General features: G+C 43.4%; 33 protein-coding genes, 1 non-coding gene and 4 pseudogenes across 65 annotated transcripts; 16 read left to right on the top strand and 22 right to left on the bottom strand.

Annotated features, from left to right (window-relative positions):
* Positions 1-8,407: 8,407 nt before the first annotated feature.
* Positions 8,408-21,787, top strand: LOC127767145 (type I inositol polyphosphate 5-phosphatase 4-like). 9 transcript variants are annotated; one of them, XM_052292382.1, is made up of 20 exons: positions 8,408-8,551; positions 11,347-11,431; positions 11,526-11,621; positions 11,713-11,861; positions 14,756-16,299; positions 16,472-16,754; positions 16,839-16,897; positions 17,637-17,795; positions 17,904-18,000; positions 18,221-18,292; positions 18,392-18,479; positions 18,561-18,668; positions 18,771-19,271; positions 19,385-19,520; positions 19,647-19,837; positions 19,936-20,044; positions 20,323-20,471; positions 20,554-20,863; positions 20,945-21,085; positions 21,186-21,787. In XM_052292382.1, the coding sequence occupies exons 8-18, from the start codon at positions 17,760-17,762 to the stop codon at positions 20,798-20,800; spliced, it is 1,734 nt and encodes a 577-aa protein (XP_052148342.1). In that variant the 5' UTR covers positions 8,408-8,551; positions 11,347-11,431; positions 11,526-11,621; positions 11,713-11,861; positions 14,756-16,299; positions 16,472-16,754; positions 16,839-16,897; positions 17,637-17,759; the 3' UTR covers positions 20,801-20,863; positions 20,945-21,085; positions 21,186-21,787. The 9 variants fall into 9 exon arrangements, with proteins under 9 accessions (XP_052148342.1, XP_052148340.1, XP_052148338.1 ...); XM_052292380.1 differs by adding an exon at positions 8,962-9,081 and having other exon boundaries at positions 11,347-11,598; XM_052292378.1 differs by having other exon boundaries at positions 8,962-11,431.
* An 8,159-nt stretch (positions 21,788-29,946) lies between these two features.
* Positions 29,947-34,269, top strand: LOC127768957 (probable RNA helicase SDE3). Of its 2 annotated transcripts, XM_052294627.1 has the most exons (6): positions 29,947-30,168; positions 30,288-30,382; positions 30,771-31,561; positions 31,635-31,796; positions 31,911-33,362; positions 33,474-34,269. In XM_052294627.1, the coding sequence occupies exons 3-6, from the start codon at positions 30,779-30,781 to the stop codon at positions 33,954-33,956; spliced, it is 2,880 nt and encodes a 959-aa protein (XP_052150587.1). In that variant the 5' UTR covers positions 29,947-30,168; positions 30,288-30,382; positions 30,771-30,778; the 3' UTR covers positions 33,957-34,269. The 2 variants fall into 2 exon arrangements, with proteins under 2 accessions (XP_052150587.1, XP_052150586.1); XM_052294626.1 differs by having other exon boundaries at positions 29,947-30,382.
* Positions 34,270-36,990: 2,721 nt separating this feature from the next.
* LOC127768960 (uncharacterized) lies at positions 36,991-38,293 on the top strand. The gene has a single exon (XM_052294632.1). It carries the CDS (start codon positions 37,052-37,054, stop codon positions 37,334-37,336), a length of 285 nt encoding a protein of 94 aa, XP_052150592.1. The 5' UTR covers positions 36,991-37,051; the 3' UTR covers positions 37,337-38,293.
* Positions 38,294-38,613: 320 nt separating this feature from the next.
* LOC127768958 (proline-rich receptor-like protein kinase PERK10) lies at positions 38,614-41,285 on the bottom strand. Of its 4 annotated transcripts, none has more exons than XM_052294628.1 (4): positions 41,029-41,284; positions 40,807-40,932; positions 39,063-40,647; positions 38,614-38,976 (listed from the first exon to the last, which is right to left on the bottom strand). In XM_052294628.1, exon 3 carries the CDS (start codon positions 40,549-40,551, stop codon positions 39,991-39,993), a length of 561 nt encoding a protein of 186 aa, XP_052150588.1. In that variant the 5' UTR covers positions 40,552-40,647; positions 40,807-40,932; positions 41,029-41,284; the 3' UTR covers positions 38,614-38,976; positions 39,063-39,990. The 4 variants fall into 4 exon arrangements, with proteins under 4 accessions (XP_052150588.1, XP_052150590.1, XP_052150591.1 ...); XM_052294630.1 differs by having other exon boundaries at positions 41,150-41,283; XM_052294631.1 differs by lacking the exon at positions 40,807-40,932 and having other exon boundaries at positions 41,150-41,285.
* A 569-nt stretch (positions 41,286-41,854) lies between these two features.
* On the bottom strand, positions 41,855-48,785 carry LOC127766712 (serine/threonine-protein kinase EDR1-like). Its single transcript, XM_052291836.1, has 13 exons — positions 48,187-48,785; positions 46,953-47,375; positions 46,418-46,518; positions 44,514-45,775; positions 44,288-44,328; positions 44,108-44,176; positions 43,878-43,978; positions 43,462-43,540; positions 43,275-43,373; positions 43,118-43,186; positions 42,976-43,025; positions 42,556-42,732; positions 41,855-42,447 (listed from the first exon to the last, which is right to left on the bottom strand). Exons 1-13 carry the CDS (start codon positions 48,622-48,624, stop codon positions 42,309-42,311), a joined length of 3,048 nt encoding a protein of 1,015 aa, XP_052147796.1. The 5' UTR covers positions 48,625-48,785; the 3' UTR covers positions 41,855-42,308.
* Positions 48,786-53,451: 4,666 nt separating this feature from the next.
* Positions 53,452-54,364, top strand: LOC127767109 (uncharacterized). Its single transcript, XM_052292334.1, has one exon. The coding sequence runs from the start codon at positions 53,561-53,563 to the stop codon at positions 54,047-54,049; it is 489 nt and encodes a 162-aa protein (XP_052148294.1). The 5' UTR covers positions 53,452-53,560; the 3' UTR covers positions 54,050-54,364.
* Positions 54,365-59,132: 4,768 nt separating this feature from the next.
* On the bottom strand, positions 59,133-63,344 carry LOC127765119 (pentatricopeptide repeat-containing protein At5g02860-like). Of its 3 annotated transcripts, none has more exons than XR_008016078.1 (3): positions 63,055-63,344; positions 61,606-62,667; positions 59,133-61,011 (listed from the first exon to the last, which is right to left on the bottom strand). XR_008016078.1 is itself a non-coding variant. In XM_052289956.1 (3 exons), the coding sequence occupies exons 1-3, from the start codon at positions 63,289-63,291 to the stop codon at positions 61,734-61,736; spliced, it is 1,089 nt and encodes a 362-aa protein (XP_052145916.1). In that variant the 5' UTR covers positions 63,292-63,344; the 3' UTR covers positions 61,612-61,733. The 3 variants fall into 3 exon arrangements, 1 of the variants encoding a protein (XP_052145916.1); XR_008016079.1 differs by having other exon boundaries at positions 59,133-61,008; XM_052289956.1 differs by lacking the exon at positions 59,133-61,011 and having other exon boundaries at positions 61,612-61,740; positions 61,823-62,667.
* A 702-nt stretch (positions 63,345-64,046) lies between these two features.
* LOC127768015 (late embryogenesis abundant protein D-34-like) lies at positions 64,047-65,670 on the top strand. The gene is made up of 3 exons (XM_052293515.1): positions 64,047-64,579; positions 64,666-64,983; positions 65,069-65,670. Exons 1-3 carry the CDS (start codon positions 64,232-64,234, stop codon positions 65,231-65,233), a joined length of 831 nt encoding a protein of 276 aa, XP_052149475.1. The 5' UTR covers positions 64,047-64,231; the 3' UTR covers positions 65,234-65,670.
* A 4,738-nt stretch (positions 65,671-70,408) lies between these two features.
* Positions 70,409-72,078, top strand: LOC127765923 (transcription repressor OFP12). The gene has a single exon (XM_052290901.1). It carries the CDS (start codon positions 70,693-70,695, stop codon positions 71,335-71,337), a length of 645 nt encoding a protein of 214 aa, XP_052146861.1. The 5' UTR covers positions 70,409-70,692; the 3' UTR covers positions 71,338-72,078.
* Positions 72,079-73,981: 1,903 nt separating this feature from the next.
* On the bottom strand, positions 73,982-80,358 carry LOC127767257 (uncharacterized). The gene is made up of 3 exons (XM_052292534.1): positions 79,494-80,358; positions 75,791-76,098; positions 73,982-74,565 (listed from the first exon to the last, which is right to left on the bottom strand). Exons 1-3 carry the CDS (start codon positions 80,234-80,236, stop codon positions 74,213-74,215), a joined length of 1,404 nt encoding a protein of 467 aa, XP_052148494.1. The 5' UTR covers positions 80,237-80,358; the 3' UTR covers positions 73,982-74,212.
* A 1,190-nt stretch (positions 80,359-81,548) lies between these two features.
* LOC127765009 (probable serine/threonine-protein kinase PBL16) lies at positions 81,549-84,689 on the bottom strand. The gene is made up of 6 exons (XM_052289807.1): positions 84,337-84,689; positions 83,572-83,888; positions 83,309-83,444; positions 82,793-82,929; positions 82,368-82,491; positions 81,549-82,110 (listed from the first exon to the last, which is right to left on the bottom strand). Exons 1-6 carry the CDS (start codon positions 84,401-84,403, stop codon positions 81,761-81,763), a joined length of 1,131 nt encoding a protein of 376 aa, XP_052145767.1. The 5' UTR covers positions 84,404-84,689; the 3' UTR covers positions 81,549-81,760.
* Positions 84,690-85,026: 337 nt separating this feature from the next.
* Positions 85,027-98,842, top strand: LOC127765006 (subtilisin-like protease SBT3.18). Of its 12 annotated transcripts, XM_052289798.1 has the most exons (11): positions 85,028-85,391; positions 87,508-87,602; positions 87,893-88,587; positions 88,700-88,762; positions 90,148-90,239; positions 90,529-90,626; positions 90,735-90,896; positions 94,306-94,979; positions 95,759-95,826; positions 96,688-97,051; positions 97,743-98,842. In XM_052289798.1, the coding sequence occupies exons 3-11, from the start codon at positions 88,576-88,578 to the stop codon at positions 98,613-98,615; spliced, it is 2,406 nt and encodes an 801-aa protein (XP_052145758.1). In that variant the 5' UTR covers positions 85,028-85,391; positions 87,508-87,602; positions 87,893-88,575; the 3' UTR covers positions 98,616-98,842. The 12 variants fall into 12 exon arrangements, with proteins under 12 accessions (XP_052145757.1, XP_052145758.1, XP_052145759.1 ...); XM_052289797.1 differs by having other exon boundaries at positions 85,027-85,391; positions 87,508-88,587; XM_052289799.1 differs by lacking the exon at positions 87,508-87,602 and having other exon boundaries at positions 87,902-88,587.
* On the bottom strand, positions 91,696-93,870 carry LOC127765008 (pentatricopeptide repeat-containing protein At3g28660-like). The gene has a single exon (XM_052289806.1). It carries the CDS (start codon positions 93,521-93,523, stop codon positions 92,057-92,059), a length of 1,467 nt encoding a protein of 488 aa, XP_052145766.1. The 5' UTR covers positions 93,524-93,870; the 3' UTR covers positions 91,696-92,056.
* Positions 98,843-107,042: 8,200 nt separating the features above from the next.
* LOC127766486 (YTH domain-containing protein ECT4-like) lies at positions 107,043-111,285 on the top strand. Of its 3 annotated transcripts, none has more exons than XM_052291526.1 (9): positions 107,043-107,426; positions 107,779-107,864; positions 107,986-108,106; positions 108,301-108,374; positions 108,731-109,270; positions 109,377-109,994; positions 110,081-110,293; positions 110,382-110,528; positions 110,612-111,285. In XM_052291526.1, exons 1-9 carry the CDS (start codon positions 107,312-107,314, stop codon positions 110,723-110,725), a joined length of 2,028 nt encoding a protein of 675 aa, XP_052147486.1. In that variant the 5' UTR covers positions 107,043-107,311; the 3' UTR covers positions 110,726-111,285. The 3 variants fall into 3 exon arrangements, with proteins under 3 accessions (XP_052147486.1, XP_052147485.1, XP_052147484.1); XM_052291525.1 differs by having other exon boundaries at positions 107,044-107,426; positions 107,989-108,106; positions 110,626-111,285; XM_052291524.1 differs by having other exon boundaries at positions 107,044-107,426; positions 110,626-111,285.
* A 1,576-nt stretch (positions 111,286-112,861) lies between these two features.
* Positions 112,862-112,945, bottom strand: TRNAL-CAA (transfer RNA leucine (anticodon CAA)). The gene has a single exon. It is a non-coding gene; the product is annotated as a tRNA-Leu (tRNA).
* A 730-nt stretch (positions 112,946-113,675) lies between these two features.
* Positions 113,676-123,930, top strand: LOC127766831 (photosynthetic NDH subunit of subcomplex B 2, chloroplastic). 4 transcript variants are annotated; one of them, XM_052291985.1, is made up of 4 exons: positions 113,676-114,217; positions 115,824-116,273; positions 116,770-116,960; positions 123,424-123,930. In XM_052291985.1, the coding sequence occupies exons 1-4, from the start codon at positions 113,780-113,782 to the stop codon at positions 123,527-123,529; spliced, it is 1,185 nt and encodes a 394-aa protein (XP_052147945.1). In that variant the 5' UTR covers positions 113,676-113,779; the 3' UTR covers positions 123,530-123,930. The 4 variants fall into 4 exon arrangements, with proteins under 4 accessions (XP_052147945.1, XP_052147946.1, XP_052147947.1 ...); XM_052291986.1 differs by lacking the exon at positions 123,424-123,930 and adding an exon at positions 119,399-119,474; XM_052291987.1 differs by lacking the exon at positions 123,424-123,930 and adding an exon at positions 117,044-117,134 and having other exon boundaries at positions 113,677-114,217.
* Positions 117,111-121,497, bottom strand: LOC127766829 (DEAD-box ATP-dependent RNA helicase 38). The gene is made up of 8 exons (XM_052291984.1): positions 121,143-121,497; positions 120,737-121,030; positions 120,398-120,625; positions 119,486-119,551; positions 118,582-118,983; positions 118,400-118,511; positions 117,759-117,844; positions 117,111-117,682 (listed from the first exon to the last, which is right to left on the bottom strand). The coding sequence occupies exons 1-8, from the start codon at positions 121,404-121,406 to the stop codon at positions 117,617-117,619; spliced, it is 1,518 nt and encodes a 505-aa protein (XP_052147944.1). The 5' UTR covers positions 121,407-121,497; the 3' UTR covers positions 117,111-117,616.
* A 1,054-nt stretch (positions 123,931-124,984) lies between the features above and the next one.
* LOC127768770 (GDSL esterase/lipase At2g04570-like) lies at positions 124,985-126,019 on the bottom strand (annotated as a pseudogene).
* Positions 126,020-127,874: 1,855 nt separating this feature from the next.
* Positions 127,875-129,566, bottom strand: LOC127766209 (phosphoserine aminotransferase 1, chloroplastic-like). The gene has a single exon (XM_052291292.1). The coding sequence runs from the start codon at positions 129,495-129,497 to the stop codon at positions 128,223-128,225; it is 1,275 nt and encodes a 424-aa protein (XP_052147252.1). The 5' UTR covers positions 129,498-129,566; the 3' UTR covers positions 127,875-128,222.
* An 895-nt stretch (positions 129,567-130,461) lies between these two features.
* LOC127766208 (protein RRP6-like 2) lies at positions 130,462-136,473 on the bottom strand. The gene is made up of 14 exons (XM_052291291.1): positions 135,561-136,473; positions 134,799-134,954; positions 133,855-134,013; positions 133,668-133,751; positions 133,437-133,516; positions 133,287-133,337; positions 133,070-133,169; positions 132,708-132,790; positions 132,525-132,570; positions 132,144-132,231; positions 131,878-132,047; positions 131,626-131,739; positions 131,452-131,559; positions 130,462-131,069 (listed from the first exon to the last, which is right to left on the bottom strand). The coding sequence occupies exons 1-14, from the start codon at positions 135,906-135,908 to the stop codon at positions 130,854-130,856; spliced, it is 1,803 nt and encodes a 600-aa protein (XP_052147251.1). The 5' UTR covers positions 135,909-136,473; the 3' UTR covers positions 130,462-130,853.
* A 1,741-nt stretch (positions 136,474-138,214) lies between these two features.
* LOC127768746 (uncharacterized) lies at positions 138,215-142,233 on the bottom strand. The gene is made up of 10 exons (XM_052294382.1): positions 142,127-142,233; positions 141,336-141,570; positions 141,140-141,247; positions 140,895-141,064; positions 140,332-140,465; positions 140,045-140,216; positions 139,360-139,912; positions 139,124-139,236; positions 138,777-139,020; positions 138,215-138,637 (listed from the first exon to the last, which is right to left on the bottom strand). The coding sequence occupies exons 1-10, from the start codon at positions 142,231-142,233 to the stop codon at positions 138,419-138,421; spliced, it is 2,055 nt and encodes a 684-aa protein (XP_052150342.1). The 3' UTR covers positions 138,215-138,418.
* Positions 142,234-143,319: 1,086 nt separating this feature from the next.
* On the top strand, positions 143,320-144,529 carry LOC127768336 (inactive protein RESTRICTED TEV MOVEMENT 2-like). The gene is made up of 2 exons (XM_052293891.1): positions 143,320-143,514; positions 143,727-144,529. The coding sequence occupies exons 1-2, from the start codon at positions 143,397-143,399 to the stop codon at positions 144,245-144,247; spliced, it is 639 nt and encodes a 212-aa protein (XP_052149851.1). The 5' UTR covers positions 143,320-143,396; the 3' UTR covers positions 144,248-144,529.
* Positions 144,530-144,625: 96 nt separating this feature from the next.
* LOC127768335 (FH protein interacting protein FIP2-like) lies at positions 144,626-148,451 on the bottom strand. The gene is made up of 11 exons (XM_052293890.1): positions 148,117-148,451; positions 147,910-148,019; positions 147,703-147,837; positions 147,455-147,610; positions 147,195-147,278; positions 146,957-147,003; positions 146,693-146,766; positions 146,377-146,435; positions 145,861-145,920; positions 145,157-145,237; positions 144,626-145,030 (listed from the first exon to the last, which is right to left on the bottom strand). Exons 1-11 carry the CDS (start codon positions 148,166-148,168, stop codon positions 144,977-144,979), a joined length of 912 nt encoding a protein of 303 aa, XP_052149850.1. The 5' UTR covers positions 148,169-148,451; the 3' UTR covers positions 144,626-144,976.
* Positions 148,452-154,479: 6,028 nt separating this feature from the next.
* Positions 154,480-160,115, top strand: LOC127768927 (ABC transporter G family member 22-like). Its single transcript, XM_052294595.1, has 10 exons — positions 154,480-155,093; positions 155,371-155,441; positions 155,557-155,783; positions 157,524-157,679; positions 157,768-157,951; positions 158,022-158,339; positions 158,424-158,711; positions 158,872-159,156; positions 159,538-159,645; positions 159,756-160,115. The coding sequence occupies exons 1-10, from the start codon at positions 154,640-154,642 to the stop codon at positions 159,975-159,977; spliced, it is 2,313 nt and encodes a 770-aa protein (XP_052150555.1). The 5' UTR covers positions 154,480-154,639; the 3' UTR covers positions 159,978-160,115.
* Positions 160,116-162,221: 2,106 nt separating this feature from the next.
* On the bottom strand, positions 162,222-167,208 carry LOC127767706 (cell number regulator 13). Its single transcript, XM_052293134.1, has 8 exons — positions 166,878-167,208; positions 166,159-166,787; positions 165,202-165,620; positions 164,759-164,865; positions 163,971-164,042; positions 163,495-163,601; positions 163,018-163,111; positions 162,222-162,494 (listed from the first exon to the last, which is right to left on the bottom strand). Exons 2-8 carry the CDS (start codon positions 166,564-166,566, stop codon positions 162,445-162,447), a joined length of 1,257 nt encoding a protein of 418 aa, XP_052149094.1. The 5' UTR covers positions 166,567-166,787; positions 166,878-167,208; the 3' UTR covers positions 162,222-162,444.
* A 4,088-nt stretch (positions 167,209-171,296) lies between these two features.
* On the top strand, positions 171,297-174,651 carry LOC127765163 (uncharacterized; annotated as a pseudogene).
* Positions 174,652-175,370: 719 nt separating this feature from the next.
* Positions 175,371-178,570, top strand: LOC127765060 (chloroplast protein FOR GROWTH AND FERTILITY 2-like). Its single transcript, XM_052289860.1, has 2 exons — positions 175,371-175,770; positions 177,603-178,570. Exons 1-2 carry the CDS (start codon positions 175,513-175,515, stop codon positions 178,413-178,415), a joined length of 1,071 nt encoding a protein of 356 aa, XP_052145820.1. The 5' UTR covers positions 175,371-175,512; the 3' UTR covers positions 178,416-178,570.
* A 777-nt stretch (positions 178,571-179,347) lies between these two features.
* LOC127768311 (heavy metal-associated isoprenylated plant protein 27-like) lies at positions 179,348-180,382 on the top strand. Its single transcript, XM_052293866.1, has 2 exons — positions 179,348-179,544; positions 179,714-180,382. The coding sequence occupies exons 1-2, from the start codon at positions 179,464-179,466 to the stop codon at positions 180,098-180,100; spliced, it is 468 nt and encodes a 155-aa protein (XP_052149826.1). The 5' UTR covers positions 179,348-179,463; the 3' UTR covers positions 180,101-180,382.
* Positions 180,383-181,825: 1,443 nt separating this feature from the next.
* Positions 181,826-187,409, bottom strand: LOC127767296 (la-related protein 1C-like). 2 transcript variants are annotated; one of them, XM_052292576.1, is made up of 6 exons: positions 186,810-187,409; positions 186,193-186,709; positions 185,958-186,114; positions 185,779-185,869; positions 184,313-184,384; positions 181,826-182,572 (listed from the first exon to the last, which is right to left on the bottom strand). In XM_052292576.1, exons 1-6 carry the CDS (start codon positions 187,095-187,097, stop codon positions 182,249-182,251), a joined length of 1,449 nt encoding a protein of 482 aa, XP_052148536.1. In that variant the 5' UTR covers positions 187,098-187,409; the 3' UTR covers positions 181,826-182,248. The 2 variants fall into 2 exon arrangements, with proteins under 2 accessions (XP_052148536.1, XP_052148537.1); XM_052292577.1 differs by having other exon boundaries at positions 185,958-186,111.
* A 1,704-nt stretch (positions 187,410-189,113) lies between these two features.
* LOC127767410 (expansin-A19-like) lies at positions 189,114-190,776 on the bottom strand. Its single transcript, XM_052292743.1, has 3 exons — positions 190,599-190,776; positions 189,675-189,990; positions 189,114-189,568 (listed from the first exon to the last, which is right to left on the bottom strand). Exons 1-3 carry the CDS (start codon positions 190,717-190,719, stop codon positions 189,256-189,258), a joined length of 750 nt encoding a protein of 249 aa, XP_052148703.1. The 5' UTR covers positions 190,720-190,776; the 3' UTR covers positions 189,114-189,255.
* A 4,779-nt stretch (positions 190,777-195,555) lies between these two features.
* LOC127767409 (expansin-A19) lies at positions 195,556-196,801 on the bottom strand. Its single transcript, XM_052292742.1, has 3 exons — positions 196,603-196,801; positions 196,169-196,484; positions 195,556-196,063 (listed from the first exon to the last, which is right to left on the bottom strand). The coding sequence occupies exons 1-3, from the start codon at positions 196,721-196,723 to the stop codon at positions 195,751-195,753; spliced, it is 750 nt and encodes a 249-aa protein (XP_052148702.1). The 5' UTR covers positions 196,724-196,801; the 3' UTR covers positions 195,556-195,750.
* A 3,868-nt stretch (positions 196,802-200,669) lies between these two features.
* On the bottom strand, positions 200,670-202,004 carry LOC127767408 (expansin-A18). Its single transcript, XM_052292741.1, has 3 exons — positions 201,825-202,004; positions 201,332-201,647; positions 200,670-201,203 (listed from the first exon to the last, which is right to left on the bottom strand). Exons 1-3 carry the CDS (start codon positions 201,943-201,945, stop codon positions 200,891-200,893), a joined length of 750 nt encoding a protein of 249 aa, XP_052148701.1. The 5' UTR covers positions 201,946-202,004; the 3' UTR covers positions 200,670-200,890.
* A 5,441-nt stretch (positions 202,005-207,445) lies between these two features.
* Positions 207,446-209,167, top strand: LOC127765090 (expansin-A15). The gene is made up of 3 exons (XM_052289896.1): positions 207,446-207,984; positions 208,074-208,395; positions 208,532-209,167. The coding sequence occupies exons 1-3, from the start codon at positions 207,837-207,839 to the stop codon at positions 208,842-208,844; spliced, it is 783 nt and encodes a 260-aa protein (XP_052145856.1). The 5' UTR covers positions 207,446-207,836; the 3' UTR covers positions 208,845-209,167.
* Positions 209,168-212,575: 3,408 nt separating this feature from the next.
* On the top strand, positions 212,576-214,842 carry LOC127769081 (expansin-A25). Its single transcript, XM_052294787.1, has 3 exons — positions 212,576-212,999; positions 213,111-213,432; positions 214,385-214,842. Exons 1-3 carry the CDS (start codon positions 212,867-212,869, stop codon positions 214,695-214,697), a joined length of 768 nt encoding a protein of 255 aa, XP_052150747.1. The 5' UTR covers positions 212,576-212,866; the 3' UTR covers positions 214,698-214,842.
* Positions 214,843-218,158: 3,316 nt separating this feature from the next.
* On the bottom strand, positions 218,159-219,277 carry LOC127768854 (expansin-A12). The gene is made up of 3 exons (XM_052294510.1): positions 219,067-219,277; positions 218,659-218,977; positions 218,159-218,564 (listed from the first exon to the last, which is right to left on the bottom strand). Exons 1-3 carry the CDS (start codon positions 219,188-219,190, stop codon positions 218,255-218,257), a joined length of 753 nt encoding a protein of 250 aa, XP_052150470.1. The 5' UTR covers positions 219,191-219,277; the 3' UTR covers positions 218,159-218,254.
* A 2,516-nt stretch (positions 219,278-221,793) lies between these two features.
* On the bottom strand, positions 221,794-224,251 carry LOC127768768 (monooxygenase 2-like; annotated as a pseudogene).
* A 3,584-nt stretch (positions 224,252-227,835) lies between these two features.
* LOC127765853 (40S ribosomal protein S9-2) lies at positions 227,836-231,014 on the bottom strand. The gene is made up of 3 exons (XM_052290813.1): positions 230,879-231,014; positions 229,182-229,563; positions 227,836-228,305 (listed from the first exon to the last, which is right to left on the bottom strand). Exons 1-3 carry the CDS (start codon positions 230,904-230,906, stop codon positions 228,128-228,130), a joined length of 588 nt encoding a protein of 195 aa, XP_052146773.1. The 5' UTR covers positions 230,907-231,014; the 3' UTR covers positions 227,836-228,127.
* Positions 231,015-234,647: 3,633 nt separating this feature from the next.
* On the bottom strand, positions 234,648-236,786 carry LOC127768752 (uncharacterized; annotated as a pseudogene).
* Between the last annotated feature and the right edge of the window lie 2,141 nt (positions 236,787-238,927).

Below are 238,927 nucleotides of genomic sequence, written 5' to 3'. Positions count from 1 at the left end.
GCTCCAACAGAGAGGGAATAGCGTGCTAGAGCACTAGGCAGGATCAGCAGGTTGCAGGGAGGAGCAAGTGAAGAAGCTGGCCAACTAGTTTGCTAGTAGGAAGAAGCTGGCCAGGCTCCATAGCTTGACTTTATCCATTTAGACCTGCTACTTATAGGGTGTAGGGTATAATAAAAATATAAAATCAATTTTTTGGGCTTTAGGCATAAACAAACAACTAATTTATTCTTTATTGTCAACACTACAAACCATTTTTATCTTTTTTGGATGTTGCTAGCATAAAAATTATCTTATGTTATGTATTGGACTTAAGAGCCCCAGCTTGATTTTTATTCTAGATTCACCACTACGCTCACTGCATGTCTTTGTCACTACCTTTCTCATTAACTAGTTGGCACTCCTCGGGATTTGCTAGTCTTATATTTAACTATGTATATATACAAAATAAATGATAATGTGCTTTCATATATAGCCTTTCTTATTACAATACAATTCATGCTTTATTTTTTAAAAACGTCATTGTGTATTATTATGATGTACGAAAGTTATTTTCATGCACAATCTAGATATCGTCGTAATTAGGGTAGTTTGCACATCTTTACTTTATCTCAAGCTTCTTTTAAAAATAGGTTTGGGTTAATAATGCATAATTACTCTATATTATTCAATTGTTTATAACTAAACAAAACTCGCATCTTATATAATAATTTGAGTTGTATTAAATAAAGGAGATAAGTTTGCATTATCTTGGAAAACTTGGGAGGGGAAAATATAGTATTACGTGTAGAATGGATAACAATGTCATGCGTGATTATGATCTAGGGAGGTGACTGGATGAGTAATCAATGATTACATTAGATGGATGAGTAGCTTATTATCCAACGGTTGATAACTATGTACTAATGTGATCCGATGGCTTAGAATTATTGATGATGTGGCTTCTTGCATGTCTTGCTTTATAGGAGTAAATGCTACTTAGTGGGTACCAACTATATAGAAAGATAGGATAGAGTAATGTATACTACAAATCTCACACATTAGAACCTGAGGTGACCAGACCTTCACTAACTAACCATGCCAGTTTGGCGCGGTAAATATTTCACCATGTAAGGAAGACCACTAGAACATCAACTCTTTTGTAGGATGTCATTGGAGCTCATTTGTAGGAAGTCATTGGAGCTCAGGAATATCAAAGGTTCTCTAGAAAAGTATCAGTATATGCCTCATAAAGTCCTGTAGCACACTGTAGCATGTGTTGTAGCTCTGGCATCCAGGTTGTGACGTGACGTGTCTCTATATCGTTCATCAACTTGATCCAACGGTTGTGAATGGATATGACTGCTTAACTTGAAGTCACTATACTAACTGCACTTGATCTTGATTCACGATAGCACGTGCACCTACAAACGCGTGTAATAAAAATTCCTCTTCACCAATACACTGCTAACTCCATTTCATAACTACAAATCATTTCTTTTTTTTCCAATCAAATTTCTATAGGTCTGACTAAATTTATAAAAAAATTAGCAACATCTCCAACATATAATTAGTTTCGCTAAATATAACATCGAATATATTTTGGTAGTATATTTATCCTATGTTGAAAATGTTGCAAGTTTCTATAATCTTTTATCAAAATTACAAAAGTTTGACTAGAAAAAAAAATTAAAGCTACTAACTCCGTTTCAGGTTATAAGACTTTCTAGCATTGCCCACATTTATATAGATGTTAGAAAGTCTTATAATATGAAACGGAGGAAGTACTATAATATGAAACTACCGACCTCAGCTGGACACTTGGCACATGGAGGATGAAGATGCCCATTGGATACCATGGAGGATCTCCACACTCCTAAGCAAGCTCACACTATAAATACCCATCTCCTCCCTCATTTTCACACACACTAAAGCATGAGCTAAATTACAAGAGGCTCTATTGTACTTTATTGCATACTAGATTAGGGAGAGAGTAGAGTAAAAGAAGTGAAGTCCGGAGTTGTCGATAATCCTCTCTTTATTTCTTACACCTTGTTAATTACTATAGTTTAATAGAAATATCTTTCTAAGTGATTAAAACTACTATAATATGAAACGGAACAATTAGTTGCTTTCACCGTATAGCGAGAGCATCAATTGGTTGAGATGGATGGCCGTGGACTAGCAGGACAAGAACATCAAACATGTTAATATTTTAGAGCACCTAAATGTCCTAAGCTGTAGGGCTAAATTTCCGTCAGTGTTCTAATGACATAATAGACAGTGACATACCACATATGATAGAACGAAAATTTTTGTCATTTCAAAAAATATTATAAAAACACCAGAAAAAATGTACACAGCAATATTAGAAAAAATATACAACCATGTGACAATCTTAATAACAAGGGTAAGAATAGGCAGCTAGTATCACAAAGTAATAGTATAATGACTATCAACGAGAATCATCAGAAGAAAAAATATATAGTGAGTAGACAAGTATCACAAGAATATACAACCATATAACAAATCTCAATGGCAAGAAAAAGAATATACAGCTAGCATCACAAAGTAGCAGTAATAGGACCATCAACGAAAATCATCACAAGATACAGTGAGTAGACAAGTATCACAACGAGTATCAAGTCGGGAGCTCAAACCTATCAGAACTCCCTGGAACCAGCAAACCTAACCTGTCAAACCTAACAAAACTAAAACTCTAGAACCGGCAAACCTAACCTGATGAAACTTTGAAACCACAAACTCTCTGAAAATAGGAAACCTATCAGAACTTGGTGTAAAACTGACCCGGTAGCTCTGGCACCTGAAACAGAGTAGGAGTTCACCACCTTCTTGTCATTGGTTATAAGATGCTCATGCTGAGCCAACATCTCCCGAGTGCGTCTGCGAAAGGCTTGTTACTTGGCAGGTTTGAGAATACAGGCCTTGCGCATATTTCTCCACCTGCCGATCTACAAGCCAAATAAATAACTTAGAAAAAATAGAATAAAAATAGAATAGTATAACCTAAAATACACTTCCAATGAACATTTAATTAATTAAGTTAATAACTTAAATTAGTTTCAAATAAAATAACATGGACATACCTCATTCAATTTGCAGTAGAAGAGGATATTGAGTGTATCAAGCTTCAAACCTCTTGTTACTTCTAGCACAGAAAAAACATACTCCTCATCGAACTACCATAAAAATAAAACAACCAAGTTACCACAGCATTAAAGACTAATTTCAAACAAATCTATGTAAAATCCATAGTCCAGGAGATCAATATGTACATAGAGTATACACTAGTCAGTACAAGCTTTATTAGGTAATGACAACTTGTAATAAATACCCATTAAAAATAAGATATAAAATAATTTATCAATGATTAGAAAAATTGGACAGATTTATGCAAATTGCAAGACTATTAACCGTGCAGAGAGTCGGTACAAACTTTATTAGGTAAGTAGACAACATACTAAAACAGAAAAAAAATAATAAACAATTTCTTGACTGTTGAGACTCTTTGCAGGCAACCATTAAGGGTAATAGACTACTCATGCCAAAAAGCAATGAGGTTACCAATCATTTAACAAAATATGACTAGTATAAAATCATACGAGAGTGTCTATACATGATTGTTGACGGCGGTTAAGTACCAAATTCATGCCGTTAATACCTACATAAAATAGAAAGTATAAAGCATCCAACATAGTGGTAAGGTATATTTCTAACAATTTTCATGAGTGTTAGTGTATATTTGGATACATGTGACAAACTACCAATGTTGAGAGGAAATATACATGAAGGATGAGAATATAACTTTCATATCCAAGTCAATGGAGTTTTGAGCCCATAAACACAACGAGATTCAATCATTTGAGCCAAACTAATATACAATGGGGCCCACATATCAGACTCTAGGAGGAAGAGCTGGGCTAGCAGAGTCGGCCAGAGTTCACTCGAACCCCCAGCTGGCCCAATCCAGCCCAACTTTGGTAGGCGGTTACAACTAACAGTCTAAGATTGTTTCTATCGAATTTATCTGAACTACCGACCTCAGTTGGACACTTTGCACATGGAGAATGAAGATGCCCATTAGATGCCATGGAGGATCTCCACATTCCCAAGAAAGCTCACACTATAAATACCCATCTCCTCTCTCATTCTCACACACACCAAAGCATGAGCTGAATTACAAGAGGCTCTAATATACTTTTATTGTATACTAGATTAGGGAGAGAGTGGAGTAGAAGAAGTCTGAGGAATTCCAGAGTTGTCGGTAATCCTCTCTTATTTCTTATACCATGTTATTTACTCTGGTTTAATAGAAATATTTTCCAGAGTAATTAAGATTTATTTCGTGAGAATTATTCTTGGCTAGTTCCTGATTAGCGTGCGAGATCATTGTTCACTATAGTCCATTAAATTATAGTGATGCTTTTGTGAGTTATAAACACTAGAGTATTTATGAAGTGTGTACACGTGGTATCTGGATAATTAATTTCTGATGATTGCTCCGTATCACACAGTTCTGGGTACGCAGTAGAGCGACATATGAGAGCGCTGGCCAGTTCCTGAAGTATCAACAAAACATGACTAATATAAATTCAGATTACAACATTAACAGTTATAAAACTGGTATGGTTTAATCATTCCTAAAATCTGGTTGCATGTCTCGATACTAATCATTCAACAAAACATGACTACTATAAAATCAAATTACAGCATTAGCGGTCCTAAAATCAGATTAGGAATACAAAATCAGTGTTGCCATGGATTTAATCACTTAACCATTCAACATGAGAAATCTAAAATACAATCCTAAATTAAACTAATCGAATTAAACCGAATTAAAATTGGTAGTATATGATCAAGATCTAAACCCAATGGAAAGGCACTGAACAATTCAACAATTCATGGTAGGACGACAATGTAAATCAGTAAAAACTCACTAGGGATATATCACGGAAAAGATAGCGGACGAACGGCCTGAGCCTACGAGCGCCAGGGATTCTGGGGGCGAGGCAAGCGTCATCATTGTACCTGCTCCAATACTACAAGCTTATGTAGAGGAGGTAAGAGAGGAGAGAGAAGAGAAGAGGGAGCTAGCTGTAGCACGAACTCCAAAACATTGTGTGTATGACATGCGGGAACAATTATTAATGATGTAGTATATATTTGTAGTTAACTATTGTATGAATTGGCTACTAGATTGACTATAGGCGATTTGGAGCTATTAACTATATATTAAACATTATGGAGCGTACTAGAGAAAGGGGAGCCAAGTGATTGTTCTACGCAAGCACAATTTTTGAACACTTAAATGGATATATTTTCTTCAAAAAAAGTATATGAAAGTTGTTTTCATGGTTATATTAATTTATTTTACAAATTCGAAATAATTAGTAATTAATTAATCATAATCTAATAGCTCATCTTATTTTGCGATCTTCTTAATTTTTCTTTTTACCTCTTATCAAAACACACTCTATTACCAAAATTAGTTCACTTTTAATAATTATTACATCAGAGTTTGTAAAAGTAGAGCATAAATAAATATATTGAAATTAGATAAAATAGAGAATGATTGTATTGAGATATTTAAGTGAGGATATTTTTTAATTGATACGTATGGGTGAAAAATTAACATATTTTGCGACCAAGGGAGTACTCAGATTAGAGGCTTTTCGGGTGGTGTGTATCTTTACCATAAGTGACTTAAAAGTAAAGTATAACATGTTATAAAAGTGTGGTCATTAGTAGGTATAATGTGACATGGTTTAAAAAAATTGAGTGAATGACTTATGGGCCCAAAATATAAGAAAATGTGACAAACCTAAGTTGTGACATTGAAAGAAATACCTACCTAAGAATTGTGAAGTAATAAACACCCCCTACCACCGTCTTTTGGTAGCCATAAGTTACAATGTTTGTTTGTACACTTTCTCGATATGTACTCTTTTTTTTTGCGCAAGTTTACTAAACTGCTAAACGATATTTTTCCGAAAGAATTTCTATAGCAAAGATGCTTTATGAAAGGCATTTTAATTTCTTTTTAAAGTTTTTTAAGCTGATACTTAGGTGATTATGATATAATCAGCTAAGGAATTTTATAACCCTCACAAACGGTGATTATGATATAATCAGCTAAGGAGTTTTATAACCCTCACAAACGAACCCAGGTTCATGTGTAGACCATGGATTTTGTTGAGGCATATGCAACTTTTATGTCAAGGGATTGTGTTTGGATAATCAAAACCTTCGATGAGCTAGGGAGTAGTTGGCTGCACAAACCAGATTCCAATAATTCCATCTTGAGTATCATCGTGCTTCATAATTTTTTATTCATCATTAGTGTATAGAATTATTGTTTTTTCCAGGAAAATCAATTAGTTCCATAGTACTAGCTCATGATTTTGCTTGTAGATGAGCATCATCTCCAATTCTTCATCATCGATAATTATACTGAAATAATCAAACCTTCAGTGGATAGGAGTACATGGCTGCTTCGATCCTTTCTACACATTCCAAAATTCTACATTGAACTAACTTTATTATACATTTATTTTTTTTACATTGTATGAACTCTATAATCTTCATATTTCTTGCAGGCCTAATGATGTTGGCCAAGGGCAATTCCTGTAAGCATTTGAATTTCTACTCCTACAAAGTAAATCACAACCAAAAGAGGAGTGATAGTGTACTTACATTAACGATCTTCGCCTGTTCAGTCGAGGTAAGGTCTCAAATCGGAGCCGGAACATTGTCGACCATTTATGCCTGGTTGGTCACAATGGCTTTGACATGCTCCTTCGTCATGTTGTCGAATAAACCTAGACCAACGTTGTCAGAGTTAGTATTCGACGATAGATTCTATTTCGAGTAGTGTCTTTGATGATAACAAACAATGTACCCCAGTTCGATATCCGCGTTGTCCTCATTCCCTATGTACTCGTACACGGGGTAAGCACGAGCATGGAGAAGTTGAATCCGATGATGTGCAAAAGCCTCTACTTTCTCGACAAGTATGGTGTTTGGGCTTGCAATGGCTTGGCTACTCTAGCTTTCCAACCTAGGTTACCGCTAGGTTTGCTAATTGGTGGTCAAGAACGGTAAAGGGTTTACTTACTAATGAGAAGAAAGGGCTAAACTCTTTAATCATCTTGGTCGCTTGGGAATTTTGGAAGCACAGGAACAATTGTGTTTAATGGCGCTACCCCATGCTTGGCCGATGTCCTCTGAGCCATCGCTAATGAGGGCACTCTTTGGTGCCTAGCAGGAGCTGCTAGGCTCCGTGATCTCTTTACTAGGATTGGGCTGCTAATGCACTAGTTTGTGTTTTTTTTCCCTTTGGGTATGCGATATTTTATTGTATCTTTGGTGGGCAGGTGTCGGAGTCTTTCTCTAACACTATAGACCTTTTCTTCTCTATCTTAATGAAATGATACGCAGATCTTCTGTGTGTTCTAAAAAAAGTTATACAAGTAATGTCATCTTCCCCTTTATGCCACATGAATACAGGACATCATATCTACCGTGATCTTATTATTTTGACACAAACTAATTTTATGTAATTTTCCTTTTTTTCCTTGCACCAATCAAAGGAGATTTGGCAAACATGATATACAATATTATATTATGGTCAGTAATTAGCATCTTGCTTCATTGTTCACATAGAGTTTCATATTCAAAATTACTAATTCTTGCAGCAAAGCGCGGGCATCATCTAGTTTCAAGAAGTTACCGAACCCTGCCAGCTACCGAGAACAAACAAGACTAAAGACGAAGATAATATGAAAATAATTGCTACTATAAAAGGCACACAGATAATAGGGTGAGGTTCTGTAACACGATTTCGTCGACACTAGAGAATTTAGAGTATGCATGCGCACGGAGCTAAACTAAACTAAATAAAACCTAAATTGACACGAGGAGATCCCAACAAATATTTCATAATACCTCGAATTCAGATTGAGGCAGTTTTAGGTTTCATACACATTTCATCTGCCTATCCTTGGTAATCATGCCAGCCTTTCCTTTTACAGGTTTGTAGCAGTAAATTTTTCACCGTGCGAGTGAAAGAACAGTATATCAACTCTTTTGCAGGAAGTCAACGGAGCTCAGAGAAACATCTACAGCCTTACAGGTTATGCTCAACTATACTCTCAACATCTCTGTTTTTTTATTTTGAGAAAACGCTCAATTTCTCATGGACACAAACCGTACAGCCAAGGGGCTAGACTGTTCGTGGATGGGCCGAATTTAAGTCCAATTTCACGGTCATTACACGTGGATGGTCCGTAATTGAGGCCCATCCAAGTAAGACCATAGATTGGCCCACGGTATAAGTCCCCGGCCCATTAACTTCTCTCGACTCAGGGCAAAATGGGCGGTAGTGTCAGTCTGGCCCGGCCCAAAAGCGATCGATCCGCGGGAAACTCCCGGCGGCCGGAGGGTTTTACGGCGGCGCCGCGGCGGTTGTTCCTGGAGCGGGGCCGACGCGGCGGCGGTCGAAGCGCGGATTCGGCTGGGGCAACGCGGAGCGGCGGCTCCAGCGAGAGCAGCAGAGGTTTGCCGTAACCTTGGTCCTGTAACTTTTGTTGCTAGTTATTTTGGGGAGAGACGAGGGTAGCGTTCCTGGATTATGAATGCGTAGTGATGCAATTGTTGAACTAGCTGCTTTTGCTTTGTGGCGCGGAGTTGATCGATGGCGAGAAATCGTATTCTGATTTCAGAAACCGTGCTTGGTTGAATCGAAATACTGGGAACGGAAAGTTTGGAGATGCACTTGATGGTGCTAGTGCAGTGGGGGTTTCAACCCTAGGTTCGATGTTCAATTCTACACGCTCACCATTTCTTCTAATTATTTGATAACCAAGTTCCTCCTTGGTTGGTGGGGGTGGGGGGGTGGGGTGTCGAGGTGCTAGTTTAGGTTAACGCCCTCTGATGTATGACTTGATGGTGGCATTGTATGATCAGGTATCTGTCACCTTGAAAGCATAGCCTAATGGGCTTGAACGAGGGTGTGGTGTTATCCTCTCCTGGCTCTGACCCAGGAACCCTACCGAATTGGGGATGGTTTGTTCTCTGGCGACAGAGGTTAGGCAAACTCATTGTCGTGAAAATTTTTGTTGCCTGCTTTGTAATAGGAAAAGGATGAATGGATATACAATGGATATCCAGCACTGTAGTTCTGTTTGGCTGTGAGGTGGCTTTTAAAAGGTATTTTTTTGCATTATATTTTGTATGTAGTTATCTAATAACTCGTGCTTTAGGATTTTACAAATATATTATGTTACATATGGGCATATCGAAAAGGTTCCCTAAAGCCCCCAATGAAAAATGCATGGAGAAACATGACTTGGAGGAGAAACAGTTAAGGCATCACAACCTTACTAATCAGTGGACATAGACATGTAGTATAAGTGTATAATCCTTAATGGTATTGCAGTTGCAGACTTACCATGGTTCAGGATTGTAGGGCCCAATGAGTAACTTGGTGTGGTAGCACAGGGATGAGCCCTCCCCATAGGCATTTTGTTATGGGCTTGTAGGATGTAGATTCTTCCATAGGTGCTGAATACTGGAGTGCGATGGGCAGATGCTTTGCATCAAGCTGCTTGATGCCATTTTTCTTATTTGTTTCTTGCTTTATAGTTTTTTATATGCCTTTTCTGTATAGGGTTGATAATGACATTAGCAGATGCTGGGCCAAAAATGTGTTATCAACTGATCAAGCAATGTTTGAGTATGAACTCCCAGCAACTTTTTGTGTCACTGTGATTTCCTTTTGTTTAGAGAAATTTGGAAGATAAAATGGAATAGAATTGGCTCAGAACTTCACTAGCTAAAGCTATAAATTTTCCTTTCCCAGCATAGAAAAGTTTGTACTGCTATTGATCGAGGATACTTGATGAACAGCAAGACTAAAGGCCAAAACCATAATAACAAAGAATAATACCTGGACGACCTTTCTGCGAGCTATACATGCTCTCGGCTTCAGTGGGTTGTCAATGAGTGACTGAATGATACTGCCACTCTTAGGGGTTTGCATTTTATAAAATACATGATAATTGCTCATTTGCTCAGTGGGAGCTTTCGTCATGCCAAAATATGTTTATCAAAGGAAGCTGCACCAGTCAACCTGTAATTGATTAAAATATCTTCAACAGGCTGCTCCATTTAGTCTCCCCTTAAAGACTCAGGAATTTCATTTGTTAGACTGATCACTGGGCTATCATTTTTATTTTTTTGGGGGAACTTTTACATTTTATTGAGCAAGATATTATTGGTCTTGGTCTTATCCCTCACACCAAGTGAGGAACATGCGCTACAGAGAGTTTTGATATCATTGCATTCATCATGCTTAGGTGTGGTAAGCTGAAATACTGAGTTGCCATGTACTCTCTTTTTTTTTTTTTACCAGATCCCTGTCTCTTCAACTACATGACCATACTCTCCATATTGGTCTTTTATCCGGATATTGCCCCTTTTTATCACTTCAATTCTCAAACTCCAAATTGGTCTTTTATCCGGATATTGCCCCTTTTTATCACTTCAATTCTCAAAAAAGTGTGTTCATGGCCATGCATGCAGATATTGCATCTAAAATGCTTGCTGTCATCATATATCAGTGAATAGTTTGTCTTCATGCTAATACCAGATCATGGTTCATATTGTTCTGTAATGGGGGATATATTACTGTGTAACAAAAGTTCACTGTTCAGAAAGTTTATTTGTTTAAGTACAAGCTCAGGTCAATTATTGCCCATTTGTCTCATCGATCGCTTGGCTATTTCTTTATGTATGGTCATTCGTATCCACAGAGTTCTCGACAGCTGACACCTTCTATCAGCACTGATTCTTGACTCATATGTGTTTCACAAGTCATAGAATATATTGACATATACTTCTTCTTTTTTTCGAACGGCCAAACAGATTAATTGGCATTATATTAATAGAAAGGGTTTAAGTACACAGCCGAAGGCTGAAAGAAAAGGAAAAACTGTATACTTTTGTTTCATCTTTGAATTATGAGCACATTTTTATGCATATGGCACACTCTGCTTGTTATGTACCATACACTGTCAGTTCAATCTCACTTTTGCTGTCCGAAATTCTGATGTGAAGAACAACTTTGATCCTATGATGGACCAGAAGAATATAGTCTTTGCTCAGTGCATAGAAAAAGCTTCAAAGAAATGGTCCTCCAGTACAAAATAACTAGCTCAATCTTAAAATCCTTGGTCATGCTCATGCACTCATGCTTTATTGTACTGGTCCTGCCAAGTATGCAGGCATTTTTGTTGTAACCTGGTTTACTCATTTCTGGTTTCTGCCGAACTTGATGCTGGACAATGGCAGAAGCTGATGATGCCTGGATAGAAATTCTCTTGAGGCTGCTGGGAACTACTCTTGGATTTATTCAGCTCCTACAACTATCAATAATGTACTCTATTTCTAGACCTGGAATGATATTATTTTACTGTGAAATGGAAAATGACAGAACCCATTTATAGCTGCTCCCCTTGCTACACATTTAGAGATCAATCTTGCCTCTCACTTCATCTTCAAGTCTTTCATATTGGCTGCTGCAATTCAGACGCAGGACTTCTGGTCAGTTGTCCATGCTATAACTGGTGAAGTTTGTTACCATTCTACTATACATGTGGGCTCGATGTGTATCACGCGACATATGTAACTAGTCCTTGTATACATTGCTGGTTGCAGGATTGGTTTTCGCCTTTAAGCTGGAGCGTGGCACTGGCAGCTTGTGGTTTCAGAAGTTGCATGGACCACTTGAGACGTTTTTGTTGGAAGCTTCAGAGATGGCGAGCATCCAACCCTCGCGTGGCTGTACGTGCTCAGGGGCACTGTAGGTGAGGAAATACTGTCGCCTTGCTACTAACTCTGTTCTGACTCCTCCGCTCTTAAATAAAAACTCTGTCCTGACTCTGCAGCTTGTGTTTTTATCTCGCATTGCATTGCTGCAACTTGATTCTGTGCTTGGAAACCTGTTTGATTGTATATGCATTTTGTGTGGCACAACAACCTTCTTTTTTGCTTTTGCTGGGTAATTTGTTCTGTATTCGATGTTATTAAGCATAGTGCTAACTACCAGTAGTACTCTAGTAGGGTCCTCAAGGATGCTGGTTAAATGCTACTCCTATACACTGGCCGTGAAACATTTAGCACCAGTTTATAGAGACCACATGCTTGTCACCTCATTGTTTTTGTGTGAGATCATTAGTTGCTGGAAAAACGCCATACTCTCTTCGAAAATATAGCAATATTATGAATATGGACATATGGTGTTCTATCTCGTATAGGTTACTAATATTTTAGAACGGATGGAGTATAAGAGCAAGTTTAATAGTATAGCTCACTACTAGCTCCAATTCATTTATAGCCGATCTAAAAGCCAATTCATACAATAGTTGCTTACTATACTATTGATATATGGTCCCACCTGTCATATAAACATTGCATCTTGGAGTCCGTACTGCAGCTGGCTACAGATCTGTAGTCCGCTGATCTTCTCTCTTATCTTTTATGTCATTAAAATATGTTTATAGCTGACTAATAGTCTGCTATTGTACCTGCTCTAAGTGTAGCTGGCTCCATATTTGGAGAATTTATGGTACGGCATCTCCTAGGATATAACAGAAGATTGAAGATGTACAAAGAAATTACAGTTTTATCTTCTTTTTTCTTTGGTGTAATGGGGGGTGACGGGAGTATTGTAAAGGCGGATATGTACGCTGCACGTACGTAGCCTTTGGGCTTTGATGGGCATGCTCGTGTCGCCACGAGCTGTGGGCCATATTCCAAGGTTTTGTCAATGATGGTCACTTGATGCGTTTATCAAGGCTGGGGCCCATCTGGAGAAGAGGAGCTTTTGACAGCAAACAAAAATGGTGGATGCAGAGCTGCAGGCTGCAGGGACGGAGAGAGAGAGAGAGAGAGAGAGAGAGAGAGAGGCGTGGGAGTGGGACAAAAGGGTGGAATGGCTGCAGAGAGATTGAGAGAGCGTTGTATAAACTGTAAAGAGGAAGACAGAGAAAGAGAGGAGAGAGAGAGAGATACTACTATGCATTATCTAGGGTTCGATACGATGGAGTATTTGACTTGTCCTCCGTGTACAATAACATCCCTATCAATAGAGGCTTTCAGGCAAAATGGCACGAGGGGAAGAGGGATGCAGCATGTATGATTCTCACTTCTCAGAGTATGGTGATAGTAAGAGTCTAATGGCAATCTGGCATAGCAAAGGTTATTTAGTTATAGAAGAGTTCCCACACACACTTGCTGCTCTATGATTTTCTTGCTCTACATTCATAGTTCATGCCTTGACCTTCGGTGTTGGCCCTGTTACCGTTAAGAGGGAAGGGAAGAGAGAGAAGGCAGGCGGCTGCAAAGCTGAAAAGCTAAAGACAAAGAAGGACACTTTGGCCAAAGCATGAAGCATATAGATCCTGTTTTGACTGCCTTCACAGTCTGTATGGACTATGGACGCCTTGCCATCTCTTCATTTCGGTTTCAGCAATTAGTTACCCTATGGAGTTTAGATCAGTACTTAGTAGTGGTACTTAGTTTCTAACTTAATTAAGTTCTGCTATGTGCTTAGGATTTCATGGTCCTACTTGTACTTTACCATTTTTTGCTGGTTTCATATATCCTTCTTGTGGCCTGATTTGTACTTTGCATGCATCTGATATATTTTCTTTTGATATGGCCCACACTACAGTTTATCAGGCATAAAGTTATTGTCTGTGCAAGTACTAGGCACTAGCTTAGTATGTGTTTAGTTTAACATTTCTAAGTATGTTAAAATCATATAAGCGTCCCAAAGATACATTTCCATCTGATGCAGCTCTCTCAAAATGATTCTGGAAACTGTGATGAGAGCACGAATCTTTACAGAGTAGTGCCCATTTTCTTAACAAGTAGATGCCTCGACTATCAGGAAGGCACACACAGGGATGCCCTTTTTTGGAGATTTGGGGAGAGCATGCATGTCCAAGATGGCCTTTATAGCTAATCTAGACCCTGAAACCTGCTTTGCCCTGCCATTAGCCTGACAGATTTATTTTATGAAGCCAATCATTCCAGGCTTAATTCCCCTTGTGATCATCTAACTAGAGTAACACAAGTGCTCTCTTGTGTTACTTCAAGGTTGAACACAAGGCTCTATGAGGTTTTCAAACATTATTATTGTGTTGAGTGGGTCCACCAACCAGTGAAACAGCCTTCAGGATAGTAGTATTTCCTCATGCCATATTCTTGGTCAAGTATGCTCTCAATTCAAGAAGATTGGCCTTGTCTTGGGGGAGGGAGCAAATAGGCATGACAACTAGCCAAGGATGTACTTTTTGATTTACTACTAAACCTAGGCACAAGTCTAATCTCAAAGATTGAGCCAGTCTTGCTGTTACTATTTTCACTAGCGATCATTCTGAAGCTAACCATCTTTCTCACCCGCTCGTGCAACCTCTTCTATGAAGATGGGTCCCAAGAGCTAAATTTGCCATGCCTGCCTAGTAGGATCAGCTTATCATACAGTGGCATTGGTATATACTGCTCCACTGTACATATATTTTACTATTACTACCTTGTACATATGAATCTAGCGTGTGCACAATTGTTTAAGGCAAAGTGTGTAGCTTGGCCATGATTGGGGCACTAGTGCAGTATCTGTATTGATAGTATGTTATTTAGTCATGATCAACATGAACTTGGTACAGGGATCGATAACAAATCTGCTACTATTCAGGATTACTTTCTCTGAGCTGCCATGCATCCGTGGGAATTTTTGGGATAAACTAAGCAGAAAGGATGGGGCTTTGCACGACTTTTGACGGAGATAACCCCGGTCGTGATCTCTTGGTTCCAGGATTATGATGCTAATTGTTAATTATTGGCTGTGGCTTCAGAGTTCAGACGGATTGGCCAGTTCTGGCAAGAATGCTTACATTCTCTCCTGCCATCTGAGCAAATGATCATTGGAAATCGACTTCACGTGATTGGCATACAGGTTTTATTACTCTCTCTCCCTCTCCCCCCTAACCTAACACCTGTCCTCATGGTGTGATCTTCTTTCCGACTGATTCTGATGTTTCAACTCGTGGAATATGCACATGGAAAAATTCTCCAAAAAATGCTGGATCGTTAATTCTGGATATATCATGACTCTAAATAAAAATATTACATGTGCCCCGAGATACAAGCGTAGCCAAAATCCCTTATATTTTTGGATGAATGTAGTATATATTTCCTACATGAACTACTAACAGAAACGAGCAGGTGGGAACTGGACTTATTAAGTTCAGCACGTACCAGGCTCAATCAATTATTACTGCTCACTGCCAATAAAGTGTACGTTCGTCCGTTAATCTACTTCTAAAAGAAAATTTCAATGCGATATTAACTGCAGAAATTTTACTGCACGGAAACCATTTTATGACAAGTGATGACTGCTTTGGCAGTGGACGGAGAAAGAACCCAGATGAATTAGACCATAACTACGGGGCAACAACCGAACCTGGCCAGTCAAAAATGTCATCAGAGGAATCGACCTGCCTGTTGTTTATTACAACCTGTGTCTGTTTTATTGCTGGGATCAGCTATTATTTCCATGTCTGTACTGAGATCTCACGGTCCGTTCGTGTCCTTTTGGTATAGGCTGCAGCTGACTTGTTTAGTACCCAGAAAGGTGGTATGAGCGTACCACGAGCATAAAAACAATCTAGAAATAAAAGTCACCAGATAATGACAGATAGTAACACTCTAGTCTATAGTGGTACTAGCATTTCTGCAGTAGGAGAGAAAGGGGAGTTTGCAGCATTAGGTGTGGTGATTTTTGCAGATAGAGGGTGTATTTTATTCAGTCAGTCAGGTAGTCTCCCTGGTTTTAAAGAAAGGAGGGCCGTATCAGAAAAGAAACTAATGGCATATCTCTTTTTTCTCTCTTTTGCCAAGAACTATGTTCTTGAACACATCAAAAGCAACCAAGGAAAATAAAAGGAGTAGCTAGTATGGGGGAAATAGAAGATGGTATTGCTTGTTGGACTGAAGGTGCAGGGTGCAGAAACCCAATGGAAAATCTAGGAGGTAGAAGTGGGAACCAATGTGCAATCTCTTGCATCCAGATTCCAGCATCGCCTTCGAAAGGCATGCTTGGCGTGCCCAAGTACACACACGACAAGAGTCCCCTCCTCCCAACATCTCTGAAACTGTCAGCTACTCAGCTCCACTCCTAGTAGCCCTCCTGGTGAACTGCACTTGCCAATTGTCATATCTGATGAACTGTGCATTGAGGTAACAACTTCAATTGCCTTTCTCTCCTCTCTCTCTCGTAGGACTAATTAGATAATGAGTATTAATTGTGTAATCAAGGATACATTAGCAGTAGCATATCTGCTTTAATTTTATAACTATAGCTAGGAACAGTACTAGTACTAATTCAATTGCAATGTCTTTTTCCATGCAGAAAGGTGTGCATTCCAGCTCAGATTACATACATTCTCTTCGCCGTACAAGAGCACAAAATCTAGCAGCAGCCGAAGAGGCAACGACCAGTCCACCACATTGGAATCGAACACTCCTAGAGCCACTGGTCTCCTCCTCTCCGATTTGGAGTACCAAAGCTTGTCAAAAGAAAGGAACAAGAGCAGGGAAAAAAAGAGCATGAAAGGGACAAAGAAAAACAAACAAATTAGGGGCCGTAGCATATCGGCACCCAGCCCAAAAACGCAAGAAAAACGTCTTGGAAGGTAAAAAAGTGAGATCTCTCTGAACAAGTGAAACGCCCTCTCCTTCCTGACTTTATTTTTTTTTTCCTTTGGTTCTTCCACCAGCTTCTTTATCTGCTGCCTGAGTGGCCAATGGGAGTGAAGGATCAAAGGAACAACAACAGGTCAGTAGTAGTAGTAGTACACTGTTGCAAAGGTGTGCCAACATAATATAGTACACTCCTATATAAATGAAGCTGGACTCAAGTTCAGATGCCAGTAAACTGATAATATCCTGAAATTTTGAGTTCTGTTTATACACACATCCTCTAAAACTTCAAGTTTTTTTTTTTTAAAAAAAAATCTAGTACTTTGCAGTAGGAGCTATACATTGCACGGAATACCATGTGTTGAGTAGTAGTAGCCCTTCACAAATTCACATGCATAAATACCGCAGTGCTTCTTCCTCCCAAGGGTACTGTGTCTGCCTGTCTCTGTTGTTTGCCCTTCTTCCATTTGCGCTCCTTCTCTTGGTTTTGCAAGAGCAACGAAAAGCAGAGACTGACCATCCTAAGATTCCTCTACACTTTATTCTCTCCCATCCTCACACGTATTTCATTTCACCTCCATAGACTGAGGTTTTTGAAGGAGAGAGACCTCCCTTTCAGTCTTTCACTCGTGCTGCTGGCTCAGCTCAGCTCAGCTCAGGGCCTCTTCCTCCAAGAAGCTGAAGGCTAGTAGTAGCATCACATTTGTTCTCCTCCCTTTGCTTCAGAAGCCAGCTAGAACATTAGTGTTACCAGCCTCTTTCCTCCAAAGAGAATCCAGATTTTGTTCTCATTCTCAATCCTCCTCATCTTCTTTCTCTCTCTGTGTGTGTCTCTCTTCATCCTCTTTCCATCAAATCACAATCTTTGTTTATAGAGAAACAAACAGTGGCCAGCCTCATTGTCTTCTAGCTCTTCTTGGCCCCTACCTGCCATCAAACTGCCCATTTCGCTGCAACCAACAGTTTGTTTGGCTGCATGAGTGTTCCCCTGAGAAACAATGAGAGATGGCAGCAACACCACCAAGAAGAGCAAGGTACATCTTCATTCTTGGTCTCTTCCTGAGCCTCTTCATTGTGATTGTAAATGCCGTGTTTTCTGATTCTTAAATGTGGCGTTTCTTGATGTTTGTCACAACCTGTAGCTGTCATGGTCCAAGAGCTTAGTGAGGAAGTGGTTCAACATCAGGAGCAAAGCCCATGATTTCCATGCTGATGATGTAGCTGCAATTGGGAGGAGAGGTGCGCATGCGTTTGGGTTTGCGAGTGTGTGTTTTTTGCGTCTGTGACCCTGTTTGCTCCAACAGTCAGCTCGCCATGTCTCTCTTTCAGTCTTTCTTTGCCCTGTTTCTATCAACTCTCTTTTGCCACTTGTGGAAAGCACTATGGTTTCCTGGTTTTCCAATATATTTTTTTACAGTTTGTTAGTACACATTGATCAGGCAATCTGTTCTGATTGCAGGAGGTGATGATGAATGGAGGGGAAGCAGCTTCACCCGGAGGGAACCAAGCACAGTCAAGAAGAGCAAAACAGGTTAGCAAACTACAAAAGACTGAACAGTTTCGTGTTTTTTTCGTCTTGATTGTGCCATTTCTCATTGCATTCGCCACTGCCGTGAAATGGTTTGCTCAGAGAGGTCGTCGAGGAGGAGCCATGAGCGGTCGAGGCGCGGCAAGATCGACCTCGACGCCGCTGAGGCCACCGTAACATTAGACTATAAGTAAGCCTCTGCACTCGCAATGTTGGTGACACCCAATTCTTCCCACATTTGGGCTGCGCGTGATCCCTCTTGTTCTTGAAGTAGGATCTTTGTTGCCACATGGAATGTAGGTGGCCGATCACCCCCAAACACCATGAGCCTCGAGGACTGGCTCCATGCTGCACCTCCTGCTGACATCTACGTCCTTGGGTACTTGTTCTTGTTTCATCTCGCATATCTGAATTCGTGTCAGATATCACAACTCTGTTGGTTCGATTTCAGTGATAATTTTGATGTTGTCATTTTGTTCAGGTTTCAAGAGATCGTCCCATTGAATGCTGGGAACGTTCTTGGGACAGAGGACAATGGCCCGGCAAGGAGGTGGGTGTCACTGGTCAGAAGAACTCTGAACAACTTGCCGGGTACTAGTGGCAATGGTAGCTTTCGGACGCCATCTCCGGCGCCTGATCCTGTGGTGGAGATGGATGATGACTTTGAGGGATTGTCATCGAGGCAGAACAATGCGTCCTTCTTCCACCGCCGGTCATTCCAGGCCGGACTTAGCCGGAGCTTGAGGATGGAGGGTGACATTCTTGCACCCCAGCCTAGGCTGGAACGGCGGTACAGCGTCTGCGATCGAGCTATCTATGGCCGTCGGCCTAGCGACTACGAGGCCACCTGCCGGTGGGGTGGCTCATCGGACGATGAGAACAACACTGGTGAATCGCCAAGTACAGTTTATTCACCAATGTCGTATGGATACGGTAATCCGTCATCTCTGGAAGAAAGCCATAGACCGGCTGGTCATACTAGGTAATTTTCAAGCATTAATTTTGTATTCCTCTTTCATGAAATTCAGAGGCCCATTTTGGTTTCGCTTCAAACAAAAAAAATGTGGCTCATGTTATTGTTAATATGGTGTCCAGATATTGCCTAGTTGCAAGCAAGCAAATGGTAGGATTGTTTCTGATGATTTGGGCCCGGAAAGACATAAGGGATGACATTAGAAATCTGAAGGTTTCTTGTGTTGGGAGAGGATTGATGGGCTACCTTGGAAATAAGGTAATTCAGAGTTTCCCAATGTAGTATAGCAAGTGTGATTTTTGACTATTTACCTTGTATGGCTTGATTGCAACCAAGAAACTCTTCTTAGCTTAGGTATTCAACGGTAAAGGATTTGTTTTCCAGGGTTCGATTTCGATTAGCATGTCATTGCACCAAACAAGCTTCTGCTTCGTCTGCAGCCACCTGACATCAGGACAGAAGGATGGTGATGAGATGAGGAGGAATTCAGATGTATTGGAAATCCTTAGAAAGACCAGGTTTCCAATGGTTTATGGACAGTATGAGCGTTCACCAGAAACTATCTTAGAGCATGAGTAAGCAACGAACCTTGGCACTTAGCACAGGCTCTTAAAGCTTGTTCCATATTCATGTGTTATAATTTTGGGGCCTCTTCTTCTGCCTTTTATTTCAGACGAATCATCTGGCTTGGGGACCTAAATTACAGAATCGCGCTTTCCTACCGATCGGTGAAGGCCCTCGTGGAGATGCGCAATTGGAAAGCATTGCTGGAGAAAGATCAGGTGAGGGTTTGTAAACCTTCTTGAGTACAGTATCGGAATGAGTGTGTATGTAGCGTTGAACCCCTAGAAAGCAGTAAAATTCTTGTGCCACAGGCAATCAGGTGCTTTCTGTCTTGTCATTCTTTTACTTTATCATGTTACTAGATTTCTGATGGCTTGGCAAAAAGCTGGGGAGCTGTTGTTTTGAGTTTGAAAAGAAAAGGACATAATGTTTTCATTATAAAATTGATTCTGAAATAATGTATGATCTGAAATATCGAAAAACTTGACACTTTCAGTTAAGGATTGAGCAAAGAGGTGGGCGAGTATTCGTTGGGTGGAACGAGGGGAAAATATACTTCCCGCCAACATACAAATACTCGAATAATTCCGACAAGTACGCTGGGGATGACATGAACCAGAAGGAAAAGAAGAGAACGCCTGCATGGTATTTTGATTAGACACTATTGGTTCCAGAATTTTTGCTGGATTTTGTACAGTAATAGTAAATTTAATGATTTTTTGTGCAGGTGTGATCGTATTTTATGGTATGGAAGGGGCCTTAGTCAACTGTCATATGTTCGAGGTGAATCTCGCTTTTCAGATCATAGACCGGTCTACAGTGTCTTCAGTGCAGAAGTAGAATCAATCAATCATAGTAGAATCCAGAAGATGAGTTGTTCAAGTTCACAACTGGACATTGAGGAATTGCTGCCCTACTCATATGGATATACTGATATTAATCCATATGGATACACTGACCTGAATTTCTACTGAAAGTATTTAAGAACTTTGATTGGCATCCTCTGAATGTTTACTCCTGCAGCTATTGATGAAGTGGTATGATTGGGAGAGTGATCTTAGTTCTAAACTGAAATGTCCGTGTTCCATAGATACTAATCCAATAATTTCCAATGGCAGGCTGCATTGTTGATGGAGATCAGAGGACCAAGTGAACAGGTTCACATTGAATGTAGCAAAATCCCAGAACAGCACATTGCACATCTTCAGAAGTTCACCAAGCATTTGAATAGTTCGCAAGATCGATTCATTGTGACAAAGGTACTTGTGTGATCAATCTCATGCCAAAATATCTACATGACATTTTTGGTGAAGGAGAGTTGTAACAAGCAATTTTGTCATGTTCCTCTCTTTTGTGCAGCCAAGGTATGGACCATGTTTCACTGAACCCTGAACAAAGTTAAATAGATGCTGCAACTAGTGGGGATGGTGTGACTCAAATTATGAAACTGACTCCAAAGAGAATAAGGAACCGAGATGACCACTTACACAGCAAAAGGAGAGGAACAACGGCAGATAGGACGATCACTCAATCATAAGTACAGCAGACTTTGGCCACCAACAGCAAAGATACTACTGAGTACTGACAACAACGGCAAGCGTCCACCAGAATTTTCATCTGTACATTGTAGTGCAGTTATTTTTTCTTCTCTTTTTTCTCCTTTTTATTCCCTGGTTTTGGACTGTAACGAACAAGTAGAAACCATTTGCAGTTTTGCACAGTGCATTGCACTTCTCTGTGTGGGTATTTTAAAGCTGTAAGAAAGGGCTATGAATGCCTGCATTGTCCATATCATTTCCATGGATGGAAAAAGGATGTATAGGCTATCATTGTCATGTTTTTGTTTTCATGAGCATTGTCTGATCAATTGAGCTGACAAAAAGGCTACCAGTCACATACATTTTCACCAGCCTTCATTCACTCTACAGGGCAAAATGTGTTATACTACTACTACTCTATTCCTTTTGCATCCTTCCCACTGTTCTCATGGCTGGAGCTGAGAATAAAAAGGCAAGAAATGTGTTGTTGGGATCTGCAGAGACAGTGTGGACTCTATCGTCCGTCCTTACTCCCTCCGTATGACAGTATAAGCGATTTTAATTTTTTAATTGCAACGTTTGACCACTCGTCTTATTTAATTTTTTTTTGCAAATATAAAAAACAAAAAGTTGTGCTTAAAATACTGTAGATAATAAAGTAAGTCACAAATAAAATAAATAATAATTTTAAAAAAAATTGAATAAGACGAATGGTCAAACGTTGCAAGCAAAAACTCAAAATCCCTTGTATTATGGGACAGAGGGAGTAACTTCTAGCTACTAATGGAGATATAGCATATATAGATTTTCGTAGCCATCATAGTCAGAAGTTGTTTTTTTTTTTAATGGCGGAGGAAGTAAATCTTTGTTCTTGTGTTTTGTTGCGACTTGTGAGTGCACGCGCACGCGCTGATGAGGTCTACCTTGGAATGATTTGCTGCTTCTTTTGCACTGCACGATGGCCAGATTGAGTGCAACGCTGCATTGCTGCAAAAAACACAAATGGTTCAGACCCAAATGGTTTCAGTTTAAAGCTACTACCATGCAGTCTGATTCAGTGGCATCAGTCCTGGCAAGGTTCATGCATGCACACCAATAGTTCTCGAGATGCTAGGTGATGATACAGAGAATCAGATATTGCTTCCTGAAGCAAATCATTGTCCACTAGAACAGGAGAAGAAGAAGAAGAAGAACAGAAGAGGACTGATTAGCAAAGGTGAAAAGCTATCAAATCTCTGAATCCTAACGACCTAACCCAGTCTCTTCACAGGGAAAATGCAAAGTTCTAGGCTGCTTTAACCTCAATTCCAGCCGAAGAAACCGACCTTCTTTTCACTTGACAGTGTCTCTTGCTTAACAGAAGAAGATAACCCTTGGCTGTGCCTCAAAAGGAGTGAGTTGGAGGAAATGACAGCCATCTTTCACCTAGCTAGCTCCTTTTCTGTGGGCGGCTAAAGAACTGTAAATTTTACCAAACCTATACAACAAGGTAAGTAGGTTGCTGCATGCATGTGCTCTGTTAATCTGGCACATATCCATGATCTGTCTTAGCTAGCACTTCAGTGAATATTTGTGCTGGCTAGGTATGCTACCATATGGGTGTCTCAGTGTCTGTGGAAGCTGTAAAGCTGTAATAATTCCCATCAGTGAGAAAGAAATGAATGTCATTATTTTTATGAGTCAATTTTATAATACTACATATTCATCCAATCTATTGCAAAACTATAGGTTTAAGGACATATATCATAAAAATAAAAATACAGATTTAGGGTATCCGTTATCATAAAACTACATATATTTTCTCTAAAGGCAAAGAACTAGATTCAGTTGGTCATAAGATATTACTATCTCAAATATAAAATGCAGAGAATAATATATATCATAAAAGTAAAATTTTAATACTACAGGTAATTTTTAAGGAACGTAAAATTTCTCTATTTCTGAATACTGAGAACAAGATAACAAATTTGGCTGAAATCTTAGTAGTTTGACAATATTAATTACACCCAGAGATCAAGCAAACAATCAATTTCTTTCTTCGGGCCTGTTCACTTTGATGCCATTTTCAATCTTACCAAATTTTGGTAAAGTTGCAAAAAAAAAGTGGCTTCATTTAGTTTGCTGCCAAATTTTGGTAACTATTTAAGAAATTCTGGTAAAATTTTGGCAAGTTGCCAAAATTTGGTAAGGTTTTTTTTGGCATCAAAGTAAACATGCCCTTCTTCTTTTTAGTAAACAGAGGTATTTAATTTCCCGCAAATAAATCAATTAACTGATCTGTATATACAAGGAGATAGGAGTACGTACGTACACAACGATGGGGCCTCATCTTTTCGCTTATGCTTATACTTATCGGCTAAAATTTGAATTTTTAATCTTAAATTTGGAGCTGATTTTAAGGTTTTTCTATCGAAGTTTATTTCTCAGCATTTACTTTTAGATCTCTAAAAACATATATATAAAAGTTTTATTCATAAATTATGTTTTATTTATAAATATGTCGTAAGCGAAACAATGGGTCCGCGAGTGAACTGATCGGGATGAAGAATCTCAGTGCGTATGGAGCAAACCGGGCATGGCATCGCATTGCATTGCACCCTTTGGACACTGAAGTGATTGGGAGAAAGAAAAGCGTATTGCGTGAGAAGACGCGACGGCTGATCGAACGACATGGCTTCTTCGAGAACCCCAAGCTCTCTCAAACTCAAAGCGAAGAATTCATGGCGAAACAGCCAAGGCCAAGGAGCCACGTTTTCGCATGGGGCCAGACCCATCTTATCATCTTACCGACGCAGCAAGTAGTAAGTGCATGCGCAGCTGTCAAGATTCATCAATCTTTCTAGTAATTATTGATGATTATCTATGTCCCTGCTAATGATTGGATAGAGTCACGATCTCACCTTTTTTCGCTTATGCTTATACAACTTATCAGCTAAAATTTAAATTTTTAGCCTTAAATTTAAAGCTGATTTTAAAGTTTTTCACCGAAGTTTATTTTTCAGCCTTTGCTTTTAGATCGTTAAGAACATATATATAAAAGTTTTATTCACAAATTACTTTTCGTTTGTAAAATATGTCGTTTTGCTTATTCCACGAATAAGCGAAACGATGCGACCATCACATAGGCATGATCGATCAACCTCCTTTATCAATTATCAAGTTAGATTAAGAGAAAATTACCTGAACTTTTTCAGAGATATGTTTGTTAGCTTTTAAAGTGCAGTGATTGAGCTAGGCTTAATTAGTTTCCTCTTGAAATTGTTATCTGGTTTGACATCATTCTGATATGCATTCATCACTGAAACTCGATGGGAACAAAATAATATGAGTAGATTGCTGCCAGGGGGATAATGAATGATCACTCTCCTCCCTGCAAATGGACAATGCTGCACTTTTCCATTTAACAATCTTTTGCATGCATGGAGGAAACAGGTACCTAAAGGTAAGTACTATTATCATATCATGCAAAAGAATGGATATATATGCATGGAGAATAGCATCAAAGTTAGGAGGTTGAGGGGCCTGACCAGGCATGTCTCACTACCATACTTGCCATAGAAGCAATGGCTGGTGTTTTTACTGCAATGCTTCAACGTGAGATAATGATACAAAGTGGTTGAAGATAATGCTAAAAATTACCACGCACATGGAGTAGTAAAAAAGTTGGTAATCTTTACCTTTATACTAATTATGCACTTTAAAAGCTATCATACATATGTTACCCATAAACATATGGACTTTAATTAAATAGATTGTATTATCGTATACGCCGTATTAAGAATTCATGTTAGATGAAATAGGCAATTGTAAATATCATGGAGTCTTCAGGTTTTTTTTTCTCCAAATTTCATTAACAAATGTAAATTCAAAATTAATAAAAAATGAAGCTATATCCATATATCTTGACTATTAAATTAATTTTAAAAGTAATAATTAGCTAGTCGTAGCAGATGTGGACTTTTCCAAATCTAACTTATTACAATTAGAAACAAGCAACGTATGAAGCACGTATTAAACTTTTTATATTGCGCCAATCATATAAACCGGTACAATGTATGAGTTAACGATTAGTATATAAAATTTGATGTGTCCTCGCCAAAAAAAAAAAAAGAAGATGTGGAGTAGTCTTGGTTCCACATTAATAAAAAAAAAGGAGAACGTGAGAATAATACTACTTCAATCAATTTCATTTTTTTCTTTAAAGTTGTTACCATAGCATCGTCGTTCATATATAAGTCATAACCACAAAATTCTACTTTAAGTTAAGTCCGAAGTTAGGCAAGTACTCCCTCCATCCTAAAAAAAATATTTTTTTTCTAAATTAATTTTCAGAAAATTGTCTTTTGCTGTCTGAGACAGAAAGGGTACATATATGCATACGCTGTAATTAAGGCCTGGTTTAGTTTCCAACTTTTTCATCACATCAAAACTTTTTTACATACACAAACTTTAAACTTTTTCGTCAAATCGTTACAATTTCAATATGTGTTTAGTTCCACGCTAAAATTGGAAGTTTGACTAAAATTGAAAGTTTAAAGAAAAAAGTTGGAAGTTTATGTGTATAGAAAAGTTTTGATGTGATGGAAAAGTTGGAAGTTTGAAGAAAAAGTTTGAAACTAAACAAGGGCGAACTTCCAATTTTGACGTGAACTAAACACACCCTAACCACTAAAGTACTAAACTATCTTTCAAGCAAACAATTAATCTGTCGGAAATTACCGATGGATAGCATGCATTTTCTAAAAAAATGTACCGATGGATAGACGAGTAGGAGCATCTGGAGCAAGGAAGCTGGAAGCAACCAACACATCATCGATCAGGCTTAGCTTTCGCTTCGAAAGCCGCGGAAAAGACCTTGGATTGGAAATGAGAGCAACCGAAGAAGACGATCGATCGAGAAGCCTATACACATGCTGCCCTTTTCCTTTGGAAATGCCCATCTTTTTGCGTGGCTCGGAAGCTGTCAGAATGAAGAACGATCGAATCGAACTATGGTACGTGTACTACAGTACAGTATATCCTCTCGATCTCTTGCATAGTTTCATGCGTGCATAGTGCATACATATGTATGCGACGAGTTCTGACTCCAACACAGGCAATGCGATGCACTACACAGTACAGTAGTACACACATTGTGCAACTGTAATGCATGCAGCTTGCGTAAATGGTGTGTACAGCGGTACAGTGTAGACAAAGAATATGCATATATGTTGTATACATAAGTTTGAGAAATTTTATAGTACTTGAAGAGATATCAAAAGGTACTTAAAAAATTTTTAGTGTAGATTTACATACCTCACAATATTAAAGATACCAAATTTTATGTTAGAAAATAAGATAACACTAACGATACTTACTTAAGAACAACAAAATCACTCACATAATTACCATGGTTCTTTTTTTTTTCTAGCTACTTTATCAAATCCGTAATTTTCTTGGCGGTCAAAAACCACCAAGTATAGCATGAAAACTGCCAAGGTTCATTATTCCGTCGACGGACCGTCAAGTTTAGAAAGTCAGGGATATTCAGATTTCTTGGCTGCTAACCATAAGAGAAGAGCAATTATACGGTCCTTGAGGAGGTACCATGAGGTACCAAAAATTTAGTGTAAAATGTAACAAGAGGTACCAAATTTATAATAGAAAAAAGTGGTACCTCATGGTACCTCCTTAAGGACCATAAAATTGCTCATAAGAGAATATTTTCTTAGCAATCGGACTGCCAAGCAAATTAAGAAGATTGCGAACGTTTGAAAGCAACAAGAAATGTAACCTTATGAATATATCTTTCCTCTAGGTCTATAAACATATTTTTTTAAAGCATTTTCTACCGCATTATTTAAACCACTTCTTCTTACTTACTCCTTCCTATAGCAATTCTAGCAAAAAGAATACAATTCTAGAGAACTGATTTCCCCTCTAACCACTCATCATTTAAATTTATTCTCAACTTACCACCAATGACCCTCCCACTCCCAAACACCATGATCAAATGGGTAATTTTTCTTCCTTCCTAATTTATCTTTTAAACGTTAGAATTGCACTTTTTATTGGGACAAACTAAGTGTACATGTTAAGTTTATTTTTCAAATATTTAATTTATCCATACCATTAAGTCGATAATTAATTAATACGCTGTAGATTCTAGCTAGTATTTTTAGAAAGTTATTGGTCGGTTTTCGACAACCGACAGGAGCTAGTCGTTGTGCAGTCGCATATATACATCGGTATTTCATGCAGTTTCGATCGATCGAGCACGAGCAGTGTTTTTGTACCGGTTATGATATATATATATATATATATATATATATATATATATATATATATATATATATATATATATATATATATATATATATATATATATATATATATATATATATATATGCGTGTAGAGTTGCATGACATATGGCATATGGTATATATGCTCGAGCTGCAGCAGAGAGCAAGCTGGGGTCGTGTCGACCGACACTCTAGCTAGCTCGATCGGTCGGTGTCAACCAATCTACTCCTATCACTTAGATAGGTATGGGTGAGTACGTATATATGCGTGAGTGACGAGTCACGTATACCGTTCGTTCATAAAAAGTTTACTGAAACTGTAAGCTAGCATCTACAGTGGCTGAGAATTTTCCAGCTTCAGTACTACTGTACGTGACACTGTTTATATCACTGTCGCAAAAGAGAAAAGAGACCGTGTAGCACGAGGGAATGAGCAAGGCCGCGCGTTTAATTCATACCAAAATTAGAAGTTTAGTTGAAATTGGAAACGATGTGACAGAAAAGTTAAAAGTTTGTGTGTAGTAAAGTTCTGATGTGATAAAAAAATTGAAAGTTTGAAGAAAAACTTTGGAACTAAACACGGCAAGACGCAAGTGAACAAGTGAACTATCGACTCGCCAATTATATAATCAACAAAGATATGTAGTAACACGATCGAACAGTCACATCTTCCAAAGGCCAAAGGCCGCTACCTGTAGACTGTAGTAAGCATTTGAGTAAATTGCAGAAAGTTTGAAAAAAAAACACATGCATTATACCCCTACTCGTATTGTGAAGTGTTTTATATTTTTTTTAATTATTGACGTGCAGCGCGCACAGTGCATTTACTTGAATTTTTCATCTTATAGGGTGTATATATTTTTTGTAAAAAAAGATAACTTCTCAATATAAGTGATTTCCTTAATTCTTAATATTTGAACATGGTGGGGCTCTATGAAACCCTTAGACAAGTTCTAAACTTGATACGAGTGTTCATATATATGTTTATATGAGTGCCAGCGTCTGTACTGTGTTTTCTTAAAAAATACTGGTTATAGGTCAAAATCCAAAATACTCATGGTTTTTATAATTTTGACCGTAAAATACGTCTTTCTTCTGAAATTCACTTTTACTTTTTTTTTGAAAAAAAAATTGTGTCACACGAAAAAATTCCTTGGTAGGGGGGTTCACACGAAAAACGGCCTCCTCGCGGTCGCGCCGCGGCCCAGCGAAAGCCCGTGCTACGCAATGCAAAGCACGCGTCGCGGAGAATCTTTTGGGCCCATGCGCGTGCATGCGGTCCGCGTGATGCACGGCCTCACGGGCCGTTGAACGGATCGCGGATGATTTGGCCCGTGCCTCAATGGGCCGTGGGCCGCTAGGCGGCGCACGTAACGTACCAAGCGCTTTAGCCGTAACAAATTTTCGGAGTTTTTGATTTGCAATTCATGTTTCTATCTCCAAATCCTGGCAAATATGGTGTAGGTGGGCAGATAAAATTGTTGCGATGGGGACCAAAACATCAAAGGGGATATGAATGGTTTGTGACAGTGGAAGGTAGTTCGAAATCGTCTACATTTGTTGCGAAATCATTTACAATTATTCACCCGTGTACTTGCAAGATTTAGTATCTTACCTACCGAAAGGTAATTGTATCTTCAATACTTGCATTCAAATCTGAGTCGTGAATTGCATTTAACAGGATAAACTTTGTTAGCAAGGGTTTACTTTCATTTTATTATTACCAGTATTAATTGAGGGATAATAATTTGGCAAATGCATTTGTCGCCAATCTGATGGCCAAAGTTTGGCATGATATTGCACGGAAAAGGAACCATCAAACAGAAAGTCAGAAACCCCACCAAAAGATGAAGGGGGCACTAATCATGCCGGTGCATCTAACAGCATTTTTTCCGTCTTAGCCGTTTGATGAACATTCAACCCTGCGCATCCTAATTTCGTGAGCACTCTTGAAAACCTATATCATCATTTATTTTAAGATTAACGAAATCATCATAGACGTTTCTCTAAATGCGAGAAACTGTGTCAAAACCATAACTTATGTCTAGGTTGGCTGATTACGTCACAAGGAACCTAACCAGTTGAACTCGCTCGCTTAATATATATTTACACTTTACAAAATAAGGCTTATTATTTGACACGCCAATTGTCATTAACTCACATGGTTTCTTTCATATGCGATTTTTCACTTTAATACTTCACATAATCAAAAGTGAATAATGTCAAATCATCCAACTTTTTTCTCTTTGGCCCGGTTCAACAGGTGGTCCAAAAAAGGCGCAGAGATTCATTCACATCCAAGATTCCAAAGTTCAGAGAGAGAAGAGTTGCAGCTTGTACAGAACAAACAACTCATGAATGCCACTTCTTCCTTCCATGATATTACTATCTCCTGTGGCCTTCTGAATTTCTGCAAATTTGCAATTGAAGCCATCAACTTCTCATCCTCCTCCCCTCGCAAAACCTCTCCGCCTCAAACCCTCGCCGATCGATCGGCGGCTGGGCTTCTCAGGACGAACTGGGTGATTTGCCTCCTTCTTCGTCTTCTTCTGTTGATAATTCCGCGGCATTGCGAGTTGTTTCTGTGTTTTCCCCCCTGATTTCGTTCGTGGTTTTGGTTTGATTGCGCCGTGGGATGCAGTAGGGTTTAGCGAGCGAGCGAGCAAGAGATCCCCCCCATCCATCCCGCGAGCGAGGGGTGGGGGCGCCGTCGTTCGTCGTCCGACGAATATCGCGGTGAGCATCCATCGTTTACGCGCTTCCTCTTTCTCATCCCTCTACAGTCACTACCCACGCGATTCTTCCTCCAATTTTTTGCGTTAATCCCTAACCTTATTATGTACAACTGTTCTGTTTATTCCGCAAAGCCCCCCATGTCCCATGTTAACGAAAAAGAAGTCCTGATTTTCTTAAGTATTTTATGCTCCTTTCGATTTAAGATAAGATTATTACAGTTAATTTGATTTTCGGTTGTGCTAAACTGCTACCAGTTCATATGTTTGATGGTGGACAGCATATTTCACATTGTCTAAATTGGCTCTTCTCATTTCAGAGTTACATCGAGTGATTATGTTTTCATATTAAAACTGGTACTAATTTTCCCAAACATTTTTTTTTATGTCAGGATTCAAGATGGGCACTTATGTTAGGAACTATTCAGATGATGAATTCTCTGTGGCTGGCGAGAAACCAGATGTAGAGTTCATGGACTATCAGAATGATGGCTCTATTCAAGATTATTCACTCGAAGATGCCCCTGTGGTTGTCACGGTTCCTTTCCCTTTCATCGACGGCAAACCAAAATCTGTCCTTGTTGGAGAAACATCTGCCGACACCATTAGCATAGAAAATACCTCTTCTGAACCCGTGAATTTGTGGAGTGTGAGAATATTTTCTTCCAATCCAGAAGACAGTTATGTGCTTTCTATGATGAAACCACCACTGAATGATACTGATGAGGAAGCAAAGAGGAATTTTCTTGGTTTGACTTCTGTGGAAGATCGTACACTCCAGCCTGGACAAACCCTTACAATTTGGCTCTCCTGTACGCCAAAAGACATTGGTTTGCATACATCAATCGTCCATGTTGATATCGGTGATGAGAAAATCGAGCGTGTGGCTTTTCTATTGGCCGATGATAATGTTTCCCAGGCTTTATTTTCTGACAAACCCTATTCCAGGAAACACACTCAGAAGAAGAAGTTTGAGTGCAGTTCATTTGTGCCAGGTTGTCGACCAACACAGCAGCATAGTCAAGGATTCAAGTTCAAACTCCCTCAGTTTGCAATACCTGCAGACATCCGCGAACTCATTCAAAGTAAACAGAGACCTGATGTCCTATCTGAAGAGCTGAACATGACAAACTATGCAAAATTCTTTAGCACTCTTTTAGTCATGGAAGAGATAAATTTGGAGGTATTTCAACACCTGTAGTAGTCTTAAATTTTATGTTTTTCCTGCTTTGCTAACTTCAGTGCGCCACTCGCAGGAGGAGATGAGATCATATGACATGGAGCGTATCTTAATGAGGAGGAGGGGTCTCGAATTTTTGTCACTTGAGGTCCCTGGCTTGGCCGAGAAAAGGCCTTCACTAGTCCATGGAGATTTTATATTTGTCAGACATGCTGGAAGTGATGCTCGGCCTTATCAGGTTCATGTTCTTTCGTAGACATTCAAATATTTCTTGGGCATTCTTAAAGATGAAGTGAAGAATCAAAATTCTAACTGCTATCAATTAGTAATGATTTGTTTGCTTCTCCTCCAGGGTTTCATTCACAAGGTTGAAGCGGATGAGATATTTTTGAAATTTGATAATCAGTTCCACCTTGCTCACCGTGACAGGAATCAGTACGATGTTAGTTTCACATATAATAGACTGAACATGAGAAGGCTTTACAAGGCTATCCATGATGCAGAACTTTTGGGACCTGACATTCTATTTCCCTGTCGATCATCCTCCGGAAGTGTGAAGAAGGGGCCGTTTAAACCTCTAAATCCACATATAAACACTGAGCAAGCTGATGCAGTTGCAACAATACTTGGCTGCCGAGGGGTTGCGCCATACGTGATATACGGACCTCCAGGAACTGGGAAGACCATGACCCTTGTGGAGTCTATTTTGCAGCTTTATACAGCCAAGAGGAGGGCAAATGTCCTCATATGTGCTGCTTCTAATAGTGCTGCTGACCATGTATTGGCAAAGCTTCTTCAGGCTAGCTATCTGATTCGACCAAGTGACATATTTAGGCTAAATGCTGCCAGCCGTCAATATGAGGATGTCGATCCTGATTTTATTCGATTTTGCTTCTTTCAAGATATGGTGTTCAAGTGTCCTCCATTGCAAGCACTATTGCGGTACAAGATAGTTATATCAACCTACATGAGTTCATCGATGCTGCAGTCTGAAGGCATTCGTCGGGGGCATTTCACACACATTTTTTTGGATGAGGCTGGTCAAGCCTCTGAACCAGAGGCTATGGTTCCTTTGTCGGGTTTGTGTGGAAGAGACACTGTGGTTGTGTTAGCAGGTGATCCCATGCAATTAGGGCCAGTGGTTTATTGTAAACAAGCAGAGAAGGATGGTTTGGGGAAATCGTATCTGCAAAGGCTGCTCTTTGAATACGAGCAGTACAGCACAGGGGATCCTAACTATGTGACAAAGCTAGTGAGGAATTATCGATGCCATCCAGCAATCCTGGAATTACCATCAGAACTTTTCTATGGGGGAGAATTAATTGCCTGTAAAGAAGATGAAGTGTCATCTATTTATGACAGCATTGATCTTCCTAACAAGTCGTTCCCTGTTCTTTTTGTTGGCATTCAGGGATGTGATGAGAGAGAAGGAAATAATCCTTCATGGTTTAATAGGATTGAAGCTAGTAAAGTAGTAAATATCATTAGGAATCTGACAAGGGGTGGTGATGTTCGTGAAGCTGACATAGGAGTCATTACTCCATATCGACAACAAGTTGTCAAGATAAAGAAGGCACTTGAGACATTTGAAATGCCTGACTTGAAAGTGGGAAGTGTCGAACAATTCCAGGGTCAGGAAAGGGAAATAATAATCATCTCCACAGTCAGGTCTACAGTAAAGCATAATGAGTTTGACAAATTCTTCAACCTGGGATTCTTAAGCAATCACAGAAGGTTCAATGTTGCAATCACTCGTGCCAAATCTTTGCTAATTATCGTAGGAAACCCTCACATTATCACTAAGGTGTGTTTGCGCACCGCATATTTATGGCTTTTTAAGTTTGATCATGATGTCTTGCTTACATAATGCAATCACTCCTTGCTTTTCTTTGCAAACTGACAAGCCTCACTGTAGGATCGGCATTGGGATAGGCTCCTGAGGTATTGTGCAGACAATGGTTCTTACCAAGGATGCCCACTTCCACCACCAGAAGAGACCCAAGTCTCTGGATTTCGTGACAGCCAAGACGAACCTGCTAGGTGGGGTTACAACCAACAACAAGAGTCATCTGCTAACTACAGCTACAAGCAAGACCCACACGACTCTGGTTCCGAACATGTAAATGGTTTGCCCTCCACTGAAAATGAAGTGGAATGGTCTGAGAAGACGCTGAATGAGGAGCACCAGCCATGTAGCAGTGCTGCTGAAGCAGACTCTCCTGAGTTCATGCTGAAGCAGAAGGCTGAGGAAGAGGAACATGTTGAGCAAGATGGCGTACAGCCTGAGCAATGTCCAGCCAAGGACAACAAACTCCAAGATGCGTATGCAGCGAAGTACTCCTTTCCTCCTGAATGGTGTGATGTTTCAAATATCCCTGCAACAGGATGGGATGATTGATCGGCCCGGTGAGTGGCCGCCTTATTTTTTTTTTCCACAAGAAAGTATTTACCTAGGTGCATCTGGTCGAATAAATCGATATCAACCTTGTAAGGACTAACATTCAGGCACTCTGTAGCCTTTCCTTGAAAGGCTTTCAGCTCACCCTCAGTCCCATTCTTCTGTCTGCAGTCTGTAGCCTTCCCTTGGATTTCTTGATGCCATTATCTACCTGGTGTTTGAGTATACGGGAACAAATATGTTCCTGTGAAAACTCCGAAACTGATTATCTTGCTAGCTATGGCAATATATATAGCATCCTCACTTGCTGTTATCATGAGTGTATTTACCCTGTCTCAGGTTGCAGCCTGTGCTGATTATGTGCCATGGCTTAGAATACATGCGGTTAATACTTTTTAGAACGTAGATAAAAGTATTTAAGATTTGTGGGATAAAGAATTCATCGACGAATTTTTCGTCCTTTTTTTCCTGTTACATTTGAATGACTAGTTGGACAGAATGGAGATAGTAGTAGGACAAGTGCATGTGGTGATCATGTGGGAAGATTGGAGAGCAATCAGTATCTGGTAGGAATTGGTGCTAATCTAGTTTCTGATGGATGAAGGGTAACAGACATTTGTGAAGAATCATTGAGGTAGTTGATTATTAGTCTTCCGACAGACTCATAATTGTAAAGAGACTAAGAGCATCAAGCATCTATGGTGTTGTGATTTAGTAAAGCTTACTCACAAAGGGCATACCAAAGGTGGGGCCTTCAGCAATGAAACCTTGCAACTTGAGGTCCTTCCCTTCTTGTTCTTGTTCCTCTTTCAGTTGTTCTTCAGTTTCTTGCACACCCACCTCTTCCTTTTATCAAGTTTGTTGTTTTGTCAGTATCAAGCATGCTGCTTACTCTGGCACACTGCAATGCTACAATGAGCAGAATGAAGCTCTGAGTTGAGATTTTTTTTTTTATTTATCAACCTTTTTATTTTTATTTTAAAAACAAACTCTCTAAAAACTTGTTTCCAAATTTAAACTTTTCGGCCAGGATAACATTACTAGCGTGGCAACATTGTCCTGCCATGTGGTCAAAAAGTTTCAAATTTAAAAATAAGTTTATCGGGGGTTTAGTTTTAAAGTTTAAAATCAATGAGGTTCATTTTTTTTTAAAAAAAAAAAACTAAATTGATGTGGTGTGCTCTCATTACACTCGTTTCTGTTGTGTTTAGCTTTCATGTTGGCTATCAAAAGTAGATCGAAAGCAGTAAACTGCCCTCTACACGTAGAGAAGAAAAGAAGACAAGCTTTCTTTGTGTGCTCCATTCTCCCATTGCACTTCTTCGTGTTACCAGTGTACCATTGCCCTGTGATCTTGGGACAAACAAACAGTGGTGTCAAGCATGTCCAGAGACCATCAAATTGACAGCTGGTGTTGCCATTCTCCATTGGGGATGCTGAATCAACCCAGCTGTACAAAATGACACCAAAGAAGGGATTTGCATACTTGGACCAATAAGTATCACCAACCTTTGCAGCTAATCAATTAGTACAGATATCCATTATACACACTTTGAAACTACTTGATGCAGTAGAGTTTCTTCTGCAGTTAGGTTAGGCTGTCCAACCAAGCTCCCCAAGAGCTGTGTATTCTAGCATTTGGAACAGATGGTAGGGTACTAGGGTCCTACATTGATGTAGAAAAATGAAACCTGAGACAACCTGAGTTGTCTTGGCCTCTGTTTTGGATAATGAATAATTAGCTCATTTAAGTCCAAGATGAACTGATCTTGTCGACGAAAACCCGGTTAAGAGGCAAAATCAGATGTGTTTTCGTCATAATTTTTTCACAGGTTATGAGCATGATTCAAACCAAGTAACAACCGATCCGACAAGGCCAGGTGTGTCGTGTTATGAACAGCGGCTGGAATCCAGCAGAAGGGGGCCAAAAAGTGTTTGTTCTTGGTGGTCCAAAAACGATAGCAACTACGTTGTTCTGCATGGTCCCTGCTCAAGCTTTATGAAACATGAAGAGAACAAGAATCGGGAAGAAATCTTTGTTGATTATGTCTTCCTACCCACTTGGTGCTGGAATTCTGTTCCAACAGTTTCTTATACAACTTCAAACATTCATATTAAGATTACTTAACAACAAACAAAATATTAAAAAAAATCTGGTAAACTACCCTGTCGTCAGAAAACTACTCATTGTGATTTCTAAGCCAAAGGTTTAGGTGAGTACTTCAGCAACTTCAGTTTGACAAATCAGTCGTGTAAGCTTAAAAACATGCATATCAAGGAGGTCAAGTAACTACAGCCATATTCTTTTGATTTTATTTACCGGATTATTGAAACAGATTATTTGTTCCATGCTTCAAAAAATATGTTTTCTTTAAAAAAAAGTCCTTGTATTGCATTGCTTAGATCGCTTAATTTAAGCTTTTTGTTAAGTTTGTTTCTTAAAAATATTCATTTTATCACTACAATAGAGTATAATCCGCTCAATAATCTAAATAAAATTAGGCCGCAAAACTTCTCAGGGCCAACTGTAAATCTGCAAATTTGGAATCATGCAAGAATTTCCAAAACCGAGCAAGATTAGCAAGAATGTTCAGGTTCCAAATCAAGCCAAGGCAGAGTTAGGTGTCACTTTCCATGAGCAAATGGCACAGTACTAGAGCCAGAGGCCCAGAGCTAATTAGACCACTACTGAATAATGACACTTTCCACTTGGATGATGCATCACTGTTACAGATTCAAAGCCCCATCGGTTGGCCTGATAAACCAAAGCAAAAGCCAAAATTTAAATTTCCGAATCTGATTTTAAGATATTTTCAACGTAAATTTCTTTTTAAGTATTGGCTTGTAAATTGCTATGAACAAATATATAAAAAATTTACCTATAAATTAATGTTTTAACTTATTAGGGAATATGGACAACCGATGAGTCTCTCGGAGTACAGCCACAGCCATAGCCCCAGAGCTAAGCTCAGGTAAAGCCTATAAACTAACATGCCGTGCCAGCATTTCATTTCAGAACAGAAGTTGAGAGAGAGAGAGAGAGAGAGAGAGAGAGAGAGAGAGAGAGAGCTCATCTCTTCTCTGAATTATCGGCAATGGAGGTGGAGTCAGCGGAGTGCGAGTGCTGCGAGCTGAGGGAGGAGTACACCAGGGGGTACATCCTCGGCGTGAAGGCCGACTTCGGCGGGCGGTGGCTGTGCGGCCTCTGCTCGGAGGCGGTGAGGGACGAGGCGGCCAAGCTTGGGAGGAACAGAGGCGGCGGCGGAATGGAGGAGGCTCTGAGGGATCACATGTCCTTCTGCGGCAAGTGCAGGAAGAACCCGGCCTTCCGGGTAGCCGACGGCATGCGCCAGATGCTGCTCCGCCGGCGATCAAAGTGATGACACATATTGACATTGCACTTGCATTTGCGTCAATGCGTGATGTTTTACCGGCAATTGATCATCAACATTATCATCATCTTCTTCTTCATCTTCATCTTGTAATCGAGTTCTGAGCAAGAAGACATGAGCAGGTCGTCAGTATCTCTGAGCTAGAGTTCATTCAAGTAAAATGTAATTAGTGTAATAATCTAGCTAGATTGACTCAGTCCTGCCTGAGCTAGCAGTTGAAGGTTATTTTTTGCTGATGATGGAGCAAAACTGGAAGTGGATAGAACTTGCACGGTGGAGGATTAGTAGAGGGTTGATGTAGAACTCTTCGTTTAGAGGATGTGATCGAAAATGTGATCAAGTACTCATTGTTCTATGTCTTGCAACGAATTGCCATTTCTCTCTGAAATCACAGAAAGTTCTGCTCTTTTGGCTCAGTTCTTGAAGCTAGCAACCAATCGTCGAGATAGGTGCTTTATGCTTAAGAGTTTTCACGTGAAATGTTGCCAGCATGAACCTTCAAATTGAGACGAAGCAATGCAAAGTAGAAGCATTTCCCCGTCTCTTATGGGTTTTTTTTCTTCATGAGCTCGGAATTTCCTGATGATCGTTGTACATTTTGTTTGAAATTCGTCCGCTTCGAACAGGGCTTGTACTGTACACTAGGCAAAATGTTATAATAGGATGAGACTACTAGTTCTCAAAAAAGAAAAGGACGAGGCTACAATTTGGTTCAAGTTCCAGCATCTCATGATATGCCATCCCGTGCGGTTGACGCATGATCCAAAACAAAATGATCAGCTAAGAGAATCGGAGAAAGATTCCTGGTTGTTAGCTTGCTGTCATGGGATACACAATTCACCCTCATCAATCTCAAGAGATGTGATGTACATAATTCAGACTGTTCATCTTATTCTTATCAACATGAGATGGCATTCTCGTACATGGATATTAGCCATGGAACATCAATCTGGGATGACCCAGAAGGTTGCAAGTAAAATTTGGGTGTGTATAAAAGTTAACTTCCCTCTAGGATATATTGACAATTTTGCGTGCAGCAAAGTCTCCAGAAGCATGAAACCATGTTACACGATCAACCCAGCACAAACGCAGAACGAATATGATCAGGAGTATGCAATGAGGTTGACATGTCAAATTCAAGATAAAGCAAGTCCCATGAAACTAAGGCAGGAAATTAAACAGTTCACGTTAATTCTGTTCAGGAGTAACTCTTCAGCAAGTATATAATAACCTGGTCACTCATCAATCATCAAGACCACATCAACTGGTGAAAAGCAGTTCACATTGCACATATAAGAAGTTAAGTGCTACAACATTAACATCCAAATATATCATAAAACCTCGGAAGGCAGTGGAAAAAGGTCTACTTTTAAGTATTAAGCAAGCTGATACAAATAGCCAGGCAGGTACTACACTGCCAGCCCAAATAGACACTACGCTAATGTATCAAGACATCGACAAAATGTTATAACAAAAACAGTACCAGGTACAACTAGCCAAGCAGGCACTACACTGAATTGACGTTCTAGCATATGTGTGCTGCCCGTCGACTACGAAGATTATTCAAACTTGATGGTGGCTACGAGCTCCAGGGATGAATACCATGAAGCGCACTGTGATAAGCAAACCTGTAGCACCACAGCACAGGATCACATTAGCATTAGCCAAAGAGATCAGCTGCATAAGAGTAACACAACAAACAGAAGATAGTTACCGTATTTGGGTCTGCATGCTCAAAGGTCTCTGAAGTCTGGCTTGTCCATCATATAGAAGAGAGTAGAACTCCAAATACGTTTCTTGGACATAAACAAGGACTAGGAATTATTGATGGTGCCCTAAAAAAGGCATAGCACTACTAGACGCAATTCTAGTGGTAGAGGCATGAAAGAAAGATAGGAGAGGTCTCACATGGTAGCTATGGAACAAACTAAAGAAAAGGAAAGGTGCATGGATAAAATTAGTAGTGTCATATGGAGCAAGAACATGGAAGATTGGAGCTTCATGAAATCCCACTGCGCCTCTTCCTTCCAAAAAACAGAAGAGACATCAAGGAGAGATCATAATGTTCCTTGCAGAACACCAGAAGCAAGAGTAGAGTGAGCCAGAGGAACCAAGGAATGTCTACAAGGTGAAGCAAAATGCATGCACTGCAAGATATTGCTATCCTACAGATATTTCACACATGGATAGCTGCCAGATAATCAGATGCAGACATCTAAGCATTTGAACAGTACTAAGACACTATCATACCCTGCCAGGCATGAACTACCAGGAACAAGGACAGACTACGACTAAAGGTTAATGATGTGAGACCATGGATAATGGTGATCTAAAACCTAAAGAAGGAATACCCAAAAGGCTGAAAGAACATTAGTAACATAGAGGTGACCACAAGCTACAAAGGCTACCCAGAAACTGCTGTGCTCTCATCCAGACAACCAACAGTCTCACCACCAAGTCATTCACCGCAGTTTCACGCTGCCATGCATACTTGAGGTGCTTTGCCTGCCTGAAGTACCTCCTGTTGATGAACTATGCAGAACCACCATCCAGGTGAAAGATGGCCATTCTCGGTTACTCTATACACACTACCAAGGTTAGTTTGCAGATAGCCTATGTACAAGGACCTGCCCATCATCCATTCAGTGATCAGCGATTTTCAGGTGGAGGATTCTCCTCAGATTCTCAGTCGCGATAGCAGTATCACTATCACTAAAGAAGCTGACACCTGAGCCTGCGGTTGGCGACGAAGGCGCTGACTTAGCATGCAAAGGCACCACCACATCATCTGATCGGCCAGCAGGTGGCAACTCGAGTGAAACACTGCGCTTCTGGTGGAGTGAGAACTTGGGTATCGGCAGCGAGCTGGGAGGCGGAGAGTTTGAGAAAGCGGGGCCAGCCCAGAGCTCAGGCCGGGATGGCGGAGACGTTGAAGGGCTTATAGATATTGCCCTGCTCCGCTTCTTCCCGTGGTGTGGCTGCGACTTGGGCGTCTTCGGCTCCGGGGAGGAGTAGGTGCGCGCTGGGGGTGGAGGCGGGGATGGCAGGATGCCAATGCTGACGCTGGAGTGGAAGGCTCGGCAGTTGACAGCATTGAAGCCACGCATGGACTGGGGTGACGCGAAGTGCGACGATGGCTTCCTCCGGCGATCGGATGACTGCTGCTGGTGACTGCGCTGCTTCGAGATGACGAGAGCAGCCATGGCCCGAGGAACAGGTGAAGGTGGTGGAGCTGAGCGCAAAAGCCCAAGACTTTCCTGTGCAACTCACGAAGCTCGAGCAGCAGATCCCACGAAGCCCTAGTACCAAACAAATCAAACGCGAACACCTCAAAACAAGCGATTTTGATCTCGGAACTATCAGCAACAATTATATTACACAGCAAATGCAGCTCTAATGCGAAAACAGTAATATAAACGAGCAAAATATGCCCATTTCATCGATCTACAGTTAGTTACCTTCCAGATCTACAGCCCAAGGAGCAGATCGAAACAAAATCAAGCACAGAAATGGCAGGTCTCCTAATCAGATCGATTCGATTCGCCTCCACACTTGCCTCTCCTTCACCGTCCCCAAAACACACCCTGCATCCACGAATCGCGCCGCCATCCAATATCAAAAAAAAAAAAAAAACCCCGCCTCAAATCAGAAACCTCGAAACACACAGCTCCCAAACTCACCGATCCCCGCCGCGCAAAAAGAAAGGCAATCGCACCGATCCGAGAGAGAGAGAGAGAGAGAGAGAGAGAGAGAGGTATCCACGGGACCGTGGGGACGAGGCGGGGGCGATCGGGGCGGGACCTGGCGGCGGCGGCTGCGCTCCCCGTCGAGATCTGCCTCGCGCGCGCGGCGGAGAGGGTGGTTTGCGTTGAGATGGGGGTTAGTGGATGGTGGAAGAAGGGGGAAAGGGCGAAACTACAGGTCGAACTAGTACTAATCAACTACGGACTTGAAACGGGACGGCGCAAAGCCAGGTTTAAGAGAGAGCCGGACGCGTCCGGTCCACGTCACGTGCCTTTGGGTATGGGGGATGGGATGTGAGCCGTTGGATCTGGGCGGCCGGCGGGAACGGACGGTGATTATGCAGGACGCGTGGTGGGGTTGGTTGGTGTGTGTGATAGTACTAGGGAAGTGGGAAGAGTGGGCTCGGGAGTTGCGAATAATTTCGGGGGATGCCACTGGGCCGTGAACTACAACAGTCAACAGGTCTTACCGTCAGGTCAGGTACGGCAATGGTTTGATTTTTTTTTGGTTTGATGTGCTAAGCTCACGGTCCTACCTGCTCCGTTCGATCAACCCTCAAATCGATCCTAGCCGTTCGATGACATTCAAGCGTAGAAAAAAAATAAACTTAGTTTTAAAGTTGATTTTAAGGTTTTTCATAATAGTTTATTTTCCTGTATTAGCTTTTAGTCGCTAATAACAGAAAAAAAAATTTACCGATAAGTTGTTTTTATCGAGTGTTACAGCTATAATTAACGAAATGAATGTGCTGGTCTGCTGGAGTACTGTTACCATCATGTTCATATACTGCATTCGAATTGCAAGTTTAAAAAAATTGCATATTACAACATTTTTAACTTCCAAGATGTCATGTTCTGCAGCAACAATTATCCAATCCACTTGTAAACACAGTCAGACACAGATCCTTCTTAATCCAACGCCACGAGCTCTCACTGCCTTCCAGAGGGCTCGAATCCAAAAGGTTTTACAAAGGCAAACTGGGAACATGAAAAATGAGATGCCACAGACTGGATTTCTTCTTCGGGTCATCGTTTTGGTCGATGACTATAGTCTCTATACATACTCTACTGCTGGGTTCTTTTGTCGCGGCAGCAGGGATGTCTACCATTAGGGGCGCTAGAATCTACAGTGCGCCCACATTTGCAGACTTGAACAAACTTAACAGCAACAATCATCAATAATTACTCACAATTTGAGAGTGGAATGCCCCTCAACATCAAGGGGTGGAAGAATTCACCCATATTTCTTGAGGCACAGGAGGGCTCTGGGACTCCTGGTGAGAAGGGGTTACTAGCCTTTGGACAGTCTTCAAAGCACTGGTTAACTGTGCAAACGAGGGCCGCAAATTTGGATCCCTGAGGTTTAAAAACCAAATATTAGCTCGGATCTAGCAACACAATTGATAGTTGGAAGAGAGTACTTTATTGATGCAACATAAAATAGGTTTGTTTCTAAACACTCACTTCTGCCAGCATTCCCATATGATCCTTGCAACTAGAGGATCAATTTCCTTGGGAATATCGAGCCGCTTGTCCTGGAAACCGACTGCCCCAACAACTTGCATTGGATTCATTCCACTCCATGGCATCCTAAGTGTTGCTAATTCCCACAAGATGACACCAAAGCTGTAAACATCGCACCTGCAGAAATTTCAGGTGATGTCTGAGTGAGATTACTGCCACACCAATCAAACAAGGAAAGCTGAAAGGTTTGTGAGGGAGATGGGTGTTCCATTTCTACGAGTAGAGACTGGAAGATAAACATAATTTCTTCTGTAATGCTGAACAACTTTGAATGGTATGCCCAGAATGAAAAAATAAATTGAACAAGCTAGGGCAAAAGCTAATAGTTATTGAAACAAAAGCCATCGAGGAATAACTTACTTTTCATTTGATTGTTCATTCCGCAAGACCTCAGGTGCCATCCACTCCGGCTGGTGAGATATCGAAAACAGAAATAGTAAATGTTTAGTGATGATCAAAGAAGGAGAGAACTCATCCTACTATGGTCCGGTTTAGTACTTACAGTTCCAGCAGTGGATTTGGATGATAAGAATGTACTGTGCTTCAAGCGTGAAAGTCCAAAATCACAAACCTATTTCACATCATTGGTGAGCCAATCGATCAGCACGCTCATAAATACTTATGACTGAATGAATGTAAAGGTAAAAAGAGCACAGTACCTTCACATTCCAGTTGTTGTCAACCAGCAAGTTTGGTGATTTAAGATCCCGATGAACAATTGTTGGTACACTAATATGGAGGCAATTCATTCCTTTGGCCTTTTAAGAGAAAGCAACCATTTTCTCAAGCAGATACAAAAATAAACAAACATGCCAAGAAAATATAGAAAATACAGAAAATACTTACCACATCAAGGGCCATTTTAATTCTACGCTTCTCGTCAATTTGGCAATTAGGACGGTGAAGGATCTTATATAAGCTTCCCCTGCCAAGGACAGGAGAGTAGTCAAGGGTGAGCCATCAATTCGTCGAACATGACCAGTACAATAACTATAGAGCATGAGTTGCACTATAATATAACTACTATAGATAGATGCCAGTATGCCACCTCCCATGCACAAGTAAATCATTAAAGACAGGTATTTCAACTACAGCATGTTGAACCTCCAGTGTTATGTTCCATTCTAAAGCTAAGTTGTTGAGAGAGCTTTTCTTTGTGGTCCTTCCAGATAGAATGTTTTCTATGTTTATCTACACCATGATACTTTATCATAAACACCAAAAGATCTTCACAAGCAAACAACAGTAGAAAATTGTTATACCTTGGAAGATACTCAGATACAATAGATAAGTTTGGAGGACGAGTAACAGCACCCATGAAGAGAACAATATTTGGATGACGCAGTCGACGCATAATCCTCACCTTGTAAAAAGAAAGTATATGGCAAATCAAAACATTGCAGCAAAAATCAATTAAAAATGACAAATAAATGAATCCACGCTATAGCCAGTAAAGCTCTAAGATATATAAAATATATATAGTTTCACCTACTTCACTCCGGAATTCATCCAAAGCATCACCATAGAAATCTTGATCCAAGAATTTCTTGACAGCTACTTCCTGCAAATAAACAAAAAAGTTTTTTGACAGAAGCAAAACAATAAAGAATTTAACCTCTGGGAAGAATGTTTCTATGGCACAATATGGAAATAAAAGCAAACAGTTTCTTACTGTTCCATTCCAATCAGCACGGTACACCTCTCCATATGAACCTGTTGGGAGGAGGAAGAAGTTGGTTCAAGTTTGTGCAACAAATTGGCATCAGATAGTGCAATGAGTTTACACATGGCTGAGCTATAATAATATAGTTTGACATATTGTTAAAGATTTGTCGGTTCAACTTGTTAATGTATAGAGAAGCAAGGATCATGTCAAAATCTTAGTTGAGGAAAAATACCTAAGCCAATCCTTTCACCAATCACAAGATCTTCCCAATGAATTTCACATTCAGACACATCGTCGAACATGGTGTCTAGCTTGTGTGACCTAGCAAAGGATGGTGAAACGGATTCAGGGTTCCTTGATGGCATTGATGTGTCCATGAATCTGTCAAGTGGGGATTTCTTTGGATCAGGATGTAACTTCTTATTGTCTTGCTTTCCATCGAAGTTCTCCTTGTGTTCTTTTGCTTGATTGTGAACTGTGCCTGTTGGAATCCTTCCTTCTACAGAATTGCCCCATTTATGTCTTTCTATCGGTGGTTGATCCCCCAGTCTAGAATTAGTAAGGCCCTTGTCCAAATCACCGTACAGAACCTTATCAGGAACCTTCCCAATCCCAGCTGTAGAAGTCATCTTCATTGCAGAGGAACCAGCCATACTATTATCATAATTATGAGCTGCCATGTATGGTGTATCAGTGCGCACTCCAACATTAAGATTAGTATTTTTTGCAGATGGCCGTGGCACCTGAGATGATGATGCAGCATTATCACCAATATTTCTACGTGCAAATGAATCCTCAACATAATTGTACTGCTTGTTGTTGGAAACATCATTGTAAGGAGACCAGTTTTTCATAACTAATCGCTGCTGGGGTCTTCGTGTGCTAGGGACTACATTCTCTCTGCGTCTTTGCAACTCATTATTTCTATTATCTGGCCCATTTAATGGCACTGAAGTCCTTTTGGGCTCCCTACCCCCAAAAGGATTAAGGTCGGCAAATAAGTTGATGGACTCTGAATTCCCTTGTAAATCTGAAACAAGTTTTATATTCTCATTTCGTGCATTTATATTCTCATTCCATGGATGTTCTCCACCTGGAAGTATAACTTTCTGCTGTGCTGACATACCAGCAGAGGTTGATGGATCATCTGATTGTCCATGAGAAACTAATGTCCAAGAACTATCAAAAGCGCTTCCAGCAGCAACAGATGTTGTGCCACTTGAAGAGGCCTGTGAAGATGTGGTGGCTCCATCTTTTTCATATCCAGATTGACTGGCCGATATCCAATCGCCACTGCTAAATAAAGGCAGTTGGCCACCTTTATGTCCGGGTGGTAATGCATTGGCACTGAGATTAGAATCAGTTGTACTTGATGACCCAGCCAATGGATTCTGGGTGAGTCTTGCATTAGAATTTAATGAGTTGCCCTTCCAACTTAAGACATCTGATGGAATAAGAGTACCGGGAGCAGCCATGAGATCAACCAAAAACTCCCTGCAAAAACAGCACATAAACCCACTTAGAAAATGTAAGGCAGCAATACCAAATTATTTAAAAATATATTTGAAACAAAGGTAGCAGACGAATAAATAAATAATGTATTTGGATTGTTTTCCCCATAGTAGAAAAAACCAGACCGGACCGGCGGTTCGACTGGAAAAAAATGGGAACCAGACCTTAGCACGGTTCGGTTTGCTTCAAAGACCGGACATGCATTCAAACCGCTTTGAACCGGCTGAACCGGCCGGTTCTTAGGCGAACCGGACATTAAACCGATACTGGTTGGACAGGTCAACCTGCAAATGGGCCATAAATGGGCTGCCTGAGGCCCATTTCATCAATGCTTGCTGTGGCTGTCCCCTTTTTTTCCGCAAAATTGGCAAGGAGTTGCGCATTTGGTGGGAATCGAACCCTGGGCAGTGTGCTCACGGAAGGATGGCCTAACCCTTATGCTATTGCACCATATGTGAGTAGGAGGGAATAACAATATACATGTACACATGTGAACCGTGGTTCAACCATCCGAGCCACCGGTCAGACCGGTGAACCAGAAGGTCGGCCAGGTCACCCACCGGTCCGGGTTTTTTTACTATAGTTTTCCCCCAGAGAAACAGCAATGATCAAATACATCAATACCTTTCATTCATCTTTATTATGTTGATAGCATCATCATCATCACCAGTATAATTACTCCCTTTGACAAGCTTGCAAGGAATGCCAACACTATCAGCGAGAATCTGCACGAAGATATACAGTAGCCATAAGCGGACATCTATATATGTTGGACAAATGAAGAAATCTAGTGCTTACATTCAATGTATGAGCATAGGCCCATGCAGCAGTTTGGGCATGATAAATTAGGAATAAATCATATAAATATAGGAGATTATCTAGTTAGGAAAGAGATGAAGTTTATTAGAAAGTTAGAGATAGAGATTGGATTGGTTTATATAATACTAGAGATTTAGTTCCTTATGTGTCTAGTATGTCCTCCCTATAAAGGGACCCCCACGTACTCTATTATCAATCAATCAATGAATCTCTAAAGTTAGCCCTAAGCCTCAAATCCTCTTTTAGCTCAGCAGGGAGAAGCCCTGCCACCGTTATTAGAAGGCGAGTGCCATAATTCATAACATTCAATATATTGAGGATTTTCTGAGAGAGAACTGACCTTGAAAAGTAGGGCACGGTGACGAGACAGACCTATCTTGATGCAGCCAATAGGCAACAAACTTGTGTGTAGTGAGGTTCTTAGCTCAGTGCTTTTCTCTAGCCATCTAGTGAGCATGTCATTTGCATCTTTCACAGGTCCACCCATGTGATCTGTAACAAGCTCGGCTATTCTTTGAACTAAGGCTGCAATATTTGCAACAGGAAAGTCAAGCAGGATACATTGTGCAACTTGTTCCATCTCCTGTAAGGTGGTATCAATGGCACGATTGATTACGATGACTTCAAAACCCAGGTCGCCTATGCCCGTTTGAAGATCTGCTAGTGATGGCATCTTCCCTTGCTTTGATGATTCCATAGAGGGGCCAAAAATGTCATAGAAGCCATCAATAACTTTCTCATGGTAATCAAGAAAGTTGTAGTCCTGAAAGTCAGAATAGAAGCACAGTGATAGAATGTCAGACAATCCAGCAAGCAAATATACTTATCATCCCCATATTTGAGCTTAATTGACACATCATGGAAGGAAAAAAGTGATCTACCAAGCAAAATATCTACAAATATGAAATATCACTCACTAAGTAACAGAATGGAATCAACCCAACATGTAAAAGACATAGATTGATGTAACCAACAAGCTACAAAGCTACAATTGCCCGCAAAAGAACCTCCAGTCTAGAAAATCTCGCTGCCTTGTAATATCATCTACTTCCCCGCCGTCCACAGAAACAATAGTCCTTTATTCCTGGGCAATATCCAATGCAAGACTCTGATCTGTAGGATTCTATCGCAATGCACCAGCAAAAACATGGCAACGTATATTGTAGAAGTATTTTATTAATACAATTGTTTTAATGGGTTGATCACCGGGAACCTGGAAGAGACCAAAGGAGGTAATTCCAGTCCACAGGAATGAATACATGTAGCTGCTAGATAGGAGCCCTTCCCTATTCTATGTGTGATTTTCCATTCCAAGGTGAAGATTCACATTTACATGGTCTAGACATAGCCACGGAAGCTACTATCCAATCCATTGGTTGAATTTGAATTCGACGAGAACAATGGTAGCATGGATTATAGTAGTAACTGGTAATCATAACATGTAAAACAATCCTTCCCCCGCAATAAGTCTACTGTTGTATGGCAATGCAAACTAAAATCTCACTAGTCACACGGTTGCATAGTTTAGCATATATAATCCATCTCGAATCGAATCCTTGGTCATGGCGACTCACCCGGTAGCGGCGGGAGAGGGCATCCGCGGTTTGCTCGTCGTCCCGGACGGCGGCGAAGCGGTCGCCCCTGCCGAGGCTTATCAGCTTGGCCTTCCTGATCTGCTCCCCGTCCAGGTCGCCCACGCACTCGCTGTTGGACGCCGACAGCGCCATCGCCAGCTGCATCTGGAACTCCTCCTCCGACAACATGTAATCCTCCCCACCCGTTCCCCCACCCCCACCTCCCGCCCCCGCCGCAGCAGCCCCCGTCGGCGTCGCGGCGGCGGAAGGGGACGACGACGATACCGTTGACACGGATAGCGCAGGCGCCCCCCCCGACGGGGAGCTCGCCGGCGATGGCGACGGCGGCGTCTGCTGCGGCAGCCCCTGCCCCTGCGACGACGCGGGGTCGTTCGACCGGTGCTGCCACTTGATCTTACTCTTGAACAGATTCTTCATCTCGTCAACCACGTCTCCGCTCGATCCTCGCTACGCCCCTCCCCGTACTCCTCCTCCTCCGCCGCCGCCGCCGCGATCGGAGAAGGCCGCGTGAGCAAGCGAAGGACGGCGAGGTTGGGGAAAGGGAAGAAGAAGAAGAAGAAGAAGAAGAAGCGTGGGAGGAAGGAAAGGAAAGGAAGTTTCCGAGGGGTTAGACTGCAAAACGTACGCGCGGGGGTGGGGGGTTAGTTGTTAATGGGGGCGTGGAGTTGGGGGTTAATTACCGAAGGAAGCCACTCGGGTGGGTTTAGCGTAGCAGAAGCGGGAGGGAGGGACGCGGGATTACGCGGCGGGGGCGCGGAGATTGGGACGTGACGTGAGTGGGAGGACGGGCAGCCGTCGATCGTGGGGTGGCCCACCTCCCTCCCTCCCTCCCCCTGTGGGGTAGGTTGGCGGCAGAGTGGGAGGATGTGTGCATGCACCGGGGAGGCAATCCTGACAGTGTGGGCCCGCTTCACCAGTCTCACATAAATGTTCATCGCGTAAATTTCATAAACTCTGTCCCTTCTGTTAAAAATATTTTTCACCAATTTCACACATGTTGGTAAAAATATTAATATTCTCACTTTATAAAAATCCTAATGTAATTATTCATCTCTTTAGCTACTTTTGAAAACAGTTACTCACTTCGCACTCGTAAAGAAAATCGTTTTGGACAGCGACACGGTCTCAAAAACACAATTTTGGCTTCTTTGATTATATAAAAATATTTATTGAAAAGTGATATATGTATATGCTTTTATAAAAGTATGAAAGTATTTTTCAAGACAAATCTATTTATATAATTTTTACATTTTCAAACTCAACAACTTGAGAATTATTCATGATTTATATTCCCAAGGTTTGATTTAAATATTGTCCTAAACGACTTTTTTTATGAGTACGGAGGGATTATCTTCTAATTTCATAAACTTCGGTATAATGATTAGTCGAAAATAAACTTATTGGAGACATGAATGAAGATGGGAGAGTAGTTATTTGATCGAAACTATTGCTTCACTACAACTTGTTTGGTATTTCACATAACTACAACAGTAGCAAATGGCTTTATTAAAAGGAAAAAAAAACAGTAATTTTACCCGTACACGATGAGCCCAATTTGCAACCGGCCTTTTGATAAAATCATAAGTCATTATTGTAATTCTTTAAAATGTTTAGCTTAAGTGGCAGCATAGTGATAGTATCGAGTTTCAACAAACTAGTCGAGGTAGCAATTGGAATTACTCTTGTTCATCTAATGGTAACAGTAACACTCGCTTTGACTGGTCCATTTGGTTAGTGGACTAAACTGACTATGTCATTTGCATTTCTTTCTAATCTAATCACGATCAGTCGTTCAGAGTGCGTGCCTGGAGATTGGTTCATTCATGGCGATGGTACAGTAGTGCAGGTACCGATACGACCACTGATGTTAGAACAAGAGCCAAGTGAAGTAGTGAACTCACGATCACAAGCGAAGTGTCCCCTCAATGTGCAAGGCTCACTTGGTTCGCTGCAAATTATAATTCAATTTCATATTTTAATTTCTGATGGCGATATGAGTTCGTATCGTTCCGTTATGAAATCTCCATACTTTTTTCAGGAATAAAAATGAACATATCTGCCTGTGAGGCCGGAACCTTCAGCTACGAACGGCAGTAAGGAAAATGGACAGAAATTGTAGTAGTTCAGGCGAAGCTATCGGCGACAGGATCATGAGAAGCTTCGTGTTCATGGTGAAGAAGAGGCGAATTAGCACTCTGATTCTCTCCATCTGGTCGGCGATTACGCGTGTAATCTACCAATCCGACTGGAGAAAGCTTGTGTAGCTGTATGATCCAATGCATCCATGTCGACGAGCAGGCAGATTTCTGATCTTTTTTGGACGCGGCAACTGCTCCAATCCCCTCCATTGGGTAAGGAAAGAAGAAAACGACCTGGCGATTGATTGGTACTTGCACGACAATTGCTTGATTTTTATCTCTCTTTTTGTTGGTACACAGCAGCATTCGCCGTCAAACGATTCCATGGTGAGCAGCTACCTGCCGGAAACAAGAATATGTGCGATACTTTCATCCGATTCGAAGGGTAAAGAATATCCTTGTTGTTCAGAGTTCAGACTGCTCTGTGAGATTGCCCACCATGGCGTGCACCATCTTTGTAATCTCATGGAAAAGAGAGAGAAGAGCACTCGATATTTCGGTGCGTGAATCTCCAAGTCCATTAGCCATACTTGGTTCATTCTGTAAAAAAGAACAAAGAACATAACAGAACAAGGCCAGTGAGAAAGAAAGATTGTATAGCTAGTACTCCCTCCTCCGTTTTAGGTTATAAGACGTTTTGGCTCTGGTTAAAGTTAAACTACTTCAAACTAAGTTTATAGACAAATATAGTAATATTTATAATATCAAATTAGTTTCATTAAATCAGTAATTGAATATATTTTCATAATAAATTTGTCTTGTGTTAAAAATGTTATTATTATTTTTCTATAAACTTAGTCAAATTTAAAGCAGTTTGACTTTGACCAAAGTTAAAATGTCTTATAACCTAAAACGGAGGTATTAGTTTTTTTTGGATAATGAAGATTTTATATGTAGTACAAACTAAGTATAAACCAATGTGGTTTTTTTGCCCCTGAGTGGACACTATGTAGCCCCACACTTTCAGGTTTCAGATAAGCAAAACAAAAACGACAAGCACCTCACGTCTGCCTTCCAGCTGAACCTGAAAGCCACAACCTTGGGAGAGAGAGAGACAGAGGCTGTGTTTGGATCTAAAGTTTGGATCGAAACTTCAGTTCTTTTTTATCACATCAATCTGTCATACACACACAACTTTTCAGTTATATCATCTCTAATTTCAACTAAAATTTAAATTTTACGCTGAACTAAACACAGCCAGAACATCATGATCAGGCACTAGCAGCAAAAGAAACAATATTCCTGTTTACTCACTAACATATCACCAGGAAAAAGAATAATCACTCTAGCTTACTGGTAATCACTAGTGAGGAGTAGTATACTAGTAGTAAAGAAGACCACAACGGCGCAACCACCGCTTGTGCTAGTAGTGCATATCCAGATTAGATGACGCACAGAAATGTGTGAGCTGACGAGACAAAGAAAAACCCTGTACGGCGGCTCAGATAAGCTCTGAATGTTAAGCAATCAGCGCTTGCTCACTGGTGCATATCCAAACAAAGCTGAGACAAGCAGTCCAAGTCGGCTAAGTAAATTATCTTCGATTCCTATCAGTTCTAGGATTTGAGTCACTTGACAGTAACACCAACTTAACTTACCACACTTGACACTCCACCCATATTGGTACAGAATAGTGTTCCATTTTACCCAATTTACCTGCCCAACACGGTAAATAAGGCCGCAAGCCGTATCTGACCGGGCAAAAATACCTTCCCTGCATGTAGGATATCTTCTTTGCACTCTTACCTGAACCACAAGTTGCCTGCTCCATTCTTTTCCTTCCCAGTTTCCCTTCAATCACATACAGTAAACCTTTCCAGCCAGTTTCCAACCCATTATCAATCCAGCATCTCATATTCTCATATCATGACCTGATCGGTTACTATTACTGGAGTAAGTAAATATAACAGCCAGAATTAAAAACAGCAAAGTGTCAAACTGATTATGTTAAGATTCCGTATCCTGAATTCCAAACCAGAAAGAAAACACACAGAGATAGTAGGAGTACCTAACCAAAGGGATCACTCACCAGTGGTGTGGTCTGAAACCGTTGGAGCAGCGCCCCATGTTTGGGTCGGCACAGCGGCTGGAAGCCTAGGATTGCTGGGGAAACGGCCAATACCGCCCTTATCTTCAACTCCACCGGAGCCCACCCCTCACCCGCGCCTTGACGTGCCCCGCCCGGCGCCCCCCACGGGCCACGCGTAAAGTTTGGACGTATCACATTAGATATTATATATGGTATCAAATAAGATATTCAGATACCATAGAAAAACTAATTACATAATTCGTTACTAAATTACGAGACAAATTTATTAAACACAATTAATCTGTCATTAGCAAATGTTTACTATAGTATTATATTGTTAAATTATAGAGTAATTAGGCTTAAAAGATTTGTCTCGTAAATTAACTACAATCTGTGTAATTAGTTATTTTTTAGCCTATATTTAATTTTTCGTGTAGGTGTTTAAATGTTCGATTTAATAGGGTATAAAATTTTGAGCATGGATTTAAACAGGCCCAAAACACAGGCACGGACACCGGGACACGCACTCCTCCTATCAGCGTCTCCAATCTCCATCGTCTCACTGACTCCTCTCTTTTGCCTCTGCCTGAGCCGTGTGATCCATCTCCTCTCCCTTGGGCTTATCTCCCTATCTGCACCGCACCACGAGACACGTTAGAGAAAGCTTATAATTATAAGAAGCGATTATTTGGTACTATCTTCTACCTCCATTCTAAAATATAACTAACTAGCACAAAATATCTGTATAGTACTAGGTAATATCAAATCCTATAGTAGGTAGCTACTTTTTAAGACGGAGGAAGTACTAGTTAGATTATGAGAATTTGAAAAAAAATCGAGTTTCCCAGCTCTCGATCTTTAATTTATTTTCTAGATTCTATAACTATAACTCATCAAAATCTAAAAAAAGCTAATTTTTTTTGAAAACTTTTATTTTAAGAGAAGTTGTTAGAGAGTTTTTTATTTTAAGAAAAGCTGTAGCTGCAGAAGCTCCCTAAACACACCCAAGAAAAAAGAGAAAGAAACAACCTTGTGACACCTGCTTCTGCTTGGCCTTTACCTATAAATCCAGAGCCCCCTCTCCACCCTTCGTCTTGCCCAACCAAACCAACAAACCAGCAGCAAGAAAAGAAAAGAAAAAAAAAAGGAGAAGACAGTGAGAAAAAGAGGAGAAAGAAACATACACATGAGGATCCACCCATCACCAGCCACGACCGCCGGCGGCAGCTGCGGCGGCAAGAAGGATCTCCGGCGGCTGCCGCACGTCTACAGCAAGGTGCTGGAGCTGCCGTTCCCGGCGGACACCGACGTCGCGGTGTTCGAAGGCCCCGACGCGTTCCACTTCGTCGTGTCCGCCGCCGCCGCGCTCGCCGGCGAGGTGCGCGTGCGCACCGTCAGGATCCACCCCGGGGTTGTCAGGGTGGTGGTGCAGGCCGGAGGAGGAGGCGTACACGACGACGGCGACGACGACGACATGGAGCTCGACAAGTGGAGGTCCCGGCTGCCGGAGGCGAGCTGCCCGGCGATGTCCGTGGCCGGCTACGTCAACGGCCAGCTCGTCGTCACCGTGCCCAAGGGGCGCGGCGGCGGCGAAGGTGACAACGACGGCGGAGAGGAGGCCTGGAGGTGCTGCAATGGAGGGAAGATTAGTGGCAGGCTGGTGGTTGTACAGTAGAGAAATCATCAGTAGAGTGATAGCCCTTTGTCTGCGCTAATTGTTCATCTAATCTACTTATTATCTAGTAATGTCTTTGCCATCTTTGTTTTTGGGTAAAGATGGGGTTCTTTGATGTTTCTCTTCCATCATAGTTCAAGGAAGAGCTGTTTCATATGCTGTCTTTCAAACAGCTTTTCTTGAGGCAAAGGGAAGGAAGCTACTGTAAGTTTTGTAAGTTGTAGCTTCTCTTTGTTTTTGTTTTTTTTCTTTCCTGAAACCAATTGTAAATACAGGAGAATATGTGATTAATTTTTATCTTGATTTTTCTCTTGATTCAGTTTGGGTTTAACAAACCGTGTAAATCTTCCCTAGATTTGTCAGGTTATTTTATTAGTTTCTGAAGGTCAGTTGCCAATAGGCCCACTTGGTTGGTGCAGCATTTCACATGGATTCATCAAATCTGTCGTATTTTAGTGGCCCACGGTCTGCCCCGAAGTGTCTGGTAGTAGTAGCTCTTATCTGCCATAATTATTTGACACAATTTTTTTTTTTTGCTAATGCATCCACAGAAATACTGAAAATGTTTTCCCAACTTCTGCAGACATTGAAGGAATTGACTAATTCCCATAAGATTTCTACAGAATTTCGAGGCCTAGTATGCATTAGCATACTGCCAGGAGACTGTTCGAAGAGTATTATCTTAGAACCATCTATAACTGAAAAATATATCACTACAATATGCTTTGTGTACCATAAAAGTTGTGTCAGTTGACAATCCATGGTTTATAACAAACCTATAGCTGCATACCCTTTGTTTGATCAGTGTATGTTATTTTATTTCTACTTGCAATTTTCTTCTGTGACTATCTGAACTGAAGTAAGTAGTGATAATCTTATCAGGCTATCACTCTCAGTTCAAATTCAGAGTATTAAAAAAAATTCGCCAGGCCAGCGACGGAACGAAGGGCAATTTAATTTCAAAGTGTTTAAATTATGATAGATCCAGAATATCTGTACATGTCTAAACAAATTTCAGATCAAGTTGCAAACAAAAGGAAATAGTTTGGTATGTATAGAACGCCAAATAGCTGGTGCAAAGCAAATCAAAAAGGGGAAGGAAAACCGGTGCCTAACAAAAGGGAACCCGGTTCGTTAAGGAGTCCAAGGCATCATGGACAAGAGCAGATGAACCCTATCAAGATTATATGGACCACACAAGTTGTGTTGTTGGGACTTGGGAGTATGCATCATGTATGCATGAATCTTTGTTTAGTAACCAAACATAGCTTTATGACGATGATCCTTCTCTAAATGAATGAAAGCATTTGATAGTGATTATTTGTACCAATGTATCAGTACTACAGGCAGCTTCACATGGGTTGTCTTTTTTCTTAGAGAATCACTTCATTTTTAAGTAAGACAACATAATCCAAAATTCCAAAACCTAGAGTAGATTAACAGTGTGAGCACCAGCTCAATCGATGGTGATAGTGAGATCCCCACAAATTGGGTCCGGAAAGCACTAAAAACAGCGATTGTCACATAATAAGTTACCTAATGGAAGTAATGTTAGCAGGTATCCCTTCATTTGATATGATCACAACAAAACAAAAGCTTAAGATCATGGAGCATATTTTTATATACCAGCACGGCAGGACCAGCATATATTACCAAGTATCTTTATTGTGGCATATAATGAAATAGTTGGAAAGAAAGTACATGTTTAATGACCTCATCATACCAGCTAAGAAATTGCAACAACGAAATGGTAAGAACATCAGGACTGAAACATGAGGTCAGTATCTCAAATATGAAAAGTAAGCCATCGGGTCTGAAAAAGTTGAACATCATCGCCTCAAAGCAGACGTACCTAAACGACAAGTCAGATACCTTTCTTCAGCTTAATCCATCTCTAGCTGCTATTTTCTCAGATGTAACACCTGGAAATTCAGGGTCTCAAGATAGCATCTAAAGAAATCCCAATTGCTTCTAAAGCTCGCTAGCATATCTTGACTGAATAGATGTGTGCAAAATCAAGCATGATGCCTCGGTAACTGCATTTTCGTCCCATATGCACGCACACCATCGATGATCTACCATGATAATATATCTGAGCCTGATATCTTTCCTATCCCCTGGATAGAACGAGGCAAAGAATCTGAATGGGTCCGTTCTAACAAACTCTAATCCAGGAGGCCACAAGTTCATGTGGCCTGATGCCTTATGGGTTCTGGAAATATCAGGTGTAGGAGGTCACAGAGCAATGAATGTTTTGCAGGAGCTCATGCAAACCCAGCTTCCGTGTAAATTGAACCTCATATCCGACATGAAACTCAGGTTAACTATTTCCTGTCATGTCAAGCATCTCATCAAGGCCTTTTAATCGTTGCAGACCTTCACTGATCAAGAACTTAATCTTCTGTTTATCGTCGCAACGGCGATTTTTTTCAATCTCAGCTCTTACAGTTTGCCTCAACTCATCTGGACAAAGAACATTCAAGGACAGTTATTAGTTGTAACTTCAAGAGTAAACATTAGACAGCAAAGATAGGAAAGCAAGGTTTAAAAATGTCTGACCGCGTGCATGCACAGGAGCTCGGCGAGTCATGCGCAAGGCCTGCCTATAAAGCTTTAAAACACGTGCACGCAGGATGAAAGCCCGTAAATCCATGAAATGGGCCATTGAATGACACTCTAATAGAACCTTAGCAAAATATGATCATGCCATGCAAACTGTCCCGTGACCCTGGAAATTCAGGAGAAAAGGCTGCATGATGTACAATTCTGTGAGACCTACCGGTGGGGCATGGGGGTTCAGCTGAACCCCCAAGCGTTTTGGGGGAGAAACTTGTTACCTCTCCCTCACTCTCCTTTAATTTTTGACTACACACCGAGCCTCCCTGTTAAGACACACCATTAAAAAAAGTATAAGCTTTTGGATCAAAGGAAAAGGGGTAATGACCATTAGATATATGAAAAGCAACTGCCTTTGTTGAGGAAGTTTGACACGTGATTAAGTAAGTAAATGTCAAGGCAAAGCAGCCAAACCAACACTGTTGTCCGTAAAAAGGTAAAGAAGCCAAATGACAATGTTGTCTGGAAAAAATTGAAGCAAAAATATGTTGCGACTCTTGCCAATAGTCAGTAACTAACCACAACAGTTCGACAAATCGTTTGCAGTGCATATAAAGAACGTGCTAATTTCCGTTAAAACCCTCCTCATAATCTCCTTTTTTTTTCTGTACAACAAAAGCTCTTCCAAGGTACACATAAAAACCTTCCAACGTTGTGTTTGCACATAGTCATACTACCAAAAATGTTAAGAAAAAAAACAATCAGAACCAGGAGTTAACGTTGAGATCAATTTCAGGGGCGGAGCCAGCTTGAAGCCACACCTAGGGCTTAGTTCTATTACCTTGTCCATTTGCATAATCACAGAGGAGGTTTAACTTTAGGTCCTTCGGTGTTTTTTGACCCGGTTTTGTCCTACGTGGCGGCTGAGTCCTAGGTGTGGCTTCAAGCTGACTATTGGCAAGAGTCGCAACATATTTTTGCTTCAATTTTTTCCAGACAACATTGTTGTTTGGCTTCTTTAATTTTTTTTCCAGACAACATTATCGTTTGGCTGCTTTACCTTTACGCATAAATCATAAACCTTGTTCTGTTGTCCATCTACAATGCCAAAGGTTGATACACAATCAGGCCTACTACATTCACACACATATACATGGACAGAGATGCATACAAGATATAAAAATACAAACAAATAAGCATAATACATCAGATCTGAACGAACCCATCACCAAACAACAACAAACAAGCTCAGATCTGGGAGTATACCTTTGGTTTTGGGAGATGAGTGGATGGAGAAAATCGATGTTGTAGCCTCAGCAAGATACCGCCTCTTCAGCTGCAAGCTCCGGCGCCGGACACCGCTCCCTGAACCGCCGAACGCCGCCACCCGTGCGCCTCCCGGGCTTGAGGCCGTCGCCGCCAGGGGAGAGGAAGGGAGAAGCTAGGGTTTGACCGGTTAGAAAGAAAAAAAAAAGAGAGAGAGAATTATGCCACTGACTTTTGTCACACGTCTACGATTTACCATCGGCTTTATCACGTTCTACAATATACCATCGCTGTCCGGTTAGCCTATGTTATTACTACAATTTTTGTCCAAATGACTAAAATACCCCTAGGATAGAAACTTCTAAAATTTGGATAAAAAAATTCAAAATATCATATTATAAACATAAGATTGTAAACATCCAAATTTTGGCCAAAAACTTGAAATCTTATATTTCAGAATTTTTATCCAAATTTTAAAAGTTTTTGTCCCAAGGGTATTTTGGTCATTTTGACAAATTTATACAATACTAACGGAAACTAACCGGACGGCGATGGTAAATTGTATAAGTTAAGCAAAAGTCGATAGCATATTGTAGAGATAAAGTCAGTGGCAAATCGTGAACGTATGATAAAGTCAATGGCATATAATGGGTTCTCTCAAATAAGAGGAAAAAAAGGAGGAGAAGACAGAAAGAGAAAACGAGGGGAAGGAGGTGAGCGCACGCCACTTTTTTCCCTAGCGTGCGCTCGCCCATCCTTGGATCGCCTCGTCCGCGAATATTCTCTGGGGTGGTGGCCATATCCCACACCGCCCAGCGACCAAACAGCCATCTCCTATCCAGGCAAAACCCACCATCCAAACACACCCTAAGTTGAGGGATGTCATATATCTGGTTTTGTGATTGGAGGACGATTTTGTAACTCGACGACAAGTTGAGGGACCTTCGCGGCACTTTTTCCCCGTATGTTCCATCCAATCCCAGCCCGGCTCAAACAAAAAAGGAATAAGTTCATCTAAGGTTCCTTAATTTTTCACCAAATCCAATTTTCGTCATTGAACCCCAAAATCAAATACAACCGGTCCCTGAACTGTCAAAACCGGTGTAAACGAGGTCCCTCGGCGGTTTAAAAAGTGTTTTGGCTGAGGTGGCGCCTACGTGGCTAGTTTGACTAGGTCTCCATCCCACGTGGTATTGACGTGGCGCTAACGTGGTAATTATATCTCAGAGAAATAATAAAAACCGTGAGCCCACATGTCAGCGACACGCAAAAAATAATTTAAGAATAGTGGGACCCACATATTAGTTTAAAAATATTATGGTGGGGCGGGCCCCACATATCATTCCCTCTCCTCCTGTCGGCTCCCCCTCTTCTTCCTCGTTGCGTCGTCTTCGGCGCTGCTCCGTAGCCGTCGCCGTTGTTGTCGTCCTAGTCCCCGCCGCCTGTGACGACGACGACAATGGTTGAAGCATGCCAGCAGAGCGGCGGGGAGGAGCGGAGGGGCGGCGGCCAAAAGCCTCTCTTTTTTTTTAGCCGGTTAAACAGCAGGAGAGGCTCCTACTATGTTATATTAATAAAAGATTAAAGATATGTACATCCTCAGCAGGTTAAGCCTCTCTTCTCTGCTCGCCGCTCCTCCATCCTCAGCAGGGCCGCGGCCGGCGCTGTCGTCGAGCTCCTCGCCCCGCTCCCAGCCTCCTCCTCGTCTACCCACGCTGCTGCCGCATGGTGGCGCCTAAGGCAGAGTCAGGCGGGGAGGCGGCGGCGGAGATTGTTGTAGCCTGTATATATTGCCACATTGGATTAGTGAAGTTGAATCTCAAACATAAAATACATCTAAATGTTTCTGTAATCACAAATTCGCAGTGCTCACGTGCATCTGCACAAGTAGTCGAAATTCTCAGTAATTGGTTCTTCAGAATATACTAGTCTATAATTGTCGCGCATTCGTGCGACAGTAACCTCCCTTATGTGTAGTTTAAAATCATCATAATTACAATCAAGAATAGTTGTTCTTCCTCACAAAGATCTTTTATTTGAATGGTTTATGTAAGAATAATTACAATCATTAAAAATAGTTGTTCTTCCTCACATAAGGTCTGAAACAATCATCAAGAATAATATGTACAAAGCTTTTGTAATATTTTTAAATGGTTTATGTAAGAAATGGAAATATAATGTGCACAATCAACCTACTTCATGTTTAGGTGATTAAATGAATGGTAGAACGTTTACAGCTTATAAAATTTTCTTGATGCACATGCGAACTTGTCGAGGATGAATGCCAATGTGCCAAGAAGAATAAAAGAAAATTGCTACCTGAGTTGAAACTGAAAGTGAGAACAGAAAGGGAAAATAGAAAGGGGAAACTAATATAGGAGTATGAATTAATTGGTGCATGACACCAAAGCTCGGCTCCACCAGAAGCTCACGAATTGGCTAGGTATGAAAGTCTTCAGTCAATTGATCCCATATATTTGTTGGATAATGGGAAAAGATCATGCATGTCATCCTGTGAGTCTGAATCTTGTGTTCATGTATAGATTCATCGTCCTGAAACCTCATGATAATCAACTCACGAATGTGGTTACCATGAACAGTGTATTCAAGAAATTGCTCACAACGTCAGAATTTATCAACTCATAGAAGGTTTCTCACAGTTCCACCTTGAGACATGGCCACAGCAATGCTCGAAACCTTTTTTGAAAAAAAAATCAAAGTCAATCCTGGAGCAAGGTACTCCAAGCTCTGGATTATACAGTCATTCAGGTGAAAGCAAGTCAAGCATGTTTGTCGGCATGGTTACATAACAGTATAGTTCTAAGTTTTGCATTTCAAATTAATTTTCTGACTATGCTTAATGGCTGACAAATACTTGGAAAAAGTTTAGAGACATGACTGCAGCTGGTACGTTTTTTTTTTCCTATTAGGAGAAGAAAACAAGTTGATGGTTTGTACAAAACTGGACCTGAGATTCTGAAAAGTAACATACAAACAGGTTTACTAGCTTGTTTTGCAAGGAACATAAGCATCATGGAAGTATTAATTAATTCCTGTCATCGAGGCGTTGTTTTCATGAATGAACAGGAGGCAATGCTTTAAGCTCAAACTTTGCATGAAGCTTTCTGACATGGAGCCTGCTGTAAAAGAAGAGCACAATTCAGCACTTATAGATATTTTGAGTTAAGAAGTGAGATGCACTATCTCTTATGAATAAAACCGAAGGAAAATTATGCAAGCAAGATTAATCATGTTTCAGTGCAGGAACTATCCATTCCACATACTGGAGCAAACTTTTGTGACTGAACTTCTTTAAGGTTGTATTGTGTGAATTGTCTTTCTTGCATCTTAAAATATGTTCAGACTCCATATATATAATACAATAGCTCAAGAAAATGTATTCAATTACAATTAGAAGGGTAAATTTTATTCAGGCTAATAATGGAAGCAGTAAGTGCATATCAAACCTATACACTTAAAAGTTGTAAGCCAATTCAACTTGTTGAAAGCACAAACATCCTGTTTCAAATGCAACATAGTTTCTGCACTTCTCTTTCAGATTTCAGTTTGTTTAGCCGTTTCCCAGTTTTACAGTGAGTAAAGAATAAAGTACAACATCAATAATGAAGTAAAGAATGATTAGTTTATCAAAGGAGTTAGCAACATCGTCAAATGACATTTAACAAATCCAAAGTACTGAAAGTACGGAATTGTTTGTATAAAGAGGACGCTACCTTCTTTTCCAAAATCCACAGGAAATTTGTTTTTAGGAGGTCACAGAACAATGAATGTTTTGCAGGAACTCATGCAAACCCAGCTTCCCTCATATCTTTTATGGCCAAGTCGAGCCTTCCGTGTAAATTCAACCTCTGATATCCAGAAATCAATATATCATAAGTAGACCGGGTGAGCTTGTACAAACTCTGTATTCGGTTTAAGAATAGATCCAACCTATCAAAGTCCTTGTGACGAAAATAAGAACAGATAACAGCCTCAACATCCTCTGAGTGGGCAAAAACCATGCCATTATCCAACATCTGGAAAATTGCATGCTCCATATCAGACAAGCGATCAGCATTAGCATAGAATCTGATAATTCCACAGTGCAGCTTAGTTAAAGAACTCGTGTGCATGCCTTGTACTAGGGAAAGTAACTGGTCCAGTTCACCAATTTTGTCTTCGTACAGGCATAATCTTGTTAAACTCTCAACTGTAGCTTCACTCAACTCTTGATTCCCATCGCTTACAAGTTCCAAAAATACTTTTACCCTGTTAGGGTCTTTCCTTCTTGAAAGCAGCTCAAGCTTGGCCTCCAGTATAGCAAAGTTTGGCTTAATTTCAAAGTAAATCATTTCTTCAAATACCACTTCAGCATCATCTAGCCTGTCCAACTTCACAAAACCTGTGATCAAATATTCAAAGGCCTTAATGCTAGGAGTAAATCCTGCATCCTTTGATGCCAGGTACCAGCTCATCATTGCATGGCCACTCCCAAGCCGTGAAAATGCAGAAATGAATGCATCATATGTAGCGGAGTTGGGCTTGCAATCCTCTATGTCTTCCATAGCCTCATATAAGGTCATTGCAGCAAGGAGATCTCCTACCGACAAGAAAGCATTGATAAGGGCATTGAAAATGCCAGTGTTCAGCTGAATTCCAAGCTCCTCCACGAATTCAAAGACTTTCATTGCAAATTCTGCATTCTTTGTCTCTCGGCAGAAACGGATTATCACTGAGTAGGGCTCACAATCACGGATCCCTTCCTTGATTAGCTTCTCTAGCTTCCATTCCAAGACCTGAATCAATGTTGATTCTATCTTAGCACGCAATTACAAAGATCTCTCACTAGAATGCACAAACATGTATAATTCGGTAAAACCGTCATGAAGACTACAACAGAATCAGCACCAATGTACTCACTCCAACAGAATCATATCAGGGCATCAGGCTATCAATAGCTTAGCTCTTTGCATTATATAATCATGCACCGCAAGCTCGCGATCCAATAGTTCTACTCCACTCTATAAGCTAAATCATGGTACCGCCAAATGCATCGCAGATCTGAACCCGACCTAGTATACGAGAAAGGGGGAAATTTCTCTGCGCCATAACGCTGATACTAACTAAACAAAACAACAGCTCAACTGACAGTTAAGCGGGGAGAAGAAGGGTGTCTCACTCACGAGGTTTGCCTTAGCCGGGGACGACGCGCGGAGGAGGGCGGCGGCGAGGGGCTCCCAGAAGGCGGCCGCCGCGGAGGAGCCGCCGCTCGCCTCCTCCATCGTCGCCTTCACGCGGTACTCAGGCTCGGCGACAAGGCGCGCGAGCAAGGCGCTGGTGTCCGCTTCCACCCCTACGGAGGCGGCGGCCGCAGTCGTCAGCCCGCGCCACAGCCGCCGGCGCGCGGCGGCGATCGCCATCGGTGATCGGCGGCGGTAGCTTCTGCTTCGCCAGTGAATCGCGTGGATATAAATGGGCCTCTCATCCACCGTAACACAATTACGGCCCAAAATTTATAGTCCGTTCAATACGTTCTTCCCAATAAGTATGGGCCACACGTCACCAGAAAAGCGACAGTAAGTTCACTTATGATCCCTCCCTTTCCCTCCATACACCTTAGGTGGTGTTTAAATCTCCTGAAAATGAAGATGAAGATAAAGATTAAGTGTTTCATGCAAAACGAGATGGTAATAACATGTAATTAATTGAGTTTTAATTATTAAAAACTTAAAAAATATATTAATCTGGTATTTTAGAGTAACTTTCATATAGAAAGTTTTCGCACGAAACACACCGTTTAGAACTTAAAAAGCATGCCACTAGTATCCAAAATTTCATCCAACTCTTGTGGGAGAAACGGACACAGCCTAAGTATAGACCGCCCGTACTCCGCAATCTCGTTCGAGCCCAATAAAAAGAGGACGCGATCCTGTTCGGGCCTAATAAGTATGGGCCGCAAGTTGTCACGTACACTGCAATCAATATGGGCCAGGCCGGGACGATGACGTAGTCTCCAACCGCCAACGGCGTCCGATGACAGCTAGCGTACGTGTGCATGGGAGTGAGTTTAGTCTGCATGCACCGCCACCGTGGTCGTCGACACGCGGAAAGACCGGAGAGGTGGCGGAGGAAGAAGCGAACAAACAGCACCGCTCACACGCGCCACGCATGCCGCTCCCATTCGCGCGCGACACGAACGCGCCCACGTCGCCGCCGTCTCCCACACCTGTCCCCCGTTCGACCCGGCGAGCCGCGCCATATATGACCTCGAAATCGAAGATCTCTCTCACACATTCACAGCGCAGACCACACACGATCTCACTACAATAGTGCTAGCTACGACGAGAGTGTATTAGGACTATGAGCCAGGAGCAGCCGAGGAGGCCGTCGGAGAAGGCGGCCGGCGGCGGCGGCGGCGAGCAGGGGATCCGGTATGGCGACGTGTTCCCGGTGACCGGAAGCCTCGCGGCCAAGCCCATCGCCCCGCGGGACGCGGCGACGATGCAGTCCGCGGAGAACCTCGTGCTGGGGAAGACGGTCAAGGGCGGCCCCGCCGCCGCCATGGAGTCCGCGGCGAGTCGTAACGAGGAGATGGGCGTCGTCGGGCATGACCAGGCCACGGACGCCGCCGCCGAGCAGGGCGTCAACGTCTCCGACACCCTCGTCCCCGGCGGCGGCCGCATCGTCACCGAGTTCGTCGCCGGCCAGGTCACACACTTCGTCGTCGATCGACGTCTCTCCGCTGTGCGTGCAGCGTGAACGATCTCCCTTTTCTTTCTTTTTTTTTTTTGCAGGCGGTGGGTCACTACGTGGAGCAGGACGATGGCGCCGCCGTGGTTGCAGGAGTCGTCGGCGCCGCCCCCGGCGCGGTACGGGTGGAGGAACCTGCGAAGATAACGATCGGCGAGGCGCTGGAGGCGGCGGCGCTGGCGGCAGGAGGGACGCCGGTGGAACGCAGCGACGCGGCGGCCATTCAGGCGGCCGAAGCAAAAGCCACCGGCACGGACACCTACATGCCCGGCGGCTTGGCGGCGCAGGCGCAGTCCGCCGCCGTGGCCAACCTCTGGACGGCGCGCGACGCCGACAAGACCAAGCTCGGCGACGTCCTCTCGGTGCGCGCTCTCTTTGATCATATCGATCTTGCAAGCTAAGCTAGCTAGGTAGGTAGGAGTACTATACTAACATTGGTTCATGCAGAACGCGACGGCGAAGCTCGCGGCGGACAAGGAGGTGGAGAGCGGCGACGCGGCGAGGGTGGCCGGAGCGGAGACGCGCAACAAGCCCGGCGCGGCGGCGAGGCCGGGCGGCGTGGCCGCGTCCATGGCCGCGGCCGCGCGCCTCAACCGCGGCCCAACGACATGAGTGGATACGATCCACGCATCGATCCATGTGTATCAAACAGCTCGTGTCGCGACGCGAGCGCGATGTAAAATCAACACGCTTCGGTGTACGTTTTATATGCTTCCATCCCCTCTAGTTTCCGTTGTTGCATTGCATATGGCCATATGGGTGGCTGAAGCTATGTTAGAATCTGTCAGAAGCCGTTTCTTTTCAGTTAGCCTGTAGCTGTTCTCTAGCTAGTTCTTTGGTTCGGTTGGACTGAATTGGATCGTGGGAGTACGGTCAGGAGTGGATCCAGATCAATCAGGTGTTTTTTTTCTGTTATGCATGTAACAAAGTCTGTAATCGAGGAGAATAAATAGAAAAACCAGAAAAGCTTACGCTGCACCAAAACTCTGCTCGTTCTACTCTGTTCTTCAGCTAACTGTTCACGTTCGATAAAAAGTTCAGAGATTCTCGTTCTAGTCTGTTCTTCAGTTAACTGTTCACATTTGATAAAAGGTTGACAGATCGTGAGAGCGAGAGTTCGTGAGTTTTGATTCTAACACCACTGATCACAACGCTTTAAACTTGTGTTAAAACCGCGGCGACGGATGGCGCCACGGCGTGACATCGCGTGCTCGCCGCGCGCGGGGCGCGCGCGCGCGCCTGTCCGCCCCGCTCGCCGTCGTCGGACATGCGCCCCGCCATGGAATTTATGGCGGCGCGAAGAGGACAAGCACGAGACGCGGATCGTGTCCGCGTGCACGCCGGCCGCCGGCTGCTCCGCGGTGCCGATCTGAGCCGAGACGCGGGGGGGCAAAGCAGCAGGCGCGACGCGGTGACCACTGCACTGGCAAGGTGGAGAGCACATTGGGGCCCTGTGTGTCACTTATGTGCGATTGGACACCGTAATCTAGTAGTTACAGTGATATAAGGTCTACGTGCGAATAGTATCTTAAGGATCTGAATTTAAATAATTTAAATCTTCATATGAACGGATTTTAGAACGGCTTGTTAAGTGGCTAGGTTTCCAATTTAAAAAGATCGTATATATCCGGTTGGACGTATAGATCAGACCCTGTCATGTGTGTCACTTACGTGTAAAAGAACATGTAGTTTAGTACAGTGATCTAAGGTCTATATGCGAATAGCATCTTAAAGTTCTGAATTTAAATCTTCATATGAACGAATTTTAGATCCACTTGTTTAAGTGCCTAGGTTTCTAATTTAAAAGGTCGTATATATCCCGTTAAACGTATAGGTAGGGTAAAAAGTACCCTTCTCAAATGTTGTGTGTCACCTGTGTGTGTGCGGCATTAATTGTCCGGAGAAACAGCGAACTGGGGGCCCTGCAATTTTCTGCGTTTCGAGGTTGTTGAGACAGATCGAGCAACAACTCTGACCTCTCCCAATTGATCATCAGTTCACTTGTCTTCTCCGGTTTAGTTGTGAGTTTCTGAAAATCGAAGCACAGGTGCAGTGTATGAACACGGGGTTAGGAGATTAATTAAGAGTAAGCTTAATTAACAGCGTTAGCTGGTACACCTACACCGGCCTTTTACATGTTACTACAACTTACAACCATGAATTCGCTGCCTTGAGGAGGCCAGCTTGATCTTGTTGCGAGGAGATGACGAGATCCACAAATCAGTTGGCACTTATTGCGCGATGATATGATTTTCAGTTGCTTCCATTGCTTTGCCAGGCGCCCAGGCCTGTGTTGCATCTGCATGACAGCATGAGTTGCCCATACAGCCATGCTCTCATATGCTACTCCTACCGTTCCAAAATATACTCCCTCCGTCCTATAATATAAAGTATTTTGAGTTTTTTCTTGTATTGTTTGACCACTCGTCTTATTCAAACATTTATGCAAATATAAAAAATAAAAAGTTGTGCTTAAAATACTTTAAATAATAAAGTAAGTCAAAAAAAATAATTTCAAAATTTTTTGAATAAAACGAGTGTTTAAACAATACAAGTAAAAACTCAAAATCCCTCATATTATAGGACAGAGGGAGTAGCAATCTAGGATAGGATAAGACCCATCCTAAAACAATGTATCTGGAGTGTCTAGATGCATTGTTTTAGGATGTGTTTTATCTCATTCTACGTTACTATATTTTAAGACGGAGGGAGTATCACCCATGGGATTGGGAGATGCTGATCCTGGCTGCACCTACAAAAGTGCCTATTTAATTACTCCTACTTGTCTATACTCATCCAGTGCATGTAGCTAGAATCCTAGGCCGTCTTTAGTTTCCGCCTATTTTTAACTTTCCATCACATCATATCACATCAAAAAATTTCCTACACACGTAAACTTTCAACTTTTTTTTCCAAACTCCTAACTTTCTTCAAACTTCCAACTTTTTTCAGGAACTAAACACACCCCTAGACATAGTCTCGTTTATATTTGTAAACCGAGCCAGCTGGATCCTCTATACTTTACTTAGATCCATTTGAATCAAAGGATTTATGGGAAAATTTGTAAGATTTAAATCTTATATAAAATTTTCGTACTTGGTCCTTTGGTACAAAACATTGAAGCATTCAAAATTGAAATTCCTATAAAATGGCTCATTGCACGTAAATTTTAGAAGAAACTTAACAAAAAAGATCCAATCTTTTAGAAAATGAATCTATCCCTTTCATCCGATTTTCGTGTTTTCCTGTTGCCTAATCAAACAACCAGTTTCGAGATGGGCGAGCGAAAGGCCGGTGAGAGACACAGACGCGATACAGATCGAGATGAGGTCGTCGTTAATTCATGGGAGATGGATCATCAACCGGCCGGTGAGAGACACAGACGCGATACAGATCGAGATGGGCGAGCGAAAGGCAGGAGATCACGTGTAGTGTTGATGTAGACAGTCGAGTATACCTCATACGTACGTACGTACACTGCTCACAGCTACGTATACCTTCTCCCAGATTGTGACAAGAAACCTCTTTCATCAGCCAGCTAGCCTTTTTTTTTTTTTTGAGAAACTCCAGCTAGCCCTTCGATGGCCCTTCGATGTCGTCTAAAAAAGTCATAAAAATTTTTAGAAACATTAATTTGGTAAGAAAGATCGATCAATAGGTAACGCATCACTTTATTATATAAAGTTCAAATTCTTTTTTTTGCGGGGATATAAAGTTCAAATTCGATACGTATAATTAGAGAAAAATAACTACGAATTACGCGTCCTGTTTAAAGTCGAATTTGTTGTTTTTGTCTTCAATGCTTCAGAAGTTGTCTAATCTGTTTTCTATTATTACTTTTGACTTTTATACAGTGAATAGTATGCAGACATAAATATTTTATCTGTAAATGGGAGTAGCTTAATTAAGACTGATGCTGTAAAAAAATCAAAGAAAATTCAGCGGTGGCAGCTGAGTAGCATACGTATTAAATCTGACGATGTGGGGCCACAGGCCGGGGATACATCAGGCAGATAATACGGTACAATGTACTAATAATCAATTCGTTCTGGTCGACATTTATACAGGGCTAACTACTACCTGCAGTACGGGCATACATGTGTATACTATACATGAGTACGCTTCAATTGACCCGTCAGATCGATCGACTTGAATGTGTCGTTGCATATCGATATGCTGGTAGCAATTGGTCATGTGAACCCATCCATGCACACAGCTAGCTAGCCACGTCGTAGTACCAAGTACCAACCAGGTCACGTACGTATAGTACACGTACTCTCTCGTCATGCACGATTATTGCACGCGCGCACCGTATGGCACAGACATGAGTACGTATATACTAACTCCGTTTTTTAATACACGACGTCATTGACTTCACGCGTTTGGCCATTCATCTTATTAAAAAATTTACTTAATTTTAATTTATTTTGTTGTGAGTTGTTTTATCAGTCAAAGTACTTTAAGCATGATTTATATCTTATATATTTACATAAAATTTTTGAATAAAACGAATGATCAAACATGTATTCGAAACGTTTGGATTCCAGACTCTATATATATATATATATATATATATATATATATATATATATATATATATATATATATATATATATATATATATATATATATATATATATATATATATATATATATATATATATATATATATATATACACACACACACACACACCTCGCGGTTAAAGATTGTTGCTGTATTTTTCTATAAACTTTATCAAACTTACTAAAATTTATCGACTTGTTATTAGGAGGAAAAAAACACGACCAAACAATCTACATTTTGAAAAACGGAGAAAGTACCCTGATGCTCAATATAATATAATACATGTATATATATGTACATGTATAGAGGAGGGGGCACTAACGTGCGGTCAGCCGCACGCCCACACCCGTGGATGGTACATATATAAATATTTTATATAGAAACCTTGTACGCGTGTGTATATATTTTGGATGTAAAAAAGTTCACACACATACATGTATAAATTTTCACTTATATGCTCACAAACTTTATACGTATGCACATAAAGTTATACGTACACGTATACATACAAAGATTCGTGGGCTCAGAAAGCAATCGCGCGCGGCTAATAGCTGATTAGCGATTTTCGGTGCGGGGGCATGTGTACGTACGAGCTAGCTGGAATTGCGTACGTACGTACGTACTTACGGCGACAAACGGACAAAATGCGTGGCGAATTGTTACAGCGCAGTTAGGACCAGTCACACGAGTAGCTAAGCAGAGATGTACGGCGAAGCAAATGCAGTAGTTGAACGCGTACAAACTCTCAATACATTTGCAGGCTAAGTTTCTGTACACGCGTAGCTGATCGATCTGACCAAGTACAAAACACTGTGCTTTTTACATGTAGTAGGAGTATCATGCAGTAGGAATAAGCCAAACGCGTATTTGCAAACGAGAAGTAATTTGTGAATAAAACTTTTATATACATGTTCTTAGCGATCTAAAAGTAGAGGCTGAAAAATAAACCTCGATGAAAAAAAATCTCAAAATCAACTTCATATTTAAAGTTGAAAATTTAAATTTTGGCTGATAAGTATAAGCATAAGGAATAGATGGGTCTGGTTTGGACCTAATCACACTTGGATTACTAACTTGGAGGAATAATACAATGATGTGATAATTAATTAGTGTCTGAGACAGAATGCATGGTAGTATGATATTTTCTGCTGCTCATTTACTTTTTTTTATTTATAAACGAAAAAGGCACTATCTCCTGATGATACTGATCATCCACGTGTTGCTAATGTTGTTAAGTATAGGTAGGACTTTAGGAGTAATTAATCCGAACAAATAATGCATGCTTAGTCAGCTTGGAGTACTTAACTCGGTTTTGTCCAGCAACAGGTGAGCCACTGAACAGCTGCAAACGCCTCCTCTCCTATAAACTCCTCACAGTGCACAGCCCACAACGTCGTCGTGTTCGTCCTTAGCTTAGCTAGGACTAGGAGTAGTAGCTACCTAGCTGAAGCTTAGCTGCCAAGTGGGGAGTAGCTTAGCTTAGCTAGCTAGCTAGCTATAGGCGAGATGCTGGGCTGCTTCTCCCGGCTGCGGCGGCCGGCGTCGGCGGGGGCGGCGCCGGCGCCCATGGCGCAGTCTGACGACGCGTCGACGTCGACCTCGGCTGGCGGCGGCGGCGGCTGCACCGCGGAGACCTCGCCGTGCTCCTCGTCCTCCTCGCTCCGGTGCAAGAACTCGGGCGGCGTCGGCGGTGAAGACGACGACGATGGTGTCGGCGGCGGCGGCGCCGTCGTCGCAAAGAACGCCTCGGCGCTGTCCGACTCCGGGCTGTCGTCGGCCATCGCGTCGCGCCGGTTCTTCCTCTCCTCGCCCGGCAGGTCCAACTCCATCGTCGACTCGTCGGCGCACGGCGCCGCCGTCGGCGTGGGCGCGGCCGGGGTGGCGGTGCCGACGTACTCGCCGGACCCGCACGCCGACTTCCTCAGGTCGATGGAGGAGATGGTGGCGGCGCTGCGGCTGGACGCGCGCCGCCGCGGCGACAGGGCGCGGCTCCACGAGCTGCTCCTCTGCTACCTCGCGCTCAACGACCGGCGCGCCCACAAGTACGTCGTCAGCGCCTTCACCGACCTCCTCCTCCGCATCACCGCCGCCGCCAACCTCGACGACGGCGAGCCGCCGCGCCATGGCCGCCACCTGCACGAGTCACATTGAACCCTTTTGCTTTCTTGATTTCTTAATTCTCTTCCATTTTTTTGATTTTTTTTGGGGTCTCACTTTTCTATTTGAATTGCTGCGTACGAATAGATTTTTGGTACGAGATTCTTCGAACGATCGACTGAAAATCTCGTTGCATGCAAAATCGCAAGCAAAATGTTTTGTACTCTAAAATGTCGGGGTCGTCTAGCTAGCTGTAAATATGTCTGGAAATTTCGTACCAAAGTTCAGTTCGTATGCAAAAGCTTTTCACTTTTTCTAAGGCGTGAGCGTGTTGGTGAAGACAGTATGATATCGGCTTCCCCAAATGTGCTGCTTTGTGTTTGCCTTTTTGGCCATCTTTGTGAGTCATCTTTTCACTGTTTCGCTCATTTCATCTTTCCTGCTCTCTGTCTGCTGGTTATCTGAACTTCCTACTAATTATAAGGCTGAATTTGTTGTTGTGTGGTTGATGTTGTAATAAGCTGTACTAACCATTATGATTGCTACTAGTACTAAATATTTGGGATGTGTATGTACAATCTTATTGGCTTTCCATCACAATCTCTGCCACTAATTGTATATGTCTTCAGAGAATTCAGCATTCTGTTTACTTCTTACCTGTCCTTATCAGTGTTAACACAAGTTGTAAACTACCCTGTAAACGAGGTCTCTTCCCTTGAGAGGAGTGAGGTCCTCTTTGGATCCAGCCACAGTTGGCAATAATAAAAGCAGGTGCCGTGCAAAACAGAAAACCAATTGGCACAGTGCATGACCTCTGTACTCCCTCCGTAAAAAAAAGGCTTCCATGCTCAACGTTTGACCGTCCGTCTTATTTGAAAAAATTATGAAAAAAAATTAAAAAGACAAGTCACGCACAAAGTATTAATCATATTTTATCATCTAACAACAATAAAAATATGAATTATAAAAAAATTTCATATAAGATAGATAGTCAAAGTTGGACACGGAAACCCAGGGTTTGCCTTTTTTTGGACGGAGGGAGTATGTGTTAGTTGGACGGATCACATCTGAGTGACATCAACATTTCTCTCCTTTCGTGACAAAACTCATGCATTGTGATAGCAAAAACCTCTAAAGAAGAAAAAGGAGTCCTATTAGTGACGAACTGCAAAGCAATTAAGCCTGTGAGGAGAGACATTGACATTGCAACCGAGAAGAAAGATCAATAGATATATCTATCTGCCTTTCCCATGAAGACCTCTTCACTCACTGTACCAACCTGATCTGAACACAGATGAGTTTCGCTGTCTCTACAGAAAACTTCATGTTTTTTTTGGGACCAGTTCAGTTGCTTACTGACTAATGTATGTCACTGGAAAACAAAGCCAGTTTGACATCAAGATGTGAACAAAAGGACATTGTGCATTTGTGCAGCCATGTTGCGATCCCTGCAGCAGCAACAGAAACAGCGCTGGAGCAGCAACCAACAAACACCGGCATCTTGCACAACAGTACAATCAGAAACAAGATCTGGCAAGTCCACCACCGGCCAGCAGCACTACACTTCCTTTCTGACCGGCAGCGACGCCGACATACAGGTGAAATGACACGGAGCAGAAGATGGCATTGCGACAGGCACAAGCACCGGCAACGCTCCCAACAAGAAAAGATAAAAAGCAGATTTTGCACTATCATGGAGATGGACTAGAGTCTGCACTCCACACCACAGGATATGTACATCATTATATGTCTAGCATAGTACTCCCCCTCTGTCTTAAAATATAGCTACTTCTAGGATTTAAATTTAGAAGTATTTAAATTTATCTCAAATACAGCTACTTCTCCACCTATCTCCTCATCTCAACCAATCACAATTGTTCCTTACCGGTTACCGCAACCTTAATCTCTTAAGGATGGCACAGGTAGTTGTATTTTGAGATAGGAGTATACGATATTTATACATTTTGCGACATAGAAAGAGAAACCGTACCACATTATTCACACCTTTTTCTTTTTTTTTTGCCCTGGAACAACGGGCAGGAGCTGGTGGTGGATAACCTCACTACCTGAGAGGCTGGGACATCTTTTTTCTGAAAAGAGATTCAAATCTATCCAAAGCAATCGAATGGCAGAACAAATATACACAAGTGTTCAGGTTATTAAATCAAACCACCGCATCACTTTCTAATCCTATCCATAAATTATAATGTCTAGTACTACAAGGGTGGAATGTCATGACACAGATATACCAACTATGTGCTCTGAATCTTATCAGCTTCCACAGCTGCCCAAATTGCAAACACCAACTAAAATGAATAAAGATATGCAGCACAACAGGAATGGTGTTTAAGTGGCTTACCATCATATAATTGAACAAAGAAGATTGCAAGAGGGTATACATATAAAGATCAATATTCAGTACGGAAAGGTACAGGGTGCTGTCTAGGAGCATGGCAAGTCCCTCCAATGAACACAATGGCACCAAAAAAGTGTATTGATTCCCCCACCCACACCTTTACTCTGAATAATGAACTAACATCAATCAAGACCAAACAGTGTAAGGAATAGGGACAATTGCCCAATGATATCATTGAGCCAATGTCTTGATCTAGGCACTACTAACATCACAGTTCAAATTAGAGGCAACTGATCACACAACAGATATTTAGTAATCATAAAATTGGAAGAATAAATACTCTTCAGGACAACCATTCAATCAGTAAGCAATGGACGCTTTCAGAAAACACTTGCTGAGATATGTAGCTTCGAGCAATAACGATGACAATCATCCTAAGTGCAGGTACTATTTTCAAAGGTAATATTTCTAGTGCACAGCAGCATATTTTGTAAACCAGCATTTAAGAGAAGGTACAGAAGCGTCGCTTGAATTAAATAAACTGACAAGGAGATGTGCTTTTGTGAGAAGAGGCTAATCAGATGGGTCAAATTCTCTCTTGCTCTTGAGGGAAGCCCTTTTCCTTGAATCAGAGTCTAATTCATCCATATCAGATGAAATTGCTAGGTACCCATAAAGTATCCTCCTTTTCTCGCCTGTCCTGTTATCTGTTTCAACCAGTAAAGGGCTATTATCAGAACCTACAGACTGGTTGGCTCGTGCATGCAACCAACCAATACGTCCATGATCTTGCCTCTCAAGGAAATCAGCAAGGCGCTCAGCCTCCTTCAAGCCAGCTGGGCTGTTTGCAAACTTGATAAGTGTCAAACCCAAGTGCCCTTCCTTTCCATACAAGGACTTCGACTTGCCACCAGCAAAACCTAGTTCTGTAAACAAAGATAGATTGACACAGCAAATATTACTGTGATATATACGGCATTATTCCACGAACATATGCTCCGCAGAGCAAGAATTGCATAACTGGGAAGTGGGAATGCTATTTCTCAAGTGATCTTATCTCTCGATATCCAAATATGCCGCAATTCTAATTTGTAGACTCAAACAGCATTGCTAGATTAGATGTCTAGTTTAGCAAAAAAAAGGTGAAATGTAAACTGGCGCTGAAATTCTTCAATTACAAAATGGGTGGCAAAGACAAGTATTGGGCAGAGACCCTTTTTTCAGATCTATCAAGAATGCGGCATGGCCCACTCGAAGTAGTTTATCTGTATGATGGACTCGACTGAGAAGACAAGATAATTGAGTTCCTTTAGGTCAGGACATAGTTAATGTAACAGGCAAAGGTGACCCAGGCGCCCTAGTGTTGCCTAAACGTTTGGCTGGACATAGTTTTGCATGGACAGTGTAAGACCTTACGGTTTGTGCAGTATTCCGGGAATAAGTTGCCTTTAGTTTAATGCATATTTAACATTGGATGTAACTACTATTTCTAGTCAAACATAGCACCCAAAGATATGCCCACGCCCAAGGGACTATTGCTCCTGCAGAGATAAAGCTTGAAAGAATGCATCATCAAGAGTCAAGACTAATGCCCCAAGGTACTGCCTAAGCAGTATGCCCAATCAGCCAAGGCAATTCTGCGTTGCAGCAAAAATAGAATGACAGCAAACCACTACCTGCTAACTTTTTTTTAAAAAAAAAATAATACAAGGTTGTATCAGGACAGCTAATACTGGTCTAGACATTAGCAAGCCAATACACCTAGTCAATCTTATCACATGGCATATTTGCCCAAGCAACAGATAATAATGAGAAATGTTCAGCGCTCTCCGATACATCAGTTTGGGCAAGATATAACAATGGTCCTGCTGATTCACCTGCTATCAGGCTATGGCATTCCTGGGTTAATAGTACTGTTACACTGAACAGAAATAGATGACTTCTAATTATCATTTAGTTGGAAATAAAAGCTCCGGTTAAGCGGGCCTTCGAAGAGTCAGTATATAAAGCTGCTGAGCTTCCTGCCATAAAACCCCTTAATTTTCTTCATGCATTTATCCAACTAACATGAACTATATATGCAACAAGTGCTTGCACACAAACACTACACTGTCCATGTAAGAAGTTTGAGATAGCAATGTACAAGTATACCTGAAATTTTCTTATCCATTTCTTTATTCCCCAAACCCTCAGCGCGGCCATCTTTCTTCCTCCCTGTAGCAGTATTGTGAATGATAACAGTTGGTGGCCATATGATAAGGTCCTCCCTACTTGCTTGAACAAGGTCAGGGAGCAATGACTGGTATGCCTTAGAATTTTCAGGGACTTTTGTATAATCCCATCCCATAAGGACGCATAGTGCCTTGTGCAAACCAAGATGGTCAATGAATGAATCCACATTTGGTGGGTTGTAAGCATGCATGACAAGTCCATGCACATCAGCAAAGTCCTTAGAAGACCTGGAATTGTGCACATTGACCAGACATAATCACAAACAAATTAAGATTTGGTGAACATGAGCTGAATACTTGCAAACTTAATGCAGCCTTCATTACATATGTTATCTGACCGTGTCTACACATGCCCAAAAAAACATCTTAATTTTATCATACCAAGCCACATAATATACATATAAAAAATATGTCACATGAAAGCAGGAAGATAGGATTCTAATGCCAAAGGATCCATGGTAGCAAAAATAATGCTGACAGGTTTGTACTGTTTAAATAACCCACACCAGCTGCTGTGTCCAAAGTTCTAGGACACCCAAGCTTTGTATGGCATTAAGCAGCCAAGTCACAGAAGGGATCCTATGGAGCAGTCTGAGGTTGAGGCAGCTAGTAGCAGACATAGTAATAATTATTGCTAGCCGTAATCTCAAGGTAATTTCTACTTTCTACTCCATCTCCTTCAAGATGGTTCATTTGACTATTGACTATTCAAATTGAGCACTGACATACTAAACTATGTGCTCACGTGAAACACATCAAGGAAAAAGCATCACAAGCTGGACAACACATGCACCGTTAATGCCTAGGTGCTAAAGCACACACCTCCTAGCATAACAAACTACAGATAGCAAAATTTTAAAACTAATTATTGGAAGAAAAAGTTAACAACTGTTTTGCAATGATATTTTCCTGATGTGGCATTTTGACTGGTGTTTTTCAAGAGGATGATAATCTTGAGGAACAGATAAAGAAAATATTCTACATGGAAAGTACGGCTCAACCATGGAAATGAAAAAAAAAAAGATTGTGTAAGAAATCCGACTTATAAGTCCACCGCAGCTAGGCGAAGGAAGCCTGGAAGCGTTGCTTAAGGAAATCAGTGAATACATGGAGAAGGTATAGAATAGATAAGCAAGACAGGCATATGGCTGAAAAAGAAGCCTGAGCGACTATGAGGGGACCACTATCTAATATTCCAATGCAACTTATATACCTTTTTCAGCACAATAATTTTTTACCTAAATTTTCTCGCATTCATTTTTTTTTCTTTATTTTCCTATAGAAGGAATAAATCAGAAGTAGCCAGCCAGGTTATAAGTGGTCCCTTTACAAACATTTGTTTGACCTTTCAAATATCAAAAGTTCCCATTTTCCGCTACTTTCTTTTGAATTGCTTTATGGCATTATGCACCCTCACTATAATATTCTAGAGCGATGTTGGTGATCAGGTCCTCAGTACATAAGAATATGAAAATATTCTGTGCTTGGTCACAGATGCAACGCCCATTTTAAGTGTTGAATCCATATAGTAGACAAGTTGGACCAGAGGGTGAACCATCTAAGCTCTTGGTTCATCAGTCTGGCATTCAGACCGGCCGATTGGGCAGTTAAACCATGGACCATGATTCGGAAACATTCATCTAAGATGCATGTTTCCTTCTACACTGCACCAAGTTGGTGGTAGGATGGCAACGTGATGCTGCCCCAGCGTGAAGACCTAGGGTCGAATCCCCACCCGACAGCCCTTTTCAGCATTATTTTTTGCAAAACAGATTATGTTGCAGGCCTTGATGGAAGGAAGTGGGCCTTGGTTTGGCGCCCCACTCGCAATTAGAAACACTCTTTGAGCCCCACCCAGTCCAACTGATCCTAGTTTAATGCCTAGTTCACCTGAAAACCGTCAGGTTTGAGCGGTTCAAATCAGTCCGAGTACACAATTAGTCTTCTCAAGCAACCAAACCAAGCTGAGATCGACTTCTAGGTTTTTTTCTGATTAAAACGCCAGTATGATCCATCCTTTTCAACTATGGTTGAATCTTGCAATGAGATCCTTTCTACGTCATACTGATTTTTTTGTCCATTCAAAATATTTCGTCTATTGGCCCTTCAAAATATTTTGTCTATCAGTGTATATAACATGTCTCCTCATTAGAAATCAGATCTAAGAAGGCGTGCTATTTTACTAAAAATATTCTGTATTGTGCACCAAAAGTTTGTTGATTGATTATCGAGCATATTCAGTTCATATCTAATGTCGCCATAATGTTTCGGTAAACACACGTAAAGTCAGATCATCAAAATCAGGGCCAAACTTTGGGTAGCAAAAGGCATTCTCACCAGAGTCTACAGATAAGGCAATCCACACATGTGCAGCCATGAATAAACATTGAAACTTGCCTAAATATGAGTCTAATAAAGTATGTTACAAGCCAAACAAGCCTGAAATGTTTAGTTGGGCAGTTTGTCTACTGTTGGCATTTGAGGCAGGAGGTTGAAAGATCGAAAATCAGTGGTCGCGGCGTATTTTTTCTAATTTAGGTGGCATGGGAGAGAGGACAATGGGTCAACCTGGTTTATCCATAACTGTACTCCAAAATCTAACGGTTCAACCAGGATCATCTCACCTATCACAAGCTCATTACCATAATTTACCACACCATCCATAAAAGTTCAGCTAGGGATCAACTAACTTAACACTGAGAATACTTATCCACAACCAAAACTACACGATATTAGTGGCAAATCTTTACGGTACTTGCCACTTGCTAATATGGATAACTACCCTGCAGCAAGAAGTGGAACAGGACATGAAATTTATATGATTATATCTAATATCAGAACAGTGTTCTTTGCAGTACACAGAATCAGAACTCTTAACACAGCAATGCAGCTCTCAAAAAATGTAGCTATGTATGGATACCTCACAAGGTTCACAGTAACATAAATTTCAAACAACAGTGGCATAAAATTACTAAACTGAATATAGAAAAGAAAGCATTTCGGTTCTATCTATAATTCTAATCACAAAAGTAAAATACCACTTTACTCTGATCTTCTGAGGCCAGAAAGAGCCAAAACAAACCACAAGTGTTAGCTGTGGGGGCAAGGTCCACAAACAGTCGAAAGTACAAATGAACTCTATAAGCCGCAGTAACAAATTACTAGTCCAGTAGAACACAGTAATGTCAACTCTTACCAGAGAAAAAAAATCTTGACTAACGGGAAATAATTTTAGGAACCATAAGGGTATGATGCTATACTAGAACTACAGCTCGCATCAACATTCCTAGTATCACTACCGGTATCTAGAGTAGTCATCCATTGCCCAGCTATATAATTCGCAAAGTAAGCAGCATGGAAAAACACAGTCCTATCGGGTAGCATTTTCCACCAAAATGAAATACGGTGGTGTGGATATCTCCATTCAGACAGGCAGAACATAGTATGAACGTCAGTTTATGTCAAAAAGAAACAAACAGCAAAGCAATAAAGCCATGCCAAGTCAAAGAGTAAGAGTAAGAGCGAGCTCAACGATGGAAAGAAACCAGCGCAAGAACCTGACTACAAACAATACAAGAAAGCTTGCCAGGAAGGAAGTGACAAGCAATGCGGGATCACCAAACCTGCCGCAGGCAAGGCAGGGGACGCGTCCACCTTCAAGGTAGCTCCGCCTCTGCGCCGCGCTCTCGTTGAGCATCTTGGCGTACTTGAGAAACGCCCTCCTGAGCGCGTGCCGGTCCACCGCGGCATGCGGTGGCAGCTGCTGCTGCTGCGGCGGGGCCGCCTCGAACCGGGGTTGCTTGGGGTGCCTGCTGTGGAAGCCCTCGTCGTGCTCGGCGAGGTGCTTCCGCTTGGCGTCGTGCTGCGCCAGCTGCAGCTGCTGCTGCTGCGGCGGCGGCGGCGGGTGATGCGGCGGCCAGACTTCATGGCCGGCCCCGCGCGGGAGGTGCGGGAGCTGGGGCAGAGGGGTGAGCTCGAAGGGGTAATCAGGCGGCAGGGCGAAGTAGGTGCGCACGCTGCCGTCGGCGAGGAGCATGGTGCGGCGGTCCAGGTTGTGGAAGCCGTACGACGGCGGGGGAGGGGTCTCCACCCGCGGCTGCTGCTGCGGCTGCGGCGGAGGACGGAAGGCGGCGGCCGACGACGCGGCGGGGTTGCGCGCGCCAGGGCCAGGAGGAGGCGGATGCCGCCTGGGGTCGCCGGCCGTAGACGGGGTCGGGGTCGGGGTGCGCGCGGAGGTGGACGCCGCCCCCGCCCCCTTCTCCCCGGCGGGCGGCGGCGGGCCCCAGCGCGACTTGCGGGGCGCCATCGCGGCGGCGGCGGCGGAGGAGGAGGAGTGCTTGGGGTGAGGAAGGTTAGGGTTCTTCATCGGATTCGCGATGGATTGGGGAATTCGGGGAATGGGGGGGATTGGGGATTTCGGTTTTGGATTTGGAGCTTCGCTGCTGCGGAGCACGAAGCTGTTTCACTGGAAAAGGCATGGAATTGGAAGGCGTCTCCACGGCTTTACGCCATCCATCGTGGAAGGCGAAGGTGTATTTCTGTGGTCAACCAGCTTAGGTTTCTCTCTCCTTTTTTTTTTCAACCGATATTTTTTTTTAAAAAAAAACATGGTACTCGTGTGCACACTGACTCTCATAAACATACGCGCATAATCATCTTGTTATCGATAGATATGTTGTCTATCACAATTGACTCGCTTTTTTAATAAATAATAATGTGTGAAATGCCTATGCTTGATGCCGTTTGTCAATTGTAAAGCAAAACATTCCCTGAGCAGCATTGTCAAAAACTATATAGTGTCAAACACATTATATATGGCCTGTCAAACACATTCTGAAAAATTGGCGCATCAAATGGAAAAGTGATTTTACACACCATGAAAAAAAAAGATAAATATATACTATGAAAAGTGCTTGCCCTATTCACTATCATATCTGTCGTTTTTATTTCTGGCTTTGTGTATGAAGTTCGGACTTCATTTTTTATGGAGGTTATGTCAATATAAGTTATATTGTCAAATTTTAATAAATTTTAATAACAATTTGTATTGTATCTTATCTTACTATAAAGTTATACCCCACTAACTCCTTAAACTTAACATGCAAAGATGCCACATCATCATCCACTACCAAGATGGCACATCATCATCCACTAATTAACAAGATGATACATCATCATCCACTAACAAATCATCACATTTAAACATTATGCAAACGTGCTATATTTTTATAGTTATTATAATTTAAGAGCTTTTCAAATATAAACATGTTAAATTATCATCCAACATAATTCACATAATGTATTAATGTATATCTTATATACTTATATAGTTCATCCTTACTTAGTTAGTGCTTAAATGATTAATCTATGGTCCAAATTATCTTTCTCCTTTTTTCCTCTAATTAAGTCATATCACAACAATTGGTTTTAGCCTTTAGATGATTAATCTACAGTCCAAACTATCTCCCTACTTTTTTTCTTCTATAAAATCATACCACCTTACTTTTTACGTTTGAATCACCATTTACATACTATTTAAATTTAAATTATCATAAACCATATTAATTTACTTAATCTGATGTTATCTAGCTATCTTACACGTTATTTTTTTTGTTATCATACTAAATTCCCGCAGCAATGCGCGGGGTTTCACCTAGTTTATAAAAGGTAAAGGTACATAAGATAAGAGGACATCTCCTCGAAGGGTAAAAAACCACTTCCCATGTCAAACATTAGATACACAAACAAACCTAAAATGATACTATATTACATATACCTTCTTAGCAAAACTCAATTACCTACTATATACAGACCAAGCACTCAATTAGCTACTATGATCAAACATATGGTGATATGGCTGTTTCTCTGAAGTCTGAACAAGATGAAGCTCTCACACTTCAGTGCCACTAACCAAACTGATACTGGGATCCTCCTCCATCTGCTGAAGAGGCTCCAAGGTGGCGACAATGTCGCGCATCAACGGCCTAGCCTTGGGGTTGCGGTTGAGGCAATGGTAGGCCAGCATCGCCGTCTTCTGGACTGCCTTCACCGGGTAGTCCTCGGCGAGCCTGGGGTCTACTATGCCAAGAACCTTCTTCTTCTGTATCAGCATTGGGAATGCCCAGTCTGCTAATGTCTGCTCCCTGACTGGCCTGGACTTGTCCAATGATTTGCGCCCTGTCAAGAGCTCAAGGAGCACGACCCCGTAGCTGTATACGTCGCTCATCGCTGTCAGATGCCCTGAAGTAGCAGAAAAAACAGAACATTGGTCAGGTGAAGTAGAAGTATATTAGTCTGTTCAAGATTCAGATACTGATCTAGCAATGCCCTTTGTTTTGTTCAGTGTCAAGGGATCAGGTCATGTCTACAGTGGCAGGCCAAGTTCAGTTGGCATTGAGGCATTGAGCTATTGGCATCAACCTAAATTGGCTAGGATGTTAACTGGTGATAACTAGGCTTATTGTTCATTTAGAGATGCAAGATGAAGATGGCACTACCTGTCATGATGTACTCCGGGGCTGCATAACCGTAGGTTCCCATGATTCGTGTTGAAACATGTGATTTGTCGCCGACTGGTCCATCTTTTGCGAGCCCAAAGTCAGAGAGCTTCGCATTGTATTCCTATACACCAAATTAGTTCAGGAATCAAACAAGAAAATGGCAACCATATGGTCCATGAAAAATCAGACAACAACACTTTACTATCAACTATAGGACATTTTACTAGAGAAAAATTTCTAATTCTAATTTATGCCCCATTATCATTAAATTCAGTTGGCATGAACTTTCTTGAATAAGAACATTTAAACAGCAGAACCGAAACAAGTGTAGGTTCTCCTTGCAAGTTGCAAGAAATTTTAATGTTAGGCAAATGAGATATGACATGACGGTTAAGATCAAAAAAAAAAAAAACTCCATCTACCTCATCAAGTAATATATTTGATGTCTTGAAATCCCGATAAATGACTGGCTTCTCAGCTTCATGAAGAAAAGCAAGTCCTTTTGCTGCACCTAGTGCAATTTTCATTCTGGTGAACCATGGGAGCGGTACCATTACCCCTGTGTTAGTAAATATCAGTACTTGAACAAATAACAAATATAGTGGCTGATTTAAATGAACACATAATGCATAATTGATCATCACATTGGTTATGCAGTATCTAGAAAGAAAAAGGATTGTGATTCATAGGTAGTAGATGATAGGCACAACCTAAGAACACGTCGACAACAGCATATTAAAGTATTTATTGCATCTGTCAAAAGAAAAATGATTTATTGCATAGTGTATCATATAAAATGGAAATCCCATTTTAATTCTCTCGTATCTGAATTCTGTTCCACACTCGCACTGTTGGACTCATGTAATCAAAAGATAAAGTGCTACATTATGAAGGTAAAATTGAAATTCAGCAAAACAAGCAACATGGTTTAGCCTTACTCGAAAACAGGTGTGATTCCACACTTCCCAGGGGCATGAACTCATAAACAAGTACTCTGTGGTCATCTTCACAACAATACCCGATCAACTTCACTAAATTTGGGTGAGAGAGCTGCCCAAGAAATATGACCTCAGCCTGCAAACAAGAAAAATAATTTTATATCTGACAACAAGAAAGCAAAGAATGGAAGAACATATCAAGATAATAACTTGATACAAATCATGCTTTTATCAATATAGTACTAATCAGAAAGGCCAATCACCAGCCACTCTCTATGCCCCTGGAAACTATTGTCTCCATCATGGACCTTCACTGCGACTCGCAGTGGCTCCTCTATTGTTAATCCTTCGCGAAGATCACTGGTGATGTATCCTTTGTAGACTCTACCAAATCCACCTCCCCCTAGTAATGAATCCTGCCTGAAGTTTTTTGTTATCCTCTTGAGCTCCTCAAATGTGAATGCTATCAGAGGGTTCCGAGCCGACTCCCTTCTCAGTTCCTCCACCTCTTTCGCGTTCGACGGCAGCATGCTGTCATCCTTTTCTTTTTTCTCAGATGGGCTCTGCATTTTAGGTGATTCTGTAACAACAAAAAGATAAGCATGTCACTGGCTTGATAGTACCTAAAGCATAGATTATAAATGATTTGGAATGCTTTGTGAAGATAGGCTAAACATGAGTTTCTCAAGATAAACAAAATTTCACATGGCATAATGAGAACTTATGGTAATTGACTTGATTTTTTTTAAAAAAAAAACACTAACAATAAGTATAGCCACCTAAAAGGATCAAACTAATTCTGCAGGAACGGAATAGTAATTTCATTATGCATTGAGGCAGGCATGTCCTTCGAATTATTAGGATTTCCTTTTTGCTAAAATCGGCAGCAGTTTCAATTCATTAACAAACAGTGCATATGAACATGTAGCTCTCTATATATTTAGGATCAAACAAATAATAGAAAGTATTGCACCATAGAGCTGCAACTTCATAATCACATAGACCAAGCCAAGAAAGGACAGTGGTACCTGATTTTGTTGCATTGGAAGAAACCCTGTTAAAGTATGGATTCCCTTTAAACCAGCAGTTACCCATAATACCCAATTCCGCGCTTTCAAAAAAAATAATACCCAATTCCTAAAGAACAACTCAGCTTTCTCTGTCTGACCCAGAACACCAAGAAGAGGAGGCAGCAGGCAGAGATGTCTGCAATGAGAAAATGGTTTGATGGCTGATTCTTTGACACAGAAGGAGCCTTAATACTATCAGGACTAGAAGAAGAACAGGCTCTCTTAAATAGAAGGCCCAGCCAAAAATGGGGATAAATCTAGAAGAAGAAAAGAACCACCAAGAGGAGAAAAGATTTTGGGCTTTTTGTTCTCATATGAGAGCTTTCTCAGAAGGAACAAAACGCAGAGATGAAAACGAAGGTCTCAACCGAAACATCCCTGTCTGTATTTATCATGTGTTTAATGAGGAGAAACCGAAGGGTAAACGCAAAGGGGGCAAAAAGAACGGAATGGCTGAACAGTTCAATTCTGGTAGTCCGTTTCCTTTTATACATAAACACATCCTTTACAGCAACGGCATGGATCTTGCATTTAAGAAGGGTATGGAAGATTTCTCTTTTTCTTTGGATTTTTGTTTTGTGGAAGGGGATAAAAAGGGGAGTAGGAAATGCAGCAATCAGACAGCAGATAAAGGCAGTACACACACCACCACCAAGAAAGAAGAGGGGTGCACTTGAGTTTGAGTGGGACAATGGAGAGTGTAGTGGTGGCCATCTCTCCTCCATGTCTCTTCCTCCTAGATTCCATTGGCTTTTGGAGTTGAGACTTGAGACCCCTTGACCTTGGTTGGGTTTGCTTTGCCCTCACTCCTTTCCAAACTGCTTTCTTGGTTGTGGTTGGGAGTTGCAAGGAATGCACTCATCTAGCCTCCATCTGCTGCTTGAATCTTGATCTTTCAGTGAGATGGATGGATGGAATGATGGGGTTTCTTGGTGGACTTGGATATGGTGGTGACTAGTGGTGCCCATCACCACCCACTAATCACTACTCCTACTCAGTAACTGCGGCCACAGGTAAGACTTATGACTGCACTAATCCCCATTTCTTTGCTGCTAGAAGAATAAAAATCCCTCCTTTTTCACCCCTCCTTGTGGTAGTAGCAGTAGCAGCATTCGCTTTCTTTCTTTCTTCCTTTCTTTTCCTGGTGATGATTGACCTTTGTTGATGGAGGGCCAAGTGGATGTCTGAATCACAGTGCCAGGTTTGCAATCCCCAAAAAAAGACTTTTTTCTCCAGGGGGGAGAGGAGAGGTTGCAATCGCCGCAAGAGTTTGTGTTCTAGTGGAAATTTTTCTTGGACTTGGCCGCTGTTCTGGCTGGGCATGAGGATGAGAGAGAGAGAGAGAGAGAGACCTGGACCAGTGCCAATCTTCCAAGCCCAACACCCACCAAAGCCATCACCAACTAGCACCACCATTTGATGAGTTCTGCTCCTTTCCTCCTCATCCCATTAGGTAAAAAACATCTGCTCTTTGTCCAATTTGGGGGTGTCACTGTCTCCCTCCATCCTCTTCTTCATGTCCAGACAATTGTCATGCCCAGGTTAGCCTAATCTTTGCCTTAGTTTATGATCAAGAAATGTGGCTCCAGATACAGCACAATGGGGCCTGCACCCACTAGGCCACTAGAGGCAGTTACAGTTAGGCTGTTCCTACATGTGCATCATATAGTTACATCTTGAATTATCTACTAGATTAGGTTGGTGATCCTGTCACTCTATTAGATTAGTCTTTGGAGTTCTCTGACTAGGGGAGGTGTCCATGTCCCCTTGGGGCTCAGCAACACAATGTGAAATGTGAATTGCTTGTTGCATTGTATAGGAACAGTTTCTCGTTTGATCGAATGCTAAACCACGACATTAGTGAACAAATAAGCATGTCGGTGTGACCAAACAATATATACTTCTATTTGGATCGGTGTGGGCTGTCTGCTTGAGATTAATCTTAATGCGCCCGCCAAGTGATCGACTGATTGCCTGTGAGAGTAGTGGTGCTGAGCTCTGTATGTTTGTGGGTAGTGCGCTATTAGGTTGCCCAATTTTGATCTCACCAGTGCTTAAATAGGGCTAAATTCTAGGTGATTGGATTGTGTGAGCTCCAGCTGGTGTTGCACTTCTTCTTGGCTGTCCATTTTGTGCTAGTCCTAATTATGTCGACACCGGCTGCTAGGATGTATAAATTCGGATTGTCTTTGGATTTTGTATGACTATTTGCACCTTGAGGGTGCTGACAGATTCGTCTGTGGCTGGTGTGAAAGAAGTTAATTGACTAGAGTGAGCATACTTTGGTGTGACATCTAGGGGATATTTTGTTTAGGTTCGAATGCTGCTTGCAGCAACTCACAGTTGGCATATCATCAAAATAGTATGATATCATTGTCATGCTAATTTAACAGATTAACATCTCAAAATCTATTACTCATGAGAGTAGCCTTCACCTACTAAATATCAAAGAAAAGGGACATGATAGTAAAGAGCTGATTCTAGGGAAAGTTAAGATTTCACTTTTCTCTCAGCCATCGAGTTGGAGTAGTTAACCATCTATATGTCATGGAAGAATACACTCTTCGGAAATTCAACACCTTAAAATAAAATAGAAAAAACAAAACCTGAGTTCTTCTTTGAAGCAATAAAATCAATAACTCCTATTAGCACAAGTCTGTAAGGCTTTGTGTAAAGTTTTGTTACGTCAAAGAAACGGGGTCCACTTGGGCTTCCATAGTTGTCTGGTCCTAGAAAGCCCTAAAGGCAAATAAAGTAGTGCTTGTTAATCTTGTCATTTGGCAATTAAAACCCTAATTTTTAACTCTTAGTTTCTAGTCTTTATTATCAGCGTACTGTGTGCTTTTTGTAAGTCCTAATTGCAACCTATCAGCTACAATAGGCTGATGCATGCTCTTATTCATTTTACTTTCCATTTTTTTATTATAAATCTTCTGTATTTGTTGATGATTGTTCTTATTCTGTTATTACAATAGTTCATTATGTAGTTGCAGTTTCAGTGTTTCAGCAAATTAATGGTTTTTACCTTGCCATGAACTCCCAATATAGTCAAACAGTTCTTTTTACTTACTTTAAAAGGTATAGTTCAGATTAGACTTAAGTATTTGATTCAAGACTTTTTGAAGCCAGTGGTGGTGGACTAAACTTAGGTACAAGTGGCCAAGTGACAAAACAAGCACAGTTAATACATTTCTGACAAGCCAGTGGTGGTGGACTAAACTTAGGTACAAGTATGCCTGAACTGTCCAATTGATGGAAGTCTATTTTTCTGAATCGTAGCATTGACTTTTAGAAACTTGTGGAAATTATAAAAAAAAATAAATGACATTCTCATGTTCATTTGCAATTTTGTAGCTTATATAGGATAGGATTCTGGCTTCACTACATGATACAGAGCTTGATCTTACTAGACGCGGCATAACTTGGAATTTCATGCATAACCATAATCTGCATTCTCTCAGTTTGTTCCTATAGATGATTATCATTTTGAGTGCTATTGACTTTTTAAGGTCAGATTTTTCAGGAATACTGGGACACTTTGCCCTCTCTTCGAAAAATCTTGTCAATGCGACTTCTCTAGATATCACAGCTGACAGTGATGAGTTTGATGCTATGCAAGGCAGGTTGGGAGGACAGTTCAATAAATACTCCACAGTTTCCATCCCATGTCTGATGAAGGTTCAGGAGTTCATGTGTTGGAAAGCCTACCTGCAAGGCTGCAACTGGCCATAAGAATCCTCCTGCAAAAAATGTATACTCATTTTTCATGAACTGCGTAGAATGGACAGTTGCCATCATCAATCCATCCTTGCCAGTTGCCACCCAGATGCCAGAAAATGATTTGGCATCTGAAGTTTCATAACTATACAAAATATGCAGAACTTAAAATTGATAGTACACCATGCAGTAAGCTTCTACGGTGAGTCTAAAAACATGTACTCCTGTATCAAAACCATTGTCCTGACAATACCGACCAGCCTCCCAAATCTCAATTGGATGGAACATCATCAATTGACATGAATGCAGGCAGCCACTGAACATGAATGCAGATCCAACCCATATGGAACCCATTGTTTGCTCTATTGTATCCAATGATGCAAATTTGCATATTATAATGCACAGAAAAGGCAAGATTGATGGTCGGTGAAGCATGGTTTTTCTGTGAAGTGAAGAAATGTGATTGATTGAATTCATGTCATGGGGTGTTCGGTAAGCTTCATACTGTATGTATGTCGGATACTTCAGGTTCTTCTTTATATACCTGTAATGATTCTCCATATTTCCTTCTGTAAACTATTATATTTGCATTACTGAAGTGCAGGGCACATATCTACTGGATGTGATTCAAGATATCCTGCTAAAATCGTACCACACGATCAATCAGGTTTCTGTTTGCCTCCATGTTCTTGAGTGTCTATAATAGCATGTAAAAAGGATATTTCCATCTTATTAAGGCCCCCTAAACAGTTTATTCATCATCAGTTAAAAAGTTGCAATAAGGTTGGCTCTATAAGCATGCTCTTTAATTGTGTGCAATGCTAGATGATATGCCTACCACTTAATTACTACGCATGCTAGATCTACACAACCAGCCACTTACAAGTTACAACCATCTGAAATATATTAGTTGATTGAGTGCAAGTGGTTGAATGCCTGTAAAGTAGGGCGTGAAGGATTATACCATACCAAAATAAGCATGGTCCATACAGATTAGGAACTATTTTTTCCCTCAAAGTATGATTGTTCTGTATTTTTTTTAGATTTGCACTGCCATGAGTGTTCACGGATTAAGTAATGGTTAGTGAGAATGTAATTATTGGCATTAGAAACTGTACATTAAAGTTGATAGTGCATGGCTACTATGTTGATATTTTGTTACCTTTTTACTTATGCTATAAATGGTTGACAAATACTAGAAAAGAGTTCAGGGGAACAATTACTAGATATTTTAGGTTCTATTCAAGTATTATGCATTTCTCACTGTAGTTTGCTGAAACCTCGATGCTGATGGTAGGCATAAGTTTGTCTTGTCATTAAAGTATATCTTCAAGGTCTAATGATTTGAGCACAATGTGTTGAAGACACCTTGTGTATTTAATTGAACTCTAAACCTTAGAGTTTAGCCTTTTAGCAGCTATTTAAACTGAAAACCATGAGGTTAGCCTTTACAGGATCTCAAAAGCTGGTAGATGGGTGTCTTTTTGCCAGTTATGTCTAACAGAGCACTAGATAAGATGATTAAAACACGAGTTCAAGAAGGTTAGGCCTCTACTAACAAACCAAACCCCTTAGGTTTGTTATCTTCTACTGCATTGTACAGTAGCTGGACTCTCTGTACTTAAACTCTATAGACTTAATCATCGCATCAGGCATCTATAGACTAGATCACTAGATGGACAAGGCTGAGGCATGATGCAGGCCATGGAGGATTGTCAGAGCCATTTGTTAGCTTTGGAAAGCTTGTCTTGCAAGCACCCTACAACATGGCACAAGCACGTCCCCCACAGAATCATATGTTCTGTCCTCTGTCTACCTCTGTCTATATATATATCTCTTCTCCCGTTGCAGTAACTTCATCGTGTAAAGGCAATGGCTGTTTTTCTGCTTCTTCTCATTGTTTCCTTTCTCTCATATCATCCCATTCAATCCACTCAAGAATCACATTCGCATGTAGATTTTTCTTGCAGATGTTACTACTGTTTTTTCATCTTTTTGTGAAATCATGTGTTTCATGTTATAGTTATACCTGTGCTTTCTATTGTCTTTCAGGTTCATATTGTGTACTTGGGCCACAACGATGGCCTCAATGCTTCCCTTACTGCAAGTCTTCATCTCCAACTTCTATCAGGAGTCTTTACAAGGTAATTGATTGTCCTTTTTTCTACTCAAATTAAAGACAAATAACAAAAGACACACCAGGTATACTTGAAGTTGAATGTGCCAAAATAGTCATATGGAGTGCAAAAACTTTATCATCTCACATGAGCTATTGTTGCGCAACACTGTATCTAGATTAAAAAAGGCTAAAGTTGAATTATTAATTTAGAAAATTCAAACCCTTAGCTTAGAGAATCTAGATATATTTGTTCTTATTTGGCGAGAAAATGTGGCTGAAGAGTGAAGCGTCACTTGTGAGCTCAACTTTTGTAGGTCGGATGAAGCAAGAGATGCTATTCTGTATAGCTACAGCTATGGATTCTCTGGTTTTGCTGCAATGCTCAATTCAACGCAAGCTGCCAAATTATCTGGTATGCATTTACCTTTATCCCGTTGACTTTGTTCTCAGAATATACCTGTATCTACCTAGTTAATTTCCATGAACTTACCAAAAACTCCAATGATCATTATATGAGCAGAAGCAGAAGAGGTCATATCAATATTCAGGAGTAAGATGCTCGAGATCCATACAACAAGAAGCTGGGACTTCATGGGTCTCAGCCTGCATATTCAGAATGAACAATCAGCCGGAATGCAATTGAAATACGGAGACGATATAATTGTCGGTATTCTTGATACAGGTAAATTTCCTGACAGTTTCATATACCTGTAATTCCAGTTTCACTCTCATATATTTGTTGCTCTATATTCCCAAACATGAAGTGCATGGTGTTCTAGCCGGAAAAACATGTGGTCCAACCACATCGCGAGAAGTTCGAGCTGATCAGCTGAATGGTGATCGATCCCTCTGACCTTTGTGTTCAGACAAATGAATTGAGCAAACTTGAGATGAAAGATAAAATCATGTCTTGCATCTTGTCTTGCATCTTGACAAAAGATCTGAAGCTAGCATTTCTTTTACTACTCATTCATGTACTCCTACTGTGAAAATGCGCAGGAGGGCTCGAAGCTAAACAAACGGTCATTCCAGCCGCGCGCCGGGCGTACATCCCCAAGCAAACCTTCGCCTTCTGCCAATCCCTCCTCTCCTCGCGCCTCCTCCTCCCGTCCGCCGCCTCCCCCACGGCGCCGGCACCGGCCCTGCCCGTGCAGGCGCTACTCACCACCGCTGGCCTCCTGCCGCACCACCCCGACCTCTCCCTGGTCGCGCTCAACTCGCTCCTCCGCGTCCTCTCCTGGCGCGCCTCCTCCCAGGCCCATCCGCTCCTCGCGTTCCGCCTCCTCCTGCTCATGCTCTCTCCCCCGCCTCTCCCCTCCCACCGCCCGACCACCTCTCCTTCCACTTCGCACTCTCCGCAGCCATCTCCCCGTCCCACGGGAACCAGGCGCACCCACAGCGCATGGAGCAGGTGTCCCCGCATACACCTGCTTCGCACCGGACCGGAATATAGTTGGCAAAGCAGGAGCGAAGACCGGAAAAAGAATCGTATCATTCATTTCTTTTAGAATTTGTAAGACTTACGGTGCAAAACTGAAGCTAAGGCATGCAAACAAAAAAGTGTTAGTTCTTGCAACAAAAATTCTTGTTCCCTCTCTAAATTCTGATGTTAGGGAACTATTCATACATTACAGCATCAGCGAGCCTACTTATTATCTTCCTTCTTCTCTAATGGCCTGAGATCAATGTGTAATGTGTCGATAAACCTCAGCTCCCACTAGATTCTTTTCCTCCATAAATACCAGCTGCTATCTCAGGCTCTCAGCGCTTTGTGCAGTTGTGTTTGATAAAACCTCTAGGGAAAAATCAGTTCGGCTACCTACTTCTCTCCGATTCTCCCTGTCACGAGAGCGCGGCCATGGCCTCCTCCTCGTCCGGCTCCCCTCCCATTTGGTCGGCAAGCAGCCCGAGCACCTCCCATATCTCCACGCGCTGCGGGTGCGCCTGGTCGTCGGCGACGAACGACCTCACCACGCCGTCGACCTCCACCGCGCTGTACGCGGGGACCTTCCTGATGCCGCGGCTGCCGATCAGCTTCCTGACCCTCCGCGCGTCGTCCTTCCGGTTGGAGTCGAGGTAGATGTTGGAGAGCTGCACATACACACCCTCGTCGGCGCCGAGCTTGCCGAGCTCGGCGGCGGCCACCTCCGCCAGCTCCACGTTGGCGTATGTCCGGCAGCCGGTCAAGACGGAGCCCCAGACGGAGGCGAGCGGGGCCATTGGCATTGTCTCGATCAGTGCCACCGCGTCCTCCAGCCGACCGACACGGCAGAGCATGTCCACTGTGCAGGCGTAGTGCTCGTGCCCCGGCGCGACGCCATACCGGCGGCTCATCTCCTTGAGCAGCCTGAGCCCGTCCTCCACCTTGCCGGCGTGCGCACACGCGGAGAGCGCTCCGAGCACCGCCACGCCATCCGGTCGCACGCCGTCCTCCCTCGCCATCCTGTCCAGGCACGACACGGCCTCCTCCGCCATGCCGTGCACCGCAAACGCGCCGACCATGGTGCCCCAGACGTAGTCGTTCCGCTCCGGCATGCCGTCGAACACCCGCACCGCCTGCTCCAGGCAGCCGCACTTGGCGTACATGCTCACCAGCGCCGACCCGACGAACGCGTCCCCGAGCAGCCACGGCGCGCTCGCCTCCACGTACCGGTGCACCCACTCCCCGCACTCCAGCGCGCCAGCCTGCGCGCATGCCGCGATGGCCGTCGTGAGCACAACGGCGTCCGGCGCCACCCCATCCACAAACATCGCCCTGAACACCCCCAGCCCCTCGCCCGCCATCCCCGTGCGCGTGTACGCGCCGATCACCAGGTCGTAATGTATAGCCTCCCGCCTGGGCAATTCATCGAACACCCTTCGCGCGTCATCCGGCCGGGCCGCGTGCAGCTGCAGCAGCGCGGTGGTGACGTAGTGGTCGGAGGGGAAGTGGCCATTCTTCACGAGGAGCGCGTGGAGCTGGGCCCCGGGGGACGGGGAGACGGTGGCGGCGGCGGAGAGCGCGAAGGGAAAGGAGAGGTGGTCGGGCGGCGGGAGGGGAGAGGCGGGGGAGAGCATGAGCAGGAGGAGGCGGAGCGCGAGGAGCGGGTGGGCCGGGGAGGAGGCGCGCCGGGAGAGGACGCGGAGGAGCGAGTTGAGCGCGACCAGGGAGAGGTCGGGGTGGCGCGGCAGGAGGCCGGCGGTGGTGAGTAGCGCCTGCACGGGTAGGGCCGGCGCCGTGGGGGCGGCGGCGGCGGACGGGAGGAGGAGACGCGAGGAGAGGAGGGAGTGGCAGAAAGCGAAGGTTTGCTTGGGGATGTACGGACGCATGCTCGCACGGCGCGCGCCGACCGGCGACGGCGTGAGGCGGAGGATGCCGGGGAGGACGGCGACGGGCGGCGACGGGAGAAAGGGAGAGATAGTGGCGGCAGTGGACGCCGGCGACGGGAGAGGCGGCCCTCCTCGTCGTCCTCGCGGCGGCGGTGGCGAGAGGGAGAGGCGAGCGGCGGCGGCGAGAGGGAGAGAGAGAGGCAGCGGTGGACGAGCGGCGACGAGAGAGAGGCAGGGAGGCGGCCCTCCTCGTCGTTCTCGCGGCCGCCGGCGACGGGATAGGCGAGTGCGGCGGCGAAAATAAAAGGAGGGAGAGGCGAGTGCGAAGAAAAAGAGAAGAGGGGGCGGGAAAGAGAAACTAGGGTAGGTAAGTAAAAGTAAACATGGGGCTTTGTCGGCTGAGATAGAGTGTCTCTATTAGAGCAGGTATAATAGCAGACTATTAACCGGCTGTAAATATATTTTAGTGAGATAAAAGATGAGAAAGCAGAGCAGCGGACTACAGATCTGTAGCCAGCTGTAGCACGGACTCCAAGACGCAATGTGTGTATGACAGGTGGGACCATATATTAATAGTATAGTAAGCAACTATTGTATGAATTGGCTATAGATGAATTGGAGCTAATAGTGGGCTATACTATTAAACTTGCTCTTAAGTTGTTTCAGATTTTGAGAAGCTCATCTAGGGTATGATCCATTGAGACATGAGTGTCCTCTAGGATTGGCTTTGATTGAACATGCCCTTACACGATGAATCTGTTCTTTTTCATGTGTTTTTTCAGGTGTGTGGCCTGAATCCCAGAGCTTCAGGGATGATGGCCACCTAGGCGACATCCCGTCGTCATGGCGCGGCACGTGTGTGGAGGGCGAGAAGTTCGACCCGGCCACGGCGTGCAACCGGAAGCTCATCGGCGCGCGCTACTACCTCGCCGGCTTCGAGAGCGAGGTCGGCCCGCTCAACACCAGCGGCGGCGCCGAGTACCGGTCGCCGCGGGACCGCGTCGGGCACGGCACGCACACGGCGTCGACGGCGGTGGGCGCCGTGTCGCCCGACGCCAGCTACGTCGGCGGCCTGGGCCGCGGCGTGGCGCGCGGGGGCGCGCCGTGGTCGCGGCTCGCCGTGTACAAGGTGTGCTGGTTCAAGGACCTGACGGGCCGGTGCAGCGACGCCGACATCCTGGCGGCGTTCGACGACGCGCTGCGCGACGGCGTCCACGTGATCTCGGCGTCCCTCGGCTCGACGCCGCCGCTCATGCCGCTGTTCATGACGAGCACCGAGATCGGGGCGTTCCACGCGATGCAGCTCGGCGTGCCGGCGGTGTTCTCGGCCGGGAACGACGGGCCCGACGCCGCCATGGTGCAGAACGTGTCGCCGTGGGTGATCACCGTCGCCGCCAGCACCATCGACAGGAGGTTCCCGACGGTGATCACGCTCGGCAACAATGTCTCCCTCGTGGTAATTAACCTCGCTCTCGCTGCTTCTCTAATATGGCGTCTACTGTTTGTAGTGGACGCACGATATGACATCACGGCTCTTAATGGTGCACGTCTACGGTAGTTCACTGTCATGTGTTTTATGGTGGTATGGAAATATTTATCTTCGAGTGCAGCAGCCATGATGTTATCAGTCTTATCCCTCTATTATTATTTTTTGATAATCTTATCTCTCTATTATATTTAAGCTACTCCCTCAGTTTCATATTTTTTTCGTAGTCAATTTTTTTATGTTTGATTTAGTTTATAAAAAAATAGCAACATCTATAATATTAAATTTGTACCATCGATTGTAACATTAAATATATTTTGATAGTGTGTCCGTTTTGTGTTGAAAATATTGTTATATTTTTTATAAAATTAGTTAAACCTAGATAAGTTTGACTAAGAAAAATTTATAGTGATTTATATTATAAACAGAGGGAGTATTAAGATAGCTCGGAAAAAACACCACGTTTACTTTGGGGTTATAAATTTCCTCATAAATTAAATCAGAGAAAAAGATAAATGTATTGAGAAATCGTGGTGTGTCTAGATTACAACAGTCGAGATGTTTGGTATAGTTGTATACAAAATATAATTATGTGTGTGTGTATAAACATAAGCTAGCAAGCTACTAGTTATCTGTAATCTGCACAGAATTGTATCTTACATTATGTGTTTTAGTACTTTTATATATAACGTGGTTTGCTTTGTGTGAAATCAAGTAATAATGTATGAAATGACTGGTTTTTTGCATAGGGAGAGAGCTTCAATGTGAATGACATGAAGATGAGATTAGTAGAAAGCGGCAGTGTCTTCTCCGATGGGTATCTCTCTCTCACACACGTGCAGTTTAATTGGATTAAGTAATGATTATTGTAATTGGCAGAACAGTGAGAGATAATATGGCTTTTCTAGGGTTGAGACTGAGATTTGATACCCAGGTCATGATCAATATGAATAAGCCTGAATTATCTTGAAAACGTTGTTAGATAGTAAAATAATAATAAAAATTATTGGAAAACTATATTAGTGATGACTACTCCTTTATATGGTTCGCAAAATATGCATGGAATTTTAGAACTCTGTTAGAGGAACTTGTGAGACATGAGAACTATGATCCGCAAGGTTAATAACTGGTTAGTGGTTTTGTAGCTGCTATGTTCTTCTTAATTGTGATCACCACTAACTGAACTTTACTATATTTGAGTAGAATCTAACCATTTGCAAGAAAACTGCTCTATTCGAACAGAAATACATAAATCTTCTGAAACAAAATGTGCAAGTTTAACACCCATTACGAACACTTATCAATAGTAATAACAAAAAAAAAACACAAATCAAATACTCCCTCCGTTTTAAGTTATAAGACGTTTTGACTTTGGTCAAAGCTAAAATGCTTTAAGATTGACTAAGTTTATAAAAAAATAGTAATATTTTTAACCCAATACAAATTTATTATGAAAATATATTCCATTATTGATTTGATAAAACTAATTTAGTATTATAAAAATTATTATATTTGTCTATAAACTTAGTCAAATTTAAAATAATTTGACTTTGACTAAAGTCAAAACGTCTTATAATCTGAAATGAAACGAGTACTAAGTAAAGCTAGCAAATACATAGGTGTAGTTTCTGCAAATCTGCATCCTTGAATCACACGGTTCCAATTGCTGTATGCCAAGGTCTTGCTCATTCGACCAGCTAACCAACGGGAGCCGGGCGGCGGCGTCCGGCAGGATCGTGCTGTGCTTCTCCACCACGACGGCGTCCAGCGGCGTCGCGGCGCTGGCGGTGTACGCCGCCGGCGGCGCCGGCCTGATCTTCGCCGAGACCATCTCCCGCAGGTCGACGCAGGACAACTTCCTTCCCACCGTCCACGTCGACCTCCGCCAGGGCACCCGGATCCTCGACTACATCCGCGGCAGCAGCCGCCCGCCGACCGCGCGCTTCTCCCCGAGCACGACGCTCGTCGGCAAGTCGCCGGCGCCGGCCGTCGCCTACTTCTCCTCCAGGGGCCCCAGCTCCATCTCCCCTCACATCCTTAAGGTACGCCACCACATTTTTCATTCTCGAGAGCGTGGATTAAATGGTGAAAATGGCATGATTTTATTGCGGGGATTATTTATACATTTGTCGATAAATTTTCTGCTCCCTCTATTTTAGGTTATAAGTCATTTTGACTATCAAAGTTAAACTGTTTTAAATTTAACTAAATTTAAAGATAAATATATTAATATTTATAATATTAAATTAGTTTCATTAAATCAATAATTAAATTTATTTTCATAATAAAATTTGTTATGGGTTGAAAATGTTACTAATTTTTTCTATAAATTTAGTTAAACTTGAAGCATTTTTTTTAAGAAAAACCTTAAGCAATTTAACTTTGACTAAAGTCAAAACGACTTATAACCTAAAACGGAGAGAGTACAAATTACAGTGTAACTCTATTATACTTACATGTAACTATAATACAAATTATATATAACTTTTAAAAACATTAATACGGAAACATGCTATTTTCGTGAAGCAGACGTTTCATGACAAATGTCCTCATCCATACGCACACTATGATTTTATTTTTCAAAACTATGTAAAAATTATATATAAGTCATATTATAATTACATATAAGTTACAATATAACTATATTTGCATTTGATAAATATTTAGGAGAAAATCGAATATATTGCAAAACCATTTATTCGTGTGTTTTGTTTTGTGATTCGTCGGGTGCAGCCTGATGTCACCGCTCCCGGCGTGAACATCCTGGCGGCGTGGCCGCCCATGTCGTCGCCGACGGTGATCCCGCTGGACAAGCGCTCCGTGACGTGGAACTTCGACTCGGGCACGTCCATGTCGTGCCCGCACGTCTCCGGCATCGTCGCCGTCGTCAGGGCCGTGCACCCGACGTGGTCGCCGGCAGCCATCAAGTCGGCGCTGATGACCACGGCATACATGTACGACGACACGTCCGACGTGATGCTGGCCGGCGGGACGCTGAAGGCGGCGGACGCGTTCGACGTCGGCGCCGGCCACGTCGACCCGCTGCGCGCGCTGGACCCGGGCCTCGTCTACGACGCTGGCGCGCGCGACCACGTCCTCTTCCTCTGCGGCCTCGGCTACACCAGGTACCAGATACGCCAGATGGTGCTCCCCTCGCCGTCGCTCGACACGAGCTGCGGCGGCGAGGGCGGCGGCGCGGCGCCGCCGGAGTACGACCTCAACTACCCGGCCATCGTGCTCCCGCGGCTCAACGCGACGGTGACCGTGAAGCGGACGGTGACGAACATGGGGCCCCGGAGGGACGCCGTGTACCGCGCCGCCGTCGTCAGCCCGCACGGCGCGCGCGCCGCCGTGTGGCCGCCGGCGCTGGCCTTCTCCCCGTACCGCGACACGGCCTCCTACTACGTGACCGTCGCGCCGGCGAAGCTGTCGCGCGGCCGGTACGACTTCGGCGAGATCGTCTGGTCCGACGGCTACCACCGCGTCCGCACGCCGCTCGTCGTCAGGGTCACCACCATGCCCGACACCGACACCGGCGTCGACGTCGACGTCGCCGCCGCGCGCGCCATGGACACGGCTACTGCCACCCAGCTGCAGGATTCCTAGCTCAGCTTGTTCAGAAACCTGGTTTCATCTGGTCATCAAATCATCAGACTACAAAAGTTGAGATCTTTTTGGGTGTGGATTTCTCGAGCTTGGAGTTAAAATTTCTTCGGACAAGTAGCCACTAGGTGTCAGTGTGTCACTGGTCAAGTACTACTAAATGAGCAAATTTCTGGATGCTACTATTACTGTCATTTCTATGGCGGCTAATGATGCAAGAATTATTTATATGTATGATGATGTGAGTAATTAAAAATTTGATGATTCACCTAGATCTGGGGGAGCATTATTGATTGAGATGTGTGCAATTCAGCTTCGACTTGGGGAAGCGAGCTGGGGAATTTCAGCAAGGCACGGCAAGCCAAGCCAAGACAAGCAACTGGCTACCGAGAGCACCCGCAATAATAAAGTAATGTGCTATCTATAAAACATGTACATCTCAGTAATAGACTAGATTAATAGTAAACCACTTTAATGGTATGTCTACATGGGTATCTATAGCTCTTTAATCTATTGCCTCGTTTTTCTCTATAGACTATCTCCAGATTAGTAGATATATTTGCTCTCTCTCTTCATTTAATCTCTTCTAAGTAGGAAAATATGCTGACATAGATCTCTTGTAAAGAGCCTATAGATAACCATTGCGGGTGCCCTGATAGGGAGTAGTACTGCTGTAGCCAAGCTCGAGATTCTAAAATGCAATTGGTGAGTAATCGGCTGACGAGAATCTTGAATACTTCTGATTTTTAATTTAATTTTTCGATTTTATAACTAAATATTTTAGAATTCAAGTAAAATCAAGTGGGAAGTCTTAGGACAATAGTAGTGTCCCCCAGATTTGTCGAACCTCACATGCCACCTAAACCAAGAATGTGTTAAAGCTACATACTCAACGGTGTAAGTTGCTTGTAGTGGGTTCCACAAGTACCATTTCTTCCATTTTTCATCTCCCACCCCATCTCTCTTTCCTCTACTCCTTTCCTCACTGGCGGACGAAGCCAAGGCACTGGGTGGAGCGGCCCAAACGGCGACGACCGACGGGGCGGCCCAAGCGGCAATGACACCGAGTGGAGCAGCAGCGGGGCAGCCAGATCCAGCCGTCAGGGTCGGGGTGCTGTTGCGTCACCACCTCCGCACCAAATCGCTGCCGCACCCAACTGTCGACGAGCTCATGTCCTCGCCGCCGGATGTGATAGCGAGCTTAGGGTGGATCTGGCTCGGACTCAACTCCCTCATGGCTGCCAACCTCGGGGGATCTGGATCTGGCGGTTGTAAGTTCAAGTGCCTTAATTTGGTTTTGGTGATTAATGACAAATCTAACTATATGAGACTAATCATTTTTATGAGCCTTTCTTTGACTAGTCTCATTTCGATATAAAAGTAAAAATGATGAGAGGTATGTATTAAACTTCACATATTCTAACTTGGTCTCTCTTGTGGATCCAAAATATAGTGTGAGCTTCCTATTTGATCTTTATTGATTATGTGCATATGCGTTCCTTCATATCCATATGTATGCACATCTTGAGGGGGAGCTTATTCTATATTTTGTTTATTATAAGATTTCTATCTTGATTTGAAATCATTTTTCATCTCATCTCTCTATATTGTTTATATCGGGTTATTATCCATCACCAAAGAGAGAAAAGATTGAAAGATCTTGGATTAAACAATTTGTGTAATTGTTACTTTGGTGATAGATGATAAACCGATGTTTATGAGATTAACCTCTCTTTTGCATAAGTTGTCTACTAGGTTATTTCCCGATAATGAGATGTGGAAGACATGCATTCTTTTGTGATGGACCTTAATCATGACAAGGATGAGATGCATGGAGATAAAACGATATGTACCACTTCTTATCTCCTACTTTTTGATAGGTTCATATATATGATTTCCATGTTATTGATATATAAGTGTGAGACTAATGTTTACTCGAATGTTATCTTATTTAGTCTCATTTACATTGAGAACATGGAGATCATGAAGGTATATGTTTTATGTTGGTCTACATCATTACTACATATGCCTTCTCTATATGTATAGGATAAACCCCCATTGGTCATTCTCTAATTATGCATACACTTGCATCTCTTGTATATTTATTTGTATGCATATATTTAGGGGGAGCAAATCCTATACATTTATTGTGCATGTTCTAGATCCATGTTGTTCACCTATTATTTATATCGGATCTTTGCACTTGAGCTTGCATACGAGTATATGACACTTGTGATGTTAATGAATACTCAACAAACATATCCATATCTTTCATATGCAACCGGTTGGTCATCAAGTGAAGGATGACAACCGATTTGTTGAGACTAATGTTCTCCTTTGAGGTGTGAAAAGGAATAGGTCCCACTACGATGAGGCTAATGAATGACACCATGGGTTAGTGGTCACCGAGCCAAGGACATCGTCATGTTGGCAAGAATGAAGTCAAGCTTGTGATGAGAATAAAGTCTTGACAAAGGATGGACAAGACCTTGGCATAAACATGGTTCAACCGGATGGTCACAAGTGTTGATCTCGACTCAAGCTTGACCCCAAGATGGATGGCGCAAGGCAAAGGTATAATGTAGCTAAGAATGTTTTCTTAGTCTTTTCCCGGTCTTGGTGTTTGGTGTAGACCGGATTTGCTAGATAGGCGCTGTATTATCAAGAGGGGTCTATGAAGCGAGCTTGTGGATGATCTTGTGCCATATTAGTTCATATGCATGTATGTGCATTTTTTGGGCTTGTCTAACCAAGTGTGATGAGTTTTCTCAAGTCCTAAACCAAGAGAGAAGTGGGCATGTCCAATAGGAGTGAGTGACATCTTGTGGGTATGTCCGGTGGATATCCTTTGGAGTGTGAGCCCTTTATCCTTGATTAAGTTGTGTTTCTTGGATGGATTTTTCATGGGTTGGATGGCCCTTTGAATAAGCTTTCCATAGAGTCCAAAAACGCCAAATTCCGAGACCCGAGTCAAGAGATATCGCCGTTTTACTAACGGTCAATTGAGCTGAAAAGTGACCTGCGGTCTGACCGTGGGCCTTAGGCCGGTCTGACCGGCGTGGTAAGGTCGGTCTGACCGGCCCCACTGGTCTGTTGCACTGGTCTGGTTTTTGGTGGCGATACAGAGCCGCCAGAGCCGCAACCGGTCAGACCGAGCCGACGGTGGTCTGACCGAGCCGTGGACGGTTTGACCGGCCACTACACTGCGGTCAGACCGGCCAGGTTGAGTGGGCTCCATGATTGCCCTGTAACGGCTAGTTTTCTAGCCGTTACAAAGTAGTCCAGTCTGACCGGCCTCACAATGGCGGTCTGACCGACAGAGCACAAAGTTGGGGATTTCGGTTCCAATGGCTAGTTTTGGTAGTTGGGGGTATATATACCCACTCCCTAGCAGCAAGGGTAAGGTTTTGGCACTCCATTACATTATCTTGAACCCTTGCAAGAGCTCTCACACCCTTGTGCACTTAGTTTATCTAGTGAGGTGTTAGAGAGTGAGTTAAGCCAATCCAAGTGCATTGCTTCATTGTTATAGCTAGTGTGGCACTTGATCATCCTCGGCAAGCATCCTAGACTTGTTACTCTTGAAGGTTGCCGCCTCCTAGACGGCTTGTGTAGGTGTTGCCCGGTGACCTCTCCGAGGAGATTGTGGAGGAGGCACGGCGCCGTTTGTGAGTGGTTTGGAGTTCACCACCTTCGGAGTGAAGGAAGAACTACCTCGAGTGATCGAGACTTGGGTAGTCCTCTCCGTGGGCCGGCTCCCGCCTTGCCCACCCCTTGACGAAGGGGGCGTGCGGTGGCTTCATGGTTGGGCGGGTGGAGTTGGGCTCGCCTCAACGGGGATTAGGAAACCGGCGAGTTTCCGAACCTCGGTGAAAAATTCCTTGTCTCTTGTCTCATTTATTTGTTGCATTTACATTTGTGCTATTTACATTCATAGAGACATATTTGAGCCCATATCACCTAGGTTTGCAAAACTTAACTTAGTTGCTTAGTTAACCTTGCACCTTACCTTGCCTAGCAACTTAGGTTAGTTTTATTTAAGTGCCATTAAGTTTTAAAACCGCCTATTCACCCCCCTCTAGTCGGCCTCCTTGATTCTACAGCGGTGAGCCTAATGAAGCCAGTGACATCCTCACCTCCCTTGGTCCCCTCCCCTCCCCCTTCCCTCCGGCCGCTGTTGAGCTCTCATCGGTGAAATGGCATCGGTGGCGTGGATCGAGGGAGGCGGCTCTGGATCAACCTCGACGGAGCTGATCGGGCTCGTCTGCTCTGGGTCGACCTTGGCCGTTACGGATCGAGGGAGGCGGTTGGCCAGCTCTGGATCGACCTCAGGCAGCGGAAGCTCATAGACAACGTCTCGGTGGCAACAGCTCGATCGCTGCCATCTCCTCTTCCTCCCTTCTCCTCATCTGCCACGTGTGAAGCCTCGACGACAGCAACAACGCGCAAAGGTTGCCCTGCTCTGTGCGGGTCTTTATTTGGTTCCGCATTCTTCATTTGGCACCTTGAAGCAGGCATGGCGTGATATCTATGATGTGGAAGGCTTGGACTGAATGACAACTATATGTAGGGGTGAAAACGGAGCGGGTATTTCCCGTCCGCCCGCTCGGACACATTATTTTGAGACAATTTCGGGTACTCGGGACTTTTCACATATATTGGGTTCAAATACGGGCCTTTTTTTGACGGATATGAGATGTTCGGGAACGTAGTACCCGACGGAAATGAATTATCCGTTAAAAAATCTGGGTGTTACCTGGATAATTATACGGATATTATCCGTATTATGTTTTTGTGAGGTACTTTCTGGTACTATGTATTGATTTTACTATGATATATTGTACCATATTTATTACCTAAGGTCCTAATGGTCTAATATAATCGTATTATGGATATATGTAATTATTAAATGGTTATTGTTTATATGATATATAAGATTGTTGTTTCGACTTGATATCCAAATAAATATTCGTAACCGATAATATACGTATCCACTTTGGTACGTATTCGTTCCGTATTTTGACCCGATACTATTCGAGTTTGTATCTGTATTCGGCGCTATCCGTGTTCGACCCAATTCCGATTATAAAATATGGGTTAGAATATGAAAATGGTGAGATCAGATAGAACCCGATTCGTTTTCACTGCTAGCTAGATGCACTGTGAATGCCCTTGCATTAGTGAGTGAGCTGCATGTCCCATCCTGGCCTCATTCTTGGCACGTCATTTTCACTGCCGTTGCCGGCTACTACTCCAGTAGTACTTGACCAACAACTCTGGTTGACCCCATGAAAAAATCTGTAGGGGTACACAAATAGGGCAATTTCAAGAATCTTATACGTAGGGTAACGATGGAAACAGTTAAACCAATCATGCACATGATCCATAAATCTATCATAAGGTCCTTGTCCAGGATGACATCTGACGCAGACTCCTCCTCGCTAGGCGTGACACGTGTGCATCCAGGCCTCAGCCGTGCGTAATTAGAAAACGAAATTATGCTGCATAATCCATCGTTACGTCAGATAATATCCCATTACCCAAGAAAAAAAAGGGCAAGATGACACTGAATCCGACTACGCACGCACTACTGTACTGTGCCTACAAATTATTCGTCATTCATTATTTTAAGCTGTCCAGCGCAAATCAACAAAATATGAGCTACCGCATTTATATAAAAGTGATTTTATCAGAGCGAAGTAATGACAAGGAATTGTATCTCATTATAAATCCCCCAAAGCTGAAGTAATTCTTCCATATCACAATAAACCAATCTAAATGAGAATTTGATACCACCCTAAGAAATCTCATGTTCATATTTATTGTCCTAGGTGGTGTTAAATTTTCATCTAGATAGGCTTTTTTTAATAGAGTAGCAATGTTAGAGAGGTCACATCGATCAACAACTAACATTACCACCTAGGACAACCTCATGTTTCAGATTTGTTATTCTATATTATGTTAAAATCTCATTTAGGTTATTTTTTTTTTCAGAGAGAGATCATTATCAATCAATAGATAGAGATCATATCGATTAATGACTAATGTTACCGATAACCTCGTGTTCAGATTCGGTTAGATGGTGTTTAATTCTCAGTTAACTTTCTTTTTTACAGAGAAAGATCACATCGATCAACGACTAACGTTGTGTTGTTCGGTCCTTGTACTTTTACCCTCTATCAGCATCACGTTGCAGGAACACGAGTACCTCGTTGGGTGGCACGACGTGCCACACCCGGCGGCGCCGCGCCTTGTGGCCGAGCTTGGCGAACCCGTGCGCCACCTTGTTCTCGTCGCGGCACAGGTGCGACACGGCGACGCCGTCGAGCGCCGGGAGCAGCGCGGCGATCTCCCCGCACTGCCTCCGGTCCTCCTCCGACCGCACCCCGGCGCGCCCGTGCACCACGTCGACCACCGCCCTCGAGTCCCCCTCCGCCCAGACGCGCCGCCACCCGTACCTCGCCGCCAGCTCGAGCCCTCGCCGCAGCGCGGCGAGCTCCGCGGTGAAGCTCGACGCGCCGCCGACGATCATCCGCTCCGCGTAGCCGGCCACGAACGCGCCCTCGTGGTCGCGGAACGCGCCGCCGATGCTCGCGGCCCCGGTCGCGTCGTTGCGCGACCCGTCGAAGTTGAGCTTCATCCACCCCACCTCCGGCTTCCTCCACGTCGTCCTCTCCGACGACGACGACGACGTCCACCGCCCTACTTCCCCGGCGACGAGGCCACAAGCCAGTATAGGGTTGCACGGCCGTAGCACGCCCAGATCAGGACGATACACACGCGGCATCTACAACAACAACAACAACAAAATTACGCGATCTTTGCGAAGAAACAGTGGGATTTCAGGGTATAGATCTCACGGACTTGGGGGTGCGGCCGTGGAGGGGAAGTATGGAATTTGTGTGGGAGAATCTCACGGCACACGGATCCATTTCGGGGACGGGATTTGCTACGGTTTTTGGCGTGATTTCCTCGCGTTTTTTCGCATCTCAGTTCGTACGACCCCGCGTTTGATGGCTGCACAGGAGGAGGGAGGAGCAGGCACGGCACGTGCGAGATCTTATCCTGGTTTGTTTTATATGCGAGGGGAGAAGAAAAAAAAGGAAAAAGGAAAAAAAAAAAGCTGTTCGCTGCTGGCTGTGGCCGCCGCGAAGGAAAGAAAAAAAAGAGAAGAAAAAGAAAGGAAGGCTGTGGCTGTGGCTGTGGTAGTGTGGTGGATGTGGGCGTCGCGTGCATAGCGTGGCCGCGTGGGATCACTGGACGCGTCCAGTGCGCCGTGGTTCCTCCTCCAAGCTGAACGCGTTTTTTTTTATAATTTTTTTTGTTTTGTTTTGTTTTGTTTTTCTTTCCTTTTTCTTTTTGTGGTATAGGGGCTTGGAAAGGGGTAGGGGTTTCTGGAGCGGGTGCAAATGGAGACAAGCGATCGGTGGTGGGGTGGAGTCATTGGACTCACGCGGTTGTTGTTAGGCACGGTGCTTAGCAGTTCACTACATAGGCATGTATTGACTTTTCCCCTCTCTAAAACATCCATGTATTGATTTCTTCCCTATCTAAAAAATTGATGACAAGTAAATCGCCATCTCCTTGTGCAGTATGCACTATGAGTTTATTGGATAAAAAAAATCATATATTCAAGCTGGTTGGCTTCAGTTGATAAACCGTAGAGACATAAATAAGATAATATAAAATAATTTGAGTCAGGGTTTTATGTTTCTACTTTAAGTGATAAACCAAGATTGAAAAAAGGATAAAAATATCTAGAATAATTTTAAAACAACTTAAACATTTCAAAATTTATCAAGGGCATTAAGCCATGCAATTAACGTGATTATAACATTTCAAACCATTTTACTTAGCCAGTAAGCAAATACAAAACTTTTTATGAAACACAGTACAAAACACAGATACTCACAACGTACACACACTCACTATTCTAAACGCATACTCGTAGCATATCTTGAGATTCAAGAAGTCACCACTAAAAGACTAATTAGCATCTCCCAAAAACTGAACCGACATAACTTGAATTTGACGAAGTCATCACGAACATTTGAATCTGAGCAAGCTATTTCCACCACAAGAAACCTAACTAACCAGTTGAGATATGCTTACTTACTTCGTAGTCTTATTCTTTTTTAAGAGCAAATGCAAACCTACAAAGTGAACAGAATGCATATGACAAGCCATTAGGCCATAAGCCAAATAACCAACCACCCATTCTCCATCCACGTTAAAAAAAAAAGAAAAAAAACCCAAGAAAAAAAAAGTTTTTAATCGGTATCACTAAAAAGGGAGAAAAAAAAATCAGGGGGAAACTGGAGAGGAGTGGAATCCAATGCGGGTGGCGTCCAGTGAGACGTGGTCCAGTGGTCCGCTCCATTTCTCCCCCCTCCCCTATCCTATATGAGCCCCCGACCCTCACCCAAAACCCTCCTCTTTTCCCCTTTCACACCGTACTGCCGGTTTGCTAGCCGCCTCGCTGCTCCGGCTCCGCCTCTCCACCCATCCCGCCGCCACCGCCGCCGCCGCCGCCTCATCCTCCTCTCTACCCGCGCCGCCGCGCCTAGCTATCTCTAGGAAGGGAGGAGAAGGGGCCGGGTGCGCGCGCGCTCGCTCGCTCGCTCGTCTCGCCGGATCTACAGCCGCCGCCGCCGCCTCCGGGTGTTCTCTGCTTGGGATCTATCTCGTGAGCCAAAGCCATGGCCGCCGTCGCGCCGCCTCAGGTCCCGGCCGCCGCGCCGGCGCCCGCTGCTGCTGCTGCTCCTCCTGCCCCGGCTCCTGCCGCCGCCGCCACCGCTGCCCCCGTCGCGGATCGTATCCTTTGGGTTGTGACTTTTGATTATTTTTTTTCTAGGTTTTTGGGGTTTGGGTTTGGGGATTTGGTTTTGGCTTGAGGGTTGGTTGGGCTGGGTGTTGCTTTGAGGCTGTACGGCGGCCGTCTACCGCCCGGGGGTCTCAGCGTGGTCGTGCTAGGGTTGACTTCTCCAGATCGGGCTGTGTTTACTGTTTTTAGCCTTCTGTTGATTGTGAAATCGAATAATTGTTTATTTATTTATTCATACACAAATAATTATCATGATGTTTAGTAGGGCTTAGTTCGAAGGATTGGATTTTGGGATCTGAATGAATCTGTTTTCTCCTTAATTCATTGTTTTGCTGTTGGAAGAAACCACGGATCTGCTGCAGAAGTTGTCTTTGGATTCGCAGCCCAAGGCGGTGGATGCGGCCACCGAGCCCGCCGGCGCTAAGAAGGTATTGGATAAAACAGTGGAAATGATGGATCCTTGATGTTTGCGTGTATGCTCTTGGTTTTCTGTCGGTGATATGTGATTCTAATACGTGTGGTTCTGGTGATTTTTGACTGTTAATCCAGCAGGGGCCTGCAGCTAGCCAGCCTCTTAGCGTGGCGATTCCTCCTGAGCGGTCCATCACGCCAGTGCTTCAGGATTTTATGGATCCCAACATGTTCTACCTGCCAGCATACTACTATGGAGGTGGGGAACCATGGAAAAATTCTTATGGTGATCATTGAGTACAGCTATTTTGAATGGCTGACATGTCTTTTTTTTTTCTTGTTCATTCCTATTTGTTAGCGCTGTGATAAGCCCTGTGGCTATTTATAGGACATTAGCTTCTTTCATGGTTTCTCCTATGCTTACAGAATTATGCTGGTTTGCAAAATTACCAGGTTACGACGGTTCTGTGAGCGAGTGGGATGATTATCCTAGATATGTAAATCCAGATGGAGTGGAGATTACCCCAGTAAGTTAATCTTAGATAATATTACCTTTTCCTTTCCATGTGATATTGCTGACCATAAATTGCACCATGTGTCATATACTTAATGTAGAAATGGTCCAAATATTTGCTATTATTGTCTGTTGGGAGCTGTCCTGTCAAATCTTGTTGGATGTAATAAGTGGAATGCTATGCACTCACTTATTTGGCTATGGTTTGGTTATCTGTGGTTCTTCTTCTTATTGCTTATGCTCTGTGCACTATTGCTTCTCTGTGAATCTTTTGTGTTCACTGTTATTTGTCTGCCACTAAATATCCTGTCATGAGAATCTTGCGTGCTGTGCTATCAACTATTCTGATTGGCCTTTGGAATTTCACAGGCAGTATATGGAGATATTTATGGATATGGGTATGCTCCTTATGGTGCATACTCCCCTGCTAGTTCCCCAGTTCCAACGGTTGATGGCCAAATGTTTGGCCAGCACTATCAGTATCCAACTTCGTATTATCAGCCTCCTACACCAGTTCCTTCTACCACTCAAGGCGACCTGCAGCCTTCTGCCAATCCTGACAAGCCAACAGCTAAGGCAGATCCTGCTAAAACAACCACAAATGGTGCTCCTAATGGTACTGTTCACAGTAACAGTGGAACTGTACCCCTTGGATCAAGCCAGCAAAATTCATCACTGACCCCTGATGGAACTTATAGGGCACCCTTGCTAGGTGGAGTTCCTTCTGCTGGTTACCTGGACTCTACATATGGGTATGACAGCACAGGAGCACACTTTGCATGGTATGATGGTTCTGCTTATACAAATGGACAGCAGAGAACAACTACAACCAATCACATGTCGTCTTCAACATTCAGTAATGGCTCTTCTGCAAGGACTCAAAACAAGGGCTCCACACCTCAGCAGATGGTGAGTCTTACGAAAACATGTTCTTTTTTTCTCCGTATGAATGCACTGTCCTGATCCGCTACGGCTTTGATTGTGAACTGAATTATTTGGCTTCTCTGTAATACAGGGCATGAATAACAGAAGACCTACAACTACAACAGGATCAGCTGCTCCTACATATCCGAATAGGATGTACCCGAGCACCCGGTCTTACAGCCAGTATGGAAACTCATACAAAACTGGTCTTTCGTACAGCACAAATGGTTATGGAAGTAATGGCTATGGTAGTAATGGTTATGATTCCAGGCTATATGGTCGGTGGGGTCTTAGTATGGATAACAGGTACAAGCCAAGAGGCCGTGGTAACGGGTACTATGGTTTTGGCAATGAGAGTCAGGATGGAACAATTGAGTTGAACAGAGGTCCTAGATCAGGCCGTTTCAAGAACCAGAAATTGTTTGGCCATACTGTCACTATTGCTGTGAAAGGGCAGAGCCTTCCTACAAGTGACAGCAAGAATGCTACTGATGTACCTGATAGAACACAGTTCAACCGAGATGACTTCCCTGTCCAATATGATGATGCAAAGTTCTTTGTCATTAAATCATACAGTGAGGATGATATCCATAAGAGCATAAAGTACAATGTGTGGGCAAGTACCACTAATGGAAACAAGAAGCTTGATGCTGCTTATCAGGAAGCTCAGGCTAAGAGCTCCAAATGCCCAATATTCTTGTTTTTCTCGGTAAGTTATTTGTGTCTTGTATTCATTTGTGAATGTTAATCATGGTTTCTTTTTCCTAATTTTGTCTTTGTTGCTGTGAACTTAAGGTTAATACTAGTGGGCAGTTTGTTGGTGTTGCTGAAATGACTGGCGCTGTTGATTTTGAGAAGACCTTGGAGTACTGGCAACAAGATAAGTGGAATGGTTCCTTATCTCTCAAGTGGCACATTGTCAAAGATGTGCCCAACAATATTCTCAAGCACATCATCCTAGAGAACAATGAGAACAAGCCAGTGACAAATAGCCGTGACACACAAGAGGTACCTTATATTTGTCCAAATTAGTTCTTGACTTCCAAAAAGCCACACCATGCGGTTATCTTATTTGACCTGCTTGTTTAAATTTCAGGTAAACCTTGACCAAGGCATTCAAATGCTTAAGATATTCAAGGAGCATGTCAGTAAGACCTCCATCTTGGATGACTTTGCTTTCTATGAGAACCGTCAGAAGTTGATGCAGGAAAAGAGGGTGAAACAACAGCAGATCCAAAAGCAGGTATATATAAGCCTGAGCCTTGTCTTTTGTCAATCTGTGCACCTTGGTTTCTCTTATGCCTCTTTGGTAACTCTAATGGTCAGTTCTATCATTTTAGGTCTGGGACAGTAGGGCTCCAAGTTCTGTCACTGGAGAGAAGCAGCAGGATGCTGCTACTGCGAAGCCAAAGCTACCAAATGGCGTCAATGGAGAACTGAAGGTTCCTGCAGAGAACGGCACAGCTCCAGTCGTTACCTATGCAGCGAAGGTCGCCCAAACAGCAGCGACTGAGAAGCCTGCCCTGGCCAACGGCACCGTCAAAGCTAGTTAACTGGATCACATACCCCATGTTCCCTAGCTAGCCATGAAGAACAAGACGGTCCTGAAGAACTCAACAGGCATGTGGTCCCAAGGAACTGATGGTCTGGAAAACTCTTATCTGTGAAACTGGCAGCACGGGCCCAAGATCCTGCTGCTTGGCTGCTACTGGGGAGCAGTTGGCTAGTTAGTTTTGCCTAGTTTTCTTTTGCCGTATTCCCGTTTTCGGTTTGCTTTTTTTTAGCTCGCTCTAAGACTCCGTTTATAGTATCGTCGAAAATGCCAGAAAAAAACCTAGTGGCAAAGACAACAAGTTGCAAAGACCATGTCTGGCTTTGGTGCGTTGCGTTTCGCGCTTATTCAGTGGGGGGTGGAGTACTATAATCCCGTTGTTGAGTGGTTCTGGAAGTGGGTTAGATTGGTGCTATTTATTTTACTTAAAAGAATCTTGCTTTATATACATCTGATGATGCAGGGTCTCGCCTCTAAGTGCTCCACTAAGCAGCTATTGCGAAGCTGACTCACTGCTTTTCGCGGCTGTTCTAAAGCTGGGGCATTGCTTGCATCATTCCATTTGGTTGCTTGATGAGTAGTGCTAGTAGTATTATCATTTCAGGGCCCTTTATTTGTTAACTATAGCTAAGCGGATGGATGGTACGGCCAAGCACTTTAACTGCGGACTGCAGTGCAGTGCTGCTATCGCTTCTGCTTGATGAATCGATCAAGTGTAGGTACAGACTGCAGTACTACTACAACCTGTTGCTGAAAAAGGAGTACTAGTATAAATACGGTGACCACTGTGATTGTTGCTACTTGGTACGATGAGAAAGGAACTGTGGTTTCATCGGGATGTGGTGCCCATGGGCCAACTAGGAGTAGACGATTTGCTGCTCAAGTGCGGTCAGGGTTGGAAGGTGAGAGGGATCGTGATTCGTGAGACCGTTTTTCTGAGATGTTGCACGGTTGCAGTGCGTGCCGGTCTCGCCTCCCGCTCAAGTGTTGCATAGTGTCAGTCTGGTCGAGGATCGGAGCTACAGCTACTCTCTCCATGCCTAAATATAAGATGTTTGCCAAGATATAAGAAACATCGAATAGGTTCTTATATTTTGGTACATAGAATAGTTTCTCGCGTTTCCCTCTTACCTAACTCGGACGGCTGTTTTGCGTTTGCTTTACTTATCAGTGATGAAAAGTATACATGTTAGTATGTTACAGACGAAGATTTAGGCCGGTCACAAGTAAGGTCCTGTTAAGGTTGAATCATCAATGACGAGAAGTATGCCTATTACAGATGAAGATTTAGGTCTGTCACAAGTGAGATCCTAATAAGTTTAGTCATCACTGACCACTTATCAATAACGAAGAGTATACCTGTTAAAGATGAGGATTTGGATCCGTCACAAATGACTAGATCCAACGTAGTGAGATATACCCCCTTCTAAAAAAAATGAATTTAGAACTGAATGTGACACTTTTTAGTACAAACGAATCTGAATATAGATATGTGCAGAGTTGTAATACTGGAATGTGTCACATCTGATATTATTTTAATTTTTTATAGGATGAATGTAGTAGTCGTGTTGGCAACCAAACACCATTCGCCTATGCGCTCGCGCGTGCGAACCAGACTTTGCTTGTGCACCGACGCGCGCTAACCATGCTGTGCAAGTAAACAAACACGTCGTCCATAGCGTTGCATTTAACTGGCTGCAGGACGCACAGGTTTCGGATGCTTTAACATTCGCAAGCTGTCTTACTGAAAACTTGATACTGTACATCATGCTGTTCGGGGAAGATTGGTGGCCAGGCTATAACAAATTAAAACTGTTTTTCTTTGTGAAAAACACGATACATCGTGCTCTTCGGAAAAGATAAGTGTTCAGGCTATAGTAAAGTTAAAGCAAAAGTTTAAAAAAAAACTGAGAAACTATTTTTGTTTGTGAAAGACACGATATATCGTGCTGTTTGAAAAAGATTAGTGTCCAGGCTATAATAAAGTTAAAGCAAAAGTTTCAAAAAAATGATCGAAAATATTGTGTCAGAAGTGGGATTTGAACCCACGCCCTCGTTAGAGGACCAGAACTTGAGTCTGGCGCCTTAGACCACTCGGCCATCCTGACCTTTGTGCTAAAATGTTACTAACATCTTATTTTAAGTCAAACCTTCCCGATATGATTCACCATCATTTTCTAAGCTTTTTTATTTTGAACCACCCTGCAAATAGTACTTGTGAATTCTTACCGTTCATGACCACCAGCCTACTTCGTCGCTGCAGTGTGCTCACAATCTCGGCGAGTTTCGAGCATGTCCGGCTCGAATGTCTAGTTGTAAATCGACCACAAAAACAATTGAAATTTGTTGGTCAATCACGAGGTGATCCGTAGTTTAATTGGTTAGATTCATTACGGTGTAACTAGTTTACTTGAACTCATTCACCAGTTCACCTTTAATACGAATGCTCGTATTTACATTTACAATTAGACTAATCGAGATAGTAAACTTTGTTTTATGAAAATGAAATCGCTGGCTAAACCCTACAGCACTGCGGGGAAGTATCAGGTGCAGTCATCTAATTCAGTGCAACTATGCAACTCTCATCTTACACCGTTGGATCGAGAAATGGACGTCCGAGAGTTAAAATTTAACTCACAGATTCACTCATGAGTTAAAATTTACATGGTGACGTGAATAAATCTCGGACGTCCATTTCTCGATATAACGGTGTAGGATGAGAGTTGCATAGTTGGATACTTCCCCGCAGCACTGCAGACTGCAGGTACGCGTGCGCACCACCCCTCCAATATCTCCTGTGCAAAAAAAGCGCCAAAAAACGCGCGGGAGCAACGCAAACAAGCAGACAATGAGAAAAAAAACTATCTATCCTGAAGCCTCGCGGATATGAGGCTGCAGTGAAAGCCCAAGCCCCCGCCTCTCCACTCCACTCCAACCCACCCATGGCCACCTCCTCGCTGCTCCCCCTCCACCTCCCGACGAGGCCGTCCGCCGTCAAGGCCTCCGCCGCCGCGACGGCGGCGGCGGCCCCGACGCCGCAGTCGCTGGAGGAGTCGTTCGGACGGAAGGGCCTCCGGTTCGCCGCCGACCCGGCCACCGGCGCGCCCACCGCCGAGCTCAGCGTGCGGAACGGCAGCTCGCTGCAGCTCCGGCTCGCCGACGGGCTGGTCACCTCGTACCGGCCCAAGGTGTACTGGAAGGACGACGGGTGCAGGGAGGTGCTCCACACCGTCGCCGGCGCCGGCGCCGGCGGCGAGGTCAAGGGCGGCGTCGGGCTCGCGCTCAGCGAGGTGTCCTCCTCCGGCGCCGCCGAGTCGCTCCTCGTCGGCTCCGAGTGGTCCGTCGTGGACGCCGACTCCGACTCCTACGATGCAGTGCAGGTACACTTCCCATTCTAAAATCGTTTCATAATGATTTTTGAACGAATTTTACGGACTCTACAATAAAAAAAAATTCAAAACATGAACGTGCAAGATCATATTCGATTGATATTTGAGGAATGAGAAGGAAACGACTGCATTCGAGTCTTGAATATTCAATTTCCTATGTTGCTGGTTCACATCGCGATTCCCAAATGTTCGCAAATGCGAATTTCTTTGTGAACGAATTTTGGGAAATTTACAAAATTCAAAACAAGAACACGCAAGAATGAATGTACATGCAAAACCAATTTAGCTTAGGTCCTATTTGACATAACTCAAGTTTGTAAGTTAAACTTTATAGTAGTTAAAATTTATATTTTATCTAAAATATAAACGATATAATTCATCATTGCTTCACCTTTCCAACCCTGGCCTCGTTTGCCCGCAACATCAACTGCACCGCCTCCTCTCAGCTGGTTAATGATAATTGGGTACTGGATCTTCACCCTGTGCTCTCTCGCCAAGCCCAAACTGAGCTGGATTCGCTCATGACGATTCTAGCTTCTCAGCAACTACAGCATACTGAACAAGACGTAAGAAGCTGTACACTAAGCCCGGTTGGATTAACAACAGCAGCATACTACAGGCTTATAACATATCATGGCATTGTATGGCGCCCAGCTCCTTTCATATGGATCAAAGCAATACCGAACACATGTCAAATTTTTCTTTGGCTGGCCTTTCGAGGAAGACTGAACACAAATGACAATAGGGTACAGAAATGCTGGGCATCTGATCCACATTGTGCTGTCTGCCCTACCATTAAGACAGCAGACCATATCATATTGCGCTGCCGACTAGCTTCTGAGGTTTGGAAGAAACTCAACATCTATGAACAGGCAACTCAAAGCACAGACGTTCTCCACTTCGTTGATCAGGTCCTGACAATTACGCCCTCACATCTCAAACCTGGATGGCCAATATGCTTTGGCGCCTGCACACACAACTTATAAAAAGCACGCAACCATAGAACATTCCAGCAGCGAGATCTTACCACGCAAATGTGACACATCAAATCAGAGAATGTCTACAATTATGGGGAAATCGCATCAAGCCACAATGTCGACCTCCAATATGCAGATGGATAGACTTACTAGCGTAGCTAGCTTTTCTAGTTCTTCCATGCTTTCTCCTGTTTTCAGTATTTCTTCTTCTTCTTCTTCTTCTTCTTCTTCTTCTTCTTTTCTCCTCCTTATTTTCTCTTCTTCCTCCCTCTTTATCCGGTTCTTTTGTACCTCTTTATGTAACACCTTGACTACCATTAATACAATGGTTATAAGGTAGTCTCTCTACCTTTTTCAGTCAAAAAAAATAATATTATATCAACATAAACATATATTGGTTAATGGATTTGTGGAGCTAGAAATATCCAGCTCTAAGAAATCTTAATCCAAAGCTGTGCCAAACATGGTGCGATTACATGTAGGTGAAAAAAAAAATCTATGTACCTTAATATGTTACATGTTGGCATTGCAAATGTTTGCAAACCTGAAGAATCTTGTTTGCGTTCCGAGGCAAACAAATCCACTTCAAATCTGGGCTAAAATTTGTCTAAGATTTGCAGGTTGAGCTGGGGTGCACCAAGGGGAGCGGGACGCTGGAGGTGACGTACGTGGTGACGCTGTACCCGCTGAGCATGGCGACGGCGGTGATGGTGAAGAACAACGGCAAGAAGCCGGTGTCGCTGACGAGCGCGATGCTGAGCCACATCAAGTTCGACAAGCGGCGGGGCACGGCGGTGGAGGGGCTCCGGGGATGCCCCTACTGCTCCCACCCGCCGCCGGCCGCCGGCTTCGCGCTCCTCACCCCGGCGGAGGCCATGAAGCGGGAGGTCGGCGGATGGTTCGGCGGCGGCGGCGGCGGCGAGGAGCCCCGGCAGGGGGTGTGGACCGTGGAGGACAACCTCTACACCATCCTCAAGAAGAAGGTGAGCAGGGTGTACGCGGCCCCGCCGGAGGAGAGGAAGAAGCGCATCTACAGCACGGCGCCCTCCAAATTCACCACCATTGATCAGGTAAACAACCAAAATCACCACCAAGAAATGTTCATATGTTCATATAATTCTTCTGGCCCAAAATATAACAGACTAGTATTGTATATTTGTATTTGACGTCGAGGGATCTTCTGACGTAAAGTTATCCCTGATGTGGTCACTGATAGGTAGGCCCGAGAGCGGTGGGTCCACATGCCAGTCACCACGTTCCTCTGACTTTACGTCAGAGGATCTCAATCCGTATTTGACATAACATATTCCCTCTATTCGTTTTTTGTTCGATGTTGGTCGGTTCAAACGTCAAACATTTGAAGGAGGCATTAGTTGTTAATTTTTGAAATGGAGTGTATCATAAAAAGACAAAGCCTTTTTCCTTTTTGAAGAAAAATCATAGCACCAAGAAATCTTCATGGATCGTCAAGAACTTTGTTTCTTCTGAGAATTGAAAAAAAGATCATCAAAGGCTTGGTTGAAATTGAACTGAATTTGATCTTTGAATTTGTTGATGCGTTTGCAGAATAGCGGGCTGGGGTTCAGGGTGGTGAGGATGGGGTACGAGGACATGTACCTGTGCAGCCCGGGGGAGATGTACAAGAAGTTCGGCAAGGACTACTTCCTGTGCACCGGGACGGCGTCCATGCTGGTGCCGGTGGTCGTCAACCCCGGCGAGGAGTGGAGGGCGGCGCAGGTCATCGAGCACGACAACCTGTAATTTCTTCTCTATTTTTTTTTCATTATTACGACAGTGAAAAAGGCGACCAATTTATACACGAATTGTTCTTTGAAACAAGAAACACGCAGAAAGCGATAGCATGCAGGAAGAGATAGTGGTGCATCTCATGTATCAGCGTGGCCAAGTGTACAGAGAACAGGAAAAAGAACATGGTACATGGAACTAAACAATAAATCAAGTGTACACTTACAGCTGACGCAGAAAGAAACATCGTACATGCAACTAAACAATGGCGCAAGTGTACAAGTACACTGACCCAGAAAGAGGTTTCCAGTTTTTTCACAAGGGCGTAACGTACACCGGTGACCGCATCTCGACGACAAAGCCATAAAAACCAAAACAGGTTCCCAGTTAAGTTCACGAAGTAACAGAGTATAATGCAAGTGTAGATCTAGTCCTTGCAACAAGTTCCCACGAAATAGCGAAGGAACACCTTTGCTTCATATAAGCTCATAGCATCAAAATTGTTTGGATGAGTCCCTTTAACAGAATTCACAGCTCTCGACATAATAACCAAGGATGAGCTCAAGAAGCTCGATTGCTTTGCTTTAGAAGCTGTTTCAGCTGGTAAATATCACGCGCCTGTTCGTCACAAGTGAAGAGCGCATCTGATGCCATATTTCCAATGGTGTTACTCAACCAAGCCGGCATCCTTCAGAGCTCTTTCAAAATCTTCCTCGCTTTGCCAATTACGAACCTACAAATGAACAGAACACAATAAGCTAATGCTTAGGAGCACAAGATACTGGCATATGCATCTTGCAGTTACACACCTCAGGAACATTGTGCTGGAAGTAGGTCTCAATCTTTCTCATCACAGTGTTATCTGTTTCGCCGCATAGCAAGTTGAAAACAGCTCCTGCACCAGCAATGACAAAGTTAAGAATATAAGCTACAGAATATGTACTAAAATATAGAAGGGCTGAATTTGAATAGGTGTTTGGTTGGCCTAGCATCACTTGGTCTACAAGCCCTATCAATGTTAAACACATAAACCATGAAATAAGTCCAGAAAAATTTGATTATAAGCACCAGAAGACACATCATTGCCCATCATAGAAAGATGACCTGGTATAATTGACCAAGCCACTTACATTCTATCTTATCCACAGAAAACAGCTGAAAAGCTCAGGCTCAACTTACAGTCTAAGACACATACATTATGTTAAGTATTCGACTAGACATAGGCAAGATTTGTCAGCACCACAAGACAGGTTTGCTCAGCTAAGACCTCTTAGAACTTGGATCCATCAGCCGAAATTGTTGATCAGCAATTCAACATACCTTATAAAGGCCACCTCTGATATTGACTATTTCTCATTATTTATTAATCGAAGACTTACTAAACATTGAATTATAACCACGACATTTTTTTTCCTTTTTGGACAAAAGAGAACCAAAGAAATAATTTCACCTTTTCGGCCAAAGCGACCAGCTCTGCCAATTCTGTGCAGGTACACTTCATAATCAGGTTCATCTCTTGTGCCAAACTTGATTGGCATGTCATAATTGATGACGAGGTTAACCTTTCAACGGAAGAATGTTAGAAAAGATTTACACTTGCTCAAGTATAAAGTCAACAAACACAAATAGTACCTGTGCTTGGTCGAAACCTCGAGCAAGAACATCAGTTGATATAAGAACCTTGGTGTACCCATTTTTGAATTCCTGTATTATCTTTTCCCTCTCTGATTGGTCAAGGGATCCTTGAATCGAGGAGCATACGTAGTCCTCTAATGTCAAAGCATTGTGGACATCCTTAGTACTTTGCTTTGTTCTAACAAAAATGATAACCTGTCCAACTTTTTGTCCAAACTCAAAAATCTTGTCCTTTATGACTGCTATTTTTGCCCTTTCATCAGGGACTTGAACTTTATATTGCTTGACTTTTTCCAAAGTAAGCTCTTCCTTCTTCACAAATATTTGATTCCCATCCTTAATGACCCTTGTAACAAAATCTTTAACTCTCTCATTGAATGTCGCAGAAAAGAGAAGCACCTGACAGCCATCAGTTCAAATAATAAATACCAACTCCACACATTGGACAATCAACTCCACACATGATCACATGACATGGAAAAGACTAGTTTAAAACTCAAAAGGTATATTTGGGATCATCTGAATGATCTTGCAAAATTGCTGAACAAACCAGATAAAATCATCAATGGCTGCCCTTGGTCAAAAAAAAAAATCATCAATGGCCAAAAAATTTAAAATTAGACCCTCTTTCCACTACTTGCAAGCAAGCAAAGGAGTTCTCCAATTACATCATAAGCATTGGTTGGAGTTCTTGAATAAGCAATTGCATATTTACATGTATACTTGCAGACTGTAGGAAAATGCTTCTCCTAAAACATCCTCTTAACACAGAATGGACATATTAACCTCATATCTGATTTCAAACTGTATCCAGATCGCCTTCTATAAGGAGCATTCAAGCTGTTTCATGTGACGGACCTACTCAAGCAAAGTAAGTTAAAAGTGACCAGAAAAATGTTACCTGACAGCCACCAGCGCTTCTTTGTATATCCCTCATAATCCTTTCAGAATCACTCCTGAAGCCATCCTGCGAGAATGCATTCACCATTATAAGGAATTGGACTTTATGAAATTTATAATGTGAAGTTAGATTGCGTGAAAATAAAGCTATTCAACTCATAATACATAAACTCATCGAGTGCATAAGCAGATATGAAGTATGAAACATACGAGCAACATCAATTTTAAACAAATGTTTAGTCATGTGAGGGATTATGTCTTACCAAATGTAAGACATAACCATATGAATGAATCTCTTCTAATCTAGATAATACATATGCAAAAACCAAAATATTTTTCTATTAGGAAAGGCTAATATCATTTGATCTACTGAAAAACATGAAGCAATTTTCCGTTCGAATCAGAACCATACTGTAGCAACAATGGACCAATACATTATTATTTTTTTCATTTTTCTTAATAATGAATATAATGCAATGCTGCACAAACCAGTGGCAAATATAGTAGTTGAAAAAAACATTAAGCCTTTTTACATCCCAACCAGACCCGATCTGTAATATCAATGGAAACACCATGTACTGTGTATACAGGCCATAGATAATCTTTGGTATGCCACTTCGAGTAAGAAAATCAATCATCATGAAGCCACCATTATTCTTGTTAAGTCAAAAAAAAAATCTTACAACAAATCGAGCTTATGGCAGTTTTTGCTTCATTGTTCCCAATTCCTATACAGCTTAGAAATTGCAATAATCAATTATCTCTTTCCATAAGATTAATATCTAACCCAAATGTCCCTAATAACTAAACACGAGGCGTTCTCCTAATAACAAAATAAATAATAGAAAACAACATTGGGCAATGGGCATACACAAGTTTTGGATAGAGGAACAGCAATAGAACTCATCCATACCTCGGCAAGCATATGGTCTGCCTCATCAAACACAAGTATCTTGATATCATTTGTCAAGATCTTCTTATGATTAATCCACTTCATAAGTGTCCCAGAAGTGCCGATCACCACCTGGTCAGTAATCTTCGGCATTTTAGCGATCGGCACATAATCTTTCTGAGCCGGTGGGATCGCACATGCACAGGTAATGCCAGTAAACTTCCCCATTCTCATAAGCACCGATTTATTCTGCAAATCACAATAAAACAAACAGAGTACATTACAGTGTGCACATCCATAACAAGAAAAGAAAAAAATCCACATACTAGCACATAATAGAAGTATGTGTGCTCAATCAACCTGCTGGGCAAGCTCCCTGGTGGGGCAGATGCAGATGGCCTGCGTGACCTTCCGGTTAGGGTCGACGCGGCTGAGCATGCCGAGGACGAAGCAGGTGGTCTTCCCGGAGCCGTTGTGCGCCTGCGCGATCAGGTCCTTGTATGGCGGCGTGAGGATCATGGGGAGGGTCACCGCCTGGATCTTACTCGGCCGGCTGAACCCCATCTCGTCGTGGAGCCCCTTGAGCAGCTCCGGCGTCAGCTTCAGATCCTCGAAGGCCGCCGCCGACTCGTACACCGTGCCGCCCGAGGTCACCTGAGCAGGAACACCTCGAAATCAATCGGCCGATCAACCAAACTACCCTAGAAAGCAGCTCCCGACTCCACCGAGATTGGCCACCCAGCACTAGCGCCGACGCGGAACTTACGGCTTGGATTTGGGACTCATCCGAGTCGTCGAGGAGAGGCGGGCCCTGGTCGTCCCCGCCGCCGCCGCTGCCGCCATGCTCCTCCGGCACGGAGAGAGACAGCGCCTCAATCTGCTTCGCCTGCGCGTCCACCGCCGGCTCGTTCGACGAAGACGAGGAGGCCGCCTCCGCCGCCGCGGCCGCCTTCGCCTTGGCCTCCTCCTCCTCCTCTACGTCGGCCCACGACTTCTTCTCCGGCGTCGGGGGCTTCCCGCCGTCGGCCATCGCCGCCGCCGCCGCCGCAGATCGAGAACAATCGAGAAGGGGGGAGACGGATGCTTAGCCTTACTTACTACTCGCAGTCGGTTCGGTGTTTTTTCGCCCTGACTGCGGTTTATACTAGAAAATCGGCGAGCCATTTGGCACGCCCTTTTTAACCCATCAATTTAGAAATTTCGAAAGATTTTTAGTAGGATTAGGTCAATTTCCTTACATTCTTAATTCAACATGTGGAGTTATTTAATTAAAAATTATCATATTTTATCTATTTATGTTGGAGTTATTAAAAAGAGTTTTTATGTAATTGTAACATCGTTTGAAATATACTTATTTTTAAAGCATAAATTATCGAGCCTCATCTTCCGCCAAATAAACCATGGTCCATTTATAAATAGGTTTTGCAAATGGACATTTTTAAATAACGACCGTAGTGTTTTTTTACGTAAAAAAGATCATTAATAAAATAAAATTTTCCCTCCATTCCAAATATAACATTTTTTAGTATTCAAAATTTGTCTTATAATATAGCAAAATATAGCAATTGATTAACGACTATCTTATCTCAACCAATCATAATATCTCATTTAATTTGTCCACTTAATCACATAGTCTCTTAATGCCTATGCCTAACTTCAATCAATTTTATAGATCTTATAATGACATAACTTTTCTCACCAACTTAAAAAAATATTGTTCTATTTATTCCGCCCCCAAACAAATTTATTTCTAACGATTCTCCTACAAATTAGTAGTGGGGAGAAATACCACTATTGTCCTTATCAATTCCTTTTTTTTCTAAATTCCAATTAAATGTGTATACCTTGGATTGATTGGCCAAAAAATGATGTTATTCTGCGGTAGAGGGAGTACGTAACAAACCTTTTAGAGTAAGTACTATAAAACATCCTAGCACAACCTGCAAGGAGCCACATTGAATTAATGGGTGAGGTGGAGGTGAATTTGTGTGTAACTCAACTGGGTAAGTTTCTTATGGTAGAACCAGCCCACTCGGGTTTAGCTAATTATTCTTTCAGCGGTAGATGATGTACCCGTCAACAGATATGCGTCCGTGGTGATATCGTCAATATCAAGATATGCTGGCCTAGTCATTCGGAGGTGTTCATAGAATTAGGGTGTGCTTGTGTGCATTCATTGGGGTTCATAGAGATGAGTGCGTGCGTATTATGAGTGTGTACATGTACTGTGTTTTAAGAAAGTGTGCGCACCATTGGCGCACCATCTATATAGCCTGTATAAACTATATTTATACATTGAATATACATACTATTTATTGTTTTATACTATGTGGTAAGTTAAAGGCATGTTTTGGTTAGTGCCCAAATGAACCTTCCAAAAATTTTGTAATGTAAAAAAATTGATAAATTGACAATAATTTTATGTTTTAGTACGATAGGCTAAATGTGTTGTTCAAAATTCTCTATGCATCACTAATATTTGATAACAAAATGCATCCACATATTTATATTTTATCCTAAAATAGTATGCTTTAAAATGGTACCAATCTAAACAAGCCATGCGTAATTTTTTAGTACTAAGTATTTTTGTTGTTATGAGACGATAAAACATGAATAGTACTTTATTTGTGACTTATGTTTTTATTTTTTAAAAAAAAATAGACGGACGATTAAAGTTAGATGCGAAAAATCATAACTACACGAAGGATACTGATTTACTTATTGATACTCGTCAACCGTAGGAGTATAGTCTTATCCTCTGCCCAGTGACCAGTGCATCGAGTGGACAGCTGTGCTCCCCTCAGTCCTCCTGAATCCTGATGCATTTTTCACCGCTGTTCCTATTTCTCTTTTTTTTTTTCTGTCATCACGGCCTCAGGCAGCCTGCATCGGAAAGCATACACAGGCGGACAGAGAGAACAGAGAAGACGTTGTCGTTCTTCTCCCTTTGTTTCTTTTCTCGCCACTGCCCACAGGCATGCGGGCAGATGTTGAGCTGCTCATTTCTCTCTCATATTCTCCACCTCATGACGTATCACCTCCTGCAGCGAAGCTCAGCGTGGGTGGTGGCCGACGGAAGTTCTGCTTGTGGTCCAGCGTCGATTTCCTCGGATTTTACGGCTCAACAGGTCAGCACCGTCTCACGATGAGTGACGGACGAATCCGGCAGAAGAAGGGGAAGAAAAGAGAGGAGATGGCGTTGTGCGCGGTGGTTGTCGGCCGACCAGATTTGTCGTGTGGCGTTGCCAACTGCAATCGCCCTTCTCTTCCCCATCCTAAAAGAAGCTTCTTTTAGGATCGAGGTGGCTCTCCTTGCCTGTTGATGGTTGACGATGGCGATTTGTGGGAGGGGAGATGGCGGCGGCTCGCGGGCAGGCAAGATTGACTTTTTTATTTTTATCCTTTTTTTCTTTACAATCCGCACCACATTTTCGGATTTTTCCCTATGCATTAATTTCAGATTTATCTTCAATTGGAACAAAGACTCAAAGATTGCAATGTGGGCAGATTTTTTTACTGAATTTTTAATCAAATGGCTATGCGTAGTGACAAAACTATGGAATTAGGCAAGGGACGGGGCTAACTGCTCGTTGATTTTTGTATTAGATTCTTTTTTTTTCCTATAGGATTTTTTTCATCTGCTTCCTGGCTGTTCTAGATGACGAAGTTTGTAAAAAACCCCTCTTAAAAACTTGCAATATACATTTAGGTCCACTGGACGTATTTTACACCGTTGATATACTATCGTGCGGCTGATGGAGAGGTGGGATACGTGGCGCCCTTCTCCATCCGAGAATTCGGCCGGTGCTCTAACCGTGGTGCCACGTGGGCCAATCAAGAGCTAGGGTTCTAACCCTGAAATCGGTATTAAAGATTGGGGAGCTTAGCTTTTAAGCGGAGGAGCCCGCTGCTTACGATGTACGCACACCGCGTCGCGGTAAGCCCGCGTCTCGTTTAGTGGGCCGGAGCATTATGGCGGAAGATTTGGGCCTAGAGGGTAGGGTACTTTGGGCCTTATCTTTTGATATTGGCATAAGCTTATCTGAGGTCCCTTAACTTGTCGACGAATCCGATTTTCATCCTTCAACCGAAAAACCAGATACAACGGGTCCCTCAACTATTAAAACCGGTGCAGATGAGGTCCGTCCGCGGTTTGATGGTGGTTTTGGCTGACGTGGCACCTACGTGGCATTTGACGTGGCGCTTACGTGGCAATTCTATCACTGAAAATAATAAAAAACCATGGGCCTACATGTCAGTTAAAAAAAACTGGTGGGCCCCAAGTGGGTCCCACATGTCAGCTCTCTCTCACTCACTCTTCTCATCTCAATCCCCTCCTCTTCTTCCTCCTCTCTCCCTATCTCACCTATCTTCACATCTCTCCCCTTTCTTCTCTCCTATCACCGGCGAAGATGCGGACAGCGTCGAGGCGCGGCCTCCTCCACTCCCGTCCCAATGGGCCTACCGCCGGCTGCCGCTGCCCTCTCCTCGTCGCCTGCCGTGCCTGCCTCCGCCGCCTCCGCATGTTCCCGCCGCCGCCGCCACTTCCCCCTTGCCTCGGCCTCCGGTGGCCGTTCTCCAGCACCGTCTTCTGCCCCCGCGCCCTCCTCAAGAACGGTTGCCGTGCTCGCCTCCGCCGGCGACCGAGCAGGACGGGTCCGGGCACCGAAGCGATGCAGTTGTAGTGGGACTGTGGGAGCACCCCGCCGACCTCATCCTACCGGGGGCGAACATGTCGAAGCAGATGGCACAGGTGAGCCGCCGCCGGTTGACCCGCGTGGGCACGGTGTTGTTGCCTACGTTCTCCACCCCGTACGCCGCTGGCGGCCACCGGCCTGTACACGTCGCCGTACACGATCATCTCGCCGTCGCCGAGCTCGTCGTTGAGCCTCGCGATCATGTCCTGGAGGCCGGCGTTGAAGCGCTCGACGACGGTGTTTTTCTCGTCGGTACACGCGCCGCCGCTCCCCGTGGCGCGCTCCAGCGGGAGGCAGCCCATGGGCGGGAGGCTGTTAAGGTCGACCTTGCGGGCACCGAGCGCGTGCAGCTCGCGGACGAACGAGTACGACTCGGCGATGCGCCAATGCCGAGGAGGTAGTCGCCGTACGCCGCCGCCGTGGAGTACTCCGCCGCTTGGGCGCGCGCCATGGCGTAGTAGTTCTCGAGGAAGTCGTTGGTGCCCATGCTGACGATGTAGAGCGCCTCCAACAGCGTCGCCGCCGCCGCCGCGTCGTCGTCCCCCCGGAAGCTTTGAAGCCTCGCCGCGTACTCCTTAAAGTAGTCTAGCTCCTTCCACATCGGCAGCACCGACTGCACGACGCGACCTCACAAAATTACTCCATGGATGTCATGTGTGATGTCACCTAAGAACACCATGAAAATGTAGCTAAGCTAGCAATCGTTTTGCTCTAATGGAAGGCTAACAAAAAGATCAGAGGTGGCATTGTCGTAGCCGGCGCCGGCGGAGGCAAAGCATGCGCCGGCGGCAAGGCTGCTCATGTTGACGGCCGGGTCGAGGGACGGGACGAGCGGCGGCAGCCCGAACGCCTCGAAGTGAAGTCGACGGCAAGGGTCCAGATGAGAAGAGTGTGAGAGAGAGAGAGAGCACTGACTTGTGGGGGCCCACTTTTTTTTAATTGACATGTGGGCCCATGGTTTTTATTATTTTTCGGGGATAGAATTGCCATGTAAGCGCCACGTCAATGCCACGTGGGACGAATACCGAGTCAAATTAGCCACATAGGCGCCACGTCAGCTAAAACCGCCATCAAAACCGCTGAGGGACCTCATCTGCACCGGTTTTGATAGTTGAGGGACCTGTCGTATCTGGTTTTCCGGTTGAAGGACGAAAATCGGATTCGTTAACAAGTTAAGGGACCTTAGGTGAACTTATTCCTTTGATATTTGGGCCTACGATTCAATGTGCCATTCATTTTGGGCCGAATTAAAAATTTTCTATCACGATTGGATTAATTGATTTCTGAAGATTCAGAAATCAGCATGAACAGCTAGCTAGCAGGTGCTCTTCTTACTTCTGCGGTCCTAGGCATTATATATAGTATTACGAATCTAAACAATTTTATGAATCTGAACATTGTCTAATTGAATACTAGATTACTATATTTCGATAGTAAGTATTTCTTAGACCTTTTGCTTCTTATTATTGGAGTATAACCTTCTCTTGTTAAAAGGACCCAATACAGATTAATCCTATCCTAATATCCATCTAAATACTACATACTTCTGACAGTGATACTAAGCAAGCAGAGCATTTGCTTTCTGATGGCAGCTATTCCAGGGGTAATTGGTGACTCACAAAATTCCTGAACTTATTCTGGCTCAAAACACGTAAAAGAATTAACAAAAGATCCAAAATTATATTAGAAATTCAGAAAGGTGCCACAGAAATATCCACTCGGCCGAATAGATTAGCAATACCAAACGAAGAGTCCAAACGGGGGATTAATCATCGATGACGTCATATGATTACCAAGTGGTACTAGTATACCCCAGGTTTAGTGATCCTCTCACTTGAAAACGCCGAAGATTCAGAAAGGCAACCAATGCATTTGGGATTCCTCACGTCTCTATAAAGAAAGATGCATCAACCGATCAACATGGGACTGGAACTAAACAGCTTACAGCTTTATTGTAGAAACACAACTAGAAAACATAATCAAATGAACAAGGATGACAAACTAGTACAGTACAAGTTTGATATATCGAGGTATTCAAAAAGGATTGTTGCTGCTCTGCTTAAGTATTGACAGAACAAAGTCAAATACACTTTCTTTGTGATTTGATCGTAGTCACCTTTGGTACTCCTGGCTTTAAGGCAGATTTACCAAACGTGCGGTTTGAAATTTCGAAGTTCAATGACATTTTTGTTTAGAATTTGTTGGCTTGCAACAAGAAGCTGTCGCACTCATCTCATTTTGTTGATTCAGCGTATCATCTCTGAGTGAGCCCAGTCCAGTCCACTACAGATCGAGACACAGCAACAAGAAAAAAATACTCTTCGCCACCAAACTCAAGAACTTGCTCACCAACCTCAAGACTATGAATACTAATAACAACCTGGATATTGCATCCCAATCTGAAGAATTTTCTGCTGGAAGAATCTTAGATAAACCGAATGAACGATTGTCGATACATCTCTATAAGGAAATGATCAAACATCAGAACCAACCAAACTTGTTTGTTTTGATAGAATAACTGTAACCGAGCTCGAAATTGTACATTGTTACATAAGAATCAAGAGACAGCATGAACGATACGGGAATGAGAGCAAACAGGAACAGAAGCAGCATCATGAAAGTTACGGTAATTTAACATTTCACTCCCAACCTAAAGATTTTTTCTGCTATAACAATCTTACATGATCCACCCCCAATCGAAAGATTTTCTGCTATAACAATCTTACATTATCCGAATGAACAATCATCGGCAAATATTTCTCAAAGTAGAAAACGAATACACAAGAAAAACCACACAGAAATGATCACACAAGAAGACCAAGCAACCTTGTTATTATGCAGCAGTGATCACACAAGACCAAGCAACCTTGTTATTATGCATCAGCATCAGCATATACTCCTCTCAGATAGCTAAGAATCTACCTTTATTCCCATAATAACATTCAATGGCACGAAATGGGAATGAGATCCCATGAACACATGAAAAGCAGCAGCATCGCGAAATAGTTACCGGTACCGATACAACAGATGGATCGAGAATCTCTTACGCGCAAAGCAGCCCTTGCAAAGAGCCTAATTATGCTATGATGAAGAACAGAGACCATTCCTACTGAAGACAGTATCAAGATACCATAACCACCATGAGCCAATCAAGGGTTCCTGGCTTGGAAATCCTTCATGAACGCGACGAGCTTCTCCACACCGGCGAGCGGCATGGCGTTGTAGATGGAGGCGCGCACGCCGCCGACCGACCTGTGCCCCTTGAGCTGCACCATTCCCTCCTTGGCCGCCTCGGCGATGAACTGCTTCTCAAAATCCCCACCCTTGGCGAGGGTAAACGGCACATTCATCAGCGATCGCACGGATTTCTCCACGGGGCAGATGTAGTATCCGCCGCTGGCGTCAATGGCGTCGTAGAGGATTCCGGCCTTGTGGGCGTTCTTCTTCTCGACCTCGGCGAGGCCGCCCTGCGCGAGCAGGTCCTCGAACACGAGGCCGCAGATGTAGATGGCGAAGCACGGCGGCGTGTTGTACAGGGAGGCGTTGTCCGCGTGCGTCTTGTAGTCGAGCATCACCGGGGTGATGGGCTGCGCGCCGCCGACGAGGTCCTTGCGGACGATGGCGATGGTGACGCCGGAGGGGCCGACGTTCTTCTGCGCGCCGGCGTAGATGAGGCCGAAGCGGGAGACGTCGACGGGCTTGGAGCAGAAGTTGGAGGACATGTCGGCGACGAGGATGCCCGACTTGTTCTTGGGCTCCGGGTAGTCCTTGAACTCGACGCCATGGATGGTCTCGTTGGAGCAGATGTGGAGGAACCTTGCCTCGGGGTTCTGCTCGATGGCGTCGAAGGGCGGGAGGGAGGTGTACTTGCCATCCTTGCCGGACCAGGCGACGGACGCGGCGGAGAACTTCTTGGCCTCCTTGAACGCCTTGTCGCTCCACGACCCGGAGACGACGAAGTCGGCGGGGTCGGAGAGGGAGGCGCAGAGGTTGAGCGGCGCGGCAGCGAACTGGGAGGTGGCGCCGCCCTGGAGGAAGAGCACCTCGTGGGTGTCGGGCACGGCGAGGAGCGCGCGGAGGTCGGACTCCGCCTTCTTGATCGCGGCGTCGAACTCCTTCCCGCGGTGGCTCATCTCCATGATGCTCATGCCGGAGCCGCGGTAGTCGACGAGCTCCGCCTGCGCCCTCTGGAGCACGGAGAGCGGCAGCGTGGCCGGGCCCGCGGCGAAGTTGTAGACCCCGCGGTCGGCGGCGGCGGCGGCGGGGGAGGAGGAGGACTGCGCGGGCGTGGCCACGGCCGCGCAGGAGATCCTGGCGGCCCGCGTGGGGAGACGGAGCGGCGAGGCCGCCGCCGAGGCCGGCTTGGGTGCCGCCGGGCGGCGGAGGAGGAGGGAGTTGGGGGTGGTGGCGGCGGCGGCGGCCATGGCGGCGGAATGGAGAGGAGAGGAGGGGAGGAGGGTTTTGGCCTTGGTTTGGGCTTTGTCTAGTGAGAAGAGGGAGGAGATTTATTCATCTATAGGCGTCGGGATCGGAGGAGATTCGGAGGGGGGTTGGTGGGCGGCGTTACGGTGTGCTTTTCCGTAGGGTGGCTGCGTTGGTGGGTGGGGCTATCTCCATGTTGCAGTGGAAGGGGAATGGCAGATTGCAGGCAGCCAAGTTGAGATTGTCAAGTGTGTAGGTTGCAAATCTGGAGCAGATCTCTGCTTCGTTTCGGCTAAAATGTGCTGCCGTTTGTTCGATTTTGATGGTCGCAGATCGAAGAGGCTTATCTGACTTACTGTTCTCTGATACTATGCTATGGGTTACTCATACGTAGGCTCATAAATTATGGGGACCTGGTTCACGCATCGATCATGGCAACCTGCGTGTGATGGTTTGGCACTTTGGGTCGCCAATTCCCCATGGTTGATGCAGAACACAGCTGTAAAATCTGGAGTCTGCGTAGCGATTTGTCGTCAGCAGATGCAACCCGTTGGCGTCATGTGCTGAGGGGAGTAGAACGCCTTGATCGATCAGGCGTTGCCAATGGAAAACAGCTCGTGCTACGTACAGATAGGAGCAAACAAACGGCAGAGCCGATATGCTCCGGCCTGGTTGGCGAGTGCCGTGATTTGACCGGTGACTGCCTTACCTGCAACTTTAACTGACATCACATGTTCCATTGCGCCCCAAGCTCATTCTGGTGGCGCGAACACACGGATCCATTTCACCGCTGCAGTGCAGGCCCAATGTTCCTCTCTGAGTTTGAACATAGACAGTGCAGGCCCTATGTTCATCCCTGAGAGTGAACATAGACAGAAACAGCATCTCTATTCATAAACAGCTAATCCAAACGATGAACTGAAACTAAACCCAGCAAAGAAGGTGTGATGAAGCCAGCGGGACGGAGACATTATGGCAAATAATTCAAGGCATGCTGTCCAAAGAAAAAAATAAAGAAAAGAGACATCGATGCTATGTGTTCATTTCTGTCTTTGTATTCTGATGCTATGCTATAACAGTATTACAGTATACCACTTGTACAACTCCAGTATTCACAATTGCACAGCACATGTTTGTCAGTTGTTACACACAAGCCAATCCACATTGGCATTTCCCATGCTCTGCATCTAATGTCAATGATATGGGCTATTCTCATATTTCTGTTAGTCTAGCCAAAAAAATCTGAGGGAGGCATAGTTTCTCATATGAGGGGGCACGGATAAAAACAGCCCAGTTTCCATTTCTCTACAGCTATTTTCTGCACAGAAGGATGAATTTGAAGGCATACATCAGAGCAATTACTGGTGTGTATCACTTATGTTACCGGAAGGTGGGAAAGATTGACGTCTTCTAGGGTTCTGGAGATCCCTCTCCTTATTGCCAGTAGGAGACAGTGCTGTTCCCGCCATAGTTCGGTTTATTGATTGAAAGCCGTACCCAACTTCAGGGCTATATTGTGGAAGCTGGGGGTAGTAAAAGGCTGGATAGGATTTAGCCTTCTCCATCTTCTCAGACTGCAATTCCGTAAATTATTGATAAGTTGCAATCGCATGATAACAAACATAAGTCTACAATTCCTACATGAAGCTAACTGGGAAATCTAAAAACATTTCCAGGAAAGCATAGCTTAAATCATGAAGGAAAAAGGTAAAATGGTGGCATTTGACATAACTATTGCAAAAATTGAAGGTTCTTCAAACATTTTCCTTTCAAAAAACTATTGTAAAGACAAAACATTCAGAACTAAACCAAAAGGATTATTTAAACATTTTACAGTATATGACCAAGAATGTACTATATCAATAACTCATCAACAATTCAAAAGGAAAATGACATGCATGCATTTAAATGAATACTTAAATGTTTTCATTGTTCAGATCAAGCACTCGCTTATACCTTATTTGAAAACCCTCCAAAGAAATCTCTCTGTCCCCCGGATGTTGAATTCCCTACTGCTCCCAAAGCCATAGGTCTCTTCAGTTCTTGAAAAGTAGCCTGTGCCACCTGCAAAATGCAACTACATAAATACAGGGGCGAACAAAAACTACAGACACTGAAATTATCTCTTACCTGCTGATGTATGTTATCGCTCAGTATTTCCTTATCCATTGATCTAATCTGGCTTGATAAGTTCATAGATGTCTTCATCTCAGGTGATGATATAGTATGAACCCTGTCCGTTAGCTGGATACAACCAAAGGTGCTTAAACGTCAATGCTAATAATCGGCACATAAGAAATCGCATTCTGTGATCCTCTCCCCACCATCCTCAAAAGCAAACAAATAAGATATGAAATACACAGAAGATCAACCTAAACATACCTGCTCCAGACGTTCCTTCTTTAGTTGTTCAGCTCTGCTTTCAAAGGCATAAGAAGATTCAGTTGCATTCCATATGATGCCTACGACTTGGTCCAGATTTTCATCAACAAATGGATATTTTGATTTCACCATTCTTTTTAACTCTGCAGTATCTGTAGGCATCTTCTTTGCTTTTGAATTCAATAGGGGGTGGAAATGAAAGAGTTAGTTAGCCAAACTAATACATCAAGTCCTGTGCCGTAAAAACAAAAATAAATCAGCAGTACCTATCTCAATTAAAGCCTTATTTGGTAACACATAACCAGTGCTCTCATCTACTTCACGAGCTATATAATCTCTCCATTGATGTAGAGCCTGCAAAAAGATATGTGAGATATTTATTACACACATAAATTAAATAACCCGAATTGGTAGAAAAAATATAAGTTGTTATTTGGAAACATGGCATGGACATATGGGCTTTCAGAAACTTTAAGTCAATAAAGTTATGAACATAGCCAAAATGAGAAACTGTCGCCAACAGCCAATAGTAATAGCAACTACTAATACATTTCTAGGAACAATGCCATGTTACACATGTTAGCTCTATTCGAGTTCGAGACAGAATGATCATAATGAAGTAAACAAATAACAAGATGTTCTCTTACATATACAACAGCCAGCTGTTTTGCATCCAGGTCATGTTCTTGCAACCTGTAATAATACACGTGTTAATGGGATTCACGCAAATTATAAATGTGAATGAAATAACTTCGAGGTTAGCAAAAGTGCATTTCTGAATGATAGAATGAAATGATCTAATTGAGAGAACATCATACAGAGCTACAGACCCGTATATGTGGAGATAAGATGTATCTGTCAGCAGTTCCTTTTCATACAACTGTAAACAAATTTCATTACTGCGCTTTTGCACCTGAAATAACCGAAAACTGGTGATCAGAATGTCCATTTTGATACTCTTTGTCAGTACTAATGAAAATCACATATATTCAGGAATCATGACTAACAAACAGATTGTAAATTTATGTGAACAGGATCGCACAATGGTTACTTTGTAAGATCTACATGCAGTTTGTTCTAAAGCGATACTTCATTCAAGGGGAAAAAAAGGATATACCAAAATAATGTTCACTCATACAGACTTAAAAATCAGATCAGAACAAAAGGAAAAACTAGTGAACTAAGGTTTTACCTCTAGAAGAAGATCATTGTCAGATGTCGACTCCTTTTGCAGTCTCAACCTCATCAAGTCATACATATACAACAGATAGTGTGTATCTTCTCTAGCATACCTGTACAGGAGTTATTTGCAAGTGGGTAAAACTGGATGAAATAGTAAAACATGTAGGACAAAAACGAGGCAAGACTAAACCAAAATAAATGAAAGATAGGGTCTATAGGTTAAACACTTTATCATTTCATCAGAAAGTGGCCTTGACCTCCAATCAGCGTTTTGATATCTACAAAAGGGGTATGTTTTGGTCATAAATACTCATTGTAGATAATTAGGTAGGTCACCATGGATACTTGAAAATTGTGTTGGTGTAAATGAGCAGTACTCTTTATTTGCTGTGACTCCACAAAAGTGACGCAATAGGTGCTCTAGGCTGTTTCGCTCCATCTGTAAAACCCTTGAAGCCTGTTTGGAGTTAGAAAGGAAAATCCAAGGTTCAGTTTATAAGACATGAAAATGAGGATTTTGAAGGAGAATGAAGAAAGAGGTAAATTAAAGGTGCAATCAAGAATCACAGTTTTAGTATTTAGTATTATTAGCCTATTAATCAAAATACCTGTCCTGTGTCAAAAAGATTGCAAACATATATGTGGAAATCCCGTTGGAGCCACATAATATCACGATCAGCCCCATGCATTACCTTTTTGCACAAGAAGAAACCAAGTAAACAGAAATTTGAGTTCACAATGATAAACAATTTCCCCTCAATAAAATGATAAACAATTGGAGAACGCAGAAGAAACCTTTCTCTTGGTTGGATCTTTAAAATGTTCTTTCAAGTAGAGACCAATGTATATGCGAAGTTTAAGGGTGTCTACAACAAAATCCTCTGTTCTTGTTGAAATCTGCATCAAGCAGGTCAAACCCTGAAATGACCTATATTGATTGTGCTCCAAGTCAACCTGAAAACAACAGAAGAACCGAAATAAAGCTTAAGTTCCTAACACTGCAAGGCCTCAGAAGTTGTTTTATTCCATAACAGATGCCCATAACATGAATGAAATGTAAAAGACCGAGAAGGCAACAGAAAGAAAGTATGGAATATGTTCTTTTTCAAGAATCCAGTAAAGTTATGCAATGCCGTTAGTGCAGAAAGTGAATGGTGTTGTCAGACAAGGCAAAGAAAGGGAAACAATACAGGCAACAGTATGTCATTCAGAATAAAGCATATATCAATTTCATTTGAATCCTAAGTCAAAAAGCTACAATATTCATAAAATGGTTTAATCCTTACAGGGTATCAGCGCTAATTGGGTTAATGACTGGAGCCTTATGATGATAGGTAAAATGAAAACATTTAAGGAGCTAATGGTCTAACAGTTCTAGAAATAGTAGAGTCCTACTGCTCTAACCAAAATAAACTCAGTACACAATATGTGTCAAAATCAATGTACCAGATCATAAAAGGTACTGCCCACCCAATAAAGAAAAGCTACTTCCCAACAACTACAGCTATGTTTCACTACATTTTATAGATAATTACTGACAAGATTTGTTTGCATATTTTAAAATCCAGTATTAGGAACTCATGTCAGGGAAGCATGCTTACAATTTTTTTCAGGGGGATATCTACATAAGACAAAATACTCTAGCAGTTGAAAGTTAATAAATAATACAATGCAAGTAGAAACAAAGTATGATATATATTCATTTGAAAGTTAAATAAAACTTAATTACAAATGCTTACAGCAAATTCATTTACACTCTTCAACTTTTTAGCTAAGTCTGCTAAACCATTCTTATCTTCAACTAGCGTAAATGGGGTATCCTCCAAATCAGCTGGCTTTACAGGTTCACTTTCAGGAACATTTCTGTCAATAAACTGCTCCATTGGCAGTTTTTCCTGCAAGGCGAGAGTATATTACATCAGATCCCATGCATGGATAATTGAATATGCAAAAAAGTCAATCCTTCCACTATTGATTAATAAGGACATAAGAAAACCAACAAATCTTGAATAACTCTATATGATTACGAAAAACAAAATACAGCATTCCTACTAATTCTGCTAACCAATTAGGCCTGAGTCAACATGTAAATGCTTACTTTTTGATAGTTTCAACATAATAATAAAAATAACACATTGATTATCCGAAAACAAAATTCAAGAAATCTTTGTCTTTCCCCGCTTCTCTCTGCACATGCCATCTTATAGTTTTTCAACAATACCCAAGCATTCTTGTCTTAAGATCATACTCCAAAGTAGATGTAGGCCATCCCCAAAACATTTCTTACCCATACAAGGCTCGATCTTTAGCCAAGAAACATCAATATTTGATTGACAAATAAAAACACCACAAAAAAAAGGTAAAACAATGTTTGGTCATGTCATGGCTTGAAATTTGATCAAGGGCTTCCTAGCTCCTCATTCTAAACACACCAAGCAACAGAAAAAGGAAAAGACTCAAAAGCAAAAACTAGGTACTAAAAGACGAAATAGAACACTAACCAGAGGGTGGATAGGGCGGCTGCCATCTTCGGTGCGCTCTAGCCAGACATGGTCGAACGGCACGTTGTAGTTGTTCACTCTGATTGCGTACACATCCTGCGGCCGCGGAATGTTGGGATCGTGGAAAGACACCTTCGCCTTCGTCCACGGCTCCGCGGCCGCCGCCGCCGCCGCCTTGTCCTTGGCCATCATCGTCCCCGACCCAGCACCCGAAGCCGAACCACCATTGGGCCGCTTCTTCTTCTTACCGCGCACCACCTGGAACCCGTCCCCCGCCTCCTCCGCCGCGGCCTTGTCCCCGGCCTCCTCCTCCTTCTCCTTCTCTCCTGGGCCTTTGAACTCGTCCATCGAGGCGAACGCGCCCAAGCTGCTCGTCGCCGAGATCTTCCCCCCCTAGAACGAGCTGGCGCCAAGCGCGGGGAGGGAGGCGTCGATGATGCGGACGGGGTGATTTATCTCAGAACCGAAGGCCCCCCGCGGCGCGCTCGAGCTGTTCGTCCTGGCGCGCGCCTTCGAGATCGTGTCCCCTGAGCTCCCGCTACCTCCGGTGACGACGCCTCGCGACGCCAGTGGCGAGGAGCCGACGGACGACGGAGCCCGCACGCCGCGGCGGAGGCGGAGGCGGAGGGCGCGCGGCGGGGGTGCAGCTAGGGTTTTGGGCGAGGAGGGGAATTGGGGGGATCCAAATGGCGGGCGGTTTCTACTCCGGGGAGGAAGAGAACGCGGCGCGGCGCGGCGAGGCGCGCCTCTGGTTTTATAGACGCGGCCGCCTCCGCCTCGCGCTCGGCGTGTGGGTGGAATGGTGGATGAGGGGATTAGTGGATGGATGTGGCCTTTTCCTTCGCCAAGTTCATGGATTGTTCATGCGCAACTCAACTTTTTTCCCCAATCCATCTATGCATCCATCTCATCCATCATATACTATGAGAGTTCGTTTGGATTGGGACAGCTCGACGGGTAAATATCTCCAACAAGTTAGGCGTGTGTGGGGGCAATTTTAGCATATCTGATGCAAAGCAAGCGTTTTCTCGATGTGCGTTGTCCGAATCTGAACATGACTACATGCAATGGTCGTTAAGTTGGTTAATTGGATGGATAGACTGGGAAAAAAAATCTGTAAATTGAAGTAGTACTTTTTTTTTTTAACTGTTGTTTGCGCTACCAAACAAAAGGGTTAACCAAGTTGGCACGGTGTGTGTTCAGCCAAACGACTCGATACTGCTGATAATGCCATCATGATTCATCTGAGGACTCATCTAGCTGTCAAGTTCTTAATGGCAGATAGCAAACGTTTTTGCTGGTTTTTTCCTTGTCTTCCTTGACATGGTAAGATCGTTTCATCGTTTCGACAAGGTTTGGTTGAATCGATTGCAAAACAAAAACCGGACGCCATTTTGTCTGAACTCTGAAGACGACAAACATGAAGATTTTGGTTGCTACATACAGTACATATTTGTCAAGCTGTTCTAGTGATGAACTATGGAATAATTAAACCCAAAGAATGAAGAGAATTGCTAAGTCAGTCCTTGAAGAAAACGTCGGCACCTCGCCCTGCAACAATGGCCGCGCTTTAACACGTTGAACGAACAGCAAAAGCACAGCGCCACGGCATGGCGGCAAAAGCCGGCAACACGGCGACGGCAAAGCCCCACGTCTTCATCTCACGTCAAACGGCTGGTATCCACGGCGGCGCTCTCAATGGCCGGCGCATTCCCGGCGTCGTCTGTCTGGGTCAAGACTCGCTACGAAACAAGCGCCCGGGAATGTAAGGAGCTCGGCGGATGGAGCGGCGGCCGCCGACGGCGACGGCGGTCGGCTTCGGAAAGGCGCGGAGGCTCCTAGCACTGTGTCCCAATTGCAATGCTACTGTTGAGCTGTTAATCTGACTGGAATATCGTACGCACAAAATCTTTTCGTCTATCCACCGTGCACATTAACTAAAAACTATCACTAAAATTTCTAAGATATTTTGTACAACTAGTATTACATCTATGTGTAAATCTTATCTTCAAACTCACTATATATATAAAAAAACAAAAATTAATACATTTATACTCTTGAAATAGTTATTTTTTTTATTTATTTTGTTACAGCTAAAATACAATGAAATGAATTGTAGTTACGACTTTATATATAAGTGTAATACTATCGTACATCTTTTTTATATATTTTTTAAAAAATATATTAGTTAGTGTGTATGACATATACGCGAAGATTTTTTTTTAAAAAAAAAGTTGGTGTGCATAATGTGTGCACGAAAAGGTTTGTTATATCAAATATGTTCCCTAATCGACGGGGCTAATAATAGCACTCGAAAACCACATTTATCCATGTTTCAATATTTTAGTTTTTTCAATTTGCCTCTGAATTTCAGATATAAGCATGATCACCCATTCACTCTCATGTTGTTCTGGAGATAACAGATTACAGATGGCCTAATCGCGTGCTGGGAAGTTGACAATTCAGATGGTGATTTTGGTTCGGAAGTTTCAGAGTGAAAGTTCGGAACAAACACAGAAACTTTGTCTATTTCATTAGTAGCAGTATTTCCGCTGCCAATACGTTCTTCTAAATCCATATGTCACTGACAAAAACTCTGCACCACAATATTGAATATTGAATATATGACGTATTCCTTTATTTATCAACACACATTGACAGTTATTTAACCATTAGTACATCCAACAAAGTGTTCCGTGTTAAGTGCTCTGCCATTTTTCTTTTCTGGTATACACCAGCTGACAGGTGATAAAGATGATGGCAGTATGGCACATCTCTGAGCAAAAAACATACATGAACACTTAAGCTTATAGCTGAACAATACCGAGGATTTTTCTGCTGGCATTTCGTCGAACACTTCACAGACCACCCCCGTCAACCGCCCGAACTGGGACGGCAGGTATGCTCTCCCACCACTCCCTCCACCGCCGGCTTCCCTGCGGGTTCGACATGGCTCTCGCGATCCTCGTGTTCGACATGAAGCCGCCGGCCATCACCCCGATCAGGACGTATTTGAACGGGATCACGGCCAGCGCCAGCGCCAACCCTGTCAGCATCCATATCACCGTTTCTGTATGCTGCAAACTCAGAAAATTATCCAGAGTTCCACATCATGATGATGAAGGAACGCGTTAACATGACATGGAAATGAATCGCAACGGTGGAACGATTCGGTGATCGGAGAACGTGTGTGATGAACTCTGATGATATTGATACCTTTGGTGACCTCGCTAACGCGATCGACGATACTCGGAGGATCACGACATTTGCTGTCTTGATGTACTCGTGCACTCTTTTCAGGCTTTGCTGTGCTTCCACTAGGCTTTCCATCGTCGTCTTGTCCGATGAAGTGTCGATGATCACCTCTGAGCATAGTGCACCGATTTTTCTTTGTCTAGCCCAAACCATGAATCCTGCTGCCAGTATCAAGGATGCCGCTAACGCAAAACCGACCCACTCTCTGCATCATGTTGAAAAAAAAAAGGGACCTTGCATCTCATGTTCCCTGATCGTTTCCAAGAGTAAAATGTATGTTGAAATTAAATGCGGTGTATAAATCTAACCTGTATATGGTTAACACCATCATGGCAAGGACACTGATAGTCACAAGTGGTTTCTCCCATGAGATTATCTTTTGGATCACTGGAAACAATTTGCTCATGGGGCTTACTAACCCCTGCATAAAAAACAGTTAGAACTTAGAACCGTTGAATGGAAGTTTGATTAAATCAATCCGGCTTAAATAAAAATGATTTGAGCAGATAAAATACCAAAGAGAATATAAAAGAAATGTACATACCACCAGTACAAGAAGGCTATCAGTGATACCTTCCTCCTTCATTCCTTCGATAGCAACGTTAGCGACGGTGACTTCCCGAGCCTCGTCTCTTACTTGACCGATAGTGTTTTCAAGTGATGCCAAGGGCTGTTCATGGCTATTTGAGTCCTTGTCATGCTCTTTTGCTATCTCCGCACTTAAAGCTACCCGATGCGACTTGCTCAAACCCTTGAACACATGGGATGCACTGAGCGGAGTTATCGTTGACGTCTCTTTCAGATTATTTGCTAGTTGTTCAAGCACAAAATCACCTTTAGGAAGCTCATCGTAAAGCGAGAATACTAGGAAGCTAGAAGGAGGCGGTGGCGACATCCTTAGCATCTCTCTTGCAGCATGAAGCCTTATCACCCCCAATATGATTCTCGAATGCACCTCCCATTTGTGAATGGGGGAGTCTATGCTGTACATTGATATGAATCGGTGAAGGAATATTACTTCCCTTATAAGGGTAAGCCACATATTGCGCCTTGTTGAGCTGGTCATCTCAGGAAACTCCAAAACCAAAGGTTCTGGTCTGCATAGATGAATGGTTACTGTCGATATTCTTTGCAAAAGGGGCAAAGTGATAATTTTAATAACAAAAAGAATTGATCCGTGTAGGTTGTCCATATGAACACAAAAATAAGAAATGCAAGAGGGAACTCACAGTTCAAATTCGATGCCTTTGTCAAACAATGGTGCACCAAAAGGACCAGTTGAAGTAGTTTTAACTTGTTTTCCTATTTCACTGCCTGTAAGTTCGACTTTGAAAGCAGGTTCGTATGAAATTTTCCCAGAAGCCTCAAAATACAATGCCTTGTTTGTCAGAGTCAGCCTGCCTGTATAGTATACAACCAATGTAGCATTCATAAGCAAATGTTACCAAAGCATCAACGTAAAATGCTAAGACCTGAAGAAACCAGAAATAATATAACTCTTGATCAGATTGATGACCTGGCCAACTAGTGGTTCCAATGTGCCGCACCACCCTTTGTGTTCCTGCTGTTCCCTCGATGTGCAAGATGAATTCATCTTCAGCAAGTTCAGTTCCGGTTGGAGTTGACACCTTCTGCAAGAATTCGGAAGACCTAAAAAGAAGTCAATTTCACATGGCATCCATCAGGATGTGGTGGACTGGTGGTCAGTGTTCTATATTTTGTATCATTTCTCATGCTTTATCAGTATAATTTGCAGTTCTACCAGTTTGTTAGAAAAAAAAAGAAGAAGAACGACATCTAGCAGGGAGGTATGAAAGTGTTGACTTTTGGCATTCCATTTGACCATTTGTCTTATTCAAAAATATTATATCAGTATCGTTTATTTTGTTATGATTTGTTTTATCATTAAAAACTTTTAAGGTTGACATAAATTTTTTTGCATATTTGCACTACTATTTTGAATAAGACGAATAGTCAAATATCACATCAAAAGTCAATGGAGTTATCCATTAAAAAACAGAGGAAATGCAATGTTGCTTATGTTTGCAAAAAAGATCTAACTGTGAAGTGGTTGCATACTTGTCCATTTCTTTCAGGAATTTGTCGTAAGCAGGATAATGAAGCCTATTAGCGGTTGTAGCAGTCAGGGCTTCAAAGGTGAATTGAGCATTGATAACATCGCACGCCAAAGGAAATACAGATCCAAACCACACATATGCATCTTCTCCAACTGTTGGTTCTTCATTCACCTGAAACATCATTACCGATGAATAGCTTGAAGAAATTTTACGGAAAGGAATTTAATCAGCTATGTGTTAACATACGAGAAGAGGCATGATATCTGAATAGAACAGTGAGGTCTCATCGCCCATGACAGCTTCATTTGCTCCGAGCGGCTCCTTCTTATCCTCTCTTTCTTTAGCTATGCTCTCCTGTAATGTCACCATATTGGTCAGTTTAGATCAGATTTCAGAAGAACACAAACACACAATTTCACACAAATATAAAAAAATCACAAACCATGGTAACTTGTTGATCTGAAGGAGTGGGTGTCTCCCAAGCCAGCATCATATCAAATGTGAACCGACTAAGCGATCCATCATGGATCTTGTCTCCTAGATCAACAGATGTAACAACTTGCAGCGCCTGAAGGATACAGAACTCGACAAGTCTTCTTGAATAGTTATCCACCGCAGCAGTCTTCAAACCGAGCTCAAAGTCTGCAACTAATTCATCAACACTTCTGTCCAATGTCCTGTAATTAAGCCATGACCCCGTATTAGTTACTCTTGCCATTTCTAGTCCTGAGTCCTGACTCCCGACGAGCAATAAGGATTACGTATGAATCATGCACCGAATAGAATAATTGCTATAATATATTACTAATGGTATCAGGACATGGTTACAGTGACATGGTTAGAAATTATAGTATTCAGATTGTTTTGGACATATGGATCAGAGAACTAGAGACGTTTAGCAAATACAGGGTATAGTTACTAATGAAGAACTGACGCGCTAGAGGTTTAATTTGGAAGCAGTTTGTGCGGTCAAATAAAATGCCCAAACATGTAATCCGGCTTCATTTCAAGTAGTGAAGCTTCATACCAATATGTTCTGTTCGTACAAGATCAAAGCACATGAGTCTGCTACAAGGAAAACACTGCCAGTTTCTTTCGAATTGATAGCAACAGTTTCTACACACACAACAACAACAACAACAACAACAACAACAACAACACAGTTTCTACACGATGGAGAAATCAACCATCAACAGGGTTTGATTAGGATTTAGGATTAGAGAAAGTACGCACAGGGAGCATTGGCGGAGCACGTGGTTGGCGATGGAGGAGAGGTGCTTCCGGCCGCCCACTCCCGGCGCCGGCGAAGGCTCGCCGCCGCCGCCCGCCGCCGCATCCATGGCCGCGGGTCGGGTTGTTTGGTTGGTTGGGGTTTTGGGGTGTGCGCGACACTGCGCGGCGCAGCGTGGACAAGAGTGGACGGGGCGTGTCAGCGAACGGAGTCTAGTAGAGTGGTACTAGTAGTATGGGAGAGTGAACTCGCTGGTTGGTGCGTTGGTGTGCGTGCATGAGGCGCATGCAGCTCGCCACCTCGGCCCGCGTCGCGCGGCAACGCGTCACCTGCTCTCGCCGTCCACGTCCCCAACGCCACTCTTCTAGAGCTTCTCGTCGGCTCGGCTCGGCTCGGCTGGAACCATAGGACCGGACCGGAGCAGCGGTTGGATCGGAACCAAAGCTTTCGTCGGTCTGATCAGACCGTCTACGCAAGTGAACCGGTAAAAACCGGCTAGACGCATAGATTTTGAGAAAACCGCTTAAAACCGAAAAAAAAATCGGCACTGAACCGCTGGACAGGTGCATGTGGGTCTGTAGCAGCTCAGAATATAGTTATTGAGATCGGACCAGTCGTTGAACCGGCGGCTTCGGTTCGATAGTTAATTGGTTTGACCGTTTGGACCGTTGGTTCATTCATTGAGGTCCTCGCCGGTTCAACGACCCGTCTGACCTCAATAACCTGGAACTGCAAGTCTACTGTACAGTTTCACTCGGCCAGTGGGCCGGGCCCGGCCCAATGGAGAACGGGAGATGGCTTGACAAGGCGGTGTTTCACGCACATTTTTTTCTTCTTTCTTTTTTTCTTTTACCGTGCCGACTGCCGACATCCCGACAGTGCCGCCCAGAACAAACCACAGAAAATCGCAGGAAATACTTATACTGTGAGAACAAGAACAAGTAACAACAGCACGGTTCATATTCCTTGTGGGGGAAATCTGTATGCGTTGGCGAAGGCTAGACAAGGTATATCACCGAGGGAGCGCAACCAAATTAATTAAGCAAGCTAGCTTCATTCCCGCGGCCGGCCCCCTGCAGACGCCGTCCAATGAAGCAATCCTTCCTCCTGCATCGCACTCCAAACAACCCTGAATCCACACACTATATATGCGCACGAACACCGGCTTCCTCTCAAATCAACTCGATCACACCTGCAACTGATCAATCGACACCTGATAGTGATCATAGCCTGAGCACCTGATCACCGGTCAGTGATCGACCACCTGCAGCCATGGCCGCCGCCGCTGCTGCCGCCACCTCGCTGCGCAACTACACCGACTTCGTTCCGCCGCACCAGCTGGTCGAGGAGGCCGGCAAGAAGGTCCTTCAAATCAACCTATCTGCCGCAGGCAAGAGCATTATTCCTTCCCACCTCTTCGCTTATGAGCCGCAACAAAATTAAATTTCAATTTCGGGAACTGCAGTTTGATTTTAGAGGTTTTTCGTCGCATTCTGTTTTTCAACATCAACTTTTAGACCGAATACAAATTGTTTTTTATTGCTCAGTTCATGCAATGCAAGGTTTGATATGTGTCATTTTGGATGGCGGGTGCAATTGCAGGGTTCAAGAAGGAGCAGCTGAGAGTGCGGATCGACAACCACGGGAAGCTGCGGATAAGCGGCGAGCGGCAGGTCTCCGGCAACCGGTGGAGCCGCTTCCACAAGGATTTCCAGGTCCCCGATGACTGCAACGCCGGCGACGTCCGCGCCAGGTTCGACTCCAGGGACCGCGTCCTCCACATCACCATGCCCAAGCTGTCGCCGGCGGAAGAGGAGCCCAAGGCCGCCGCCGCCGCCACACCCGCCGATCATGGCGCCGCGCAGGCGCAGCAAACCGCTGCACCAGCAGATCAAGAGAAGGAGGACAAGGAAGAAGAAGATGACGATGGCGCGGCCAACGACGGGGCGGCGGCGGGTGGCACCGCCTTGGTGACCGGCCGGAGGAAGACGCCGTGGAGGGTGGTCCTCGCCGTCGTGCTGGCGTTGGTGGCCGCCGCCGGCTTCTACGCCAAGTACAGGCTGATGATGGATCCGTCGGCGGCGGACGGCGGACATGGTCTCATCGGCTTCTCCGACCATTGATCGCCATGCGCGTCTGACACACTGAAGTGATCCTGCATGCGTGAGCCCCCCTGAACGACGACGTGCAAGTTTCGGAAGCCTGCACGTAGCTTACACGTTCGATACCTTCACCTTGTACATATTGCTACCTATTGCCAACGTTTCCTTTCGGAATACGTGTGGAAACGCAAGTGTTCTGTGCACGCAAATTATAACCGAAACAAATTTGATTTGCAGTTAATTGTATCTATGATCGATCTCTGCAGCCTATACAAGTGGTAATTTCTACATCATCAAAAGTTCCATAGGTTCATGAACAAGAGTAAAATATGATTTTCCTCGCTTTTGAGCCCGGTTTTACTGAAAGCTTAAAGGAAGAGTAAATATGATGAAAAGAAAATTGTATGCACATTAACGAAGATATATTTCCCACTAAAATTTTCAGTCATTGTTCACAACAATATCCCAAAGTATGCAGGAAATTTTCCTACTAGAACAGCTTCTATCCATGATGATACTAAGCAACTAGCTGTATCCAACAGTTCATCACCGAATTTTCGAATCAGAGGAATGTGACAAGGGTATATGTACAACCGCCGACTAAAGCTGTATGAAATCTGCAGAATCGGTAGCAAGAAACCATTTACTCATGAACAAACCGTTGGTGCAGGCAAGATAATGTTCGAGGTACCAAAGCACCAGTTTCAGTTTAATTGTAAATGTAGAAGATATAAGCTTCTTCCCTTGGTATTATCTGATAGCTCCAAGCAGATTTGCACCTCCAAGCTTAGCACCAGTTAAATGCTGTAAGTCAAAGTAAAACATAGTTTAAGAAGTAAGTTTAGATTCTTTCACTGTTCACTATTTAGTTAGACTGAAAAGAGAGAGAGGAAAAAAAAGAAGAAGCAAGCAGCAAGCAGGACAACATACAGTTTCGCGCAAATCAACTTCTCGCAAGTAGGCTCGCTGAAGATTTGCACATTCCAAGTTTGTACCGGCCAACTTAGCTCCCTGCAAATCAGACTAGCTTAGAGTACGGATAAAGAAGTTTGAATAACAAAGCGAGGACAAGGAACTGGGTTGTCAGTTAAGGCACAAGAAAAGAGGGATTGGTGTTAATGCCAATGACCTTTCGTTAATGTACACTTCAGTACACGATTAACCATATGTTCTACAATACATATCAAACAGTCATGGTTTCATGGTTCTAAGTATAAAGGGTTTGCACTGTTATCACACTTACTACAGGTCGAAACCTTTTCACTCATGTCAAACATCACATGTTTACAAAAAAGAAAACCTTATATGCAAGCATTATCATCAATTAAGATGATTACCATCTCTTTCGCAAATCCCTATTTGTTAATATTTTGTAAGCAAAACATGACATGCACATCTCAGCATCAGTTCATGCCTTTGGAACATCTCCTGGTGATTTTCTTCTAGAGTTATTTCCTAGTGCAAACTTCAGACACTTTATTTCAAGCTTGGCAGTAAAAGAAGATGGATACATTAGAATCATTTTTTCTGTCTTTGTGTAAGAGCTCTGTGGTAAACCCCCTCAAGTAGCTTTCCTTAAGTTACATATGACAGGCAGGATGAAAGTGCAGGTTGAATGGGGTCATTTTTGTTACCTTGAGATTGGCCCCTTCAAGATTAGCTCCACTCAAGTTGGCGCCCATAAGATTAGCACCCTGAAAATCCAGTTGGACTGACAATAAGACACTGAGGAAATGAGTAATAAGAACCCAAATATCAACGTATTTTAAGTTACTGAAAACCATTTGGAATAGGGAGCCTTTATGCCTTATATTCAAATGTTCAGGAAGAGACGATACAAGCCTGTACGGACAAAATATATGTCTATGTGTTGCAGATAATACTTTGGGCAAGGACAAAATTTTGCAGCCAAACTTTGGAAGTTTGGATGATACAAAATATTGCAAGGATGGAAACTAGATATTCGATCACCTCTAGCAGCAGAAAACTAACTTCTAAAAAAAAACAAAAATGCTTTGCTTTATGCTAATGTTCATCATGATTTTCACTTTTTCTTGTATACTGACCAGGAATGCAATATGTTAGCAGAGTAGCAGAGCGAGAATCTGGGAACATTTATGAAACACACCATGTACAATAAACTTTCAAACCTGTAAATGAGCAGAACGAAGATCCGTTTCAATGAAGCAACATTGCTTTAAGCATGCATCTGCAAAATAAGCCTAGCAACTCAATCATTTCCTACTTAGTTTTTACAAGAATATAAGCACACCCTGAATAGGAGAGAGAGTGAAAGCAAAATAGGCATAGCTACATTGTCTAATACTACAGGGACAATGATCTTCCCTGGTGAAAAGGATGTCAAAAGCCAAGAAAATGAAGAAACAGGATAATCCTGAGCATAATAGTATTTTTTGGAAACATATAACATAAAACGGAAGACAGGTAAAGAAAGGGATTACATACCCTGTAGGTTTGCACTTTGAAGGTTTGCTTTATCTAGAACAGATCCTTCAAGATTTGCTCCAATAAGCTCACACCTGTTATTCCAAATCAAGCAATTACAATAACACAGCGAAACAAAAATAACACAAAAAGGAGGAAATAGATGGTTAGCTGCTTGCTTATGCATCCAACACAAAAAAAAACACAAAAAGTAAAAAAGGAGAGACCGTGTTTCATCTTAGAGCCTATCTATAAGCCTAAAAGAAACTGGTTGGACCATCTTACTCATGTAAATTTGCACTTTGGAATGAAGAACAAGTAGCTTCTGTCAGCTGTCATGAACATACAAGGTAAGGTATTACTGATACAACATTTGACAGTCATACAAAAAAAAAGACTTAGATATTTTTTTGTGACAGAACTAAAATGCCTTAAAATATTATGATAACTAGCATAGTTCCTAAGGGCTACTACTTCATCAAAAGCAGTTAAACAACGAAGAACTTAGGTGTGAATGGCATACCCTGAACTTTGCTTTACGAAGATAAGCAGAGGAAAAATTGGCATTCTTTATGCATGCATAGCTGAAGTCCACCTCTGATAAATCCTGTAGACCGTAAAAGTCACAAAATTACAAGAAACTAAAGAAAAAAAATAAAATGCTTTATTGATTTCTGTTGAACACACACGAAATCAGAGTTGCCAAGAGCAACTAGAATGGAGTGGTAATAACCATAACTAAATATGAGCAACTCCAATAGAGAACAACAATAAAGACCTTACAAGTTTGGATAGATCAAGGCCAGATAGATTTACACCACGAAATCTGACTCTCGGAGCTTGGATGCACTTGATCACATCTTTGCGTGTCAATTCGGCCTCCGAGAAATTCTCATCATTTTTCCAACCCAATCTATCATTTATGCAATCAGCCAAGCCCTGGAAAACAAACCATCATGTTTTCACAACGGCTGGTTAATTGGGAAGCTGCAACCTGATGAATCGAATAAACGATCGAGAATTCCAATTACGAGCAACTGGTAGTACTCCGCTTCTCGCAGGAGCTGCTGGTACTCAGACTCCGACATGTCTGGGACGGCGCCGTCCCTGAGCCAGTTGAGGACATGCCTGAAGTGCTTCCCGTCCCTGTCCACGAACACCATGCCCTGCACCCACCATTCATCCTCTGAGGCTACAGCTCCCGAGAAGAGAGCTCCACTGGTGAGTACGCGGCGTACCGTGTCCGGGTGCCGGGGGAGCGTGTGCCTCCCGCTGAACATGGCGGCGAGCATGGAGCTGGGCTCCCGCTGCGTGAGCGTCTCGACGGTGGTCGCGTACCTCTTGCCCCCTGCGCCATAGCCACCACCATCACCATCAGCCTCTAAATTCACGCGAGCGGTGGGGATGGGGAGCGAGTTTTTGCGAAAGGGAGAAGGGGAGCGAACCGATGTTGAGGAGGACCGGGGAGGAGGAGGAGGACTCCGGCGGCGACTCCATCACCGCGGCGGCGGCGCGGCCGACGAGGGCGTGCGAGCGCGAGTAGAAGAGTCGCGGGCGAGGGATCTGGGTTGTCCCCCACCAGTAGCTTCCTTCCCCGCGCCGCTACCTGCTGCTGGTCCGGAGCACGCACGACTACAGTATCTACTCCCACCGCGCGTCCCTCCCCTTCGCCATCGCCGCCGCCGCCGCCGTCGCCGTCGCCGATTTTGCCACCGTCGCCTTCGTCCTCCACCACGCCCCCCTCCCGGGGCCGCACGGAGATCGGAATCCCCGGTACGGCCCAACCATAACAGGGCCCGCACGGATGCCGTAATGCCGTTCCGGCCCAACAGTAACGGGGATCACGTAGGCCGGAATCCCGTTCCGGCCCAAGAGCGGAGCTGGGTTGCGCTATGGCACGAACAGGACGGCAGCGATCAGATTCTGCATCCACATGTCCACGAAAGATTTATTTGCTATAAAAGTATTTCTCGATTAATATAAATACATTATAATTAAAATGTAATTATATTATAACTTCTATGTAGTTACGATATAACTTGTATATAACTACTTAAAAAACTTGTATGCAACTTTCACATAATTTTAAATTGTTAGAAAAAAATCATAGCACGTGCTCGGGAGGAGATTACGTCTTGTGAACTTTACCTCGTGAAAAATAGCGTGTACCATGAGATTTTTAAAAAATTAATATAAATTATATTATGATATAATTTAATAACACTGTAATTATATTATATTTATACGTCTGAGGAAAAATTTATCGATAGTGCTACTCCCTTCAGGGAACGGGCACACCCCCCCTGCAAGCATGCAAGACTGCACAAGGAAGAATTTTTCCTGATATTTTCTTGCCTGCTACTACTACCTACCGCACGTTCCCTTACGTGTACGTCTCGTCATACATGGTGCAGCAGAGTGCGTTAAACCAAGGGGGTTAATGGCTAATGCCGTTTCCCGATTGGTCGGTGCTTCCCGTCTTTGGTTCACAGGGAGACCATTCTCCTCTGAGACAAACATTTCCTTGTCAGTAATTTTCGAAAGAGACTCTGAAGACGTACATGCACCAGCCACTCCACATCTTGTCAACACTCAACAGCAGTGAGGGCCCTCTTGTTAACAGTAACACCCATCTCAGCTGCTAATACTTTCGATCAGCTTAGCAAGGGCAGGTGATCAGCTGTATAGGACACCCTACAAATTGAGGCCCTAAATTCTAATGCACTTGCTTAAGTACCATGCTTCAGAGAGAGAAAAAAAATAGCCCATATGTTAACCAATAGAAAGCCCAATTTAGCCCACTCTTTCTTCGGTTCGTCTAGTGAATGCAGAACACAAACTGGTGATTTTTTTTCCCTCCTCAATTCAATATCAGTTGTCTTACTCAATTCAAGGTTTCACTTCAATCTTGTTTTATTTTCTTTTTTTTTTTAATCTCGCTAAGCCCAGAAGACATGCAAGATTCGATGAGGCTTGAGGAAACAGTGAAAGTATGTTTGGTGGAATGAATCTAGCTAGAGACCTATTTTACATTTCGCACGGGGCCGGGGTCTTATATTTTTAGAGATGATGGTCCTAGTCAAGATAATTAGGATATGCATGTGTTGATGATTTTGCACGAGTTATCAGTAATTGTTTGCACCGTGTGGAGTAGAGAAAACAGATAAGAGCTGTGTTCGCAGCTGTTGTCCGATTTTGCTTTTTCAGATAATTCATGCGACTTTGCCTGCTCCAAAATTTCTTGTGTGTCCTTCGCCTATGCCTCTTCTTGACTTCTTGGAGCTGGTATGTATGACCTAATCATTTGCGTACAGAAACAACTCTTAGGTTCAATTCTTTTCAGCTACTTGCTGATAACTTATTGCGAGCATATTTTTTAAACTACTCAACGATATGTTTCGTGAAAAAGCTTATACGTGGCGAAAGAAAGAACCTACTATTTCTTCCGTGCACTTATACGAATGTAACCTGTTGAATTTTATTATTTCCTTTTCCTATATGTAATGCTTGACTATGGCAATATCAATTTGAAGGTAAAGGCATGTAGTGTTTCGTCGTGGGTATTTTGGCCACACCTTAATTCAAAGTTAGGCATCTCCTAATAGATTTTTTTTCTGAAAATGCTGTACTCAAAGTGATATAAAAACTCACTGTTCACTCGCTTTTGGTTAATGTCTACCCGAAACGGCTTTCGCGTGGATGATCATGCACCTGTGCACCACCTCCTTCCTTTTTCACACCACACCTTTTTTCCTTTTGTATATAAAAAATTTTATACATTGAAAGTTTATTTGCTTGATTCGGATTTGGATCAAATGTTTTATACATAATGTTGCTATATTAAAAGTTTTTGCATACAAAGTTTATATGTGCTATAAAGTTTCAATGTATATATACATTTATATATTTCAATGTATACATTTATATATAAAAGGTTTATACGCACGAATATTATACACACAAATACTTTGATTAGAATTTGTTTTCCTTTGGTTAGTTTTTTAAAATAGTTTTTCAAACTTATATTTCTTAATTCGTTTGAAACCCATGTAGGTGCCCTAAGAAGCGAGGAGGAGACGCACCGCACCCACGTGTGATTGACCTCACGCTAGAACTCTACATAAAATAGTTTTTCAAACTTATATTTCTTAATTCGTTTGAGACCCATGTAGGTGCCCTAAGAAGCGAGGAGGAGACGCACCGCACCCACGTGTGATTGACCTCACGCTAGAACTCTACATACCTGCCCGTTGCATGTATTTAAATTGAAATGAAAGATAAACAGTATATCCATATTAACCATTGACAATAGGCATAGACAGACCGAACTGTTTATACATGCAAGAACACACGGAGAAAGCAAGCATTGCATTGCGGTAGCATGCAAGAACAAGACAAAGTAATAAATACACGAGCGGGCTCGCCAATTGGAAAATAAAAAAAATATGTTTAGTGTCATATTTTTCATAAAAAATATTTAATTTTTTAATATGTATTTGACATTATATGTTCCATATTTACACGATAAATTTCAAAAGATGCAATGTGAATTTTAAAAATTGTTATGTTGTAAGATTGCAATCTCAGGCTACAAATTTAAATTGGAAACAAATTTCATGAAAGTTAACACGCAGGCAACACGAGGATAAAAAGGAAGGGGATTGCTAGAATTATGACGCCATGCATCCCAAAAAATAACCGTAACAGGAGATAAAAGGCCAATCTAAACTGCGGGTAGGAAACAAGAATGAATCGGAAAGAAATCCTCACGGATAAAATGGGAAGGCTGCATGTTTATCGCTTAAGGTTCGAGCTAACTTTCGTTAATTACTATCTCCGTTAGAATATAAAAGTTTTAGAGTTGCACATAATTATTTAAAAAATAGATAAAATTAAATAGAAATATATTATTATTGATTAAGAAGTGGTGGTTGGCGAGAAAAACTAATGGTGAAGGGTTGTGATTGATTGAAAAGAAAATGTTGGTATATAAATTGTTATATTTTGAAATAATTATAGGTGTAGTTATATTTTAGAATGAAGAGAGTATGTTTTTTTTAAATATCTCGTTAATATTTCGTAATAAATGGAGCATTAGAGTGCATTAACCAAGAGGTCAAAGATACTACCCAGTAGTACCAATCAGTACTGGCAACGCCACGCCGTTTCCCGATTGGTCGGTGGTTCCGGTCTTCCGGTTAGCAGAGACCATTCTCCTCTCCGGACAAACATTTCCGCGTCCGTAACAGTCAGGAAAAGACTGTGCAGGCGTACTGCCTACTGGAGTGGAGTACATCTACATGCAGTACCGTATTCCAGCCAGTAGCCACAGCCACATCACATCTCTTGTCAACAATAGCATTGGGGCCGTTGCTGATACTTTCATCCTCGTCAAGATTAGGATGCTTGTTTTCAAAAATAAAAAAAAAATTAAAAAGGAGATTAGGATGCTCGACCGCTCGTGTACTCGTGTTGCTCTTCACGAATGATATATGGTAATCGTTGCACTGTGTGACGACAGTGTGAGCACGGAAAACAGAAAGAGGCATCATGCCAAGCATGTCCATCCTGACTCCTGCGCAGCTGCGATCGACGACTTTTGCCTGCTCCGAATTTTCCTGTGTGTCCTCTTTGACAATGCTTCTCCAAGCCGTATCTGTTATGGCTAGAAGATCGTATATAGGGGCTGTACATTGCCTAGGGCTCGAAAATTTTATATTTCACTCCTAAGCCGTTAGTACATTCTAAGCATGTTTTCGCGTTCATATTATTATTTTAATTAAAAATCTCTTTATCCTTCATTAATTTAATTAGATGCTTGTTTTTCTCAGCCCTCACAAGTGTTCGGAAACAATAATGGCCACCTCAAAGATGGTTCATGCTCATGATGTGAATGTGCGTTCCAGGTATTGAAGATCTTGCTTAAGTCTTGTTTAGTTCCTAACTCTTTCTTCAAACTTTTAACTTTTTCATCACATCAAATTTTTTCTACACACATAAACTTTCAACATTTTTCTTCAAACTTCTAATTTTAGTCAAACTTCCAATTTTAACGTGGAACTAAATACAACATTAGTAAGAAAAACTGAATCACTACATCATGACGCACACAAGTCTTCTTCCTAGATCCTATCTAGGCATATGGCCACTATACTGTTTTTAATTAGGTGGTGATGAGTTAGCTGTTATTGGTCGCGCAAAATTACTGCTTGTTTGATAGAAGGCATAGGTAAACCGATGAACAGGACCATCCGACCATGCTTGATCGTGGTTATGCTAACATGGAATGTGGATAAACGACCACCGGCAGTCCGACAGTGATTTGGATCGAGAAAAATTAAAGCATCGATCGGGAGATAGAGCAACCCTGCAATGAATTGTACTTCCCAGTTCCAAAATAAGTGCAGCTATTAGTTTCAGTGTCCAATTTTGATTGTTCGTCTTATTTAATTTTTTTATTAGTATTTTTATTGTTGTAAGATTATAAAACATGAATAGTACTTTATGTGTAACTTATGTTTTTTAGTTTTTTTTAAAAAAATTTAATTAAGATGAACGATCAAAGTTGGACATGGAAACTCATAGTTGTGCTTATTTTGGGACGGATGAAGTAAATAATATGGCATCAAGTAAAGATATGGATGTATCGCCTAAAGGAACTTTACTTAGGCCGAGTTTAGTTCCAAACTTTTTTTTTCACTTTTTCATCACATTAAAACTTTCCTACACACATAAACTTTCAACTTTTCTGTTACATCGTTCCAATTTCAACCAAACTTTCAATTTTGACGTGAACTAAACACTTATTTTACGTTAGCATTTGCTAAATAGGTCATCATTTTGTGTTTCACACCCAGCGCCTCAAATTGTGCGGAGGGGCTAAGGCCCTCTTTGTTTAGGTTTATAAGTCAACTTATAAGTCGAAAAGTCTAAACCTAAACAAACAAGCAGCTTTTCCGTTTGGCTTTTTGGAAGCCATAAGACACTCTAACACTATTAAGCCAAAAGCTAGGTTGGAGAAATTTTTTTTGGCTTATGTAAGGTAGATGTATGACTAAACCACTAAACTTAGGACATTAAATCCACCTGCTTATAAATCATATAAGCCAATAAGCTGACTTAAAAGTTTAGGCCAATAAGTCTAAGCCTAAATAAAGAGGGCCAGGCATTTCGTATGCTTTTGAACTTGCGGATGATACATTGAATTAACGAAAGATTAGAGAGTAGGGACTCGGATTTACATTTTACAAATTTATAGATCTAGACAACACCTCGATGATCCAAGTTTACAAACCCATATTTTTAATTTAGTGAAAAAAAAACAGATACTTGCACTAAACCACCACGCGCGCGGCACGTACGCCGCCCGAACGTAACCGAGCGTTTTACACACGCGTTCGGCGAGCTGCGTGATCGATCTACCGAGGGGATCGGTGCCGCCGCTGCCGCCCGCGCGCACGTACGCCTAAACCGAACGCACACGCACGCGCGCTGGATCGATCTGCAAGGGACGCGCGCGCGCCTGAGGCCTCCGCGAGCGAGAGAGCGAGGAAGGCGAGGTGGCCGGGGACGTCCCTGTCGCGGGCTAAGCTAGCCGCAGGCGGGGGCTCGCGCGGGTGCCCTGCGCGATACGTCGTCGTGAGGCCGGCATGTGTGGAAGCTGGCTGCCTGAGCGCGCCCAGCCACACCCGCGCTTTCCCGCTCCATTAATGCCCCGCGTCCCGCATCGCGCTTCGCTGGCGCGCCCCCTGCCCCTCCGCTGCCTCCCCCCCACGTCGCCCTCGCCACAATCCACCTCACACGCGTGACCTCCATCGCTCGCTTGCCAAATGCCTTAGCTGCGTGTGTTGCCTTCCCATCACTCTGTGTCTGTGTATATAACGGCTCGTCTCGTGTAAAAGCTACTGCTCTAAATGTGCTTGCTAGGAACGTGACGGTGTTAGCTAGGTAGTTTGTTCGTGTTCGTTCATGGAGTCGATAATGGAGAAGCCGATGATGGACACGGGAGGGGGGATGATTGAGCGGACCAAGTCGGACCAGCTGGCGCCGCCGCCGCCGCCGTCTTCGGCGCAGTCGCTGAGCAGGACGGCGTCGGCGGAGACGGTGCTGAGCACGGCCGACGTGACGACGACGAGCCTGTCGCGCAAGTCCAGCTTCGGGAAGCGCTCGGCGTCCGGCGGCGCCGGCGCCGGTGGGAACAGCCACGGCTACAGCAGCAGCAACAACAACAACAGCCACATCCGCAAGTCCCGCAGCGCGCAGCTGAAGCTCGAAATGGAGGACCTCGTCTCCAGCGGCGCCGCCCTCAGCCGCGCCTCCAGCGCCAGCCTCGGCTTCTCCTTCACCTTCACCGGCTTCACCCCTCCTCCCCAGGACACCATGTCCTCCGCCGAGCTCCATCCCTTCAGCGACGACGACAACAGTATGCATCCAATCACTCCTACTGATCCTAACTGCATGCACATATGGTTATCGTACATTCGTAGTTATATTTGTTATTTTTATTACAACTTGTAAAAGTTAAATTTAAATTCGTGAAGTGATATATTTTATATTATCTTTACTGCCAATTTTTTTAATTTTTTTATAATTATTTAGGTAGCATATATAAAACGATAAAATATCTTCTTGAGGGTTGAAATCACTTTCCCGATATATATATATATATGCTCATTCTCTGTGCCGCTGTGCGTATGCAGCGATGGACATCGAGGCCGGGACGCCGCGCAAGAAGCTGATGACCGAGCCGACGTTGCCGATATATCTCAAGGTAAATCGACCAAACGCATCGATTATCCCAAGCTCCATGGACGTACGCCGCCGGCATGCGAGAGGTTCAGTGAGCTAATGCTACATGAGAGATGAGACTCGTTTCGTGCGTGCAGTTTGCGGAGGTGAAGTACAAGGTGGCGGTGAAGGGAACGCCGAGGGAGATCCTGAGCGGGATATCCGGGTCGGCGGCGCCCGGCGAGGTGCTGGCGCTGATGGGCCCGTCGGGAAGCGGCAAGACGACGCTGCTCAGCATCCTCGGCGGGAGGGTCGCCGGCCCCGGCGACGTCGAAGGCTGCGTCTCCTACAACGACGAGCCATACTGCAAGTCCCTCAACCGCAGGTAACACAACACAAAGGAAGGTTCATCCTCTGACCTCTCTGATCGCGTGCAATATTAGATGCATGCAGCGTCTTAATTAATTATTAATTAGTTACTCCGTAGCATGCACTTGTTCGTACACCATGTGGCATCACCAATTAATTCCTCCGGGGCCAGGATTATTAATTAATCAATTAACTAAATTATTTACAATTAGTTATTTGCGAGCCCTAAAACCTCACCGTTTGCTCATATTCCCCAATAAAGTAAAACGGTTTATTAGAAAATAAAAGTTAATTTGTAGATAATTTTTTTTATATATATTCTTAGCGATTTAAAAGCTAATGCTGAAAAAGAAAATACGTTGAAAATATCTTAAAATTAACTTCAAAATTAATTTTTAAAATTTAAATTTTGGTTTTTTTTCTTTGGGTTATTAGCCCAACTGATGGAGCCACTAATTGTAAATTTCTCATTGGTCGATGGGTCACTAGCTGGGGAACGAAAGTGATAAGAATGAGATGAGATCGATCAGCTGTTGCTTGCAGCTACAGAGTACAGCATAGTACCATACTGCATGCATAGGCTGTGTGGCTGGCTATAATAAAGGAGAGATTAGCAAGGCTCGGCTCACGGTTATCTCGCTAAATCTGGCTACCTGTTCATCGCTGCTACAGTTGTACTGTCTACTGTCTTCTTCTTCCAGCTTCCCTCTGCCTTGGCCGCAGGGGAACTGCACATCTGACGTGCCGATTCTGGCACGTACCGCGCACCTGTCATTATTATTCTGTCTAATCGGCGGCGCCAGAATTGGGCCTTGCCGACGCCGAGCAGCCGACATGTTCTTTTTGGGCCGAATTGGGTGGCCCAATCGTGCGTCCCGGCGCATGGGCCGTGATGCCTTTGGTCGGCTCTTGCCCGCGGCTATGGCTGTCGCCTGGTCACCTGTGTCTCTCACGGTCTCGTCTGCTTGGGCGCGCCGCGCGGCGACGCCTCGTCGTCGTCGTCGTCTCATGGAAACTCCGGCGGCTTGTGCGGCGGAGCACGGTCGGGACGTTCAGGGAGTCGCCTGCCCGTTGTTCTCGATCGCATGTCTGCGCCATGTCGTAGCGTGCTCTGGTGAGGTGAGGTTCCAGTCATGCCCTTCCTGCCGATAAGCTGTTCGATGTATCTCCTGACCGATGCTGGAGGTAGTATTAGTAAGCACACGTTTCACGTCAGTGAACACTTGCATCACCTGAGGCCTACAGTAGTCTGAGCTTACAGGTCTCCGGTGTTTAGAGGTCCACTTCGTCTTGAACACCACTGCACCAGGGTCTCTGTCCCGCAATTCCTTTGGATGATTGTCTTTGTCACCAGGATTGCCTCTGCTTCTGCCTCTACCTCCACCTGTTCTTCTGCTTAGTCCTTTAAATTGTGTTGGTGTAACCTAGCTACTAAGTTGGTTAGACACTCAAACATAACACCACTTTAGTAGAATCGCCAATTAAAAACCATGTAGTATTCTCCTTTTTCCGCTTCCAATTCGGCAAACAATTCGAACTGAGAGATATCCTGGTTCCTTATTGTTAGCAATTTTCGCACTGTCTGACTAGACTAACTACCCTCAACATTCTACAAGGTTTTATATGCAAAACATCTGCTTGTACCAATGGTTTGGATCGTCAGAGCACCAAAGTTGAGCTTGAGCCTGTATGGACAAACTAATTCAAAGTTTGTCCAAGAGTATAGTGAATGATTGGTTTTATACTCGTTTTTCAGGATTGGATTTGTGACTCAAGATGATGTTCTTTTTACTCATCTTACTGTAAAGGAGACATTGACTTATGCAGCACTGCTTCGTCTCCCAAGAACAATGACGAGGCAAGAAAAGGAAGAACGAACAATAGACATCATATATGAACTTGGCCTTGAAAGGTAGTTTGAAAAACGCTCCACTTCCTGTATGGTAGCATGCACCTATTCTTAGAAATTAGCTTAATTAATTATCTGATGATGTTTGAAGGTGCCAGGACACGATGATTGGTGGATCTTTCGTCCGTGGGGTTTCAGGGGGTGAAAGGAAAAGAGTTTGCATTGGAAATGAGATCATAATAAATCCATCTTTACTCTTTCTCGATGAACCAACATCTGGATTGGATTCAACTACAGCTCTCAGGATAATTCAACTTCTACATGATATAGCTGAGGTGACATGAGAGTATTACACATTAGCTGGCAACTAGTTCAATTCATCTTTAACCTTTTGACATGTTGCAGGATGGGAAGACAGTAATAACAACAATCCATCAACCATCTAGCAGATTATTTCATAAGTTTGACAAGCTTATCCTCCTGGGAAGAGGAAGTTTGCTCTATTTTGGGAAGGCATCTGAAGCCATGCCCTACTTTCAGTCCATTGGGTGCACCCCGCTCATCGCAATGAACCCAGCAGAATTTCTACTGGATCTCGCCAACGGAAACACTACTGATGTTTCTGTTCCTTCCGAGTTAGATGACAAGGTGCACATGGAAAATCAAAACCTGCAAACTAATACCAAGAATGACTACAAGCCATCAGCACAAGATGTTCATGAGGTGACGACATGAAAGCAATGTGCTGGTTTTATGAGTTGAGGGTTGGTTTAGATGTCTGAATAATTTATATGTGATTTCATGCAGTATCTTGTAGACGCCTATGAGAATCGAGTGGCATACAAGGAGAAGAAGCAGCTTCTAGATCCACTTCCAATCAGTGACGATATGAAGACAACTATAACATCATCAAAGCGAGAATGGGGCACTAGCTGGTGGCAGCAATATTCCATCCTCTTCTGTAGAGGGATCAAAGAACGGCGACATGATTATTTGAGCTGGATGAGAATCACCCAGGTCATAGCAACATCAGTTATCTTAGGTCTACTATGGTGGCATTCTGATCCCTCGACACCAAAAGGTCTACAAGATCAGGTACATAGATAGCAATAATCATGCGATTCATTTTACGCCAAAGAAAATGTGATTCATGTGAAATGGCGGAGTTGGTTACTCAGAGAGCTTATTAATGATATGTCAGCTCGGGTATGCAGGAAGATTAGTATCGTAACACAATTTTATCTTGCGTATGCAGGCCGGCTTACTGTTTTTCATAGCTGTGTTTTGGGGTTTCTTTCCTGTGTTTACTGCCATCTTCACATTCCCACAAGAAAGGGCAATGTTGAACAAGGAGCGTGCAGCTGACATGTACAAGCTCAGTGCATACTTCTTGGCCAGAACGACAAGTGATCTGCCACTGGATCTTTTCCTTCCAGTCATATTTATGGTGATTGTCTACTTCATGGCAGGCCTCAAAGCAACTGCCGCACATTTCTTTCTTAGCATGTTGACCGTCTTCCTCAGCATCATTGCTGCTCAGGTACATTTCAAGCTAATTTCGTGGTATAATTCCATTGACATCTCCTATTTTTAATCTTTTCTAAAGGAGGAAACCTATATAAGAAATGAATTATAGCATTTTTTATTTTTCTAAAAGTTTATTCTGTTAGTTGAACTTGTACTGTCTATATACACACCAATTATATGAGAAAAAGAATGTATGATGAACATCAAAACTATCTAAATAGATGGTGAGATGGGAACAAAATCCAAGGAATTTTCCCATGAAGTTGTAGTCATCACCTGTGTTTATTCATAAGTTAGGGAACATTTTGGTTGATCCATCATATATCTTAGATATTTCAAAAGGATATTAGCAGTGATTAGAAATCTGTTACTCAAGAAAAAAGTAATCATGCAGGGATTAGGATTGGCAATTGGAGCTAGCCTCTTGGATATCAAGAAGGCAACAACTCTAGCTTCAGTTACAGTCATGACATTCATGCTAGCAGGAGGGTTCTTTGTAAAGGTGAGAGCAAGCACTTCCCTGTGTTACTGATGCAATGCTGAAGAACATACTGAATGAACAAGTCTTTACTCCGTCTTACGCATTGCCCTCTTCTCCATCATGATATGCAGAGAGTTCCACCATTCATATCCTGGCTCCGCTACCTGTCATTCAACTACCACACGTACAGGCTACTGCTGAAGGTGCAATATCATCCTGTCCCGGACATTCTGATCAATGCCATACCTCTTGACAACGGCGTGACAGAAGTTGTAGCTCTGGTCGCGATGATCATCGGCTACAGGGTTCTAGCGTACATGTCTCTGAGAAGAACGAAGACTTCAGCCAGCTAGCGAATCGGTCGTCGAGTGCACTAACAGGAGTCTGGATTTCTGCTAGGATGGCACCCGTTCTTACCAGATGATTGGACATAGAGAAGTTTGTAACTATATATATATAAATTGCGCCACGAAAAGATAGATCTTTTTTAACTGTTCTGTCTTTCTGCTACTTGTTCAGAGCGCGACATATCTGTTCCTACTTGCCTCATAGGTCAATTGTGGGCAACAATAACGAGTATAAGTCCCAAAATTTGTTACGATTTTCTTCTTAACTTTGCATCAAAACTCAATGGTGGTTTCTGTTATTTGTACGTCCATGCCATTACAGTTTTACTAAGAGGACGCACCTCAGCAATTCATACCAAAATGACTAATCTCCTTCGAAATTTGAAAGGCAGGAATTCTAACTTGACAAACTTCTTGTCCGTCGCCGATCGACGCCTTCAAGACGATGACTAAGAGCTCGATTCGGAAGCAAGATCCTATCTATTATCAAGAAATCAACAAGTCAACCAAACACATAACTGCATTATTAACCCAGAATTGTCCATTTCCACTAAAGAACTTGTGCTGCAGCCTGCGAGAGCAAGGGATGATAGTCTACAGAGACGCCACGGCGGCGAAGGCGAGCCGATAGTTGGGCGCAGCGCAACACACAGAACGATCACCTGTGGCCTGTGCTGAGTAGGTTCTCTTGCTGCCTGCAGGGGGTTCGGAGTTTTATTCTCTGATCCCCAGGGCATCTACAGTGTAGCAAAATAGCATGTACTTCCTCCGTTTCACAATATAATTCATTTTAACATTTCTCACATTCATATTGATGTTAATGAATCTAAATAGGTATATATGTCTAGATTCATTAACTTCAATATAAATATGGAAAATGCTAGAATAACTTATATTGTTAAATGGAGGGAGTAGTAAGCATTAAATATTACCTTATTATCGGGTAATAACCACTATGGAGGTGGTGAAGAACTAATACCGGATAGTAGTGCTACCACCAGGTATAAGCACCTTCTGACACATCAAGCCAATGTCTATAGCGAACTTGCGTTTTTTTTCAAAGCGGCCCCACCTTACTTCCCATCCCCTACATAAACACTGTGGATGCTATGAACAACTACTACTACCCAGTTACTATGGCCCACACTAATACTCACTTCGGTAAGATACATTGGTCGCGGGCCTCGTATTCGGTGTTTTAGCTGCGTGGTCTGGAGGAAGGCGGAGACGTGGCTCGGTGAGGCCATCGATCGATTTTCCGATTTTTGAGTTTGACAGGGCTGAGAGCATGAGACGCTGGAGTTGTTGGATTTCGCTTTTTGCCCAATGCAGTCTCACGGCCACGCTGAACGCTGCCTCCGAGCGCGGTGATTTTGCATTGCGATCCCGTCCAATAATGTGCTGAACTTTGTATTCATCCAGCATTGATTCATTATCAAGAGCTTCTGCTGCAGCCTGCGAGAGCAAGAGATGGCAATCTACAGAGATAGTTGGGCACAAAGACGACGGTCACCTGCGCTACGCGGGTTAGGAGTTTTGTTCCCGAACCCTTGCTTTGGTTCTACTGCAGCCTGAAAAGGGGTTCGGAGTTTTATTATCCGAACTCCTTGTTCCGTTCGATTCGCTTAAAGCAGTAGCGTGCGGCCAGATTGCATCCGGTGCGCTCACCCTAGGCTGCTACGCCCGGTGAGGCCATCGATCTGCCGGTGTTGTTTGAGTTTCGACAGGAAGCCTGGAGGAACTCTGGTAGGACGGTCATCTCAACTCAACGACCTTCGTTGATGTATGTCTGCGTGTCCCGTGGATCGCGTCATCGTGAAACTGTTCACATGCTTAACAATTCTTCACATGACGATTATGAAATGGATTTCGCCAAGATACTGATAAATAAGATGGCGGCCAGTGACGTACCTGCTTAAATTGCCAAAATATACATCCTGCCTTGAGCCTTGGAAGCTTATGTACGTCGTGGTAAACGGAAGCTCATGGTGAAAGTCTAATGTTTTTTAGTTGATGGTCTTTGTTTGAATTGTTGCATCATGTTCGCATGGCCCAGCATCGCATTGTTTATCTCTACTAGTAACAGTTTTTTTTTTTTTGAGAAACCTGTTAACAGTTTTCTTCCTCCGAGTTTCTGGATCCCATTGCCTTTGCAATTTGAGACTTTTTTAATATTGTTACTGTTTTATAGTGCAAATGAAGCTAAAGGTTAAATTATGCATGGGGGATTCAACAGAGACGAGCACAACGAGGGCATGTAACTTGTGTTTTTTCTTACAAAGTACTACATACAACATACTGTGCCCAACACCAACTGATGTTACTATAAACAGAGTACCAACACAAACAATGCAGGGTAAGCATAAATACAACAATGTTGTAGCTGTGTCATCATTACTATTGTAGTACGATACCGGGTTGGTCTAGCCTTTAGGTCATTATCTTCACAGAAGCTCAAGCCTTGCATCGCTGCTTAGTGTTCCATGTACTGAAATGAGGGTGGGCTAATCTTAGTCCTCTCTCCTGCAGGAAATGAGGCATACTGATTAATATTGCTTGTGCAATTTAAATCATGTTGTGCTTGTCTTTGAGATCGGCAGGGTTATGATGACATGAAATGTTTCAGAGCAATGTTTCAACCGTAGAAGATTCGAGACCATATCACTATAATACAATCTTCCTTCCCATTTACTACATCTGTTTTTAAATATATAACACTGTTGAATTCATTCCGTGTTCAGTGAGCAACGCTGATCACTGTTTATCAATTAGAATTTAAGATCATTTCTAACAAAATTGTAATATTGTAAATGTACTTATAAAGAAAAATATATCCACTTGTTTTTTTTAATGTTTTCAGAGCTATTAATGGTCAAAGTTTCAAAAGATTGACCAAATAAAAGTCAACAGTGCCATATACTAGTATTTAGGATACTGTTAAGGAGGAAATGTGGACTGTTATATATACTCCATCATCCATGTATATTCCCTATAATATCCACGTGCTCAACTGGTTAATTGGATAACATGGAAGTAGGAAACTCACCATAAGCTCCACGAATCTCAACTTCCCGCCATTCTTGAACAAGCGCACAGCAACAACACATCAAATGTGATAGGAAATCATCAATGCAACCTCCCTGTCAGCGGCATAACATAAACAGAGTTTTAAGTAACATAAAAGGCTCTTAGGATATACGAACGCTCCATAGTGTGCATGGTAATTCTTTCAGATAAAACTCTACCCAATCTTTTAACAAACCTCTGCATTAGCAATGGACAGACAGACATTTTGTTAAGTTAGTTTCATTTATAATCCTTTAGCCAAAATGACCCATAGCCCCAGTTATAGTCTAGTTCAGTTAATCAGTTCTGAAATGACCCATAGTGTATAACATGGAGCTGTAACAATTCCAGAGGTAGCTCAGTTTCACATTGTAGGGTCAGAATGAAGCACTTCTACTTTAGAGAAGCAGGAAAAAAAATCAATTGACAACAGATATGAAGGGACAGGAAAATTTACCGCAATATTTAGCTTTTGACGAAGCTTTCTCCTCACACAGCAAGTGTAACAACAGCAGGATAATATCAGGGAATATGCCATAATATCATTGCATGCTTCCGACGATGCTGAAATTTTTTTTTATCAGTGTCAACCAGCCTTTCAGATTACATAAGTAATTCAGTCCACAGAAAATGTGGCATAGAATCCTATTTGGAAGCATTTTGATGGAGAATTTTGTTGACAACAAACTTTAGAACTCAAGATGCAGAGAACATGCAAGGCCAATCTGTTTGGTCTAACACTAGCTAACATAAACAAGATACTGCACACCCTTGGAAATTACTATCCAAATGCAGAAAAGTCAGCACCATAGTAAAACAAGTGGAGGCAAATAATACATGATGACTATTTTCAGGGAAATGAAGAAAAATGCTAGGAGGAACAAAAATTATCAACTCTCAACATGATGATTATTGTCAGGGAAATATTCTTACACATGGGCCTGTTCTTCGCAATTGAAGCAATCTTTGAGAATGTTCCACAGGGGAAAAAGAATGTTCTCAAACCTGTGTTATCACAATAAGTAATAAATAGCAAGCAAAATATGAAACAGATATTTCCATATAATTAATAAGCACTAATGTTCTCAAACCTGTGCTATCACAGTATGTAAATAAATGGCAAAAAAAAATATGTCACAAATATTTCCATATAATTGACAAGTACCGAGGAAAGACAAAACAAGACTAATTTCTATATAATTTTTTAGTAGAACTGATCATCTTTGACCCTGCTAGCTGCTATCATAGCATTACTACTGCTTCAGTAATTGGCTACCAGCATCTCAACAGTAATCAGCAAGGAAAAGAGGCTAAAATGGCGATTGTTGTTTCATCCACTTTACTATTATCTAGTAAATCTTAACCATTATTTTTCATTTTTGAAAGGCGGTAGTTTCTTGCAGCTAAACAAGTATAAATAACAAGATATCTTCTTAAGTCGCTATACATAATACTCCAAGACCATTAGTTATAAGATGATCCTTTTACATAGTTGCATGATCCTACTCCCCCAAAACATCAGTACAAAGTATTGATCAACTCATATATGCAGAAAAAGGATATGTCTAAGGACATAAATCATACTTATAGAATGACTAAATTGGATAAATTCTTGTGAAAACAAACAGATGCATAACCGAACAGTTGTGCTAAAAATGGCATCTAAACACCATAGGGAAATCATTAAATCACGCATCCAAAGAGAAGGTAAATGGACATACACAAAGATGGCTCTGAACAGCAACCAAGCAAATCTGCATGCCACTCGTCGCTGTATGATCCTCTGCTTGAGACCAGATCATGGCCATAAGAAGATGGCGGAGAACTTCTGAGAAAGATATGCAACATAGGAACTATCAAAATTTTTATAATGTGCATACGCATTTTGAGGGGCATAAGCACATAACAAAATTTCTATTTCAAGTCTAGAACAGAACATAGTGAAGTTCTCTTTTGTTGGATCACACAGTTGAGTATACAAGACTTACACCTCTAAAATAAGGAAGAATGCGCACATTTTTCATGATTTACCCAGAAATGGCCATAGTAATTGTTCAGGTTAATGTTACTTAATGAGAAAAGGTTTTATACACCGCCTTTTTTACCACTGCAACCCACATCATAAGAAGATAGTCACCGAAAGAAACTAGTTAAACTTACTAACCGTGGTGCAGTGCAGGCATCCTTTTGCTTCTTTGGAGAGTCATCATGATATGTTTTTGCACTATCTTCACTGACTTTTGTGTGATTAGAGTCAGCTTTTTCAGAAACCTTAGGAGTGGCACATTTCTCTGGAATCGAACTTGCCACAGTTTTAGTCACTCCTAGGAGGTGTTGAATAACCTCACATTGGCCCATATCCATGTTGCTTTGTGATCTTTGAAGTTCTACTTGGAGCTTCTCACTTTCCTTTCGAAGCGCTTCGTTAAATGGCAAGTTTGGATAAGAGCATGACAGAGTCTTCTTGAGCACTACCGTAGGATTTGTACTTGGATCAGGGTTTAACAGAGCATCTTGAACCTCCTTGTCTTCATCATCAAAAGAATATTCACATTGATCCCTTTCAATGTATTCCATCCGCTCCTGAAAAAAAAGGATTGTGAAGCAAAGATGACAAGTATAGGAGTAAATAAAGATGATATCCGATGCAGATCACTAGTCCCAAGTGGCATGATTAGTGATTGAGCTCACTGTGCTGGAGCTAAAAAAAAAAATCAGATTCCTAGCATATACATATACCTTCACAATCCTTTGGGTCACATTCACACCAACAAAAAAATCAGATTATATAGACGATGAAAATGATGGAGCACCAAAAGGTTGCAGCGTCGGTTATATTCAGAAGAGAGATTCTAAAATAGAATCCTTTGGGTCACACCAACCAACAGAAAACAAAGAACCCATGAGACCATACAGGAAAACCACCAAGAATCCAAGACAAATCATTTTCCATCCAATTTCAAAAGCAAACATTCCATATACCATACTTTAGAATCAAAGAATGATGCAACCAACATTTCTTAAAAGCCTACATGCCCAGGCTACTAGTCTAACACTCAACTACACGATTAAACAAATGAACACTGATGAGAGAAGCTGAAAGGGATATGGTTTTACCGACCCTGACGCGGGCGTTGTCGACGAGGGTGATGAGCGGGACGAGGCGGAGGTAGTTGTCGATCTCGTTCTGCGCCTTGCGGAACTGGTACACGATGTTCCAGCCCATGGCGAGGAGGTAGAGGTAGGAGCGGTCCTGGCAGGAGTGGACGAGCAGGTAGGCGCGGCGGAGCGCGTCCTCGAGCTGCTCCAGCGGCTCCCGCGTCTCCGGGTACTTCTTGAGCTCCGACACCCGCAGCTGCTCCAGCAGGCCGCCGATGAGCTTCAGATGCTGCGCGAACCGGCGGCAGTTGCGCTTGTGCAGCCGCGCCGTCGACGCCGCCTTCACGATCATGGAGATGAGCCGCACCGCGTCGAGCCCCGTCAGCTGCACGACGGTCGCCACATCCCCGAGGTTCTCCCACGACGCCATTGCCGTCGTCTACTCGGCTTCTTCTTCTTCTTCTTCTTCTTCCCACAATTCACTCGATTAGTTGGCGTGAAGCGAGAAGATCGGCGACACCCAACCAATCCTACCACCCATGGCGATGATTTCCACCCATGGTGATTCCGTGAAACAGCAGCTCAACGGAGCAGATCTGCGAGACTGACGCAGCAGCTGAGATTTCCGTTCCCCCCTCTTCTCCTCCTCTCCTGCGAGGAACAAATCAACAAGAGAATTCTTATCGCCCCAAAACAACTCCCAAGCAGAAACAGCAAAATGCAACTGAAAATTCTACAAACTTCACTGCTTTCGCATCCTCTTCCTGGGCTCCCTCCTCCGCCTCCGCTCGTCGGAGAGGGCGAAATTCGAGGCACCCCGCCGTCAGCCTCTCGAGCCGCGAGAAGTGGAGTGGAGGCGCAGGCTGGCAAGCGACCAGCAAGTGGAGGAGAGGATGAGGCAGAGGCGGATGCGTTGCGCTTGGGCTTGCGCGGCGGCAGCGCAGGCGCAGTAGGCGGCAGTAGGCGCTCTCGGTCGCTTCGGTGTTACGAGACGAGTCGTTTTGGACTCACTCGCGCTGCATTCGACTCCACTCCACTCTCCACCGCTCGATGTGCGTTTTCCCCGTACTGTCTCCGAGTCCGCACTGCTGTTTTACTGCGACTCGTTGCCCGTGCTTGCTCCAGTTGCTGAGCGTCGGGTGCACGCTCTCTCGCCGTGGGAGGGGCCGAGGCAAAGGAGGAGATTTCTGGGGGGTCGTGCGGCTTGTTGTTTCACACCGGTGTCGCCTCCACGATTTGCCAGTGACAAATGGGGCCATCTGCTCACAGGTTGCTCGGTTTATGTGTGTCGTGGGTGCTAGCCTAGTGGGTAGGTATGAGGTATGGAGATGGAATTAAACAGGGTGTTAAGGCTGCCGTGCCAGGGGCCAAAGCCCGTGAGTTGGCGGTTGGGGTAAGGTTTTTTTTTTTTTTTTTTTTTTTGAGGCTGGTTGCAATAGTTTTATTTTTGTTTGGAGACTGGTTGGAATGATTGTTGGGTAGAAGTAGTAGTACTACTAGTAGGAGTGGTAGGAGCACTTTATGCTGTTTTAATTTCCGGAAATTCCACTACTTGGGTTTCTTTGGGAAGTGGCCGCACGCCTGCACTTGTGCACTGGCTGGCAATTTTGTCCGGGAACGCAGACACACGCAGTGGACGTGTAGTAGGAGTAGTACGTGCGCCAACTACTCGCAATTCGCAAAGTCGCGACCCGCAGCAGAATTGAGGGGCTGTGTGGTTCAATACCACAATTTGCTTCACTGTAACACAACTCAAATTAGCCAGGTTTGACTAACTTAGGCATTCGTTTGGTTCGTGCCACACTTATGATAAGATTCCTTCACCATGACGTAGGTCCCACATGTCATTGGCACATAAAAGTGTGGCAAGTTTGCTCTCCTATAGTTGAAGTGTGGCTTCAATTTTGTTAGCTACATGTTAGGTATGTTAGGGGTTGTTTGGTTTGCTCCCAAAGTTTGCCAAAGGTTATCACACCTTATGTTAGACAAGTTTGACCAAGTTAGCATATTGTTTGGTTTATAGCCACACTTGTGGCAATATTACTTCTTATCTATTTGGGCCCCACATATCATCAATTCAATAAAGTGTGGCACAATCCAATTTTGCTAGCTAAGGTGTGGCTCACTTTTTGTAAGTCACAACTTAGGCAAGTGTGGCAAAAAAGTATGGTGAATGGTGGCAAACTTAGTATAGCATCCAAACAGCTTTAGCTAAATGAAGTATAGCAAGTTTTGGTAATGTGAGTATGCCAACCAAACAACCCCTTGCTTTTGCATGTGGCATTGGGGTGTACTACAACTACTAGAGTCTAGAGGTGGTGGGCGTGCGTCGCCGCTGTTGCCGTGGATTCCATGCGTGCGTGGTGCATGCACATGACCGACGGCACGAGTGACGAGTGTCACTTGGGTAGTTGGGGTGCGTCGTGGGCTTTCTTCATTACGGTCGGTTTCATGCGCTGGGAATGGTAGAGACTACTACTGCGAGAGGCACGCACCTGACCTGGTTGAAACTTGACGACGCACAGTTTAGGCAAAGTCTGGTCCTCCACTTCCCAATACTTGCAACAAATATCACACAGACTCCACGATACATAGGGCCATGAGAAAAGGTGCTACTCGTGCTATGACGCCGTTGCGTATGCGTTCGGCGTTGGTATTGCCAGTTCACTTTTGGCTACATATCTATCAACAATTTTTTTCTAAAAATTTAACAATTATAATTACAGTGTACAATCATTTAGTATTTCATATAGGTGTTCAAACGTTATATTTGACAGGTCAAAAATTTTAGGGTGAGATCTAAACATGGCCTTAATCAAACCAGCGATCGTGCGCTATGTAGTCATGTCCTATTCTTAAGGTGGTGTAAATTAGAGCTATTCCAGGTAAATTAATCTTAAAATTTAAAAGCCAAGCTAAAAACAAATTAGGATTAAAAAAAAATCAAAAGTTCTAACAATAAATTTTACTAACTTACATCTAGCCAACGTTGTTTGAGCTGTCACCAAAAGTTTCTCATACGTTCAGAACTTCAGCAGAATTGCTGCCGATCGGTCGCCCGAGGAGGGGAAAAATCAGTCGCTCTCCCCCCCCCCCCCGATGCGCGCACGTGCTCTGTGGGCCCACCACATGTCCCTGCCCCCACCTGCCACGTGGCCCTACCATATACTCCGTTGCAACAAATTGTCCGCGTATTTTGGAATCCTCTATTAAGGAAATTTGTTTCATTTTTTCCACAAAAAATGTTAGTGTACTCATAATGTTTTACTATGTATAGATCTAATATTTTAGATAATGGAATATAATCCTTGCCTTTGCTCAAAAAGCTATAGCCAATTATTACTCCAACTCAATAAAAACTCACACCTGAATAAACAAAAGCATACATATTAATAAAAACTCACAGCATAAAAAGATCACAAAAATTATTGAATCCTATTTGTGAATCTCCATCCAAAGTTAGCGAACAACTGCATAACCATCGGCTCAATATTACGACATGCGGTTTTCAATGACTTGGATAAATAATTTAAGAGAAAAAATAGTTTAAAGTGGTTTTGCGCGCATGTGTTATACTGACGTCAGCGTCCGATTTTCCCCCTCCCATCGGGCGGGACTCAGATTCTGTGACATTGCCATGGTATGGCACGGTGTGACATTGCAGCGATCTGGGTCGTTGAAAATAAATCCAAGGGTTCACTGCGCCGGCCCACCTGCAGGCCTCAGCTTTCACCCCGCGTTGCTCCGTTTCCTGCCGGAGCACGCTGCTCGCGAATCCCCCAGAACCACCACCGCCGCCACTTGGAAGGGGGCCGGTGCCGCTGCTCGGAAGGGGGTTGTCGCCGCGGGACTCCGGTGGGGCCGCCGCGCGCGAGCGTCGAGATCGCCGCGGTGGCCCTGCCGGCACGAGCAGCGGTCGGCCACCAGGCCTGCCCTCGTGCGGTGGTGGTTGCGGTTGGAGGCCGCCGAGCCAGTCCAGACAGTCGTGGTGATCTGCAGCCGTGGTGGACCGGTCTCATTTTTCTTCTATGATCTGTAGCTCGGCGCGTGGAGGAGGGGACGTCCTGGAGGCCGCGCTGCCCCTGCCGGCTACCTGCACAAGCATCAGCCTATGGACATCAAACAGCTTCTGTTTGCTGCATCCTGACTGGAGTTTGCTTTTGATTTGTTCTTCAAAACAACTCGCTGCCATTCAACAAGTATGCCTATCTCACGACACACAATTCATTTGCAATTGTTGGGGAGCCATCGCACACTGGAGTTCTACGCATCACCTCTGACAACCAAGAGGATACAGTCACTGATCAATTAAATGTCGCACCTGCTATATGCATCATCTGTTCTAGCCATTGTTCTACATGTCTGACGATACATCTAGCCACAATTGATTCTCATAGAAATAGTTTTTTTTTTTTTTTTTTTTTTGCAGAATGGTGTTCGCGCGCTGATGCTTGATATATATGACTTCAAAAGAGATGTATGGTTGTGCCATTCAAATGGAGGGAAATGCAATGATTTCACTGCATTTGTGAGATTTGTGATTGAATTGGATATAGCTATCTCCCTTGTGTTGACTGACAGAGTTTCAGAGAAAAATGTTCTATCGTACTGTTGGTAGCTTTCCCGGTCCCCCGGTCGCGGCGGCAGGGTAGGGCCTCGACGCCCTGGCGCCTCTCCACAGGTCACGGCAGGACAGGCCGACAGGGCATGGAGTTGGCCTCGCGCGGCGGCTTGGCGTCTCTCCTTGGTCGTGGCGGCAGGGCAGGGCCCCGACCCCGGCCTCGCGCGGCGGCCGCCCGGTCCCCTCCCCACTCGCGGCAAGCCCGACGGCCTCGCGCGGTGACAGCAAGCCTCCCAGCTGGCTCGCGGCGATGGCGACGGCCGGACTCGGGCGAGGCGAAACGGGATGGGTTGGATCGGCGGGCGCCATCTCCCGCGGGACGGATGGGATCGGCGGCTAAATTTCTGACCTGTAGGCGGGCCCAACCAAACGAGCCGTTGGATGTGTTTTTGATGGCAGAGATCCTCACAATGTCACGTTGTGACATGCCAACACAAAGTCACCCAAGCTGAATCCCATCGGGCGCCGATCCCGAGTTGCGTCCGAACTTCAGATGCAGAAAAGGGGGGCCAAAATCGGAGCTTTTTCGTATCGGAAAGGACACGTTGAGCCGAACACAAACGGGCTGAGATGCAAACCATAAAACTGTACGGACGACCCGGAGCTTTTCCCCCTCCAATCCCCCGGCGCCGCTCGCGGCCCGTCCTCTCCAATCGCTCTGCCGCCGCTCGCGCCTCCGCCCTTCTCGAATCCGTCCAGCCCTCTCTCCAATCCCTCGCCGCCGATCGGTCATCCAGCCGGCGACAATCAAGATCCGATGGCTACGGAGGAGGCGGCTCCACGCCGCTACCGTCGGCTGAGGAAGGCCATCGATGTCTCCACCGCCACCGCCGCCGTCGCCTCCCCGCCCTCCAAGCGGGTATCACATCTGCCCGTTCTACTGTTATATCCTTTGATTCAAAGCTCCTGCAGTTGTATTGTACAGAAAAACTACACCTTTTTTCCGATCTGTACTCTGTAGTATTAGTGTTGAATAATCGTCGACTAGTTTAACAGTAGAAACGAGCTTTTCCCCTTTTAGTCCGAATTGCGCCATCAAGAAAGTGGAACAATACCCGTTGTTATTGCCTTATTGGTACCCACGCAGCTCAATATGTTCCTTTCACTGCAAGAAGTTTTAGTTTGGTTTAATAATTTGGTCACTTAAACCTTTCCATTGTTCATGTCGCAACGTAGTCTGTTAGTCTGAAAATTTTTCACTAGCAGCCTTGACAATTACTTATAGTGGCTTTAGTTAGCTTACTGTTGTTCCATCTCCTTTCTGATCAAATTTACTAGGTGCGTCTGAGTAAGGAGCGCAATACTAACGAGGACAGGCTCAGCAGCTTACCTGATGAGATACTCATCCTGATTCTCGACAAGCTAGATGCACGCACAACAATAACCACCACTATCCTTTCAAAGCGATGGCTTAATCTTCCTCGGCGCTCCCACACATGTTACGACTTCGCCGTTGATGACCTCCTCCCTCCACGCTACCACAGGTTGAAGCGACTGTGGATGGAAGCCAAGGCAGCGTATGAGGCAGAGAAGTCACCATATGTGACAACAAACAGGGATGCTGTGAACCTGAGCGACTTTTATGCCATGAAGGACAAGATGGATCAGTGGACGAGGAGGATCCGTCCACTCACGGCTGCCCTGGAACGCTATGAACGCTGGGCCATGCGGCACTATGTCAAGCGGGTGGATGCATTCCTTCTGCCCCCCGATGGTGTGCACCGAACTATCCAAAAGCTAAGGCTTCAAACCTTTGGCAGGAAGTGGAACCAATTCATTCAGCGATGGGTTACTGCAGCGATTGCCAGGTGGGGAGTTGAGGATTTTGAGCTTAACGTTGAAGGCCGTTGCATCGCCTATGACTTCAAGATACTTGATGGATGTCAGAATTTGCAGCTGAAGCGGCTCGTTCTGTTCAACTGCCCTCCCTTGGGTTCATTTAATTCCTTGACGTTTCAGAGGCTCACGAGACTCTCCTTGTGTAAAACTTCGTACTTTGGATTGGCTAATCGGATTTTGACACATTGTGTGCATCTATTGGACTTTAGTATCAGATATTGTCCGGGTTACTGGGCTGGTGGTCTCCGTATCAATGTCCCAACATCAAGGTTAAAGAATCTGCTGGTGGACAACTGCAAATTTGGGGAAAATCTATCTGCATTCACTGCCCTGTCTTGAAACTTTTGCTTGCCGGGGCCTACTGCCTTCCAAGATATACTATGGCGAGGTGCCTGGACTTAGGCATGTAGGTTTGGACTATCTAAAAACCGAAGGCGACAGCAAAGTCGATCCAAGTGTTAGCAACAGAACATATCCACTGAGCAAATTCTTGAAGAGGATCCCGCCAATTGAGAGCCTTGTTCTGCAGTTCAAAGGACCTGAGGTGAGCGATCATACATACTCCTGAAATGAACTAATAGACTAGTCACTAGTGTATGAACTAATAGTAATAGTGTAGTGGCCTCTTGTCTCTAAGTGAAATTGCGTTGCATTTTCATGTGTGCAGGTGTGGATTGAGCCAATAGCTGTACCCGACCCGTTGCTTCATCTCAAGAAGCTATTCATTGCAAACGTACCAATTAATTGGGATATATTCTGGATTGTCACCCTGCTTGATGCTGCGCCGGTTTTGGAGTCATGCCATGTTCATGTATGCACTCTACAAGTCTCTTTTCCTTAAATATCCTCTTCAATTTTTTTGGAATATATCTGTGAATTCACACGAGAATTCTCAAACCTGAGTGCAGATTGACAACAGGTCGGAAAATATGGCTTCTTGGCTAGACGTGCAAGCTCAAGATCGTCAGTACCATTGCCTGAAGGAGCTCGTTGTCGTCGGCTTCAATGCAGTAGGGTGGCAAATCGGCTTTGTCAGGCATGTCATGAAGGCGTCGCCGAGGATGAGACGGGTGCACTTGCTCGATGGGCATGTCGTTGAAGACAAGGAGCGGGTGCTCGAGGGATTGGAGGTAGTCCCACATACGCGGGAGTGGCACGAGTTTGAGAGATCAGAGGTCCTCGATGATCTCTGGGATGGGAATGGGATCTGCTCGCCGCAACTGGAAATAATTCTGGAATGATCTGTTGGCGACAGGCTAAGGTATAATTGTGGAAGGTGTCGCCAAGGCTGATACTGGTTCACCTGCTCGGCGGGTGTCGACTGTCGAGTGTCGGATTTCAGGATTTGCATCGTCTGATATTACGGAGAGAATGGCTGAGAGCCTGAGACGCACAGTAAAATGTGCCAGGAGCTACAATATCTTGCCATAAACACAGTAAAAACGCTGTGCGAACAGTGTCGGAGTACTGTTCACTCATACGGTATCGGTTTACTGTTGATTACCGTAGCGATCGATCACATCCGGCCGCATTTAATCTAACGGCTAAAAATGACCAATGGTAGAGAGTACGGTAGGTTTTTGACAAATTCATCACTAAATTTATAGTTTTATGATATCATACCTTGAATATAGAGTTTCGTGAAAAATATAGTGTTAATATGTGGTTTGTAATACCACCTCTTTAAATCTATAGTTTTATAATAGTTTGATAAAAGTAGAAATAGTTCTATGAAATTTACTTAAATAAAAAACGGATCAGAGAAGCAGCCATATAATGCTTCAAACAAACCAAAAACGAGTCTCGTGACTAATGGAGTATCAACAGTCACAAACTCATGACACGATAATTATTTTTACATGCCCTTATTGTCAACTCTCGGTTATTTTGTATTGAGTCAAACAATGCCTCATCAAGCAAATAAATAAACAAATAACACAATTAAACACGTGATTTCTATCCGGCACGTAACGTACCCCACATCTCATGGAGCAGACGCAGATCCATCCAAGAAAGCGATTGTTTCGTTTATCCGGGGAATACCCTAAACGGTATACCTGTAAACGAAAAATAATTTATAATTTTTTTTATATATGTGTTATTAACTATCTACAAACAAAGACTGCAAAATAAATTTTGATGGGAGAACTTTAAAATTAATTTTGAATTTAAGGGTGAAAATTTAAATTTTGGCTGATAAACGTAAGTACTCCCTCCGTATTTTAATGTATGACGCTGTTGACTTTTCGACCAACGTTTGACCATTCGTTTTATTCAAAAAGTTTATGCAAATATGAAAATATTTATGTCATGCTTAAAGAACATTTGATGACGAATCAAGTCATAATAAAATAAATGATAATTATATAATTTTTTTTGAATAAGACGAATGATCAAATGTTGGATAAAAAGTCGAGAGCGTTATACATTAAAATATGGAGGTAGTATAAAAAAAAAGATTGGGCTAAAGATATCTTCAATGATAGCTTATCGTGACAGCGCGCGTCAAACACAACCCGCGGAGGAGGGGACGTGCACGCCGCACCACCACCACCGCCACCATCATCCATCACCCTCCTCTCCCCCGAGTCAGCCACAGCCCGCCTCCAACCCCAACCACCGCACGCAGCGGCGCCCCGTGCCGCGCCCGTGCCGTCGCGTGCCGCGCGCCCGCGTGGCAAACCACCCAACCACCCCCCTCTCGCAGCCAATGCGACGCGACGCTCTCCTCTCCTCTTCCAAAGTCGCCATCCGTTTCGCCGAGAGCCCGAGACCAACACAATACAGTAATACACAAGTACACAACACCTCCACCCATTGCGGCAAAGTTGGCACGATCTCTCGCTGCCTTGGACTCTTCTAGTTCTAGTTTAGTTTGCCTTCTTTCTTCTCCGTCTCCTCCTCGCGGCGGCGCGCATGGAACGGCTGATCTCCAAGTCCGTCGCCGCCCGGATCCCTCTGCCGGGGGGCGGATCCCCATCCCGCCGCCTCGCCGTCGCGGGTCTCGGCGGCGGCGGCGGCGTCGAGCCGTGGGCGGGGAGGCTACGGGCGCAGCCGCGTCTCGGGCCGATCGCGGCGCGGCCGCACGATGGTGTGTCGGCCCCGCCGCGGGAGGCCGCTCCGGCGGCGGCGGTTGGACCTCCGTGGAAGTTGCTGTGGAGTCTGCTCCCCAAGGTGACTGCCCCAATTTTGGGTTTTCTTTTTTTTCATCTACTAGAATTGCAATGTTTGGCTCGAAAATGATGCGCGCGGTAGAATTGCCATGGTAGGTTCTCAACTAGTGCTAGTCGTAGTACTTAATTGTGGTAATTATGCCCCTTGAGAAAGTTCGTTCAGCTTGACAAATGACAACCTTCTGTTTGAGATCGAATAGCATGACACATGCCTCGACTGGGCTTTGACAATGCCACGGCTGTGTATGGGATGAGAAGAGTAGTATGCTTTGTAGCAAATGAAAGAGATCTCCAAATGAAATGCTGTTTTTGTGTTGGCTCTACCTCTATAAATGATTAAGCTGGTGTTTTCTGGCGCTTCCATATACTTCATATGGAAAAATACAAAGCCAATGCACAAGAAAATCTTTATTTTAGCAGAACAGAGGGGAACATGCGAGCACTCTTAATTTGTGCTCCATTATGTACAATCATGTTTATGATTTAAGATACTGTATACTAGATGGGTATGAAAAAGAACCGATATGTGGTCTTTGTGGAATTGTGAGACCTGTATATAGGGGCGAAGCTAGCATCAAAACAAGGGGGGTGCACTACCATTGAGAATCTAGAAAATTTCAGTACAACATTGTATATTCTAGTCTTTTTAAGTGAGAAATTAGGAATTTCGGGGGTTCATGTGCACCCCCCAAACACTATATAGCTTCGCCACTGCCTGTATATAGCAAGTTACAAAACGGAATTTTGTTGTAGGTAAACATCTGAAGTATAGTATTTCACTTGAAACTAAGTGATGATTTGGTATGTTTTGGGGAGAGATGATTTTAGTGCTTCATTATCAAAACTAACCCAGAATGTTGTGAGAACTCCAAGATACCTGTGATCGTAGTTAGGGTTTTGGGCAACTAACAAGGTGTGTTGTAAGATCGTTTAATGTCCATGCGGTCTTTAGTTTTTGAGTGATACATTTGGTAGTTAATATTGATGCTAAATTGGTAACATCTGATTAGATCTCACTCCTCACAGTTCTTCCGTTCCCAAAGAAACTGTATCTCATAGCCTTAGCCAAATTGAAAAGTAGACCTTGTTTTTATCATTTTTGTAGTGAGCACTGTACCATATTGGGGTTCCATTGCGGACACAATTTTTAATCATAAATGTGTCAGGCTCACTATGTGATAGTTCTTGCAACTGTGAACAAAGTGAGAGATGATATCATGAATTAGTGTCTTTAATTTTTGCACTGTTTTATAACATATTTGCATCATTTTCTCTCGCAACATCATGGCTATTATGTTATTTAACTCAGGTCATAAAAATGTTCGACTGTGTGTCAACCGTCAACTGTGAAAATGCCATGATAATCAGTTGCATTCATCATTCCCTAGCCCAATGTTCTCTTCATGATTTATTGGAAGAATGCGTTGCTATTTTAATGTTTTCTTAACTGACATGTTTTTATGGTACTTTAGATTACTTGCTATGCAGCACATGTTTAAAAGTGTAGTAGTTGATCTAGTTAGGTATGGAATGTGGCTTCGGATGGATTATGAGATATGCGTATACGAAATGGACCTTGTCTAGTAGCATTTGTGAGTATCTGATGCTAGATGGGATTGCATTTACTGATTTACATGTGTAATGTTTTTGAGATTTTACTAAAGCTCTTCAAATATAGCTAAGGTGTTGTGGAGGTGACTACATTATTTTTCATCAGAAGCAAGGGCATTATGCTTGTTTTCTGGTTTGGTTTTGTGCATATATGCTTTGGTTTTTTAAAATCGTATTTCCCCATCATTATTCTGATTTAGTCAACATTTTGCTATATCACAGGCTTCCAGAGCTGCTCTTTTCCTATTGGTGGCGCTTGTTACCGGCACCCTGCAATCTAGCATTCCTTATCCTGCCCATGCATCAGTGCAATCAATAACCAAAACTGGTGGACTATTTACATCAGAGATACTAAGCAGTGGTTGGGCTGGTTTCATTGCTGGATGCTTGCATACCTTGTCTGGGCCTGACCATCTCGTTGCTTTGGCACCGCTGTCGATTGGAAGATCAAGACTGGAAAGTGGACTGGTCGGTGCCCTTTGGGGTTGTGGTCATGATGCAGGACAAGTTATTTTTGGCCTGCTATTCTTATTACTCAAGGATCGATTGCACATTGAGATTCTCCGGACATGGGGAACAAGAGTGGTTGGTCTGACCCTTCTAATCATAGGAGGTATGGGCATCCGAGAAGCTACAGAGGTTCAGGAATCGTCGCTCGCCCTGGAAGGCGTGGACTGCAACATAACCAGCAGTGAGCCTTTACAAACCCCTGCTGCTCCCAGGAAGAAGAAAGTTGGTTTTGCAACATTTGCCACTGGAGTTGTTCATGGTCTCCAACCAGATGCTCTACTGATGGTGTTGCCTGCATTGGCCCTTCCCTCACGCTTCGCTGGTGCAGCATTTCTTGGCATGTTTTTGATGGGGACTGTATTTTCGATGGGGAGTTACACTGCTTTTGTAGGTTCTTGTAGTGAGGCCTTGAAAGAAAAGGTCCCTAGAATAACAGAGAAACTGACCTGGGCGGCTTCACTTGTAGCAATATGCATGGGAATAGCTCTTCTAGTTGGGCAGTTCTTCGGTTTCAGCCTATACTAATGTATTCGCAATACGACATTGTTTCCTTAATATTGTTGGCAATTAGATTGGTAACAGAGGATTTTATTTGTATGACTGCAAATTGTATACTGGTAGACACAGACTTTACACCGATTTTTTTCCTCCAGAAAAAAAGGAAGTGGTTTTGTGCTGTATTTGGCTTCCATCACTGTAACATTTCAATCTCTTCTATCGGTAGCATGATCAAACCAGAAGCAGGTAAAAAAGCTCAAAGGTAAAAAATCTCTTCTATTGTTGTTGAAGTACCTGATTAACTGAGTAAGGAAGTGTTCTTCTCCAGTGAATAAAATGGTGAATTAACGGTGCGATTTTCGCAAAAAACTTTATATATGTGAATTTCTCTATATTGTTCGCAAAATCATTCAGCTATTTCAGACGTGCTATAGTACATTGAAGGCGAGTGTAGTGTATATATCACAGCCTGAATCGTATAAGGCTTCTTCATGCAGGAAGATTCACAACAGGGATCTTTTTCTTCTCTCTGTCTAGACAATGCTTGGTGGAACTGAATGAAATCTCACAAAAAAGATGCACAGCACGGCCCGACCAAAACAGCAAAGGAGCGTAGAAGGTTCGCGAAAAGGTGATTCACAAAAGAAAGCCTATCACGCGTGGAAACATCCAAATAGAAGCAACCGGACAGAGCTCCATTTCCAACTAATGAGTTGGGATTTGGGAAGCATGCAGAGCAATCCAGACTCGTCCATCCATGTTACTATTCTCTACCACGGTACACTCGCGAGATGCGTGCGCTCAGCCCATTCTGCTTGTATTTTCAGTACACTGTACACTGTTTTTTCGTCAGAAGCACAAGAAGCGTCTCAAGTTTATCCTTTTCACAGCCATCTCTATCGGTATAAGTACCTGGGAAAGGTGGCATCATCGATCATCAGATACCCTTCGTTTGGAAAGCCTATAAACCGGTAAACCCTCCTGTGAAAGAAAGGCATTGTGAGAGCCCAAATCCTGGCTAGTTTCATTGGTCCAAGTGCTGAGCTACTGATACCAACAACCGCCATCGGAGAGAATGGGCGTGGACGACATCATCGCCGAGCTGCGCGTGCTGCCGGCCAAGATCCTTCCCAAGAAGAAGCCCAAGCAGTTCCAGGTACAACGCCTTTTGAACTACGATCTTTCATCTTTCCTCGTCAGCTTTTTTTTTTTTTTGGGTTGAACGATAAATGCAACTGCGTAAGTTGTAAAATCACATAAATTCCTACATTATGATTTTATGAAATGGAACGGGGTGTTAACTAGAAAAAAAAAATGGTACACAGAAGGTGGAGGTGAAGGTTCGGATGGACTGCGAAGGGTGCGAGAGGAAGGTCCGGAAAGCAGTGGAGGAGATGAAGGGCGTGAGCAGCGTGGAGGTGGACGCGAAGCAGAACAAGGTGACGGTGACGGGTTACGTGGAGCAGGAGGAGGTGGTGGGGCGGCTGCGGCGTCGCGCCGGGAAGAAGGCGGAGCCGTGGCCGTACGTGCCGTACGACGTGGTGCCCCACCCCTACGCCCCCGGCGCGTACGACAAGAAGGCTCCCCCCGGCTACGTCCGCAACGCGCTCGCCGACCCGGACGCCGCGCCGCTCGCCCGCGCCACCGAGGAAGAGGAGAAGCTTGCCTCCGCCTTCAGCGACGAGAACCCCAACTCCTGCGCCGTCATGTAGTATAGCCATTATAGTTAGCTAGTCATGCACCCATGCGGCCATGCCATGTCTTATTGTTTTTTTTTTTTTAAGTGTGCTGCTTTGTTTTGAGCTTGTAGTCTCAAGTGTGTCTGTGCAGTCTGTTCGCCGCTACGCTTTGTACACTGATTATTAGTTGGGAGTTGTAGGATGAGTCCCTCGTGGCTGTCAAAGTTTTGCCTAAAATTTTTGTATGAAACGTGTTTGAGTACGATCGAGATGAGCAAATGTTTCTTTGGCTCATAATGCTGCTATTACTTTATCCGTTTCAATTATAAGGCCTTTATAGTCTTCAACAATATACTTTGACTTATAATTTATTTCATTTTATATTTCAACTAATATTAAATTGCCATTCCCTCCGTTTTAGGTTACAAGAGTTTTGACTTTGCTGTTTTAAGTTTGACCAAATTTATAGAAAAAAATAGTAATACTTTTTACCCAAAATAAGATTTCGTATCCATTTCGTGATCTGGATCTTTAATTGTTGGAAACTTCTCAAGTTCTTCTGCCATTTTTTTCTATAAATTTGGTCAAACTTAAAGCAGTTTGACTTTAACCAAAGTCAAAACGTCTTATATCTTGTAACCGAGTATCATATAAAAAGTACTTTAAAAATATGGATCTAGTGATATAGCATGTATAATACTTAGTGTGTGTGTGTCTATATATATATATATATAGTATGATTATTAGTAAAAACTACCGAGTTTGATTTTTCTTTAAAAAAAAAGAAGCGCCTTATAATTTGGGACAGAAGGAGTACCATGTAGCTTTAGTGTTAGATCGAAGCCATTCGGCTAGCATTGTTTGCTTGGTGTGTCTAAATTGCTACTGACGCAACGCAGTGACGCTCGGCTAGGATATTCTGCCACGTGGCCATCACCCCAACCACCATCGTCGCTAAAATCAAAGAGGAGGCGTTAGCTTGGATCAAGACGGGATCCGCAAAACTCGCTAAGTTAACCCCGTTGGAAGAACCTACGTAGTTTCCCTTTTTACGGACTCAGTTTTTTTTTACGGCAGGGACATGTAAATAACTTATTTGGTTGTTTTCCTACTCTATCAATATATACGAGGCAAAGCTTTAGCCTTCTTTTTATAAAAAAATAAATTGCTACTGATAGAATGGTTAGAAGTGATCTATCTTCGGGCTTGTTCTCTTTCATGTTAATTTTAAATCTTGACATTTAAAATTTGGCAAGGTAACACATACTACCACTAGTTCACTAGATCAATACCAAGTCAACACAATCTTATCAAGTTGTGGCATTTTCAGTAGTTTCGACTGTTGAAACCTTACCAGAATGTCTCAAACCTAACACCACACATGTCCGTCTTACTTTCCTAAAATTTGATAATGACATAATTTGATATCACCAAAGTTTCGTAAGGGACATTATTACTAATAAAACGTATCATTCACAGATAATACCAATTGCAGACCATACAATGGCCTGCCCACAACTTTGTTATACTCTTGAGCACAACTATAGAGATGAATAAGATTTTTTTTCCCCCAAGTAAATAGGAAGGATCTCTGCCAGAAGCACATAACAGCAATTTTGCCGAAGAAGGCAGATGTTTCATAGTGGCAGATCGATGTCCACGTTCGACCAAATCAGCATAAAGTATACATAACATGAATACGATTTTCAAAGGAAATACAATGCATATGCACAATTTGGGCAGCAGAAGATGCACAACTGATAATAATGTCATCAGTTTTTTGAAATAAGTTTGTCTCGTCTTTAACAGCTTCCGACTGACAACATCCATAACAACTCAGTCTGCAAAAGAGCAACAATCAAACGAGTACTTAACAGGTAATGTCACGTACTCACGTCCCAGCAAGAGCACAACCACAAAATACATAAGTCCTGCACATAATACTACCTACTATGTTTTTTCCTCTTGTTTTTAAGTTTTTCGATTTTTTTGGTTTTTATATTTTTATATTTTTTTGGGTATTTCTATCTCTCTTTTTTGTATGTTTTATTTCCTTTTTTTGGTTGTTTTCTTCCAAATCAACTGGATTTTAGTCCTCACTCCTCACCCCAGTAGATGAGGTACGCGTGCCGTAACCAGAGAAAACTCGGCATGCCGTTGTAATCTTTCTTGTGTAAAACCTCAAAAGGTATCGCTCCGGAGTAAACTTCTTGCAGACTTCTGCCCAAAAAGTGGTCCACTCCCGTTGCTGTATAACCCTCCCAAGGGGGGTGCCTGATAACCTAGACTAACTGAAGTTGCTGACCTAGTAAGGAGAGCTTCACCGGGCATTCCTTGACTTGCATGGTAGCCTGCCCCCTCAAGTCCAACAGATTGAAACTGAGATGCCAGTGAATCAATGTTGGATGTCACAGGGGACAGCGAACCAGAAGAATTTCCAGCAGAATAACCTTGTTTTGGAAGCAACCAGATCTCCCATCTTTCACGCTTCCGCAATTTGTCACCCTGTAAAGTAAGTATGCAAGAAACACAGCGAGAACTCAGATGTATGGAGAAAATGTGAATTAGAATTAAAAAAAAAACATATTCATGTCGTTCTCATTTCAAGCAAGAAGCCATGATAGGAAACCAAAAGTACATGATGTTTCTAACGTCTTGGGGAGTCAATTGGGGTGTCACAGGCTAAAGGAAATTTTCCTTCAAGTCATATTGTTTCAGAAGATTGACAAAAGAAAAGGCTACTACTGTAGAAGTTTATTACAGTGATTTCTAATCAAGGAGGATAGATGAGTGATTTCTAGATGAGTTGGTGGTTACTATTTAGATATTTTTAACTTAAGTGAATATGCGGGTAAGTAGAATGATAAATAACAGTGTTGTCAAGCTATCACAATTCCAATCTATAGGAAAACCTTAAGATCATTATTGAATACACCTATTGACAACTTGTTTGCTATCACTAGATAAGATTCTCCTCGTAATATGTTCTAGCATTACGTTCAGAGACATTCAGTTTTTCCTAGTGGCTAATCAGTTAAGAGTGTACCTGTAAGTGATATACATTAAGTTTTAACCAAAGGAACTTGGCAAGTAAAACTTAGTAATGAAACAGCTCTCAATTCATTTTTGAAGTCCTGCGTTAAGAAGGAAGAAAAAAATAGAGAAGGCCTGCTTCCTGGCATGTGAGATCATCTAGGGTGCTAAAAAATATACTATTTAAAAATCAATGGTGCATTCCTTTGCGCCATGGCAATGTTCGTCGTGCGCACATTTCAACATGTGGATCCAGATCCAATGTACACACAAGATTGGACTAAGATTCTACAAGGATGCAACTGGACTTAAGTTGGGCATGCACAACAGTCTGAGTACTCCAATATTCCTACTACTAACGTTACGCCAAAGGTGCGCATACAAGCTAAGACGCTATGCAGATATAGGCCGAGTTACCTAGGTATACACGCAAACTAATATGTCATGCAGATATAGCATAAAGAGCTACCCAATTGGTTGTAATAAAAGGTGAACAAGCTTTTGAATGTAAAGTATTGGAACTAAATAATGCTGCTCTAAAGATCATCAGTAAAGTATAGCATCCCTTACAAACTGAAACTAAATAATGTCAGTTTGAAGATCAGAAACCAAAAATATTTCCCTAGAATGTTCCTTTTATACAGCATGCCATGCCATTTACAGCCCATTTGAATGTCATGTTTACCCTTTCTGAAATATCTAGTGAAGAGAAGATTTGTAATGGTAAGCTGCTCACTAAATCAAGTTTAAATACTTAAAAAAAACTGCTCACTAAGAACAAATCTTATAGTAGAGTTGGCTACTACCTCTAATTTTAGCCATGTCATCTATCCATTAATTAAGAGGCAACATGTACAACATATTACCTCTAATACACAAACATCATTTTTTTTTTGTGTTGGTCAACTCTCACACTATCTCATTCTCTCTTTTTCTCTTGGAGATTGTGCGGAGGTTGTCCCTTGCATGAAGGGTGGCTCATCCTCTCTCTACACCTCATCACCTAATCCTATGTGGCACTTTTGGAGGCAACACCTAAATCCTTATAGTACATGCTCTAAACCAGCAGTACATTCCGCAGTCCGCACATAGCAGAACATGAATATTACTTGCATATTTATAAATTACAGCACTTGTATATGGCAGATAAGTCTGTTTGAAACTCAAAATATGAAATTACTTCAAAGGTAAATTATGAGAATTAAAGATCACCTGTACTTCAACCACGGTAGATTGCAGGACTGTTTCCAAGATAAACTGCACGTTATTAGTCAGCTTTTTTACCTACACGAAACAATATAAGTCAGAATCAGTCAGAGTTGTAAAAGCAGCAAAATATCTATTTTAATTCCTGGCCAATGAATATTGATATATATTTTTTGGCAGGACATGCATGATGTTATGGCATAGAATAAGTTTTCTCTCTCTTTTTTTAATCATCCATGTATAGTCATGTGAAATATGTGTCCATGATTCCATATTGTGGAATGTCCCATGTGCCGGTGCAAAGCAAAAACAACTCAGAGCATCTTCAAATTCACTTTATTTCCATTATTCTAACTATCTGCATCACAAAACATTCCTATTGTGTAATTGTCTTACAACAACATTAGCACTTTTAAGAACCTTTTCACTGTTTAGTCAGCCTCTACCTTTGTTGTCTCTTTTCTACAGTTCTTTTTGCATTCCAGTGGCTAGTTTCTCTCTTTGCCCTGCTTATGACCAGCCAACATATCTGACATTTGAGTGCAATTATAACTCCTGGTTGTTCTTTTAGAAAAACATTAACACTTGTAACAATTCATGGGAAATGATTCAGTCCTCAGACATAGTCATTCTCTTGGAACTTAAATGCTTAATTACCAAGGTGCAGAAAGTTTGTTCATATAGAAAAATGAATTGTATTTTGGATGCTTCAGTCTTATTGTTGCAGAATACCCCCCCCCCCCCCTCCCCAGCACACACAAAAAATAAGAAGTAACAGACCAAGACAAAAAAAAAAGCATAAATACAGTATGCAAACCTACAAGACTTTTGTACATAGTGCATCGGGAAGGCACAGAAACATTATAAAGAACATAATACAAGACCAAAGTTAGGAAATATGTAGTTGAAAGAGGAAGAAATAACCCCAAAAAAGAGTCTTGGCATGGTTAAAGCAACCTGAGGGGAATACAAACCTCATTCCCATGATGCAATGGTAAATGGTACTCACCAAACTAACTAACTGTGAAGGATATGATTCGGAAAATCCATAAAGAAATATGCCTATACAACAGTAATAGATTGAGGTCTCTTCCATCATATTTGTCGACACAATTAACAATGCATGAGCAATTGTATGTATTCAGCTTAAAAAATAGAGAGACAATTGCATGTTTGTTGTCATTTATGTAGTGAATTACACAGGATATAAGTTATCACTTATCAGAAGTTTTGAATAATATCTAAATGTGCATGCAGTTTCTCACACAATCAGGCAACCAGGCAAGAAGATATCTAATACTAATAAGAAAAAAAAAGTTTTCTATGTCCCTCACTTGATGGTGACAGTGAGCAGAACCTTACAAGGCAGTTGGTAAATTTGTCATTAATCTGCTGAACAATAGCAACGAAGTAAAGGTTCATTGACAATACTTTTAGTTAAAAAAAACATCATGTAGAACCTGCAAACTCACCTGATTAAATCCTGCAATCAGGGGTAATGGCACCCAACCCTGGTCATCCATATGCCGCCTCAAGAATATGTCTTTGCACAAATTGTCATCACTGCAAAAGTTGAACAAGTGGCTCAGTAAATTTACCTCGGCAATGATATGGAACAAATTATTTCACGTAAATGTAGACAAAAAAGTACCTAAAGTAGTACTCTATCTGCTTCAGCAGCTCCGCTCGAAGAGGATCAAATTGAGGAATTAACATAGCTGGAGGGCTTGCTGGGTGAGGCACAAAAGGCAGTGCTTGAACACCTTCCGGGGGAGACGTAAAATAGTAGACATGAGGTGCTATCTCTGCTATTTGAAACGAAGCAAATTAAGGTGACATAACAATAGAACAACTCTATGATCTCATAAACCACATGCATGGCATACCAGGGAAGCCTATGGGAGCTCCATAAGGTGGTGTTTGTGGAGTAGCAGGGTTAACAAATGGTGGTGGTGGAGGAGGCGCCGCAGTCACAACAGCCAGAGGAGCCCTTATGTAAGATGGATGGTGGCCGCGCTGCTGGTGTCCAGGCCCATGGCCGTCCCTGCGGCCACCGCCACGGCGTTGCCCATCAAAACCACCATGGTGCTCCTGTCCACGGCGACCTCCACCTCCACCTCCACCATTGCCCCTCCTGTTCCCCCCACCACCATAGCCACTACCTCGGCTATGGGGATGGGAACCATATCGACCATTCTGGTGGTGATCACCGCCTCCATTGCTCCTGGCATTAGGGGTGTAGACTGGGGATGGCTCTGAGCCAGGGGCACGCTTGTCCAGCCCATCCCCCACAGGCATCACCAGGGCACGCCTAGCCGGCGGATTCCGCACCGGTGCTTCGTGATCAGGATTAGCATCCGGAGCGCCGGAATTCCCCAAGGAGATCGGTGGGATCACCGCCTCCTGAGATGATTCCCCAACGGGAAAACCCAATCAATCCCATCAAACGGCAATAAATTTCAATCCCCCTATTATTCTACAATCAACTGGATCAAACACTTACAGCGGGCGGCGGTAGAGGAGCCACCTTGGGCGATGCCTTGGGCGGCATCGGCGTCGGCGTCAGCGTCGTCGGCGGCGGAGACGCCAGCCCGGGCAGCGCCGGCCATGAGTCGGCGTCCATGATGGGGCTCCCAGGCGCCACCACGACCGGCACCGCCGCCCCGTTCCCCGGCCTCTTCCACGCTGCAGCGGCCGCCGCCTTCTTCCCGGCAGGGGGGCTATCGGTCGCAGCCGGCGTCGTCCCCCCACCACCGTTCGCCGCCGCGTGCTGGTCGGCGTTGGAAGCCATCACCCACAAACCGCTGTAAACAGGATACGGCACGAGCTGCTGCGGCGGCGGCGGGTGGGGGTAGGGATTCGGTAGGCGCTCCACTCAGCACGGCATGAGAGGCGATCGGCGGTGAGAGATACTTCCCTGGGGGGTTCCAAATATTGCCCGCGGCGAGGGTGGAGGAGGAGGAGCCCCGGCGACGATCGGATCGGGGACGGGATAAACCGTCGCGCGCGGCGGCGGCGGAGGCGGCGATGCCCTCGTCGCTCGCTGCAGCTCTTCTTCCCCCTTTCCGTTCCCTTCCACGGATGGACGCAGCGAAGGGCTTTCTCCGGTGGGGTCACAAAAGGGAGAGAGAGAGAGAGAGAGAGAGGAGACAAGTCCGCAGCGACCACCGGTTCACACCGCCCTCCACCGTCCGATCTACACGGACGGCCACGATTGCTATCCCGGTGTGGGGCCCACCCCCCGCGCCGCTCTAAAGCCGCTCGCGCTGGCGTCCCGCGGAGGGGAAGCTGGCACGTGGGCCCCACCTGGCCGTGGCACCGGTAGGTATTCGTGTGGGATCCACGCGGCCCCGCGGGGTGCGGGCCGTCCGATGCCGGATCGACGGCGGGGGATGCCGCGGAGGATCCACGTCATGGGAAAGTGAAATAATTGCGACGTTTGGGATGAGAAAATCCAGCGGTGGTCGAGGAGTGAGGGGCAACCGCCCATCTTTTTCTCTCCGGCCTACGACTACTGGCCTACTGGATTCCGACGGCCTCATCCCTTCGCCGCCCAACCTCATCGCTCACTGCCCCAGCTCCTTGTTTTTGAAAACAATAGTGAATCAGCATATATTCTTTGTCCTGCCTTTTCAACCAAGGATTTTCAGATATGCTTCTAGCGTGTTACTATTGGTGCAATATTTCGTGTTGAAGATTAAACACGCTCCTTATCACTGTGCTATTAAATACATCTCTACAATATTTTGCCTATATCAAGGGGCGTTTTGGTTTGATACCAAAATATTGCCCTACCAATTTTTTGGTGGTTTAAATAGCAAATGTGATGATTTGGTATGAAGCCAAATGTTTGGTAATGCCAATACTCAATTTGGCATAATTTTAGAATATTCTTCACCACAATTTAAAATTTGGCTCTCAATTGGCATAAATCCAAATACACTCATTTACAATTCTACCCTACCAAAATATTGTAGTGCCAAAACTTACCTAGAGTTTGGCACTACTAATATATTGATAGGGTACTAAACCAAACAAGCCCCAAATTTTAACTGATCTTTTGGAACCCAGAAAAGGAAAAGGTGATCTCTCGAACGCATGCAGGGATGACTGATGAGAAGACATAAACATGAAGATACAGGAACGTGATTCGAATGCAAGCGCAAAAAAGTCAAAAAAAAAAAAAACGCAAGCGCAAAACACACGCTGTTATGTGAGAATCCGGGGCCTTTATCTTCTCCTGTCTTGTTGTGTTGTTGGATAAGGTTCCCCACTCCTAGCTAGTAGTCTCCTGGTACTCCTTTGGATTGATCACCGAGCTAGCCACGTCCCACGATCGTCGATGGATTTTGCATGCGTCCGTCCACAAGTAAAAGCTCTTGTTGCGATCCCCAGAGCTGTCTCTGCTGTCATGCATCACCAGACAGCGGCTGACGCTGTCTGTCCTGCGTAGCTCGTCTCGTCTGGTAATCACCTCCACACGAAAGGCTTCGTTCAGAATCAGCTCAACCGCTGTCTTCCTGTCAGTTTTCTTGTGTACGAGTCTCGAATTATTTGATGGCTTTGGTGTTGATATTATTGCGTACTTGTACATGTATTTTTCTCGTGAGCATCTCTAGTCGTAGCCTTTAATTGCCACTCTGCTTCCATCGAGGAATATGACTCGTCGGCTGTCATCAGCATGTGGTACACGTTTTATGATGTAATCAAAGTCTGATGGAATGTGATCTTCAGTGGTACTACTACAGTTTCACATCGATTAAAGATAGCAGTGGATTCAACTTGATTTACATCCACCGACTAGCAATTAAAACGATCAAATGAATGGTACTCCCAAATAATGCTCGATCTTACAATGAAACAGATTACCAATACTGGATCGATCAGATAGACATTCAGATTTCAGACGAGGATCTGATCTTCCTGATGTCTGAACATATATAGCTCAATCAGTAGTCGAATTGGTGGTAGGTGCTGAAGGTTTGGCCGAACGACCACCCCGCCGGCACGGCGTCGTCGAAGACGATGGTCTGGCCGCCGGTGGAGGTGACATTGAAGCTGAGCGCCTGTCCGGCCAGTCCAGCGAGGCACTGCCAATTGGCGCCCCAATTCCTCGTCATCTGGATCCACCCCGTGCATGACCCCTTCACCGACATGCTCACGATCGACCCGCTCCCGGCCATGTTGGTCACCAGCACCAGCTCGAAGTAGTTGAACCCGTTGATGGTGAACCTCACTCCCCCATACCTCCAGCACTTCACCCTGCAAATTTTTCAATACAAACAGCACCACACACTTGATTCGTTTCAGAGTTCAGACATATATATAGAAATGCAGAGAAGATGTCAGGTTGGTTAATGCTTATTACTGTTGGTAGAGGATGGGGACGATGCCAGCGCTGTAGATGCCAATGTTCTCCCAGGCAGGCTGGGACATGTCGAAGTGAGGGCGGGTCGCGTTGCACCAGCCGCCGTAGGGGAGGTCATAGTTGGGCGGACAGTAGTTGGTGCCCGTCACGGTGATCGCCTTGCCGAGCTTGCACCAGTCGGGCGCCTTGCCGTAGTCGCAGATGATGAGGTAGCACTGCCCGCACGACGCGCCGTCGTTGAACAGCGGCGTGCTCAGCGCTGCGTTGTTGATGCCGTAGCCCTGGTCGTACAGGTTGCCGTACCCGCACGCGCCACCTGCAAGTACAGATGCACCCAAATGTTCTGTCACAAGTTCAGGTTGCATATGACGTACTTCCTTCGTTTCTACAAATTTGAATAATATCTTACGTCGTGTTTAGTTTCAAATTTTCTCTTCAAACTTCCAACTTTTCCATCACATTAAAATTTTCCTACACACGTAAACTTCCAACTTTTCCATCACATCATTCCAATTTTAACCAAACTTTCAATTTTGGCGTGAACTAAACACACCCTTAGTACTAGGAGCTTAGATGTTACATCCCACATTAGGGCTGAGTTCTTATCTCTACTTTCCTAACTCACCACTCTCGTTTTCCGCTCGCATGTTTTTCAAGCTACTAAACGGTGTAGATTTTGCAAAAATTTTGTATACAAAAGTTACTTTCAAAAGTCATATTAATCTATTTTTAAATTTATTTTAGCTAATACTTAATTAATGATGCGCTAAACGCTACTTTATTTTGCGTGCTGGGGAGTAAGGTTCGCCTTAGTTTGATTTATTTTAGAATAGAGAAAGTACACGTATGCATGCATGCAACATTGTCATTTGTCAATCATAATTGACAATGCTATTCCAGAGGGTGGAGCAGACGACGACGTACCCATGGTGCCGGAGCCGTCGGCGCCGCCGTAGAACGTGGCGGTGCCCGGGAGCCAGTCCGACCTCGCCGGTGCAATGCAGAATGCAACAACGGCGAGCAGCTGCAGGAGAATGTTCCCCATGATCTCCTCTGTTTGCTACAGCTAGCTTGATTCCTTGCAGCTAAATACTGTTGTGATTACTGGATTTGGGGGTGAAGGATGTCTGCGGCAATGGTGGTGCTTAACTGCTTATATAGTGATCTAGGAGGCCTGCAAAGAGGAATGGATATGGATTGCATAACAATGAACGATTGTCGCATATGCATTATTGAATCTTGCACATGGCTCTGCAACGTCCAGAGATTGACTTACGCGTGATGATCACTGTTTGCTGCATCAGAAACTATAAGTCGTATGTTAGCATTCTTCAAGTCGAGTAGTTAAAACCGAACAGAAGTCGATCGTTGTGAAAGGGAAGAACAGAAATGCTCTGAAGATCACGCATGCACGGGAATGTTTCTGCTATAGCTGAACTGGAGTACCATTCTTCCAGTCGACTAGTGCATTTTGTTTTACTCTGTTTGGCTAACGAAATTATATCCTCTGCTTCTCTCTCAAAAAATAAAATTATTGCTACTAGCATATCCTCTGCTAGTTGACGTACCAAGCTGTAACATGTCAATTTTATATATCGATCAGAAATAATCCACACCGAAAATATGCCTATGCTCATTTATTGGCCACCTAATTTCGTTCCATGAAATTCTTAATTTGTAAGGGATATTTCAAATTTCTTAATTGGACAAGCGAGTAGTAGGAGTATTTCACTTCTTAATTAATTGTCCTTTCAGTACTGTCTAAGTGTCTAACTAAAGGCTCAACTCCCTTAAACCCTTTGCAGCCACAACTTCTTCTCTTTTTCTATTCCAACCACTGGCGACGCATTGAAGAAATAGTCAAATAATTTGCATTATCTTGTTCAGTATTTTAGGTCAACCACCAGAACCGTATGATCAACTAGTAGAATACTACATATCTTTATGAATTTCTTGTTCTGATGTGTTACAGCGTAATTAGGATTCCCTCCGTTACAAAATATAAGTATTTATATAGATTATTTACAAACACTAAGGTTAAGGGAAAATATTCCCTTTCTATCACCATAATGGTTAAATTTTGAATCGCTTATATTCCTCTCCCAAACACTTGACTTGTTGAAAACCTATGAATTTCCTTATAATAGAATTAGTGTCATAGTGTCATAGAAATGCTTATATTGTAGTACTAATTTTGAATATTGGAGATCGCTTATATTTTGTAACAGAGGGAGTAACTAATTCTGCACATATACAAAATACCGGTTTGTCGATCGACACCAGTAATAAGGGAAACAATTCTAAACTCTCAAGGGAATGTCCCCTTGTTCTTCACACGCCATCTACGGATTTTTTTAAAAAAAAATTGTCAAGATAGATTAATATATCACTTCACAAATATGTAAGTTGGAATTCAACTTCTACAAGTTAAAAGACAAACTTGACTATAAATATACGTTAACTACTATAGTTAAATTTGTTATTTTTTTAACTTATAGAGATTAATTTTTGTGAAGTGATATAACACATATTATATATCTTATCAAATTATTTCATAATTATTTGGATAACATACAATAAACATCTTCAAGAGTTTAAAAAACCATTCCATTAGCAATAGTGTCATATCTTGCTTCTTTGAAAACATGCTAACCGTTTTGTTCATTCGGGGGCACTCGATCCACATATGCGTACACCATTGCATTATTATAGTCATAATTAATTAAGTAGTATAGAATATTATTAATCACTTTTTGACCGATCAATAATTAATATAGAGTATAATTAATTAATTAATATACACAAATATGTAATTCGTTTAATTAGTACCAAGTTTCAACTGAAGAAGCTACTCTAACGATAATCATGCAACAGCAAACCGATTATAGTGCAGGTTTTTTCAGACAGATGTGCAGAACAGCAATTCAGCCTTTATATATTTAAGTTCCTTTTCGTATGGAAGTTGAGCACAATATTCCTGGAACAGAATGATTAACCTCAAGCATTATATCGTTTGACATGTTTTTGGTTTGTTTTAATTTTTGAAAGTTTCTTTAGACAGAATAGCTTGGTTAGGCCGATCGAATTATAAAAGAGTACCTGATACATCTAAGAAAAGATTTATGAAAATTGTAGCTGTTAGACTTACCAGTTTAACCATATAAAGGTTTCGTACAGAAACTTGAAATTGACTGAGTGAAATGATAAGGAGTGGAGATCGGAGACCAGCCGGTAGCATCTCATGGAGCCGCATCCGCGAAAACACTGCAACGAGGCACTGGAAAACACATACAGATCACACACGTTAGCAAATTGTCAAAGAAATGTTCGCAAAAGAGAAAAAAACTGTCAGAAAGACCGAAGAGATTTCTTGAAAATGAAATGGCTTAACTTGTTTGAGTGTCGCACGGATTTGGGCCGAACCATCGAAGGCCTACCAGCATGCCTGGGCCCGAGAGTTAAGCCGAACGTGTCGTTAATCATGGACTCATAGTCCATAAATCACATGTAGTCAATTGCCCAATAAAAGGACATGTACGTAGGCAATTGGATCCTCTGGTCCATATGAACATCCTCCCTCACATGTTAACATGCAAAAAGGGACAAACATTGTATCGTTTAGCAGTTTAGTAAACTTGTCGTTAATCGATCTATCCATTAAGCAGAAAAGAATAAGGTAGCATACCCGGTTTGAATTTCTAGCCGCTCTAAGACAACATGACAAAACTCCGTGAAGTGAGTGGTTAAGGTGCGCTTTTCTTAAAGTTATCTCTCATCCATATTGCTCTAGTAACATAGAGAGCACCGCACTTTAAAAAAAGTGATCTCATATTCATAGAATTAGTAAGCTGATACTAAAGTTCACGTGCATCCTTTCATGTGATGGGCCTTGATTTTTTTTCTTTTAGAAACTATTGTCTAACTACATGGATTTAGCCCATATAATTCCAACACTTAGCCCCCTTTAAATCATAGGAATGAAAAAAACGAAGGAATAGGAAAAACATAGGATTCTCACAGGAATACAAGTTTAAAAGAGAGGATTACAAAACACAAGAAAAACGTAGGAATGGTCGTTTGATTGAGCCATAGGAAAAACACAGGAATTTGAGGAGAGATAAAAACTCAAAGGATTTTTAACATGAGGTTCTACCTCATGCAAAATTTCCTCCAAAACTTACATGGGAAAAGGCATTCCATAGGAATTTCATAGGATTCATTCCTTTAATTTAAAGGGCTATATAGGAAAAATTGGAATGAAATCCTTTAAAATTTCTATGAATTTCCTTTGAATCAAAGGGGGCCTTAAAGGCTAATGTCTAGATGAAAGAGAGTACATTAATGTCAACTTATTAGGTCTAGTTTTTTCAAATCTAAACTACAACTTTCTCGTTTTCCATTAGCATACATTTTAAACTGCTAAATGATGTGTTTTTTTCTAAATGTTTTATATAAATGTTTCTTTTTCAAAAAAAACAATTAAGTTAATTTTTAAAGTTTATAATGATTAATACTTAATTATCTATGTGCTAATAGCTTATCTTGCTTTGCATGCCGCTCACAAGCTACACCAAGTTTGCACGACGCATAATATGTCCATACGGTTTCCACGAAGACGAAAGAGATATATTTACATTGGGCCACCATATTAAATTTGTGTAGGAGCCCGTGATGAAGGCCTCGTTTGGTAGGGCTCCAAACTCCAACTCCAGTGAGAGCTAGTTCCTGTTAGAGTTGAAGACTCGTTGAAAAGTTGAAAAGTTTTTGGCTACCTTTCAGCTCTAGATCTGGAAAAAAAATGAAAAAAAAATGAAAAAAAGAGACCTAGCCGGCGGCCCCAGGCACGCCGCCGGCTGCTGGCCGTCGCCGCCACAGCACAAGGCGCCGGAGCGGCCGCAGCTTGTCATCCCAGGCACAAACAACCGGTCACCCTTGCGCCCAGAGCCCATGCCTGGGTTGAAGAAGACCGCCGCTCTGTCATCCTCCTCCGCATCCGCCGCCGGCCCGCCGGCCGCATGTCGTCTTCCGCGCACCTTCGGCCTGTCGCCGCTACCCACCGACGCCACCGCCCCCCGCATGCAGCTCGGTTTGGATCGGGAGGAAGATGGGGGAGGAGAGGAGGAGTGAAAGGGTAGTTGAGTGGCATTTTTGTATAAATAGACTAAAAAATTAAAGGGTAGTGGGTCTTTTGGGGTAGAGTGGAGCTGTCGAGCAGCAAAAATCCAGCTCCATCCCCGTTAGGGGTGGGCATTCGGTCTAACCGAAAATTTCGGTCTTGGTCTTCGGTCTTTCGGTCTTTTCGGTCTTTGAAAAGTGAAAACCGAATTTCAGCGCAAAAAGTCAGGACCGATAAATTCGGTCTCGGTCTCGCTCCTGACCGAAATTCAACAATATTTTCATATATGCAAAGAAAAAATGGAAATTTTCAACACAAAAATCACAAAAAAATTCGTAAGCACTTATGAGTAAAGACTTTTATTAGGTTGCATGCCTAGAAGAAGTAGGGATGTGAAAATTAGAGTTTAATCCTATTAAATATAGTGGATTGTAGGTTGCATTTAGAATTTTTTGATATTTCGGTCTATTCGGTTAACCGAGGAGACTAACCAAATTGACCGAACAAAATTCGGTCTTTCACTACCTAGGACCAAATTTTTCGGTCTCGGTCTTTTCGGTTCGGTCTTTTTCTGCCCACCCCTAACCCCCGTAGTTCATTTTCTATTAGTAGCTCAACTAGCTCCACTCAAAAAACGGAGGATCTGTACCGTTCGGCACAGCTCTAACTCTAGGTAAGTTGGAGTTGGGAACTAGAGCTGTGCCAAACGGGGCCGAAGAAACCACTAGCACATACACATTTTATGATGCATACAGACCGATGAAATGTGATTTTCAGTAGCAATTTCACATAATTTAATAATGATTTCCTTGAATTGCAACTCAATTTACATCCATCAGTTAGAAATCAATGAATGATCCCAACTGAACAATCGAATAAATGATCCCAAACAAGAATGATCGATCGTAGACATTCAGATTTCAGATGACGATCTCGATGTTGTCGACGTCTGAACCCTGCTTAGTAGTCGAATTGGTGGTAGGTGCTGAATGTTTGGCCGAACGACCACCCCGCCGGCACGGCATCGTCGAAGACGATGGTCTGGCCACCGGTGGAGGTGACATTGAAGCTGAGCGCCTGTCCGGCCAGTCCAGCGAGACACTGCCAATTGGCGCCCCAATTCCTCGTCATCTGGATCCACCCCGTGCATGACCCCTTCACCGACATGCTCGCGATCGACCCGCTCCCGGCCATGTTGGTCACCAGCACCAGCTCGAAGTAGTTGAACCCGTTGATGGTGAACCTCACGCCCCCGTACCTCCAGCACTTCACCCTGCAATTCATAGCATAACGGTTTAGCACAACACACGTACTGCTTCGCTTCAGAATTCACACATACAAATTCAGGAGATGTCAGGTCGGTAAATGTGCTTATTACTGTTGGTAGAGGATGGGGATGATGCCGGCGCTGTAGATGCCAATGTTCTCCCAGGCAGGTTGGGACATGTCGAAGTGAGGGCGGGTCGCGTTGCACCAGCCGCCGTATGGGAGGTCATAGTTGGGCGGACAGTAGTTGGTGCCCGTCACGGTGATCGCCTTGCCGAGCTTGCACCAGTCGGGCGCCTTGCTGTAGTCGCAGATGATGAGGTAGCACTGCCCGCACGACGCGCCGTCGTTGAACAGCGGCGTGCTCAGCGCTGCGTTGTTGATGCCGTACCCCTGGTCGTACAGGTTCCCGTACCCGCACGCACCACCTGTATGCACACATACGCACATGCATCCGGTTAATCCATGGCAATCAAATAAATCAAATTCAGTGCGTACGTGAGTCGGACATTTGGGCCGTATGTGGAGTAGACGACGTATACGTACCCATGGTGCCGGAGCCGTCGGCGCCGCCGTAGAACGTGGCGGTGCCCGGGAGCCAGTCCGACCTCGCCGGTGCAATGCAGAGTGCAACAACGGCGAGCAGCTGCAGGAAAATGTTCCCCATTTCCTCTTAGCTAGGTTGAGCCTGTGCAGTCGATCGAGAGTAATTAAGCTAGATAACTAGCTAGCTAGATATTGTTGTGATGAATGGATTTGGAGGTGAGGGATGTATGCGGCAATGGTGGTGCTTATATAGTACTATGATCTAGGAGGCCTGCATGCAGAGGCGTGGATTACATATTGCAAGGGAATGATTGTCGTAGGCATTATTGAAAAATGCGATCACTGTTCCAACGATCGTTGCACATGGCTGATGGCTCTGCAACGTCCAGAAATTGACTTATGCGAAATGATGATTAATTGGTTTGCTGGTCTAAGCTCTACGTACCGTTTCCTCCATCAGAAATGATAAGTCGTATGTTAGCATTATTCAGTTCAATCTGAACACAAGTCGTTGCGTTTTCGCAGCAAGAACAGAAATGCTCTGAACATGCATGCTTGCGAATGTTTCTATGCTAGTCAAGCATGCATAGCTAAACTGAATGTTAGCCATACAATCTTTCTAACTACATATCGTGTTTACCTTTTCTTTTAGTGATTTTATAGTAGTTAAGTAGGTACCGAGAGGTGCTAAGTTTGCATTAAAAGTTTTGATACAGTACATCTTAGGAACTGTAAAATTTATCTTTCTTATTGTTGTTTTTCCTCTTTTGTGTCAGTTATGGGATTTGGAGTGTTAGGACACGTTCTTTCCAGCTTAACGTTTTGTCTTATTTAGCGACACGCAAAATAAAAACTTTATTAGCATATAATTAATTAAGTATTAATTATTAAAAAAATATAAATCAAATTATTTTATTTTGAAAAGGTAGTATTTTTAATATAGAAAGTTTTGCACGAAATATATCGTTTAATAGTTTAAAAAACATGCTAATAGAAAACGAGTAGTAGTTAAGCTCAATTATCTCTTTAGAATGTGCCTTAAGTACCCATGTAATCTTTAAGTATGTGTGTGAATATAGGATCGGATTTCTATCCATCATCTTAAAAAAAATTAAATATACTTCCTGATGTGCCAAACTGTAATATGTCAGTTTTACCAGCCAGAGATGAAATTCTAAATCAGAAATATTTCACACACATATTTCTCAACGAGAAATTCTCAATCAGTTTTAATTTGTAATAAAAAAATATGCATCTGCTCATTTATTGGCTACCTAAATTCGTTCCGTGAAATTCTTAATTAGTACGGAATTTTTCAAAGTTCTTAATTGGACAAGCGAGAAGTTGGAATGGAAAGGACGTTGGAGTATTTCACTTTTCTGAATCAATTATCCTTTCAGTACCACCTAACTACAACAGGCTCAACTCCCTTGAACCCTTTGCAGCCGCTGCTTATTTTTTTCTCTCCCAAGTTCCAACTACTGGCGAGCCAGACATTGAAATAGCCAAATAATTTGCATTATCTTGTTCAGTGCTTGAGGTCAACCAACAAGAATCGTATGATGAAAATAGTAAAAATACTCTATTTCTATATGATTTATTTATTTTGCTGATGAATTCCACTACGATTAGTGGGAGCGCAAGGTCTGCACTCTTCATTGCACGTACAATAGCAATAATTTTATACCTTGCTTCTTTGAACACATAACTAACCGTTCTGTTCATTCAGGGGGCATATTCAATTCACATCTGTATCCGCCATTGCTCTATTGCAGTCATAATTAATTGAGTAATACTCATTGTTTGCCCGATCGATAGATTATAGTAATAGATTAATTAATATAGTACACCACCATGTAAGTCGTTTAGTATCAAGTTTCAACTGAAGCAGCTGCTCTAACGATAATCATGCAACGGCAAACCGATTATAGTGCAAGTTTTTTTTTCAGACATGTTCAGAACAGCAATTCACCCTGTATATATTTAAGTTCCATTTCGTATGGAAGTTGAGCACATATTCCTGGAACAGAATGATTAACTTCAAGCATTATCGACTTTGACATGCCTTGGTTTGATTTAATTTTTGCAGATTTTTTTAGACAAAATGGCTTAGTTAGGCCCAACGAATTATTGTAAGAGACCTGATATATCTAAGAGAGGATCTATCAAAGTCTATATATTTTGTGACATGAAATCCAGCTTATATCTTTCAAATTTTGGACCGTTAGATATGCTTTAAGATTTGTACGCAACATCTATCTTGTCATTTCCCCCCCCCCCCCCCCCCCCCCGTGCCCTCGCCCAGCCGCATGCAGCACGAGAGCAAGGCGAGCTCCCCCGACGCCACCACCCCATGCCAGTGTGCCACCGCCCGACCTCGCCAGCTAGGGCAGGAGGCGTGAACGGCACCAGCGAGCCCCCCTCCCCCTTGGCCCTCCGACTGGCTTCGCCCCCCCTCCCCTTTCTCTGTCCACTCCTCCTGAAGTCGGTGACAACAAGGTGATCTTCTTTGTTTCTATCGACTCCCTACCACTGGATCCACCACCATTGGCCACTAGCCCACTACCTCCTAACTAGTCGCTTTGTTTTGGCCCCGCAGCCAATGCCAGCCCACCGCCCTCCTTCGTCCCCACGGTTTCGGGGGCGCTGCTTTGTTGCCCGTCCAATTCCACCACCTACTACCAGTCTTCCGCCGATCACGGCCATCTCTGTAAAGCTGGCGGACTCCCCCTCTTCCCCCTCCTCCCACCCCTATCACCCCAACCCCAATCCGGATCCTAAACAGTTAGGATCGTCGTTGTTGTCCGCTAGAGTTCAACAAGGTCGTCGGAGTTGGCTAACTAGAGCACGGATGGCGAAGCAGATATGAAGGTTAGAAGTTTGTAAGATTTTACCTCCTTTTTTTCCTATCGAATGTCGAATGTGGTTTAGTAATTCAGCTTATTAAAATTGTAGCAGCTGGAATTACCGGTTTAACCATATAAAGCTTGGAATTGATAGGAAGTGAAACTGGAGACCAGCCGGTAGAGGGTCGCATCCGCGAAAACACTGAAACGAGGCACCGGAAAACACACACAGATCACACATGTTATGCAAGTTGTCAAAGAAATGTTCGCAAAAACAAGTTGTCAAAGAAAGGCCGAAGAGATTTCTTGAAAATGAAATGGTTTAATTGGCTTGTTTGAGTGTCACACGGGTTTGGGTTGAACCACCGAAGGCCTACATGCGTAGTTGGGTGAGCAAGCCCAAGGATGGAAATTTGGTTTTGGGTTGAACCACCGAAGCCCGAAGGCCTACATGCGTAGTTGCGTGAGCAAGCCCAAAGGATGAAAATTTGCAGCTCAATCAGACGCACACACAAACATTTTTTTTTTGAAAAGAAAAGAAAACACACACACAAACAGATGAAAATTTGCAGCTCAATCAGACACACACACACACAAACAATAAGGTAGCGTAACAGGTCCGGATTTAGTTTTCTTCCATGCATATTGCTCTAGTACTCCCCCCGTCCCATTTTAAATGCAACCATAAGTTCCGTGCCTAATTTTAATCGTTCGTCTTATTTAAAATTTTTTTATAATTAGTATTTTTATTGCTATGAGATGATAAAACATAAATAATACTTTACTTGTGACTTATATTTTTAAATTTTTTTAAAATTTTTCAAATAAGACAAACGGTTAAAGTTGGGCGCGGAAAACCATGGCGACGGAGAGAGAGTAGCATATAGAGAGCACCACGCTTTTAAAGCAATCTCATACTTCTAGAATCAGTAAGATGGTACTAAATTTTACGTGCATTTTTTTGGGCCTTTGAGATTTTTTTTTCAGAAATTATTGTCTAACTACATGGGCTTGGCCCATATAATTCCAACAGTCAAAGGGTGGTGTCTAGATGAAAGAGAGTACATTAATTAAATGTATATTAAGACGCATCAACAATGCATAGTACAAAGAGATATATTTGTATAGTATCCATGACGAAGAAACTACTACTAGCTAGCACGTACACATTTCATGATGTACGGGAATACTCGTGGAATGCAATCTTCAGTAGCAATTTCATATCATTTAATAATGATTGCCTTGGATATATTGCAACTTAATTTACATCCATCAATTAGCAATTGAACAATCAAATGAATTAATGATCCCAATAAACAATGCTCGATCTTAGAGCGCTCTAGCTTAATTACAAATGAAAACGAAGTATGAATGCTCGATCGATCAGACATTCACATTTCAGACGACGATCTTGATGTTCCTGATGTCTGAACATATATAGCTTAGTAGTCGAACTGCTGGTAGGTGCTGAAGGTTTGCCCGAACGACCACCCCGCCGGCACGACGCTGTCGAAGACGATGGTCTGGCCGCCGGTGGAGGTGACGGTGAAACTGAGCGCCTGACCAGCCAGTCCGGCGAGACACTGCCAATTGGCGCCCCAATTCCTCGACATCTGAATCCACCCCGTGCTTGAGCCCTTCACCGACATGCTCGCGATCGACCCGCTCCCGGCCATGTTCGTCACCAACACCAGCTCGAAGTAGTTCAACCCGGTGATGGTGAATCTCACTCCCCCGCTTCTCCAGCACTTCACCCTTCAATATAATCCATCACACCACAACGTGTTAACTATTTCATGATATCATGCATATATATATATATATACAACTTCTTCGTTTTAGAGTGCTTTTACGGTGGTCTCTACTGATAGTATTATTCTTACTGTTGGTAGAGAATCGGGACGATGCCAGCGCTGTAGATGCCAATGTTCTCCCAGGCGGGCTGGGACATGTCGAAGTGAGGGCGGGTCGTGTTGCACCAGCCGCCGTAGGGGAGGTCATAGTTGGGCGGGCAGAAGTTGGTGCCCGTCACGGTGATCGCCGTGCCCATCCTGCACCCGCTGGGCGCCTTGTCGTAGTTGCAGATGATGAGGTAACATTGCCCGCACGACGCCCCGTTGTTGAACAGCGGCGTGCTCAGCGCCGCGTTATTGATGCCGTAGCCCTGGTCGTACAGATTCCCGTACCCGCACGCACCACCTGTTTGCACACATATGCACATCAGCGGTTAATCCCATCGAGACCATCCCATATGCACTTGTTCCAACATATATATTCCATCAGATTGTGTCTTGCATTATGCATGATGATGCATTGCCGTGCAATGGTTGACACAATGCGATGCGAGAGGAAATGGAGTAGACGACGACGACGTACCCATGGTGCCGGAGCCGTCGGCGCCGCCGTAGAACGTGGCGGTGCCCTGGAGCCAGCCGGACCTCGCCGGTGCAATGCAGAGTGCAAGAATGGCGAGCAGCTGCAGGACAATGTTCCCCATGATCTCCTGTAGCTATAGCTAGGTCTCCTGCGCAGGTGCAGCTAGATATTGTTGGGAAGAATGGATTTGGAGGTGAGGGATGTGTGCGGCATTGGTGGTGCTTAAATAGTAGTAATAAGATCTAGGAGGTCTGAACTCTGCAGAGAGGCATGGATTGCATACCAATTAATTAAGCTAGGGAATGATTGTCGTTATGCATTATTGAAGCATGCGAACACTGTTCCAACGATCGCATGCACATGGCTCTGCAAACGCCGAGAGATTGACTAACGCGTAATGATGCATGATTGGTTTGCTGGTCTAAGCTCTACTGTCGTCAGAAACTGTAAGTCGTACCTTGAAACTGAAGTTTCCAATCGAGTAGTTAAAACTGAACAGAAGTAGTTGTGACTTGTCCGCGGGGAATAACAGAAATGTTCCGATCAGCAGAAATACTCTTGATCATTTACGCACGCGAATGTCGTTTCTGCTAGCCATCACGCAAGCTATAGCTGAATTGAATGTTAGCCATAGAGTCTTTCTAATTACATGTCATGTTCACACTGTTTCCGCTGGCTGAGGTAACAAACTATAATACACCCTATTTTATAATACATAGCGCCGTTAACTTTTCATATAACGTTTGACCTTACGTCTTATTAAAATATTATACTAATATTAGTTATTTCGTGGTAATTTATTTTATCATCAAATAAATTTAATCTTAACTTAAAATTTTACATATTTATATTAAATTTTTCGAATAAGACGAATAGTTAAATATTATAAAAAAGTCAACGACGTGATACATTTTGAAAAGGAAATAGTATTTCCATTTTCTACAGATCGGAAATGAAATCCTCAATCAGAAATATTTCACGCCAAAAAGATGCATCCGCTCATTTACTGGCTACCTAAATTCTTTTCTTGATTTTTTTTATTAGTACCGGATATTTTAAGTTCTTAATTGGATAAGCAAGTAGATGGAATGGAAAGAAAGTAGGAGTATTTCATTTCTTAATTAATTGTTCTTTCGGTGCTGTCTAATTAACTACAGGCTCAACTCCCTTGAACCCTTTTACAACCGCAGCTTCTTTTTTCTCTTCCAAGTTCCAACTACTCATTATCTAAAAAAAAGTTCCAACTACTGGCGAGACATTGAAATAGTCAAATAATTTGCATCATCTTGTTCAGTGCTCGAGGTCAACCAACAAGAACCGTATGATCAATATAGTAAAATACAACATTCTTTATGAATTTCTTGTTCTGATGAGTTCTAGTGCAACTAGTAATTAAACGGCATACGCTGTGAGCACAAATTCTGCACATACTCGGAAATACCGGTTGGTATGTTATACCTTGCTTCGTTGAGTACATAACTAACCATTTTGTTCATTATGGGTATCCGATTCACATCTGCACCCGCCATTGCAATCATAATTATTTGAGTAATATAGCACAATGTTTATCATTTTTTTCCATAATCAATTTATACCACATTTGCTCCAAATATAAGCACTTCCGTGTGTTTCCTAAAATATATCTGAAGGAGGACGTCTAGTTTTTTAAAATAAAAAAACGCATAGAAATGGTTATATTTTGGAACAGGCAACAAGTATTAAACCATCGATTAATACACTTTCAAGGTTGATAGTACTTATCATCTTTGACAAGAACATGATCTCAAAAAATAATCCTGACCATTTTTTTCTATATAATATACATAAAAATATCAACAAATATATTATTTTATTGATGTACATTTGAAGTGTAATTTACACTTATGGTCTCTATATTTTTAAGACAAATATTTTAGTTCTGGTACGTTGACAATTGTGGAAGGAACGAAACTCCATGTTTACTCTCTCTTCGGTACTAGTGGTTCTAGAGTCTATGGTTGTTAGCTGGTGTTGTTTCTTTTGGGGTTTTTTTGAGAGGGTAGTGTGGCTCTACCCCCTTTTCCGCTGATTAGAGTTGTGTTTACTATCGTAGTAGTATCTTCCTTTTTCCTTGGTTTTTTTATTTTGTCTTTTCTCCCTTTGCTTGGCATAAGCCGGTGTGGTTGGTTGCACTGTGTAAATAAACACTTTTTTTCTAATATATTGACGTACAATTATTTTGTGCATTCGTGAAAAAAAAAGAAAAATATTTTAGAATTAGTTTAAAAAATTAAAGTTTGATATTAGTCTCATCCAAAATGACAAGTATTATCAAGGAGTAGTAGGTAACCATGTCGTTTTTTATTATCATCAACTGAAGAATCTACTCTAATTAACTATAATCATGCAACGACAAACCGTTTATGTTCTCTCAGACGATTATAGTACAAGTTTTTCCGGACAGATGTGCATAACAGCAATTCCTCTCCATCTCGATTTTAGTTCGTTTTCATATGGAAGTTGAGCACATATTCCTGGAACAGAACGATTAGCTCCAGGCACTATCGACTTTGTCCTGACCTCATTTGATTTTTTTAAAAAAATTTAAGAATACGCAACAGACTCCATTAGTTTATTTTGTGCAAGTTATTTTTAGACCGAACAGGTTAGTTTCCAGCCGTTTCCAGCGAATTATTAAGAGAGAGTACAACTAAGAGGAGATCTATTAAAAGTATAGCAGCTGAATTTACAAGTTTAACCATACAGTTTTTTTTTTTACAGAAACTTGAAATTAATTAACTGGGTGAACTGATATAAAGTGGGTTGACAGAAGGCGGTGTAGGCTGATATAATGAAGTCACGACTCGCAAGGCAGATAGATAGATAGATGTTCAGTAAGGCATGGATAACTCAAACGTAAATTCTGTAGGAAAATACTCGTCTCCATACAGATTCTAAACGTAAATTACAATGGGTACATCACTGCATCGGCGATGAGGGATGTTTTATATCCGGTATTGTGGTTAGATATAATTCAAAGTTTCAAACTCGACATAAAGATGAGGACCAATAGTGGACTTATTCCCATCAAAATTAACGGGTCGGCCCAGTCGGAGTTTTAAACACCGACCCCTCTTGGCAGCCACAGCTTCACCGCCGCTTCATGCCGTGCTTCGCCGGAGCTCCGACGCAGCATTCCAGCGTGGAGTGAGTCGGTCAGCATCCTCGTCCCCCTCATCGCTACTGATGGTGTCTTCGCCACCGCCATAGCTCGTCTCCATATGCCCAGAGTGACTGCAGCTGGGTGACAGATGATGGGCTTATTTGGTTCTTTATCCTATATTGGTAGTGTCAAAGTCTAGGTAAACTTTAGCACTACCAAAATATTAGTAGGGTAAAATTATTTAGCAATCATTTGGATTGTTCCGATATAAAGCCAAATTCTTATTGTATAAGGAAGAAGCTTCTAAAATATGACCAAATAGGATAGGGGCACTGTCAAATATTTGGCTCAATCAAAACTAACACATACTATTTAATTTACAATTTACCTATAAATTGATAGGGTATATTTTTGGTATCAAAACAGAACGGCCCGATGAACAGCCGCGGCGAGGACGGCTAATGTCAGCAGCAAAGCGTGCCAGCACCTGTGCCATTGGCCGTGCCGGAGGTACGGCATAGCATGCCCGTGTCCTGCACTCCTGCTCCAGTCTCCTCCCTCCTTGAGTTCCATCTGTTAACACTCCACTGAACATGCACTCATGCTTCACATTGCTCTGCAGAAGGGGACATCACTATTCCTGTAATCTGAGACAAAAGGCAAGCGCGCCCTATGGGTCGGATTGGAGAGTTTTCTGTCAGCGGCAGGCTGAAGTAGCTTTTTGAGTCCAATATGCCATTTCATTTTTCAAAATTTTGGCACACGAACTAAAAGTGAAATGCTTGTCAGTGGTGGACAGCAACTGCAGGTGATGATGTGCAGAGTTTCAGGGTGTGTTTAGTTCACACTAAAATTGAAAGTTTGCTTTGAATTAGAACGATGTGACGGAAAAGTTGAAAATTTGTGTGTGTAGAAAAGTTTTGATGTGATAGAAAAGTTAGAAGTTTAAAGAAAAAGTTGGGAACTAAACCAGGCCTCAGTCAAACAACCGTTCTGAGCTTGTGATAGTCAAGTCAGATAACAAGTAAACCATAGACTTAAGGAGACTAAAACAGAGAGAAAAAAAAAAGAAATGTTTGTTGAGGCTTTTTTTTTTTTGGAATAATCATAGGAGGAGAGAGGTTCCCCACCTAAATCTTCCATTTCTCTTTTCTTTTTTTAAAGAACGATTTTTTTTATCCAGCCTCTACATCCAACTGGATATATACGGCCATTGAAATAGAAAACTTAGCCCCGCAAACAACCCAATCTCTTAAATTCGCTCCTATAGAGATATAAACTCAGAACCTTGAGGTACTACACGTGCAGCCACATCGAACAAAACCGAAGTCAAAACCACCGAGTGACCTAGTTTGTACTGGTTTTATAAGTTGGGGGATGCGCTATATCCGGTTTTATGGTTGGAGGACGATTTTGTAACTCAATGACAAGTTGAGGGACCTTCAGTGTACTTTTCCCAACTCCGAACCCCTGATGCCCGAGCCATGTTCTTACTGGGCCCGAACGGGATTGCTGCCAACCTGCGGCCCGTTGAAGTTGGGCCTGAGCGGGACTGTCACCAACGTACGGCCCAGTTCGGTCAGAACGGAATTTCAGTGTTCGAACGGGCCGTATTAGTTGGGACGGGAAGACACTGCGACCCATGTGAATTGGGCTTCACGTGACGGCCGATGTAATCATCTGGGCCTTTCGGCTGCCTAACCCGGCGTGGACGGAGATATTTTACCTTCATTATTTTTTTTAAAACTTTTTAATTTCAAAAATAAATCATCAGAAACTTATTTTAAGATCTAAATCTCTTAGCCATGGTAATTCGCATGATATTACAAAACAACACTGTCACATCACCCATAACGAACGTGATAGTTTTATCCTGCCACACCGAGTAAGGAGACTTGGCAAGACAAATGTTGCCATGTGGCAATGTCGTTAGCTAAACGATATATATTTAAGTTTTTGAAATGGATAATTTTAAAATTAAAAGTTAAAAAGTTAGGAAAAAGTAAATAGAAAATCTGCGGCCTGTTCAGATTATAGCCAAAATAAATCTTACCAAATTTTGGCAAGATGGCAATATTATCAAAATTTTGGTAGGATTTATTATGTATTTACTAAATTCGGCAACAAACTAACGTACCATTTTTTAGCAACTTTGTCAAAAAATAGTATGGTTAAAAATGACATCAATCTGAACTGACCCTGTGTTTTACTGTATGTGAACGCTGCCGGCGACTTCTGCAAATCCGGTGAGTTGATATAATTGATAATTCACCATCTTCTCGCCATATCCGTGTGACAGCGCACTTGGATTCTTCCTGCGCCCGGCTTGCCGCTCTCCCTCATGTGAGCAAGTACCATAGCTGCCGCTTGCTTGCCTCTCATATCTCACCAAATCCTTCCATGGCGTGTCAACTCTGTCAACTGAACAATTCACAAGATAGCCGGTTTAAGAAGCGTAAATAGTTCCAGCTAATCATTCCCCTTGCCCTTGGGTGAGCTGAGCATGCAGCAGCAGAGAACATGCGGAAGTGGCAGCGTGATCAGCTTAATTACGGATCGAATATAAGACGCGTAGGTGCAGATCGATCTGGTGGAGAGAAATGAGAGAATCTTCTTCTTCGTTTGCATGTTAGTGTGCCTGCAAAGAAGCTACGAAGAAACAAGGAGATCACCGATCTGACGACGCAATTAATTGGAGCTGATTGTGTGCAGTGTACGTACATGCGCCATTCGCGCTGCAGCGCAGGCAAAAATTCCATGCCGGTGATCCCGCTCCTATTTAAGATCACTCGCATTTCTTCATAGTTACTACTACCACTGTCACTAACTACATTGCAGCAACTCGGCGAGCTAGTCCACCTGCAAGATTCATGGCGATGTGGAAGAAGAAGAAGACACCGAGCATTCTGCCGCTCGTCGTCGTCATCGCCGCGGCATCGCTCATCGCGCCAACGACGGCGGGCTGGTCCAGTGGCACGGCCACGTTCTACGGCGGCAGCGACGCCTCCGGGACGATGGGTACGTATACGCATTGGCGCACCAGTAAGTAGGTACAGTTTCAGAGTCGTCGTTAGCTAACAGAGGCCAGGTGAGGTGACCACGCACAGGTGGGGCGTGTGGGTACGGGAACCTGTACTGGTCGGGGTACGGGACGAACACGGCGGCGCTGAGCTCGGCGCTGTTCAACGACGGCGCGTCGTGCGGGCAGTGCTACCAGATCGCGTGCGACCACCAGGCCGAGCCGCGGTGGTGCCTGCAGGGGAGGACGGTGACCATCACCGGGACCAACCTGTGCCCGCCCAACTACGCCCTCTCCAGCAACGATGGCGGCTGGTGCAACCCGCCTCGCACGCACTTCGACATGGCCGAGCCCGCCTGGCTCCAGATCGGCATCTACAAGGCCGGTATCGTGCCGGTGCTGTACCAGAGGTACGTATACTACAATAATATTGGACGGTTTGACTCTCCATGTCCATGATAATTAAGTCAAACCAATGCCATTAACTATTCACTAATTAATCATCATTACTACGTACGATCTGTGATTCTTTGTGGACGTATGTAGGGTGCCGTGCGTGAAGCAGGGAGGGGTTCGGTTCACCATGGGAGGGTTCAACTACTTCGAGCTGGTGCTGATCTCGAACGTGGCCGGGAGCGGGTCGATCCAGTCGGTGTGGGTGAAGGGGCCGAACACCGACAGGATGCCCCTGAGCAGGAACTGGGGCGCGAACTGGCAGTCGCACGCCGGCCTCGTCGGCCAGACGCTCACCTTCGGCGTCACCTCCACCGGCGGCCAGACCCTCGTCTTCCAGAACATCGTGCCGGCGTGGTGGAAGTTCGGCCAGTCATTCTCCTCCAACCTCCAGTTTTCCTACTAACAGGCACACTACCACGGCATGCAGAGCAAGATCAGTATAATAAGGCTGCAGATTGAAGAAGCTTACATAGTAATCGAATAATAATGGCCAAAGAGCATGCACCAGGAGAGAGCTAGTGAAGACTAGTAGCCTATGTAATGTGTATAGTAGTAGTAGTACTACGCAGGTCCATTCATGGCAAGGCAGGTCGAACTAGTATTCTCACTCGAGGTTTGTGACCGATCTATCATTCGTTCTGTACGTAGATGATGTTAAAACTACATTCTTGATGTACATTGTTCCCACCGGGAAATGAAATTATATGCTGAGTTTCATGAGTTACTACTTACTGGCGGCTACCAGTCATTTCTACCGTGATATAAATCAGGGTCTCATTTGGAATGCGGAAATTTTCCTGCTGACTCCTGAGAAACTTTTATGTTATAGGGAAGACACAATCATGGCTACACCAAATGGTGGTTAGTCCTCACCACTTTGTCTTACACTGACACTGTTATTGTCTACTTGGATGCCACAAAATGCTTTGATCCGCTATTTGCCAGTGTCCAAAGCAAAAGGTGCTGATTTCTTCTAGCTCCAGCACCTTTCTGTAATCTAGCTGAACTCGGTGTATGTCCTTGTAACCCTCTTTCTGACGATCTTGACATCAAGACCGGCAACCTGCCACCAAAAACTTTTTGAGGAATCATTTCAATAATTCAAAAACAGGGAACATTAAGAATCATTTAGTGGTTTGCAGTGGGGAAGGGAAGAAGTAAAGTCTAAGGACTCTACCACTAAGAGAGCTGGCAGTGGAATCTTTCTATTATATTATTAAAACAGTTTTAAAAGGAGACACCACATTCACCGTGGAGGCTAGAAATTCCCACATTAATCGGAGAAAAAGAAAAGAAGAGTCCAAATAGAAATACAATAAAAAAATAGCTGAAATTCGGAATTAAAAATATGCAATATTGAAAGAGGAGTCCATATAGGAACCCAATTCGTGATTAATTAAAATTCAGAATAAAAATAAAATAAATTTTGAAATTAGAAAAAGAAAAAAGAGGAGTTCGAGTAGAAATACAATTTAAAAATAACTGAAATTCGGAATTAAAATTAAGCAATATTGGAAGAAGAGTCCATATAAAAACCTAATACGAGATTAATTAAAATTCAAAATAAAAAAAATAAAAAATCGAAATCAGAAAAAGAAAAGAAAAGAAGAGTTCAACTAGGTTAGCTGAAATTTAGAATAAAATATAAGCAATATTGAAATAAGAGTACATATAAGAACCCAATACAAGATTAATTAAGATTTAGAATGAAAAATAAAATAAAATCCAAAATTGGACAAATTAAAAAGAGAGTTCAAGTATGAATACAAGTTTAAAATGACTAAAATTGAAAATAAAAAAAATAAAAACAGTTTTGAAAGGAGGCACCACGTTCGCCGTGGAGACTAGAAATTCCCACATTAATCGGAGAAAAAGAAAAGAAGAGTCCAAATAGAAATACAATAAAAAAATAGCTGAAATTCGAGATTAAAAATATGCAATATTGAAAGAGGAGTCCATATAGGAACCCAATTCATGATTAATTAAAATTCAGAATAAAAATAAAATAAATTTTGAAATTAGAAAAAGAAAAAAGAGGAGCTCGAGTAGAAATATAATTTAAAAATAACTGAAATTCGGAAATAAAATTAAGCAATATTGAAAGAAGAGTCCATATAAAAACCCAATACGAGATTAATTAAAATTCAAAAAAATAAAATAAAAAATCGAAATTAGAAAAAGAAAAGAAAAAGAAGAGTTCAACTAGGAATACGATTTAAAATTAGCTAAAATTCAGAATTAAATATAAGCAATATTGAAATAAGAGTACATATAAGAACCCAATACAAGATTAATTAAGATTTGGAATGAAAAATAAAATAAAATCCAAAATTGGACAAATTAAAAAGAGAGTTTAAGTACGAATACAAGTTTAAAACGAGTAAAATTGAAAATAAAAAATTAAAAGAACACAATACATTATAAAAAAAATAAAGACTATTGGAAGAGAAAACCATCTAAAACACATGACGAGATTAATTAAGTAATAGACTTATAAAGGAGTAGAGTGGTGGCGGTTAATGGGACATCTAAAAACTATTAATAAAACACCAAATTGAATGATGGCGGGCAGGTCGTGAAGCAACCGGTCAAGGCAGTTGGCGGAACTTCTAGAAAATAAAAAAAATAAGCCTCAATGATAATCATATTTGATTTTTAAAATCTCATGACAATAAAAATAAGAGGTAGCGGACGGGTTGTATGGGAGTACATTGGCAAAGCTACCTAGAAAGTAAATAAATGAATTCCAATGATAGTTATGTTCGATTTTTAGAATCCCAATAACAATAAAGAATAGATGATAGACAGGTCGTAGAGGAGTATAGTGACAGCGTTTGACGGGATTTCTAAAAATTATAAAAGATAAAATCCAACGAGACAATAAATTATAAAAACTATAAGGTCCAATTTTAAAAGGTTCGGGCTTCTAAAAATTAAAAAAATAAACTCCAATGATGATTATGTTTGATTTTAAAATCTCAATGATAATAAAAGAGGCACCAGGCGAGCCGTATTGGAGTACAGTGACAAAGTCGCTGATGTTTTGACGGAACTTCTAGAGACTAAAAAAATGTACCTAAACTATAATTATGTTTGTTTTTTTTAAATACCAATGATAATAAAGAGAATAGGCAGTGGACGGGCCGCAGAGGAGTATAATGGCAGCGTTTGACGGGAATTCTACAAATTATATAAACGAAACCCAACGAGACAATAAACTCTAAAAACTATTAGATCCAATTTTAAAAAGTTCCAAAGAGAATAAATAGAAACAGTGATAGATCAAGCAAGCAAATAAAAAAAGATATGACAGAAATAACGGGTAGCAATTGGTGTAAAATTATAAAATTAGAAACACGGGAATGATAGGGTTTGATCTTTTAAACCTTATCATATAAAAATATATAATTTTGTATAGGTGCTAGCCGCGCAACCACCAGCTAGTTTACTGGATATGAATGATGAATCCTACGAACACAGACAAGCTCATGCATGCCAACACAACTACACACAAGTACCCCGTATGCAAGTTTGCAACTAGTTCCTGCAGAGGCATCTATCGTAGCATATGATGCGTCTTTGCCCAAAGAAAGAAAAACATTTTTCGTACGCCTGATGGTTTAATTCAAAGGGAGAGCAAATAGAAGTCAGTATTATAGTGCACAACTTGACAGCATTTTTCAATTTCAACGCCGTACCGCGCGCGGTACCGGTGGCTAATTAAATCTGCTGACTCTTTTAGTCAGCTTTTTCCAAATGATTAGACATCTACGTAGGCGCTGAGTTAATAATCAATCTGATCAGTTGTTTATCCACCTCCTAGCTATCTTCCATGTGCTGACAGTGCTGGCCCCCTCATGGCCTCATGTGGCTCAGAGTTTCTTTCCTACCAAGAATTTGCAAATTCCACATAGATGCTGATAAGCCATGGCATGCATGCACGGTTCATTCCAAATTATATTTTTGTCCATAGATTATCAGACTAATATCTAAGTAGATCCATTTTATGCCGGCAAGTACGGATTACTGAACATGCAAGGTACATGCATGAAATATATTATTTTCCAGGTCATGATTATCAGGAGAAAACGCTAAGCCGTGCTGATGATGATGCCCAGCTTGCAGGCTTACAGCGTATCAATCACCTGATTGAACGCGCAATTCCATCTCCAGGGTTCGGCTTACATTTTCCTTGCATGCATGTGAGCCTAGCTTGCACTGCTCACTGAGATATCGCTGGCATGTTCTCTGCAATTCCCTGCTCTGATCTGACCATAATTCTCATTCCCTGCTCTTATATAACCCCCTCCACGTTCACTGCAAAACCATCAGAAAATTCAGAACCTCTTTACTTCGTTCACCTCTCCAACTTACGGTAACCTGATCCGATCAGTGTTCGTTCTCTGCTCTATCGTCTCAACGGAGATGGAGTACACGATCTTATTCGCCACGTCGTTGGTGATCACCGTGCTAGCAGCAGCCGGCTTCGCGCCGGCGCATGGCTGGAACAAAGGGACGGCCACGTTCTACGGCGGCGCCGACGCCTCCGGCACGATGGGTACGTGAGAAAACCTTTGGTGCTCTATCAACTACGGAGTGCTACGAATCTGTCATTGCGTTGTCAGTGTTTCTCACGGAGACATGCTGCTGTGCGACTCTGTGTGTTCAGGTGGCGCGTGCGGGTACGGGAACCTGTACACGGCGGGGTACGGGACGAACACGGCGGCGCTGAGCTCGGTGCTGTTCAACGACGGGTGGTCGTGCGGGCAGTGCTACCTGATCATGTGCGACGCCGCCGCGACGCCACAGTGGTGTAGGGCGGGCGCCGCGGTGACCATCACGGCGACCAACCTGTGCCCGCCCAACTGGGCTCTCCCCAGCAACAGCGGCGGCTGGTGCAACCCGCCCCGCCCTCATTTCGACATGGCCGAGCCCGCCTGGCTCCAGATCGGTATCTACAAGGCTGGCATCATCCCCGTCCTCTACCAACAGTAAGTACTTACAACGAGATATTAAACTACATGCCACTTTTAGATGTGGAAATTAACTAGTAGTAATCCATAATTACTACTCTTAAGTACATTCTAACATGTTAATTTCAAACGGATGAACGATTGCTTTAAAATATCAAATAAATCTATTTCTAAAGTTTGTAATAATAAAAAAAGAGTAAATTACACCCACGGTACAACAATTTGGCCGGTGTGTGCGATATAGTGCAACAACTTAAGAATTGAACGTTCGAGTGCAACAACTTGACAAGTGGGTGCGTTCTAGTATAAGAACTTGACAATTTAGTATTTTGGTGCATCAACTTGGCTAAGCATATGCTAGGTGAGTTTTTTTCACGATGTCAATATGCCATTACATAGTGATATTACCTTATAATATTGAATTTAATCTTTAAGAATTATATTGTCCAAGTACCGTTTACATCCAATTACCTTTAAGATTTTTTTTTGTTTTCTTCACCCTCTTAAATATCAACCGAAATATAATAATTTCTTCATCCAATTTAATTGACTTTCAGTTATTAGTTATTAGGATAAAAATATGAATATAATTATACAAATTCGTGCTAATATATTATCAAAATAAGTACTTAAAAATTGAATTTATATAAAAAATTCTCCAAATAATTAAGTTGTCGCATAACCTTTTGAGTTATTACATCAAAATCGTACCTACCTTGCAAGTTGTTGCTTTTATACAATCACTTATAAAATTCTTATACTAAAGTGCACTTATCTGCCAAGTTGTTGCACTAGAACGCTCATTTCTAAAGTTATTGCACCGAATTACACCCACCTGTCAAGTTGATACACCGTGGATGTAATTTACTCATAAAAAAATAATTAATCATACGCTAATAACTTTCTCATTTTGTGTGCACTAACTTTTATCTTCGTCGATCTTAAACACCTATACCTAATTGATGTGTAGGGTGAAGTGCTGGAGGCAGGGAGGGGTCAGGTTCACGATGGGAGGGTTCAACTTCTTCGAGCTGGTGCTGGTGTCGAACGTGGCGGGGAGCGGGTCGGTGAGGTCGGTGTCGGTGAAGGGGGGAAGCACGGGGTGGATCACGCTGAACCGGAACTGGGGCGCCAACTGGCAGTGCAACTCGGGGCTCGTCGGCCAGGCGCTCTCCTTCGCCGTCACATCCACCGGCGGCCAGACGCTCTACATCTACAACGTCGTGCCCAGCTGGTGGAGTTTCGGCATGACATTCACCAGCAACCAGCAGTTCAGTTATTAGCAGGGAGAGGAATTTGTTCGTCTCTGCATTATGATGCACACATGATCTCAAGCCGGGAAATTAATTTGTTAGTACTTTTTTTTCTGGATTAATTGTACATGTATGCACATCTTGAATTCGTCAAATATATTAATTATTTGAACTCAGCAGTGTCTTGACTCTTGATTAGCAGCTAACATGCATGGCTACCCAACAGCTAATACAAATCTGAAGAAATGTGAACATGCTAGAAGTTATATATGGATCGGAGTATTTCTCCTGTACTGTTACTCTATACTGCTACTCTACAAGACTACAAGAGGAGAGGACTGCTGTTACGTACAGGGTGCTATTAATCACTCTGTCGGTTATCAGGCTATCAGCAGTTGACCACGCGATTCTGAGAAATTTTGCCCAATTTGAGAGAGAAACACACGAGACCTGCTCACGGGCCTCCTCGCGGCTTGAATTGAACGGCCGATGTCCGCGCTAGCGTTGGGCGCCTGTGCCAGAGCCAGAGGCAGCCACGCGATACGGCGACCGCACCGGCACCGGCAAACTGTCGTTGGATATGTGTACAGGACAATAGACCCGTCGTCTACGGGCCGGCAACTACACGCCTGCGGGCGCCGCTTTCCGCCTTGAGCGTTGTTGCGTTTTTCTCTACTCTCCTAATGATTTTTTCATATGAAAACCACGTCCTTAGTTTTAGGATAAGCGACGGCGGTGCTCTTGGTGTCGTTTAGAATACCTATTCTAAATGTTGAGTGCTTGTTTTTGTTTTTAGTATCAGGATCAGACATAGACGTTTAGTGTGATTGTTTTTTTCTTTTTTCTAACTATAATCCCTTATAAATATATACCTATAATTTTTATACTACTTCAATAAAAACGTCGTACTATTTTGTGCGTATTGTCTAAAAAAATAGACCCGTCGCCACAAGGGAAATGTGTGTTGGGACGTTGGGTTTGTGCCGTCCATATCCAAGTTCAGCAAGTAGTACTGCTACCTGTGCTGCGCGTACATATGTACCACGTTTTTGCATGTTAACATGTGCTATTGTTCATATGGGCTGGCAAATCCAGTATCATATGGGCTACATGCATGTGATTTATGGCCCATGATTATGCTGCAGATTTCCAGCCTTGGGATTCTCTCACGGGCCAGGCACTCAGGCAGGCTTTCTGCCCAAATCTACACAGAAAAACTCGCACTAAGCAACTTGCTAGTTAGAGATCACGAGATAGCTTGGAACTTAAAAGAGGCATTGCTCGGAAGAGGATTTTGATCTCTCGAGGGGATACTCTCGTTATTTGTATGTTACTTAAATGGCTATGACAAAAATTTTAGAAGATGTATTAACATGTGATATATCACTCCACAAACATATAAGTAAAAATTCAACTTTTACATCTCGCAACGAAAAAAACAAATTTGACTCTGAATATACGTTAACTAGCTACGGTTTAATTTGTTTTTTTCATTACGAGATGTAGAAGTTAAATTTGAACTTGCATGTTTATGGAGTGTTATTTCACATGTTAATACACCTTCTCAATTTTTTTCATAACCATTTAAGTGACATTAAAAAAACGAGGGGATATCCCCTCGAGGGATTAAAATAGTTTCCGCATTGCTCACGAGATAGCATGGAACTTTAATGGTTTCCCATCTACGCTACCTGATAAAATTTTCACTATTTTTTACGCCATTGTCATCGCCACGTTAAATGGGCATCGAAATGATAACATTACCCTTCATCTTCGTACCTTTCTCTTCTCTTTCTCTATCCTTTATCTCCCAAAATTTTTAGTACGGTTGGCTCTGTTGGTGGCCAGCAACTAGTAATGGGTGGTGGTGGCGGCGACAACACGATGCTAGCCGATCTGCACTCGCTATTATGAAGAGAAGCGCCCAACTAGTCTAGTAACATAGAACTCCCACGGGCGTGCTTATTGGCAATGGGCACCATTGAACGCACACATTGACGGCCGCCTGCACTTACCCTTCCAAAGATGCCATGTGCCGGCCGTTGAGCTGTCTCTCCAATGACATCTCGTTAGCACATGACATCGACACGCACTGCTATAGCGCACTCTGCGACCGGCCATGACGCATGACCTCTCCATGTTGGTTGGGGAAGAAGAGCGGGCCGTCGATCTTTTTTCATACATGAAATCAGCATTGTTGTATAAGATTCAAACTCATCGAAAGTATGACAAAGGAACGTTATGCGGTTTGATTTGAAGAATGAAACTGTTGGGTTTGGTCCTACATAATAATTGGTTACCAGGGGCACGACTTAAAAGATAGAGTTGATCCTCATCTATTAGACTGTTTTTTAGTTGTGTAGGTGTATTACCAAAAGTTATAAGCTTTGATTAGACCTATGGTAAAGCAAGTATAATATAACCTCCGGGCTGGACCGCGCCCTCTAACACAAACCATCTTGAATGGGTGATTTCTCGCCACCATCAATCCGTTATCCTGTTCCAGCCCAATCAAAGCGGCCCACGTGTTAGTGGCAAACACTGCAACCCAATAAAATTGGCCCGCACGTTAGTAGTAAACACGCTCTCGTCCAGCTCAACAGCATGTGTCTTTCATCGCCATAACGCTCCTCACGCAAGGGCTGAATAAGAACAAAATAGGGGAGGGTGTCTCTTGCTTAATTTACTCTATTTTAGATCAAACTTAAGCTGGTGGAGGTACCTAAATTTGTATTGAGACAACTATAGTTGCGAATGTGTTCGCGATAACTATTTTCAGTTTAATTTGTTATTTTCGTTGCAACTTGTAAAAGTTGAATTTGATCTTACATGTTTGTGAAGTGATATATTTCATATTAATCTATGTTGTCATTTTTTTTAAAAAAAATTGATAACTATTTAGATGATATATAAGCAATAAGGAAATGTCCCTTCGAGAAATGAAAATCAACATCCAAATACAACTAAAAGATTTTTTTGACTGGGTTCTTAAGCACCCCCATCCCATACTTTACCTCCGCTCGCGGGACGTGCACACGAGTCGGCGTGGTTTCACCACATGCAGGATGAGCTAAATTTCAACGCAAAATACACAGTGAAAGCACAAAGATACTGCAGTCAATTTACAGGGCCAATGGCCAATTCATTTCATTGAGATCATCATCGGGTCAAACAGTAAACTCGCATGTGGTTTGCGCCTTCCAATGAGCGCCATTTCAGCATTACACGGATCGATCAGTGCCTGCACTCCTTACCTCGTGTCCAAGCAAAGTCGTCTAATAGTTTTTCTTCCCAGCAATCATCGTAAAAGCGGTTAGGCATGGCGGGCAATCGATCAGGCCGCCCGGCCAGACGAACACCGTGTTGGAACCCGCCTCAGCCATGCAAACCACAGTGGCGTTCCCCTAGCTAAGAATACATTTTTCCCCAATTAGAATGATGCTAAATAAGCTGGTCTTTTTGACAAGTTTTCCAAATGCAAAAATTGAACGGAAATGGCGGCAGGTGGCATGCGCCGCTCGCCGCGGGGCAAGCGCGCGACGGCGGCGGCGGCTCATGCGCCGCCGCGCGCGCGCGCGAGCCGCTAGCTAGTAGAACTGCACGCCGCTGGTGAATGTCTGGCCGAACTGCCAGTTGGACGGCGCGACGTCCTCGAAGACGAGCGTCTTGCCGGCGGTGGAGGTGACCGAGAAGGAGATGGCCTGGTTGTTGAGGTAGTTGTTGGCTTGCCAGTTGGCGCCCCAGTTCCGCGACATGGTCACCCACCCCGTCTTTGTTCCCTTGATCTGCACCGACTTGATCGACCCCGGCCCGCCCACGTTGGTGATCAGCACCAGCTCGAAGTAGCTGTTCCCGTTGATGGTGAACCTCACCCCTCCTTTCCTCGTGCACGACACCCTGCATACACATACGTATACGTACGTGATCACTACTTGATTCTGTGCGCCGCCGGCCGGCGAAACGACGGTGACCGGAGTATGTGCGTGCGTACCTCTGGAAATTGACGGGGACGATGCCGCCGCGGTAGACGCCGATCTGTTCCCAGGCGGGCTGAGCCATGTCGAAGTGCTGGCGCGGCGGGTTGCACCAGCCGCCATCGTTGCTCGGCTTGGAGTAGTCCGGTGGGCAGAGGTTGGTCGCGGTGATGGTCACCGACGTGCCCGCCTTGCACCACTTTGAGCTGGACTCGTCGCACGTGATCTGGTAGCACTCGCCGCACGCCGCGCCGTCGTTGAACAACGCTGAGCTCAGCGCCGCCGTGTTCGTCCCGTACCCCGTCGAGTACAGGTTGCCGTACCCGCACGCGCCGCCTGTCAACAGCAAACGCCATTGTCAGCACCAGTCCATTGGTGTGTGTGTAAAACCGAGGCTTAATTAACAAATGTCTAACTATGCGTACCCATTGTGCCGGAGGCGTCGCTCCCGCCGTAGAACGTGGCCGTGCCACTGAGCGCCGCGGCCGTCGCGGCGAGGCACGCCGCGACGGCGACGACGCAGTGGAAGAAGAAGGCACTCCGCGCCATGACGTCCCACGAAATGGCTTCAGATGCTAGCGCTTAATTAGGCGGTGCGGGTAATGTATCTGAGTACTGAGGAGGAGGGGACGGTGTCACCCGCGGCGGTGCTTAAATAGGAAGTGCGGCGGCCACGAGATCGACGAGCGCGCGCCTCCCGAGGCAGACTCACATGCCGATGCATGTTGCAACCCACAGACGACGCTGCACCGTGCCGCCTTAAATGCCACGATTCCTATATCTCCATTTCCCTTTTGTTTTCCTTCCAAAAATCCTCAACATTTCGAAAGAGAAAGATTCTTCCGATCTCTGCAAGTCTGCAAACCCGGCCGACTCTGCTATTTTTCTGAGGAAGCAAATCTGGCAAATGGCCGGTACACTGTCTCTCCCAAGTCACACTAGCTGCACGACGTGGCCGGTCTTATGATACGGGCCACTAAACAATCATTTGGGAGTGGATAATTAGTGGTGGGATCGATCGATCGAGAGCTAGAGGCGGAAGCGTCACGTGAGGTCACGAGACTCGGCTGCCTGGAGCACATGGGATTACGGCCGGGGAGGTCGCGTGATTACCTAGGGTCATTGGATCGAGAAGCGTCGGTAATCATGTTGCACTCCCTTGGATTTAGGCGGTTGACGCGCGTTAATCCAACCCCCGGCTCCCCTCAGACAAATCACCACCACTAGTTGCGCCCATGACAGTTTGATTCTTGGAATTGCAGGTGGTCCCCACTGGTAGGTATCAGTTAGCTAGGTCTGGAAGCTAGGGAATTTAGCAGTGCAAATAGGTGATAATTTTTGTTTCAGATGATGGGGGTAGTGGAGCTCTCCCAGTGCTCAGATTTGTTGTTTTTTTGTTTGGTTGATGGGGATCTACGAAAAGAAACTATTGCTTGCTTGTAAGTCAACTGTCACCGAGGCCCTCCATTGGACTATTAGGGCAACTGGTTGTGGATGTAGTGATGTACTGCATTTTTTAATTAGTTTGTAAGACCTCACTTTATCTATTGGTGGCCATGATAGATCATATGGTCAAACCTCTAGATTTGAATGGTGAGAGCTGCAGTGACAGAAATAGCTGACAAATTCATATTTCCCTCTGTTTTATTCTGGTTAAGTTACTTGACTGACAGTGATGATAGAAGCCTTTTCTTTTGGTTTCTCAATGTGTAAATCGAATTTGAATTTGATTTTTTTGGATTAGTAGATATCACTATACTCTACATTGCCAAATATTTTTTTAGAATTTTTCACCACTATTTGTATCGAATTTAAAAGAAAAAGATACATGAGAGGATATCCTCTCGAAAGATTAGAATCCACTCCGTGAGAAGTCTTTTCTTTTGCTGAGGCTATGGTGTGCGTAATACACAGTCTTACATGATTGGCAACCTGGTCTGTTTAAAGGGTTGATGCTAGCCCTTTGCTTCCGATTTCTACAGATGCTTCAAGATTCATTTTTTGGGCTACAAGCTTATCTAGCTAGTATACAACCTTTTTTCGCATATTAGAGATGCCACAGAACCATGCATGTACACTGGCTTATGGTCGGCTATATGATAAGCACTATAACAAACTAGACAGGGATTCCTCACACTTGGCAGTACTGCAAATTGCTCCTAATTAAATCATGGGTTCCATATAAGATTCTTGGATGCGGATGAAGCCACTTGGTCAAACCGGTTTGTTAATATTTTACCCATTTGCAGCATATGTTCGGGCGATTAACCACGCCATGTGATTATGGCAGCTTGATCTGTTGCTACCTCTGCGCCACTGAGATTGATCGGCTTCTTTGAGTCACTCAACGATGGGCCAGCAGGCAGCCGCCACCCGCCAGTGGGTTTTGGCGGTGGGAAACCGGGAATGACGATTTTAGCTCGATAACTGCTAACTGGCCTGACCCCTGTTATAGTGCAAAAAACTGTCCACTACTCCAATCATGTGAGAAGGGAAAAAAAACGTAGAGTAAAAGAAGGAAAAAGAGAAAAATGGGAGATAATGTCACCAAACAAATTGGTAATTTCTGGAAGTCATATACGAATTGGGTGTCAAATATTATGAGGCTTGCGAATTGAGTATCGGATTCTAAACATTCTGGTGACCGTGACCGAAAAACGGTGACGCTAAGTTTATGGGCATATTACTTTACCCACTGTGTTTGAAATCCTAATGTGGTTAATTTAGTTAGTTTCGTGGAATTATTTCTAGCCTCAATGTCTTAATAATGTGCTAAATGAGGGTAAATGTATTTTCATGTAATCATATAATCAAAAGAAAAAAAAATATCTCAAGACTACTTGTTTTGGTTAAAAAAAAACTCTGTTTGTGCTATTTGCACTCTAAATAAACCTTTTTTTAATCAATTTTGTTATTGTGTCTAAATTATGCCAAGGTTGGGTTTACCTTGTACTCCAAGAACTTATTTTGTCCACGAAATTTCTAGAACAAAACTTGTCTCGGACACATACCCACAAGTCAAATGCTGAACTCAACTTTGATACAGAGGCATAGAAAACCGTACATAAGACTTTGCCTTGAGCATCTGCCATGGTGAGTGTGTACGTGGTACTAGTACATTGTACGGTGGACTTTAAGCTCGCCCCCTCGTGCTTGGTTAACAACATCACAAGATTGTTCCATGTGCTAATTAAGACTGTTCCCGCTCATCGCCAATTTCTTTCTTCTCTTCTTGGGTTCTTGATTTCTCGTGAACAGAATCATAGCTTTCCGCAATCGTAATCAGCCATGGCGATCATAGTTTTTGCCAGCAATCCTGACAAGAACTTCTCCCTGAGGAACTTGATCACCGGGTTGGTGCTCTGCTGGATGAAGCCGACGACGTAGGCCGCCGTGATCAGCCGGATGCCGCGCCACCGCCTCTCCTCGGCGTACTTCTCCAGCGCCGCCGTGATGGCCTCGTACCCCGGGTCGTGCTCGGCGCCGTCGGCGAGGAAGGCCTCGCTGAGGCACCGGGCGAGGACGACGCCGTCCTCGAGCGCCGCGCAGCCGCCCTGGCCGAGCTCGGGGGTCGTCGGGTGGAAGGCGTCTCCGGCGACGCAGACGTTGCCCCTGCTGATGCTGCCGCGGACGAGCGCGAGCGGCGACCGGAACCTCAGCGGCGCCGGGATCCTCGCCGCCTTCGCCAGCACGTAGCTCCGCATCTTGGCCACGCTCTCCTCCGCGTCGCCGTCTGTGCACACCACACGTGACAGATTGATCAGCGAATTAATCCGCCATTGTTGCTGCTCGTCAAGGAGAAGTAACTAGCAACGGTGCGCACCATCAGGGGAGGGGTACCGGGTACTCGGCGAGGCCCCTGGTGGCCGAGCGCCCTGAGAGGATTGGCTTTGGCAGGCCAAGCCACTTCGCCACCACCGAGTTCACGCCGTCGCATCCGATCAGCACCTTCAACAAAAGCACATCAATGCATCAGGCCATGGCTGCTCTTAGTGAGAAGAAGAGAGGTACAAGTGATCTGCTAGCCATTGTTGATCTCACACACCTATCGTTGAACCATCGGCCAAATGTAGGAGCTTGACGTTGCTATCTTCCCCAGTCGAGACGATCTTGGAAGAGAACCTGATGGTGCCCTCCGGCAGCTCGTTCTCCAGCGTCTCTCGTAGGAAGTTGCGCTTCACGCACCGAATCTCATGCGGTCCACTGACGAAGTAACGACACCACGACGATTTCAGTTTTCAGATGTTTACTCGTATATGATTTTGTACACAAAATTTTAACATTCAGGTTTCAGCTAGTAGCAGTAGTTGCAGACATTACACCTTTTCCCTTTCATCCTTAGGCTCTTCTTCGCGGCAGGCTTTCCCGTGGATGCAGAGAAGGCCACCAGCCTGCCAACAAGCACGACAAGTCACAACTTCAGTCGATCACAGACTCTTTAGTCTTAGGGTCTGTTCTGATTAATGTCAAAATTAACCTTACTAAAATTTGTCAATATCAAAAATTTGACAAATTAACAACATTGCTAAAATTTTGGTAGGATTGGCTTAATAATGTTGCCAAAATTCCATACACATTGCCAATATTTGATAACAAACTAAATATAACCACATAATTATTAATTTATTAAATAATGGTATGGTTAAAAATGTCGTACAGATTACTCCTGCAACTTCAGTAGGTTAATCGAAGGGTAAACTCAAAAAGATGGGCGAAGGAGCAAGAGATAGTGTAAGCCCACAAGTTCAGAGCTCAGACACGGAGTGGGACTGTGAAAAAGCCCAAAACTTATAGGAATAAGTCCATTTTGCCTCCCTCATCTCTTGCGCTTGCTGAATAACATCCTTCAACCGAAAAACCGGGTATAACGCCTCCTTTATCTCTGAAAACCAGAGCAAATCACCTCCCTTGGTGGTTTTGCTGGCGACTTCGTCTGACGTGGCGTTGTTGACCCGTTGACAAGCTGACTCAGCGTGATGGGACCCACATGTCAGTGTGTAGCTCTCTCTCCCTTATCTCTCTCTCTCCCCCGGCCTTTCTCTTCACTTTGGCGGGGTAGGGGCGCGGCCGGCGATGGGCAGCAGCGGTGCTCGCTAGCGACGAACGGGGAGTAGACTGACGGAGAGGAGTTGGGCATCGGCGGCGGGGAGTGGTCGTGCCATGGCCGTCCTAGCAGCGAGCCTGCACCTGCATACCGGCAGCGAACCCCGCGCCTGCACGCCCAGCGGCGACCTCGCGTGCGCATCTTGGCGGCGCCGTCGCTCCGCCACAACGCCCGGCCAGAGAGGACAAGAAACAAAGAAGAAAAGCAAAATGAAAGAAAGGAAAAGTGGCGGCATCGACACCATGGAAACCGGTCATGCATCCGCTCCACACGCCGATGCACTGCAGCACCGGCTGCCCATGACGCTAGCCGCTCGGCCTGGACGCGCCGCCGCCGCACGGTTGCGCCATGACGAGTGAATTGCCGGAGCAACAAGAAACAAAGAAGAGAAGAAATGGAAAAAAGAAAAGGGGGAAGAAGACGCCGACGGACGTTGGTCGCCGGCCGTACCGACACCGATCCGACCAGCCGTCACGCCTCCCTGGCTGCATCGCCGTCTGCGCCATGCTCGCTGGCCTCGTGTTAACAGTGAAATTTGGTAATCGGCAAAGACGTCATCGGCTTAAAATCATTATCGGCTGCAGCATCTCGGAATCAGCCGATGTGAGTTATCAAGTCGCCAATAGTCGGATTCCTGCTATATTCGGTTAAGGAAATCAATCTACTAAAGGAAGCTTATTCCTAAGTGACCGAGTTTAAAGAGGATGCGGCATGACAGTTTATCTATTAATTAGGAATAGTTTGTTAGTTTTCTTTTATCTTTAGGAAAGTTTGTTTAGTGTCCGATAAGGACTTTATATTTTCCTTTTATCTTTAGATAGTTTCTTTCTTGTCCGACAAGGACTTGTATCAACCCATGGGTATAAATATGTACACCCGGGGTCTATGTAATCGATCTCTACGATCAATACAATTCGGCGCATCGCCACCCTTTTTATTTCTACTTTTGTTTTTACGTTCCGGCAGGACTTGGCACCCGACGCGGGGCTGCATCGTCTTTGATCTCCGGCGAAGGAATAAGTCCAATGTTCCGTCGGCCCAGGCAATTGTATCGTCTACGTCAGCATCGTTCAAGGCTGCATCAGTACATTCGACCTCTTGGATTGCTCTGGTTTGGATGATATACTTGCCTACCTATTTATCATATGTCTCTGTTAATCTAGTCTTAGCATATCAATTTAGCTCTATCGGCTGCTTCTCGTTTTAGGGTTTTTGCCGGTATCGGCTAAATCGCGTTGCTAGATTAGATTAGCCTAGGCATCTACCACCCTGAAAATCAGTCATCGGCTTGATTGTCTAGATATTATGTTTCTTTTCATACTTAGTGCGGCATCAGTTAAGTTTGATCTACTAAGTCGTGCTTAGAACCATAATCTCTAGCCTGCTTATTGATTGTCAATAAGGGTTTTATCGGGGTTTCAGCCGGTGAGTTATCTGGACGTTGCATCGGCTCATGAGGATTGCATATACATATAAGTTGGATTTAGCCGATGACAACAAAGGTTTCATTGTTTAATCTAATCTTGTGGATTTCATGACATCGGACCTCTAGCCGATGTGTGCTTTAACCTTCGGATCGATGCTTATTTATCATATCATTGCTAGCCGATTGGTTTATATTGGATTATATTGTTATTTTATTACATCATCATCAGCCGATTGCCTTTATGTCATTATCTACATTGGACATATAGCCGATTGCTTAAACCCTATCGCTATCGGCTGGTATCGGCATCGGCTATTATCGACTATCGGCTGGAACTACTCCATCGGCTTGTCAGCCGATCGGCTGTTTGATCTATTATTTACAAATCTTATCAGTTGCAGGATTAAACTAACTGGCACGCCCGTATCTCATTAATCTTTGGACCTGCACAGGAGCTAAGCAGATCTCCCAGACCGGTGTGTTCGATTTTTTCATCAACACCTCGCCGGCGCCTGCACAAGGCTGCCGCGCGCCACACCGCAAAGGCCTCCGTGACCTGCGTCGCGCCCACGAAATGCTTGTGCCAGGCCACCATCGACCGCGCCTTGCCGCCGCACGGCCGAGCCTCACTGGCAAACCGCATCGTGCCGCCACCATCAGGCCGCGCCAGGTCGCTGCGCGCCGCGCCACCCCGTGCCCAGCCTCGCCATCCGCCGTGCCCGCGCATAGTTGGCCCACTGCGCACGGTCGCCCATAGTCGACTACCGCGCCGTCCGCGCCGCCCGCCACCGTGCGCGCTTCCGCATCGCCGCCGCCGCACGGCTACCTTTCTCTGTCGCAATGCGCCGCCGGCCGCCTTGGGCTCGACCCACGTCGATGAGCCGCACCGGGGTGAAGGGAAAGGCCGGGGGAGAGAGAGATAAGGGAGAGAGAGCTACACACTGACATGTGGGTCCCACCACGTTGAGTCAGCTTGTCAACCTGGTCAACAACGCCACGTCGGATGAAACCGCCAGCAAAACCACCAAGGGAGGTGATTTGCTCTGGTTTTCAGAGATGAAGGATGCGTTATACCCGGTTTTCCGGTTTAGGGATGTTATTCACGCAAGCGCAAGAGATGAGCGAGACAAAAATGGACTTATTCCAAACTTACAAAGTAAAGGAAAAAGTACACCGAAGGTCCCTCAACTTGTCATCCAATATACAAAATCGTCCCTCAACCGCAAAACGAGATATCGGGCGTCCCTCAACTAACAAAACCGTTCACTTTATATCCTTTGCTGGTTTTGACCCCGGTTTTGTCCTACGTAACGGCAGAGTCAGCATGGGTCCCACACGTCAGGTGACCACGTCATCATCTCTCCCTTCCTCCTCTCTCTCTCTCTTTCATTTTTTACAGCATACGGGCGGCGCGGTGGCGCGGCGGCGACAGCTGGCCGGGAGCAGCGGCGGTGGGTGTGAAGGCTGAGGCGGGGCCGGGCGCCGCGGCGACGGGCGCGGAGGTGGAGGCAGGCGCCATGGCAGCCGTAAGCGAGCTTCTTGGTGGCGATGGACAGGCCGCGGAGGAGCGGTAGGATCTCCGGATAGAAACCGAAGCTATGGAAGGCCTGCACCGAGAACGACTCGATCCGCCACCTATGCCGACTCCGGCAACCCCTGCCTCAACTTCTTCTTCCAGGTTGCGGTCTTCCATGGAGCTCGCGGTCAGGGCAGCCGCCACGGCCTCATGCTCCTCCGGGCTCGCCGGGTGACTGTCGCGGCCGTGGCGATCGCCGTCGAGCCGATGAATTTGATGCTCTAATAGCAGTGTTGCTCCCATTTGCTTGACAGGTATTCTACATTACGCGGACCTAGCAAATCTGGCAACCATTTTTTCTTGCGTACTATGAATGGTTAGCTGCTCATTTTCCTCCTTTGCTATATGTGCATAGGAGGCCATACGCCTACATGACCAGCCGATGTTCGAGCGGACCAGCGTCCCGCCGCCACCATCGACTTAGCCACTCGGCCAACGCACGCCGTCCTCCGCGGTCATCGTCACTGCCGAACCCGCGAACGCGCCGGGGAGCCTCCTCCTTGGGCTCCGGCTCGGTGGGTCGTCGAGGCAGCTCGTCTCGTCCCTCCAGCGAACGGGTAGCAGCAGCATAGCCAACACCGGCGTGACGCCCGAATGCAGCGTCCAGAGTTTGCTCCGTGGACACTGGTCCCATGGCCGCTGCCTCCTCTTTTCTTTTCTTCCCAGGATGCATAGTGAATGAATCATTGCTGTTTACTGATTTTGAAATGCAAAAGGAGAAATTTTCTGAACCTCATTAATGTTTGAGAGAATTTTGTACATTGCTCTGATTATCACATCAGGATGATGGGGATATCAGTTGAAATGCAAAAAATAGGAGGACAAATTTTTTTCGAGCAGAGTATTGAAACGCAAAAAGAACAGGAGGAAAAATCTTCTGAATAATGCCATCAGTAACAGGTTTTTGATGGAATTCGATGGATTTTGATGACACTTCTTCAAAATTTGTCGATAACATAGGAGTGAATTATCTAGCGAACGCCATTTGTAGGAAAATGCGCTGTATGATTGGATTTGGATCTTTTGGTCTGAACATGTAAATATTACCTGAGACGCTACTAAATTAATCTTAACAACTCCATAATCCATGTTGCAACTTCGAATCCATAAAAACATTAAAAACAGCATTGGTACGAGTGAGTATCACTAGTTCAAGCGCACTGGTACGATGAGGATTACCATGAAACGAATCCATAAAACAGCATTAACCACAAGTCTATACCTAACATAATGCCAAAAAGTGCTAACATAAACCAACACCTGAAGCACAACCTGCTTGAATTCTGAATCCCAGATAGGCAAGCTACAGAATTTGGGCCTAGTTACTCAGCACAGAGTTTTATGATCATTACGGAAACAACTAGTTGCAAACTTCTTTTCTCATTCCTCATCTTCCTCCTCACCGTCACCACCACCGCCACTTGCCTTCTTCTGGTTCTTCCTCTTCACCCTACCAGGGGGGCCTCCACCGAATGGGCTTGTCAGTGAGAAGTCAATGTGCTTCTCAGACTCAACCCTCACCATGAACGACGGGATGTTGACAATTTGCCTGCCGACCCTGCACAGTGATTTTGAAACTTTAATGAATGATCTTCAGAAAGGCTATCAACTTGGAAAAAAAATATTAGCAATAGCAACATCATGTTCAACTTATGGTCGACAAGTCCTCTAAAATAGTAGTAAATTTAGAGTGCATTAAAGAATGTTGTGGCAGTAGCCTTTTTCAGGACAAAATCATGTGAAGTTGCCAAATGGTCTCATCATCGCTAATCTAGAATTATAACACTGCAGCAGGCATGTAACGAACTACAGCAACAGCAAGTGGTGCGTGCCAAATTGCTTGTTCAAAGTTAAACATCACAGGCAATATGTACATATGAAAAGAGTAACTCTTGTAAAGGAACATTGATGTAAAGGAACATCATGTAAAGTAACGAACTACAGCAACAGCAAGTGGTGCGTGCCAAATTGCTTGTTCAAAGTTAAACATCACAGGTAATATCTACATATGAAAAGACTAACACTCTCAAATGCGACATTGACAAGCCCAACAAGAGTATCAAATGCACGAAAAAGACTAACTTGAAAGCATCTGCACACTCAAATGATGGGAAGTTAACAGGAGTACAGGACCAATACTAATATATTATGGCCTTCAGCTTTCAGCTAATAGAGCATGTGTTGTGCCTAAAATGACATTTTAGCTCTGCCTACACAATGCTAGATCAAGAGAAATGATGAATATACAATGAACGATTACTATGAGAGAATGATACAGCTTCCATGCTGCTGTAGAAAAATCATATAGAAGCATACTTGGGAATTGAAACTAAAGAGATAACATACTGAGACATGGAAATTGTAATATAAAGGTTAGAGCTTCATATTTACCCATTTACAAGACAGGAGATCTGTAGTAGTTAAATCATCATACCTGATGTGGCGTTGCCTGATCAGGACACGAGCATGGTGGATGGACTTGGCCATGCCAGCCTTGAAGACAAGAGTCTGAAGACGCCTTGCGAGGAAGTTCTCAACAGTGAGGGCAAGGACATAATCAAGCTTGTTCTGCCCATCAGCAAGGAGCCCATAACGGTTCATGCGGCGAAGCAGTGCCTCACCCTCAAAGATGCGGCGTGGATTCTTCTCATCAAGTGTGAGCAGGTGCCTTGCATTGTTACGGATACGGCTCAAAGCATACTGAACACGCCACAGCTCACGCTTGCACCTCAGTCCATACTCACCCACTAGCTTCAGCTCTGCATCAAGACGCTCCTTCTCGTAAGGGCGACGTGGCTTCTTGAATGTCTTACCATCTGCAATGAAGTAATAAATTTGTTCACAACACATGACAGAGAAAGAAACCACTGCAGATAGTATAGTTGTTCATGAGGAACCAAACAATAACATAGAAAGAAGCCCTACAGTCCCAAATTCCTTATATCCTGACCCCAAAAATATACAAAGCAAGAAAGAAACTGCACACACAACCCGGAAAGACAATGCAACAATACAAATAAAGAAAACTACAGTAGTTGTTGAGATTACGCCCAATAATAGTATGGATATTCTTGTGTACAGTAAATACTAAGAGCTTCAGATATACAACCATGTTTGACAAGGATTTAAAAAACAATTCATAACATTGTGTCTGATTAACCCAAGAATAGCTTACATGCCAGATTTAGTTTTGCTGTGTTATCCCTGGTTGCCCATATCATACATACCTAAATTATTTGTCCTGCTGTAAAATGGAATTCATGACCTAAAGCGACAATACTTGAAAGATCTTATCAGGGACTATCATATAATATATTTAAGAAAATATACATATAGAATACAATTAGTATACTACAACTTACACAGAAATTTTTAAAAAAATTAACAAATATAGTTCTCGATGGATCACTCTATGGACAAACATACAGTTAGTGCATTACAAGTATATAGTCCTCTATATTAAGCGCCATGATTCATTTTCATAAAAAAATTCACAAGCTTATGCATAACTCCATTCCACCAAAATGAGTGATCAAACAGAGTATTTGAGAACAAAAAACTCTAGTTAATGAATATCATATTTCCAGTCCTTAAAACCGGTAAATTATCAAATTTTGTACCATAACAGAAATAAACATTTTCGAGCTACATAATACCAAATGCCAGAGTAAAACATGTCCTCATTCCTCAGTACTATACAACACATATTAGCATTCTAGTTAGAACCCCCAAATAATCTACTACATATCTCGAAATTAAATCCGGACCACACAAGTTTCAACTACAGAATGCGCAGTCAGTCGAAATCAGCACGAACTAATCGGCATAGATACGGATCCAACGCAGTGGAAACGAGAAAATGAACAAAGCTACGGGAACAGACCGCATCGAGGCAAATCTTGATCCAGATCATCTCGCCAACCGAACCAGCCATCGCCTAATCACCTAACCGCCACTCGCTAATCAACTAAGACACATAAGCAAGAGAAGAGGGAAAATAAAAGGAGAACATTCTCTCGCTGCGTCAAATCGCACTAGCACCAACCAAGACGACGACGAAGAACACAACAGGTAAGGCCCGCCGTTCTTGGACGAGAGAGAGGGAGAGGAGAAGGAGGAGGAGCTACGCACAGTTGCGGTAGAAGCTGACGTGAACCATCGTCGCCGGACCGCCTCTCACGGGCCGCCGCCGCCGCCGCCGCCGCCGATTGCTGGAGCTTTGGTTTCTCGAGGGGAGGAGGAGTGAGGAGGAGAGCGCGTTTATAGTGCGGCGGCGAGAGGAAACCCTAGCTTTAGGGCTAGGTTAAATGGGCCGAGATTTCCCGGCCCATTAACGGACGGTTGGGAATTAGGCCCACATATCGAATGGGCCTTCGGTGCAGGGGCCATATTTACACCGCTCGTTAAATGGTCTTTTTCTCGTTCTTTTTTCCTTATTTTTATAACAGAAATGCTAGTCACCGGTATACTGTTTGGAGTCGGTCCCGGACAGGACAATTTCCCACGGATCAAACACACAACCTCACGGATCAGATACATACACTCGAGAAACATTGAGTCACTCCCAAACAGACACCTGCAGCTCCCAAATCGTCACAAGCATGGCTGCGGCGGCGGAGCCTTCTTGCGGCTCCTCCTCTTCAGCGGCGCCGATGCGCACAAGGTCAGTTGTGCCAGAGAGGGAGAGTGGCGTGAGCGTGGTGGTGGCGGCTGTGGCGGCGGCGTCTGCGGCGGAGCCGGTGGCATCTGCGGCAGAGCCGGTGCGCACGATACCCCTTTCTCTCATTCCTCTTTTTTCATCGATTTCCTAATTTTGATTTAACATCTCTTCATTTTTGCATTTTCTAGGGTTTGTTGAATCACTAATCTGTGGATGGGGCTCATCATATCATATCCAAATTGAAATCAAAGTAAGCTAATACTCTCTCTCTTTTTTCTGTGTGTTTTTGTTCATTCACTGGGGGTGTTTGTAGCAGAGGTGAGGGATGTGTGTATGTGCTGAATCATATGATACTTGATATGATACTTGCAGCAAAATGTTCGAATTGGAATAGATTGCTTGAAATGCTTCTAGCTGTATATTGATGGGAAGGCAAATATTGCTTGGAGCAAGAAATTTTGCCCTTAACAAGTACACACTGTCTTGAAACAGAGAAATCTCCATTCAACTAGTAGGATTTTTTTTGGGTGAACTGAAGTGTAAACAAAATTAGAGAAATCCGCATCACTCGGTTGATGGCTTCTAGTTCCGAGCACACTTTGCTTGTCAATTGTTATCCTCTTTGTCATAGAGGGCAGTGCGTGGCGACAGAGTTGGCAGATGCAGCTGAGTCATAGATGCAGATGATTTGGATTTTTTTTTCTGTTGATGTTTGCATATCTTAGTGGCTACATGGGTGTTTTCTGTTTTAAAATGATTTGATACTTTTGTTCAATCGAGGATGAATCACCATTGAAATGATATTTTCTTTGTCCTTTCACACATGTGCACAGAGTTGAAATGGCATTGCCACCTGCTCTAAGCGAATCCGATTTCATGCATGTTTCAAAGAAGACAAGGTGCTCTCCAAGGTTGAACAAGGGCTCAGCTTCACCCCCACTTTGACAAATCTAACACTGCTCATTCTTGTCATCTATGCAGGACTACATGAAAGAATATCGTAGTGAGCTATGCAAAAGGTTATTGTACCATCGCTTCAACGACTTACATCCAAAACGTCGTTTCTAAGCTTCAGAACCAATATGCTCATTTGGTTCAAGCAGTGTCGGATGTGTGCTTAGGCCATTTTTGTAGCCCCCTCCCTCCCTCTCCCCCAACCAACATATGTAACAAGTCAAGTTTCAGAATTGTGTATGCGGCTACTATTTTTGTCTTGAACTGGAAGGTTGCGAGGGGCACAACAATCAAAGACATGAACTCTGTATGTGGCTACTGTTTTCATGTACAGATATGTTGGTAAAGAAGTGGATTATATTGGGTAGACCTTTTCTGTGGACTATATATAGTTTGAGTACGTTGTACACAATGAAACCGAGTTCAGTATCATATGAAACCTGAGGAAATGATACTGAGGAGGATCATGATACCTCCCAGAGTTCACATGATCCTACTCAAGTATCATATGTGAAACCAGTAGGGAACTACTTTACAAGACATCGATATTGGATAGGATCATGTGATACTTCACATGTATCAATCATAATGAAACTCATGTATCACATGATCCTACCTACCCATGTATCATGATAAATGATTTTCCTGGGTAGGATCATGTATGATACTTTACAGGTATCACACCATCCTACTAAAGTATCATATCTGAAACCTCACAGGGATCATGTTACCAGAGATGATACCCAAGTAGAATCATGTGTGGTACATGTAAAGTATCACACCATCCTACTAAGTATCATCTGTGAAACCCATAGGGATCATGTTAGAGGACATGATACCTAAGTAGGATCATGTTAGAAGACATGATACCTAAGTAGGATCATGTGTGATACCTCACATGTATCACACTTAATGATACTTTTTTGAGTAGGATCATGTGTGATAAGTATCACGCCATTAAGTAGCATGTGTGAAACCTATTGGGATCATGTTAGAATACATGATACCTAAGTAAGATCATGTGTGATATCTCACATGTATCAAACTTAATGATACTTTTTTGAGGAGAACCATGTGATGCTACAGAGGTATCACATGATCCTACAAGATAACAAGAGTACCATGTGATCCTACAAGAGTACCATGTGATCCTCAAGAGTATCACATGATCCTAATAAAGTATCATCTTTGAAAACCACAAGAATCATGTGCTACTTGTGTGAAAAATTTCAGCAATCACATAAGACGCCGGATTGCAGAGGAAATTGGCTGACGACGTGTGCGCCGATGGAATCAGCCGAGAAAACAAGCATGGAGGCGCGCGATTCCGCGGATGAATCTTCGGGATGCGGAGGAGCTCGCGCCGGCGAGGAATCACGAACGGAGGCGCTTGATTCCTAGGAGGATTCGTCGGGTTGTGGAGGAGCTCGCGCTGACGAGGAATCGCGCACGGAGGCGCGCGATTCCGAGGAGGATTCGTTGGGTTGCGGAGGAGCTCGCGCCGGTGAGGACGCGCGATTCCGAGGCTGATTCGTCGGGATGCGGAGGAGCTCACGCCGGTGAGGAATCGCGCTTCGTCGGGTTGCGGAGGAGCTCGCGCCGGCGAGGAATTGCACACGGGCGCGCGATTCCGGAGGAGGATTTGTCGGGATGATTCAGGCGGGGCGGTGAGCACTGGTACGATACGCGTATCTGTTCCTGTTTTTGTTGACGCGCTCGCGCGATACTGTGTTGGTTTCAGAATTATCCCCTTTTTCATCGGGATACCGGTATATAGCAGCCCTCTTTTATAAACAACAAAATCCGGGCATTCATCAACAGAAGGAAACGATTCCAGATAATCAACCAGAGAGGATTAGGATGCAATGCTGATTGATATGGTCTCAATTCTACCAACTAGACAAGGTTTACAGCTTCAGGGAAAAAAAAAGCATCATCATTTCATCACCAACCAAACGTGGCAGATTTCTACATTACTCATCTACTGGTGTATATTGGAGAAATATGTTACATGATGACATGTCATAACAATTGACATAGGACAAACTTGTGACAAGGAGGTGAGTTCCATTTTCCTTGCTTTCTTGATGAAATGGCTCCTGGAGACTGCTACCTAATCAAAGAGGCTCTCTACACCGGGCTGAATTTTTCTTCTTTGGCCCGTAAAAGAAATGCAATGATCAAGTAAGTTGACATGATCAAGACTGCAACGAAAAATATATTTGTTGAGTTCAGGGGTTACATGTCTAGAGACCTCTAGTTGCAGTAACTATTCATCCTCAAAGATCATGAGGCAGCAAAGAGGCTCCATGAGTTGTGTTTCGGATATGTGCTCTGATAAGCAGAGGTTGGATAGCAGTCACACTTCAATTCCTTCTCCGGCTCAAATGCCACACTCTTGTTGCTCTTTTGTTCAAGTTCATCTGAATCCTTTAGTGAACCTTGTTCTTCTGAGTCTTTCTTGCGCTTTTCAGTATCTTCGAGTCTTTCGGTACCTTATTTTGTTCTTCTGAATCCTTCGCCGCCTTCATATCTTCTTTCGAGTTCGATGGCTTTTGACTCTTTCAAAATTTTTGGTGGCTTCGGTTTTTTTGAATCTTTTGACGGCTTTGATTCCCTGGATTCCTTTGATGACTTCGAATACCGGGATTCCTTTCATGACTTTGAATCTTTCGATGATTTGCCAGACTGTTTAGATTAGGCATCACAGATAACAGTGAGCACCATGACTTCAGGATCATAGCTAATTATATACAACATGAAAGAGCACATAGACTAGTGCATGAAGTTCAAAGTAGAGCCTTTTTCAATTTTCACAATTGTATAGTGCATGAAATGGGGAAATATGTAACTAAATTTTGACTCAGGTATCTTCTTTGTCAGTTTATTGAGATCTTCAGGTCCATTTTCTTCAATAAACTTATCAAGTGCCGTGAGGAAGTCATCAAATTTACCGGAAAGACCCTTTTTCTCTGAGGGATATACCAAATATTTACTATCTGGTTCTTTATAAACACAGATATCACATAATTTTGGTACACATAGGCTGCACCGCTGAAATATGGCAAGACAGGCCAGCAAATAAAGATCAATTTCATGGATGGCCAAAAAGGAAGCCTGCAAAAATATAAGATGGAGAGACCAAGGAATTTAATCAGTCAATGTATCATGCTAACCAATCATAAATTTGTGCAAGCCAAAGGGAGGGAGAGATATTAGAGCAAGCATGAACTAACAGATCTTTCTTCCTTACCATTATGTTGTAATCACCATCCAAACCAAAATATGCAATGCTAAAAATCACAATTGCATTATTACAAATCCTCCAAACCTTTCATCACACAGCAATGGCATGAATTGAACCATATAATTGCAGAACACTTGTAAACTTGTATTGATATCTCTTTACATTTTTGAAAAAGGGAGGAGGGTGCACCTGACAGAGGAAAGGTGTATGTTTCCGTACTATATCTAAACAATGCATGACAAGAACTAAATAATGCTTGCAGTTGCAGGGTGACCAAGTGAACTCGTAATTTCCCTGCATTAGAATAGGCAACATGTATTCCCCCAAAAATGCCAAAATGGTCGAAGCCTGTTTGTTACTTTTTTGCAACTGTTTTTTTCACGTAGGCATGTTAGAACATTGTACGGTCATAGCTACTACTGTTTCTATGCTAATGATAAGCATCTAGCGTACCTGGATTTCACGTGGTCGTGTAGTCCTTTAGTACTGAGAGTGCCAATGTGGTGCCTATTTTCAGATCTAAAAAATGTCTATTCACAGCTCACAAAGAAAATCTGGCGGGAGATTGAAGAACTGGGTGGTGAGATCAGGGTTGCAGTATAGTGCAGCGGTGAGAAGAAACTCACCGCTCACAAAAAGCTGGGACTTGGGACGTGCCGGGCTAGCACGGCACGGCCCAGTGTGCTTCGTGCCAAATTGGGCCGTGTCGGCCCAGCACGCCCCACTCGTCGTGCCGTGCCGTGCCAGCACGGCCTCTTCAGGACGCGGCCCAAGCACAGCCCAATGGCCCGACGGGCCTATTCGTGCCGGGCCGGCACAAGCACGGCCCAAAAGACGGGAGCAGGCCGGCTGCGCTGAGAAGAAACTCTGGCGGCGACGCGGCAGCGGTGGCTTGCGGCTTCGTCGTCCCGTCGCGGCAGTGACAGCCACGCCCATCCTGCTCCTCCTCGTCGGCTCGTCGCGGCGACGTAGCCCACCGGCGCGGCGGCGTGAGTCAGCCAACAATCTTGCCAAATGCTAGTGCTGGCCTGCTGGGCTGCTGGCCTTGCTGGTTGCTGCTACGTGCTACCGATGAGCCGATGAAGAAAACGAGCTGCTACTTGCTGCTACCTGCTGGCTGCATAGGAAATTTGACCGTGGATGGGTGATGACTGATGACCTCGTGCTGCAGCAGCCATTCGCGTACCGTGCCGGCCCAAGCACGGCCCAGTGGTCGTGCCGTGCCGTGCCGCCCGTCGTGCCCGTTGTCCAGGCCCAGGTACGGCTCACGTACGGGCCATGCCGGCCCAGCCCATTTACGGGCCTTGTCGGACCGTGCTTTCTATCGTACCGGGCCATCATGCCTTGGGCCGGCTTGATTTTAGCACGGCCCAAGTCCCAGCTCTAAGCAAGGGGTAAACTTTGCCCCCCCCCTCAAAAAAAAAAAAAAAAAAAAAGGCCAAAAACACATTTCGCCCAAAAAGCCTACTTAAAGATAAAATACTCAGAGAGTTTCCCCTAAAATATAAAAACTCGAATGAAGTTCTCCTCTTTATAGAAAAGTTCTTTTAGGACATGTTTTTACCCAAAGGAAACAGCGTTATGAGGAAAAGTACATTCGAGTTAATGTCAAGTAGACAGATGTATTCGAGCCAACATCATCCACCTGACATTATTTTTCCTAATAGTTGTATCCGAGCAGGTTCCTATGGAGTGACAAGGCACCAAGATAATGGGAAAGTATATTCGAGTTCTCTGGTGCGGCCAAGACAGCTGAAATAACAAGAAAAGAAGGAAAAGTCTTATTGAGCAGTTGACTCATTCGAGGAAAATAACCGTGGGGACCACTTCGACTACTCTAACCAGCTGGCACCAGATGTCGCCTAGGGACCACCAGCAAAGTACTATTATACCCCTAGGGCCTATGGATCACTAGGGGTAATACGGTAACTTTATGTAAGCCCATGATGGCAAAGATGTAAATATTTGTGGTCATGGTTGAACACTATAAAAGGTCGACCAGAGTCCTGTAGCAAGAACACAATGAAATAGAGAAAAAGTACCTTATATACATCCTGACATCTACTTTTGGGCTCTCTCAGGGTAAACGGGAATCTACACTTTCCCGTTTACCCCCAACTCTGTTCGTGCACTAAGGTCGTGACAGTGGCGCCGTCCGTGGGGACGTAAAGTCTCCATTGGAGTGGGCCCAAGTGGTAAATGCGACGTTCTCAGAGACCGAAAACTGTGCCAATTCGTTACACTGACACTTTTGCAAGTGGGACAATAGCACTTGAGAAGGAACTTGAGAAGGAGTTTGAAAGAGCATTTGAGCAAAGTGATATTGCGAACGTAACAAAAACGCTTGAAGAGAAGTGGGCGGAACAAGTCAGGAAAAGGAAACTGCGAATCCCTCAAAGGAGGAAGTGGGGAAAACAGCCACAAGTGAAGTGGAACTTGCCGAAATGGCACAAGCACAAGGGGCTGTTATGATAAGCAAAGAACAATACGAAGGACTATAGAGAGAGCTACAAAGATTCCAGGCTTTGCACAGTCAAGCAATTGGAGCAAGTGGATCTGGTGATCAACTGGAGACATAAGAGGCTGATGGAAAACAACCAAACTTGGCAGAAAACACTCATCAAGGAGATACTTTAGCTGGAGATCCTCAAGTCGTGAAGTTAGCAGAAGAGATTCCTCAAGCCCAAATTATCAAAATACAAGTTCCCACCGAACAAATCCTTCAAATGCAAAACCCCACCCAACAAATCCCTCAAATGCAAAACCCCACCCAAATCCAAAAATACTCAAACATAACTTTCCACCCAAGCTCAAATTTCTCAAAACCGAATTCCTATCCAACATCCCAACCAAATTCACTTTTCAACTCAAATTCATCCTTCTCAGATTCCATACCAGATATACCAAAACCAAACACAAAATCCTCAAAACCACACAACTCACGCTCAGATTTCCCAAGCATACACCCATATACCCCAGATACAAAACACTCAAACACAAATACCACAAGTACAAATCCCACAAATCCATATACCTCAAATCCAAACATCTCAAGTGAACTTTCCACATACACATGCCATAAAAAATCAAGCAACACAAAACTCCAGTCAACATATTCAAACCTTTTCTCCTTTTCATACCCAATAAGATGCAACAAATGAACAAGTCTACATTCCACAAATGCCCAACCACATGCAATACACAGGACAATTACCAAACCAAACATTCCCATTCCAAACAACTCAATCCTATTTTCAACCAATCAAAGCGGTGGACACCAAAAGCCCTCTGAGCCAAAATCTGCAAATGGCGCCTTGGC

The sequence above is a fragment of the Oryza glaberrima genome, chromosome 3, assembly GCF_000147395.1.
Source record: "Oryza glaberrima chromosome 3, OglaRS2, whole genome shotgun sequence".
Taxonomy (NCBI): domain Eukaryota; kingdom Viridiplantae; phylum Streptophyta; class Magnoliopsida; order Poales; family Poaceae; genus Oryza; species Oryza glaberrima.
Note: the sequence above shows the minus strand (reverse complement) of the source record. Positions and strands in the feature narration are given on the sequence as shown.

Excerpts from the sequence above, each read along its gene's own strand:
- LOC127767145 (XM_052292382.1), top strand. The coding sequence starts at position 17,760 with ATGAGAGATGGCAGCAACACCACCAAGAAGAGCAAG. Across the intron at positions 17,796-17,903 it reads ACACCACCAAGAAGAGCAAG|CTGTCATGGTCCAAGAGCTT; the intron begins GTACATCTTCAT and ends CACAACCTGTAG. Across the intron at positions 19,838-19,935 it reads GAAACTATCTTAGAGCATGA|ACGAATCATCTGGCTTGGGG; the intron begins GTAAGCAACGAA and ends CTTTTATTTCAG.
- LOC127768957 (XM_052294627.1), top strand. The coding sequence starts at position 30,779 with ATGGGCACTTATGTTAGGAACTATTCAGATGATGAATTCTCTGTGGCT. Across the intron at positions 31,797-31,910 it reads GTGATGCTCGGCCTTATCAG|GGTTTCATTCACAAGGTTGA; the intron begins GTTCATGTTCTT and ends CTTCTCCTCCAG. Across the intron at positions 33,363-33,473 it reads ACCCTCACATTATCACTAAG|GATCGGCATTGGGATAGGCT; the intron begins GTGTGTTTGCGC and ends GCCTCACTGTAG.
- LOC127768960 (XM_052294632.1), top strand. The coding sequence starts at position 37,052 with ATGGAGGTGGAGTCAGCGGAGTGCGAGTGCTGCGAGCTGAGGGAGGAG.
- LOC127768958 (XM_052294631.1), bottom strand. The coding sequence starts at position 40,551 with ATGGCTGCTCTCGTCATCTCGAAGCAGCGCAGTCACCAGCAGCAGTCA.
- LOC127766712 (XM_052291836.1), bottom strand. The coding sequence starts at position 48,624 with ATGAAGAATCTGTTCAAGAGTAAGATCAAGTGGCAGCACCGGTCGAAC. Across the intron at positions 44,177-44,287 it reads GTGCTGATTGGAATGGAACA|GAAGTAGCTGTCAAGAAATT; the intron begins GTAAGAAACTGT and ends GTTTATTTGCAG. Across the intron at positions 43,187-43,274 it reads ACAACAACTGGAATGTGAAG|GTTTGTGATTTTGGACTTTC; the intron begins GTACTGTGCTCT and ends GATGTGAAATAG.
- LOC127767109 (XM_052292334.1), top strand. The coding sequence starts at position 53,561 with ATGAGGATCCACCCATCACCAGCCACGACCGCCGGCGGCAGCTGCGGC.
- LOC127765119 (XM_052289956.1), bottom strand. The coding sequence starts at position 63,291 with ATGGCGATCGCCGCCGCGCGCCGGCGGCTGTGGCGCGGGCTGACGACT. Across the intron at positions 62,668-63,054 it reads CCCCGGCTAAGGCAAACCTC|GTCTTGGAATGGAAGCTAGA; the intron begins GTGAGTGAGACA and ends ACATTGATTCAG.
- LOC127768015 (XM_052293515.1), top strand. The coding sequence starts at position 64,232 with ATGAGCCAGGAGCAGCCGAGGAGGCCGTCGGAGAAGGCGGCCGGCGGC. Across the intron at positions 64,580-64,665 it reads CCGAGTTCGTCGCCGGCCAG|GCGGTGGGTCACTACGTGGA; the intron begins GTCACACACTTC and ends TTTTTTTTGCAG. Across the intron at positions 64,984-65,068 it reads AGCTCGGCGACGTCCTCTCG|AACGCGACGGCGAAGCTCGC; the intron begins GTGCGCGCTCTC and ends TGGTTCATGCAG.
- LOC127765923 (XM_052290901.1), top strand. The coding sequence starts at position 70,693 with ATGCTGGGCTGCTTCTCCCGGCTGCGGCGGCCGGCGTCGGCGGGGGCG.
- LOC127767257 (XM_052292534.1), bottom strand. The coding sequence starts at position 80,236 with ATGAAGAACCCTAACCTTCCTCACCCCAAGCACTCCTCCTCCTCCGCC. Across the intron at positions 76,099-79,493 it reads CCCTGCCTTGCCTGCGGCAG|GTCTTCTAAGGACTTTGCTG; the intron begins GTTTGGTGATCC and ends GCACAATTCCAG. Across the intron at positions 74,566-75,790 it reads AATGGATAAGAAAATTTCAG|AACTAGGTTTTGCTGGTGGC; the intron begins GTATACTTGTAC and ends CTTTGTTTACAG.
- LOC127765009 (XM_052289807.1), bottom strand. The coding sequence starts at position 84,403 with ATGGGTAACTGCTGGTTTAAAGGGAATCCATACTTTAACAGGGTTTCT. Across the intron at positions 83,889-84,336 it reads TTCCAATGCAACAAAATCAG|AATCACCTAAAATGCAGAGC; the intron begins GTACCACTGTCC and ends TTGTTGTTACAG. Across the intron at positions 83,445-83,571 it reads AGGGGCATAGAGAGTGGCTG|GCTGAGGTCATATTTCTTGG; the intron begins GTGATTGGCCTT and ends TCTTGTTTGCAG.
- LOC127765006 (XM_052289793.1), top strand. The coding sequence starts at position 89,968 with ATGGCTGTTTTTCTGCTTCTTCTCATTGTTTCCTTTCTCTCATATCAT. Across the intron at positions 90,897-94,305 it reads TGTCGGTATTCTTGATACAG|GTGTGTGGCCTGAATCCCAG; the intron begins GTAAATTTCCTG and ends GTGTTTTTTCAG. Across the intron at positions 94,980-95,758 it reads GCAACAATGTCTCCCTCGTG|GGAGAGAGCTTCAATGTGAA; the intron begins GTAATTAACCTC and ends TTTTTTGCATAG.
- LOC127765008 (XM_052289806.1), bottom strand. The coding sequence starts at position 93,523 with ATGCGTCCGTACATCCCCAAGCAAACCTTCGCTTTCTGCCACTCCCTC.
- LOC127766486 (XM_052291524.1), top strand. The coding sequence starts at position 107,312 with ATGGCCGCCGTCGCGCCGCCTCAGGTCCCGGCCGCCGCGCCGGCGCCC. Across the intron at positions 108,375-108,730 it reads ATGGAGTGGAGATTACCCCA|GCAGTATATGGAGATATTTA; the intron begins GTAAGTTAATCT and ends GGAATTTCACAG. Across the intron at positions 109,995-110,080 it reads CAATATTCTTGTTTTTCTCG|GTTAATACTAGTGGGCAGTT; the intron begins GTAAGTTATTTG and ends TGTGAACTTAAG.
- LOC127766831 (XM_052291985.1), top strand. The coding sequence starts at position 113,780 with ATGGCCACCTCCTCGCTGCTCCCCCTCCACCTCCCGACGAGGCCGTCC. Across the intron at positions 114,218-115,823 it reads ACTCCTACGATGCAGTGCAG|GTTGAGCTGGGGTGCACCAA; the intron begins GTACACTTCCCA and ends TAAGATTTGCAG. Across the intron at positions 116,961-123,423 it reads GTCATCGAGCACGACAACCT|CGAAGCTCAGCGTGGGTGGT; the intron begins GTAATTTCTTCT and ends CACCTCCTGCAG.
- LOC127766829 (XM_052291984.1), bottom strand. The coding sequence starts at position 121,406 with ATGGCCGACGGCGGGAAGCCCCCGACGCCGGAGAAGAAGTCGTGGGCC. Across the intron at positions 117,845-118,399 it reads TGGTCGCTTTGGCCGAAAAG|GAGCTGTTTTCAACTTGCTA; the intron begins GTGAAATTATTT and ends TTGCTGGTGCAG. Across the intron at positions 117,683-117,758 it reads TCCAGCACAATGTTCCTGAG|GTTCGTAATTGGCAAAGCGA; the intron begins GTGTGTAACTGC and ends GTTCATTTGTAG.
- LOC127766209 (XM_052291292.1), bottom strand. The coding sequence starts at position 129,497 with ATGGCCGCCGCCGCCGCCACCACCCCCAACTCCCTCCTCCTCCGCCGC.
- LOC127766208 (XM_052291291.1), bottom strand. The coding sequence starts at position 135,908 with ATGGACGAGTTCAAAGGCCCAGGAGAGAAGGAGAAGGAGGAGGAGGCC. Across the intron at positions 132,571-132,707 it reads TCTTATCTCCACATATACGG|GTTGCAAGAACATGACCTGG; the intron begins GTCTGTAGCTCT and ends GTATTATTACAG. Across the intron at positions 131,740-131,877 it reads AGAAGGAACGTCTGGAGCAG|CTAACGGACAGGGTTCATAC; the intron begins GTATGTTTAGGT and ends GGTTGTATCCAG.
- LOC127768746 (XM_052294382.1), bottom strand. The coding sequence starts at position 142,233 with ATGGATGCGGCGGCGGGCGGCGGCGGCGAGCCTTCGCCGGCGCCGGGA. Across the intron at positions 141,571-142,126 it reads GTGCTCCGCCAATGCTCCCT|GACATTGGACAGAAGTGTTG; the intron begins GTGCGTACTTTC and ends GCTTAATTACAG. Across the intron at positions 140,466-140,894 it reads TTCCTGAAAGAAATGGACAA|GTCTTCCGAATTCTTGCAGA; the intron begins GTATGCAACCAC and ends ACTTCTTTTTAG.
- LOC127768336 (XM_052293891.1), top strand. The coding sequence starts at position 143,397 with ATGGCCGCCGCCGCTGCTGCCGCCACCTCGCTGCGCAACTACACCGAC. Across the intron at positions 143,515-143,726 it reads AATCAACCTATCTGCCGCAG|GGTTCAAGAAGGAGCAGCTG; the intron begins GCAAGAGCATTA and ends GTGCAATTGCAG.
- LOC127768335 (XM_052293890.1), bottom strand. The coding sequence starts at position 148,168 with ATGGAGTCGCCGCCGGAGTCCTCCTCCTCCTCCCCGGTCCTCCTCAAC. Across the intron at positions 147,838-147,909 it reads TCCCCCGGCACCCGGACACG|GGCATGGTGTTCGTGGACAG; the intron begins GTACGCCGCGTA and ends TGGTGGGTGCAG. Across the intron at positions 146,436-146,692 it reads TCAAAGTGCAAACCTACAGG|ATGCATGCTTAAAGCAATGT; the intron begins GTATGTAATCCC and ends CTTATTTTGCAG.
- LOC127768927 (XM_052294595.1), top strand. The coding sequence starts at position 154,640 with ATGGAGTCGATAATGGAGAAGCCGATGATGGACACGGGAGGGGGGATG. Across the intron at positions 158,340-158,423 it reads CAGCACAAGATGTTCATGAG|TATCTTGTAGACGCCTATGA; the intron begins GTGACGACATGA and ends GATTTCATGCAG. Across the intron at positions 159,646-159,755 it reads CAGGAGGGTTCTTTGTAAAG|AGAGTTCCACCATTCATATC; the intron begins GTGAGAGCAAGC and ends CATGATATGCAG.
- LOC127767706 (XM_052293134.1), bottom strand. The coding sequence starts at position 166,566 with ATGGCGTCGTGGGAGAACCTCGGGGATGTGGCGACCGTCGTGCAGCTG. Across the intron at positions 164,043-164,758 it reads CTGTTCAGAGCCATCTTTGT|GTTTGAGAACATTCTTTTTC; the intron begins GTATGTCCATTT and ends GTGATAACACAG. Across the intron at positions 163,602-163,970 it reads TGCGAAGAACAGGCCCATGT|CATCGTCGGAAGCATGCAAT; the intron begins GTAAGAATATTT and ends AAAAAATTTCAG.
- LOC127765060 (XM_052289860.1), top strand. The coding sequence starts at position 175,513 with ATGGAACGGCTGATCTCCAAGTCCGTCGCCGCCCGGATCCCTCTGCCG. Across the intron at positions 175,771-177,602 it reads TGTGGAGTCTGCTCCCCAAG|GCTTCCAGAGCTGCTCTTTT; the intron begins GTGACTGCCCCA and ends GCTATATCACAG.
- LOC127768311 (XM_052293866.1), top strand. The coding sequence starts at position 179,464 with ATGGGCGTGGACGACATCATCGCCGAGCTGCGCGTGCTGCCGGCCAAG. Across the intron at positions 179,545-179,713 it reads AGAAGCCCAAGCAGTTCCAG|AAGGTGGAGGTGAAGGTTCG; the intron begins GTACAACGCCTT and ends AATGGTACACAG.
- LOC127767296 (XM_052292576.1), bottom strand. The coding sequence starts at position 187,097 with ATGGCTTCCAACGCCGACCAGCACGCGGCGGCGAACGGTGGTGGGGGG. Across the intron at positions 186,710-186,809 it reads CTCCTCTACCGCCGCCCGCT|GAGGCGGTGATCCCACCGAT; the intron begins GTAAGTGTTTGA and ends GAATCATCTCAG. Across the intron at positions 184,385-185,778 it reads TGATTGCAGGATTTAATCAG|GTAAAAAAGCTGACTAATAA; the intron begins GTGAGTTTGCAG and ends TGTTTCGTGTAG.
- LOC127767410 (XM_052292743.1), bottom strand. The coding sequence starts at position 190,719 with ATGGGGAACATTCTCCTGCAGCTGCTCGCCGTTGTTGCATTCTGCATT. Across the intron at positions 189,991-190,598 it reads CGACGGCTCCGGCACCATGG|GTGGCGCGTGCGGGTACGGC; the intron begins GTACGTCGTCGT and ends CTGTACTTGCAG. Across the intron at positions 189,569-189,674 it reads GTCCCCATCCTCTACCAACA|GGTGAAGTGCTGGAGGTATG; the intron begins GTAATAAGCATT and ends AAAAATTTGCAG.
- LOC127767409 (XM_052292742.1), bottom strand. The coding sequence starts at position 196,723 with ATGGGGAACATTTTCCTGCAGCTGCTCGCCGTTGTTGCACTCTGCATT. Across the intron at positions 196,485-196,602 it reads CGACGGCTCCGGCACCATGG|GTGGTGCGTGCGGGTACGGG; the intron begins GTACGTATACGT and ends GTGTGCATACAG. Across the intron at positions 196,064-196,168 it reads ATCCCCATCCTCTACCAACA|GGTGAAGTGCTGGAGGTACG; the intron begins GTAATAAGCACA and ends TATGAATTGCAG.
- LOC127767408 (XM_052292741.1), bottom strand. The coding sequence starts at position 201,945 with ATGGGGAACATTGTCCTGCAGCTGCTCGCCATTCTTGCACTCTGCATT. Across the intron at positions 201,648-201,824 it reads CGACGGCTCCGGCACCATGG|GTGGTGCGTGCGGGTACGGG; the intron begins GTACGTCGTCGT and ends GTGTGCAAACAG. Across the intron at positions 201,204-201,331 it reads GTCCCGATTCTCTACCAACA|GGTGAAGTGCTGGAGAAGCG; the intron begins GTAAGAATAATA and ends ATTATATTGAAG.
- LOC127765090 (XM_052289896.1), top strand. The coding sequence starts at position 207,837 with ATGGCGATGTGGAAGAAGAAGAAGACACCGAGCATTCTGCCGCTCGTC. Across the intron at positions 207,985-208,073 it reads CGACGCCTCCGGGACGATGG|GTGGGGCGTGTGGGTACGGG; the intron begins GTACGTATACGC and ends GACCACGCACAG. Across the intron at positions 208,396-208,531 it reads GTGCCGGTGCTGTACCAGAG|GGTGCCGTGCGTGAAGCAGG; the intron begins GTACGTATACTA and ends GGACGTATGTAG.
- LOC127769081 (XM_052294787.1), top strand. The coding sequence starts at position 212,867 with ATGGAGTACACGATCTTATTCGCCACGTCGTTGGTGATCACCGTGCTA. Across the intron at positions 213,000-213,110 it reads CGACGCCTCCGGCACGATGG|GTGGCGCGTGCGGGTACGGG; the intron begins GTACGTGAGAAA and ends CTGTGTGTTCAG. Across the intron at positions 213,433-214,384 it reads ATCCCCGTCCTCTACCAACA|GGTGAAGTGCTGGAGGCAGG; the intron begins GTAAGTACTTAC and ends ATTGATGTGTAG.
- LOC127768854 (XM_052294510.1), bottom strand. The coding sequence starts at position 219,190 with ATGGCGCGGAGTGCCTTCTTCTTCCACTGCGTCGTCGCCGTCGCGGCG. Across the intron at positions 218,978-219,066 it reads CGACGCCTCCGGCACAATGG|GCGGCGCGTGCGGGTACGGC; the intron begins GTACGCATAGTT and ends TGCTGTTGACAG. Across the intron at positions 218,565-218,658 it reads GTCCCCGTCAATTTCCAGAG|GGTGTCGTGCACGAGGAAAG; the intron begins GTACGCACGCAC and ends ATGTGTATGCAG.
- LOC127765853 (XM_052290813.1), bottom strand. The coding sequence starts at position 230,906 with ATGGTTCACGTCAGCTTCTACCGCAACT. Across the intron at positions 229,564-230,878 it reads CGTCAGCTTCTACCGCAACT|ATGGTAAGACATTCAAGAAG; the intron begins GTGCGTAGCTCC and ends ACTTCATTGCAG. Across the intron at positions 228,306-229,181 it reads ATCAGGCAACGCCACATCAG|GGTCGGCAGGCAAATTGTCA; the intron begins GTATGATGATTT and ends ATCACTGTGCAG.